Source organism: Perognathus longimembris, chromosome 19 (assembly GCF_023159225.1).
Source record: "Perognathus longimembris pacificus isolate PPM17 chromosome 19, ASM2315922v1, whole genome shotgun sequence".
Lineage (NCBI taxonomy): Eukaryota > Metazoa > Chordata > Mammalia > Rodentia > Heteromyidae > Perognathus > Perognathus longimembris.
The window spans coordinates 1,793,004-2,078,723 of record NC_063179.1 but is presented as its reverse complement, the minus strand read 5'-3'; the positions used below and the strand labels follow the sequence as shown (position 1 = coordinate 2,078,723).

Genomic DNA, 285,720 nt, shown 5'->3' with positions numbered 1-285,720 from the left:
TTCTCCTGGTAGCTGACCCCCGCGGGCTCCTCGGTTTCATCAGAAATTCTTGCCACCGATTTGAGATTCCTGAAAGCACCTCCTAAAATGCTTTGAACCCCAGCAAGACGGCTGAAATATTTCTTCCAAGGGCACAGCTTTAGAACAGGAGGGAAACCATGCTTTCATATGGAAAAGCCAGGGAGAGGACCAGGCGCCCGCCCGCCGCACCTGTCTCCCTGAGGCTGAGATCATGGTAGGAGCGGCTCCCGACCAAGGACGGAACTAATTACAACCAAACCAACTCGGGCTTGGGGTGCACAGAGCGTATTTAATATCAAATTTCCAATTGAAGAAGAAGAGAAAAAAACGACTGACATTCATCCAAGGAAGACAATGAAGGGAAAGAGCGGGAAGTGAGGCACTGAGATCAGGAGTAGGCAAGCTGCCAGCCGGAGAAGTGGGGTGTCCACTGCACCCCGAGCTAGGCAGACACGGGGGGACAGGGTCCACTGCACCCCAATCCAGACAGACACGGGGGAATAGTGTCCACTGCACCCCAATCTAGACAGACACGGGGAGACAGCGTCCACTGCACCCCAATCCAGACAGACACGGGGGGACAGTGTCCACTGCACCCTAATCCAAACAGACACGGGGGACAGTGTCCACTGCTCCCCAATCCAGACAGACACGGGGGACAGTGTCCACTGCACCCCAATCCAGACAGACACGGGGGGGCAGGGTCCACTGCACCCCAATCCAGACAGACATGGGGGACAGTGTCCACTGCACCCTAATCCAGACAGACATGGGGGACAGTGTCCACTGCACCCCGATCCAGACAGACATGGGGGACAGTGTCCACTGCAACCCAATCCAGACAAACATGGGGGGGCAGGGTCCACTGTACCCCAATCCAGAAAGACACGGGGGACAGTGTCCACTGCACCCCAATCCAGACAAACACGGGGGGGCAGGGTCCACTGCACCCCAAGCCAGACAGACAAGGGGAGACAGTGTCCATTGCACCCCAAGTCGGACAGACACGGGGGATAGTGTCCACTGCACCCCAATTCAAACAGACACGGGGGACGGTGTCCACTGTACCCCAAGCCAGACAGACACGGGGGGACAGTGTCCTCTGCACCCCAATCCAGACAGACACGGGGGAACAGGGTCCACTGCACCCCAATCCAGACAGACACGGGGGAATAGTGTCCACTGCACCCCAATCTAGACAGACACGGGGAGACAGCGTCCACTGCACCCCAATCCATACAGACATGGGGGGACAGCATCCACTGCACCCCAAGCCAGACAGACACGGGGACAGTGTCCACTGCACCCCAATCCAGACAGACACGGGGAACAGCATCCACTGCACCCCAATCCAGACAGACACGGGGGGACAGCATCCACTGCACCCCAAGCCAGACAGACACGGGGGACAGTGTCCACTGCACCCCAATCCAGACAGACACGGGGGGGCAGGGTCCAATGCACCCCAATCCAGACAGACATGGGGGACAGTGCCCACTGTACCCTAATCCAGAAAGACACGGGGGACAGTGTCCACTGCACCCCAATCCAGACAGACACGGGGGACAGTGTCCACTGCAACCCAATCCAGACAAACACGGGGGGGGCAGGGTCCACTGTACCCCAATCCAGAAAGACACGGGGGACAGTGTCCACTGCACCCCAATCCAGACAGACACGGGGGACAGTGTCCACTGCAACCCAATCCAGACAAACACGGGGGGGCAGGGTCCACTGTACCCCAATCCAGAAAGACACGGGGGACAGTGTCCACTGCACCCCAATCCAGACAAACATGGGGGGACAGCATCCACTGCACCCCAATCCAGACAGACACGGGGGGACAGGGTCCACTGCACCCCAATCCATACAGACATGGGGGGACAGTGTCCACTGCACCCCAATCCAGACAGACACGGGGAACAGCATCCACTGCACCCCAATCCAGACAGACACGGGGGGACAGCATCCACTGCACCCCAAGCCAGACAGACACGGGGGACAGTGTCCACTGCACCCCAATCCAGACAGACATGGGGGACAGTGCCCACTGTACCCTAATCCAGAAAGACACGGGGGACAGTGTCCACTGCACCCCAATCCAGACAGACACGGGGGACAGTGTCCACTGCACCCCAATCCAGACAGACACGGGGAACAGCATCCACTGCACCCCAATCCAGACAGACACGGGGGGACAGCATCCACTGCACCCCAAGCCAGACAGACACGGGGAACAGCATCCACTGCACCCCAATCCAGACAGACATGGGGGACAGTGCCCACTGTACCCTAATCCAGAAAGACACGGGGGACAGTGTCCACTGCACCCCAATCCAGACAGACACGGGGGACAGTGTCCACTGCAACCCAATCCAGACAAACACGGGGGGCAGGGTCCACTGTACCCCAATCCAGAAAGACACGGGGGACAGTGTCCACTGCACCCCAATCCAGACAAACATGGGGGGACAGCATCCACTGCACCCCAATCCAGACAGACACGGGGGAACAGGGTCCACTGCACCCCAAGTCGGACAGACACGGGGGGACAGTGTCCACTGCACCCCAAGCCAGACAGACACAGGGAACAGCATCCACTGCACCCCAATCCATACAGACACGGGGGGACAGCATCCACTGCACCCCAAGCCAGACAGACACGGGGGACAGTGTCCACTGCACCCCAATCCAGACCGACACGGGGGGCAGGGTCCACTGCACCCCAATCCAGACAGACATGGGGGACAGTGCCTACTGTACCCTAATCCAGACAGACACGGGGGACAGTGTCCACTGCACCCCAATCCAGACAGACACGGGGGACAGTGTCCACTGCAACCCAATCCAGACAAACACGGGGGGCAGGGTCCACTGTACCCCAATCCAGAAAGACACGGGGGACAGTGTCCACTGCACCCCAATCCAGACAAACATGGGGGGACAGCATCCACTGCACCCCAAGCCAGACAGACAAGGGGGGACAGTGTCCATTGCACCCCAAGTCGGACAGACAAGGAGTGACAGTGTCCACTGCACCCCAAGCTAGACAGACACGGGGGATAGTGTCCACTGCACCCCAATTCAAACAGACATGGGGGACGGTGTCCACTGTACCCCAAGCCAGACAGACACGGTGGGACAGTGTCCTCTGCACCCCAATCCAGACAGACAAGGGGTGACACATTTCCCTGGCTACATTTATATAATTTAATCACCAAAAATGATGGTTTGCCACCACGTAGAGCAAAGCGCAGGGAAAGTTCCGCACCCTGAGCTGGTGGGCAGGCATCTGAGTAGATCCTCGCCGTCCCTCACAGGCTGAGCCCTCCCCGCCAATCCCCAGGCCCCAGATCCGCCTGAAGTCTCTCACCACCTGCCCCCTTGGCACTGGCGCCATGTCCCTCAGGCCAGTCTTTCTTGGTCTGCTCCTGGTGACATTTCACCAAAGACCTTTGGCTGTGGGAGGAGCTGACAAGTAGCAGCCCCTCTGGATTCTGCCCATGAGACGCGTAATTCCCTGCCCCCCTCCCACGGGCACTGTGACGTCTTGAGACATGGCGAGGTGGGATGTGGGAAGACCGTCCTGAACGTAAGACGTGAAGTGTTTCCACGTCAGCATTTGGTGCTCCTGTGTTGTGACCTCGCGAGGGACGAGGTGACCGAGCGAGATTCGGTGTGACTTGCCCATTCACTGATGACCCACTGCTTCCCCCCATGCTTGGTAGCCATTCCTAGTTCTTCCCGCGTGTCCACGTCGGTCTTCTCCAGGTCACAGAGTCTTCTTTTCATTACTGGCTTTCAAAAGATGAATCCTCCGGAACCTCTATGAGCATCCCAAGGTCCTCAGCAGACTACCATGCCGAAAGAGTCACAGGAAGCGTTTGCCTAGAGGGTGGCGGAATGTCCTCGTTCCTTGTTCTTTTTATTCTGTAAGCGATGGGCAATGAAACCGACTTTCATCTTGAATGGTGTCGGCGGTGCGGGTCATTCTCTGTGTTGCTGTCCAGACGACGTTCTTCCACTGTTTGATCTTCATTTTCTTATTGTTCTTCTTACACAGACCCTTCTTATTAATCTTTTGCACATGTCCTCATAAACTCTGAGGCCCACTGTGTGTGTGCGTGTGTGTGTGTGTGTGCGTGTGCGCACGCGCGTGCTCTCCTCTGCCTCCCTGTCCAGAGGCAGCGGGGTCAGAGCAGCGGCAGAGCACGTTCTCTGAGCGTCCGGCCCTTTCCGAGGCCCGGGCCAGCCCTGCCCTGCCCCGGGGATTCCCGCCCACTGCCTCTCCCCTCGCTGCACATGCTGGAAGAGAAGCTGTCCCTGGTTTGAAGTTTATCAGATGAGAGCTTATCTCGATGAGGCTCGCAGCAGATGCCTTGAGATGGGTCTTTGTGTGGTGTCGTTCCTGTGATCTGGGCCACAAATGTGCACAGCCAGACTTGGCGGCACAATGTGGTCTGATGTGCTCTCCTTTTATCTTTCAACAAGTCCCCTAGCACGGGGGCTTCCCCACAGGTCTTAGAGGATTCTCATGCAATCTCTTCCTTTCTTGGCAATACAGGGCTTATCCTGCCCCATTGCTAGGGGGTCTGTTCTTTTTTACCTAACAAGTACATAGAGCTTGCCCATGCACACGTCTCTAGTGGGCGCCCATCAGCTAATAAATCATGTGTTAGCGCCCAGGGCTTCTCTGCTCGTGGCTTTGAACTCCTTTTCTCCTGGACCAGCAGTGTTGCTCTGTCCTTGCGATCAACTTCCACTGTTTGATTCGGGAGAAGTTTCCAGAAACCGATCTGGTATCCGAAATTTCAACACAGGTCTCTCCATCTACGAGAATCAAATTTCCAGAAACTTTTGCTAGAAGATCAGCCGAGCCGGGGGCCACAGGTGTTGGGTGGCATGGCTCTGCTTCCAGCAGGCCGGTCTCGCCGCTCTCCTCGGTCTGATCCTGAGCACCGCCGACCTTTCAGGACCGGGGCGTGAGGAGATAGCTGCTCAGCACAGCACAGAGGAGAGAAGGCAGGCATCTGAAATACATTGCAAAGACTCGGCGTGAATGCACATCGGCCTCATGGAGGCATTTTGGAAATTAAAAGAAATCATGCACGCGGTAGTGCGTGTGTGCGCGTAGTTAACATACACCTGGGTGTCCATGTCCATACACAGGACTGCGCAGCGCCTTTGGCAGGAGGCAGACAAGCCGCTTCCTCTCGTGGAGGTTTCTCTGACCTCTTCTCTGCCACGACTGGAGCTAGGAGCATCCCTCCCCACCCAGCACCACATGCTGAGGCCCCGGCCCAGAAAACCGACACCAAGAGTGGAAGCTCACAGTGCAGCGTCGTGCCTGCCAGCCTGGAGCTTGGCGCAGATGGGAAAGCCGGCCGTCCTGCTTCTCTTTACCACCTCATATTGCATTCATCATGGGTATCCTGCTGCCGTTTTGATTTTTATTTTTTTTGTAAATATTGCGTTGAAATAGTACTGAAATTTCCCTCATCCTCTTAGTTTTGACAGCTGGGATTGGTTCTTCTCCTGTATCTATTTGGTCCTGTCCTGTGACTATTCTCAGCACACATGCTCGGATGACCACCGACGCTCCAATAATCCACAAGAAATACGCAGATTTGGGGTGTGGACTTATTCTTTCTCTAAATAATAACCGAATCAACGACAGAGCAAGTCATTTTAGTGTGTGCGATGTTTGCTCTTAGTTTCTTACGTTTGGATAAAATGTTTGGTTGGTGAGGGAGACTGAAAACCAGTAGTTCTGTTATTGAGGAAAGTGGTGGAATGGTCCAGAGACAGCTAGAAACCTGGCCTGCAGTGTGGTGGTGGTGGGGGGGGCCGGGGGGGCGTTGAGTCCAGAAGCAGGAAGGTGTGGCGTGGGAACGCCAGTGTGGATGCAGTCGCCCAACACCACGTCCAGGTCCAGTGCTCCCCACGGCACTGATTCTCCGCCAAGGAAGAGCAACCCCACGCCCCGGCACCGCCCTCTGTTAACTCCCGATGCACACCCCACCCATTGAAAGGGGGCTCCACGTGATCACACTTGAACGTTGTCACTTTGGGAGAATATTTTGTGTTTTTTTTATTTTTTAAAAGGGAAAGGTCAAGCCTGGAAAGTTTTAAAGAGCTTTGATAGAAATCAATGAAGTGAAGGGCAAATTTTCTACAAAATATTTCTGGATGTTTTATTTATTGAACGTTCAGCTGTACAAATTAGGCACCGGGGAGGGTGCGTGCCGGGAACCCAGACTGTGCCCTTGGAGAATGTCGGTGCCACCGCCCCCTCCCCCACAGGCCTGTCTAACACGTTTGCTCACCCGTGAGTGTGTGGATAAGGAGCCATAAGGTGTCCCTAAGCGATTGGTTCAATCAGACGCATGAGTGACTTTAGATCTTCTGTCGGGGACGTTCCGGACTGACTGATCTCTACTCCTCATCACCTACACTTTGGAGATGGTGTCACAACTCTGTAACGGCAACGGCAATCGGTGACTTTTAACGGCCTCTGGCAATGGTAAGGTTTGCTGTTGGGAGCCCTTCCCCTCCGCAGGACAGTGGCAGGAGACACGGATTTCTTTTTGTGGTGAAGGATCGCGGATATGGGCTCCTGGATCACGCTTGCGTGGGACTGGAAGGAAGGAGCGGGCACGGGCCCCCGCGAGGCAAAGATCCGCATCGCAGGGAGAGACGTGTGTGGGCCTGCGGTCCCCGTGTCCACGGGCCCCGCCTCTGCACGGCTTTGCGTTCTCAAGGGTCCGGAAGGTTGACTCGGGGCGTCGCTGCTGCTCGGATGCGATCACAGAGGGATGGGTGCCAGGGCCCTCCCGCGGTAATGTTAGCCAATGGAAACCCTTGGCTCCACCTCCTCTCGCTGTCCCCGGGTGTGCACCTGTGACCAGACCGATCCAGTTCAAGAGCACCGAGCGGCGGGAGTGTAATAACTAAGTGCAAGTTATTTGCTGGAGATCTTCTTCGCCCCACCTTGTCCCTCCCTCACCAACGAAGCCACGATCACCCCACTGCTCCTGGTGCACTTTATTTCCAGGAGTCTGTTGAGGGAGAGGACTCCACACAGCAGCCGAAGGCAGCAGGCATTCCACCGTGCTGGGCTGGTACCGCAGACGCCTTCCCTGATAAAGACTCGACCGTAGCACATGCATCCCCGGAAAGCAGTGCTCTGGGGGGGGGGGGGAAACGGGGCGACTGTGCTGATGAAGACCGGGAAGCAAGGGCGTCCTGTCATCAGGAAGAACTCTGGCCCGGGATGCAGGCCGTGGGGCCATCTCACGCGGGGCCAAGACGGCGCCGCAGATCCAGGATGCCCGAGAGGGCGTCTGGCCGGGCGTCCACGTGCCGCTCCGCCGGCCCCGACCTCCATTCCTGGCCCGCTCCGGCACTGCGGTTCCGCGCTGTGACCGCACCGTTCCGCGCTCCGACACAGTGCTCCCGCCGCTCCTCTTCTGCTCTGCCCTTCGGTGTGCGGGCGGAGGTGCTCCCCGCCCGGGAGGAGTCATCTCGCCCGCGTTTGCCCGGCAGGGAGAGGGGATCCGCCCGGCAGAGTCTTCCTGCACTGCAGGTGTCTCGCCGCCCCCCGCCCCCACCGCGTCCGGTGCCCCCCCTCGGGAGCCACAGGGAGAGAGCGCCAGCACCCCACCCTCCAGGCGGAAGAGAGGGTCGCGGGACCAGAGCACCGAGGGGCGGGAGCCGCGTTTGCTCGGTCGTAAGGAGGGAGGAACGCATTGTTGTTTCTATGGAACATGGAGTCCTGCTGAGCGCCCCGCTCGGCCCGGCACTTTCCCCGTGTTCCTTTGCCCTTCAGAGACGCGGCTGTGGCGTGAGACCCGAAGCCCGGCTACGGAAGGGGAGCCAGGCTCCAGAGGCAAAGGGCCGCTGGGGTTCACGAGGCGGCCACGGCTGCTTCCAGCCCCGCACCCGAGGGCGTCTTCCTCCTCCCCCCTGCCGCGGAGGGGGCGCGTGACCCGAGGGCTTCGCCACGTGCTCCGGCGTAGCGGGGAGGGAGAAGCCGCCTGGCGGGGGCCGGTCACTCGCGTGGAGGTTCCGTTGTGACGTGTCCACGGGTGCACGCGATGCGCGTTATCAGACTCTCTGCCTCATCTCCCCAAACCAACTCCCCCAAGCTCCACCGTGCCCTCTGCACCCGGTACACCGAGTGTTTGGACCGTATTTGCCCCCCAGAAGCCCGAAGGCAATCCTCGATGTTAAAAAAAAAAAACGGGCTCGAACCCACACATCTGCTTCCTTCCCGGGAGGGGGCCGTCTCTCTGGAACCCAGCCCTCCCCCCTTCACCTCGAACCACAGCACCGCGAGTTCCCTCGGGCTGGCTGTGGTCGACTCCGATCCCGTAGGACACGGAACAAGACCCCCTTCCACCCCCCGCGGATGGGACAGGAACAGCAGTGAGTGAAGCTGCAGCAAAGTCAGGCTCAGAGAGGAAACCCAAGTTACCTAAGGGCCATGGAAATAAGAGTGCTGGGCTTGATAGTGGCTGAGCCCATGACCAGATGCATCCTGACGCTGGAGACTCTACTCCAGTGAAGTAGACACAGCGTCTTTGGGCTATTTGCTGCCTTTACTTGGAGATGGTTGTACAGGATTTCCATGCTGAAACTGAGGTTAATATTTGCAAAATGGCAGACACAGTAGCGGATTCCTTGAGGGCTTTTCCTTTCCAACGAGTCCACTCGTATGAAATGTGGGGTGTTGGTCTTCTCTAGGGCAGAGGATGATGGGTACGAACCCCATCCCCACCAAAGCGCTGGGACTGGCACTTGCAAGAGAAAGGGTCCCGTCAGCCAGGCGATTTCTATAAAAGACGGAGCCGGGCCTCCGCGGGGTTACATTAGAGGATCTATAATTAACATAAGGCAGAAGGCTCCAGAAATTTAATTTCATGCGTAATTATGGTGTTCATTACTGTTGATAACTGCCATCACAAAATGTGAAATGTAACCTGCGAATAAGCCGGAGACTGAAAGGGTTAATAAAATCACTCTTTGGAATGCAGTAGCCGGGATTGTAGGTAAAAACAACACGGTGTTATAATAAGTTGGAATGTGTGTTCTTGTCCCAGAAGGCTTTTTTACATGCACTTAGTTTTAAGCGTTTGAGAGTTACAGGGAAAATGTCAGGGAGACATTTTCGGGATTCTAAAGGGCAGAGTCCTCCAAAGGCCAGCTTGGTTGTAGTGCTGTTGTTGTGTGTTTTTTTTTTTGCAGGCAATTAGATGTAATTCCTGTCTCCAAAAGCAAGTCTATGACACCACGTAACGCCTGTGGTAGAACAGGTCAAAGGTGCTCTCGAACCTTCTCTGCCCGCTGTTTTCCATGACTCATTATCGTTTTAAGGTTCCACATCATCATGACACACTTTGCCCCTGCACCTATTTCCACCGTGCAGTGGTCACAAACGAGGATGGAATATAAAGTGGACACGAGTTGTAACTCACTTTGTCTCCCTTTGGGTCACCAATTGTGGTTTTTTGCTTGTTAGGAAGTATGCCACCGCGGAGACCTTACAGTTCTACCGTTGGCTCGCGTCCGAACGCCTAGCATAGATTCTAGCGCACGGGGCCTATCAATAGCGAACTTGGGCCTCTCCGGCCTGTGTTGCTCCTCATCTTCCTGGTCAGGTTTTAAGGCAGTACAGACTTCTGCACCCTGCCCAACATGACTGCAGAGAAAGAGAATGGAGATGAAAGGGAGCATCAGACTGGAGAGAGGAAGTAGAGCAAGCAGACACTATTTAAGAACTCTGCCCTTATGCTGTAACCTCCAGGGTGCGATGGATGCTGGGCAGAGCCTTCGCGGCGGCAGCAGGCTGAGCCTCCAGGGTCACCCCCTCAGGGCATGAGGGCCTGTGGCTGCCCCTGCACCCCGAGAGAGCCCCGGCCCGCCCGGCCCAGGAGCCCCCCCGGGAAGGGAATGACAGCCAGCATCGCAGGCTCCTGCTACCCACGCTGCACACGCGGGCTTGCTTAGCCAAGGTGCCCGAGACGAGAAGAAGGCCCGTGGGCCTCACGCTGCTTTTTCCCTACTGGAGCCAACCACACGGGGCTCGGGGGGTTCCGGGAGGCCCCGAGAGGGAGACGGTGGGCCCTAGCCCCCGCGGAGCTCACTGCGTGTGCACCGGGGATGTGTGCGGGCGCACACCACCAGTGCCCCCTACACCGTCTCCCAGAGCGACAAGCGCCCGGCCGCGTCTGCAGGCCGAGATCTCCAGAAAATGCGCTTGGATTTGACCGCACGGCTGCAGCCCGTTTAAAAGGAGCCGTCATGGTTACGATTACAGGGGAGCCGGAGGGCTCGTGGCCACGCGTGCCAGCGCGACCTCCGCGTGGAAAGATACGCCACTGGGTCGTCGAAGTGCGCGGCTCGGGCACGCGGATGGTTGGAGGATCTTACGCTCTCGCCGCGGCCCCCGCACCTGCGGGCAGAGCGGCGGGCTTGGCGGTGGCCCGGGCGCGGCGGTGGCCCGGGCAGGGCGGTGGCCCGGGCGGGGCGGTGGCCCCGGGTGGGGCGCTCGCCTCCCCCGCCCGCCCCTCACGCAGCCAGCGCTCCGCTCCGCCGCCCGGCCTTGCACCGCGTGTGCGACTCGCGGAGCCACGCGGGACACCGGCCCAGAGCCCGGCTGTACCGTAAGGACGCTCGCCTGCAACTTCACATCCGTCATCCAGAGACACTGAAGTGAATGCAAACCCCCAGGCCTTCCCAGACGGGGCCAATTCATGAGCACTCTTCATCCTTTTTCCGTGCTGGTCCTCAAGGCTGGGCTGACCCCCAACAGCACCCAGCGAGGGCTCGGACCCCAACGGGCTTGGCAAACCCCTCTTCTCCGTCTCGTTTATAAAGGAGCTCCTGGCATTCCAAGCCAGGCTAGCCAGAGGACAAGGTCACCAAATGTGGGGGCCACAGGAGACTCTTACTGAACTCCAAATGGGACCGAGACCCAGGCCCTGGGGGTGGGAGGGACCCCGACTCCACTGCCCTAGAACTGTGGCACCATGGAAGGGAGGCAAAGATGGAGACCGAGCTTCGCAAGCCCCTTTAGGCAAAGAGCAGAGGACGGGGACAGAGGCGACCTAGGACGCGCCGGCCCAGAGCCGCTGCCCCAAGAATTCCCGGCCAGAGACCAGCAATTGAGCACCTGGGCCGAGCTCCGTCACCCCCAGGCCCACTCTGGAGCACTAGGGAAAGAGGTGACTTCCCTGCTTTAGAAATGGAGGCCACGGTGACCTCCACACCCACAGCGGGGCCACCGACGGGAGCCAGGGGGGCCACGTGAATCCCCGTGGGTCACGAGAGAGGGCAAGGATCTGCGGGCGAGCTTCCGTCCAGGGGCGTGACACGCGCGCGTGGCGTAGTCACGGAGCCTCCCAGCTCCGGGCTCCACCCGCACGCCTCTGACGTGCGCTGTGCACTTTACGCTCCTGTGTGCACGCTCCGTTTAGTCTCACCACAGCCGGGCGTGCAAGAGGCCACGTGTGTGTGTGCCCGCAGGGTTGTTACCGGCTTCCTGGCCTCGGACACGCGTTCCGCAGAGCCCCCCACAGTGAGTGCGGTGGCCGTGCTGCGCAGGGGTGTCCTGTGTCCACTGAACTCGACGGTGACGAGCGAGGGCCGCGGGCCACGCACGGAACCACGGGACATCACGGTGGCGCCCGGGGCTCGCGAGGGACGGCGAGGGAGCGCCCGGCCGGCCCTCACGGAAAAGCCCTCCTGCCAAGGACAAAGAGCCGGGCATTCCTGTCTGTTTTTAAATGGAAATGTGCTGAGTCCGCTCTTTTCCTCCACGTCCGTCTGTACCGCGCTTGGGTTCCGTGAGCGGCGTTGCCAGCCGCGGGATTGGAACTCGGGCCCTGGCTCTGGTGTGGCCGCTTCCCTGGCTGGCACTGCACCGCCTCAGCCGCGTCTCCAGCCCAGCTTCGTCGCTGGGTCATTTTGGAGAGAGACCGGCGTGGACACTTCTTCCTGGGCAGAACACCGGACCCTCCAGACTCCAGCACCCGGAAGAGTTAAAATCGTAACTGTGAGACCCCCGCACCCCCCCTCCTCCTTTCACAGCCCCTCAAAAATCCCCCCTCCCCCGTTTTATTCTTAATGAATTATAATACCTAAAAGAAATACAAATTAGACAGCGCTAGGCTGGCAGCCCCAGTGTCTGGCTCAGTGTCCCTGCTGAGGTCAAGGTCGCCGGGTCCCCGCCAAGGTCAGGCTCGCGGGCTCCGCCGCGCGTTCGGCGCCTGCTTTATTTCTCCAAACCTGACCCTGGACATCCGCACTGCCTTCCCCACGTGGAAGCGGTGTGGCCACCACATTGCACCAAGCAGAACCCGCGCTGCATCCGTCCTCCACATCAGAGGAATATTTCTTTCCCCTCCATGAACTTTTAGCCTTCCTTTCTACTTGGGACATTTGCTTAACATAATGATGATGTTTCTTTCATGTTATTTTTTTTTTGCATAGTGCAGCAGTGCTAAATTGCTTGTAGTTAATTTTGAGTGCCCGACTTGTTGCGTTTTTATTTTTATTTCTTCTAATAAATACCTTGCTTTAATATCTTTCTCATGTGCTAATACTTAGCACGTTGTAAATGCAAACAAGATCAACACTCCTTTTCTGCCTGCAAGCACCGGTTTATCTCTCCTTTATTTATTTTTTTTTTGGTCTTTATTTTTCCACCTTCTTTTACAGCATTCTGCTCTCTTATCCCGAATCTAATTCTCATTCCAAGCCTTCCCGCTCACGCACTCAGGAACGACCCTGTCCCGCTCCGTGTCTCGGGTGTCCCGACAGCCAGGGCCGCTGAGGGTTGGGCCTGCGCAGGCCCCTTTGGGTCACCCGTAGCGTCCCGTCAGGAGAGGGTATTTCTCCTCTCGCTCACCGTCCCAACCCCCGTCGTGGGTGCTGTGACAGCAGCATTTCCTCTGCAGTTTCACAGGCCCTTCCGTAAGCGGGAACATGATACCTATCCACCGCTTAATAAGTTAAAAATTTAATAAAAACGAAGGGGAACGAATATTGTTTTTCCTTTGAACATATCAACCGGGAACATACTTCACGGTGTTTCAAACTTTAGTAGATATTTTGATAGGAATGCTTCGTTTGTTGGACACAGGTATCATTTTCGGGCTGCAATGGGGCCTCTCAGAACTTTGAACGCACTCACTCAGCCTTGCGAAGGGATTTCTCATTGACCGGAGAGTAAACCCCGAGGACATCACCGTGTTGGCGCGTTGAACCGCTCCACCCCAGCCACTTCCATTACGACCAGACGTGAGACGCCCCGCGATTATCATGCTCACCTTATGGGGACAAATCTTTCCCTGATACAGACAGTTCCTTAGTCAGTGAAAAGTTCAGTTAGGTAACAGATCCTCTCTGGGTAGTTGTTGGGGCAATTCCGTCAGGAAGGGGTGGAAACGGAATTTCTGAACACTTGACTTTCCTCCAGACAAGTTGCGGTTCCAGGCTCTTGAGACACGGAGCCGTCGCGTTTCTCTGTTTCGCAGTGAGCTCGAGGCCAGGCAGGCCTGACGGCTTCTCGAGTTCACAGATGACCCACTTGCACACCTGCACAAGACACCAGTCAACGGCAAACCCTGCCGTCCCCACACACCAGGCCCTGTTTGTTCACCAAGCATGTTCCCTACCATGTGCAAACGTTTCCAGCTGACCTTAAAGACATAGTGGAGGTGTGGTTTTGAGTGTTCCAATCACTTGCAAACTTGTTTAAAATCGTCACCATCTTGCTGCATTGAGGAGCAAGCAATGGATTCTAAGGTGCATTCTCTTTGAAATCATTGATTCTTTTTTCAGTTTCTCATCTATGAGTGATTTTTATAGAGGCTTCCTGGGTACATTAAAAAGATTATTTTTTTCCCTGCCAGGTGTTAGTGCCTCTTGTGTATAATCCTAGGCTGAAATCTCAGGATCATGGTTCGAAACCAGCCAGTGCAGGAAAGTCCATGAGCCCCTTACCTTCCATTAAACACCAGAAAACCAGAGGTAGTGCCTCAAAGTGGTATAAAATATTCACCTTGAGAAAAAAGAGCTCAAGGACAGTGCCCAGACCCTAAATTCAAACCCCCCAACTGAGCAAAAAACAAACTATATATATACATATATACATATATAAATATATATATTCATTTTAATTTTCAGAATCTGAATTGTAGTACATTTATAATCCAAATGTTTTGTTCAAGCCAATCAATAATGACTCAGTGACTCTGGGGCCATGGTTAGTAATTCTGGGAGAATGTAAAGGAAACGAGCCGATGGAGTCAGATTAAGCCCTAGGTCTGCAGAGTCTCTGGGATGGGTGATTCTCAAAAGGCAAGGTGCTACATAAGGATGATGCGGTTTCATCCACACAGCAAGAGCCTAAGAAGATGCGAGCATCACGGAAGTCCTCCCCAAACGCCCCCATTCTTCAGCCTCAGGACCTTTGAAGTGAGGTGACCTGAGAATGAGGTGATTATACAAGCAGTTAGGGTAGGGTCATGTCAGAGCAGCCAGGACCGGACTCTCACAGGTGTATATCCTCAGGAAACAAAAGGAAAATGTGGGCAAAGGTGTGCTAGCGTGAATGCCCTAGGAACCAGAACACAGGTGGGGTGAAGAAGCAGAAGCTCAGAAATGTCATGGATGCACAATGGCTGAGATCACAGAGAAGCCTAAAAAGGGTTATCCCCTCCCCCCACGCCCTGCCCAGCCCGGGACCCCGACATCTGCTTGTTCTCCCTGAGATCCTGCAGGCCTGCCAGGACCCTCAGCTCCTGGGTCTGCGTCGCGGCCATCCTGTCAGACCCACCCAGCTCGAGTCATTACCTCGGCCTGGCAAGCACAAGGAGCTTTGGCTTCGCCATGTGATTCACCCAATGTGTCTCAGCCAGCGAGCCGGTGACGGGAAATGATTTAGCTGGCAAGCCTGGCTTGGGCCTGGGATCGGATGGGCTGGGGGCATTGAGACTGGTGCGGAGAGAAGTTCCCATATACCCTACTCCGAGGAGCTCAATGCTACAATAATCCTCCCAACACCAATGCTACCACTACTTTCCCAACACCAACACTACCACCATCCTCCCAACACCAACACTATCACCATCTTCTCAACACCAATTCTACCACCATCCTCCCAACATCAATGCTACCACCACCTTCCCAACACCAACACTACCATCATCTTCCCAACACCAACACTATCACCATCTTCCCAACACCAATGCTACTACCACCTTCCCAACACCAACACTACCACCATCCTCCCAACACCAATGCTACCACCACCTTCCCAACACCAACACTACCACCATCCTCCCAACATCAATGCTATCATCACCTTCCCAACACTAATACCACTACCACCTTCCCAACACCAACACTACCACCACCTTCCCAACACCAATGCTACCATCATCTTCCCAACACCAACACTACCACCATCTTCCCAACACCAATGCTACTACCACCCTCCCAACACCAATGCTACCACCATCTTCCAACACAACGCAATGACTATCCTCCCAACACCAACACTACCACCATCCTCCCAACACCAATGCTACCACCACCTTCCCAACACCAACACTACCATCATCTTCCCACCAGTGCTACCACCACCTTCCCAACGCCAATGCTACCACCACCTTCCCAACACCAATGCTACCACCACCTTCCCAACACCAACACTACCATCATCTTCCCAACACCAACACTATCACCACCTTCCCAACACCAATGCTACCACCACCTTCCCAACACCAACACTACCACCATCTTCCCAACACCAATGCTACTACCACCTTCCCAACACCAATGCTACCACCATCCTCCCAACATCAATGCTACCACCATCCTCCCAACATCAATGCTATCATCACCTTCCCAACGCCAATGCTACCACCACCTTCCCAACGCCAATGCTACCACCATCCTCCCAACATCAATGCTATCATCACCTTCCCAACACCAATGCTACCACCACCTTCCCAACACCAACACTACCACCATCCTCCCAACACCAATGCTATCACCACCTTCCCAACGCCAATGCTACCACCATCCTCCCAACATCAATGCTATCATCACCTTCCCAACACTAATACCACTACCACCTTCCCAACACCAACACTACCACCACCTTCCCAACACCAATGCTACCATCATCTTCCCAACACCAACACTACCACCATCTTCCCAACACCAATGCTACTACCACCTTCCCAACACCAATGCTACCACCATCTTCCAACACAATGCAATGACTATCCTCCCAACACCAACACTACCACCATCCTCCCAACAACAATGCTACCATCATCTTCCCAACACCAACACGACCACCACCAACCCAACAACAATGCTACCATCACCTTCCCAACACCAACACGACCACCACCTACCCAACAACAATGCTACCACCATCTTCCTCAACACCAATACAACCACCATCCTCCCAACACCAGAACCACAGATCTCTGCTCTACACCTACAGCTCATTTTACATCTATGTTTTGCTCTGTGACTTGATGCTATAGGATGTGACAAAAACAGAGCTTGGTTATCATTTCTTATTTGTATGCCTTAGTATAATCGTATCCTTCATAAATGTACTGATTCATATCTAATCCAGTAAATTTTTTGGCATCTTTATACGTCTAAAGTAAAAATAGTTACTCCCCTTTCTTTTGGTTTACTTCACTTGACCTGTCCTTACTGATCTCTCCTCTTCCATACTTGTTCATAATTCTAAGGTAAGATATATATATATATATTTTATTTTGCCTCAATTCTTTATGCTGCTAAGTATCCATTCCCTTGACTAGCCTCTTCGTGGGCCAAGTGGCTTTTGGTGTGTTTGGGGTCAGGATTGCCTATGTGACATCAGTGTATTTTAATGGGTACTGGCCAGGTTATTTTAGGAAGGGCACAAAATAGACTGATAATTTTCCGAGGACACAAATAAATTACGACTAGCCGAAGGGAGACAAGTGGGCTTGGCAGTGTCAGCCCTCGTGCGATTGCACCTACTCAGTGTGTGCCGGAGATGTTCGCTGGCCTTGGGCCCACAGTCAGCGGGATCAGGCAGCTGTCTGCGCCTGACAAATGCAGGGTTATGTCTGGTTCATCCGGGCCCTCCCTGTGTTCGGAGAGGACACGCACTCAAATGGAAGCTATTTTATCTGCAGAAATTCTCGGGACGATTCTGAAGAGTGGTGCCCCTGAGGCTATTAACTTTTCTCACGTGTCCGTCAGTGTTGGAACATACACAGCTCTTGTCGCTTTCCACGGCTGAAAATTGCCAGACAGCGGGAAACACTGAAAGCCGGGGCCCGACACCCTGCCTGCGGCCCATCCTGGCTCTCCCGTTTTCAAACCCTTTCCCCTTGTCGATTTGTCTTTGGTAAAATCGGATTATTTACTTGGACCATACCTGCAAAAAAGTGGGCTTTTTCTTAGCCTCCAGGGTGGATCTTGGTCCTTTCTGTGGGATTCCCTTAAAGTGTTTCCCTCATCGTGAGCAATGAGTCCTCTGGGGACACAGTGCTTCCTCTGGGGACACAGTGCTTCCTCTGGGGACACAGTGCTTCCTCTGGGGAAAGCAGCGACCCTCTCCCCCGTAATCAGCGTCCATCTCCCCGTGTAATCCTGGATTTCTAACCCTGCCTGCCTCACTGTGAACCCTGAGGTTTAGGAGCTGCTCTTGGTTGTCAGGGGATGCATGTTACGTGTCGGCCGGGCACGGGCCGAGCTCCGGTGCCACTCACTCGGGGTCTTCCCTGGAGACTCCCGTCCTTCCCTGGCAGCGGTGTCCTGTCCTGTGAGCTTTGGCGGCTGCGGATGAACAGCGGAAACCCAGCGATATCCTTGGAAGCGAGGCCCACTCGAGCCTCCGTGCTCCTTGCCCTCCTCCGGTGCCAGGCGTCCGTGCAGAGCACGGCTTCGGGGTCCTGCGGGGGGGGGGGCAGAAGGAGGGAGCTCGGCACCAGAGCCCCTGGCCCTGCGTGCTGGGCCTGCCCGAGGCTCGCAGCCAGGGCCCGCCCCTGCGGGAGAGCCGCGACGCCCTCTTATCCCCCCCCCCCGCCCCGTCTCTAAATGCCCCACGCCGCAAAGGGCAAGGAGGCATCCGCTGGTGAGAAAAACCTGGGGACCCTGGGGAGACACGGTCGCCACCTTCCGGGGGCCACGCCAATGTCGTCCGGCGTCACAGAGGTGCAGTCCCCGGGGGAGCGAGAGGGGGCAGAGTGACCTGTCATAAAAAAAGAATGACGGACGGGAAGCGATTCCTTACCTCCGTGGTGGCCAGCCAGCTTTCTTGTGTCTTACGGAAGGCAGGACGGAAGGAAAGGGGCTTCAGTGACAGCGTGGAGAATTCAGTTCCACATGGGGAACGGCTCCCCGACGTCGGGTTACGACGCCTCCAAGCGCCTGGTCCTTGACACCACGCACACGGGGGGAGCCAGTTGACTTAAGTAAAACTCCACAGGCTTTCCCCCGTGTCCCGTGGAGGTCAGTCTTACCCCGACAGGCGGGTTCGAGGGGTCACCAGCCCCTCCCCTGCCTGAAGAGCCCGTGGCTCCGCAGCAGCTGCTGCTTCGAGGGCAGCGTGTCCTGGCTCCCGCAAGGTTCACCCCTTCCGCGGCAATCCCAAGGATGCCTTGAGCTTGCAGAGGCAAAGGGTGTCGGCCAAGGAGCACGATGGAGGCTCGGTGGCGGGGTGCGGGCGTTGCTGGTAAGTCCCAGCAGCTCGTCCGCCCGGCGGGAGGGAGAAGGGAGGCGGAGCGCCCTGGCGCGCGGATTCGCTGTGTCCGCCACACGAGTCACTGCGACGCTTTGGAGCAGCCGCTTCTGGATGCAACTTGCAGCAAACAGAAGTAATCCCAAGGCATGCGCCGTCTTTGCTGTTTATCTAACTTGTGTTTGCTTTGCTTTATGAATCTTTACAGAGGAGTTAAAATAATGTCTTAGAAATATGGGGAACATAGACTGCTGGACATGACAAAGGCAAATCAAATGTGCTTCCTGTAGAACAGATTATAAAAGCAGACACAGGATTCAGACGAGAATTCCACTCTAATCCCAGTTCAAATACGGACTGCTTTTATCTAGCACATCTCAGATTTTAGAAGGTCCATTGCCTTGGCATTTCCCTAGCCACACATCTTGCAGTGAGGCTGGAAGGACAAGGACAGCGGGAATGGAGACAACCTGGCCTGTGCTCCTGTCCCAACACTCAGCAAAGTAGCCTTGCTTGGTGGGGGGAACCATTGCCCAACGATTGGGGGCATTACAGTTACAAATCCGTGAAAAACCAGTGCTATCTTATTATCTAAATTACTTTTGGATAAGTTTAGCAATAAAACCTTTAAAGAAATTAGGAAAGTATTAAGGTCGTTATGAAGACCATTAAGAAAGTTGCCTTGGTCCCTAACGATACCATTAAGGAATTTGACTCAGGGTACAGCTACAAGGCCGTGATTCACAGCATCATTTCTGACCCTCTGTACTTAGGAAAGGCAATCTTTAGACTGTCTTTAGAAGTATGTCTTTTTATCTCTGGTTTTTAACATCAACCCAGCTCCTGAACGATTCAGAATCAGCATTGTCAGGTGCACCATTCAGTGAGGGACCCAACATATTCTGACAGCTTCCCACCTGATAATTACCATCTAACAGTTAAGCCACAGGAAGAAATGTCTTCAAGGATGAGATACTGGAAGGTCTCTCCTGGACTCTAGCCACAAGACCAGCTTGAAACCCCATGTGTGTTCAGGGGAAAAATGAATGAGAGTTGGGTGCCAGTGGTATAGGCCAACAATCTCAGCTACTCAGGAGACTAAGACCTGAGGATCATGGTTCAAAGTCAGCCCAGACAGGAAAGTCAATGAGACTCTTATCTCTAATTAACTACCCAAAAAAGCTGGAAGTGAATCTATGGCTCGACTGCTAGAATATTAGTCTTGAGCAAAAAAAAGAAAAAAAAAAAAAGCTCAGAGCCAGTGCCTAGTCCCTGAGTGCAAGACTAGTACACGAAAGGCTAGACAGAAAGCTGTATGTGGTTTTTCACTCATTCAAGGCAGCATGAAGTTTTAAAGGTAGATGATACCTGATTAAAGTATCATTTTTTCCCAGTAGGGTAGATCAAACCAAATAAAAACACTTGGTCAGTTATAATACAGTAGCATTGTCTTTTCATAGCGTTTTTTCGGCACCACTGTGGTTTGAGCACGGGGCCTTTTGGTCGCTAGGCAAATGGCACACGTTCCAGCTCCATCTCAGCTTATCACCTTCCCATCTCTGCCTCCTGCATGGCTGGCATTTACAAGCACAGGCCTCCACACACGCTTGACCTGGCCCTTCCTAAGCTCGCACGCTGTTCACCGCAGTCCCTTGGCTTCACTAGAATATCCCTGAGATGGAGTGGGGCCTGGAAGGCTTTTCTCAAGGAGGAAACGGCCCTGGCACAGGGTGCAAATGTTCTTCACACGCCATGCCTGTTGCCCACAATACTGGGTGGGTGCAGTTCACCCTACCGGGCAACCAAGCGGAGAAAGGCAAAGGTAACACTCAGCCGAGTAAGACTCCAGTAAGCGCTACTTGGAAGCGGCAGGAGGGGGTCAAGGGAAGAAGGAGAATTCCGCCAAGAATTCAATGTATAGCCTACAAAATCACGAAGAGCGAAGGAAAGGGCTGGGAGGGGCGGCGGGCTGAGGATGTTGGAAAGGGTGACCCTGATCAACTGCCTTGTCCCAGGGCAACCCCTTTGTACAACTACTTCGTCATAATTTAAAAAAAAATTAAGTGAAATCTTCTTTTGAAAAACAAAAGCAAACGATGGACATGGTGTGATCACCAGAGGCCAGAAGTACTGTGTGTTTGTTGTTCGATTTGATCCTTTCTAAATAGTCAAGGTTACTACGTAGGACCTTCTAGAAAAGAGGGATGTCACGGGAGAGCGTAGAATGAGCTGAGCCTCCTCCTCCCGCGGGGAGCCCCCGCCCCGAGGCGGGGTCTCTATTGTGGAGGGGCCGACATCTGCTAGGCTGCTTGCACAAGGGACGCGTACAATAAGGTTAGTCTTTCCTAGGATAAACAATCTGTTTTTGTGCTTTTGATTAAAATTTAATAAAAAAATGTTTCAGCGAGGCGAGGACTTGTTAAAAGCAGGTGAGGAAAGATCAACATTGACTCCGCACGGCACTAATCCCTCCGCCGCCCCCGCTTCTCATGTTCCCTATTCATCTGGACGGGAGCCGGAGGGCCTAGGAGATGGCTCGCCCCCGGGCGGGGAGATTTCTTTTCACTCCTTGTCCCAGCCCTGAAGGATTCTAAAACCTGATCCAGGGCCCCCTCCCCTCCCCAACGCGCCCCTGAAACCAGAGTCCTTTCGCAGCGGCTACAAAGGGGCGGGGTTCCCCAGGCCGGGGTGGGGGGGACCAGCGTCCCAGGGTCTGTGATGCCCTTTCCACTAATACGCAGCCCGGCAGCACACAGTGGGGCCAGCCTGGGGGGGCCGGCGTGAACGGGGAGTCCAGGCCACGCACCACAGTGGGGACCGAGGGGCTGGCGTGAGCAGGGTGGTCACCTGGTCACAGGCCTGGGCTCAGAGGGCAGCGGATGCCACGCAAGGGACACAGAGCACTGCAGCAAGGAGCTCAGGGCCCTGGTATCCAGAGCACTGCAGCAAGGAGCTCACAGTCCTGGTATCCAGAGCACTGCAGCAAGAAGCTCAGGGCCCCGGTGCCCACAGCACTGCAGCGAGGAGCTCAGGGCCCCGGTGCCCAGAGCACTGCAGCGAGGAGCTCAGGGCCCCGGTGCCCAGAGCACTGCAGCAAGAAGCTCAGGGCCCCGGTGCCCACAGCACTGCAGCCAGGAGCTCAGGGCCCCGGTGCCCAGAGCACTGCAGCGAGGAGCTCAGGGCCCCGGTGCCCAGAGCACTGCAGCGAGGAGCTCAGGGCCCCGGTGCCCAGAGCACTGCAGCGAGGAGCTCAGGGCCCCGGTGCCCACAGCACTGCAGCGAGGAGCTCAGGGCCCTGGCAGTGGGCGTGGTCACCACACCACAGCCCTCTACTAAAGCGTGTGCTTGTTGAAGGAAGACATAAAGAAAGTGCAACCCATGCGCTTCCTTGTCACGAACCACTAAGTTCACTGCAGGGCACGCACAGCCCACGGCTTGCCAGAGGTGTGTGCTTCCGGTAGATAACTTAGATTCTTGTCTGGAAGTTAGAAAATGAGTCCTGGCCAGCTTTGTTACAGTAAAGGAAACCCGAGAAGGATAATGCAGGGAAAGGGAATCAAGAAGACATGATCGGGCAGAGGGGAGGAAGTGGGGATCCGTAAAGAACCGGGCGGAGCGGCCCCTGACCCGGCAGGCCCGTGGTGACCGCCTGCGTCTCGCTGGGCCTGCCGACGTGGACCCCTCTGCGTGGACCCGTGGGCTTCTGCAGCCTGCGGCCCGGATCTGCTGGTGACGCCGCGGCGGTGGGGCACTGGCCTGGTGACAGCAGCCTGCGGCTGGGGCTCGGGGCCGCAGGGGCTCGGGGCCGCAGGGGCTCGGGGCCTCTGGGACTTGGGGCACCTGGCGCTCCGGCAGGCCGGGGCCGGGTGCTCTTTCCTGCACGCCCGCGGCTCCGGCTCACGAGCGCCGCACGCGCAATGCAGGTGCAGAAGACATTTGGGGCTCCCCTGACTGCACTGCAGTGGAGATGGGGCCCCTGAGCCCCCCGTTGGGGCCCGCTAGCCTTTCTTTACAGGTGTATGTGTGTGCGTGCATGTGCGCACGTAGACACATAGATGTGTGCATTTTCCAGAGCCACAGCTCTTTCAGCTCCGGATCCAGTGCAGGAAAGCTCGGGGAGCAGCCCCCAGCTCCTCCTCGGCCTCTCACTAGGTAAGGGCTCCTCCCCTGACCGCCTCGGCGTGCTCCAGGCTCCTTGACATGGCTGCTTCCGGCAGCCCCCGCCTCCCCGGGCAGGGCTCTCACTGAGTCCGAGGGCAGGTGGAGTCTCCGGAGGAGGCCGAGGCCCCTGTGCTCCGTGATGCACACCGCGTGTGCACCGGGGCCAAGGGCCGTGGCGCCGAATGACCCCGAAGAGGAAGGACCGCGGGCCGAGGCATCGGACCCTGACCTCGCCGCCTACGGAGCGAGAGGCCTGGCGTGTGGATTACCGTGGCTCTCCCAGCTCTCTTCATTCCCATCTACATTCATTCCGGGTGTGTCACCAGCTTCTGGAACTGAACACAAGTGGACATAACAATTTCTTTCTAAGCCGGCCGCATTTCACCTAGCTGCCTACAAACAAAACGGCCAGGAAATAGGAAACTGCTCCCTGTCTGCTACCCTTCCTCTTTCACCTTCTTTCCTTCCTTCCTTCCTTCCTTCCTTCCTTCCTTCCTTCCTTCCTTCCTTCCTTCCTTCCTTCCTCCCTTCCTTCCTTCCCTTCCTGTCTCAATCTCTCTTCTTCCCTCTCTCTTTTCTTCCCTCTCTCACTCCTATTCTTTCACTAGCATGATCTCTCTTACACTGCTTACAGAAAAAATTGAAAAATGACAGAAAATGTGGTGTTTATCTCAAGTGGAGAAAGGAAGCTAGCACTGGCGGAGGAACAAACGTAAGCTCAGAGGAGACGGCCCCTGCGTTTGGCTGGTGATGGTGACTGCAGGGTCGGATGTACCCATTGGACCTCACAGCGCCGCATTAGGAGAAAAAGACATGCTTGTAAGTAATCAAAGTTAAAGCCCAAGAGAAGCAGCAGAGAGGATGGAAAAGAGAGCGGTGGGGAGGACTTCGATTTCTTCCTTTGGATGGAGTGGGCAGCTGGCCCAGACCCCAGCTCTGAGTGAGGAGCCATACCCAATATTAACACAATCAGACAGAACTTATTTTTAAAGGCCTTGCGGCAAGGAGATTCCATCCTTCTTCGTGGTAACCCAGTCCAGCTTCAGGAAGTTCTTCACATCCCAAATTATTACCGTATGATGCAGTTTAAGCTCATTTCCTCACTGCTGCCGACAGAAGACAGAGCGCAGCTGGTCAGGGTCCTCGTATCCCCGCTCCTGTTCCTGGATGTCACTGGCAGCTTGGCTGTCAAGCCTCTCACCATTAAACCCAATACGTGCCCTTCCTATGCCTTCCAGAATTCTCACCAACTCATTAATCATCGCTCCTGTTCTGGTGCGCAGCTCTGAACGCCAGGCTGAGGAATGGCTGTTCCCCGTCCCAACGGGGGCGACGCTGGGCTCACGTGCTTCTGTTCCGCATGCTTTGCCACGTAAGCCGATACCGCGCATTCGTTACAGCTCGGGCACGCCACATGGCGACGCAGTCGCTTTCCCGGTCGCTCTAAGGTTTCGTGTTTTGCAGAGCTAGGATGCCGCGTGTTACCCAACCTGGGGGTGTCGTTTGAAGGGGGTGGGGGACAATGACGGAGACACACAGTCGCTGCCGTGCTTCGTGCGGGGGACCGCCTAGCCGGGTTCCCCAGCCGCGCCCACAGTGCCCCCGCCGGGAGCCAGTGAGCGGCTCAACCAGGTCTCCGCCCTGGAGGGACTGCGGGGCTGGGGATCGTCTCTCCGTACAACGCTGATGCGGCACAAGCGCTGGTCGGCAGTAATGGCGTTGTCATCTGTGCAGTGGCCCTGCGTCAGCGTGCGTGTGCGTGTGCGTGTGTGCGTGTGTGTGCGGGTGTAGTTGGTGGCGGTGCACGCGCGTGTGTCTATGCAGAGTGTCTTGTGCTGAATGGTGAGCGTGTGTGTGCTTGTGGGACTCACAGGTACGCAGTGCGCGGGGGGAGAAAAGCTCTTCCCCAGCTGGTTTTTATGAGTTTTGAACCGGAAACTTGGCTTTGCTCACGCGGACACCTGCTCGACCCCCGTGTTCGCGTACAGCAGGGGCCGGGCAGCAGGCGCTGTGGGAACGAGAACACGACACCTTCTGTTCCTGACGGCCGCCTCGATTCGCTTTTGCCTTCCGCGCCCTGGCCGCTGGAGTTGGGGCCCGGCTGTGTGCACCTTCCTTGACTCTCCGTGACCGCTTTGACCTCGGTCCTCCCTGCACGATCGCTTTCCCGCTCTTTCTGTTTCTATGCCACAGCACAGCCTGCGTTTGCATCTCCCCTCCGCACACACACCAACCTCCCAGCTCCAACCTGCCGAGGGAGGCTGGAGTCCTGCGCGCCTCTGTACGGCTCTCCCGGGTCTACTCAGCTTGGTCCTGAGCCACGCCACGGGAGGTCCTGGATCAAATAAGTCTTGGTGAGAAAGAACAGATACGATCCTCTCACAGGACACACGAGGGGCCAAGGGGCAGGGGCCCGGCGTGAACACAGCCTGAGGGCGGCGCGGGAAGAAGGTTGGATTGGATGGTTAACGACAAGAGGACAGCTGGGGACAGAGAAGAGGGTTCAGCATGTCAGACAGTGGTTCAGCGTGTCAGAGTGGTCAGAGCCGAGGGCTGGGTACCGACGAGCCCGGGCGGAGAACTCGGGCCCGTAGAGGAGCACGCAGACCGAGGAGGGGGTGCCGAGGTCTCCGGGTGGGGAACGCGAATACAGCTGAGAACTGTCTCTGTGGGTGCCCTAGGCCAGGAAGGTGGTCAGCGCTGGACTCTGGAGCCCTGGCAGCAGGGGGGGTGGTGGCTATGAACCCGATCCAGAGGCCGAGAGGAGCTTGTAGATCAGCCCAGTGAAGGGACGGGGGGCAGGGACGACAGGGGGAGAGAAGGGGTGAGGACAGTAAAGCTGGCTCACGTGGCAGCTAAGTCAGAAGGTCTGGAGGGCGAGTCGCACTGGGACTTGCGGTTGGGGGGGAGGAATAAGAGCTGCGGTGTGCCGTGTGCACGGAACTCCGCGCGTCCTCACACGGAGGCGAGCGGGCTGACTGGAGAGGGTACGCCCCGGGCACGCGTGGCCTGTCTGCCCACCGCCGTCCGAGCGGGGCCCCCCGGGTCCCCTCGCTTCCCGTCTTCGCTGGAGAGCGCCACTGCGCGCTGGCTGCTCCGGCTCCTAAGCCACGCTCGAAACGCACGTCACGTCTGCATCCTAGAACAATAAGCGCTCTCCAAGTGGAGACTTTAAGGACGTGTCTCAAAGGTGCATCACCGTATTTAGGGAAAGCAGATGCTAAAGCTCAGCCTGGCTGAGAGGGTGGGGTGCTGAGGAGTCCCGTCCCCCTCCCCCACCTTCTCTTCGAGGGGAGTATTTGTCTTGCTAAACAGAACCTCGGCCCCAGATACTTCCTTCAGTCCTTGTGGAATAGCTCACCTGCGCCTACGCCCGCACCCACCCCCACCCGCCCCCCCCCCCCCGACGGCCCGGTGTGCTCTCCCCAGGTGACACTTCACACACAGCTCCGGGAGGCCCCGAGACAGCGGGTCTGTCCAGGGGGGCAGGGGCCCTCAGAGCAGGAAGGCCGTGGCAGGAATGGACGCAGGAGGCGGGCCGCAGTTCTGGTTTGATGAGGGGGGTGGGGCGGAGGCTCGGCACCGCCAGCTCAAGGATGCCAGGGTCTCTGCAAGAAGGACGTGGCGTGCGAGCCAGCGCTCACCTACAGGCCTTCCTTACAGAGGGGCCGCCACCGGCAGACTCCATGTAAGCCACACCCCAGCCCTCGTCTGTCTAGCCACACCCACGGCAGGACGCCCGACGACAATGGCTCCCACAACGGCGCCCTTCGCCTTGGTGGTCCTGTGCCCCTGCTTCGTGTACAGATCCTCTCAGGGTCAGATATCGCCCATCAGCTCACAGATACCGGTTCCTTTTGCCCAATATGATGAATGTCACAGGTATCATTAAATTATTATCACCTCCATTCTCACAGCAGAGATTCTAGGGCCTCTCCGAGTCTACAAAGAAAAGATTTATCACGAGGGCAAGTTGGTTCCCTAAGAATCCCCTTTCCAAACACAAGGATATAAATTCTCCCGGCAACTGATGCCAGGAAATACTTTTATTTTCTGAATCCATTGGAAGTAGGAAAGTGACGATGCTATTTTGGTTTTAATAAGAAACTAGCATTTCAGAAAGAATAAAGAGAATTCAAAAGATGGTGCACAACTTAAACCAGGTGACGGGGGCCGGGGACTCCTCTCCCCGGCCTCATGCACAGAATGAGCTGACAAGCGGAATTGCTGCGTTCGCAGCTCTCCCGGAGCAGCCCTGGGAGACACCTGGGCAGCCAGGAGGTTGCCACAGGGAGGACGCAAGCATTTGGAAGCTTCCAAGTGCAGGGGCTGGGCAGATATTTAACACCTGATCAACCAGAGAAGAAGCATTGAGAAAAATGGAGCCCTTGCAGGCAGAGAACCCGGGCCCCGCCAGCCTTCCCGCACTTCCGCATTTCCCTGCTGTGTTGATCCAGAGCCGAACGAGCCCTCTTCATACACGGAGACACAAACACACAGAGGCGTAGAACGCAGCAGAACCAAGCGGCTCCAGAAAGGTCTGGACGTTGAGGAGTCAGCGGGAACCGTCCCGCATCGAGTCCTGTGCGTGTGCAGAGGTGAGGTCTGAAAGTGTGCATCGCTTCACGGGCCGGCTACTGACCCTGAGCACGGAAAGGGTTTTGATTTTATTTTATTTTATCCAGCTGGTCCTGACGCTGTAGGTTTTCTTGCCTGTCTGGCATTCCTAGTAGCAAATAGAGATCCAGAATAAGGAGGAAGGTCTGGCTTTAGGGATCCAGAGTCCAGGACTTCGGCACCCCGCCCCCCTGCTTGCACTCACCGCGTCTCCTGCAGAGTTGTCCTAGAAGCTCTTCCGTGGCCACGTGGCCACGGCGCCTGTGTTGTGCGGGGACTTGGAGCGTGTGGGAGCGGCCGGCCTCCTCTTGCAGAGCTCATGCTCCCCTTAGGGGCCCTGTCACGGTGGCGTTGGGAATGAGGGCCTCCGGTCACTTCTCCAGGGGCGGCTGGACCTGAGCAAGCGCGGGACTCGGCCGTGCTGCTGTTGCCCTTCAGGGACTCTGACCTTCCTGCGGTATGCTAGCCATGCTCTCCAACCATCTGCTGGAGATGGACCGCGGGAGCTTCTCAGGTTTCCAGCGAGGCAGAAGAATAGAAAGCTGCCCGCCCCCCACCCCCCACCCCCCGAGGGCCACACGGCTGGATCACCAGACAGCCCTCAGACCCCACCAACGCTGACGTCCAGATGCTGGTAAATCCACGCTGTCCGCACCGCCATCACCCTTCCTCACAGGGACAAAGACTCCAGCCTTTCCGGACACCCTGTCTCTTGTAGAGTAGAAAGAAGGACAGAGAGTGGAAACGGCATCTCCCCGCGGTGTGTCCTGGAAGACCGGCACCCGCCACCCCCGGGGTGCGGCCGTGGGGAAGACGTGTTTGATTGGATCGATGGTGTCGATAGCTCCTTTTCCCAACAAATCACGGACGATGACACACTTCTCGCCGGAATAATAGCACAGCTGGGCACGGCTGGGCCCGCTGGCCGTGCTGAAGGCCAGCAAACAGGGGCAGGCTGCGCGCGTCCTCCTGATCTTTGCTGGCCCAGCCTTGGTGGGAGAACACGGGCCAAGGGAGCACAGGGGCGTCCGGGACGCCCCCGGGGACCCCTCAGACCCCACAGTCCAGCAAGAAGCCGCCGGCCTCCCCAGAGGGATTGATGGCGCGGGCGGAGAGCCAAGCACGCCCTCGGCAGCCGTTGGTGACTTTCAACGTTTTATATCAATGATTCATGATCTTGACATTCAGCCATCAGCGTCACGTCAGTATCGGCCTACGTGTCAGAAACGAAGGAGCAGAAAACGCTTTCTTCTAGTTTAGAAAACACTCGTTTCCCCCCCCCCCGCCCCGCCCCCACCCCCCCCGCATCTTACTTTCTTTCAACCATGTTTTGGTTAGGTTGTCATGGCAACCCCTCTATCCGTTTAGATGGAAGCATGTCTCATCCTAGCAACTTTTAAGATGCCGCTTTGTGCATACACACATCAAGGAAGAGAAAGGGAGCAAAATAAAGCTCTGTGTCCGCCATGATAATTGCGAATGAGAGTTGCGTGTCTAGCATTCCGTGAGCTCTTGCAAGCGCTGTCCTCTTCAGAGCAAGCACTCGCACGATCTGAAAACGAAGCTGTCCGACGGCTCCCAACGTGTCCCTGCACGCACGAGACGCCAGGCGGCCCTAGCGCCGCTCGCCCGGGAAGGCCCCGTGTTTGCGGGACATCGGGTCAAGTCTCACCTGGCCGCGCGGGGCCGTGCGGCACAGAGTTGCTACCTACCTTCCTCCTCCTTCTTAGGATGTGACGAAGCAGACAGACAGAGTCCACGCGTGCGGGCGTCACTACTTCGGTATCCAGATATAAGTCTGCCGTGGCCCAAGAGGATCCATGCAAAGAACTCACCGGGTCACCCATTTGGGAGAAAAAGTCTGAGCGATGAAACTGCTGCACGGAAAGAGCATGGCACCGTGGCCCTGAGCGTGGCAGAGCGCTGGCCTTGAACAGAACAGCGCGGGGACGGCACCCAGGCCCTGAGTTCGAACTCCACAACCGGCAACAAAGCAATCATTTTGGAAGCGGTGCTGTGGTTCAAGCGGTAGAGCACCAGCCCCGAGCCCAAAATGCTCGGGGACAGAGCCTAGACCCAGAACCGAAGCCCCAGGACCCCAGGCGATGATAATTATTTGCAATAATAAATGAACATCACACATTATGTAAATAAATAACACGCAGTCCTGCAGGGAAAGCTCACACCCGCCCGCAGCCCTGGGCTCCGTGGCCCCGACGCCTCCCTGCGGAGGACTCACAACCCGCACCCCACACGTCTCCCTTCTGTCAGAAATGGGCCACCACACGTGGGGCTCGGGGTGTGCGTGACTCGGGGAGGAGCAACTGAGGGGCGCGGGGCGACAACGCGATTCCCAGGACGAGCCCCAAGCCTCCGCCAGGTCCGGACGTGCGGAGGGGAGACGAGGCGGGACGGGCTCGGCTCCCGACAGCTTCGCCTGGGGGCGGGGCGGCCGCCAACACCTGGAGGGGAGCGAAGGGGGTCTCCCCAGGTGGGCACCCCCCCCGAGAGAACCTCCGCGAGAGAGCCCCCCCAGTATGGGTCTCGGTGCTCCTGGACGGAGCCGCCGGTCACAGTCACAGCCTGGCTGAGCCTGGAGGTGGCTGCGGCTCAGGGGCCCCTCGGCCCTTTCTACGCCCTGTCTCCCCTTTCTACGCCCTGCCTCCCCTTTCTACGCCCTGCCTCCCCTTTCTACGCCCTGCCTCCCCTTTCTACGCCCTGCCTCCCCTTTCTACGCCCTGCCTCTCCGTGCAGCCCCGGCCCCCCTCCAGTGCTGCTGGGGGGTGGAGGGGGGGACAGGCCAGCCAGGCACAGGGGGGGCGCAGGGTGCCGAAGCCGGGCAGGCGTAGGACCCGAGGAAGAAGCCACGGCCCAGAGCCGCCTTCTTCCTCCCTCCCGGAAAGCACTGAGCTTCCCAGCACCTCGCAGCGGCTGCAGGGCGAGAGGGAGAGGCGTCCGCCCTGCCTCCCCCATCGCCAGCGCAGCTGCTTCGCACCGCGGGCTCTTCCCCGGCGGGGGTAGAGGCTGCTCTCTTGTCTTAAACCTTCAGATGTAACGGGGTTTGAATCCCCTGCCTCCTCTCCCCGGAGAAGAGGCCCCGTCCCCGCCAGCCGCCGCGCTCGCCCCGCTGTCCGTCGCTTGCGTGGTAAGGGATGCGTTCTCTCCTAGGTGCGTGCTCCGTGCACGCTCTGCCCACTCCGGCCTTCCTAGCTGCTGCGAGTTCCAAACCCAGCCCCCCACGTGGGGAAGCAGGGGTGAACCACTGTCCCCAGCTGTGAGCGGAGAAGGGTTCTCAGACACTGTCCTGTTTGGGCTGCCCGCAGACTGTGACTCCTCCATCCTCAGCCTCCAGAGTCGCTAGAACTGCCGGCGTGAGCCGTCCGTGCACTGATTCAAAAAATAAAAAAAAGTCACCAAACTAAGCACTTACTGCTGTGTGTGTGTATGTGTGTATGTACGCAAGCATGCACATCTGCTTGTATGCCCGTATGTATGCAGTCAATGCTTCTCATCCAGGGCAAGTAGTTCTGACATAGCCACTATTTCTGTTCTTTCACTTCAGAAGAGAAAAGAGAGTCACGGCGGCCATGGTAAAGATACGGTTCCTACCAAAGTCCAGCCCGTGATACAGACGGCAGCTGCATTTTGGCTGGGCGTTGGTTAATTAGTGGGATGAAGATGTCTTCATCATTGATCTCCTCTGAAAACGCTTTCCCAGCTCCTTGATGTTGAGTAGGAATCTGGTGTTGCCTGTCAGTTGCCCTACTGAGGATGAGAAGACTGGACTGGAAAATATAAAAATGTGCTTTCCTTTGGTTTTTTTTTCCCCCTTTGGTAGAAAAAAAGAATTCAAAAGTATGCATCACACCATAAGGGTAGGAAGGGTCCTGAAGCTCTCAAGTGTGAGCGAGCACCAAGGCCCTGTGGTAAGCTCGGGGCTTCTGCAGCCAGAGCGGACCATGGGGAGAACAGAGGATGGACAGGCTTCAACAGCTGGCTCCAGGAATCCCTCCTGCAAGCCGGCTCAGAGAGGGGCTGGAAGCGGATTCCACCTCCCCCGGAGGAAGGCAGACCCTGAGCCGGAAAGACTGTCAACGGAGAAGGGGGTGTGTGGGGGGGGATTGGGGTACGCGAGAGCCAGCTCCCGGAAACCCAGGTGAACGTCAGTCATCAACGAGACACAGATTATGAAAGGACCAGGCAGACTGCACTTTGTAGTCTCTCATATGCCACAGTCAAAAGCCTGTGCTTTCGGAAAGCGGACTGCTTCCTCTGTGAATGTTTCTCTCTGGTTTTCGTTATAGAGACAGGGTCTGGAGCTTTGAAGTGGATCAATGTAATCATTTAGCCAACCTCGTTTATGTTAAGTGACTTCAGCCATGCTCCATATTTCACATATATATTTTAACTGACACACAGAAGGATGAAAAGCCAATGCCAGCACACTGGTCTCTTGAATTTCGTCTCAACTGCTCTGAAAGTCCCTAAGAAAATCAGTGAATTTTATGAATTCGTACTTATGGTCGCCCAAAATCAACAAGTTGCCTGTATTCTGGAGGAGAGATTTCAGTAACACAAACTCAGAAACTCAGGTAATACTCAGATTTTCAAATTCAAAGAAGTTGTTAAACCGGAGTGATTTCCTCAAATAAGAGAATTATTTTCTCGGGATTCGGGTTTCCTGCACACACCGGCTAGAAACGATTTGCTTATGGGTAAAAATAGATCATTGCAGATTTGTTCAGTATAGTTACTACATGTGCTAGAGACAAGGAACAGAGTTTGTCTAACCACTTTGAGGTGATTGTGGCGCTGGTACATAAAAACAACAAATAGCAATGAGAACTCTAGCAGGTTGAGCGGCCGGAGACTGCGGTCCGGCGTGTGACACCACAGCCGTGCTGGAGTTCCGGAGGCAAAGCCGAGAGACCCCCACAACGCGACGAAGCCCCTCTCGCCTGGATTCACGCTGTCTGCCCATGGTGCATTGTATTATGCTATAGGTTATTATTTCAGCTTCCTGAAACGTAATCGTGTGCTTGGTATTTACTAATATTAATTGCATTTACTTAATGTCTCGTGCCTGGGCGCCATGTGTCTCTGTGAACAAATGAACAGTTGCTCACAATGGGCATAAGTGTTCCCATACTCAGGAGAGGAAGGAAGGCCGAAGCCCTGCCGTTCAACACGGCCCCGCCCCTCACAGCCCAGTGTAGACTCCACACGCTTCCCCGGCCTTCCCTCCCCGAGGGACCGTCCTGCCGCTCCCGCCCGGTCTCCTTCCCAGAAGACAGTGTCCAGGGCTCTTGTCCCCAAGCGTTGCCACCCTTCCTCTGACTGTGGGATCGAATCACACCCAGTACGCAGTGCTCTTTCTGGAGACGGCGAAGGGAGGCGAGGCGATGTCCGAAGGGTCAGAATGGCCTCTTAAGGTCAAATAAGCACAAAGGACTGAGGGGAGGCGGGGCAGAAACCATCCAGACAGAGACGCAAGGACGCCTGCGTGGCAGGGGTGGAGCCGCTGCACTGTTCGCCACCTGTGCCTTCCTGTGTGCGTGAACGTGTGTGTTCACAAGCACGTGTGCCTTCACACACGTATGTGTATGTGCGTGCACTTGTGCATGGACTTTTGTGTGTATACCCGGGCACACGCGTGTGCATATTTTATGCGTGTCTATGGGACGCATTATACACTTATATGTGTGTCCCCGTGCATTCGTGTACAAGCATGCGCATATTCATTTGTATGTGCACATACAGGTGTGTACCTAGGTGCCCATGCAAGTGTGCCTGTCGTGTGCAAATGCACATGTTTTCACACATGTATGTATGGTCAGGCAATGCATTATGCACGTGTGTGTGTGCATACGAATGTATGTGCAAGTGTGTGTGTTTGGACAGTGGACGCAGATACATTTCTTGGGGTTAAAAGGAAATCGAAATTCAGTCAAACTGAAGTTAGCGACTTTCATGGTAAACGGTTTTAATTCACCTTTAAAGGTCTGATTATTGTGGCGAGGTCTGGATTTATTTTCGGAGAGTGTTGCCATTTATCAGATTAAACTGTGACATTTTTCATTGACAAACTGGCCCAGGACAAAAGGGCAGGGAATGGTCCATGTAACGACTTGGAAATGCTAATCTTCTCTAAACCGGCAATAAATATTTGTACCTAAGACAGGGTGAGAGAACGTGGAACGAGGATAAGAGAGAAAACAGAAGTCAAACCCAAGGTCAACTCCGTTTCCTTCCTATCAGGGAGGAACGCCAGCTTCCGTCAGGCAGCTCCTCTAGCTTACCTCGTGTTTTTCAGGACTTCTCTGAGAATGATTAATTGAATGGAGCGGTCGTTGGCATACACATGTCCAGCACCTTCTGTGTGTCACGAAACATTCAAGGGCCCAGAGAGCCATCCGTGGGAAACACTGACAGACACACTGAGCTTACTTTGTGGTGGGGAGTGACTAGAATAAAGAAACGTGGAAACACTGAGATTCGTGAGAGGAGCAGAGCTATAGCTCAGAAGGAGGGCTGGAGTGAGCAAGGGCTGTGCTTGGATTTACGACGGTCATCGCTGAAACCCTCACTGAGCAGTGGACACAGCTTGTGAAGGGGCGAATGTGTGTCCAGGCAGATAGAGTTACAGCCCACATTCTCCAGGTGGGCACCTGGGAGCCACCACACGAGAGGAGACAAGGAAGGGACAGGCCAAGGTGGCCACTGGAATCCCAGGGGGCCGCATTGGCCACCCAGGCCTGGCCGCCGCAGCAAGACCTGACTCTTGTTCTGAGTGGGACAAAGCATTGTGGACAAATGGCCTATGATTAATATTTAAAACAACCCCTTTATCCTTTACTTTGAAAAGTCTGTAGGAACCGTACTACAAAAGCAACAGGAGTCCACAGTCACCTCAATGATTCTGAGTTGCTGGATGGGAAGGTCCATTGTCGTGAGCGTGAACTCCCTACCGTCTAGTTACAAGATCAACACCATGTTGCTTAGAGTCCCTTCGATTCCTTCCTTTAAATGTGTTCATTTTCAAGTTCTTTAAGAAGCCAGGCAGGGAAGAATCGCTAGAAAGACCACAGCTTAGAATGCTGTAGAATTTCTACAAATGAAGTCAAAGCGACATGCGTGACCACCACAGACACGTCAGTGAACCCGAATAGGAAGGTTAGATCGTGACACATCTGAATACAGATACTTGATATAGGAGGAAGGCGGCATTTTAAATCATGGAGGAAAGTGGATATTTTAAGTAGTGTTAAAATAATGGAATAGTCAACCTAATGAAAGGGTGAAGTTGTATCAATTTGTTTTACTCTACAACAGAATAACATCATTCATTAATTCATTAATTAAAGCATCAACACAAGCATGCAGACACACGTGTTTATATATGTCTGTATCTATATCATAACGAAATGAGCCAAATACCATTTAAAGTGGAGGGGAGGAGGTAGGACATTAAAGAAGGAGTAATGGACAGAGCAGGCTTCATCAAAGTTGTAAGTAGCCCAATGAAACCCCTTGGTACAATTCAATTATACTAACGTTTTTAATTAAGAAAGGATAGTGCGCTGTTTGCATGGAAGAGTGCTCAGCTTTTTTAGAAGGATGAACTTCGGTCATTTGTGATACCAGGGACGGAGAATATCGGGCTGGGTGAAGGAAGCCAGAAAAAACAACAAGCACTATGTGATCCTGTTTATGTGGAGACGAAACGGGCGGACCTAGAAGCATGGAACAGACAGGAGCTTGTCAAAGGCTGGCGGAGGGAGGGAGAAGAGGGGAGAGAGTCTCAAAAGTTTTTGTCTCCATTCATGTATCCCTTTCCTTGTCTCCACCTCCCCCACAGACATCGCAAACACCAGTTTGCTGGGATTCAGTCTGTCAGACTGTACATTTAGTTGTTCACAGGAATTACACCAGTGGAGTCCCTCTCCCACATACCCCATTGCAGTTAATAAACTAAAATTCAGAATGAGAGGTCTTTGCTAGCTACACGTTAGACAATGCCCCAATATCCAGAATATACAACTAGATCAAGAAACTAAACCCTCAAACCCAATTAATGAATAGGCATAGGAGCTAAATAGAGACTTTTCAGAAGAAGAAGTAAATACAGTCAATAGACACATGAAGACAGGCTCAACATCTCCAGCCACAAAGGAACTCCAAATCAAAACGACACTGAGATTCCATCTCACCTCATTATCAAGAACACGAACAATCATAGGGAGAAGGAACTCTAATACGCTGCAGGTAGGAAGGTAAACCAGTGCGAACACTGGGGTAAGCTGTATGGAGGCTCCTCAAGAAGTGAAACCTAGAACTACATTAGGATCCCATGACACTCCTCTTGGGCATTTATCCCAAAGGTTCCAAGTCAGAATAAAGCCACTTGCACAATCATGTTCATTGCTGTACTATTCACCATAGCCAAAGTGTGGGAACAGCCCAGATGCCATTCAATAGACAAATGGGTCAACAAAACGTATATGCATGCATAAGTATAGCACATTTATACATAATATTTATATGTACATATATGTATGTATCTCACGTTTATATATTTTATAACTTAATTTTATAACACATTTACATATTACATAGTTATATATAATTTCATTCAATTATATATATACATATATATATATTGATTTCATTAATCCATTAGGGAGAACAATACTAAGTCATTTGCAAAGAAATAAATAGACCTGGAAAAATGATTACCAATTTTAAATGATTATAGAAATGAAATGGATGGGGCAAGAATACAATTCACGTTGGAGATTCAACTTGGAAATTCTAAGAATTTTACAAAATCATAAAGATAAGCAACTATGAAATCATTGCCTCCCTCCCTGTGAAAATCTGGAAAACTTTCTCTCAGTGCCTTGAGTGGCCCCACTCCCTGCAGCCCTGCAGACTCCGTGGGCCCAGGAGGAGCTGCTGGAAGGCAGCAGAGGAGGCACTGTGCTGGGGACACTGCTGGTCGTTCGGCTGAGGGAGGCAGGAGTATTGTTCCCTGTTCTCTACTTGTTTGCCCAAAGGAGACCTGGCCTGCCATCAGTTCCACAATTCCAGACAGAAAGAAGACAACATCTCTGCTCGGTTTCCTCACGTGATATTTAGTAGAGAAGTCCCTTTGTGCTTATAAGGAGGAGATTGGGACACAGACTCGCGCCCGGTGGGTATTCCACGTGTGATTTAGTGTTGGCTTTATGAACTAAGAGACACCAAAGATTGCCAGAAAACCGCCGGAAAGCAGGAAAGGCTTGCTGCGGCCGATTTCGAGAGCGTCATGGGAACCAGGTCTGCCGGAGCCCACTTCAGACGGCAGCCTCCAAACCGCGTTTATGGGGGGCACGTTTGCAATGCTGCGGCTCCTGGCTTCATCACCCTCTCGGCCCTGCTTTGCCTAGATAACACTGGTGCAACTGGCGGGGTGGGGGCGGGGGGAGGGCGCAAGCAAGGATGGGACTTGGGCAGTGACTAGGAGCGCTTCACAGAGGTCTGCCCCCGGGCTACCTCACCTGTGTTGTCTCTGTGCAAAACAAGGACCCGGTCTTACTGGAAGAAGCCGGAAGGTGGAGGACAGAGGCTCTGAGTGGTCACAAGCCAGGCCAGGCGAGCTCTGGGCCCATCTACCACGCCTCCTGTCTGTTTCCTCACTCAGGCTGGCTCCAGAGAGGGCAGAGGCCTGAGGTACAGATTTCTGAGCGGCAGGTGCGTCTCCATGGACAAATCAATCAAGGGAATATGAGATATGCACACAGTGGAATTTTACTCATCTGTTAGAGGGAATGATAGTGTATTATTTGTAAAGAAATAGAAAGACCTGGAAAAATGATATTAGGTGAATAGTCAGACTGAGAGAGAGACAAAGGATGCGGGTCTTCCCTCATAGATGGATGCTAGAAGCATTCGCTTATCAACTTTTAAGTCAATACGTTGGGTGGTAAGTGCATTAACTGAAAGGTGGAAGATTTAAGGGAGAACTCGCATAGTGCAACTCCTTAGAAAGGCAAAGTCGAGTTTCAGTAGAGTAAAACACCAGGACATAGGTACTGGAAAGGGTAGGTGGGGTCCCGGGGAGGGGCGTAGATGAATGAAGAGGACTGGAGGGTACTGCAGTCAAGAATTCCAAATTAAGAGGAGTGAGGGAGAGAGGAGGGCTGGGAGGGGTGGGTGGGGATGTTGGAAGGGGTGACGGTGATCAAGATGTATTGTACTCATAAACTGACAGAAGAGTGGTCTGTGGGCTTCAGTTGAAAGCTTTCATGTCCGGTCCCGGGCGTGGACAGGGTGATCAAAGCGCACTGCCGGCGTGTGAATCCCGCCCGGCCGCGCTGTGAATGTAACCTAGCTCCCGCGGCGGCGGCGGTACGGGGTGGAGGCTTTAGTCCTGCGCGGGCGCCACCCATCTCGGAGAGGACGCTTCTACTGCCGCCGAGAGCCCCGTCCCGCGCACACGGAGGTGGCCGGGGCCCTCCCTGGGCTGCAGCCTCTGACACTGCCCCGCCAGCCCCCGGCCTGTGGGAAACACTGAGTGTGCTCTGTTCTAAGTCACCCAGTCTAGGGTAATTTGTGACAGCAGCACCAAACCTGGGTGGTTCCATCCCCAGCACCAGAGAAAGGAACAGAGAGGCTGCAAAGATCCTGCCAGAACCCGGAAGAGCCTGGCTTCTCGGGAGGGCTCAGCCCACCCCGCCAGCGGACGGATCACGCGTGGAGCCTTCCCCTCGTGGGCCTCTCAGGAGAGCACCTCCCACCCACACCCACACGGACGTCAGGACGCGGGATCCACGCCCCACCCCGGACCTGCAGAAGCCGGGCGGGAGTGAAACGCAGCTCACCTGGTCGTGTCACACGGGCAACCGGGGCACACACATTGGTTAGAACGGAGAGAAGGGAGAGGACGAATAAGAGGAAAGAAAACATACAAAGCCATGTTTGTTTCCGTGCTCTACATGTATGTGAGTGTGTGGATAGATGATAGAGAGAGAGAGAGATAGGTGGATGATAAATACATAGAAAGATAGACTTGTAAACTACAGTTGGAAAGGAATGCCAGTTTTTAACCTCGGCTAGATTCCATTGGGTGGCGGACTGAATGGGAGCTGTTTGTGTATCTATGACTTAAGGCAGTGCATTTTTATGCATTGTCAACAAACAGCTATTCGATGTGGCAAGCTCTCTATTTTGGAAGTCGAGGAGCATGGGTGCTGACGTTGTACATGCATGCAGACTGTATTCAGGCTCCTATTGTCCCGGTATGTGAAGTCCAGCACCTGGGCCTTGGTTGCAATGCTGCTGACCCCTCCCCTGCAGGTCCTTCTACCTGTGTCTTGCAGGGGGAGGAGGGGGAGAGTGGAAGGTTAGGGGGTGAGCAGTGAGCTCAGCCAGGTTGTCTCCACTTGGCCCACTCTGCTTCTACTAGCAGTGCAAGGCATGTCTGTGAGGCAGAATAAAGCCAGACAATGGCCAGTCTGATGGAGGATGCGTAAGCAAATGTCTCTGGTTGAGTCTGAGTGTTGCAGAACCAAAGCCACACAGTACCTAGACAGCAAGCTGGCAATCACTGTATAGCTCCCCAGGTATTTCTGCACGGTGTAGACAACCTAGAAGAGGCACAGGGTAGGGTGAATACCAGGTAGGAGGAAAGGGGACTTACTGGGCACGGATGCAGCGAATGTCAGGCTGGAGACCGGACCCCAGAGGTGATACATTAGCCCATAGCTGCTATTATTTGTTCCCAGGGCTTTGTCTCGCAGCGAGGGAAGGAGAAATATTTCCAGGGCCATTTCTCAGTCATCTCCACTCTGCTGTCAGGTCAAGTTCGCTTTTACCCCGTGTTGGAGTTCAGGAACACCTTCCAAACACAAGAGAAGTGGTCGACCTTGTACAGTGTTTTAAGAAAATTAAATCTAGTCATTTTGATTAGGCGACTGCAAATATCAATCTCGGAGGTTAATTTTTCATCCGAATGCCCCCCCAGGGCCTGGAGAGCCCCTTCCACGCTGGTGTGGCAACCCAGAATCGGAGACAAGTGCGGGAGAGGAACCTCGCTGGCACGGATGACGTTCGCAAAGTGCCCCTTGCATGGAAAGTGCTGGAATACACCGCTTTATCTCTGTCTTTCGTCTCCGCCCCTAGGCTAGCAGTTCCGGCTTGCAGGGAGGTCTGGAGGCCGCAGCTCCCTGTACCCCAAACCCTCAGGACGGGGGACAGTGAGCGCACGCCCTCTGCGCGCCACACTCATGTGCCCGAGGCTGACCACGCTCGGGTCGGTGCCCCCGGCCAGGGCAGGAGGGTGCGCTCCGCACCGGGCGTCCCCTCTGCATCCCGGGTGTGCACGTGCACACTGGGAAACGTGACTCCAGCGGGGGCGTGCCTCCGTCGAGCGTGCCATGGGAGCTCCGCCTGCCTGTCGGGGGCCGTCGTGGGCCTCTCGGGTACGTGCTGGGGGCAGGCGGAACGTGAGAGACCTGCTCGTCCTGAAGCCCAGGTGGCAGCCGGGAGCCCGAGGACGCGGGGGACACGCCCCTCCCCCACCTGACCTGGGGCCCGAGGACGCGGAGGACACGCCCCTCCACCACTGGACTGACCCGGGCGCCCGAGGATGCGGGGGACACGCCCCTCCCCCACGGGACTGACCCGGGGACCCCGAGGACGCGGGGGACACGCCCCTCCACCACCTGACCTGACCCGGGGGCCCGAGGACGCGGGGACACGCCCCTCCACCACCTGACCTGAGGACGCGGGGGACACGCCCCTCCACCACCTGACCTGACCCGGGGGCCCGAGGACGCGGGGGACACGCCCCTCCACCACCTGACCCGGGGGCCCGAGGACGCGGGGGACACGCCCCTCCACCACCTGACCTGACCCGGGAGCCCGAGGACTCGGGGACATGCCCCTCCACCGGCCTGGCCCCGGGGCAGAATGGACACTGGGGCCGCGGAAGCTGTACTTGGATTCTGCTAGAGTCTAACGGAAAGCCTAGAATTTCTCCTCCTGTGAGCAAACACACTCAATTCAGAGCCACCCGGAACCTTCTCAGGCCACTGTCACGGCGAAGGGGACGGGGTGGGGAGGGGCCCTGGCTGGGAGGGGCCGGAGGGGGAGGAGACAGGGAGAGAAGGGCGCTGAGGGCTCGCTCTGGCTGAGAAGGAGGAACTTCTGGAAAACAATGACCAGCGAGCCTCAAGTTTCTTAAGATGGGCTCGGTAGGCAAGTGAGCCCGGCCCGCGGGAGTCCCCGGCTCTCCCTCCCTCTGAGAAAGCGTGCCCTCCTTCTTCCTCCTCCTGCGGCGAGGGTGAAGTCCCAGCTCCCCCTTCCTCTGTGTGTGTCCCCTTTAGAGCAGCCCTCCACGTGTAGGACGAGGCGGCCCCAGCTGCCCCCCACCTTCGCCTTTCTCGCAGGCTCAGGAGCCTCTCCGCTTACAGAGTGAACTTCCTCACGCAGCCTGTCCGTCGGTGGGCTGGAGCAGGAGCACAAGTCCCTGGCTAGGTGGCTTGCCACAACACCGTTGGTTTCTGCACAATCCCCAGTTCCTCTCGCGTGGTCGGGGGCCCCGGGAGGGGGTCGGCCTGGTCCTCTCTCCCGGCTTCTGATTCCTCCTGAGCTGTGACAGAATTATCCAGTCTTCACACCCCATCCTCCCTGGGCGAACACACACGCGTGTGTGACGGCGTCTAGTTATCCCTGTGTAAGGACGCCGTGGTGCCGGGTTAGGGTCAGCGCTAATGACTTCGTCTGCACTTCACCATCTACAAGATACTTGATTCCCAAATAAGGCCGCGTTCAGAGATTCCAAGGACTGGGACTTCAGTATGTCCTCTGGGCATGGAAGGGCATATCTGCATCCCAAGTCTCCGCTTCTCTCATCTGATTTTCTCTCAGGTATTTACAGAGTGACACACGGTGACCTCCACAGAGCGTCGGCGCCGAGGAAGCCGAGTGAGAGCGGCTCCCGGCGGTGGGCAGCCTTCCCTTCCGAGCTCGCTCATCTTCCGCTGCAGAAATGGGCTTTCAGAGAGTGGCCGCGCGCGGGCCCTGCTGCCGAGGGCGTGTGCGGGACCCCCCGGGGGCTCCCCGTCACGGCGAGGGAGGTGACCCCCCGGGGGGCTCCCCGTCACGGCGAGGGAGGTGACCCCCCGGGGGCTCCCCGTCACGGCGAGGGAGGTGCAGGGTGGGAGTCCGTGGGGCAGAGAAGAAGGTTCGGGAAGGTGACACCACAGTAAGGAAGTCAGGAGTGTCTATTTCCCCCCGGATTCTTAATGAGGAATACATAGCAGCCCGGGCATCCAACAGTTTCTTGAAACAACAGCAACCAACATCTTGTCAGCTGATCTCTCTATTTTTCAGTTATAGCGTGTGGGAGAAACCATTTGGCTTTAACAGTATTTTGTGCAGATACGGTATTTTCCCTATTATTCTTTTTCAATCATGTTTCGATCTTCACTTCGCGTTATCACAAACATCTTCCTCCACGCGATGTGAGGGAAATATCACTTAAAGCTATCGCTGCCTTTTTCCTTTTTTGCTTCCTAGTCCAGATGATCGGAAGAAGAGATGACACCAGAAAGCAAGTGTCGCAAGTCAAGTGGAAACGCCGGCTGTCAGTATTCGCGACGGTGACACAACAGGAGACGCTGTGGCGTGGGATTCGGTGTCTGCTCTTATCCTCTAATTGACCACATTTGCAAACGTGTGAACAGTGAGAAACAAGAACCACAGAATGACCCCGCCTTGTTCCAATAACGTGGTCTACTCCTCGAGATTTAATCTTTCTCGCAATGGGCTGGCTTGCTTCGTGGGTCACTGCCACTCCCAGTGGCACCTGTCGAAATCCTTCCCATCCGCATTTTCTCCAGGGTACCCGACTCCTTCTGGCTCCTGGTGTGTGGTCTGGGGAAACTAGCACGAGGATTCGCACGGGCGAATCAACCCAGTGGGAGGTTTAATGAGGAGCAAGGAAATACGTTAGTGCAGGTTTACAAACCATTGATGAAAGAGTTTTGTCCTTCTCCGGGAACTAGAATGATTGGGTATATTTAGCCATCAATAAATTAACCGGGTGCCTGTGGCTCATGCCTGTAGTCAGGGGGCTGAGGTGTGAGGATCTCTGTCCAAAGCCAGCTGGCAGGAAAGTTCATGAGACGCTTAACTCCAACCAGAAGTCGAGAGCCATGGTTCAAGTGGTGGAGCGCCGGCCTAAAGGTTGTGACTAGCATAGTGTGTTCTCTTCAATACACCTAGGAAATCGTCGTCTGTCATTGAAAGTATGTGTATTGCTTTCACCAGCAAGATGTTAAAACTGAATATGTAAGTATGTAGTTCACAAAGAGAATGGTGCCCACCGTATTAGGGCTTCCCTATTGTTCAAACTCAACCCAGGTCTGTGCTTCGTGTTTGTGAACATTGTCAGCGGAAAGCAGATCGTGAAATATTCGGAGATGGAGTAGGTGTGTTCTGGCTGTTTATGGAGGGTTTGCCCTTCCCCCTTCCGTAATGAACTTCGGTGTCTTCCTTGTTACGGAGTGAAGGTTGATGGGGGATCCTTCAGAGTCCCCACGTCCGGCCTAAAGGCTGGGCTTGTTCACAGGTCAAATGTCTGAGAGATGAACTCGTTTTAAGGCAATGTCTTGGTTTCTCACAAAGCCCAGGGTCAAACAAATGTCCTTAGTCATGTAAGCAACGGAGGATGAGAGACCATGGGAAGGAGGGAGGGAGAGGGGAGGGAGAAACACAGCAGGAGGGAGAGAGCCCATCCTGATCAGACCCAGCCCCTGCCTTTTCTCCCACTCGGCGCTGAGATTCGTGGTCCCACCGGGAGCTGCTGCGCTGGGTGATCCGGCCCTGTCCGCGTCGGCCTGCCCTTCCCACGCCCCGGGCCGTGGACAGGGGGAGGAGGAGAGGAGTCGCGGAGGACCTTGAACTTACCAGAACAGCTTCTCTCCTGGGTAGCCAGGCCGGGGCGTCAGCCGCCACGCCCGGGCCTTGCAGCAGGGAGGCCCGGGGGGACGTGGCTGTCCACACTCGCCCGTGCGCTGAGCAGAGCCGTGTCGAGACGGCCCGTGCGTCCGGCGTCTGCCCCCGCAAACCCAGCCGTGTGCAAGCACGTGGGGACGCAGCAGCCGGGGCCCCCACGCACCCGCCCCGTCTCCCCCTCCGCCTTCCGCTCCGCCCGCTGGAGCTCTGCTCCTGCCCCGCGGCTCGGTCTTCCTTCGACCGCCGACGTGGGTGCGTTTTGTTTCCCTACGCGCCGTCCTCGTAGGAGAGGCGACCCGCACGCTCCCTCGCGGGGCTTCTCGGTCGGCTTCCCCGGTGATTGTGCGATGGTCCCGGGGTTTGGAGTCTGGGCTCACCCTGGCTGGGCAGGCGCGTTGTCACTTGCTCCACGCTTCCGCCGGTGGCACCGGGGATGGCGGGCAGGTGCCGCCGTCCGCAGCACCGCGCCGGCCCCCAGGCTGGGGGACCCGCGCCTTCCCACGGCCCGGGCTGGCCTCGGTCGCCATGGTCCAGCCGCCGCCTGCCTCCCCCGCTCCGGGTTCGAGAGACCGCGCCTAGAGACAGGCGGCATTCCGCGGGGGAAACCGAGGATGGAACCCGGGAGTCACAGGCCGGGAGGCAGCCAGGGACCACGAGGGACGAGGGTGAACTCGGGCCCTGCACGGGGGTCAGCGCGTCCGCGGGGGAGCCCCGGAGCCGGCGCGGCCAGGGCCGATCCTTCCCTGCGTCTGCGGGAGTCGGCTAGCCAGCCTCAGAGGAGGAAGCCCGGGCCGGAGCGCGGGGCGAGGCGGCAGGGTGGGCGGGCTCCTCGCCTCCGCCCCACGCCGTGGCTGCCGCGGGCAGACCGCTCCCGGGGTGCCGAAGACGGGCGGCTCTCTGCGGCCACAGAACTTCGCTCTGCACCCCGCGGGCCACACCAGGTCTCCCTCCACCCTCCGCCCCCCGCGTTGCGACCCGAGTGACGGGGGGGGGGGACCCCACTCCCCACGGGGCCGGTTGGAGATGCCAAACGCAAGCGTGGCCAAGAATTGAGATCCGCTACTGCTGCCCGTTATTGCTCCCCTGTGTGTGCTCAGGACTGCATGGAATACCCCCCCCGCGCCCCCCTCCCCACTGCCCCCCCCACGGGGAGCCCCGCTGCGGCGACAGAGCCGGGGGGCGAAGCTCCCGCGAGAGCGGATTGCAGGGGGGGGCGGGGGGGAGAAGGGGGGGCTGGCTGCGGCTGCCGCTTCCGGGTCTGGTCTGGATGGTCACAAATGACAGGGCTCCTCATTCGGAGGCGTCCCTGCGCCCCAGCCCGGTGCCACCTCACGAACCCCGTCCCCTCCGAGCCGCGACCCCCCGACACAGGGACGGCGCACGCTCAGCTCCGCGTCGGGGCGCCGGCTCTCGGCGGCTTTCAACACTCGGTTCTGGGCACTCCCAATTCGCGCCGTGAAGTCGGGTACAGGGAGTGACGAGAACCCGGGGCGTTCGAGAGACAAGAAGGGGCGGAGCGTCTTGCAGACCACGGTCGCCGGCGGCGGCAGCCGCGCGTCCGTCCGAGGTTTCCATGGGGAGTTACTGCTTCAGGAACAAGGCGCCCGCGCTCTGGTCCCCGACACTCGTGTTCCCATGTTCAATGCCGCCCGCGACTCCATTCTTTAGATTTTTCTATCGGCCTAACGTTCGCATCTCCAATTCACAAAGCAGCCGTTCACCAGCTAGAGCTCTTCCTGTGGTGTTCAGCGTGAAAACCTTCAGGCTCGCACAACGCGTTTATTCAGATCACTGGTAAGATAGGACTTGATAATAACGTCCACTTCCAAACAAGACCCACGACGGATTCCTTCCTGAGTCTGGGTCTAGGAGGAAAGGATGCTTGGGAATGTTCCGGCATCGCTGTCCTTTGCGAGATGGGAGCTGTGCATTTCGGTGGATCTCCTTGTACACGACAAAGGCTACAATGAGCAGCTCCGCGGGGGAGAACAGCCTCTCCTGTTTCCTTCATGGACGTTAACTTGTCACTATCGGTACCAGCCCCACCGACAGACAGGAAGGGGGGGAACTGAGTTGGGGAGCCATACACCGCCTCTTCGCGTTTGCACTTATTTGTGGCAAGTAGTGCCACTCTCCTCTACCCATAAAATGATGTACGATAACCTATTCATCACTTTAAATTTGACAAATCGATAAGAAGCAAATCAAAATTCTGCCATCATCTCCCCGTGCCTCCATCCATCTATTCATCTGCTGCAAGTACAGAAGACAGCACAGTGTTTCTGCACTTTCCCTTCCCATCCTTAACGGAGTCCGCGTTCTTCTGGCTGTGAGACGTGCTACGATGAGCGTGCTACACTGAGCGTGCTACACTGAGCGTGCTACGATGAACTGGGAGAGAAGAGCAGAGAAGGCAGGGCCGCAGGCCGGAGCCGGGGCTCCCGAGACACTGGGGAGGAGCCGAGAGGAGCTGGGGACTGGGGAGGAGCCGGGAGGAGCTGGGGACTGGGGAGGAGCCGGGGACCGGGGAGGAGCCCAAAGGAGCCCGGGTCCGCCCGTGTCAGCCTAGAGGTAAAGCCACTGACCCTGTCTTTTCCAGAGACGGTCGAGTGCCGGGTGGAAGGCTGAGGAAGGACTGGCCGGCAGGAGGAGGGCCAGGGCTGCCGTCCCCCAGGCCGGTTCCCAAACCACTCGCCCTTAGGGGCTGAGGGGCCCCAGGTTCAGCAGGCCTCCCTCGCGCTGCTCTGCTGGTGACCACGAGCCGTGACTTCCTGAATGCACAGGGGGCCATCATTGATCCCTGAACCAATCTAAACAGATGATTCGACCTAAGCGACTGCGGTTACACAGAACAAACTGTGACCGTTCTTCAGAAAATCTACATAATGTCAAAATAAGGTTGGAAATCAGAATAATGATGGAAATCTCCGAGCTCAAATGCAGGACAGCACGCCGAATAACAGAGCGGCTAACCCCGCAGTCGTCTTCATTGGGCTCAGCGTATTAGACTATGTTCTACATAGAACTTAGTACCTTGGGAACCCATCCCAGCACTTGAGACTAAGGCAGGAGGGTCAGAAGTTCAAAGGCAACCTGGGCTACCGGGTGAGATCCTTTCTCCAAACTCAAAAGTAAGTGAATGAATAAGCAGGGTTCTCCCAGGCCTCAGAAATGACAGGCAGCAGGTGGCGACTCGAAGGTGCTCAGGCCTGGGACCTCGTTCTGGTCTCCGGCGCATTTGTGGGTGAATTCATGCCACGGTTGTGGGTGTGTGTGGGGGTTGGGCATGTCCGTCTCTGACATCTGAACCTCTCTGGTCTGCGATGCAAACCCCTGACCCCTGACTCCTGACCCCTGACCCAGGGCTGAATGCGACCTGTAGAATATGGTCTGAAATTTCAATATGGCTTCAGAAATGTTTGGGAAAGAAATTCCAGTGCAAACAAGACAGATTCTGAAGATGCCTCGCTAAAACATGTGCGAAAGAAGAAGCCCTTCAGTGATAGGAAATGCTTTTTAGTTCAGTCTTTTCATAGTCACGGTATTTTTTCATTAAAATAAATTTAACTCATGAGGACGGAGTTTTTAGTGACACAACTGTTGCTTCCTTGCTCTTCAGCGTGAGTGGCTGGGTTTGGTACCCGACGGTCCCATCAATCATCCCCATCTGCAGTGAGCACCCGAGGGGAAGGGCGCGGTGTGGACTCCCGGGCCCCTCCCCAGCGGCCCGGAGGGAGGGCCAGGGCGGCTCCCTGCCCACAGGAAGCGGGGGCTGAAAACCAGGCTCCGTCGTGGCCTAGACCGAGTCCCTTTCCTCCCGAATTCCTGCTGGAAAGTGCGGTGAAATTACACAGAAGCCCTCGGCAGCCGAGGGATTTCTAGACGGGACGGACGTCGTGCAGGGAGCGTGGGAAAACCCTCCGCAGCTTTTACAAGGGGCTCAGAGCAGCCACAAAACCATCCCAAAGTCAAGGCCAGTTCACCCCTGCCGCCGGAAACTTGCGACTTCCCAGTCAAGCCCTAGCATGAAATGCACGGCTGCAATGGTGTCTGCAAGGAAACAAATAAGTGTGAATGATAACAACCGCCAGCCTAACGACCCTCCCTCCTCGCATCCTATTCCAGTGCTTGAAGAGCGCGGAGCGCCCCTTCTGGCCTCAAGGTGAGCGCCAGGACATCTCGTCAGAAAGCGTGTGCGTGCAGGCCTGCACGCCTGCCCGCCTCTGTGCCTCAGAACTGCAGGGCTTCCCGCACAAGTGTGCACGCCGCGCGTGCACAGGCAGCGCGATCGGTGTCCTCCTCGCCGACCTGCAGGGGAAGGCTCGCTTCCGGAATGGATTCTCCGAGAGTTTTTCATTGTCTCCAGCAAAAAGCGCCACAGGACCCGGAGCGGCAGGTGAGCCACGCGTCCCTACACCGCCCGCCGTTTACGAGGCCCGAGCCCAAGGAGGTCGCTGCTCAGATTCCACGCTGAGCCGTTCTCCTCCTCGGTGGGTGAGCCATCTTCGTTTCGCCCTACAGAAGCGGGCCGGTCAGGATCCGCGACGTCTAAGATGCACATGCATTCGACAGGGGCAGAGAAGGCGGCTTCGCGCTTCATCTCCCTTCCCTCGGGTTTGCGTCGGGGAGCGGAGAGGAGGCTGCAGTTGAGGAGGACACGGAGCAGGAGGGGCCTGGCTGGCTGGCTGTGGGGCGGGGGGAGCTGGGCGGGGGGAGCTGGGCGGGGACAGGGCCGCAGGAGCAGCAGAGCAGAGCCCTGCCCCTCCTAGAGCATTTCCTGTCACCACTGCTGACCAGACGGGACAGACCCCAGCAGCGGCTTCCCCACTGCCCCCAGCGGCACCTTGGAATCCTCCATCACCAACTTCACCTGTGGGCTCTGTCAGGCTGCGCAGACAGAGAACTCGACCGCTAGCTGGTGGAAACCAGCCCCTCTCCCTATGCACCTGCTCCCCAGAGAGGCGGACCCCTAACTGCAGAGCCAGAGAGGGCTCTAACAGCGGGCCCCTGGCGTTCCCTTCACATTCAAGTCTCTCCTGGTTGATGAACTCTGTGGCTGTCCCAGACGGCAGCAAGAAGGCCCTGAAGACCCAGCTCCACCCTCTGTGAGGCACCTGCGGTGGGCATGCTTGGAACGTACCACGAGGCTGCGTAACTGTCAGAGAGAGAGAGAGAGAGAGAGAGAGCATTCCCAAACTGAACTGCATCCAGTGACATCACGTGATGTTCGACCCATCGCTGTGCTGAACACACACACACACACACACACACACACACGCACGCACACACACGTCCCAGTAATTCCGTGCTCACGCTCTCTCCAGGGAGCACTGGGCACTTAGCTAGGGTCCTTGATGGCCCTTGCTTGGTGGTTTGCCACATAACCAGCCATTTACTTTGCAAAGGCATCCAAGAACTCGCATTACTTGGCTGGAGGATGCTATTCGTGGAACGAAAAAGCAGTGTCCCAGTGACTCACGTCCCCGCACACCAGCGTCACGGGCCAACTGTGAGCATGGTCAGTGTGACAATGTCCCCAGCACGCAGCTCACGCTGGAACCCACACCCACCAAGCCCTTGGTGACTTTGCCACAGCGTCTGTGTTTCACACAGTTTGTTGATAGAGCCCATTGTAACAGCAGATATTATTGGTTTTCCATACATAATATATAAAAAAAGAAAAGAATGAAGACCCTACGACATGTTTTTTTTTTTTTTTTTTTTTTGGCCAGTCCTGGGCCTTGGACTCAGGGCCTGAGCACTGTCCCTGGCTTCTTCCCGCTCAAGGCTAGCACTCTGCCACTTGAGCCACAGCGCTGCTTCTGGCCGTTTTCTGTATATGTGGTGCTGGGGAATCGAACCTAGGGCCTCGTGTATCCGAGACAGGCACTCTTGCCACTAGGCTATATCCCCAGCCCCCTACGACATGTTTGAAGTGCCAGAGATATTTACATCTGAAAACCCCGTGTCCGCACCCCCTCCCCAGCAGGGCCACTCGTGGTGAGTGCCTTCCAGGCTATTCACAGTCCATCTGCCCGGCAGCACAAGGGCGAAGGCTCCGGGTGCATGGTCATGTCGAAGGAGGCCCTGCCTTCCTCCTCGTTCCTTCCACGCCCAGCTCCGCGTCCTTCCACGCCCAGGCTGTGTCAGATTCCTGCGATTCACCCTGATGTTGGACGGTGACTATCGCGGCCATGCGTGATCGCGTGGAGTTGCTGGGAAGCATTCGGCAGGCAGGCACATCTTGCAGATAGTGCCCGAGACTTTCCCAATCTACCCCAGAGGGACGAACGAACCGAGCTTAGGGGACTCCCAGGGGGTCTGCGCAGCGGGTCGGTTGCTGCTTTCTCACTCTGAGTTGAGAAGAAGTGCTGAACTTAGTCACCCACACCTGACAGGACACTGCTCCCCTGCTCGCCCTGCTCTCTCGGTTCTGCACACAAGTTCCAAAAGAGAAGGGAGGGAGGGAGGGAGGGAGGGAGAAGGAATGAAAGGGAAAAAAAAGAGGAAAGAAAAGTAAGGAAGGAAAGAGAGGAAGAAAGAGAAGTGGCTCCGCAGTCTAAAGCACACCACAGCCGAGAAGGCTGCTCCTTAGGCCATGCCGAGTTAGGGCCATGCCCAGTTTTACGCTTGTGCTCTGTGGCTTTGAAACTTGGCTGCTTGCCCGCCACAGGCCGGTCTTCCAGCTCCATCCGTGTTCTTGGGGAGTTCTTCGTTTGGAGGCGGGTTCAAAACACTCCAAGTTTCCCTCCATCACTAACGGGCAACGAAGATCCCACTTCGTTGTGCGCCTCTGCAGCCCAGTGTACCTCGCCCGATGACCTCACCTCGCCCGGTGACATCACTCCACACGATGACATCACGTCACCCCCCCGAGGAGGAGAGGACAGGAGAGGAGAGGAAAGGAGGAGGAGGCGGAGGAGGAAGAGGAGGAGGAGGAGGAGGAGGAGGAGGAGGAGGAGAGGAGGGGAGGGGAGAGGAGGAGGAGGAGGAAGAGGAGGAGGAGGAGGAGGAGGAAGAGGCGGAGGAGGAGGAGGAGGAGGAGGACGGGAGAGGAGAGGAGGAGGAGGAGGAAGAGGAGGAGGAGGAGGAGGAGGCGGAGGAGGAGGAGGAGGAGGAGGAGGAGGAAAGGACAGGAGAGGAGGAGGAGGAGGAGGAGGAGGAGGAGGAGGAGGAAGAGGAGGAGGAGGAGGAGGAGGAGGAGGGGAGGGGAGGAAGCCACCCTCCTCTGCAGCCCGCACTCCGCACTGCCCCACCTGGCCGGGCTCACCACCTCCATCTGCCTGGGCGAAGCCAGCGCGTCAGCCAGGGTGCAAGGCTCACTGCCCTTCCTACAGCCTGGGCTGAGTCCCTGGCTAACACAGGGTCTCCAGAAGACAACAATTGGAGCAGCTTCGTGACTCCCCATCAGAGCCACACCACCTCATAACTCCCAGTATTCCAGATCTTTCTCTGAACCATGGTCACTGTGGTATCACCTTCCACAAAGGCAGCGGTGGAAAGGGTTGTTTCTGTGTCTCTGAGGGCCCTGGAGGTGGGTGGCCCCTGTCCCCTTCGGTCACACATCGCGGTGTGGCCTGGCAGCCCATGGTGCTTCCCAAGAGGCAAAGCGAAGCAATCTCAGGGGGAGGGGGGTGCCGCGGTTCCGCTGCGTGCTGCCTGGGGCCGACGTTGGGGGGGGGGCTTGTAGAGCGGCACCCCAGCCAAAGGGCGCCTTCTCCCTGCCCCAGCGGCCACCACCCAGGAGCAGCTCCTTCATCAGAGCACGCCCACAAAGCCGCCTCCTGCTCTGTCCTATCAGCACGGAAACAGAAGGCCGGCCATTTGCAGCAGCAGGCCCTGGTACCTGTCAATGTCGGCCTTCCTACTCGTGGTGGGTGTCCTTGTCATTGTGTGTGTGTGTGTGTGTGTGTGTGTGTGTGTGTGTGTGTGTTAGGGTTATAGCCCGAAAGTTACACCGATCCTGCTCATTATTTAAATGAGACAAATGGGCTGTTGTCAGGGAGTGCGATCTGAGCGACATTATTACTCTGACCTGGTGTAAATGTCACGACCTGTCTTGGGTTTTCAGCAGCAAGAGAAAGCGCCAGGCCAGAGAGGTGACAGCAGCCCCGCCATAAATCAAGTGTCTCGGACGTTATGATAACTTTTATGAAACAGCAAATGGGTTTCTTGACATTAGGCTTTTATACATTCCAGTTGGCCAATGTAAATGGAACCGCGTTCCCCCAAAGAGATAAAACCGCGTCAGCTCCCGTGAGGAGGGGAAGGAAATGATACTCAATTTGCTGGGCTTGACCAATTTCTGTTCTGCATATGTAATGAATGGAAAAATCACAAACAGCACAGATGTAGCAAAGGCACTTGTGTGTCACTCTGGCTAGTAATCATGGGCATCCTATATCCAAAATGCATTCACACTTCCCACTTAGACGGTGCTGTTTCAGTTGAAGTCATTATTAATGCATCTCATCATGGATTAGGCTGAAATAATTCGGTGGCAAAACTGCGGTAAATTCATTGCTCCTTCTCTGCTTCCGCTCACCCCTTGCCTCCACTTCCCTGCCAACCTTCGCTCAGCCATGCGCTTGTTATTTACGTTTCCTGATCGCTGCTGTTGTTTAAATTGTTCTATCCATTTAGGTGTGTGAAATCCTACATCTCTGAAAATGACTAGTTACTGTAAAATCCTATAGTAATCGTTCACATTCTTCAATGTTTAGATCCACTTAAAAGAAGTTATTGTAAATTCTTTTTTTTTTTTTTTTTTTTTTTTTTTTGCCAGTCCTGGGCCTTGGACTCAGGGCCTGAGCACTGTCCCTGGCTTCTTTTTGCTCAAGGCTAGCACTCTGCCACTTGAGCCACAGCGCCTTTTCTGGCCATTTTCTGTATATGTGGTGCTGGGGAATTGAACCCAGGGCCTCATGTATACGAGGCAGGCACTCTTGCCACTAGGCCATATCCCCAGACCCTATTGTAAATTCTTGACAAATTAGAATCTACACGTATAAGTGAATATTTCCATCGGACATAACTTTCAAACGTAGTAAAAATATCTACACAAAATAGAAATCAGGAAAATTTTGTAGTTGCAGGAAGACCATTCAAAATTTAATTGTATTCATATAGAAGGATAACATACTTTTTTGGAGCACAAATAGGATTTTCATATTTCTCTAGAGTCTTGTAAAGATCCCCACTTTAATTTAATCAGTGCAACGTGAGGGCAAAACATCAAAGACTGATCCCCGCTCGTGTTCTGGGACCAGTGCGAGAGAGACTCCGCGGAGGTGTCTCCCGGGAGCCTGAAGGCCCGAGCCCTCCCTGGGCCCAAAGGGAAGTCCTGCTTCCATCAGAGAGCTGGGAGAGTGAGCGTGGGGGAAGAGGAGGGGGCTCCATCCTGCGAAGAAGCCGTGAGAGGGTTGAGAACCGCAGCAAGTTCCTCTGACGCTGGAGAGTGAGGTTAGCTAGAGTCCTGCACAGGTGGCGTTCTGAGTCACCACTCTGTGGCACAAACACGATGCCTGGCAGGAGGCACAGGAGTGAGAAGCCGTGTCCCGCTTCCCTGCCTGGCGGCCGGGCCTCTGCGTGCTGGCAGTGCGGTCCGTGCACTTGCACGCCCACTCCGCAGAGGCGCCGGGGGAGTTTTATAGTGTAGGGGGGCAGTAGACAACTTACAATGCAAGGGCTTCGCAGTTCATATTGGGAAGAACTTTCTTCCAGAAATTTCCTCAGGAGCGAATCCAGATGCTCTGATCTACCCAATGAAAAGGCAATGCTCCGGGAACAAGTTGGCCTCTCCGGCTCAAGACAAGGACACCGGTGACGGGTGACATGAATCAAGACTCACTGTGTTCACAAACTCCTCTGATGAATGGCAACTCCCTTGCACGCTGAAGATAATGAAACCATTGTGAGACAAGGACATTCTCTAAAGATGGAGTGTGGTTGGGAGATTTACCTCTTCCTGAACAACAGCTTCCTTTTTGGTAGATCTTCCCAGGAAACGCAGAAGGTGTCCTGCTCGTGTGGAACTCTTGGTATGATTTGCATGGAGCAGACGGAGAGAATAAAAACAAGCAAGTCACAACTGCGCTCCAATAGGTTAACCACCGGGTTAAGGCGATTTGCGAAGCCCCTGTGAGCATGCGTTGACGCATCGACCGCTTCCCTCAATCCTGCACAGGCGATCTTCGTGACAGACGTCTCGTCTACTCTCAGCAATGCTTTCTGCTTTTCTCTTACCTTAGAGGAAATCCATGAGTCCCTGAAAAGGTGAAGGAAGAAGTCTGGCACCTTCTCCAGGGGGTAGGGCACCCCACTGCCTTCTGTGGAAAACCCAGCCTGCCCTGCCACCGTGCATACGACTGTCCCCCCCGAATCAATTGAGCTTGGTGAAGTCCATGGATGAAGAAAGAAGAAGAACAACTAAAGTAAGCCCCAATCTAAGTGTGATGGAGTGCTTATAACCTCAACTACCAGGGAGAGCAAGGCAGAACTCGAGCCTGGGCGTTGAGGCTGGCAGAGGCTATGTACCAAGAACCCATCCTAAGAAGGTCAAAACCACACAGAATAAAAATGAATTGAATGGTAAGGAAGAAAAAGGAAAGGGAAGAGAAGGGGAAGAGAAAGAGCCAGGGGAAAAGGAAGGGAAAGAAAGGAAAGGAAAAGGAAAAGGAAGGGAAGGGAAGGGAAGGGAAGGGAAGGGAAGGGAAGGGAAGGGAAGGGAAGGGAAGGGAAGGGAAGGGAAGGGAAGGGAAGGGAAGGGAAAGGAAGGGAAGCAAGGACATGGTTCTATCATCCATGATTGCTATTCAGTTTTCCCTGCGATTCCATTTTTCAGTGTATACTTCTCAAAGAACTTGCTGCCAGGATGACCAGCTTTGAAGATCTCTGTCACTAAACCCTGATTGTTTTTCCAGTAGCATCTAAAGCCATTGCTTGTTTACTTAATTTTTAAATTATTCTGTGGCTACTTCTCATTAGGTGGCAACTCTCAAGTGGTCTTGGAGCAGTGGTCTAGAATTTGGCTCAGCACACAGCAGAGTCTGGGTGAGTATGGATGGATGATTGATTAATTCGGGATGTCAAGTGTAGACCTCTAGGTCCCTATACATTGCATAAAGGTGTATGCTGAAACCATGCCTGCTTCACCTTACCACGCTCTTCATCTTTTTCTTTGAAAGTTCTTTTTTATCTAGGCTGTCTAATCTCAACATTTGTGTCTTCTGTGTGTGCACTGTGATTTTTTTACCTCCTAATTATGGACCATTTCCCCTGAAGATTTTAGTATTTTTTTTAGAAATCTTGTATACTCGCTGCAATATCAAGATTTAACTAACACAGACTAAAGATTACCCAGCCCCAGAATCAGACATCTTTAATTACGGACAACCCAATTGCACTCTGCCTTTTCAAAGCCATTCCTCTACATCCCGCCAACAACTGAATCTTGCAGGAGATTGGTGTCATTTCTTCTCATGACCTCGGCCGCCCCCGCTGGGGCCCTGCCGCCCAGCCCTGCTCTCGTCCATGAGCTTGCTCTGATCTCGAGACTGTACGGCTGAGGGCCGGCTTGGTCTGCAGGCAGGAAAGAGCGGCTCCAGGAGAGATTTGGGGAGCGAACTTCCGGATCCTACTGCAGCCTGTGCTGGGGGGGGGTCTTCCCGGAGACCTCGCCGCACGGGGGTGCGGCACCTGCGTAGCAGTCTGGGATTTGACAGTCCTCTCCTCGTGCAGTTGCCTGGGATCATCGCCCCGAAACCCTGGCTGGGCCTGGCCCGCGGGGGACGCTGCCTCAACCTGCCCCGGCTTCCCGAGCTTCTCTTCCTCCCGTGCCTAACTCATCCGCATTCTTAAAAGATCCGAGTCAATACCTCCAGGCAGCTCGTATTAGTACTCTCAAATATATACGAGGGATTCTTGGCAAACGTAACGGATGCTCCTCAAAATCATCGCGGCGCTTTCTCTGTAGCTCTGCTGGCATAAGCATTTCTCTCTTAAAAAGTTATCTTCGGGCCTCATCATCCCCTGCTCAGCAGCGAACAAAATGAGCTCAGGAGCGAGCCTCCCTCTCGCGCCTATGGCCACTGCATCTCCGGAGAGGGCGCGGGGCGGGGCGGGGCGGGGAGGAGCCGCTGCCGGCACTGCTGGAGCCGCCTCGCCCCTCCTCACACGCTTGTTTCTTATTTTCTAATTGGTTTTGAAGTGCTCGCTACATCTGAGATTCTTTCCTTTCAGAAACCTCTAATGGAGCAGATAATTAACATGTAACAGCAATATATGCATATATATATACACACATATATACACATCCACATGTATGACAATGTGTTGTATGTTAATAGATCTTTCGTAACTGAAAACTACTTGTCATTGTTAAATTCCACATTCTAGTTACATACTCTCCACTGAACTATCTCATGATGTACCATAGATTCACTGAGGTTTTAAAATAATTACCATCGCATTTGCAGAATAGCTACTTTTTAAAGTATTAAGCACCGTATACAAGGTAATCATTAAACCCATAAGTTCATTTGTTCACTTAGCAGCCAACTCTGTGCCAGTGTGGTCTCAGCGAGGGTAGTGGGGCAGCCCCTCCCTCAGCCTTGGTACCATTGGGGGCACAGACAGGGTGAGCAAACACAGTCCTTATATTCAATGTGACTATGTAAAAAATAAACTGTGTAACTTGAGGGTCAAGAGAGGAGGGGGGGCTGGGGATATAGCCTAGCGGCAAGAGTGCCTGCCTCGGATACACGAGGCCCTAGGTTCGATTCCCCAGCACCACATATACAGAAAACGTCCAGAAACGGCGCTGTGGCTCAAGTGGCAGAGTGCTAGCCTTGAGCAAAAAGAAGCCAAGGACAGTGCTCAGGCCCTGAGTCCAAGGCCCAGGACTGGCAAAAAAAAACAAAAAAAAACAAAAAACAAAAACAAAGAGAGGAGGGGGCAATTCAAGAAGAACGAAGGGAGGGGTGACTCGGACCAAGACACGTTGTACTCATAACCTGACTTATGGATTTGTGGTCCCTCTGTACCACTACTTCATGATAATTTTACAAATTTACAATGACCAGTAATATCTGCTTCCAGGTCTGTGCATACCTCCATTTCCTGCTCAAATAAAGAAAGAAGCAGAGCAGTAGCAATTGCCCAGACCTGCCCCTTGTCTGCATGGCCCGCCGGCAGAGGAGCACGAGAAGGAAGGGACTCTGTGTCAGACAGCACGGGCCGGGGGGATGAAATCTCACTGAAAGGACAGTGGTGCTCTGCGGAGATGGTCCGTGCGCTGGGTGCTGCGTTTTGTACGTTATGAACGCTTCATCGGACCCAGTTGGGAGCTGAGAACGGTGCTGGGAATATGTTCGGAGAAGCGGCGACCGGGCCAAAGGCCGCATGCCCTGCTTATACATCTCGAGGCTCATTTTCCATAGGAAAAGGTATTTTGCATCTCTTTTGAATTCTTCTCTTCTCTGGAGCAGAAAAGACCTTCCCGGAAGCACAGAAAACGCACTTGACAAAAGCACCTGCAGAAGGAAATTCTAAATACAGAGTAAGCCGTGTGTGCTGAGTCCGACTCCACCCTGGCTTCGTGCGCTTTCCTTATGCCTCCGTCGTATCTATACACACTTTCCCCCTTAGTCCAATCACAGACATGAAAGCGAAGGAGCCCCCGAAGGCGTGACAGGCTCCGTGTGGGGAGGGGCCTGGCGCCGGTGGGAGAGGCTGGAGGAGAGTCAGCGTGGCCAAGTGCTTTACAGACACCGGGGAAAACAGAACCACGAAACCTGCTGACTGCTTGTAGAAAGGGAAAGGAGGAATGAAGGACACTGCTTCAAGCATCATGTGCGTGCATGGAACTGTTATGATAAAGCCCCTTTGTAAGACCAATACACGGTCATTAAAAGAGAAAGACAAAAGAAGGTTCAGGAACATAGTCTTGCCAGGTGCCAATAAACCCTAGCTACTCAGGAGGCTGCTGTCTGAAGATCGTGGTTCGAAGCCATCCCGGGCAGCAAAGTCCACGAGACTCGTATTTCCTATTACCCATCAGACAACCAGAAGTGGCACTGTGGCTCAAAGTGGAAGAGTGCTGCTAGCTTTGAGGAAAAAACAACACTCAAGGACAGCACCCAAGCCCTGAGTTCAAGCTCCACACCCAAAACCACAACACAAACCAAAGCAAGAGAAGAGCCCAGGCTCACCTGCGCCCGCGTCTACTGTCTCTTCTTACTTTTGCTCAGTACAGTGTTGTGGGAAACTTCAGGGACTGAAGTTTGCCATCCAAACCTCCGGTCATTGGCCCTTCACGACGTTTCTCAGCCCTACCCCATACCTAGGTCTGGGCAGTGTGATTATGTGTTGGGATTCTGGAAACTGTCTCCCCCAGCCCGGGTGTGGACCAGGGGCCAGAGGCCATTCTGACACCTAGCCACACACAAGGTGCCAGCTGCCAGCAGGAAGTAAGGAGACACAAATGGCAGCAGGCCGCCTCTTCCCGTGAGCATCTTCCCCAAGCTGCCGCTCGGTGTCTGCACTCGTAACGTTCTGGGGGCTGGGGAACTGTCCACTCCACGAGGAGAAGAACCCAGGTCACACGAGGGCTGCCGGGAGCAGAGCGAGCATTAGCAGGCAGCTGCTACTCCCTTGAATAAAACTGGACAAACACGGCCTGTCCTGTCCACAAAGACGTCCGTAGTCACTGACTACAATAGACACAGACAAGTAAAGGTGAGCTTCGGTAGAAGAAACCACTGGATAAATATCCTCCAGCTTGCGAAGGGCAGCGCTATAGTTATGCCGTCAGCATGGTTATAATGGATGATACCTTCCCAAATTCCCTTCTGATTTTTCTTGGAGAAGAATCTGTCACAGAGATACCCCAGCATTAGGACAAATTTCCGACTGTAATTTATGGAATGTTGCATACCATTTAGCTAGTAGATCACCTCGCCGTTGCATGATAAATGTTCAAACGTTCCATTATATACTGCAAGTGTATGGGAAGAAAATTTGGAAACATAAATTATGGAGGCCCTCAGAAATACAGAGTGCTCTACAGACAGTGAGGAGTGACCAGGCTGTCATGATCTTTCCTGTAAATACAGACCTAATGTGTTTTTAAAGTGCTGCTTTGTTTTCCCAGCTGACAAAGCCATGTCTAAAGACAGTCAGTGTTTCACCGTCCTGTTGGGAACACTGAGAAAGCAGCTCCAAGTCAGGAGAGCAGGGGCTGCCTCTTGCTCGTTCTTTAGCAGCCTGAGGAAGTTCATTTGTTCTGCACCATCCTAGTAATCTCTTCCTGTTGACATTCAGATGTCCAGGACAGCAGAGCCGTCCAGGAATACCTCACAACGAAGATCTCATCACCCCATCCACGCATGCCCCTACTTTGGGTCCTCTGCTGGCATACTAATTTTGATATTTCTTTTACCTTTGTGACCACATAGCCCAGATCTCCCATTATTCTCTCCAGCTCCCGGTGGCTTTGGTTTGCATATTTATCCTTGTTGCAAAGGTCAAAAACTGACCAGAAAAATCCAAGAGAAGTAGAGATACGGACGCTCTTCATTTTCCCCTTGAGGAAGCTGCACACACGGTGCTTGCGACTGGCCCACGGCCTTCTAATCATTTGCCAGGACTCGGAACCGCAGAGGGGAGAGACTCTCCTACCACAGGGGCGGGCAGGAGCCATCGACACCTGCAAGGGCCCCGCGGACCTCAGTAACTCCACGGGGCACGCAGACACGGTCTGCCGGGAAGCTCCGGGGATGTGCGGGGAGCCAGGCTAAGGCTGTCGGGTGGATGCAGGCTCAGCTTTCCACGCACGCCCTTGACCCCGGAGGGCGGGGCTGCAGAGGGGCAGGCCAGGGTTGGGCGGCTACACCTTGGCCCAAGCCGTGGACCCACAGTGCTCTGTCGTATGCAAGGCTGCCTCCAGAGCCGCCCTCCCTCCTCGCAGGGGTGTTTCTAGAGCTTTCCACTGGGGAGCTTTCCTCCAGGACCCGCTCTGCTCCCACCGGCACTGCCGCCTCTGGGGCTTCATCTCGGGAGCCAAAGGAAGCGGATCCCCCGCCGCTGATGCCTTGCTTCCCTCAGACCCCGGCTTGCGGCTGCCTGAGCGCTGTCAGCTAAATCGGGAACCCTGGAGGGAAGGAGGAGGTGAGCTGAGACCCCAAGAGAGTCCTGCACTGAGAAGCGCTGGGAGGCCAGAGCAGGGGCCGGCAGCCATCGGCCCGTCCTGTATCCCGGAACCCTTCTCCCCATCTCATCAGACACGCGTGGACGCTTAGGCTTCTCTCGTCCACCTCTGACGGCGCCCCGCATCCACCGGTCCTGCAACAGGCAGGAGATCAAGCCTTCGAGGCAGAAGGGTCTCAGGACAGGAGTGGCACCCAAGGGCTGTGGAGCCACCAGGGTCCTCCGGGGGTGGGGGTGGGGGAGGAGAGCCCCCTGCTGCACCCCGGAGCCCCCACCCCGCCAGCCGGCCAGGCCAGGGCGGCTGGGCTCCCCGCACCGGTGGGAGCTGGCGAGCACGCTCTCAGGGCCGGAGCCAGGGTGATGGAGAGCTTCTCTCTCACCAGCGAGAACGCGTGCTTACTATTTCCTCAGCCCCTGGAGGCGCGGAGAGGGCAACTAAGCCCATCAGTTGTCATTATGACAGAGGGAGAATGGGGCCGTCATCTCCCAGCCGCACGGCCCGGGCGGCCCCGCCGAGGGATGAGTTATGGCCCCGGCGATAAGTTAATATTATCTCCCCAGGATAATTAGCGCGGGGTTCAATGACTGACCCTGCGTGGCCGCGCGGCCCACGCCGTGGGTTCTGACGCGGCTGCTTCCACATTCATCTTTTCACCTAGCGTGCTAGGTCTGCATCTGGGTGGTGATTCATCTCCCCGCGCGCGCGTGCGCCCTGGCCGCTCCTGCTGCGCCCCTGCGCGCCCTTCCCAAAGCTGCTGCTGCGCCCCCGTGCGCCCTTCCCAAAGCTGCTGCTGCGCCCCCTGCGCGCCCTTCCCAAAGCTGCTGCTGCGCCCCCGCGCGCCCTTCCCAAAGCTGCTGCTGCGCCCCCCGCGCGCCCTTCCCACTCCTGCTGCTGCGCCCCCGCGCGCCCTTCCCAAAGCTGCTGCTGCGCCCCCGCGCGCCCTTCCCAAAGCTGCTGCTGCTGCGCCCCTGCGCGCCCTTCCCAAAGCTGCTGCTGCGCCCCTGCGCGCCCTTCCCAAAGCTGCTGCTGCTGGGCCCCCGCGCGCCCTTCCCACTCCTGCTGCTGCGCCCCCGCGCGCCCTTCCCAAAGCTGCTGCTGCGCCCCTGCGCGCCCTTCCCAAAGCTGCTGCTGCGCCCCCGCGCGCCCTTCCCAAAGCTGCTGCTGCGCCCCCCGCGCGCCCTTCCCACTCCTGCTGCTGCTGCGCCCCCGCGCGCCCTTCCCACTCCTGCTGCTGCTGCGCCCCCGTGCGCCCTTCCCAAAGCTGCTGCTGCGCCCCCGCGCGCCCTTCCTACTCCTGCTGCTGCGCCCCCGTGCGCCCTTCCCAAAGCTGCTGCTGCGCCCCCGCGCGCCCTTCCCAAAGCTGCTGCTGCGCCCCCGTGCGCCCTTCCCAAAGCTGCTGCTGCTGCGCCCCTGCGCGCCCTTCCCACTCCTGCTGCTGCTGCGCCCCCGTGCGCCCTTCCCAAAGCTGCTGCTGCGCCCCTGCGCGCCCTTCCCAAAGCTGCTGCTGCGCCCCCGCGCGCCCTTCCCAAAGCTGCTGCTGCGCCCCCCGCGCGCCCTTCCCAAAGCTGCTGCTGCGCCCCCGCGCGCCCTTCCCAAAGCTGCTGCTGCGCCCCCGCGCGCCCTTCCCAAAGCTGCTGCTGCGCCCCCGTGCGCCCTTCCCACTCCTGCTGCTGCTGCGCCCCCGCGCGCCCTTCCCAAAGCTGCTGCTGCGCCCCCGCGCGCCCTTCCCACTCCTGCTGCTGCTGCGCCCCCGCGCGCCCTTCCCACTCCTGCTGCTGCTGCGCCCCCGCGCGCCCTTCCCACTCCTGCTGCTGCTGCGCCCCCGTGCGCCCTTCCCAAAGCTGCTGCTGCGCCCCTGCGCGCCCTTCCCAAAGCTGCTGCTGCGCCCCCGCGCGCCCTTCCCAAAGCTGCTGCTGCGCCCCTGCGCGCCCTTCCCACTCCTGCTGCTGCTGGGCCCCCGCGCGCCCTTCCCAAAGCTCGGACAGGGAACCTGCCTGCCAAGACCACAGCCCCAGGCGGGGACGCGCTCCCGGGATCGGCCCACGAGGGTCGGGAGCTGCGCCCCGCTCCCCTTTTGTCCGCCTGTGTGTAAGTGTTGAGAGTGTTGGGCAGCTGTTAGTAGAGCCATGGGTCCAGGTCTCGCTCTGACCCTCGGCCAGTTGGGTTTGAAGCGGGGACTCCATGTCCCTGGTGCTGTGCTGTGGTGGTTCCATGGGCCACGTCTGTAATCCACACGCCTGTGTGGATGGGGCGTGCTCTGCTACTGCCCTTTCTCCTTCCCCCTCATCCTAGTCTCCCTGCTCCCAGCCGGCTTAGATCCCTCGGCTTGCTGATCTAGGACCGTAGACAAGGATTTGTCAGTGATCTGGAAGCATCGGCATTGGATTCGAAGGTGTGCTTCCTTTCGTAACTCCCATTGGAATTTGTAAGCGATCTTGCATTGAGAGGGCTGTCCTTACTATCATAAGGGCGCGTGTGACTTTCCTGGCGGCCCCAATCGCTTCTCCTTGGCTTCCGCCCCCAGGGCCTTGCTGGGCTCCTGCTTGTGGATCCAGTGTCGGGGGCAAACCGTACCAGCTCTGCTGCTCGGCAGCACGCAGGGGACTTGGCACCTGGTTCTGTGGTGGGCGCGGCAGACGGAAGCAGGCCTGGATGGGGCAGAAGCCCGGGAGTATCCACCTTCTTGGTCACTCTGCCAGGACGGAGGCCCTTCCGGGGGGCCCGCTTCTACCACGCCGGAGACCGGGAGGCACTTCTGCTTCTTGTTTCTTTCTTGCTCTTGTCTGTTTCCGAGACAGTGCGGCAGGCCCAGGACAGAAGGACGGAAGTGGCCGTCCCGTCCCCGCTGCCGGGCCTGGAGGACGTACACCGCTGCTTCCTCCGGGCCCGTGGAGCCTCGGTTCCCGGGCGGCGCCGAGCTTTTTCTGGAAGCAGGGTTAAACACAGACGCAGACCGTCAAGCTCTCCCACGGGAGTCTTCTTTTCGCAGAATCGCAGCGGGTCTCAAGCGGCGCTGACGCGGGGAGGGTGAGAGGCCGCGGGGCTCTGCGGGTGAAGGACGGTAAGTGCGGGTGACGGCACTGACAGGTGAGAGAAGGCGAGGAATCGCTCGACCTGGGGGGGGGGGGGGGGGCTGCTTGACTTGACGGGAGCCTGGCAGCGTGGCGGCAAGGGAGAGAGGCCGGATGCGCGGTGGGCCCCGGAAGCCCGGCGCCAGCGCGGCGCGGGGCTCGGCCGCGCCTTCTCCCGGCCTCCCCGTCCATCTGCGGCTCCTCCGAGGACGTGGGCAGGGCGAGGGCCTTGCTCCCCCGCAGCCCGCCCGCCTCCGCCCGCCGCCTGCGGCTCCGCTCAGGACTGCAGCGAACTCCCGCCCCTCGCTCTGCCCTGGAGAAGGGGCGCGATGGAGCGGCGCAGGCTGAAATCTTTCATCCAGGTGGTAGCCTGCTGTCGCTTCGACCAAAACAATGCGAAACTCGCGTTTCCTTTTCCCCTTCTTTCTTTCTCCGGTCTGTGAAGAGCAGCATCTGGCTTCAGTCTGTAACTGTGCGCCTGTTCCGCCCATCAGCCCTCCCCAGGGCCCACGCCAGCTGTGCTCTGAGTTCTCGCTCTGCACATTTCCTTTCCGAATCAATAATACAATATTTGTACCTTTTAACATGAAACAGAAAACTTTTCTCTTCTTGCTCCCGTGTCGCTACGTTTCGGGTTAGGAGCCTGGCAGGTCACGCGGCAGAGCCGATGCCTGCACTGGGAACACCTCGGGGTCAGGGAGAGCCATCGGGGCCTCGGCCAAGCCCGGGTTCCGTCCCCGCGGCGACGGAACCACGACGCACGGATCTGCCACGGCGCTCGGGCCCAGGCCTCGGGTGACAGTCGTGCAGCCGCGGCGCTCCGTGAGCAGGGCCAGCCCTGAAGGAGGGGCCGCCGTGGAAGACGAGCTGGGCCCGCGCAGGGCAGGGCAGGGTCTCCGCGCTCCCAGACCCGGGGCCAGCGCCCCTAAACCATTCCACGTTACGCGTGGAAGCCATGGAGAGGGAAGGGGGGGAGGAGGGGAGAACAGGAGAGGAGGTGGAGCCGGGGGTGGAAAGGGAAGGGAAGAGGAGGGGAAGGGATGGGAGGAAAAGGAGGAAAAGAGGAGAGGAGGGAGGAGAGGAGGAGCCGAGGGGAAGCAAAGGAAAGGAAGGGAAGGAAAGGGGGAAAGAGGGGAGGGAAGGAGAAAGGAGAGGGGACAGGAGAGGACGGAAAAGACAGGGGTGGGGAGGAGAGGAGGAGAGGGCCCAGGACTGGGAACAAGGCGGAGTCGGCGGTGCGGGGTGGGAAGACATAGACCGGGTGGCGAGGAGCAGGCCGCCGAGGCTCCGTGCTGACGTGGGCGTCACGGGACACCCCAGCGCCCGGGCACCCGGAGCTCCTCACTCGGCGCTCCCCGGGGCTTCGGTCAGCGCCGGGCCCCCGGGCGGCAGGGGCGCCGTCGCCTGGCTCCCCCCCCCCCCCGCGAACGTGGGGGACCCGGCCAGCCGCCAACCCTCCTTCCCCAAGCACACGGCTGGACGGCGTCACGGCCGCCTCCCTCCGCTCCCCCTGGAACCCAGGGCCCGGCCAGCCCCGGCGGAGGGAGGGAGGGAGGGAGGGAGGGAGGGAGGGAGGGAGGGAGGGGGGGAGGCAGGCAGGCAGCACGGAGCTTCCCAGACCTGCCCGGCCCGCCCACCCTCCCGCACAGCCTCCCGGCCCGCGTCCCCCCTGTCTGCCCAGGGACGGCCATGTCCACGGGGATCTGCTGGCTCTGTCGGTGAGCGGACGGCAGGCCCGGCCCGCAGCCCCCGGGGAAGGGACTGATCTGCGCTGGCGGCCACACTCACACCCACTGTGCACACACGGCCTCATCCACCGCGGCCTCCTGCTCTGCACACTCACACCCACCGTGCACACACACGCCCTCATCCACCGCGGCCTCCCCGCTCTGCACACTCACGCCCACCGCGCACACACACGCCCTCATCCAGGGCGGCCTCCTGCTCTGCACACTCACACCCACCGTGCACACACACGGCCCCATCCACCACGGCCTCCCGCTCTGCACACTCACACCCACTGTGCACACACACAGGGCCTCATCCACCGCGGCCTCCCCGCTCTGCACACTCACACCCACCGTGCACACACGGCCTCATCCACCGCAGCCTCCTCGCTCTGCACACTCACACCCACCGTGCACACACACGGCCCCATCCACCGCGGCCTCCCGCTCTGCACACTCACACCCACTGTGCACACACGCCCTCATCCACCACGGCCTCCCGCTCTGCACACTCACACCCACTGTGCACACACACACGGCCTCATCCACCGCGGCCTCCCCGCTCTGCACACTCACGCCCACCGTGCACACACACGGCCTCATCCACCGCGGCCTCCCGCTCTGCACACTCACGCCCACCGCACACACACACGCCCTCATCCACCGCGGCCTCCCCGCTCTGCACACTCACACCCACTGTGCACACACACACACGGCCCCATCCACCGCGGCCTCCCCGCTCTGCACACTCACGCCCACTGTGCACACACACGGCCTCATCCACCACGGCCTCCCCGCTCTGCACACTCATGCCCACCGCACACACACACGGCCTCATCCACCGCGGCCTCCCCGCTCTGCACACTCACACCCACCGTGCACACACACGCCCTCATCCACCGCGGCCTCCCGCTCTGCACACTCACGCCCACCGTGCACACACACGGCCCCATCCACCGCGGCCTCCCGCTCTGCACACTCACACCCACCGTGCACACACACGGCCTCATCCACCGCGGCCTCCCCGCTCTGCACACTCACGCCCACCATGCACACACACACGCCCTCATCCACCGCGGCCTCCCGCTCTGCACACTCACACCCACTGTGCACACACACACGGCCCCATCCACCGCGGCCTCCCGCTCTGCACACTCACGCCCACCGTGCACACACACGCCCTCATCCACCGCGGCCTCCCGCTCTGCACACTCACGCCCACTGTGCACACACACGGCCCCATCCACCGCGGCCTCCCGCTCTGCACACTCACACCCACTGTGCACACACACGGCCCCATCCACCGCGGCCTCCCGCTCTGCACACTCACACCCACTGTGCACACACGGCCCCATCCACCGCGGCCTCCCGCTCTGCACACTCACACCCACCGTGCACACACACGGCCTCATCCACCGCGGCCTCCCTGCTCTGCACACTCACGCCCACCATGCACACACACACGGCCTCATCCACCGCGGCCTCCCCACTCTGCACACTCACACCCACTGTGCACACACGCCCTCATCCACCGCGGCCTCCCGCTCTGCACACTCACGCCCACCGTGCACACACACACGGCCTCATCCACCGCAGCCTCCTCGCTCTGCACACTCACACCCACCGTGCACACACACGGCCCCATCCACGCGGCCTCCCGCTCTGCACGCTCACGCCCACCGTGCACACACGGCCTCATCCACCGCGGCCTCCCGCTCTGCACACTCACACCCACTGTGCACACACACGGCCCCATCCACCGCGGCCTCCCGCTCTGCACACTCACGCCCACCGTGCACACACACGCCCTCATCCACCGCGGCCTCCCGCTCTGCACACTCACGCCCACTGTGCACACACACGGCCCCTTCCACCGCGGCCTCCCCGCTCTGCACACTCACGCCCACCGTGCACACACACGGCCTCATCCACCGAGGCCTCCCCGCTCTGCACACTCACACCCACTGTGCACACACGCCCTCATCCACCACGGCCTCCCGCTCTGCACACTCACGCCCACCGTGCACACACACGGCCCCTTCCACCGCGGCCTCCCCGCTCTGCACACTCACACCCACTGTGCACACACGCCCTCATCCACCGCGGCCTCCCCGCTCTGCACACTCATGCCCACCGCACACACACACGCCCTCATCCACCGCGGCCTCCCCGCTTTGCACACTCTCACCCACCGTGCACACACACACGGCCTCATCCACCGAGGCCTCCCCGCTCTGCACACTCACACCCACTGTGCACACACGCCCTCATCCACCGCGGCCTCCCCGCTCTGCACACTCACACCCACCGTGCACACACTGCCTCATCCACCGCGGCCTCCCCGCTCTGCACACTCACGCCCACCGTGCACACACACACGGCCTCATCCACCGCGGCCTCCCCGCTCTGCACACTCACGCCCACTATGCACACACACACAGCCTCATCCACCGCGGCCTCCTGCTCTGCACTCACACCCACCGTGCACACACACACACAGCCCCATCCACCGCGGCCTCCCTCGGCGCCAGCCTGACTGGCGATACTCTCTTTCGTGTTGAAGTTTCGCCTTAGCAGTTCATTTCACGGTCGCCGTCTCTCCGGAACCCGTGGCATCATTGAAGGAAAGTGCAATCAACACGACTTTAATTGCTGGTGAAATGAGCAGGATTCCCAGCTTAGACGACAGGTAGATTCTGCTAACATCCTGGCTCTTACACAATCCAACTGCTCATCTTAGCAATGGAAACTGGCTTTTCAAATCTCATACTCTCTAGTTTGTAAAACGTTTATGTCTAAAGAGAGAGCCATAGCCACACAACATGATTCACCACACTTAATGAGTAGGGCACTGGGGGTCCACTAACAGAACGTGGCACCCTAATACTTTGGAATATTATTATTCGCTGTTGACGTGGGAGGAGGCTCTGACTGTGACACCACGTTGGACCTTGAGGGTACGGGGATAAATGACCTAAGACAGTCACGGAAGGACCCATGCTGTGTGAGCACCGAGGCGGTGCCCAGGGCGTTCGGATTCCCTGGGGTCCCGTGTGGAGAGGTGGGTGCCAGGGCTGGGGAGACCAGGCACAGCGTGCGAGGTGTGTAGCATGAGGAGAGTTGCAGTGGCTGCTCACCAGCGGATGCACAAACACTTGTATGAGTGTGCTTGGTACTCCTCGATGAGACACAGAGAACGGGCCTCATGGTAAAGCCAGGCACCAGCGGCCATGGTTCGTCAGCCCAGCCCGTGGGAAGCAAAGACGGGGAGGTTTTACCTGAAGCTAGCCGGGGGCAAAGCTCCGAAGACCCCACCTCAACTATGACTTGGACTCAGTGGTTCATGTGTTTCATCCCAGCTACGACGACACAGAGGTAAGATCGCAGTCCGGGGTTCTTTGGCAGAAGGGAGGACCCTATCTCACAAACAGAACAAAGCCACCCTCCCCCCGAAATAGAGCAGGCAGAAGTACGAACGTGGGTCAAGTGGTAGAGCGCCTTCCTAGGAATCACACGGCCAAGAGTTCAAAACTCAGTACTGCCAAAAGCGCTTACAATGATAAATATCACGCCTAGGTGATCAAGACCATAAAACCCCTGAATCAGACGCGGCCTACTGTTAGGACGTGTCCTTTGGGCGGGAGGTCACCAGTGTCCTATTAATAGTGTCACATCTCGCATATCAGAGAGGAACAGAGAGTTCACAAGCAGTGAGGGCTCGGAGGAAAGCACCGTCCTTCCCCAGCACCCCGGCTCCTCTGCTCCCGGCCCCCCACCGCGGACCCCACAGGGCTGCTCAGCTTCCCAGGGGCCGTCCTGCCCCTTGGCATTGGTGCTCCCCGCAGGCAAGGCAGCAGTATTACTCAGTTCCAATTCCCCTCGTGTCCAGAACGTGGTGACCGGCACATGGGAGAGGCCCTCACATATTTGTTGGCTGACTAAGCAAATAAATACATGAACCCATTCAGAGCATTCAAAATACAATTCCAGCTCCTGAAAATTGGCAGTAATCGCTTGTGAAAATCGGATGCGTCATAGGCTTGGCTCTAAGTCTGTTTCTGTTTTGAATTCAATTTTGATTTTGTTTTTTTGGATGTCCAAAGTGACAAAGATTTTTTAAGCTGCTTCCTGAAACGTGTTGTTAGCAAAGTCCAGAATAAGGTGGTTCGGAGCGTACTGGGAACTGAGCCCTCTCTACCCTCCTCTCTCCTCCTCTCCTTCCTTCTCGTCCGTTCCCCTTCCCTCCTCTCTGCCCTTTTTCTCTGTTCTCCTCCACTCCCTTCTTCTCCACTCTGTCCATGAGTATTCCCTTGGATATCTTTTTCCAAATGGAGGCTTATCCATCTGACCCAAGAGATCCCCTGGACATCTCTTCACAACCCTGAGAATGAGCTAGCTGTTGAAATGCTCTGTGCAAGTGCATGCTTCTAATCAGAGTGGAGCGACTAGTGGGGACAGTCCTCAAAGACACTCAGTCTGCCTCCTTGGACTCAGGGCCATCTCTCCTCCTTCCCTGTGCTCCTGCAAAGAGTTGCAGGCAGGATCCAGTCCTGAGTTTTAGACTCGAGTCTCCCATGGGCCCTTTACAACTTCCTGGCTTTCTTGCCCGTCCAGTGGCGTGACGTGGACTGCACCTGCACAGCTCTGAACGTGCAAGAGGCTGTGGTTATTTTATTCTACTCTACAGCGGAGTTGCCATTCAATCATGCAGTTTATGAATACAAGGCAACGTGGTCACTGGCACTCCTTCGACATCCTCACCCCTCCCTCCCAATCCACTACTCCTTCCCTCCCTTTTCTTAATTCTGTAGGCTATGCATTGCATTTTCACAGCATCCTCTTTCTTCTTAGAGTTAGGAATGAATGCAGAAATGAAGAACTTTTGTTTGCTTTGCAAACAGTGCTCTGACCCTCAGAGTCCTTCCATATGCATGCTTATATCTCAGAAATCTGGCTGGTATGCACACTTGCCCCAGTGCTCTGAGATTAAATCAAGGAGACACTGGGGAGAATTCTCTAATGTTCATGGACAGGACCGACCGATTTGAAGGCCACAGGAAAGTCTTAAACTCTTCTCTGGAATGGAGATGTAAGGCTTTATTCGTAGGTTTATTAGTGTTCTTTTCCAGAGTGTTCACGTTCTTTCTTCTGGTGTATATTAGATGCTGAATTATTGCTGGATCTAGAGAGAAGCTGTTCCAGAAGCCGGAAGAATTAGACATCTCACCAAAATATCTGCTTTGGTGCAATTCCCAGAAAGACTTCAGAGCCTGGAGAGGTTTATAGAGTTGGCTGAGTTTGGAATAAATATCTCCAAAACGTCGGGCATGCTTCCAGGCAGAAATGAAATTTGAGGTCCACCCATTTCAATAGTTATTAAGATAAAGAGAAATCCCCTGGTGCAATTGGATTACACAACTGGCATCCCCGTCCTTGTGGAAACAGATCTGCCCACAAATTTCATGCCTGTCTTCTTCTCTCCGTCCAGCTGCTAGAAAAGGAGAAAACAAAACCTTCCTCCCTCCCCTGACAATTTGCTTCGTGTTCTCACCAGGAGATGATAGTATCAGGAACATCCGTATGGAAAAGCTGAGCTCCTTCCGAGCCGGCTGGGGCTCGGGTAACAGGCGCGGGCTTCGGTTACCAGAAGTGAGACAAGACGCAACATTGTGCACATGGCCAGACTTCCCGACCTCAGACTGAAACGCGCGGAAACTGTGTGCAAAACGAGCAGCGCACACGTGGGTAAAAATGAGACCTCGTCCTAGCTACAGACGGCCCTTCCTTAGAACAGGGGCAGCAGGAAGCGCCCCGGGGACCCTGTCCACCTGCAGAGGCCCGGACGCGCTCCCGCACACGCACCTGCACACGCTCCCGTACACACGGCTGCATACACTACCTTACACACGCCCGCACGTACACCTGCACACACACCTGCACACACCCGTACACACTCGCGCACACAAACTCCTGCACACTCCCGCACACCCTCGCGCACACCCTCGCGCACACTCCCCTGCGCGCACACCCCGCGTGGCTTGGTGCGCTCAGGACGGAAGGGGCGTGGCCTCCCCGGCTCAGGCCCGGCGGCGCGCGCGCGATGGCTGAGGTCACACGGGAGGTCGTTCGAACGGCTGGCTGCCGGGACGGCCTACGCGCGTCCGCGGGTCCGCTGCACACCCTCGGCCGCCTTCCGGACAGGAAGGGTAGGGGCGGGCACCAGACACCGGGGCCGGTGGCCTCGGGTCGTGGGCCTGGGTGTGCGCCCCACCTCACCCCGTCCTGCCGCCTCCATCCCAGGCCTGGGGAGCCGACGTGGCCGCAGAGCACGCGCAGGAGCTGAGGGAGCCGCACAGAGCATGCGCATGGAGCTGATGCCGCCTCCACGGTGCAGCGCCTGGAGCTGACGTAGACACACAGAGCATGCGCCTGGCGCCGACGTGGCCGCACAGAGCATGCGCAGGGCGCCGACGTAGTCGCAGAGCATGCGCCTGGCCCAGACGTGGCCGCACAGAGCATGCGCAGGACGATGACGTAGTCGCAGAGCATGCGCCTGGAGCCGACGTGGCCGCACAGAGCATGCGCAGGGCGCTAGGCCGCACAGAGCATGCGCAGGGCGCTGACGTAGTCGCAGAGCATGCGCCTGGCGCCGACGTGGCCACACAGAGCATGCGCCTGGCGCCGACGTGGCCGCACAGAGCATGCGCCTGGCGCCGACGTGGCCGTGCTGCTCGAGCCTGCTCGTGCCCGGTGCGGATGAAGAGGAGCCGGGCCGCTTTGCCCCGCATGCCCGGTTCGCAGCGCTCCCTGCAGGCCTGGGTCCGGCCGGCCGGGGGCAGGCAGGCGGGGTTAGCGCCATCCCAGAAGGCCGCGAGCGGGTGGGGGTGGCCACGGTGCCCGGCCCGACCCCTCCCCGAGTGGGGACTGAAATATTTCAGAACTGGGAAGGTAGCCCATGATTTAGAAGCCTTAAGTTATTGCCTGAATTTGTTATATATATATATATATATATATATATATATATATATATATATATAATATTATATATAGTATATATTTGTTATATATGTGTATGTATATATACACATGTATATATGTGTATATATACATATACATGTATATATATCCCCTTATATATGTTTATATATCAAACTTTTTCTATATGTGTATGTTATGCATACACCTACAAAAAATAATCCAAATCCAATTCCTATTCAGTTAGCTTTCCTCAACCCCTGCATTCTCACGCACACTCCGACCTTGGGTCCATTCACTGCGCAAGCCAACAGAAGTTAACTTATTCAGTTAGCCCATTTGATTCATACCTCAGATCCTGGCCCCAGTGATACCATGATTGAATTCGGAGCCAGTCATTTTGGAAACACATGCTGGCAGCCTATATGAACATGGATCTCAACATCGTTTTCTTTTCTGCCTCAGCGAAGCAAAGGAGGAGGAGGCCACTGGTGTCTGGGGAAGTCCAGCCCCACCCGTCTGACACGCGGGAGCCCACCCTTCCTTCACATGCGCCCCCTTAAAGAAAACTAGGTCTACAGCTCTGTGCCTCTGGGAATCAACACCTCGGTTGGTTGTTCCCCGGATAGGTTCTTTTCTCAAGCCACGTTTCTCTTATCGATTTCCTCAAATCTAGATGACTAAGCACGGCCTGCTGAGTTAACAAGGAACGGCTTTTAAGGATGGTTGGTATGCAGAAAGCTGGCCCCACTCAGGACAAGTGGGTGGAGATGCAGAGCCCGGTGCACCGGGCCCCGTGGCTTAGGAGGATGAACTCTTTCCACGTGGACACAGGGCGCCTTTGTTCACGTCCCCCAGTGGGGCTCCTCTCGGGTCATGGACGCGGCCCGGGCCCAGGGCCTGGGCTGCAGCCAGTGCTGAGCTCCAGCCCTGTCACTGGGCTGGGCAGGGCACCGGCCTTTCTCTGGAAGCGCCACAGGCCACCACCTTGGGACATCCAAGCTGTCATCAATTACCAAGGCCACTGCAGGATTCATCTAAATAATCAGGTGATCTCTTGATTTTATACTTCACCAAGTGACTGGTATTGTCAGATTTCAGAAAATTGAATTCGGCTTTATGAAACATATGTTTAAAAGCTGTACACTTTCAATAATTATGCTATAACATCCCTGTTTTTATGCAAAGCTAACTAGATATTGTCATATTAAAATAGCAAATCCAATTCATTTCTTATGAAACACATGTTTAAAAAAAATAAAAGGAACACTTTAATTATTTCAGGAGTGTTCAGGCCAGCTCACCAGCCGACTGCATATTGCATTTGTTTAAAACTCAATCATGCAAAATGAAGACTCGATTTGAAAAATTTTAATAAAGATAACCAGCCTATCATGCTATCATTTGAATGCTAATGGGCACTCCCATTCATCCAAGGGAGAGCGGTGTCAACTTCGCTGGAGGCTCTTTATTCCGCAATAAAAACATTTACATTCTAATGATTTTATTAAAGTGCTGGAACTGTCAGCAGCCCCAGATGACTCCCTGGCAAACTCTATCAGTTATCAACTCATATTGCCTTTATCAAAACCACCCAGCGGTGCGCCCACCGCCACAGTGAGACGTCTGCTACTCTCAGAGCGGGTATTTAATCATTTCTTCTCCAGCATTGTTCTGCTTACAGAGCATAAATAAGAGCTTCAAATAACCCCAGAGTGCTCCTGACAATGAAACGGAGCGGCGGCCCTATTTATCTTCCTCACATTCTTCAGCAACCCTTTCCTCCCGCCCCCACCCCCACCTTTTATTTGTTGTTGTTGCCGGCACTTAATTTTTTTCTTCTTATTCACTACCCCTATCATCATTCAACAGCTATGGATTTCTTCTTCACCCTGAACAGTAGGGCTCGTGAGAGCTTTAGGGTAGAGAGGTGACCCTGTGGGTGGCAGGCAGATGGTAGAAGGGTCCCAGAAGACTCAGGACTGAGGGTGCCCCCCCCCCAGAGACCGAGCGGGACAGAGCACGGGAGAGGGGGCTGTGCTCTTTCCCATTGTGGCCTCCCAGTGGGGCCCACTGGGTGGGTGGGGGGGGGGGAGGGAGCAAGGGAAAGGACCTAGGGCCAGTGCCTGTGTCCTTTGGCCCCGATCCTGCTGGGGGCAGCTGGCTGCTGCTTCTCTGCTTACTCTGCTCTGCCCACACCGCTGCAGTCAACTGGAGACATGAGTCACTCGTGACAACCGGCCAGATTCATTTTCAAAGTCCTCCCCCCCCCTTGATTTAACATTCCAGAATAAAAGCAAGAAAATCGAAATGGCAGCCAGAAGACCTTTCCAGGAGTCAGGCACCTGGTGGTTCCTCAGAGCTCTACGGAACGCCGGCTTGTCCCGACTGAGAAACGTATTCTTCAGCTGAGTGGAAGGCTGTGGCCGCTGAGCACGGCACTTTCCTCCTCTTGGAAATTCCGGGTGTTGTAATGGAAATCTTCCCCAAATGGGTGCTGACTTCCCCTTTGGACAGGCAGGCCTGGAGATCAGAAGCGGTGAGTGTCCACCGCCTGCCACCCCAGGGCCACGCAGCCCACCCCGTCTGTGGGAGTCACGGACCTCTGGGACGCTGGATTTGATCTGAGCAGCTCCGATGGCTTTGCTGCAGCCCCCGACCTTCCCTGCGGCCTGCTGCAGCACAGGCAGACGGGGGGAGAGCTCTGCGCCTCTGTGCCTGTGACCAAGAGGCCTGCTCTCCTCCTGTGAGCTTCTCTTCCTTTGCGGACAGCCAAAATCTCTTTAGTGACACTCCCTCACTGTGCAGGTAAAGCCCCGGTGACCCCCAGTGCCGCACGGCAGCCCTCTAGCGAAGGCCTCCACGCCTGGACTCGGCGGCGGAGCAAAGCTTCGTGCCTGCAGACTCGTTCCTCCCGTTCCTGTTTCCTGTGCTTGGCCTGAGAGTCCTGCTCGCCGCAGGCGTCCACCCTCAGCCTGACCGGCCTGTGGGGTTTGCACATCCTGTTCTGTTTTCCAGTCCATCTCCACCAGCTGCCAACCAGACCCGACATCTGTAAATATCTATAGCACAGCCCAGCGCGTGGGCACTGTGGGCGAGCTGACCCCTGAGGCCAGCGCCTGGGGCTGGAGAGCCACCATCTTGCTGGCCCTGGCTGTCCTGAGTGGCAGACAGAATGCCGTCCAAAGAGAGCCCCCTGGTTCTTTTCCGCAGATGGAGCCTGGGGGGCTGAATACAGCCTTGCTCCTCCCTGGCTATCCCACAACACCATTCACGAATACAAAGGCTCCAAGCGGCGCCCCGTGTCCGGGAAGCCAGTGAGCTCAACTGGAAGGGAAATAGCTGCATCAAAGGCTTGGCCATGCCCACTGCAGTGCCCGCTTCTCGCTCCCCACGAGATATCAATGCTGCCACTTACTCAAAGGCTATACCAAGGTTTTACAGATACGTCCATTCACAGTGTAATCTCTACACTGAGGGAGAGTCGCCAGACAGGCAGGGGGAAAGAGAGAGAAGAGAAGAGAAACTCGTTACCACAGCATTTCGCATGAGCACGTACAAGCAAGCCTCGGAACTGCGGAGTGGGTACACATTTGGAGAGGGCGGAGCGGGGTACACATTTGGAGAGGGCGGAGCGGGGTACACATTTGGAGAGGGCGGAGCGGGGTACACATTTGGAGAGGGCGGAGCGGGGTACACATTTGGAGAGGGCAGAGCGGGGTACACATTTGGAGAGGGCGGAGCGGGGTACACATTTGGAGAGGGCGGAGCGGGGTACACATTTGGAGAGGGCGGAGCGGGGTACACATTTGGAGAGGGACGTCTGTGTGCCATGTCAGTGCTGGGCACTGGCTCGCGGACAGCCTCGGTTTTTCTGTACAAGGCCCGCCATGCCCCCTCCTGCCTGCCTGCCTCCTCCCACCCTCCCATCTTCCATCCCTCTCTCCCTCCCTGCCTCCTTGCGGGTCTCTCTGCTTTCCTGCCTCTGACATCACGGAGGTGAAACTCACAGGAGCTATGACCTCCACCGCAGGTAACAGGAAGAGATGGGAACGGAGCCATCAGAAGAAGCGAAAGGATTACGTGCCCACCGAATGCCGCCGAGCTCTGCCTGCCCCGGGCCTCCGCGGCTGGGCTCCGGGTTCCCACCAGAGAGGGCGGCCTCTGCGGGAGAGTGACGGGCGGCCCTGGGCTGGGCAGGCCCGGGGGGCCTGCGGGGGTCGGGAGGCCCTGCCCTTCTCTCTGCGGGGGCGGGGAATGCGCTCACAGCTGGTGCCAGCTCGCCAGGCCCTCAGGTGGGTGGCAGTCCCTCCCCCCCTCCTCTCCTGGGACTCCACCCCAGGGCCCCCCTCTAGGCCGCGGGCCCTGAGCTCTCCCCAAGGTGACCACGCTGGGCGCACGGCTGCCCGCTGCCGCCCTTTTGAGTTGTGGAGGGAAGAACCGTCCATTTTCCTCTACCCTGGTTTTCTTTCCTGTGGCAAAACTGGGGGAAGATAGCCAGGTGTGAGGGCGAGGCAGCCCCCCCCCCCCGCGGCCTTCCTGAGTGCCACCGCTGGGGGGGGGGGGACGCCCGACAGGCCCTGTCCCCAGTGCCCAGGGACGCACACTGCCGGGAAGCCCTGGACCAGCAAACCACGGCCCTCAGCAGCCCTGTGCCCAGCATCTGGGGTCATGGAGGAGAGGCGAGAGCTGCCCACCCCGCCCTCCCCCCCTCCCCCCATCCCCTGCCACGCCTACCCCAGCCCTCCCCCCGCCCTCCCCCCTCCCCCCTCCCCTGCCACACCTACCCCAGCCCTCCCCCACTCCCCGCCCTCCCCCCCTCCCCCATCCCTGCCACGCCTACCCCAGCCCTCCCCCACTCCCCACCCCGCCCTCCCCCCTCCCCCATCCCCTGCCACGCCTATCCCTGCCCTCCCCCCTCCCCCCATCCCCTGCCACGCCTACCCCAGCCCTCCCCCACTTAGGAAACGCTTCATTGTTTTAGGACCGCCCTCTGCCTTGGCATCCCTTCTCAAATGCCACATCTTCTCTTTGTAGTTCAACTTTGAGGCTGGCCTTTTATTACTTAGAAAATATTTCTTTGCATATGTCAAGACAAAAGATAAATATCTACGCCCAGTCAATTTGTTATTTATATATTTCTTTCAAGAAGTCAAATATCAGATCATACTGGAAATAGATTTGCAGTGCTGAAAAGGTATTTGAATATTATAGTATTGTGCATTTATATATCTTTGTTCAGAGGTTTAAAAAATGTACAGGCTGTGATTGAATCCTTCCTGGAGCTGGGCGGGAGGAGATGGAAGAGGCGCTCTGTCTTCAGATATTTTAACACAAGATGCCATGGAGATGTGTAATTGATTCATATGTGTATCATAATATAAAATTTGATATCAAAGTTAATCTTAAAGAAAAGGCAAAGTAAAATAAATTCATATTAAACTGGAGATTTCCACAATGACCCAAGGTTCAGTAAGGATGGGAGAATAGTGGTGTGTGTGCAGGTCCCTTGTATATGTGTGTATATATGTATATATGTATGTATGTACGCATACGTGTATGTTTGTGTTTGTATATGTATAACTATCATCTGCCTATCTTGTATCTATCTATCATCTTTCTGTCTATCATCCGTCTGTCTGTCTCTGTCATCTACCTTTCTCTCTCTCTCTCTATATATATATATGACTTTCATCTGTCTGATTCTACCTAACCTCTATCACTCTATCCACTTAATCCTTTATTGTTGTCTATGCATCTCTGTATCTATCATCTACCTTTCTATTTCTGTTTCTGTGCATTCTATCTCTCTCTCGACCCTCCATCTGTCTGTCTGTCTGTGTCTGTTGTCTATCTGTTATCTAAGAAATTATCATCTATCTACTATCATCTGCTGAGCTAATCTTCTATTCCTTGGTGAAGGAGGAAATCTCACCATCTGCAGAACATAGCACACCTTTTCCTTGGAGGCAAGAGGCCACTTCCATTCTTCACCCACTGGAGAGCAAGAATTCATGAACGTTTGCTAAGAGTTGAGTATGCTATTTGGATGATGCTGAAATCGGCTACTAATAATGGAGATAAGAGAGCTCCTCCATCCTGCCCTGCTCCTCTGTGGACACAGCCGTGGTCAAGAGGTGGAAGGGCCGGGTGAACTTGGTGGAGGGCTGAGCTGTGAGTGGGGTCATGTTGGGCACTTACAGCCCCTCCACAGAGGGAGCATCCACGCGAATTCCACGGGAAGGCTGTCCAGACAGTTGTCGGGGCCATGTCCAGGCACCAGCTCTCTAAATTCCCACCCGCGAGTCTAAGCTAGGCAAGCCAACGCCCCCTTCAGGATGGGGACGGTGAGTCGTGGCCTGCCGGCTTGACTCGGTCGTGATGACGTGGACCACAACTCAGCCTGCCCGGAAAAGGAGCGAAGGCTCCGCGGATTGCACCAGCTCTTGTGCACGGTCCCTGTGGATCCTCTTTTGCCTGACCATCGTTATCTTCTACTGTACACATGAGTGTGCACGTTCACACACACACACACATACATATGCTATTGAATGGAATGTATTGCAGCATAAGATAACGGAACATACATAAAATGCTATAGACATGCATAAATATACTATGGCAAAACCCAAAGTAACTTCGTGAACATTCGGAATAAAAGAAATGAAGGAAAACAGAGAAGAACAGGAGAAATATCCGGGGCTCTCCAGAAGCGCAGAGCCATAAGGGGTATGGATATGGAGAGATGGATACAGACCCGACATTGACAGATGGACAGTACCGAAATGATATACAGGCCAATGCAGACCTCGACACCTCCGAACAGGCAGAAATGCAGGTGCAGATACAGGCGCTGGCAAAGGCAGAGGTGTAGCTGCAGTCCCTTCTTTTCAAGACAAGGAGGAAGACACTTGACACGACGGGCGAAAGCAACTGCAGGAGGTGGGAAGTCGGGCTGACTCGTGGAAACACCGGCAAGGTTACCATCTTGACAAAAGCTCTTCTCTGAGAAAAGTTGCATTTTTGCTTTTGAGATTCTCAGCATGTAGAGCGAGGCCTACTCACACAAGTGCCTGTGAGTCCCTTTGCCTAAAGTCAAGTCTCAGAGTTGTTAACCGCAGGACAACAGCTAGCCTAGCGCTTCACGATATTCTTAGTCACTGTGGCCCACCAGGTTGACATAAAACTTAACCTTGGCTCCAGTAAATCTCGTCCACATGCTAGGTGACGATGAGACTCCCAGAGAGAGAAGAGTATGTTTCATTTTCAATTTTTTAACAAACTGAGATTTAAACATCAGACTTTGTACTTGAAAGGCAGGGACCCTACCACTTGAACCACACCTCCAACCTTGCTTTTTCCTGCCTGTTTTTGTTTTTTTTTATTGACTTTTTGTTTGTGATAGAGTCACAAAAACTTTTCTGCCGGGCTGGCTTCAAAACCTGATTGTCCCGATGCCAGCCTTCTTCGTAGTAAGAATTATAGGTGCAATCCACTAGCGCCTGGCTGTTTCTAGGTGATCGGGCTGTTTCTTCATTACGTGTAGCAGCCATGAGTACTCACTGCTTGGGGAGCTAGTGATCCTTTGAAACACACCCCATGGTGGTAACTCTAATAGCTTGGCCAGAGAGAGCGTGAGAGATGATTGTGCAAACATACCATGAGCCAGTGCACATGTCACACCCAGGGCAAAATGGTCACACCGTGTCACCACTGGGGTAACACCACCGGCAGGGGGGGGGTGGTCCAGAGCCACCCAGGGCCGATGGACTCAGAATACTATCAAGAGAAGAACACCATGACGCTGAGTGGTTCGGAGGCCCGGCCCGCAGCAGCTTGAGGAGAAGGACCGAGACCCCTGAGGGTCATCACTCGGATCAGAGAGGGAGGCGGAGAGACCCCAGAAAGGCTCATACCTCCCCCACCCCGACCCCGGGCCTGAGTGTGGCCCCCCACCGCCAGGAGCGACCTCTCTGGGCTCGTGGTGCCGGCTCTTCCTTCTCCCCAGCGAGTCTTCCCCCTCTTATGGGTCCGTGCCGTGTCGTTCCTGCCGAAACGCGGGGCAGGGGCCTCACCTGCTGCCCGGTCTTCCCAGCTCCACCGCAGGGCAGGGCAGGGCAGCTCTCTCGGCCCCCCGGAGCGGCCTCAGCGCTACCGCCGGGGGCTTCGGGATGGAGTCTCTCGGGGGGAAATGGCTTACTGCCCTACCCTCGTCCCCATCCGGTTTGCATTGCTCACGCCATTGATTCTCCAAGGCAACATCCATAGACAAAGAGCGGCTCTGATCTCCCTGGTATGCATTACCCACCTCGACACCCACAGTGGCAAAACCTCCCTACTTCCCACCAGCCATTGCTGAGGGCATCCGCTTACAGTTTCCCCCTAGACGCTGGTGCATCTGGGGAGGGAGAGCCGTCCTCCTTCCGGGGACGAGGGGTACCCTGCCTGGATCGTCCACAGGGCCGGCCCCTGCCGGGCAGGGCTGTACACGGCCAGCGGTGGTCAGACAGGGAAGCCTGTCCAGGATGGTCCCTCCCTCCTTGCTATTCAAATGAAGACATTGGCACACGGGAATACATCTTTATAATGTGAAGTAAATGTCAAAATGAAAAAAAAAATGTCTCATGCACATGAATAATAGAGGGGAAGCTTCAAAACCAGCATAAATCATTATTTTGGCAGGTAATTTTTTATATCTTCCTGCGGTATCTCTTTTCTATTGATAAATTTATCAGTATAAAATATAGACTATTTTTATGAAATGAATACATATGAATTTAAAACAAGGTACAATTATGGGGCCGCAGCATTACACAGGCAATTCCAGGAGGGAGTTTGAGATGGCAACCCTTCTTCCATTTACAGGAGTTTATTACTTTTGCAAAAAAAAAAAAATTACTTTAGAGCTTATACACTCTGAATATTTTAAGCTGGATGATAATTTCATATGGGCAAAAATGACAAACAAGAAACCCACCGCAGTGGCTTCGAAGCGAAGAGCTGGTGTTTCTCGGATTGATGAGTCAGTGACAGGAAGGAGAACCTGCCCCAGGACAGAAGGGACCCAGAATGGCAGAGAGCAGACACGGGGCGGGGGGGGGGGGGGGACTCTGCCCTTTCTTTCCCTTCTCTTCCATCCTTTCTTCTGCACACGTTTTATCGTGCACAGCTGTCAGGGAAGAAACTTCCATAGAGTCTCTACCTGAGAAAGCTCAGCACTGGCTTGTGGGCCATGACGGGTCATGGCCGTCACCATCCTCACGCCTACCTCTGACCCCTGTGCATGCGTGAGTTCAGAGGTGCGTGTGCGTGGCGTGGTGTGCACGCAGCCGCTGCCGTGTCTCCATACGCATAGGATGTGCCTGCGTGGCACAAGGAGTCGTGTGTGCAAGCCTGTACGCGGACGTGGGCAGGCTCTGCGAGCCCGTGCGTGCGCGTGTGTGGCTTCCGCGCTCGTACGTGCACGTACGTGCGTGCCTTTGTGGTTTGTGCCCTCCGCATCCGGTGCGTGGACTCTTCCCTCCGCGGCCCGGCGGAGGGAGCCTTCCTCAGCCACAGAAACGCCACCCCTGCTGTCCCGCCAGGACCCCGGCCAAGGCTCCAAGCAGTGCTGTCGCGATCACAGGGCGCCGGGTCTCCACAGAAGCTGCGGACCAGCTCGTCACGTACGATGCCGCCTCTCGCTTCTGTTCTCCGCTTCCTTCCGATCATTGGCTGGCAATCGATGAATGGCAGATGGATGAATCAATGCGAAATGAAAAGGCATTCTGGCAGAACGCCCCTACATGAAAACCAAATAGTGGGGGCCTAGACGGGGCCCAGATCCAGCCGCGGCCGCCCGAGGACACACACAAAGGGTGCTTCGAGCCTCGTGCCGGCTAGGTGGCCGAGTGACAGGTGACAGGGAGCCGTGTGGCCCCTTCTGGCCCCCGTCCGACGCGCGTGGCTGTGTGGTGTTGCGGGACAGGACCCCGGGAAACAGCGTGGAGTGGAAGCCCGGCGCCTCCACCCCTGCACGGGGGTCCCCGAAGCGGGCGGAGGAGGGGCCCTGGCCACTCAGGGCCGCTCTGAGCGCCGGGCGCCCCACCCGGTGGGCAGTGCGGCAGCAGCGCCGGGCGCAGGGAGGGCTCGGGGAGGGGCCCACGGGGCGGACGATCTTCCCTCCTGGGGCAATGGGGCGATGCAGGAATGCTGTCACCCACGTGCCCAAGAAATGACAGAAGTGAACACGGCTTCGGGGGGGGCGGGGGGGGAGCTGGCCCCCACCTGGCGTGCTGGCACGCAATGAGGGACCTGGGCGCTCTCTCTACTGTAGTTAGAATCTAACTTCCCGCTCATCACTGGGCTGGGGGGGGGGGTGTTGAGAGTGAATGCGTTCTTTGCTGATTTACGATGCCATCAGCGTTGATGAGCATTTGCATTTCATTTCAATATTCAGCACCGAGGACCTGCAATGCGCTCTGCAAACGGGAGGTGGGTGATTCATCTGGCCGCCGCGTCAACCCCCAAATGTACTTTCTGAGCACCTTTGGCCGCCCGCAGCTCTCTAAGGGCTGGCTCTGACGGACAGACATAAATGCGCGGGATGCAAAGTGGGGAGGCCTGCCACCTCCGGGGAAGGGAGAAAGGGCAACACGTCTCCCCCAGATGATTTACAGCCTGAGGACCGGGCCAAGGATCCTGTAATAGATGGAGACCGGTGGCGGAAAATGCCAGCCCCGCACAGGCAGGTCAAGCGGCTGGAAATCAGAACAATGGATGGCTAATTCATTTCACAGACTGGATACCCAGGGACCGCAAATGACAGCTTCAAAGACCGAGAAATGCCCAGTGGGTCCAGGGGGAAAACGCGCGGTGTTCGGAGAAAGCAACCTGCTCTTCAAGGCTCCGGCAAGGCTGATCTGCATTCACGGTAGGCAGGCCAGAACAAATTGGCTGATGGAAAAGAGGGGACAACAAGCGTGCAGGATTCTCTAAAGTAAATAGGGATCCTCGGTCAACGGTTTGGCTTGGGCTCCCCAGGAAGGTTATCTAGGCCACCACCCTGCTCGAAGCAGAGTTTGTGGTGATACCGAAGACACACGGACTCGAGGGGCTGCCGAGCCCGCCTCACGTCGAGTAAACCGTTTCCTCCAGAATTCCTCCACGAAAGCATATCTGGGAAGGGTTAAACTTGATTTCCTTTAACTTTTTGTGATTAAAGTTGTGAACGGTTACCGACCCCAAAGTGATTCACTGTGACCCAGAGCTGGCGCCCCCAAGGACGCACTGGCCTCGTGGGCATCCAGGGACCCGAGGGAGGGTGCCACGGAAGGAGGCGTCAGGGGCTCGAGCCTGCTCCAGCTCCGCGTCTCCCCTCTCAAACCGGGGAAGCCCGCGAGGTCTCGGACATCGTGATCAGCAATGGCGAGAGCGGGGCACCGAGGCTGGCATGCTGCTTGCACAGACACAGCTTCCCAGAGATGACGAGTCGGGGGACAGCGGGCACAGAGGAAGTAGGGCTGCCCCCCTCCCTGCCCCCCCCCCCGGGGGAAGGGTGCGTGCCTAGAAGATGTCCGTGGGTGGTCACATGCACACAGCCACTGCACCCACACGCATCCGGCCGTGCAAGATGATATTGATGGAAAGGAACGCCAGGAAGGGGAGGCAAGACACTGTTTTCCTTCCTTGCTGTTTTTCTTCTCTTTTCCTTTTGTGGGTTTATCTGTCTTTGGGCGGGCAAAGCACGGGCGTGGAAACGGAAGGTCAAAGGGCAAACAAATGAGCAGTGGCACTCGCGAGATATTGGGTTGAAAATGAACTATACAACCGTGTCTGAGGATGGGAGGGGAAAACCGGGAGAGACCCAAAAGAAAGGCGCTCTTTACCTGACTTATGTAACTAAACCTCCTCTGTACGTCACCTTTATCATAAAGTCAGGAGAGCAAGCCCTCCTTATTCCAGATTTATTACGTCCAGTTTTAACGGAGGGCAGACAAGATACAATAATGGAACTTCTAAATATAAAGAAAACGAAGCAATAAATGTGTAAATGTCTGCGCATGCATTCCTCAGCTCTGTGGACGTGGGGGAAAGTTCTCGGTGAGTCCCACATGGTTGTCAGTGATGTTTAAATCATGAGTGTTTTCCTGCTCTTCGTCTTGTGAAAACACACCTCTCCCAAAGCAAAAGGCCACTCCAAAGCCAGATCACAGTTAGGATAACCGCCAAGGCCGGTAACCGTGTGTGACACACTCACGCCGCTGCAGCGGTGGCGTGAAGAACGCACACTCGCCCAGGGCGCGGTGTCTTTGGTGAAGTCGGGCAGTGTGGGAAGGGCGGGCCCTGGGCTGGTGCCTCTCTTGGGCTCGTGTGTCGCAGGTGCAGGGACAGGCGGGGCCTGCGTACTGGTCACCCTCGTCCATTCCCCAGACGCAAGCGGAAAGCAGCCTGCCATCAACTCAACCTGGGGGTGAAGCACCCCTGTCCCTGTCTTCCATTGAGGGTCTAGAACTCAGCCCGAGCCTGGCGGGGCTTCTCCTTCTCGGCCCTGGCGAGAACACCATTCCCTTCAGACGTGGCAGCAGCTTGCTCCCTCCCAGGCCTGTGCTTTGGTGACTCGGGCTCTTCACGCTGACGCCATGACGGGCTTCACGGCTTTAAATACTAGCGTGGTCCCGTCGTGACCCGTGGAGAATTCCTGGAGCTCTGGTACTGTTTTGTCTTGCCCACTGAACTCGACCCGGTGTCCGTAGGAAGCGTTATAAATTGTTACAATTCCCTAGGAGTTGGACGTCTTAATGAACTGCGCACGGCGGTGTCCTGTCAGAGGCCGGAGCGGGGAGACAGGTGGGGGAAATTTATCTCCCAGGCACAATGTGCACCTCTGCTTCTCACTAACGCCCGGGCTAATTTGCCTCTGCGGTGGCCCGCATGAACAAGGCTCGGCCTCCAACCTGTGGATGGATATTAGTTTATGGCTGCCCCCTCCCCACCCTCCCTGGGGACACACTTGATTTAATCCACCTGGAGCCATGGTAACCGCTCCAGGCTCCCTGACCTCGGTGATTGATGCTCCAGGTTTCTGGGGGGAGCAGATTCTCCCCTCTCTCTCAGCAGCCCGTGCCCTTCCATTCTAAACAAGGAGGGATAAACATTGGACAAGAGGACGCTTTTGTCCTGGAGGCTCGAGCTCTGGCTGAGGCCGGAGGGGCTGCCATGAGCCTGCCCGGACCCCACGTTCTCACAGAGCCCGGGCTGAGCCTGGGCCTGGGTGCCAGGCCACACGCCGCACACCCAACCCGCACAGCCAACTACGGCAGGGGCACCGCGGCAGCACACTTCTTTCAGTAGGCAGCCGGCCTGGTTGTCGTTTGCCTGTTGATGCTAAAAATGAAGGGAAGCAAACCAGGCAAGCGGCGTCTTATAGTGCTGCCCTCCCTCATCCTGTGGAAGTTGGAACTCATCTCGGGGTATAGGTTGCTTCAAAACATGCAAAGAGGGGGCACGGGAGAAATGGAATAAAAACAAAAGCAGGAGGAAGAAAAAGGTAAAGATGGTTGCTGAAGAGTTCACATACCAAAACTCCCTGTAGAAACAGGACTGGCACCCACGGTTGTTCAGCCGGGCTCCAGGGTCCTAGGTATCCTACCAGATCCTCACTAACTCCCCTCCCCTGCCGGCGCTGTACAACGGGGCGGTTACAAGGGGAGCAAATTCCTTCTATTAGTGACTGACAGCAATTGGAGGGAAATGAAGTTGTACCATGATATTGTTATATATACAAGGTGCAAATAACCTAGTTTGAATAATCACAGCCTGTGTCCTTTTAAACGATTTTTCTCCCCATTTAAAGGCAAGCCTTTGATGTGATAATATTAATTCGCTCGGTGCTGGAAGGAAGAGGGGGGAAAAAAGCTCAGAGAAACGGAAATTAAATGAGTAATGCAATGTCAGTCAATCTTTTAAGCCAAGGCCTTATTAACTGCTAATCATTTTGTCATTTTTGTCGCTCAAAGTAATGAATTTGATAGGACAGGATGGGAATGTCTTATGTTTACTTATATTAGCTTTAAACAGAAACAGTTGTGCAGATATTGCATTATCAAGACGTTGTGGCATTTAAGTGGTTTCTGCTCGTCGAATCCTCATTTTTCTTCCTCACCAATGTTTGATTGCCATCATTTTAAGTAATCTGGCTGCCTGGAAAAGAAAATTTTAAAAACAATTCTACCCAGACCTGGCGCAGGGTTCTGTCCTTGGGGTTTTGTGGGGATTACCCCCGCTTTTCGGTAGGCTGAGTGGCTCCTGGGGGCAGAGACTTTGCTGGAGAAGAGACCCCCGGGGCTCCTACAGAAGGCACCCCGGGCTTGTTGATGACCCTGCCTTCGCCACCGTCAGCTCCAGGAAGCAGGGCGTTTGTCAGGTGACGGCCTCCGCATGCGGAGATCTCACCACAGCAGGCCCCGGATGGAGGATGGCGTCGCCCTCCCTGTGTCCATGCCGAGGAAACGGCAACCTCAGGAGGCGGGCGTGGTCGCTGGGCCTCGAGGGGCAGCTTATCAGCCCCGTGGCCACGGCAGAGGACCGCCCCAGGGAGGCCACGTGGACTGGCAGGTGCGGAGGCTCGGTGTGGAGGAACGCTCCTCCACCCTCCCTGGGCGGAGGGCAGGGGAAGGAGGGCAGGGCTGAGGCCAGCCAATGCAAAGCTAGCAGCACCGGAGAAGGAACAGAAAGTCTCCCGCCGGCCCGGCCTGCTGAGTGACAGGAGGTGTCTGACTGAAGGCAGAAGGAGAGGAGCTCGGTGCAGTCGGGGCTGGGAGCACCCTGTGCCCCTGCAGAGGAAACAGCAACTTCAGGCACGTGAAAGAACCCCAAATGGGGGGGGGGGGTTGCCCAATCTTTTGCCCCCAGGAGTCTTTGCTGGAACACTTAGGAGTGCATTCATGCCAGGCAAAGCTTGACCGGCGGGTGTTTGTCACTGACTATCAGCTCCGAAGGGTGAACCTGGCAGAGGCTAAGTAGGCACCGATCAACGCGGTGCTGCTCCTGGCGCCGCTTGGTGCTTCCATGTTTCAGCACCTTTGGCACAGTGTACGGTGCCACACTTAGTACCAAGGTGCACGGAGTGGGCTGAGAGCACAGGGTAATCACCAATGTGGGGGGGGGGGAGAGGAGGAAAGGAAGGAAGGGGGGGAGTTTAATTTAAAGAAGAATCCTCTAAACTTGCAAAGACACTTGCCCTGCCCCTGATCCTGCGCCTACCCCATCCCTGAGGAACCACCCCTAAGGGGCTCACGGAAAGAAGATGGAAACGAGGAAGACTGCGCCAGTGCACAGAGAGCACAGACGCTTCCGTTTCCAGGGCTGTGGCCCCCGCGGTCCAGCTGTGAGTCCCGGCTAGCCGTAGTCCACCAAGCATCCCATCCACCGGAAGAGCTTTGATTAATGGGATCCAATTCTGCCCTGTTCAGCCGGGTCCTCAAAAGCACTGTCACCTGTCAATACAGTCCTGTCCCCAAGATTCTGCTTATTTATTTCCGTCATGCTTGAGTCCTCATGTTAGTTATGGGGCATCCTGTAAGTAAGTCTGATGATGACGTCCCCTTGTATTTATCTGTGTATTGAAGGATGGATGAATGGGGTGGGTGGGTGGGTAGATGATAGATTTGTTTTCATTCTAGTCCTGATAGGTGTCCCTGCCCTGAAGTAGTGGAGACAGAACTGTAGACTCCAAACATAAGTAGAGAAACATTTGGATATAGCAACGTCTGTGGAAAACACACTATACAAAAAAACGCCCAAAGTGACCTATGAGAGCCCCGGCCTATAGCGCGGCCGCCTCCCTCGCCCCACCACACCGTCTGTTCAGAAGTTCTCACCGCAGAGGTACAATTAGTCAACCGGTGGACTCATCCACTTAACGCACCCTCGATTGGATGAGGTAGGTTAAAAACAGAGGTCCTCAGAGCAAGTGTCACCCAACAGAAGCACCATGTAATACAGACCTTAATCATTGCAAGTTACAAATGGCAGGAGGGGATGTGTATTTTTCTTAACCGCGGTGATTACTCATTCTGAAACTATTTGCAAAACAGTAATAGCCATTTGCATTCCAATGATAAGTTTCTTATGAAGAGCTCGACAGGCTGTGTGTATGTTTATTTACACGCACATAAATTATGGCCACTAATTCCACCCTAATATAAGAGTAAATATATTTTCTATACAGGACGTGCTGATAGCATGCACGTTTTAGATGGTGGGACTCGTGGCCGCTGGGGAATGACACGACAACCTCAATGCACATTCTGCCCAGGGCCAGCCAGGAGTGGACCGACCGCAGGGCGGCCTGGCCCTGTCCGGTGTCTCACCGGGCTGTCCTGGTCTCTGCAAGTACACCCGAGCTGGGGCGGGGTCGGTGTCAGCCTGCAGGTGTGCACTTGGGAGAGTCCCTGCGAGCCTTCCCCACCTGCCAGAAATAGCAGAGCTCTTCCTGCTGACCCTTCGCCGTCCTCCTGGGGCCCTGAGACCCTCAGCCATTCCTCCCTTGGAAGGACCCATGGGTGTCCCTCTTCCGAGGTGCTTATTTACAAATGCCAAACCCGGAAAGCCCCGGAAACGAGGCCAATGCCGGAAACGCTGGCCTCGCGCGTGGCTGTGTGCACCTGTGAAATGGCACCGCCACTCTGGACCCACAGGCGCAGGGCCAAGTCTCGCTAGACACACGTCGCCGGCCCTAGTTCCTCCGCCTCCCGCCGCCTGCTCTCTCCAGGCCTGACAGGTCGCCCCGGCTTGAGCCCGGGCCTCCAGGGGTCACCAGGCAAGGCCGTGCTCCCGGGACGGGGGGTCTATCTGCCGTCCTTGCCAGCCCTGTCCTGGGGGAACGTCCTCGCGCTGTCAAGGCACTTCATTAAGCTCTAACTTCATCACGGGCTGGGTAAGGAGATCCGGGCGCTTGGGGCGGGCGCACGGGCCGGGACCTTCGGCTCCATGATTTATGGGAGTAATATTGCATAGGGAGCCATCGCGGGGACATAACGTATTTATCAAACTCGTCTGCCTGCCTCGCTGCGGAGACTAATGAGCCTGAAGTTGTACGCTCGCCGCGGAACTTGGCTGCCCGTGTCTGCGGATGTCCCGTGGGGACAGTGGCATTGTCCACTCGGAGAAGCGAGCGCGTGATCAGGAGATTCAAGTTGACCAAACCCTTCTCAAGCCTCCCTTCCGGTATCTGCTCAGCTCCGGGTGACAGGACTTGGGAGTGTGGGCACCAGCTACGTGTATGGAAGAGCCCACTGGACTCCACGTCAGTGTGCTCAGTCCCCGCCTGGTGACCAAGCGGCCTGGGCTGGGGGGTGGCACAGTGAGCAGACCGCTTGCCTCCTATGTAAGATGTCCTTGGTTCCATCCTCAGCACCACTTCCTCCCTCCCTTCTTCCATCCCTCCCTCCATCCCTCCATCCTTCCCTCCACCCACCCACCCACCCTACCACCCATCCATCTAGCGAGCTGTATTATGCATATATGTTATATTCATACATTAGGACCACTGCCTGGTTGAAAGGTTCGAGTCCCCCGCTGCATCTCTGAGTCCCTGGACGTCGTGAGGTCTCTGCTGAACGCTGCACACTGCTGTCTCTCTCTCAGCCTGACCTTGAGCAGCCCTGGGAACTCTCCCGCCGACGGCCCCAGCTGTGTGCGGGGATGGTGCCCGGGCAGAGCGATGCCGAGGCTTCTCCTCCCGTTTCAGCCGTCCCGGTTTGGGGGGGCCCCTCATAGGCTGGCTACTCCCTTCTGTAGGTTGAGTATAGTACACCCCTCCCCCTTTGAGGCACCTTGGTTTCTGGAGGTTTCTCCAGCCGCCTCTCAAGGCCACGTGGTCTGGTTCTTGTTTTTCACGAAGAAAAGCATCACATCCTGATATTAGAAAACAAAACAAAACGAGAATGGCGTCATCCTCGAGGCCTGTCCTCGACCTCATTTCCTGCTGGGCGACGGCGTGTTGGGAAGTCTAGAGGGAAGCCGGTTTTGCGCAGGCGTGAGACAGAGTTTCAGTCGCGGATCCAGAGCCCCCGTGGGGGAAATGGCTGAATCGTGGAAGGTGATTCCTACACTTCCTCGGAAGCGAGGGGAGCGGCGGGGACCGAGCCGAGGCCCCGTGGCTGCCGGGCGGAGGCCGAGCCCTCCCCGGGCCTCACCACGTCCTGGCGGGGGCTGTTGGGAGGCGGTGACCCCCAGAAGGGAGCAGGGGCTGCTCGTTCCTCTCCGCTGTCCACCGTGTGCCTGGGCTCTGTCGTTGCATCGGAAACGTAATTTGTATCAGCAGTGCTTTCCTTAATTAAGAGCTCTTTCCGATCTTTCTCTTCGATCCCTGCCATTAACGTATTGACTGGATTTCTTGTGCCGAGAAGGTGCATTTGGCTGAGTGGCCCACCTCCAACTGCCTGTGTCACCATGACAGGGAGAGTTCTAGAAGGCCCAACGCAACAGGGCCTTACACCCAGGCTGTAACATCATCATTCATCTGGGGGCGTTTTCTAGGCAAATGCAATCGGAATCCAAAGAACTGGAGGCCCAACATGCTAGCTTTCAACTGGTCGTCAAAGTCCTCAACGAAGGACAAACCCTAAACATAAATTTAGACTTTACTCACCTGAGCACTGAGCACAATGTAGAAGGAATTTTAGGCTTAAAAGCTCAGGATCACAGAGTTATTTGGTGTTTCTTAATGACTTTGAACTTTGCCAGAATTAAAACCCAAATAAGTCCATTTAAGTAAATATAAAAATTAAAACCTCAAAGCAAAATATATATGATTATCAGATGAAGAAACCTTCCATGGATCTCAGAGAGTGAAAGCCCTTCATTTGAAAAACCAACAAGTATATTTAAAAAATTAAAAGGTAAAACAAACTAAAAAAAATGCAGTGAAATGTGATAGTAGGAAATACCTTAATATGAAAAAGTTCTGATCATCATGAAACCCCCATGTAAAATGGGGACATTAGAGCAAATACTAGGTGTCTAAAAGAGAGAGTGTATAATGGTTAATAACCATAAGACAGTATGACCTCACTAGTAATGAAATAAATCAAACCCAAACTAAACATTCCTCAACCTATCAAATTACGAGACATAACCTTATGGTTTTAATTGTGCAAAGGGCTCTGGAATACAGCCTCCTTGAGAGACTGTTAGTATTAGTAGAAATTTGTTCAACATTTTCTGAAATCAGTTTTGCAAACTACTCCAACATGGTATGTATTAGTGCTCCTTGATCAATATTTCCACTTACTGAAATACACTCAGTGGGATCAATCAGGAAAGGGTTTTCTAGTCAAAGAATTCATTGTGGAATTATTTCTAATACAGAATTTGATTTAAAAAGCATGAATATTAAAAAGTAAAGAAATAGCCTGGTATTCATTGCTCACATCTGTAACCCTAGCTATTGAGGAGATGCAAGGGTTGCATTTCAAAGCAAGACTCTCATCTCCAACTAACCCGCAAAATCTTGAAGGCATAACTCAAGTGGTAAATCCCCAAAACCAACCATGGGCAAAAGAAGCCAGAGAGAGTATGAGGGCCTAAGTTCAAGCCCAGTGCCCAGAATATAACAAAACTACAACAAAATAAAGAAATAATCTACCCGCAGGGTACACTTAAAATAATGGCCATTAAAATACTTCAAAGAAGTTCTGATAACAAGATATGATTAGTGACAATGAGTTGGCTATTACCTAGGAACAGAATTGGAAAGTATTCTCCATTATGAAAACATAATTTTTTTTAAACTCAGAGAGTCATTTTTACTGTCTATCCAGAGCACTAAGTCTCCACTCTCATACCCATTATTTTTTTAACCATTCAAAGATGTTGAAATTCTTCACTGTTTCAATGCTAATATTTGATTTTGCCTGGCCCATTGCTTTGCCCACATTTCTCTGGGGCTATACAAACTTTATCTCTCTGTACTAGAATTGACTAATCTCCCTGAAATATATATTGTGTCAGTGTACTGTTCTCTTTTTCAGCTCCTACTAAAGATCTGATCTTTGAAGATTTCCCTTAAATCCTTACAAGTTCAACAAGACATCACAGGACATCATTTTATGGGAAAGATGTCATTTTTACATCCACTTGTAGAATATGTGTTATGACAAATAAAAACAGCTTTGGGAAACATCTTTTAAAAAGTAATGGTCTGCTGAAATCTCATAAGGTTTTGCAATTATCTTTATAGCTCATTATTTCATTCAGGGACTGGGTGAGTGACAATTTTGATGTCTCTGAATTTTATTTAGTAATAATGGAATTGCATGAACTCTGTTGGTTGAGCAGCAGGAAAACAGATGACCACAGAGCAACTAAACTGAGCAAGCCTGACACAAGAATGGGAACGCAAACAGAACATTCTCAGTGCACGGAAGGCCTTTGAGAAGCTACTTACAGCCTGTGAATACTCAACAAAGCATTAAAATAACATGAAATGCCACAAATGGCATAGTTTTATTTAGAATATATTAACAGATGATTCAAGCAACCATTTAATTTTATGGCATTAATTTATTTACCCAATAACCATAATGCCAATGAAAAAAATCTATCAAATATTTTTCATTTTATAGACAACATCCTTAGTTACATAGGGACCAGTCCTCCTGGCTTTCCCCAGGTCTGAGTTGATGGAGCACTGGAAGTTGCACCTCTGAGCACAGCCGGTGGGCGACGGAGGTCACCTTGACTATTGTGAGACAAGGTTGGAAGGAGAGACTGCCCAGAGGCTCACGTAATGCAGTGAGTGTGACTGTGTGGACCTTCGTTGTCAGAAGGTCTTCAGCCCTGTGGCCCTGGAGTTGAGTGAAATGAAAAGCAGGCCGAGCACGTTTCCTCTCGTGGGGAAGCTAGATCTCAAAGACTGGGGCGCCAGAAGGCCTCCAGACCTCTTGGCATCCACACACAGCGAGACCAGAGGAGGAGAGACGCCTACGTGTGTGCGATCATACGAAGACGTTCATCCAAATGAACTACAGGAAATGAAGAGGTGGTTTGGGTTTTTTTTTTTTTCTGCTGTTTTTGTTTTCACTGCTTTTGTTCTGCTTGTTCGTTAACATGTCTTTGGGAGTGTAAAGGAAGGCACAGACACATACACAAGAGCACACGTGCACACACAGAGAGACCATGCACATACATGCACACACACACACACACACACACACACAGCCCTCTGGACAGAAGACCTGGAAAGTTGAGCAAGACCAGTAGGGAAGATACGAAGGCCTAAGAGGAAACCAGGAAAGGAACTCGAGAAGGAGGAAGCTGATGCCCATCAAATCCCCTGCAGAAAGCTGACCCGAGCATAGCTGGTGGGAAGTGCCTAGGACGGAGCTCCAAAACCACAGCTGGCAGTGTTTAGCGCTCCCTCTGTCCTCGGGGCCACCTGAGGTCCGCCAGTAAGTGGGGGGGGGCAGTCTCCCCTCGACCTCGAGAAGGTGAGCTCGTTTCCCTCATACACCGAATGGTGGCGTCTCTGTCCTCATGACGCATAACCACATGGACATTGGATGAGCATTTCTTGCCGTCCAAGGATGACAAAGATGAAGGAAAGAATGTTTTAATTCTCTTTGTCAAGGGCCTCCTGGCACTTCCGGGCAGGAGCCTTGCTGCACACTGAGCTCCATGTCAGTCACCGTGGCCAGCGTCCCAGGCCGCACCAGGGCCACGCAGCAGAAGATGCCGCGGCAGAGCTCAAGGCGAGCAGGGGCACCGCCCGCCCAGAAGGAGGCAGAAGCGAGGCTGCGGGGCCGGTGCTCGGTGGGGTCAGAGTGGCTGGCCGGGGGCCTGGCCCCAGGGTGCTGGACACAGCTGAATGGACACAGGGGAATCTGGAGTGTGGCTCATGTCCAACATGGGTCCCTCCCGGCCAGAGGTCCTTGCCACGTGTGGCTGGCGCGTCAGAGAGGGGAGTTGGGGGGGGGCCCCGCTATTCATCCTCAGTAGACAGGGAAACTGCAGTCCAGGACCCAACGTCTCCGGAGAATGCTCCAGGGAGCTAAGGAGACAGTGCCCAACTGTGTGACAAGCACCCAAGCCCACGTCATTCGTGTGTGACTATTCTGTTAAAGGTTGCTCTGTAGCTAGGCACTGGTGGCTCGGGCCTGTAATTCTAGCTGTTAAGGAGGCTGAGATCTGAGGACCGCATTTGGAAGCCAGCCCGGGCAGGAAGGCCCATGAAACTCTTACCTCCAATAAACTACCAAAAAGCAGCAAGCGGAACGTGGTTCAAGAGGAAGAGCGCCAGCCGTGAACAAAAGAAGCTCAGGGAGAGTGCCCAGGCCCTGAGGTCAAGCTTTAGAAAGTGTCCCTATCCAACTATAGAGTCTGTGGTTTATGGAGAATAATGTGAATCTCAGCTTGTTGCCAGATTCTGATAAGGGAGGTAACCTTACGTAATACTTCCCCATGCACTTTCCTATACACGTTGCCCACAATTTCAGCGGCCAGAAACTAAAATCTAATAACCTAAATAAATAAAGCAAGGATGTGAAATCCTTGCTTAATGAGTATGGGGCAAGGTTTTGATTCCAAATTGTTGAAACTTTCTACAGTGCTTTGATGATACAATGTTAGTTTAGTATGTAAAAATATCACCCACAAAGGTATATAATTCTCCAGCTTTTATTCAGTGAGCACCCTTCCCTTGAGTGTCAAGTATTCTGGAAACTCTTTGTGTCAGCACATGTGAACAATCCAAAAGCAAATGTGAATCGTAATCAGAGCCAAATAAATCATCGTTTATTCTTTGTTAAGCAAGTACCTTGGAGATATATATATAGTTATTTTGTATATATTCGCAACCTGTCAAATGCTAGGCTTGAACATTTCATATCCCATTTAAGGACGTGATAAATGAGTGGGCTCCACTCTGTCTTCTGACATATAAATGTCCCTGTTCCCTGTAATACTTCAGTGCCATTAATACGCACCTTGGGTGATTTGAATAAATCATTACTTTAATATGATAATAACCATGAAGATTCAATTTTTAGACTGTATCAAAATATTTAAAATATCAAGATGTATGGAAACCTCCACCATGTGCAAGTCTCCCTGGCATGCCCTTTGCAAATAGAGGTGTCCTGTCTCAAGATAAAAGCTTTCAATGGCTGGAAAATCAAATGCTTAAGGCTGCGTGCACTTCAGAGGCTCCTACAAATAAACATTGCAGTAAGCTCACTTCCAGTGGATTAAAAGCACATGGTAAATTGTCCTTAAAACACAAAGGAGTTATTTTTAAAGGATAATATATTCAGTAGAATGCATTTTTAAATCTGACAGCCCCTTCGTAACACTGGAACATGCCTGAGATTTTTGAAGTATTGGAACCGTAACTGGGTTTTCAGACTCAACATGGAAAGCTCCAGGAAACAAAGGGATGGATTGATGATCATGAGATAAAATCAGACTCCTTTCTGAAGTCGGTGCCTCAGGACCTTTCCTGGCAGGCACTCTGCACTGGGTGTTTACATGGAACCATTTTCTCACAGACTAGTAGAGAAAAAAAAAAAAATATATATATATATATATATAGTGGCAACAATTCTCGTCCCACACGTAATAATTTGAAGTCATTTAATAGATTACAGAACGTATTATCCTGTGAGGTAAGGTATTTTTAGAAACATTAATCTGTCAGGGATAAAAACCAGGGATTAAATATTAACCAACACAAAGTACAAAAAAAAACACAACATTATGAGATTAGAAAATGAGACAAAGGAATCTTATTAACAGTGAACGCCAGGCGGGTCCAGTTTTAGGTGAAAGACCTCGACTTGGGGTTCGAAGAAACCCCTTTGGCTGTGTGCATCCCGTTCCGTTCTCACCCTGCCATTCGTCAACCCCGCTGTCAGGGATGAGGACACACCCCAAGCGCGCACCAGGGGCAGCCAGTCACCCCCTCACCGGCGCAGAGCCAAAGACAAAGGCCGGACTTGTTATGAATTTTTAATGGAATTACTGCAAAGCAAATTTCAATTATCACACCCGGCTCTAATGATCACTTAGCATAGTCAAGCTTATTGGTTCACCCTCCCTCTTCCAAGCTTCTTAATTCTAATAATTTGACAGAATATGGAGTGTTTCATATGTCTTTATTAACTATGTATTCTGAGAGATTTATTCTATTCACAGACAAGGATACATTAGTAGATTAGCTCTGTTAAGCAAACATTAAATTTATGTGCAATCCCCCCCACCCCCCTTCCCAGAAAATCTAGAACCATTTCTTTGTCCTCTTCTACGGGAGGTGGCCATCTCTCTTCTGTGACCGAGAGCCATCCCAGGTTGTGGGAAAGAAGCAGAGCAGGAGGAGTTGAACGTGTCCGTGCTGATGAAGTCCTATTTTGAAGAGCCTGGCTCTTCACAGACATACTTCCATTGTGTGTGGGGGTGGGGGTGGGGGGGTGGACGTGGAAGTGCTCAGTCTCACGTGGGGGTGAGTCAGTGTGAACTAGCCTACCACAGAGGGGGCCTGTTGTGAGAAAACCTCTTTTTCCCACCCCAATGTTGCTTCCAAGTCCCTGCATTGGCCCGCTGGTGGCTTGGCTCTTGTTCAGGAAAAGAGGAGATGTGTGGTGATAAGAAAGGAATTTTGAGAGGTAAAGGTTGGTCTTCCGCTGGATCTTTTGTTTTCAAGATGGAATTAAGACATGCCCCAGACTGTTCAAGACATACCAGAGGACGCGGGTGTACTGTGAGGTTATTATGTATGCTTACCTCATACCCTTACATTTTACCCTGTTCAAACCAGCCAGTCCTGAGTGGGTTGTGAACCCGAGCTCCGCCATCCCAGCAGAGGGGCATTAGGCGTACGTAGCGGGTAGCCCGCCTACCACTCGCTGGCCGGATCTCTAGCCGATGGCCGCGTCCTCCCGCAGGAGTCCATTTTGCCTTGCTGAGACAATTCCTCTTTTCCTATGTCTAGGATTGTGACGCCAGCGGTTCTTGCGCAGCGCCTGTGCGACTCCATGAACACAAAGCACACGCCCGTCTTGATGCTGTGGGGGCCTCAGGCCTCAGCCTTCGCGCAGCAGAAGATCGAGCCAGGCACACGCGTCCACCCCAACGGGTGTCCACGCCAAAGCTCACGCCCAGGGCTTCTAACGCGTATTCCTTAGCACAATCCAAACCGGGTTCTTCTCCCATCCGGGCAAGGGAGTCTGCATCGGGGTGCAAGCGGCTCCGCATTGGGGCGTATCCTCCTGTAGCCCGTCAGGTTCGGAGGGACACCGTGGGGGGCCCCGTGAAGGGCTCCGGAGGGACACCACACCCAGGCTGCCCCAGGTCCTTTGCCCCACGCCTCGTGCAAATAAAGGTACATTTCGTCTCACTCTGTCTTCTCGTTTATTTAACTTTATTGTCAAGGTGCCGTCTGTAAGGCAGTGAGTACGTCTGTGACCCTTTCCGCAAACAGAGAACTTCCCCGAGTCTAACGGCTCTCTCCTTTAAAAAGACCAGGGCTTTCACGCATCGTAAACCGCTTCTCTAGCACGCGAAGGTGAAGGAACCGAGTTCGAGAAGGCGGCTCCCTCTGTGGGTTGAGGGCATCTCTGCCTTGATCTCTTCGCTGTAGATTCTGGGGGGGGAGGAACAGACAGATTTGTGCTTTCCAGCAGCAGAAGGGTTTCCTGCTCAAAATCGTGGCCTGTGGATGCCAAAGCAACGCACGGAAGAATAACGAAAATAAAAAAAGCCTCTGGTCTCCATGCTCAGTCTGGACAGAAAACTGTGAGACACTCTCTTCAAGTCATCAGCGGAAAAGCCAGGCTGAGATGGGACTCGAGCCTGGCAAGTATGTGACTTTGAGTTCAGACCATAATACCAAATAGAAAAAAAAAATAAGACAGCACAATGAAACTCACTAAAGTTTTTAAAGGGGAGGAATAGTAGAAAGAGGGGCAGAGAGGGTGTGATTCCGGGGTCAGTGTGACCGACGTACATTGTACTAATATATGAAAATTTCACAATGGCATCCCTATGTAGTCATAACTTATGCTAATAAAAATGGCATAAAAAGGAAAAACAGGCCGGCGGAAGTAATGAAATCTACTGTTCCAAGAACTAAATCTCAGAAGTGACGCGGGAGCAGCAGCAGGGGCCGAGGGACGGCAGACCCCGGGGTCTGGGCCGTGAGCGCGCGCTTTGGTCTGCGCGTGCACAGAAAGAAAAGGAAGACACGTCACGTGGGGCCACGAACTTAGGATTCTCACTCTGAAACCACGAGGGCCTCACGCGGCAAAGAACACCAACCTGCGGAGACACAGACTGTGAAAGAGCTCAGACGAGCTACTACTTCGCGTGAATACGGAATCAAAGTCACTTGAAAGTTAGGACGCTCGCCTAGAAGTCGCTGATGAAGCGGAGGTCAAAGGCAAGGATGTGGGGGTGGCAGGCCTGGTGTCACAGGCCTGGGATTCCTCAGGAAGTAGAGGCAGGAAGATGGCAAGTTCAAGGCCGGCTTGGGCTACACAGTGGGACCCTGACTGGAAACAAAACAAAAAAGAGTGGAAGGAAAAGAACTGAGTACATGTGTGAGCACAGTAGACGGATAAGACAAAACTCAATTTTTAATAGCCCTACTGGGAGTGTGATAATCATTTATATCGATAAGTTGTACATATAACATGATCACCAAGTTTTCAGTAAATCCATACGCAAATACTGTTCAAAAACCTGAACAAAAAGGAAACTATAAGTCTGTCTATACCATTTATTTTATAATTGCATGCCATAGATAACATAACAGCATATTTACAAAGCTCTAGATTAGCAAATGAATAGGAGGCAGTCAAATTCATTCATATAATGGTGGTGCAGTGAAGGAATCGTAGGAGGCTAGGAAATGGGCTTTCCACGTGCCAGTGGATTGTTAGAGCTCAGGTAGACTCGCTCATGCTCTGCCAGACGATTCTATTATTTATATCAGCATAGATTTGCTCTGTGTGATCCTAACTTTATATAAATGGAAGAGTCCAGCATGCACTGTGTTGGGTTTTTTTTTTTTCTTTTTTTGGTCCGTCATGGCGCTTGAACTCTGAGCCTGGGCGCCGTCCCTGAGCTCTTCAGCTCAAGGCTAGTGCGCTATCACTTGTGCCGCAGCACCACTTCTGTTTTTCTGGTGATCAGTTGGAGATAATGAGTCCCACAGACGTTCCTGCCTGGGCTGGCTTTGAACCGCCATCCTCAGATCTCGGCCGGCTGAGTAGCTGGGATCTGAGGCACAGTGATCCAGCAGAATGCACGCTTCAACATCGAGTCTGTGAGACACAGCAGGCGAGGGGTGCTTGAGAGACTCGGGCGGCCGGAGTGATGTTCACCGCACGCTACACCGCCGCACCTCGCTCCTGATACCACTGACACGTGTCCAGCACATGACTGCTTTATAGAAAACCTAACCGACGCTCCTGACCTCTTCGGTGAGTGCGTTTCACGCCGAGCGTGCCCAGGGCTGGTCCAGACGCTCCCAGCTCAGGAACGTGCCCCGTGACACCACCCCACTCCCGCGAGAAACGGGCCTTCCCAGGAGTCTCAGGTTTTCACTTTGTCACTTCGGTTAGGCCCGTGGACCTTGGCCAGGTTTGGGGAGGGGGCACCCCTTGTTTGAGGAGGCCTATTTCCACCGGGTTAAGGAAAGGGGAGCACGGACAGGAAGGCCCAGGGACTTAAACGCAGTGGTCCCTAACCGGCAGGGCTCGGCCACAGCAGCCGAGCTGAAAAACGTGCGGGAAGAAATCTCAGTTTTAGAGTTTTGATATCTTTTATCGTCTATGATCAAGACCATATGCAATAAATCCACGAGCAGTCTGTCTGTGTGTTGTAAACGTTTTCTCCCACTCTGCCTCAGGTTGTGTCATTTTCTCAAAGATGACTTTTTGTGCACATATGAAGGATATATTTTACATATCATTATATATATATATACATTTTGGATAAAGTACATACTTAGGGCAAGAATGTGTATTTACTTAAAACTTCCTGCCTTCAGGTTTTTTCTAACCTGATGAAATCCAATTTATCAATGGGCTTTTTAATGGTTAGTTCTTTTGCTCCCTAGTAAATATTTGCTGACCCCAAGGTCATGAGAATGTTTTTCTATTTGTTTTTTCTAAAAGCTTTGTTACTTTCAGATTTTGTGTTTGGAGGCATGCCCCATGTAGGGCTGTCTCTTGTGGGTGCCGTTGGGTAATTATCCTTCTCATTCGCAGTGCCTTGGCTTGCCTGTCTTCCAACAGAGACGGTAGGTTTAGGTAATACACTGTGTCTGTGTCGGCCATGTATTTCTTTAAAGTTGTGTGTGTGTGTGTGGCAAGAATTGACGTCACGCACGCGAGTGCACGATATTGCAGCTTCTCTATCATTTGCCTTTTCTTCGTTGAAATTCAGCAACACGGTTCTCAAAAGCCGGTTTCCCACTCGTGTTTATATGGAGTTTGAATTCTTGCATCTCATGGACTTAGGATTTTATTCTTAGAACAATACGTGCTGACTATTCATGAGATTAAATCTCTCAATCCCTTTAAATGTTAACGGCTGATGTGCAGGTCCCGAGTCTCAACTCAGGGCCTGAGTGTTGTCCCTGAGTTTTTCTGTTTTGCTAAAGGCTGGTGCTCTACCACTTGAGTCACAGCTCTGCTTCTGGCGTTTGGGGTGATTCATCGGAGATAAGAATCTCCCAGTCTTTCCTTCCCGGACTGGCTTTGAACTGTGATCCTTCGAGCTCAGCCTCCTGAGTAGTTAGGATGACAGGTGCGAGCCACCGCCCGACCTCTGACCGAGGGCTTTCCTTCTCAGGAGGCCCTGTGTGTCACCGCTTTCAGATCTTTGGCCCGAAGACCTTCTTGAGCCACGGCTGTGGTGTAGATACTCCCGGGACATGAGCTCCGGCTACCGCACACCTAAGAACATGTGGTCTTCCCCACCGCCTTCGAACAATACTCCGGGGATAGAATTTTGACTTTGTAGAGATGTGGTTCCTTTTCCTTTCCACACTTTAAAGATAAGGTACATAGGAACCCGCAGGGAGCCCCAAAGCCAATCCAGTTCCCATGCGATTCCGCTAACCTATAGCATCCACGAGATTAAGCGTGACAGAAATGGCAAGAGTAGCCAACACTGGGTTAGGGTGAAGATATAGGTTTGTTGACATCGCGTGGTAAGAATCCACGAAGTGTATGAAACCTATGGGTTACCTTAGAAAGTCACTGCACACTTACCTTAATGTAAAATAATAAATGCCTAACACGCATCGCTCCCTCTTTAGAGATAAGATCGTTTTACTATTGAAAAAATATTGAAAGGAAATGCCTCAAGAGACCATAAGCTGGATGCTAAACTATATCAACTTTCTAAAACCCCGAAGCCGCAGCGCTAGCGCGTGGCTAAAGCACAAGGTAGGCGGGAAATCTGTCGCCGGGCCCTTCTCGAGCCACACGTGGGTCCCTGTGAGTGGAGGGGGCCAGGGTCACGGCTCCCCCCCCCCCCCCCGTTCTGCCCTTGTCCCACGAGGCAGCGCGGCCCGCCTCCTCCCGCTGAGAGTCCCGCACCACACCGGGGCCCAGCGCCAAGGCCGGCAGGGCGTGGGGCACGTTGGTGTCTCATCGATACGCAAGGTGAGTCCTGTGCTTCCCAGCAGAGAGCTAAGCGGTGGGTGCTGGCCAGGCCGCGGGGCTGCTCTCCCCACCCCCCCCCCCCCGTGACGGCTCCGAGGGCAGCGTGACCACAGCCCTCTCCTCCAGGGGTCGCTGGGCGTCGCCCGTCTGTCTTCAAGAGCGATATTCTGGGGCGGCTTTCCGATCCCCCATCGGGAGATTCACTTGCCGGTAAGAAAACTAAGGAGGAAAAACACACAGCACACACACGCCCCGGCGTGTTGGAAAGGGCTTGGGAGTTCTTTAGCGTTGGTAGCGCGTGGGTCGGGGGGCAGGGGCGCTCCAGTGGGGGGGTCTGCGGGTCGTGGGGCAGGGGCGCTCCAGTGGGGGGGGGTCTGAGGGTCGGGGGGCAGGGGCACTCCAGTGGGGGGGTCTGCGGGTCGGGGGGTAGGAGTGCTCCAGTGTGGGGGTCTGCGGGTCGGGGGGCAGGGGCGCTCCAGTGGGGGGGTCTGTGGGTCGGGGGGCAGGGGCGCTCCAGTGGGGGGGTCTGCAGGTCGGGGGGCAGGGGCGCTCCAGTGGGGGGGTCTGTGAGTCGGGGGGTAGGAGTGCTCCAGTGTGGGGGTCTGCGGGTCGGGGGGCAGGGGCGCTCCAGTGGGGGGGTCTGCAGGTCGGGGGGCAGGGGCGCTCCAGTGGGGGGGTCTGCAGGTCGGGGGGCAGGGGCGCTCCAGTGGGGGGGTCTGCAGGTCGGGGGGCAGGGGCGCTCCAGTGGGGGGGTCTGTGGGTAGGGGGGTAGGAGTGCTCCAGTGGGGGGGTCTGCGGGTCGGGGGGCAGGGGCGCTCCAGTGGGGGGGTCTGTGGGTAGGGGGGTAGGAGTGCTCTAGTGTGGGGGTCTGCGGGTCGGGGGGCAGGGGCGCTCCAGTGTGGGGGTCTGCGGGTCGGGGGGCAGGGGCGCTCCAGTGGGGGGGTCTGCGGGTCGGGGGGCAGGGGCGCTCCAGTGGGGGGGTCTGCGGGTCGGGGGGCAGGGGCGCTCCAGTGGGGGGATCTGCAACGCGGCCTCCTCGTCTCCCCCACGCTCTCGGCAAATCCCGGGCTGCTAATCTGCTCATCGTCTCTCTGGTTTTCACGCTGGGCTCTCTTCGGAGCCCCTTCTCCCGGCGCCAGCCTGCGACCGTGTGATAAGACACAAGAAGTTTAGTCACCGGGGCTGAAGCAAAGGCGCTCAGGGAGGGATTACGATATCCGCAGCCCTTACACCCACCGCGGCCGGGCGACGACGGAAGCCAGTGCTGCTGGACGCGGGGGCCGCTCCCGGGGCCCTGAGATTCCCTGCCTGTTTCATTTTCACTCTCACTTCATCCGAAGACAGCGGTGCAAGATGAGCCCGGCCGTGGGCACTGCCACCATCGCCCTCCTAAAGCGCGGCCTGTGGCTCTCGCGAGGGGTCTGGGAGGACGTGGCCCGCCTTAGCCCAGCGCCCACCCCCTCCCGTCCAGCGGGGCCGGGCCACGCCGCACGCCCAGCGAGGGCCACGGGAGCTGAGGCTCGGGGAGGACGGACCCCGCCGCGGCCTCCCCTGCGGAGACGCGCCAGCCGGGCGCCTTCCAGAACAATCCAAGCTCTGGCTGAGGACCCCCAGCAAGAGCCGCTCCTGCTGACCGGGGGCTTCGGCGCCGCTCGGAAACACCGGGGAGGGAGCCCAAGGCGGACCCGGCCAGTGGAAGCCTCGTCTCAGTGTGACAGGGACGCATTCGGCCACGGGGCAGAATCCGAGACCAGGCCCGAGGCAAGGAGGGCATTGTTAACATTGTAGCCTGCTTCTAGGTCAGGAGGCAGCAGCAGTGTGTGTGCGTGTGTGTGTGTGCGTGTGTTAGAGTTAGACAGACAGATCTGGTCTCATAATTATACTTTCTACATCTTGAAGTTCTCCAAATTGCACCCTGACTAATGTATCCCTAACACAACTAGTAACAATTCTAAGGTATCGATTCCAGCGGGGAAAGTTTCCTGTTTCTCCAACCCTTGGCAGCACGCGGTTCTTCCTCAAGGCAAACGCTCCAATGTCAAAGCCAGACATCAGCTTTCCAAAGCCAGCGAGCGGCGGCCGTGTCTCAGCCTTCTCCCAGTTCATGGGAGATTCGGTTGAGCTGAATCTGAACGGGTGTGTCATGTTGGTTTTTCCTCATTTGTTTGTCTCTCTCCAAGGGAAACTGAGCACAGGAAGCATAACCAAGTCGTAGAAGTTTGACGCAGTTGAGCGTGTTTCTTAGCAACACCCACCAGCTGATAACGCAGAGAATCCGCCCCGACGGGGGGCATAGGTTGGAGATCACTGCGGTGTGTGTTGTCTGGATTGTTTTTATGCAAATGAAAAAATGATGTCTCCAAAATTGTAAGGCAGCACAGCGAGGATTCAAGGTCAAGGTCGAGATGGCAGAAGTGGCTCCCAGGTAGATTCCCAGGTAGCTTGCTAGTACGGGACCGCCAAGCCGCCACAACCATCTACGTTTCAACGTGGAAGCTTTGCTCCCACACGATGTACATTTAAAACCACAGATTCGGAGCCCGAATTTGAATGCCTAGCCTCTGACGGCAGCGATGGACATTTTTTTAATCTCTGTGTTTTAGTGTCAGGAAAAAGAAACATCTTCCTGCTTCTGGAGGAGCGGGGAGTCGAGTCTCGGCGGAGTGAGATACGGATCAGCGTCTGGTGGGCGGTGATTTCCCGTCTTCGCTGGCTTCCGCCGCGGCCTGCCGTCGGCCCACGCGGCCCTGCGATTTGCGCTCCTCCTGCGTCGCCTGAAATTAGGACAGCGACACCTCCCGGGGCCCCACCGCGACGGCCGTGTCCCCCGACAGAGGAGCTCGTGGCCACCTCCCTGCTTCACTTGACCCTCCAGAACTATTCCACTCCATCCCTAAACAAGGCTCAGTTCCCAGTGATCAGGCGGACCTGGGGGTGGGGGAGGGTGAGACCGTCGGCAGCTCACCCGGAACATCCTCATTCGCAGACAGTCTATACAGTTTTACACCGTAAGCATCTAGACTGTTGGACTTTAAAGGATGGGTCTATTCTTTCACAAATTAAATAGTAAACTATAAAATTACCAGTACTCAACCATTTTGAAATTCAACAAGGCCATTTCCTGCTGTTTTGACATAAACAGTATTTATTATATATATATGACGAGTCTGGGTTTGCTTTTAAATGCCTAGAATTTGTGGCACAGACTATGCATATAAGGAGACAAATAAAGCATGGCTCATGGGCGAGACTCTGATCAGTACTTTTGGTTTCATGAAAGGAACAGCCGGAGAATGGCAACCTAAAGAAACACATTTTATGTTCAGAAACAGGCTGTGATACAGAAATATTTTGTAATTCCCAACTCCAACATGGGTTCGAAGTCTGACTGGAATACACTGATTCCACTAATATAAGGTATTAATTTGTATGCATGTGGGGGTCAGTCAGTTACTTCTTTTGGAAGCTCCAGAAGGGGTCACATAGGTATTTTATTTATAATCGTTACAGCCGAAAGTTTCTAAGGACACACACGTGACAGATAATATTAGAGCCAGCATAACAACCCACCTTATCACCACTCTTGGGCAGAAAAAGATGATGACTGGCCTACTTGAAATTGCAATGCACAAATACGCATATGTTAAATATAAAATATTTCTATCCTTACATAAATTATAAGTAGGCTGTAATTTCATAAAATACACAACTATTTCTAAGCATTTGACCTTGATGATTTTGACGTAACGTATGCACTTTTAACTCGTTCCACATTTTGTAAATCCGAGGCTGTCTTAACGCACAGGGATTTTCAATAGCCGAAAGACGCCGCTGAAAGAATGTAGAGAAAGACAGGGCTTCGAAATCTTGTTGGTTACAATCCTATTTTATCCCTTAAAGTGCCGTAAGACAATGCCAAAGCCTTGGAAACTTCTAAAACACAAGAGGCGCATTTCTTTCCACAGTGCTAAAGGCTGGGCCGGTGTCTGGGGTTCTCACAGGACACCCTGTCTTAGCGTCTTCACCTAGTGGGGAAGGTGTAACTGCGGGTCTCTTTTATAAAGGCACTGATGCCATTCAACACAGCTTGACACCCTGCAAACAAATCACCTCCCCATAGGAGCACGGACATGCATTTCAGGGTAGCAAGGGTCTCTTACAAACCCCATGCACGAGGAGAGAGGAGCAACGGAGACATGGGTGTGTAGGTGCGATGTCCTCTTAGGCTGCAGGGTGCAGCCCTGCTAAGGCGCCGAACACAGCAATCACTGTGATCTCTCAGAGAGAGATCTCCTGGAGTGCCGTTATCACGGACCAGTGATCGAATTTCAAAGATCACTCTTGCACCGGTGAAGAACCGTGGCCAATGATCTCATTTCTTCTCTTTGCCTTCTGCCCTTTGAATTGGATTCGCAGGGTACAAATGCAAATAAAATACTAACAAACCCAGTGCTGTCCGCCACCAGCTCGAAAGCAGCCCCAAGCATGTACCCACCCAGCCAGGTACTGGGGTCCAATTGTTTGCCCAGTCCACGCATTTCCATAATTGTCCCTCGGTGCCCGGCCTCCTGCTTTGCTTTCCATCGCCGTTTTATAAGCGTGCGCCTAAGCCCCATCAGTATTCGCGCTAGCGCCCTAAAATGAAACTATAAATTTCAATTTGGAGCAAATAAGCCCTCATTTGGGTTCATAAGTTTTAAATAACACATTACCATTGGCTACACCAAGTTTGCATTTCTAATGCTATTTTATGCATTTGACAATGATGTTCCGCTCCACGCAGGAGAGGAGGGAGAGGCGCATGTGAAATGTGAGGCTGCTGGAAATGGAGGCATTTATTAGAGCTGTCAGTCAGCGCCGGGGGGAGGCTGGGATGATTTCTGAGGACGTCGGAGACATTCGTCCGTGCTGCATTGTCTGCAGCTCTGGAAGTTTCCGGATGCCGTGTCTGAACCGCCTCAAAATTTTGTCTCCGTATTGTAAGCACCCGGGAAACAAAGAGGAGGCTGGGTGAAGGGTGGACGGTGAGGCTTCCCGTCCCGCTCACGGGGGCCGGGGGGGGGGGCGGGGGGGGGCGGGGGCCCAGGCCCGACGGGCAGGCACCTGTGCAGATGGGCAGCCCTCCCTCCCTCCCCCCCCCCGACTCCTGAGGCCGCCTCACGCGTGGCCTTGTGCCCTCCCCATCCGTGTGGGGAGCAGCTGGCCCCGCCCCTCCCTCCACGGACGTGCCGAAGGCGGGCTGTTCCCTAACAAACTGTGAAGTCCCGATAGCTGGGTTGGAACGGCCGGTGAGGCCCAGGAAGGAGCCGTCAAACGCGAGTCATGGCCAATACGACGGCAGCATCGTGTTTTCCTCTTTCCCGAGAGTCGCCCTGAATAGTCCGAAGCGAGTGGCATCTTAGGTCTGTGTGCCTCTGTGGTGTTCGGCCCCGTGGGTCCCCTGGGAAGGTGACCGTTGGGTGTGACACGCGCTCCCCTGCAGCGAAGTTCGTGACAGTCGGCCACAGTTGACAGGGTGGGATCTTGTTGTGGTACAGCCCAACCACGCGCGGAGCCACGGGCCTGAGAGCTCGCCTGCGGTGCGCACCCCGCCGACTCGAGCGGGACAGCTGCCCCCCTCCGCCACCAACCGGACGACGGTCTCCAGGGGAAACGCCTCCTGGACGCTCCCAGGAGAACAGTCGTCAGGCACCTGCGTGCCCGCGGTCTGGGCCCGCCGACGCCGCACCTGGGGGGATCACTGCCCGGAAGCTTCTCGCAGACGCAGCGGATGCCCCGACAGCCGGGAGCCGCCCTAGCGCGGGGATGCGATTGCTCTTAGGGGTCACGTCCTCCAGTCCCTGCAGATGCGAACACGGGAGAGAGGAAGGAGAAGCGTGGCCCCCGCCACCCAGCTGCCCCTGCTTCCTGCCCTGGGGGCCCCTCCCACCCCTCCCTCCTCCCTTGGCTTCCTGGCGTTTTCCAGGAAGGGTCCGCTGGTGTATCCGGGCCCTCTGTGGGCATCTCCAGGCCTGTGCTCCGAGGTGACGCCGCCCTCCCGGGTGACTCCGGACGCGGCTGTCCCGCGAGGCTTCCTGTCTAGCGTCTGTGCCAGCCCTCCCGACGACAGTTCTGTGAACTGAAATTCCTCCCCTGTGACCCTGCCGCGCGTGACCCCGGGCGGCCGCCGGAGGCCCGTTCTTCCCGGGACCGCCGGGCCGTCAGGCCGGCGGCTGCCTCCCGAGTGAGCGCACAGCAGCGGGAACCACGGAAAACAGGTCACCGGGCCCGCGCCCGAGGCGATGGGACTCCCGCTTCCTGTGCGGCTCAGTGTGCCCGGATCGGAGCCGGCGCAGTGTTCCAAGTCATCCCGGCTCACCGAGAGGCAGACGCGCCGCCGTCAGGAGCTCCCAGAGCCCGAGAGCCGAGTCTTCTCCCACGCAAGCGGCTGCGGACACGAGGCCGTGGTTGTCGGGTTGCCTCCGCGCTTGTTCAGCATGGCTTGACTGTCACCCCGGTCTTTTCAACTCTCTCCAGCTTGGCATTTTGTCTCCGCTTCAAGCAGGTGTTTTGTGGCGTCCGGGAACACAGCGCCGTGCTGGAGGCTTTCAAGTGTGCTGGTTGTGCAAATGAGTGTTCCTACAAACTTTCCTCAGGCTATGTACTGACTACCCAACATGCCCCCAGCTACTGTAATCTAGCTCAGGGACATGAGGGCACATGAAAGCCTTCTCCTCCCCTCCCTCACCCGTTTTAATTGATATGTTCTGCCCAGCGTAGACTTCCTCCGTGCTTGATTATGCAGAGAGCCGAATCTGCTGGGGCTGGATGAAATGTGTGCAGAACCGGGGGGGGAGGGAGGCCTCGGATAATCTAACGAGAGGGGTGTGCGCTCGCTCGTGGGCACCTTTGATTTGCAAGGGTGAATGATGGGAAAACAATCATCTTCAATTTGAAAATAAAGAGGAATGATGAGGATCTGAGGATGTGACGAGCATAGCAACAGCGTGCGTGTGTAGTGTGTGTGTGTGTGTGTGTGTAAGGGAGAGAAAGAACAGCATAGAATTTGCCTGTTGTTATGTCAAGTCTGGCTGCAGACAGTTGTGTTTTGAACCACTTGCTCTTTTTCCCTAGCAAGGTTGCTGTGGAATTAATGATGATGATGATGATGTGTGTGTGTGTGTGTGTGTGTGTGTGTGTACATTTGTATGGCAGGGACTGATAGCAGTCCTGCACAGGGAGCAGCGTTTGGGTTGGGTGGCTGTGTTGCTCGGCATTCACGAGTGTTCAGTGAGTTTAGTATGCCAATAACCATCTGAAAAGAAAGACTAGCACCAACATGTTCACTTTCTGGTATTTGGCCCTGCCCACTTCAGCAGTGTTGTTGGCTGAAAGTCCTAATCCTAACAGAAAATGCGAGGGACGAGGAGACAAACCAGGAAGAAAATGAGCAGGCCCGGGGCCTGCAGGTGGAGGTACAGGCCTCCCCTCCTGACAGGGCCCCCCCAAGCTTCTGACACTGGGGTGTCCTGGCCATCATTGGAGTCAGAGGCTCTGAACCCTACGCCATCACTAGGGACACACAGCCCTGAGTCCCAGCTCCCTGTATTTACACTGAAAGATCAATCAAATTCAACAGCCCAGAGGTCTGAATACCAGAGATCTGAGTGACCGATCTTCAACCCAAAAAGGAGGAGAGAATTTTTATTTTAAGAGATGGTATTGTAGGATACGTTTCGGTGAGCCCTTTCAGACAATTTGGGCTAAAAACCCAGGGGCAAACCCTGGGAAACTCTGTGGGTTTGCAACCCGGCGCTCTCCCAAGGATACGGGAATGAGGAGGGTCAGCGGAGCCTCGGGGTGGGCCAAGGGTCCATGGGTGTGTGGGGGGGTGGGGGGACTTGATGTGTCGCTGTTGGGCATGTCAGGAAATAGGCCAGCCCCACCCTGGGTGTCGGAGGAGGGGAAGCAGGTGAGAGGGAGGAAGGCGAGCTTGGAGGGGTTGTGTCTAGTAGGAGCAGGGCTGGGAAGGGAGGGAGGAAGGCTGGCCTGGAGAAAGGTGGATCTTACTCAGAGCACAGTCAGAGAGCAAGGGAGGGCGGTGTCTCCTGAGAGAGCAGCCTGGCGGGGCAGCTGCCCCCCCCCCCCGCCACCGGGTGGAGAGTTCTTTGGTTCTTTGAGCCCTGTGACCCCCGGGCGTTCATCGGTCCACGGTAGCAGACCTCATATGAGAATAAAATCAATGAGCTGTGACACCAGGAGGACGTTCTGGACACTCGTCGTCCCCGAACTCCCTGCCTTCCTCGTGTCTAGCCGTCAGCCGCCTCTGGAAGGAGAAGAGGCCTTTATTTCTGTAGCCGTGGCTTAGTTGGCGGTGCATTAGGCAGGAGGATGGGAAATGGCCGGGCGTGGGGAGGGGGTTCTCATAGGAAGGTTTGCAGGCCGCTGGGGTGGGGGCCTTTCTCGGCTGCGAAGGCCTTGGAGCTGCCCTGAGACGCGGTGGTCCAGCCTGGGGAAGGCAGAAAGCACGTGTGAGGCCGGCGCTCTGTGACGTGAACCCTGCCCCCCGCCTTTGGGCTGGAGTTGGTTTTAGGTAAGGTCTTGTCCTCATTCCCCAGTGCAGCTCCAGCCTCCGAGCTGTGTTTCCCCTGGAGCTCGGTGCACCGCTCCAGCCGCTGTCTGGCTTGTGGGTTGGGAGGGGGAGGGTGCTTTGTGAACTTCCTGCCTTAGCTTTCCTAGAACCCGAGGTCCTCGTGGCCTCTGCCTCTTGCCGTAGCTGGGATTATAGGAGTATGCCACCATATCTGGCTGGATCTACTTCCAAAGAAGATTCTGGCGACTTGATGTATAGCGTGGCTGCGGCCACCTCTAGGAGACACCGAGCGCCTGGGAAGCATCTTCCCAGATGGCCCCTGCTCCGGCACAGCTCGTCGTGCGAGTTCCGCACAGGTGCGTGCCTGGGCCGCGGTGTGTGTGACAGACACTCCCGTAGTTAGCAGGGAACCGTGACTCTTAAGATGCAGTACACACAGCTTGGCTGTAGGCGTCGTTTCGCTGTCAGACATGGGTCAGAGTCTTGATTGGTTATCACCTGCCTTCCTATCACGGGAGTGAAATAATGGCTCCATCGTGGAAGAACCTGCTCAGACAGCGAGGTGGGCCAGTGCCAGAGCCGGCTCACTCTGGGGGCTTCCTCGTGAGCTGTTTTGCAAATAAATGGCGCTTTCTAATTGCTCTGTCAGAGGATCCTTCTTGGAGCCAAAGGTTGGGGGGGGGCGGTGCCCGCACAGGAACATGTCCGGGGCCTTTGCTTGGGCTGGCCGAGGGCTCCTCGCTCTTGTTCTTGCTCTCCAGAGCAGGCCCTCGCCTGCCGCGTACCCAGCACCAATGAACGGCACACAATAGTGTGACCGTATTGGCCTTGACGAGGCCGGGGGGCTGCTTCCCCTGACAGCCTCCCAGGCCTTGCTGAGCCAGGGCCGGTCCACCCGCACACAGCTCCCGACGCCCCAAGGTCCCGCACGGACGCAGCCGGGGGGGGGGGGGCGGGAGACGCCCAGACACAGCAGCGCGGCCACGCAGACGTCGCCAAGAGTGGGGTCTGGGTGAGGGCTGTCAGGGAGGACGCAGAGTGGACGGATCCCACGAGGAGAGGAGGAGACGCCGCCCACCCGGCCCTCCACAGCCCGGACGTTGTTGCTGTGGTTTCCACTTAATGAAGTGTGGGCCTGTGAGGAGTGGGATCTGCTGTGTCACACATCTGCGGAGTGGGATCTGCTGCCCCTCACGTCTGCGGAGTGGGATCTGCTGCCCCTCACGTCTGCGGAGTGGGATCTGCTGCCCCTCACATCCGCGGAGTGGGATCTGCTGCCCCTCACGTCTGCGGAGTGGGATCTGCCGCCCCTCACATCCGCGGAGAGGGATCTGCCGCCCCTCACGTCCGCGGAGAGGGATCTGCCGCCCCTCACGTCCGCGGAGGGGGATCTGCCGCCCCTCACGTCCGCGGAGTGGGATCTGCCGCCCCTCACGTCCGCGGAGTGGGATCTGCCGCCCCTCACGTCCGCGGAGAGGGATCTGCCGCCCCTCACGTCCGCGGAGGGGGATCTGCCGCCCCTCACGTCCGCGGAGGGGGATCTGCCGCCCCTCACGTCCGCGGAGGGGGATCTGCCGCCCCTCACGTCCGCGGAGGGGGATCTGCCGCCCCTCACGTCCGCGGAGGGGGATCTGCCGCCCCTCACGTCCGCGGAGTGGGATCTGCCGCCCCTCACGTCCGCGGAGGGGGATCTGCCGCCCCTCACGTCCGCGGAGGGGGATCTGCCGCCCCTCACGTCCGCGGAGGGGGATCTGCTGCCCCTCACGTCCGCGGAGGGGGATCTGCTGCCCCTCACGTCTGCGGAGGGGGATCTGCTGCCCCTCACGCCTGCTCTGGCTTCTCCCCCAGAAGCAGTGAGCCGAGACCAGGGCTGCAGGCGCGATCATGTACCCCTCGTTTCCACAGAGAAAGGGCCGGGGAAGCCTTGGAGGCCTCTCCCGTCCACAAGTGACGTCCGCACGTTTCACGGGGCACAGCACGGGTAGCGCCATACACGCGTGGCCTCGCAGAGGTGAGGCCTGCGTGGGAGCGACTCCCCCGCCCGCGCCCGAACCCCGCGCCACGTCTTCCTGCGGGAACCTTCCGGCTCCTCCAGGACTTCGGAACTCTACGGCACGTTTTGGCCTCTGACTTCTAAAGGAATGGACTCAAGTACCCGTCATGCAGCTTCCTTCCTCCGCTGCTCCCCAGTCTCTCGTGACCAGGGGGCGATGCGGCCGTGGGCTTTGGGGAGATTGACATTTGTAGCCCCCCCCCCCCCCGCACACACATAGGAAAGACCGTGTAGTTGTTGCCTTTCTGCACCAGGCCTGTTGCACCTAACATGGGGGACCCTTGCCACGTCTGCTGGCATTGATGCCCCTCTTGGTACTTCTGAATGACGTGCCACCGGGCACGGGAACCAGCATCTCCTCACCCGCTCTCCTGGGCGGGCGCACTTGGATCCCGCGTCTTTCTGTGAGGATAATGACCAGTAACGCCCCGATCCAAAAGGGTAAATGGCGGCTCGTGCAGTAACAAGCACCAAGTCCCGGTGACAGCACCGGGGAAGGCCTGGGCCTCTCGGGAGGGCGGCGCCGGTGTTCCGAATGCGGACCCTAAAGGACGCTCTCTCTGCGCCGCTGGCGGCCACGACCAGGCCCACGAGGACGGTCCCCGGGGCTCGCCCGCAGTCGTGCGACTGAAATACCTCTTGGCTAAATCACAGGGCTCCGAAGTCGGTGCTATCCACAAGAGAAACAGCAGCCAACGTGCCTTCGATGGGCCGGGGGGCCGTGAAGCCGGCGCGGCGGGGGCCCCCCTGGAGCGGCCCCGGCCCGCAGCCATTAACAAGCGCAGGGTAAACAGGGTGGAATGTGGGCAGAAAGGCCAGTCACGGGCCACGGGGGGCGGCCGGGCCCCTCGGCTCTCCAGCCGCGAGCCAAGCGCGCTGGGATCCAACCTCGGAGCTCGTAACCCGGGGTTTGATGGGGTGTTAACAGCCCTCGGCTGCGGGTCCGGCTCTTCACCGGCGAGGTCGTCATTCCCTGGGGCGGGGACGGCGTTTGGGAGGATTACCGCCTGGTCGCGGCGGGAGGGAGGGAGGGCTCGGCCCCCTCCCCACGCGGGGAAGCCTTCGTTTCCCACAGTGCTTCTCTGCCGTGTGTGCAGGCAGAAGGCCCAGGCGGTGTGCGCAGCGGGGGATTGCAGTCAGACCCCGACCGCCTGGCTGGACACGGGGACTCTTAGCCGTGGGGTAGGCCATGGGGAAAGGCCGTGGGGTAGGCCGTGGGGGAAGGCTGTGGGGGTAGGCCGTGGGGGTAGGCCGTGGGGGTAGGTGAGGGTAGGCCGTGGGGGTAGGTGAGGGTTGGTGGGGGTAGGTGGGGGTAGGCCGTGGGGGTAGGCCGTGGGGGTAGGCCATGGGGGTAGGTGGGGGTAGGCCGTGGGGGTAGGTGAGGGTTGGTGGGGGTAGGTGGGGGTAGGCCGTGGGGGTAGGTGAGGGTTGGTGGGGGTAGGTGGGGGTAGGTGGGGGTAGGCCGTGGGGTAGGCCGTGGGGGTAGGCCATGGGGGTAGGCCGTGGGGAAGGCCGTGGGGTAGGCCGTGGGGGTAGGTGGGGGTAGGCCGTGGCTCTCTGGCCCAGCAGTTAAACCAGTGCAACACAACGACCAGAAAGTGAGGATCCCGCCCCCCCTCCTCTCCCTCCCTCTCCTTTCCTCTCTCACACGGATGCCTTCACATTCTCAGACATCACATACGCACGCACGCACCTACGTGCACCTACGTGCCAGCGCACGCACACACATGCACACACGCAGAACACACGCGCCCACCCCGACAGCCCCAGGCCGCAGAGCCCTGTGCTCCCGCGCAGCCGGCCCCTCCCCCCTCCCGTGGAAGAGACACGCGGGCTCGGCCCGGCTCCCGCCCCTCCCCCCTCCTGCGGAAGAGACACGCGGGCCTGGCCCGGCTCCCGCGCAGCCGGCCCCTCCCCCCTCCCGCGGAAGAGACACGCGGGCTCGGCCCGGCTCCCGCGCCGTGGGGGGGGGGAGGGTCCACGGGGACCCACCGGGACGCGCCGTGGAGCCAGGGGGAGGCGCGGGAGAGCCCTCTGCAGACCTGCCGGGGACGCGCCAGCCAGATTTGCCCCTGCGTGGCTGCCCACCCCAGCGGAGGCGGAGACGGGGACGGGGGCCGGGGAGGGCCAGGGGGGAGCGAGCGGTTCGCGAGGCCGCCCAGCCCCCTCCCCGAGCCCCCCGGCCCCGGGCGGGCGCCGCGAGCCGATGCGGGCAGGTCTCTAGAGGGCGGAGGGTCCGCACGGGATGCGAGAGGCGTCCTGGCATTTTCCCGTCTCCACCCCCTGTTTGCAAGACGCGACGAGCACCAGGGGCGCCACCTTGCAGACACGTGAGTCCCCGCCAGCATCGAGTGGCGGCCATAGTAAACATGCCACTGAACGCGTGGTGCAGCATTGAAAGAACGGGTGCACCGCGGCCCCGTCTCCCGGTGGGCTGCCGGCGGGCGTCATCCGATGAGGTCCAGCCCTCCCTCCACCCCCCAGGGCCAGGCAAGAGTGGGACGCCAGCCCTGCCCCCGCCCTGCGCCACTGAGGTCAGTGCGTCAGACGCTACCGAGGTTGAACAATAGGCACAGCCCCCTGAAGGCGCAACTCCCTCCCTCCCTCCCTCCTTCCCTCCCCCCCTCCCTCTCTCTCTCTCCCCCCATGCCTCCCGGTAAGCAAGGATATTTTCACAGGAATATAACAAGTATTTGCAGACCTTACAATCTGCCAACAACCAGTAAAGCTGACGCCTAGTTATTTCAAGTCGCCAGGAATAATACGCTGTGGAGAAAAATGGGAAGCTGTGTGTCAACGTTCTCGTAGCCAGCTAGCAAGCAGGTGAAGGCTTACTGAAGCTTACCGGACGTATAGGAGGGCCCGTCTCTATACCTCCAGCCACATCACACACAGAACATTACAGGCAACGATGTGCTGTATGTACTTAAAAGCAAGGAGAGCTATTGACTGCTTCATCGTAAACAACTTGGAGATTGTGAAGGACTGGGTGCGATTCGTCTGATGTAAATATTATATACACGCATAGCAATGGCGCACGGCACCCATCCTCGTGACGATCAGTTTTGCTATGTATCCATTCAAAGTAATAACACAGAACCAGGCACCAGTGGCTCACACCTGTAATCCTAGGAACTTAGGAGGCTGGGCTCACAGGAAAGTCCATGAGACTCTTACCTCCAATAACCTACTCAGAAAACGCTGCAAGTGATACTGTGGCTCAAAGTACTGGAGCACTAGCCTTGAGCAGAAAGCTCAGGGAGAGCACTCGGGAGCGGACGCCAAGCCCCACTACTGACAAAAGGAAGATCACTAGGTACATAAATGCCAGGCTGCATCATGTGCGAGGAAGGGACGCCCACATCGACTCCACAGGCGACGTGGGAGCCAGGCCGGGTGGGGCCAGCATCGGAGCCGACCGGTGTAAAGGAGGAGCCGCTTCTCCTGTGGGGCGATTTCCGAGCTGGCGGCCACGGTGGGCCGACCCCTCGAGGCGGGGGGCTGGCGGTGGAGGGGGGCTTCCGGTTACCTTCGGGGAGCACAGGGTTACGCACGCTCTTCTCACTTGTCTTCAGTCTCTGAGCCAGCTGCCTGTCTTCGGGCCCTCCTGGAGCAGTAGGTGACCTGGAGGCTCACAGTCGGACGTGACGTTCCTAACGGGGGACAACGACCTTTCAACGTGGAATTACAAATGTGAGATGTAAGCAACAGTAGTGAGTTAGAGAGCTCGGGAGGCCTCGGTGGAGATTCCGGCTCTCAAGAGCGCGCTTAGGAATTCTCAGGGAACTGGCAAAGAGGCCAATGGCTAGAGAGGGAGTTGGCACTTGAAGGGTTGTCCCCAGGAAACTCGTGTGGAAAGGTAACTAACTGCCGAGACGGTGGGATGGAGAAGTGGAGCGTCCCAAAGACTCCCCCCAGATGGGAGGAGGCCACGCTGCCATGGAGATACAGAGGGGGGCAAAGGTGAACCAAGGCAACAGCCATCCTTGCAAACCCACCTGCTGTAAACCAACCGCACACCTCGGGGGTGGGAGGGAACTGGGGAGCGGAAGGGGGGAGGAAACATAAGAAAGGAGGCAAGGCGTTTGATAAGAAATGGACTCACCGCCGCACGTACGACTCTGTAACCCCGCTCTACGTCACTTTGACAATAAATACATCAAGGCAAAGAAAAAAAGATGGCTTCAGGTACGGGCTACGTCCCTCGAACTTTCCGCCTTCTTTGATAGGGTGGTCAGACGCCGGCCCTTCGCCCTCCGACCTTCCAGCCGCCACAGCCGTACACATCTGTCTACGCGACGGGGGGGACGCCGGGAGTTGGTTCCGGGCTGCCTCTTGCGGCAGAGCGGAGCGTGAAGACAATCTGGCCCGCGCTAGGGAGCCCGCAGCGGCGTCCGGCAGAGGCGGCCATGGCTGGTCTTTGGAAGGGGGCAGCGGGCCTCCAGGGCCTGGGAAGTCGGGTGGAAATCTCCTGGAGGACCCTGCCCTCCAGCCCTGCCTCTGGCTTGTGTCTGAGGACTCGCTGTCGACTCTCAGACGCGCAGGTGCTTTCTTTCAGAAATGCTGCGCCTCTGCTCATTATACACACATTCGTATCTCATTGTGAGTTTACCTGGCGAATGGTTTAAAGTCGGCGTCTATCTTCCTTTATGTATGAAGCAGTCCAATGGTTCTATCACCAGTGGTAGAAAAGAATATCTTCCCAGCATTAAGTCACCTGTGAGACATCAAAAATCAGTTCATATATCTGTGCGGGTCTATTACTTGCCTCTCTGTGTGTTCTATTGATCTACCTGTCTATTCGCTTGCCAATACAAGACAGTCTCAATAACGCAGGTTTAGAATGAACATTAAATCAGACAGTGGGGGGTGATGTGAGTCCAACTTGTTTATGCTCCTTCAACAGTGTATTGGCTCTGCTAGGTTTATTGCCCTTCCAGACAAACTTAGAATGAGTCCGTCAATATTTACTAAGTAGCTAACCAGGACTTTTATTTGGAATTGCATTGAAATTGAATCCACACATCAATCAAATTGGGCAGCATTGATATGTTAATAATACTGAAACTTCTTGTTCAGAAGCATGGATTCACTCTACGCTTGTTTAAAAATTCTTTGCTTGATTCTATGAATGTTCTATGGTTTATCACATGCATATTTTATAGTTTTATACCTAAATATTTATTGGCAATATCATAAACACTATTGGGGTGTGTGTGTGTGTGTGTGTGTGTGTGTGTGTGTGTGTGTGTGTTGCTACTGGGCCTTGAACTCAGGGCCTGGATACCCTCGCTTTTTTGCTCAAGGCTAGCGCTCTATTATTTGAACTCCATCTCTACTTCTGGCAGTTTGGCACTTAATTGGATAAGAGTCTCATGGAATTTCCTCCCCTGGCTACCTTTGAATCATCAGCCTTCAGAGTAGCTAGGATCACAGGTATGAGTCAATGGTACCCAGTGCTTTTTTTAATTTTAAAAATGTTTTAATTAATTCTAATGGTTCATCATTGGTTTACAAAATAATTACATTTATATATTGATTTAAAACTTCCTATACTTGCTTATTAGTTACCAGAGGGGCTTTTTGTTGCTTTTTAAATTTTCCTCATAATAACGTCACCTGCAAATAAATAAAAACAGGTTATCTTCCTTTCACATCTGTGTGTGTGTGTGTGTGTGTGTGTGTGTGTGTGTGTGTGTAATAGCCACACCTCAGCACTGAAGAAAGTACCAGGTGGCACTTAGTGGGATGTGCATAAGTCATGTATGTGTCGTTTAAAAGGATTGTGGAAGTTAATCTCCACCCCTCCCCTCGCTCGGCCTCTTCCTCTCTATTTCTTTCTTTTCTTCTCTCTTTCCCTCTGTCTCTGTCTGTCTCTCTCTCCTCTCTGTCTTTGTCTCTCCTTCTGTCTCTGTCTCTGTGTCCGTCTGTGTGTGTGTGTCTGTCTGTCTATCTGTCTGTCTGTCTCTCTCTCTCTCTCTCTCTGCTTCCCTATCCCCCTCTTCTCTGGCCTGAGAAAGGAGCACTTTCAGGGACACGATCTCTTCCTAGAAGGTCCGCTGAATCTTGCACCTGGCCTCCAGAGTGTGAACCAAAGCAAACCTCTCTCTACCTAAGTCTTCCGTGTCAGGGTTAATTACAGTGACAGAAAGCTAAGCTAACCAGTGCAGGCCACATTTCTGCCTTGTACGTGACGTTGGTGTGACGTTGCTCACTCTCTTGCCATTAAGTGCGATCCTAGAAGTTCGTATATATATATCATCGATCCTTGAGCTCTTACTACCAGGTGCGGGGCTCTTACCTTCAATGCATGGTGGAGTTAACCAAATGCTTTTTCTACACCAATTGAGATGCTCATGTGGTTTTGCCCTTAAACTAGTGATTTATGGAGCCATATTAACTGGGTTTTGAATGGTAATTAAAGATGGTGTGCTTAGAATAAATTTCATTTGTTCATGATGTGTGATGATTACGCTGTTGGATTGCTTCCGCTGTTACTACTACGGGAGCTATTGGTGTGCTGTCTGCCTTCTTCTTGGCTTGAGGGCTTGTAAACTTTTCTGCCTGGACCAGTCTGAAGTGCCAGGTCCCACATTCCGAGCTTTCCACGAAGCCAGGGCTACCGTAGGACCCACACTGTGACCTGTTCTTTGTCTCTTATGTAATTACGTTATTTGGTTTTGTTATCATGATAAAAGCTTCACAGAATGAATTAGGAAGCATTTCGTGTTTCTATTTTATGGAAAATAGTACAGGAAAATAGAGTCATTTCTTCTTTAATATTTGTTATTAGTCACTAAAAATGATTTGGGTAAATGCTTGCTCTTTATAACAATTTATAAATGATTTGCTAAATAACTTTAATATATTCATCTCTGCCACATCTGCCGCTTCTATTCACATAGGACCCTGCACCGGAGTTTTCTGTGATTCCGATGTGATTTCCTTCAAAGAACTCCCCCTTCACCGAGTGTGTCAAACGGAGGCCGTGAGGTCAGGTTCAGAGTGTTTTCCATCCGTGGATTCAAGTGACGACTGGGCATTTCCGACGTGTGCTTTTATCTCGTTGCCGGCTACCTTGACCACACGTGAACCAGTCTCGCTCAGAGTGGGTGCCTCCCACCTGTCTTCCTTGCCTTTTCTTCATCACTGCTGAGATAATTCTCACCCGTTCCTTCTGTGGCTCTACTGCGAGTACTCCGGGCAGTACCATTCAATACCATTCAGTAAATGGTCGCATCAGTGGTGAACATTACCTTCATGGGTCAGTCCCTTCCGGCTGGGTTTTCCTTCATGCGGACTCAGCGCTTGACCGGGGTCATTTTCCGTGTCTATAAGGATCGTCTATGGGAAAGAAATCCAACAACTTGTTGGCCTGAGAATATCTTCATCTCGCCAGGCGCCAGTGGCTCACGCCTGCAATCCTACTTAGACGGCTGAGATCTGAGGATTGCAAGTGGAAGCCAGCCTGGGCGGAAGTGTCCCTGTGAGGCTTGTCTCCAATGAACCACTCAGAAAAAGCCTGAAGTTGCGCTGTGGCTCCAGCGATCGAGTGCTCGCCTTCAGCACAATCTAGAGGCTCAAGGACAGGGCCCTGAGTTCAAGCCCCATAACCAAAACTAAATAAATAAATAAAGATAAAATAAGAAGAATGTCTTCATCTTCCCTTTGTTCGCAAAGGCTACGTTCCTTGCGGGCTTGTTGTATGAGGTCTGGGCTTTCTATCCTTAATTATATTACTTCTCTTCTTTTTTGTATCGCTTCTGATGAGAGGTCTGATGTAAGTCTCATTTGTGCCCCTCTACATGTAAGGCATTTCCGTTCCCCTAGCTAGTAGCTCCAATGGTTTCTCTCCGTCCTTGATTTTCTGCAATCCCACTGTAATGGATCAGGGCAGCTGTGTTCTTCTGTGTGCTTATTGGTGGTGCTTTGTGTTTTCTGAGTGCTTTCAATGTGACATTTTGTTTCTGCTTCTAGCTAAGGCTCATAGATATTTTTCTTCTTCTACTACATGTTTGATTCCCATTCTATCTTGTTTCTCTTTTTGGCATTCTAAGTGTGTGTGTGTGTGTGTGTGTAAATATGCATTTGTGTCCATGCACACACACATAATCATCCCATGGCTCTCGATTATGTTATTCTACTTGTTTCTTCGACTTTTTTCACACGTTCACTTTATGGAAGTTCCTTGTCTGCTGCGTTCTGTGGTAAGTTCATCAAGAGCGTTCTTCCGTTCCACGACCGTGCCTTTTACTTCCTCCTCTCTCTCCCGCTTCCTGGAGTCTCTCCCTGCCTCCCCCTGCCATATCGTTCATCTCCCCCCCCCCGCCCATTTCATTCGCTGCTTCATCCTATACCTTAGCGTTCTCAGGGGTTACTTCAGGGTCCCTGTTTGGAATATTCCGTATTTGTATTATCTTTAAGTAGTCGTGCGAAGCAGTTGTCATTTCACGAAGCACTTTATGAACACGGTGTATCTTGATCGGTGTCACCCCTTTCCTAGGTCTCCCCGTCCCTCTCCTTCCCTTAACTGTCTTTCCTTTGCATTTTATGACAGCATTCTCCCCACTTGCTCTTCGCATTCCTTTCCCCCGTCCCTGGGACCCCGTGTTCCATTTGACGTTTATTTTGTTGGACTGTTAGACTTTCTAAGGAATTATACCATTTGGATTGTCTCCTGAATCTACCGTACTTCAGTTAATACATAGAGAAAAGGATGCATGTTTTGTTCTTCATAAGTGGGATCTATCATTAATTTATAAATATAGGAGGGAATATTTCAGGGTGATATCTACGTGTACACAAGTGCGTTCACGCTTCGGTATTTTCTATATTGGCTCAGTTCTGAATCGGCCCTGATCTCCCTCTTCAGATGTGGTTTCTCTTTTGGATTTTGGTGTCTCTTGTCATTGGTGTTTGATCGCTGGACATGCTGTCTTCTGTGTGTTAGAGAGCTCGTGTCTCCAGCATCTTTCTGTAATTACTGGGGCTGCAGGTAGCGCATCTAAGAAGTGTTTCCCTTCACCCGTCTCCATAGACTATAGGAGGGCAGCTTCCTCCTAACACCAGCTATCTCTATAGTAGGTCACACCGTTCATGGGTTTATCTATATTACATCAAAATGACCAGTTAATGTGTCCACTTCTTTTCTGCTGAAAGAACAGCAGAATTCCCTTATTAGATGAAACTAAAATTGTAAGTCCAATAATTAGATTGTTAACTCATTATATAAACATTAAAAAAAAAATCACTGCATCTGACCTAACCAAGACGTTAAGTAAACAGACACTTACCTCTATGTCTGCCATAGGAGCAAATCGGTCACATTTAAATGGAGCTAGCCAATCACATTTGTAATCCTAATAATCAAAGTATTGGGTCCAATGTTTCTAGTGTTGGAGCTATGTCACATAACATCAAATGTACTGCAGCGGTAGCTATGCAGAACGTGTACTGCTAAACAAGTTTTCAATAAGAACGTAAATCCTCTGGGAAGAACCGGAAGAGCCATGCACACGAGGGGCAGTTGAGTGGTTGTGGTGGATTAACCACATCCCCGCTCTTCACGTGTTCTGCGTCCTTGCTCTCCCCGCACCCCCAGAGGCCCCTCCCCTCAGGGGCAGCCAGTGCCCTGCCTCCATCGCTAGCTTACGGAATGTCAGCACACCCGAGTGGGCCGCGGCCCACAGAGAACGTGATGACCGTGCGTGCGCTTCTCCGCTCCCATGCCTAAGCCACGTGGCCCCGGGACTCGCGTGAGCCCTCCAAGGGCAGCCAGGCTTGTCCACCCGGGCGCACTGAGTGTGAGCACACACTTAGTGTCGATGCCTCCTCCGCTGTTGGGTTGCTTAGTCCGCAGTTGTGTTTGGTTTGGTTTTTTAGGTAATGCGTATCTAGTAGCACCCACCTGGCTTTCGAGAGCAACGTGTCTATGAGTCTAAGGGAATATTCACTTCACCTTGTCAGAATTTTGAGGTGGGGCGGGCGGGGGGACTGGCATTTCCCACATGCCGCGTGTCCATGTGTTGGGGTGGGAGGGAGCTGGTCCAGATGCAGGTACAAGTCCCCAGCTACCTTGGGCCTCTGGGGATAGAAAAGACCATTCATCGTCCCTTGCTTGGCCCAGCAGTCGGTTCATACCGCGCAGCCCAGCGCCCCGAGGGCGCGTGCTAGCGATTGCTAGGCCCCCGGGATGCGCCAGGCCCTGCAGCAGGGGGAACCGGCATCAAGACCGGCGTTACACCAAGGCAATGGAAATCACTGGCACGGATCCGGCATGGCTCTGTGCCCACCTCTTCCCCGCTTCGGCTGGCGTATCCCGACCTTTTTGGAAAACAAGTGGACACAATCACCATCCACACGCAAGCCAACAGTCAGGAAAAGGCCTGCGCGGGAGGAGAGGAGGCCCCGCCCCGACCAGCTCTCCTCAGGGCCTCTTCTGAGGCCTTGTCCCTATCTGCCGTCCAAGACCAGCGCCGGGCTGCACTCCTGAGCGCTCGCGTGGAAAGGGGGCCCCGCAGGCCAGCCTGGTGGTGAACACCTGTGACCTCACACGTCCGAGGCCGCTCCGTCCATCCCCCCCCCTCCCAGACGCCGGGCGGCATCCACACGGCAGGGGGAGAGCGACCGTGACGCCGTCTCACGGCGGGGGCGACGGCGTGGGTCCCCCGTAGCGGGGGACGAGGAGGGAGCCCCACCTGTCTGCACGAAGCCAGCTTGTGCCTTTGAAGTGCCCAGCAAAGGCATAAAAGGCCTCTGTGGAGGGAAAGTTCTGTCTCTATTAATTCTGCTGCTAATAAGCCGGAGAGTGGCACATTGTTAACCTGCGGCCCCTGTAATGGTTTTATAAGCTCTTAATCTCCCCAGAAAGGAACTCGGCAGCCACTTCTTCATAAATCACCCTCAAACGCGACTTCCGCCCGTTCGTGTCGGGCAAAGCCCAAGCTGCCAAATTTCACACCCCACGCGAGCAGGTGAACTCAGAGCCAAGGCCGTGTCCGCTTCCGTTGGGTCCCAGGCGAGACGGCACCAGCGCCTGTCTCCTTGCAGAGCAGGTCCGTGGGGCGCGCGGAGCGTCCCGGACACCGCCAGGAGGACAGTGGGTCCCACGGGGGGCTCTCCTGAACAGGCAGCCGTCCAGCTCGCCCAGCGCCCCGCAGGGACCCACGCTGCTCGGGACGCCCCGGGCGGGGACCCTCTCCCTCTGACGCGGGGGGAAGCAGAGGCAAGCTCACCCCACCCTGGCCACCGTGACTGTAGGATACGAGGGACCTCCTGACCCCGACATCAGCCATCCCATGCCCTACAAAATAAACAGCGCAGCAGAGAATTAAACGCCTCCTTTGGCCTTTGCCATGTTTTGTACTTGACTCGCCAGTCTAGACGATTCCAAACAATGTAATTCCCAGAAGCAAGCAAGGGAAAAACGGGAATTAATCTGTATCTGGAAATATCATGGCATGTAATGACGGTGATAATTATGGACATTACAAACCGTCATCAACGCCTCCCAAATAAGTGACCTTTGCTGTCTCATTTACCTTAAAACTCAAATTACCCGAAGAATTACTAGAATTTATTAATTTGGCAAATAGTGTTGCCCGTAAATATGCATAATGTGCGATATTATCGCATTCATAGCCCGTGGTAGCCGAGGGTGAAGCGTTTCAGGAGTCCAAATCCCTCCAGACTAGCACTGACAGAGTTAATGACAGGTGCAAATTTGTTTTTTAATCGGAGGGGTCTCCGAGGGGCTGCGCGAGGGCCCTGCCGCCGCCGCCGCCGCTCTTTCGATCCGGCGAGCCCAGCTTCTGTCAGATCACAATGCACCAAAATCCATTTTTCTGACCTTCACATTTGACTTTGATTCTGCATCAGCCATTTAAATAGGAGAGAGGTAAGCCGTGCGCGTCAGATAAAGCCAGTACCTGGGTAGATTTGTAAAGTGGGAAGGGGGAGGCAAGGTGCCGCCACGGGCGCAGGAAGGAGATGAAAGGGAGATAAAGGCCCTTTTTAAAGGCAGAAAATAATGAATATGGGAGAAGGTGGAGTGGGAGGTTGTGTTTTTAAGTGCAAAGAGAAAGTTTCTTCAAGAAAAACACACACATTCTTCTCCCCCCTCTTCTCCTGAGACGGAGCTGTCTGGTCTGGTCCTTCCAGATTAATCAAGTGTTTAAGGCGCGGGCTCCCCGGCATTTTGAAGTGGGTTGAGATTGAAGTGGTTTACCTCTGACATCAAGTCCTCGGCAGCGAGTTTTTATATTTAATGGGATGCGGGGTCATTTCCCCAGAGCTATTTAGGGACCTCTGTAGCTTCAAAATGTGATTCTCCCTGAGAGGCGCCTTGAGCTGATTATTAACCAAGATTCATGCGTTCTTCAGTGGGCGAAGTTCATACATTCAGACGAGACCGAGAAGCCACGCCACGTCCCTCCTCCTCGCCCACACCCACCCCACCCCGGCGGGGACGGTGGGGGCAGTGTCTCCTTCCCTATCTCCTGTTATTTGTACATTCTTTTTTGGGGGGGATACACAATCCAGATAGGTGTGTTTACGGGTGTGAAAAGAGGGGAGGAGGCGATGGCAGGAAGACGGCAGCCGCTCTGCACTGCAGATGTGAGGTTCCCAGCTACCAGAGAGGAAGGCAGGCAGAGACAGGGCCTGGCAGCAAGCGGGCGGCCGGGCGGGCGCACCGGGGCCCGGAAGACACCCCCCGCGCCGTCGCGGAGCTCGTCAGCGGGCTCGGCGGTGTGCGTTCAGGGGGACAGACGGCCTCACCCCGTCCCACCAGGCAGCTCCGCTCCACCCACTGCCCTTCCAGGCTTGCGCCGGGGTGGGGCAAGGCCCGTGGGCCCTGGTCGGAGCGAGCTCGGGGACCCCGGCCAAGCGCTGGGCAGGCACCGCACCCGCGCCGCTCACCTGGGGCAGGTACGGAGACTCGGGAGGACTGCTCGGGCTCTGCGGGTTTGGAGGCCCTGAACCAAGCCAGCCCCTCTCCCGCAGAGGCTGGGACCGGGCTGGGTGAGGGCCAGCAGGTGTACTGACCAGCGAACCAACCCCGACTTTACTAGGTGTCCGTCGGGTGGTGTCGTACATAGCTGAATTCTTAGTCAGAAGTCCTAAAGCTTTCTACCGTCTTTCTGAGAGCAGAAATTTCCCTGTGTCTCCGGCCTTCCCCTGAAGAAATACCTCTTGCCTTCTCCCCTCTTCTCCTCTCCCCTCCCCTTCTCTCCTCTCTTCTTCCCACTCCACTGACCTACTTTCCTCTCCGCTCCTTTACTTTCTTGCCCTCCTCTTCCTGTCTTTCCTTTCCTCCTCGTCCTCTTCCTCCTCCTCCTCCTCCTCCTCCTCCTCCATCTCTTCCTCCTCCTCTTCCTCCTCTTCTTTTGGTTTCTCATTTTTTGTTTGTTCAAGACAGTGTCTTGCTTTGTAGGCAAAGCTGGTCTGAATCTTAAGATGAAATTGTTATCCCCATTAAGAATATCACTACAGGGGCTGGGGATATGGCCTAGTGTCAAGAGTGCTTGCCTTGTATACATGAAGCCCTGGGTTCGATTCCCCAGCACCACATATGTAGAAAATGGCCAGAAGTGGCGCTGTGGCTCAAGTGGCAGAGTGCTAGCCTTGAGCAAGAAGAAGCCAGGGACAGTGCTCAGGCCCTGAGTCCAAGGCCCAGGACTGGCAAAAAAAAAAAAAAAAAAAAAAAGAATATCACCACAGGAAAGAGACCTCGTGAGATCCACACAGTCTGGCCCAGTCTTTGACAGAGCCAGGACATAACCACCATTGGAAGTTGTTACTTAGTTGTTACTTTGCAATTACAAATTTTCAGGGACACATATATTACAAAAACAGAGTTTAGACAAGATGTTCTTGATATTTCCAGAGTTCATTGATTTGGGGACTCTCTTAACTTTCAGTACTTATATTTTGATCCAAGCTCCATTCAGATGTTTAGAATTCTGTTACTATTAGGAGGTGCCCATGCGTGTGTGTGTGTGTGTGTGTGTGTGTGTGTGTGTGTGTGTGTGTGTGTGTTATAGCTGGTATCTGACACCTGTTAGATGTTCTAGACAAAGAAGATACATGTATTTGTGTTGCATTCTGTTAAGACCACTCGCTCTGCTAACTAACCAGGAATTGACACACAACGTGAGTTCATTCCTTTAGGCTTTGCGATGGGTTTTTTAAGACAGAAATAAAAGTCTGTTACCCCTGGACTTACCCAGGGGCGTAGCTCAGGGAGCCTGTCAGGCCGGAGCCTCTCTGTTCGCTGTCCTAGGAAGGCTGGTGCCACGTCAGATCATCCACCCAAACCCCAACAGCTCGGGATGTGAGGGTGCTGGGGCGCCGTCTTCAAACATGTCATGGGGGGGGGGGGGTCCTAACCATACCCGAGGAGAGGCTGTGGGGACAGGCGTGTCGGGGGAAGACACCCAAGGAGGTAGCCGTCTCGGAGAAAAGCCCGCCTGCCTTCATTCCGGCCTCCGGGTTTCGCAGATGATTCCTTTCCATGGTTCCATCTCCCCCAGACAGAGAATTCTATGGTGACAGCCTCCACAGACCAAGGAGCAGGGCGGCACATACGTTACCTGGTGTCCGCTTCCCAGGGGCTCATTGCAGCCGGCCATGCTTTCCCTCAACTCTGCTCCAGGAGGAGCCTCAGCTCCTCAGCCTCAGCCCTGTGGTGACGGACGCACCTCTGCGCTGGCCCTCGCAGAGACCAGGGTTAGGGCAGAGCACCACCCCGAAGGGCAGACAGCAGCCCAGCAGGGGCGGGGGCGTAATGGTCTCCCCGAGGGCAGGGACCAAGAAAACGGAGGCGCTGCCAGCTGCCCCACCAGCTAGGGTGCCATTACGCTGAGTAGTACTCCCAAGCCCCAATCTGAATATTAAAGGCAGGAGGTGAGAAGCAAGTACCGCAGAATTAATCTCCTTAAAACACAACCATAAATCTTATTACATTTCTAGCCACTCGGTGTTCACGCGTGAGCAACAGATGTTAATACTCAGGGGTGAAATTGCTTCCACCGGCTGCCTGACCCCCAGCTCTCTCCAAACACAACATCAGCTACCGGCTGGTGTTTGCGGAGGCCCCCCGCGAGGTGCTGGTGGTTTTTCTCTGGGGCCGGTGCTTGGCAGAACCGTTTGGATCCAAGTGAAGCACCCTCAGAAGGACTCCCCCGTGAATGTGTTGGTGTTGGTGTAGCAGGAGGGAAGCCGGGATGCACGCAGGCCGGTGCACACTTGTGCAGATCCTGCTCACACTCCCATCCGCGCGGACACCGGGAGCAGCCGCCCCGTCTCCGCCCTAGCCCAGTGCTGGGCGCTCTGTCCGTACCCCTCCTCTTCCCGCGAGGCCGTGTTGGACACGCGAGCACTTCTTCCTAATTCTTTGATCAAATTCGCATTCAGCACCCGAGTCCGAAGGAAAACACTTGTAGAGAAAACCCCACGGATTTGGCAAGTGTCTCTCGAAGGTTGCTAGGAACGTTCTGGATATGTGACTCCAGGGAGGATCTTGGGCGTGGGCAGTGAGCAGAGGCGGGGCTGCTGAGGTCGGGGGCTCCCGGCTTCCACCTGCCCGGTGAGCTCCGCCTGTGGCCGTCCTTGTGTTTTCCCCATCACTCACGCGGAGGCCGTGTCCGGTCACTGCTGGATTCCAGCTCCACCCAGAGTGGCTCTGCACACGCATGCCCGGACCGCAGCTCCCTGCCTGGTCTCTGGCGGGATCCTTGGTGATCGGGGACCTCCGGCCTGTCAACCTCCTCACCTACCGTCCAGTGGCAGAGGGAGGCCTCCATTCTCCTGTGAGGGACGCTGAGGGGCCTGCTGGCTCCCTCCCTCGGCTCCTTCTGCTCCTCCGGCTCCAAGGCGCCTCCTCTCCTGAGCCTCACGGTGGCTCATGGCCAGGCACCCCAACAAGGCCACGTCGTCCTGGACGGGGTAGCCACGCCAGCAGGCACCCAGGAAAGCAGCGGTCCACTTGGCTTTGTCAAGCACTAGGAACCCGCTTCCGCTGTTGTCATCATTGTCATTTGCAGATGGTAAGGCAGTCCTTAAGCATCGTATACTCTGTTGGGAATAGTGAGCCTGACACACACGGTCTGCTAACACGCGAAGCTGCGTGGACTGGCCGGCCGACCCTCTGCGGTCAGAGCTCACAGCGGCGGGGGGGGTAATCGCCACGGAGCAATCGCCCTCACAAATCCTCTTCCAAAGACCCGGTGCTTTTCCCTTTTGCTGGCATTCCCTGGTGGTCCTCTGCGTTTCTGGGCATCCCTGCTTCTCCAGGCCCTGCGTGTGTGGGGCAGGGGTCCAGGAATCCCACCGCACGGGGAATCCTCCGGATGCCTGCCGGGGGGCCGTGGAGAGGCAGAAGGGCCTCGAGGCCTTGTGTTGGGAAATCCAGGCACCAAAGGACAAAGGGCTCCAGATGCAGCCGGGGACGTGGACACTGAGCCCCATGACAGACGCGGCGTGGGACGTGTCCCGGCCCCTCTGTGGACGTTGAAGCTTCATCTTCTACCTTACAACTACGGGATGATAAGATGACAATCTTGTACAGATATTAAAGTAAGCTCCAGGGTGTTCCAGACATATCTGCCAAGAATCAGAGAAAAGGAAGAACAGCAGCAGACATAAACGTAGGATTCCGCGGAGAGGAAAGGGCTAGGCTCTCACGGTCATGTTTCTTGAAATGGCTTTTCTGTAAGTGCTGTGATAAGACGTGTCTGTGAAGACCGGAGAAGAGGAACATCCTCATTTCTGAGCCCGGAGAAGCCACCCTGGTCTCCTGGCCAGCAATGCCTTCTGAGGGACATGTCCTGGGTGTGACACCAGAACACTTTCCCATCCCCTGTCAATCTCGGTTGTCCTGCTGGAGTCCTCTGTTTAAGAACTTTAAGTCCCATAATTTAATAAGTGCCAGTGGAGTGAGCTGTCTCTAGGTTGATCCTGATATTAATAAACTTTGATCCAAAGCTGAAATTCTGAAAGGATACAGTGCTATTGCCTTTGTCCCCTTTTTAATGCAGAATGTAAATTGACCTTCTGTACACTCTGAGATCAAGCACGGAGCTCAATTTAGATCTGTGCACATTTAAAGTTCTTAGAGAACCAATTCTATTCAAATGTGAGGTTTCCACTGCACACACAGCCTTAATCAAAAGCAGAGCTGCATAGAATGGTTTGAATTTAATCCAAATCTCAGCACATTTCATGAATCTGCCTACTCAAGCTTCACGTGCGCGGGCTCATAAATGCCATTTCTACTTTTATGCATGGCGGCGGGCGGCTGTCTCTTCCCCGAGCGCTGCAGTCGGGGCTCGAGGACTCCTTCATGAAGCGACTGTAGCCAAAGCAAGATAAAACTCCAGTTATTAATTGATAATGGGCAACACAATATGTCTCGCCTTGGCATGAATCTCACTAATAACTAGGTTGGGCTTTGGTCAGGCCAGATAGTGAATCTAATAATCAGAAAAGACAATGTTTGTGTCTGTGCAAGTCTGTGTGGGGAGGCGGCCCGGTGAGCGAGTAGAGAGAAAGGGCTGTACAAGGGAAGAAATAAAATTTTTATTAAATTAACTTACAGCACGATTTCACCGTGGAGTAGAATTGTTTACAGCACACAGGTAGGAGGTATTAAAATTGATCAAGCTTTTTGAATTTTTTAAGCTAGGAGGAAGCATGTAGCAGTTTGAGATTTTGTTATTGAATTAACCGTATCACGACAGTGCCTTCTCTTACCGTCTCTTTCAGAGCAGTCAAACCGTCGTGGAGGGCCATCTATCAGAGTTATGAAAGAAACTTGAGCCGAGCGTCAGTTAACCCTTATGTGTAAAAATAACTTTCAATATTCTAAACGCACGGAGCAAAAACAGATTTTCAAGAGTAAATCGACTTATCACGGAGGGCGCGGGCAGCGACGGAGGGAGCATTGAGGCGGTGAAGGACGGCCGTGGACCGGCGCGGATGAGATCCTTCCCCAGCACACGCCGCTTCGCACCGGCCGGAGCAACGGCAGCGATCCGCCACCTGGGGAGAAGAGAGGGCCGGTTCCGCAGCCAGCGTGTGGCACCCGGGTCTCGCCGGAGACATCAGTGAGGTCTCCAAGGTCAGCACGCAGGGCCGTTCAGGGCTAAGGCATTGCTGGGGGGTGGGGGGGTGGTGATCATAAAATTCAGTGCATATCCCACAGAATTAATAAAATGCCAAACTGTTTTCCAAATAAACAATGCCCTGATGCCATCCTACCAGTGGTGTGAGTCTCAGCTGACCCACACGTTTCTTGGTAACAGCAGGTTTTTAACCTCTTTTTCTCGTTTGTTGCCCTCCACTCCTTGGTGGTACTAGAGGTTGAACTCGGTGCCTCATTCTTGCTAAGAAAGCACTCTACCACTTGAACCTCGACCCCAGTACATTTGTTTCTACTTTGTTTCTCAGATCGTGTTCCACCATTTCTCCCGGCCGACTTGAGGCCGTGATGACTCTCCTTACTCCAGCTTCCAAGTAGCTGGGGTTACAGGTATATGCGACCACTCCCAGCCTTGCCTCCTGTTGGTGAGCGGTGTCTTGGTAGATGTGTAGCTGTACTTCCCAGTGGCTTCACTAGCGTGTGGCGGCGACTGATGTTGGGCATTCTTATGACCTTCGTGGTAAGTTGTTCAAACCTCTGCTGACATTTACGGAGACGTTTGAAGTTCACATAAAAAGTAAGCAAAAAGTTGAGAACCTCCATGTGCGGCCCCCTGCCCAATGGTGCACTTCCTCCGTTCTGCCCTAGATGTCGTGACTCATCGGAAGGCCACCCTCCCGGCCTGGCCCCGCTGCCTGCTGGCCCGTTAACCAGCACGGCCCTCAGTCTGGACAATCCCACCTGCGGGATGACTTTTTGTCTCCTATCTTCCACCCGACTGCTTTTCTCTGGGAGCAAATCCACTCAGTGTTTTCCATCATGTCCATCTCCATTCTCAAAGAGTGTCCATGTGAATTATTGCCATTAAAATCCCACGTGCGCGCTTCCGGACTTAAGGCTTATGGCAACGCAGAAGGGCCACGCAGCACCTTCTGGATCGGGCCTCCCGCTGAATCTCATCTGGGAGTTTATCTACGTTAAAGGTGGTGAAGGGAAAATGTGGGCGAGATCACTGAAATCTGCACTGTCTGCCACCATCCGCCTTCATCTACCACCATCCACCCCTGTCTAGCACTGTCTCCCATCACCCATCACTGTCTCCCATCACCCACCCTTGTCTCCCATCGTCCTCACTGTCTACCATCGTCCACCACTGCCTACCACCATTTATTGCTGTCTACCACCATCTACCACCATCCAGCACCACTCACCATCATCTACCACCGTCTCCCGCCATCTCCTACCGTCTACCACCGTCCACCACCATCTGCCACCCCATCCTAACTGTGCCGTGGCTGTTCCACTCTCTACCCAGTGCCGCATCCTGAAACAAGCACGCAACGGGGGGATGAGAGTCTCCACGTCACGGGGTCACGGAGAGGAAGAGCCGAACCCGCGCAATCCCAGCCACAGCACCGGCCTTGCCACAACTGCAGCCACTGCAAGAAGGAGAAAAGCGCATGGCGAGTGAACTCAGCCGCTGAAACGCAGCCGCGTTTCCAGTCAGCAAGGGAAGACACCCAAAGGAGGCCCTGGGAAGAGCAGGCCCGTTACTCCGCTACGGTGGATGGTGGCGGCAGTGCTAATCCCCCTGGGGACCAGGGAGCAGTTGCTACTGTTCAGATCTTTATGTAGCGCATCACGAATATTTACTCACACCATTTAAGCTGTCATTGAAATAGACAACTAAATAATTCAGTTATATCCTCCTAGGTTGATTTGGAGGAGATTTGTAAATCTGAACGACGTCTCCTATCATTTTATATTATGTTCTTTCTCATCTAGACTCCCCCCACACCCAAACTTTGGCAGTAACACTCTTTATATGAGTGGTATTTTGTGGCAAAATAGACATGATGTAGACTTTTCATTTGAATCATTTTCAAGCATACAGAGAATAAAGGGCTCTTCGGCTGGTACCTCTCCAGTCTCCTCCCCACTCCAACCTACGCCAGGGGTCTCCTCTTCCCACCACCGGACCCCACCCGTCCCCATTCAATCTCCTTTCTCTGTGGTTTAGAGTGGTAGAACTATGCATCTGTCCTTGTGCATCTGGCTTAACTCATGTGGCACAAGGGCACATCTATGCTGCCGCACGCGTTGTGTTCGAGATTTCAGACCCGGTAATTTCCCACTGTCCGCGTGTCCGCTTCTCGTGCCGTGTCCTGTGTGTGTGATTGAATGCTAATGTGCTTCCGCTTTTGGCTCCAGGAAATAATGTCTCAACGACCCCAGGTATGCACATACCTGCTCTTGTTCCTGCTTATTATTTTGGGGGGGGTCTATACTTGACCAGAAGTGGATTGCCAGGTCATAAAGTAGTTCTATCTTTTACTTTTGAGGAATTGTCATATCTGTTTTCCATCATGGCGGCATCATTTTAAGGTTCCAGTTCTCCACATTTTGCCAGTGCTTGTGATTTCGTTTTATTTTTACCATCCCCCCTCCCGGGGGGCTGCGATGTACATTCTCATCGTGGCTTAGACTTGCATGGCTCTAATGACTGGTGAGTTTCAGTGTATTGCATGTGCTTAGTAGCAATTTATATGTCTTTTTTTGGAGAAATATTAATGTAAGTCCTTTGGCTATGTTTTAATTGGATTGTGTTTTTTGATTGAGATGTAAGTAGTCACTCTTCCCCAAATTTTCAAATTTGTAATTCTCCTCTACGATGTACAAAAAAGACATGTCATGTGTGACAAGGCCCTAGCTGTCCTGCTGGTGCCGCGTGGCCCTGTTCTGTCTAAGGGGCCCCCGTCCCTTCTCTGCACTTTGGTATAAAACTAGGGTTTCATAACTAATCCCCTCATTAATAAAGCAGTGCATTGTCTGGTGCATGTAGGTACTCAGTTAACTTTAGTGGAATCTGAATATGAATTACCTCTGCTGGATATTCTATGAGTGTGCTGTATTTATGAGAGGAAAGGAAAGGGAAGCAATGCAATTATCTGACAGAAGATATGTTGGTGGTGCTTTTTATTCTGTAATTTAATAATGAAGTGAAGGGCAAGATAAGTGAATTTAATAAAATACTGTACAACATTGAGTGTTTGTATATATTAATGGTGTGCTTAATGCCTAAAATATTGTGTATGTGGCAAACAGAGATAATTAATTTTACTTATGGTAAGGAGCTGTTTTGCTTCTCTTGGCTACGATGTGTTTGCAAAAGCAACTGCTAGCTGCCCTCCATGCGGGAAAGAGAGCTCATTGTTTGTTTTGCCCAGACAGATGGGGTCGTTTCGTTCTTCCTCACTCGCTCTTTCTTCTCTCACAGCGTTGAGAAAAGATAACTTCCCATCCTCTCCGCCAGTGCCTTCCTGAGAGTGTGTCAGAATCTCCGGTGAGTATAAAATGGTGGCGAAAGGGAGCCTGGTGCCCGCTGCCTTCTCTCCTGAGATACACACACACACACACACACACACACACACACACACACACACACACACACACACACGGGCTGGGGCAGTATTTACATTAACGTCCATGGGAAGTCTCCTTCTCTGCTTCATGGGTGGCTGGTGGATGAAAGCTCTCTGCGCCACGCGTGGAAGCGTGTGGAGCTGGCAGTTGGCTCTCGACCCCAAGCACCTGCCCTGGTGCCTCCCACCCTCCAGACCCCCCTTCTGTGGGCCAGCTGCGGTGCGTGCGGTACGACGCCGCCAGGCGTCCACCGCTGATCCATCAGGCCGCCCGTCATCGTCTCGGGGTCTGGATTCTCTTCCAAGGCAAGCACCGGACGGCAGGGGCGAGGGCTGTCGGATCCCCGTGGAATCGCGTTCTTCTTCTACCCCAATAATGGCCGTGGTCCCGACCCCCGGGCTGGACGCCGAGCCCCGGCTCCGGGGCTCTGCTCTCCTCCACGGCACGCGGGAGGCCCGGCGGGGCTCCTCCCAGCCGCAGCCGGGGCCGGGCGCTTCCCTGCCCGCGCTTCCCCTGCGGCGCACAGACGCGGGAGCGCCGCCCGGTCCTCGGCCCGGTTGCTCTATTTAATTGGACAGCGCGAGAGACGGGCAGTCACGTATCCTGATCTCTGGTCTTTTGTGCATCTCAAACCAAATTACTTCAACTCTTGACCCCTGAGCATGGTCCTGGCCCGTGTGTCTCCTTTCAAAGGGGAGGAAATAAACGCTATCCGTGCAGGACAAAGCGCGCAGCTTTGATTGACAAGTCAGGAATTGCTTCACTCTCACCACCAACATTATGTGACCGCGAGTCAATCCTCGAGAAATATTGCCTGCAGGGGAGAGGCCATCCTCACACGCGGCAAAGCTGCTTCCCTCCCCCCATGGGCCTCCGATTTAAAGAGCGAAATCTCCCGTCGTTGATGCTTTTCCTTATCAGGCCCGCGCGTGCATAGGAGGGGCCTGGGAGAATGTCTGGAAATCCAGATGAGGGCGAAAGGCTGCGCTTTGCTCCAAACGGTAATGGGAGGTTCCCCTTCGGGACAGGGGAGGAACTCAAGCCTCGGTTTCCCCAGACCTGTGAGGTGGCTTCGTCACCTCCTGTGCCGTGTCACCTCCTGTCACTCACTCAGTGGAGCAAGCAGCCGGGATCTCCAGAGTGGGGAAAAACCTTCATAAACTGTAAAATGGCTTGGAAATCCAAGATGGCGCCCTGGTTATTCTTACCTCTGAGACATTATATTGTACATTAACGGCTACATATTTGAGTTAACTATGCTGAAATATACTTGGTTCAAATGAAGACACAGTAGACAACAAAATGGCAGAATGGCCAATAGTAACAAATTGAATGTTCTAGTAAACCTATAACCCTCCATAGATGGAAAGTATGAGGCCAGGGGAGAGGCCAGCAGAGAGGTTCTTGTGACCAGTCCCAAGGCAGGTTTTCAAATGCTGCATGCCTCATTGGTTAGTTGACTAAAACTGTGGTTACTCTCTTAGAATTCACTTTCTAGAAGTTGAGAGCTTTGTACTTACAGTCCCCTATGTGGAACTTTCCAGAAATCCCATGGCTGCCCCCAGTTATAATCAATAGTTTGAATCACATGGTGAGATGGCGTGGAAATGATATTTTTCAAATAACTTCTCCAGAAGGACACACTAACTGGAAGTGGCCTGCATTCATGAAAAAAAAAAATACATTCCATGTCAATTTAGAGGATTGAATTGTTTGTCCTGGATCTCACAGTGCACACCCCTAAGCCCCAGTGTAACTGGGGTACCCAGAGTAAGGAAGGAAGCAGGATTACCTGGGGTAGCAGGCTGGGGCCCTGACCCAATGGGGTCTCTGTCCTGTAAGCAGAGAACCCAGAGCTCTCCCCCACTCCCTGGTGAAGTCACCGCAGCAAGGTGGTCAACCATAAACGGAGAAGAGGCTGGAGCCGAGCTCAGGCCTTCCCAGAGCCCTTATCTTGGAGGTTCCAGCTTCCAGGATGATGGGGAAATCAATGTTTGCCCCGGTTGCTGGCCTTCCCTCTGTCAACCCCCACGGGCTAAGGCAGACCCCACTCACTAGCTTTGCAGGCAGTCAGTCCCTTTGCATCCGGAGGTAATCAGGAGAAAGGACTGGAGGCTCCGCGCTGGTACTGTAATTATGCTATTGAAGATTCTCCCTGCCGACCCCAAGCTGCACCCTTTCGCATCTTCACGGTGCTGGTATCCAAAGAAAATAAAATGTTTCGACTGAGAAGGGAATAAATCATTATGCATAGGAGATTCTGAAGGCACGGCCAGTTTGATTTCAAATACTTCTGTCCCAGGCACACACTTACGATGACGGTCTGATTTTTCTTTCTTTAAAAATAAACTTTCATTTTAATTTAAAGTAAGGTTTAATTAAAAATTGCTTCCTTTTCTTTATTTATCCTGACAAAATGTGATTGTTTGGGGGGCAGAACCCTTTTTATGATATTGCATTTTATTCAGTAGGCTTTTTTTTTTCCTACAGAAGGCTGAGGCTTGGTTTAATACTCCCCATTCTCTCCCACAGACCCCGGGAATAAGGACAACATTTGGTGCAGAGATTGCTTTGGGACAAAAACATCTCGAATAGGTAATTAGACAAATGCCCTTAAAAGCAGAGATTTTCCCCAAGATGTGTGTTCATCAGTTCAAATATATGAAAGCCCACTTACCTCCAACAGTAATAGATCTATCCTGGGAGCAGGAAGGCAGCGATGAGGAGCCGGGCAGAGAGGAGCCCAACCCAAACGGGAAGGAGCGTGCAGGGCCACAAGAACACTCTGGAAGTCTTCTGTCATTGGACAGACACACCGCACGGCAGTAGAGTGGCTTTTCCCACTCGTCTCTCCTCCCTCGCGGAGCCTCTGTTTGCATGCGTGGAGAGGGAGCTCCCATTCTCTCCGTGGGCTGTCAGAAAATCAAGCAAGATCAACCAGGAAGGTATGTCTAGCTGCAGGTGCATCGGCTGCGGCCATCTTGGATCCCTGGGGCCAGAGGCTGATTGGACGGATGGGGATTTTATAGAGAGCTTGTGAGACCTGCTTACTTCCGGGGGTCAAGCAGCGTTCCGCCCCTCGTTCGCAGTCGGACTCGCTACATCCTGGCATTTCAGAGCATATTTGGAAATGGAGTCATCAGTGCTGGAATGCACGAGGACGGAACCTGTGTGAAGCCAGGCCGCTCCTGGGTCGGCATAACTGATGTTGTGCCATTCCTACACCATTCTTGACAGTATTCCGTTGAGGAAAAATGGAGACCCCCACGGGAAGTCAGAAAAGCTCCAAGTAAGTCCCTGTAAATGAAGAGTTCTCCACACATGCAAGGACCGTCAGGAACAGAGAGGGGACTTGGCCCTTGGGAATCACAGGGCTCCCGGCCACCCTCGGCTCCCAGACCCGCCACCTCAGCGGCTCAGATTCCCGTGTTCCTTGCGACCTTTGGGGAGTGAGAAATGACCCAGTTAAGATCACGGGTCATGGTCAAAGTTGGGAAGAATCAAAAGAAGTGAAACTTGTTTCAAAAAAAAGAGGGAGAGGAATAAGAATGGAGAGGCTGAATGTGATCAGAGTACGTTACGTGCATGGATGAGCCTATCACAGGAAGGTCCTTTCGAGGGAGGGAAGCTACGCATTGCAAGCCAACCCATGTCCTACAGGTGGGATTTGGTTTCCCACAGGCGCCAACCTGGTTGCCACCGCCTCTCCCGCCGAGCCTCGGCGACACGGAGAAGCCCTCCCGGCCCTCCTGCGCCCGTCGGCAGCCCGACACCTGCTTGCTGGATCCGTGTGGGGAAGAGCTGATGGCCAGGACACAAGCCACGGACACCTGCCTCCAACGAGGCTCCTGGCCACAGCCCAGCAGAGCTCCCCGAGGGCAAGCCTCGGGCTCACACTCTCTCCGTTGCAGTGCCCGGGGTGCACGTTTGCTCCAGCTGTGCCTGATTCCGTGGGGGGGGGGGGGTAGGAGGGACCCAGCCTCGTCCCTGGGTGCTGCCCTACTTCACACGTCACCAAATCGCTTCCTTGCACTTTCCTCCCTGTGGAAAAGCAAGGAGAGGAACGCGGGCTCTCTCGTCTTGGCCCATTCGGTGGGTGCCGTGCCTTCCTCTTGATTCTTTGTCTCCCTTTGCAGCAAAGCACATAGCAAGCGTCACCTCTGCTCTCAGAGATCCCCAGCTGCGTCCCCCGAAGCCGGTCTCCCTCAGTGCTGCCTAGGCCGTTCCCTTGTCCACCGAGGGCACCAGCAAGTATCTCTCCATGTGCCCCTGCCGGGCGCGCCTCCGGCCTCCGGGGCCTCCCACTCAGATGCCTTCCCAAGGCGACCTTCCTTTTCCCCCCGCTGGTCTCCATGCTGGATCCTCGTCCTTCTCCACCTCCTCTCAGCTCCTTGCTGTGACTACCATGGTGACTCCCGGCCATGTTAAAACACTGAGATCGCCACCCCAGTCACCCTGGCCCTTCCGCTCTCTGGCATTTCGTCTACTGGGATCACTGTCACACCTCCAGGTGCATTCTTTTTTATTTATTTAATTTCATGGTCAAGGTGACATACAGACGGGTTACAGTTACATCCATAAGGTAGTGAGTAAAGTTCTTATCAAACATATTACGCCCTCCTTCATTTCCCTCCCACCTTCCCTCCTCCCCATTATGCCTCCCCTGAGTTGTACAGTTAATTTCCAACATGCTGTCTTGTGAATACCGCTGTTGCCTCGGTTGGCCCTTTATCCTTCGTCTCACCGTTGTGCAGGTGCGTTCTTAAGTTCAAAGTCCAAGCCTGCTGTTTCTGTGTGTCTTCTTCTGGGCAGAAGGCAAATTCAGCCACTTCCCAGGGCCTGGCTCCTCTCTGCTCAGCTGCTTCTCTGGCCCGAGCTCCCATGCAGAGAGGAAGCAGCCTTTCCTTTTGTAGCCTGAATTGAGACCCTTCACTAATTTTGCCTGAATCATGCCTAAAGGGCTGTCCATCCCTTCTTCCCTTGATACTGTAAATGGCCGGCAAGGTCCACCCTCCCGAACTCCCCCGTGGGAGCAGCTGGGATTACAAGCGTGAGTCACTACACTTGGCTAGGACCAATAGCTCTTTATGCATTCATCTCCAGAGCCAATATCTCATGTACGCACACACACAGGACCTTCTATGGCAGATGGAAGTCATGGGTGTAAGCCGAACTGAGCGGATTTACCAGTAGCTGCTAGAATTAAACACACACACACACACACACACACACACACACGCACGCGCATGCACGCACGCACACGCATTCCATGGGCAACTAACTCTCGTCTGGGAACCCAAGGTGCAGTCCAGTCACCCCCAAAGGGCTGCTCCACTTCAGAGGCATGGAGGCTGATAGCACACTGAGTCCCAGGAGCCTCGGACTCCCCTCCGCTCTCTCCCTGGAGGTCAGCATGGCGTCCCAGAGGGGAAGAACGAGAATGTCAAGCAGTGCGCCAGGACAAGCTGGTTTCACGCGGGGGGCGGGGGGCAGGGGGTTGGGGGGAGCGGGGACTGGCATGGCGCAGAGGCTTAGGTAGCCCAGTGAGGAAGGGCATGGGGTCCCTGCCGCCGGGGCAGAGGGCGGCTCCCGGGGGACCGGTAGGACACCTGTGCCCAGACACCTGGGCGAGGGGAGGTCTGTCCATCCAGAGGAAAAGTGGGGTCAGGGGTCCCCGGCTGTCCCAGCCCACAGAAGCAAAGACCCCCCCCAGGGCGTCCTCCGGGGTGGTGCCCCAAGGTCTTCACTCTCCTCTGAAACTCGGGGGCCCTCCCCGCCCCCAGTGACAGGTCTGGCGAATGTTGCTGCGCGGGACAAATAGAACAGACCCCGAATACGTCTTATATCATAAATGTGACGTATCTGTGAGAAGAGCCTTATATAACTATTTTGTATCAATTGGCCGAGAGTTTCACAGTTACCATGCAGGGCATTTTCAAAGTACTTTGAAAAACAGATGGCAAGGAGCCCTGCATTCGTGACCTGTGAATACAATACTATTCTGTACAGTCCAGAAATAACACAACAGTACCCTATTTCTTTTTTTAAATTTTAATGGGTTTTTTCCCTTTATTAATTGTACTTATTTTTGTTCATAGGGTACCAAGTAACTAAACCCAGGACTTGAGGCACGCTTGGCAAGCACCGGGCCCCCAAGCCGCATCCCCTCGCCTGAGTGCCTAAGACGCTGAGTGGAACACAGTGCTGGTGTATTCCTACTCGGAGTGGTGACACGTTTCTAAATTAGAGTGAGGAGTTACACAGCCTAAAGCAATGTGCGTGAATGTCAGCCTATGTACGTACACCACACGCGCGCACACGCGCACACACGCACACGCACACGCACACCGGCACGATGTCTACGCCCACGTCCAAACAGAGCTCAGGTCTCCATGCTGCTCCGTGGAAACGGGCTGAAGGAGTGCGTCGCGCGGACCTGGGTCCCCGGGCGGACGCGCAGGGCCGGGCCGCGCACACTGGGGAGCACGGAGGGGAGGAGGGCGGCAGGCAGGGACGGGTCAGCCCGAGATCCGAATGCACCCAGCTGCCTTCAAGCCTCTCCCCACCTCTGTCCCTCCCTCCCTGCCCGGACTCCACCCTCGGGGCCCGACCCCGGGCGGTGTCCTGACTGCACCTCCCTGGGCTGACTGGAACCGGGACACCGGGCGGCTCCCGTCCTCGGGCCGGGCAGGATTGCAGGAGAGCGCCGTTCTCTGCTCCCTCCGTGGAAACAAGGCAAAGCCAGCCGGTGTGTGCTTTGCTTTGCTTTGCTTTGCTTTGCGGGCCCCGGGCTGGCTCTGCTTCCACGGGCGGGGCAAATCCAATTAGCCCCCGGCCCACCTCCCCACCTCCTAACCCTGCCACGCTGCGCGGGACTCAACAGCCCCTGCCAATATCTCATTTCTCCCGGGGCGATAAGATCAGCTGACAATATGCAATGTCTCCTTTCACTTTGCCTCCCGTGTTCCCCCAGCCCCGGGTGTCTCGGCCGCCGCGGCCGCGTCTTATTTGCTCACATGAAATGGGATGGCGACTCGGGGCCCGAGAGCCGCTGGCGCGGGGCTGAGGGCCCGGCGCTCGGTGACAGGGCGGCCCCATCGCCCTTATCGCGGCCGGCCCACAAAGGCCGGGCTGGCCGGGTGATTAGCATTCCTTCCTGGGTGTGAGCGACGTGCCTATTTCTGTCACCCAGACGGATCGGGCCTTTCACTCAGCCTCGCCGGTGAGTGACACATGGCCCGGCCAGGAGGACAACATTGTTATTTGAGTTAAGAAATCAATTTGTATCAAATGTACACTGTAATTTATTTGTTGGCTTTGAAGGGAAGCGAGCTGAGATAAATGGGAGCGGGCTCCTTTCTTTCCCCCTATGTGGAGCTGATAAAGTTCTTGTGAAGCCCCAGATAGCTGCCGTCAGAGCCAAAGTGACAAACATGTTTAAAGTTGCACACTGATCTTTAAATCTCAAAAAGAACACCTTGTCGGACATGAGAGAACATTTTTTACCTTTTCCCTCTATCTGTCAGAAAGCTGCTGTGACACATTGCTTTAGTATTTTTGCTGACATTTTCTTTATCAAGCACATCTGTTTGTGGTCGAAAGATGCTTATTCCTATTTTCTTCAATCTACAGCAGGCGAGGAATCTGCCAAAAGGAAGGGAGCGAAGGAGCTGCCTGGAAGGGCCCAGCCGCAAACGCGGGCCACCGGGGGGGGCAGGGTGCTTGCTGTTCTCATTGTGGGTTAGTGGGTCGCCCAGGCCATGAATGCTTAGCCCCTCCATCTTCCTCCTCTTCTCCCTTCTCCCTCCTCTTCCTCACACCTCCTCCCCTTCTTCCTCTTCTTCCCCAACTTCCTCTTTCCCCCCTTCCTCTTCCTCTTTCTCCTCCTTCTCCTCTTCCCTTCCTCCTCCTCCTCCTCCTCTTCCTCTTGCTTACATTCCTCCTTCTCTTTGTCTCCGTCTCCATCTCCACAGTTTATAGAGGATTTCTGTTAACTATACAAAGCAACCAAACATAAACATGCATTTGACCTCTCTGCGTGTATCGTGAATTCGGAATTATCTGAAGGACGGCATTGGAGCTGAGCTGAGGCTTCAAGCCCTTGGGAACCCTCGTAGGAGCTTTGTGAGGACAAATGTCCAGGCCAGGCCATTCCCTGACATAGTGTTGTCACCATTCCACCGGTTACCTCTTCTTCCAGTCTTTTTGGAAAGTAGTACACTAAGTGCTGTCTGCCTGCTAGCTCAGATCTCGTCCTGGCCTGCCTCTCCTGGGCAGTGGGACCCAGCTCTCTCTCTCTCTCTCTCACTGGTGAAGGAAGATGGTAGCTGGGACTTCTGTCTCGTAGCTTCTGTTTGGAATAAGTAAAATGGTGCCTCCATTTATTTAAGCTAAAGCTCCAACCTCCCTACGACAACACAATATACCATCATTGTGTCGCTGCACTTCCGAAGAGACCATTGGGCCATACTGGACGCCCACAGCCCTCGGGTCTGGGACCAGGCTCTCTAACAGCAAGTTTTCCCTTTCCAGTGCAATGGGTCTTTATTTGTACCGCTCCACGCACACACAATCCATTACTGGTGATTATTAAGTGTCAACCCTGGCATGGTCCGAGTAGCACAGTCAGATTGTATATTGCCTTCCACCCCGTCTCCACAGAGTCAACCCTGGGTGTTGACCCTGGGTCTCTCACCCGGTCTCCACATGTGCGGTGATCACCCTTGCTCCTCCCTCGGTTCTGAAAATCAGGGCTCAGAACGGTAGGTAGGACACAAGTGCCAGCGCCGACAGAGAGCTGCCCCTTCCCTGGAAGAGAGACTGGGTTTGCTGGTGACAGGTGCCAGCCCCCCCCCCAACCCCCCAACCCCCGCCTTGCCTCCTCGGAAGCAGAGCCTCCCGCGCGTCCCTCAGACTCCCCATCTGCCTTGGCCAGGCGCCGTCTTCCCCCCGAACACAGGCCCCTTCCCCGACTGGGGTCTCGGCGGCCAGGTCTGCAGAGGCCCGGCCTCGCCCCGTTTGTGGTACTGAACGCTCTCACTCAGCACTAGAGGTTCCCCATTCCAGAGAAGAATCCGTGCTGCAGAAGCTTCACGACTTGCTTCCTGAACAGCCAGGAGCCCGAACGCAGCCCCTGGGGAGCCCACCCGGCCCCTCTCTGAAGGTTCCCACCGCCCCGCCAGCCCGCGCCGCGGACCCGAGCAGCGGGGCCCTGCCCTGAGCATCTCCACAAGGGAGCCACGGAGGGCGCGGGCCCCTGGGGGCGGCCTCTGTCCCTCCCCCTCATCGCGCGCGTGCGTGTGCGTGTGTGTGCGCGTGTGCGCGCTCACAGAGCGTCCTCCCTTCCTGTAGTGAGCGACGGTGCTCTGGAATATTGAACCCACAGGGGACGCCGGGGCTCCCCCCCCCCGGGGGGCCCCACGCAGGCTCCCCACCCGCCCCGCGGGGCTGTACCCTCATCATCTATGGACGAGGGAGCCGAGGCTCGGCCTTCTCGCGCCCCGCAGAATCTTCTTTACACGTCGTAGCTGGAAGGCCCCCCGGTCTTTTTTGTGCTAGTAATTTACGTTTACAGAAAACGACGTTATTCTTTCCGGCTCAGAAAACGCACATCGTCCCCGCTGGACGGATGGATGCCACCCGGTGTCTCCATCTTCCCGCACGGGTTGAGCGCGCGCTGCTAACCAGAAATAATGGTGTGATAATCCCGAATAAAGAAATATGTGTTTAAATGCAGTTTTATTACTTGCATGTACTTTACAAATGACTAAGCAATGTATAAATCTGGATTACTATTAGGAGGTGAGTTAATGAAGGAAACGACAGCGTCACGTAATACATTATAATTATGAACCCCCAGAAACAGATGGAAGTTAATGGCTAGACTCGGAGTTGTCATTGCTCAAAGACGTTCTAAACTTATCGACTCCTTATTCTGAAATGGAATTACTTTCAGCTTGAGCTTTATGGTTCTCCACCATTTCTGGACATTTTTATTTTTCCAAGACACCAAGTTCAGTGAAAATCACATTTGGTAGAGAACTGAAGGAAAAATGCGAATGAGTTGAGCCGGAGACGTTTATTTCAGGCAACATTCCCAGAATCGATTGCGCCGCCATGGAGGCGATTTTGTGCAGGGAGGAGGAGGCCGCGATACAGCGCACGGCGGCAGGAACTCAAAGCTATCGAGAGAGGAAAGAACTTTGCGGTGCACAGCCATTAAGACGGCGCAAGAGCAGACGGCACTGCTGGCTTTTTAAGAAGTCAGTGAAGAGGTGGGCTTCCCATCCCGTGAGGCCAAGGACCGCGGCGCCATCGTGGCAAGGTGGGGGCTCCATTCTTCCGCAGTGCTCACTGTGGGGCTGATTACTGCAGACACGGGGTAGGAGCAGGACGCACTTCGCAGGCCCCCAGCCCCGGCTGGCTTGGGCTCAGGGGACGCCTTCCGGGGCGGAGATTGGAGGAGTTGTGCAAGTGGCAGAGCCGCCCCGGGAATCGTATTTTTCCAGAAATGGCCCTAGGCTGAAGTGTTTATGAGAGGCCTTCTACACGTCATTTCCCTGCCTCTGTCCGCGGAGAGGGGAGTGGAAAGCTCCGACTGAGGCTGAGCACGGCGGCGGGGGCCTCACATGAGTCTGGGGTGAAGCGGGTGAACTTTCCAGACTTTGACTTCACCCCTTGAGTCATTCACCAATGCAAAAGCACTGTGCTGCCTGGCTTTGGAAGGATAGACACCAATGTGGGGGGAGAGAGGAAGCCAGGGAGGAGAGAGGAAGCAAGGAAGAAGGGAAGAGGAAGCAAGGGAGGAGAGAGGAAGCCAGGGAGGAGAGAGGAAGCAAAGGAGGAGAGAAGAAGCAAGGGAGAAGGAGAGAGGAAGCGAGGGAGAAGGAGAGAGGAAGCGAGGGAGAAGGAGAGAGGAAGCCAGGGAGAAGGAGAGAGGAAGCGAGGGAGAAGGAGAGAGGAAGCCAGGGAGAAGGAGAGAGGAAGCAAGGGAGAAGGAGAGAGAAAAGGAGACGGAGAGAGGAAGGTGAGAAGGACGGTGAAGCATCTCAGTGAAAGACCAGGAAATAGACGCATCTGATAATGAACCAGGGCACGGTGACTGTATGGAAACGCAGCAGATTCCATGAGTAGCTTACATGGCTCCTATTACCAGCTCCAAAATGAAATGCTAGGTTAAAAATACCAGTTCTCATATCATTTCTATAAAATATTCTTTCAAGAACTTGAACTACTTATATTCATATGTTAAAAGCTTTTAAGGAAAAGGCAAAAAGGACTAAAGAATAAATGGCAGAGTTCTTAGTCAACATGCATGAAGTCCTATGTCCAAGTTCCACAAAAAAGGAAGAAAAGGAAGAAGGATATTGCATTCCTAGCAAAGTGTGGGGGCTGGAAATATGGTTTAGTGGTAAAAGTGCTCACCTCGTATACGTGAAGCTGTGGGTTCAATTCCTCAGCACCACATATATAGAAAAAGCAAGTGGTAGAGCTCTAGCCTTGAGCAAAAAGAAGCCAGGGACAGTGCTCAGGCCCTGAGTTCAAGCCCCAGGACTGGCAAAAAAAAAAAAAACAAAGCCAATCAAACAAACAAACAATAAAAACCAAACAACCCTAGCAAAGTGTGTAGCAGATGCACACACGTGTCCAACTGGAACCTGTGGATATTAATAAACAGATCCTGTGAGCTTTCTGCACATAGAACTTTGCTCCACTGAGCCATTTATTTAGTTAATGCATGCCGCAGTAAGAGTGCACTCACACGAAATACCTATGTGTCACGGATGTGTTCACGAGGGTTTCAAACAGAGCCAGAGTGTCCCGGCTTGGGCTTTGAGAGGCGCCCAGGCCACGTGTCCTTCACCGGACGCTGCGTCCTTCTGAGCACGGAGGTCACTTTGTCGGGAGAATCTGACTCCTGAGCCGAGGCTGTAGCTTTGCCTGCTCCTTCTGCGCGATGTTTCCTTGCACGGCTGCTGGAAACCGGCTCCCTCTCCGCAGCAGCGCGCTGCGCTCCGCGATCGCGGGGTCGGAGCTCACGCGGGGCTACCCCTCGTGCTCGGAAGCAAACGCGCGCCACGGGCGGACGACCCGCGCAGCCGCGTGAAGCATCTCCCATGCTGTGGATGATCAGGAGAGGTGCAAACACCAGGATGTTCTTCAGTGAACTGGTGACGACGACGACAAGGAGGGTGGCGTGCTCTCTTTGCACAGTTCACGTGTGGAAACGCCCGTGCCCCTCTGACGGGAACGCCCCTCTCTCGGGCGACCAGCCGTGTCGCACCAGCCTGACGTAGCGTGCGACGGACCCCCCGGGAAGAGAGCCAGGCTGCGCGCAGAGCAAGCGCAGAAGGAAGCTGGGCGGCGCAGGGTCCTGTGTGGGGTTCAGCTCCTGGTGTGTGAAGCTCAGCCTCGGGGTGACCCCGGGGGAAGGAACAGTGTTGACAGCCTCTGAGCGGGACATCCACCGGCGTGCGTGCTCCGCCCGTGGAAGGGGGCCGCGTGGCGTGTGGGGAGCGGATGCCCCCCCCCGGGCAGCGGTGCTGCGCGCGCGCGATTGGCAGGCGGCCCCGCAAGCGCCCGTCACGCGTTCCTGTTTCCGAAGCTGCCGCCCGGATCAGAACACGCCAACTCCTCCGCAGGGGCCCCTAGCCAGGCGGGCCTCGGCGGCGGATAGGAAGGAAGCCGACGACGTGCCCCGCAGGGAGAGGGAGAGGACATGGAGGGTTCCGTGTGGCCACAGGAGTCGAGGCAGCGGAGGGCCTAGGGCCTCGGTGACACTGCCACAGTCCCTGGCTGGGCCGTCAGGGCTTGAGGGTCCTGTGGGAACCAGCGCCCAACGGGGGCCAGAGAGCCGGGCGTCTGGGGGCCGTCTGGCGGCTTCGGGGCTCAGTCTCAGGCGGGGCTGAGCGGCCTGAGCTTGGGCCGTGGGGCGTGGGGCTCACATGACACCCCCAGCCTCCTCGTCACCATGGTGACCGGCTGCTGAGAGGTCTACGCGAGCTGAGACCCACAGGCCGGGCGCAGGAGGCCCTCGGACCCCAGAGAGAACGGCGGCTTCTCCTCCGCACTCCAGGGAGGCCCGGGAGCATAAACGGAGGGAGCTGCGTGACAGGGAACTTCCGTGGGTCCACGGATGGCAAAGCGGCAGCATTCGTGATCGGAGAGAGGGGGCTTCCAGGGCAGAGGCAGGGCAGAAGTGGGCGCCGCCCCTGAACCCGCCCTGACTCCGACTCACGCAGAACACCAACCCAAACGCAAGTGAGTGCAAGGCGGCCCGGCTGGGCACCTGCAACCCTTGGCGTTCACAGAACAACCCGAGACCACAAACCGGAACATGCAAGGAGGTCAAAAACCACACGCTCAGAGCTCTTCCAACCTAATGGACAAATGAGCAAATGAACCAAACTGGCCATTCTTGCAGGAAGTACACGTGGCCAATAAACCCATAAAGAAATCCTCAACACCGGCATTTCGATGGCCACCCGCACAGCTACACGCAACAGCCAATGCTGGGCCGATTGAGGGGAGAAACGGGCTCATACACACTGCTGGTGCGAAGCAAACTAGCCATTCAATATGGAAAAATACAGAGGTTCCTCCAAAACGGAAGCTAGAAAAAATGACCACATGACTCAGCAATACTGCTTGTGGCCGTCTATCCAAAGAATGGGAGCCAGGATACAATCGGCACATTTGGACAACCGTGTTCATTGCAGCACTATTTACAAGAGAGTCACAACAGAAGCAGCCAGACGCCCTAGAATTGAAGAGCTAGTCTAGAAAACATGGTATAAGTACCTACATATAACACACACACACACACGTACATACGTAAGAATGATGTTGCAAGGAAATGGATGGTACTGAAGAACATTATGACATTATGTTAAACAAAAAAAGAAAAGCCAGATTCAGAAGCCAGAGTCTGTGTGTTTTTTCTCATGTATGGATATTAGACTTAAAAGATAAACATATATGTAAATACCCCCAGGATGATATATACATGTATATGGAACATGTTTGTAATTGTAGGACTGAGGTGGGGGAGGAGGATGTCAGAGAGTGAGCAATCCCAACATACATTGCACCAGTGCATGGAGATGGTGAAATGAAACTCACTGACACAGGTGGTGAGGATGAGGAAAAGACGAGAACTTCAGGGATCAATCTGACTGAAATACTCTATGGGAATGTGTGAAATGCCTCCGTGTAACCCCCCTTTTGGACAATAAGCGTACATAAAAGCAATGAAGGTCAGGATTATTAAACGGATTCAACCCAAGACAGGTGGAGGAGCAAGAGGAGGAAGGACAAAGAAGAAGTGAAGGAGAAGAAGGTGTGTATTGTCACAATACCAAGGTGTGTGTGTGGGAAGCGGAACGGTGAAGTTTGTTGTGATGAGTTAGAGAGTGGGGGACTCGGGGCAAGTGATAGAGGGGTGAGTATAATCAAGGTGCCTTGCAGGTGCAAGTGGACACGTGCACGTTAAGCCGCCTTTCCTCCGCAAGGAATTGTCTGTGGCTCGCGCGCACTGGAAACCCGAGAGTCCTACCGCAGAGACTTTCTACGCAGCATGCAATTATAGCAAGCCAAGACAGCAATAACCAAACCGAAAAGAAAAAAGAACACCATGTTATCTCTCTGATAAGAGATGACATCAACTTTGAAATTAGTAGGCAGCCCTTTTCTTCTTTTTACGGTTTTCTTCATAGTTTTTCTGCTTCAGACCTTCAAGGATGTGGCCCTGCGTTCCGGGCTCCAGCCTGTCAGGCGCTGGACGGATGATCTGTCTAGAAAAAGCCTTGCGTCTGGTGTGAGGCTGCCGAGTGGGACAGGAACGATGATGGGGACAGAGGAAGGACAGTCTCCTGGGCCGAGGTGACCCGTGAGAGGACGGGGTCTGCCCCCGCCCTGCGGTTCGCACAAAGCCGCCCGGGGTCTCTGCCCGGTCCGGCGGCTCCCACCCCGCCCCGCCCTCGGCCCCGCGGTGGAGTGGAGAGCGCCCGGACTGTCTCCCAGCCAAGTCAGGCTCAAGCCACCAACTCGTGCATTTTAATGCGGGCCGGTGCGTGTCTCTGCATACAGGAGCGCAGCCAGCGAGCCTGGGAACTCGGCGGTGAAAAGCGTGGCGAGTGCAGACGTGAGCGAGTCCACATCACCTGTCGCGATTGAAAACCTGCCAGACTCTGATGGCTAATTGGAAATGGCCGTTTCAAAGACTCCGAGACAACGCACACACGCAAGACAAATGCCCAAGTGCAAAATAAAGTAATATTTTGAGAATAAAAAAAAAATATTTAAGAAGGATGGTAAACTGGAATGTTCACACAGGGAATTCCTTACATGTCTTTATAAGTGACAGGAAAGACGCTAAGAGAAGCTGCCTGAAAGAATGTCAACAAAATCATCCAAGAGGGAGATCGGAAATGTGACAGGCCTCAGAAGAACTCCGTGCCTCATCTGGTAATGAAAAAGAAATGTTTCATTTCGTTTTTCGATGGTGATATTTCAAAATAAAAAAAAACACTCACCCAAGGTGGAGTCAGGATGTTTGTGGCTAGGCCATACAAATAAAAGCTAAACTCTGGGGCTGGGGATATGGCCTAGTGGCAAGAGTGCCTGCCTCATATACATGAGGCCCTGGGTTCGATTCCCCAGCACCACATATCCAGAAAATGGACAGAAGTGGCACCGTGGCTCAAGTGGCAGAGTGCTAGCCTTGAGCAAAAAGAAGCCAGGGACAGTGCTCAGGCCCTGTGTCCAAGGCCCAGGACTGGCCAAAAAAAAGCTGAACTCTGACTCAAAAAAATAAGTTGGGCCTAGTGGCTTACACCTGTCATCCCAGCTCCTGGGGAGACTGTGATGGGGGCCCCTGTCTAGGGCCAGCCCAGGTTAACAAAAAAGTGACTATCTGAAAAGGGTGCTTATTGGATTCCAGGAAAGGAGAGATAATGCAGGGTCTTAAACCCTTTCCGTGCCTTTAAATTAATCAGATGTGCAAGAATCTTCCCAAATAACGCCCATTTATCATCCCAGGACTTGGGTGTGGCCCCATCTTGGAGGGATAGAGCCAGCCTGGTGCGCACTGTGCCGAGCCAGGCCCCTCCCTCCGCCTGCTCGGCCTCGCGCTGATCGGCCGGGTCCTCAGATCACCCGTGGCGGGGCTACGTACCCACGGGAGGAGAGCCACGGGGCTGCGGGGGAGGTCTGGGGATTTCTGGTAAGGTTATGAGCCGTCGCCGACCCCACCGCGAGGGGTGCAGCTCGCCCCAAGGATGTGTTCAGGCACCGACTCAGCGCCCGCGGGCCCAGCCCTGACTGGCTGACTCGGCTAGAGCCACCGGCTAACCCAGCACGCCCTGACGCAGCACCCACTGACACCGCGGCCCGAGGGAAGTGCCACCCCCCGCTGCTCCCGACGCCTCCTGGTCCAGTCCATTGCAGGGTGCGTCCTCTGCAGTCACGATTAAAGAAGGCCCGCTCCTGCCGGCGGCTCCCCCCGCCCCCCCCCAGCCGCAGTCTGACTCCCCACAGACACCTGAAAACCAGCTCCTGAAAGATGTTTCCAGGCCCCCCCCCAGTTCTGCACCCCCTTGTCCTTCCCTGGGTGGGCCGTGACCCCCCCCCAGCTCGCCCCCGAGCCCTGGCCTCTGACGTGGCTGCCGTGGGCACCGGGTCCTGGCACGGCTGGAGCACGCCGCGGCACCCCGGCCGCAGGAAGAATGTCCGGCTCCGCCCCCACGGTGCCCCCGGCTCCCACCTGGCCCCCGGGGCTGTCTGCCTCGCCGTCGCAGCCCGGTCCTGGGGATTTCTCCACATGACTGAGCTTTCCCACGGCCTGCAGGAGGCTTTCCTCGACCTTGACTGAGCTCAAGTAAAAGTTAAATGAAGTTGGTGGTTGCTTTTTAATAATTCATCCCACTTAAAATTCAAAACACACCGCACGGACTTTTATGGGGCCAAGAAGTTGTCCCAGGAGGCAGGGGGAAGTTCCGCGGAGGGCCCGGGATGGCTCCCGACGGCGAATCCCTGGCTGCACTCTCTGCTCGCTGCTTTTAAACGACATGCGGAATCTACATTGCTTGCAATGCAGTTGTTAGAACAGAAATGCCCTGTTGGAAGAACGGTACCATTATTTTTGGGGTAGTACTGACGTTTGAACTCGGGGCCACACATTTGCACGGCAAACACCAAATCATCGAGTCCCGTGTCCAGGCCTTTCGTGCACTATTTTTTCAACGTAGGCTCTTGCTGTCTGCCTAGGCTTGTGAGCCTCCTATTTTACCCTTCCAGCCCTAGTTGAGATGACCGGCTAACACCACCAAGCCCATCTTCTCCCCTTGCGATGGAGTACTAGTCTGGCTGGGAGCCACAGGCCTCCTGACCGCAGCCTCCCGGATAGCTAGGGGTGCAGGTGTGAGCCATCAAACCTGGCAGGATGCCACCATTTTCGAAAGGCCTCCGCAGAAAAGAATGACAATCACCTCAAGCCATGAAGGTGAATTGCCAGAAGTGGGAGAAGGAAATGGATGCCTTCTCCTTTATAACTGAAACGGCCCATGCACGCACTAAAGACTTTGCAGTGGTGGTCTCTTTAAAGAACAAGGACATAGTAATTAGACAGGACTGGAGGATTTTCCTACAGGAAGTCTGTGTATAAGTCAAATTTAACACAGCTTTTGAGCAAATGAAGAGGAGAAGAGGGGGAGGGGGAAGGCAATCAAGAATTCCTTATATACGCCACATTTTTTTTTTTAAGTTAGGGAAAAGGTGGTTGGGGAGAGGTGGAGGAGAACATTGAAAAGGTTGACACTGATCAAGATGTATTGTATTCATAAACTGATTTGTTAAATGTCAAGAGAAAACCCCACAGTTTTTGGCTCCTCAATACTAGTGCTGCACAACTTGGCCCCTTTCTGGCTATTTACATGTCACTTACATTTCCAGCCCAGTAGTCTCTGTGAGATTTCAGATATGCCCTACAGAAGGAATAATAAGACGAAGCAAAATTTTATTGCCAGGTAAAATGCTCATGGCTGTAAACATCTTTTTATAGTGGTAATGTTTGGTTTTAATATTTAATAAGCATAAACCACCATGAAGAAACATTCCATTCTGTTCAACCCTTTGAAGGAGGGTGCGATTTGAAACTGTCCAGGTGGAACCTTATCTGATGCAAGGGAAAGGGCTTGGAAGCACTTCAAACCCAGATCCACGATCCAGATGTCGGCTCCGCAGCTCTGCTCCACCGCAGCCGATGGGAATGAGATCACGAGCCGTGGGTTCCAAAGAAACGAAAGGCGGAGAGGCAGGAGCTCCTCCCCGGTGACTCACGTCCGTGACTCAGGCTCTGACATCTGTGGGTGAAGTCACAACTCAATTCATTGACAAATAAATCTAAGTCACGGGTAAACGGCGCGCGGGGTTTAACACGAATCCACATCAGTTATTAGGTTTTAAAACGTGAGTAAATGCTCCGAAAATTCCTTGAAGGGTGTTACGGAGATGGCGGTGACATTGTTCGTTAGCACTGGATTGCACCCCGGCGATCACTCGGCAGAGCCCAACCTCGTTCACTCTAACTTTGCAAAAGGGAAAACCTCAGCATTAAGCTACTTGGAGACGAGAGTTCAAGGGTTACTCATTTCTACTTGGAAAACATTTCCTTTCCTTGACTCTTACAGCTGTCAAGTGGCATCGATTTACAACACTATGTCAGCCCCTTTAGGGTTCAAGCATTGGTTTGTGATGTGTTCAGGCCTCCATTCTGAGTGGGAGGCACAAACTAGAGACAGGTACTGGAGCTTGGTGGAGGGGTAACTTGCCAATCCAGGATGAGTATGTATCAACTAAGAATTGGTTAACTTTTTTTTTTTTTTTTGGCCAGTCCTGGGGCTTGGACTCAGGGCCTGAGCACTGTCCCTGGCTTATTCTTGCTCAAGGCTAGCACTCTGCCACTTGAGCCACAGCACCACTTCTGTCCCATTTTCTGTATATGTGGTGCTGGGGAATCGAACCCAGGGCCTCATGTATACAAGGCAAGCACTCTTGCCACTAGGCCATATCCTCAGCCCCAGAATTGGTTAACTATGGGAAAGTTGGCAAATAGAAGGAATGATGTTCTAGAGAAGCCACACAAAATAAACATAAGACATTGTTCACTGAGATAAAAACTAGATCACTCAGTAAGGAATGAATAAGAGAGTCACACTGTGTTTGGAATCATGTGAACTGGGTGTGGTAAGCATATTATTTAGTTATTTCTTCCCTGATGATACCAGTTTTCCCACAAGACACAACAACCACATAGCCAGGGGACTCTTTGGGGTGTGTTTTTGTCAGTCGCTGATCTCAGTGTTCATGCATACATGCTCATCAAGCTATTGAAAATTCTGCCAGGACAGTGCCCTGGTGATTTGGGCTGAAATATATAGATCAGCGTAAGGCTGCCCTCATCTTACCATTGATGAAAAACGGTTCTAGTTTTAAAGTCAGAAGTCACCTGACTGATTGTAGCAGCCACATGTAGTATTATCTGGAGCTAATGACACACATACCAATATAGGCTAGTCATTTCCACGCAGGACACTGTAGCAGTGTAGACAGAGTGAGTGTCACTGCTAGTAACTGAAAGTTGTGATCCCAGGGACAGGAAGGAGCCAAGCCATGACACCCCGGTGACAGAGTCCAGCACACAGAGGACGCGAGCAGGTCTCCCGCTGAGTCTTCCCGGTGCTGGCTGCCATCTTGGGAGGGGACGGTACACCTGCTAGGATGCAGCCCATCTGAGGAGCAGACGGGTCATGAGGAGGCGCCTGTCACCGTGCCGTCTAACACCCACTTCCCTGCATGAGCCCAGCACACGAAGGCCCTCGACTTGGAGGAAATTCATAAAATTATTTTATTCCAGCCATGCTTGATTTCTGTCATGTGACTTCACCTTGATGATGTCGGGCGGCTTGAAGGTTTGCGTTTCATTGCATGGGCAGCACGAGGGTTATTTCACTGTTGGCTGGGTAATGACACAGTCCATGAGAAGGGCCTTCCTCTCCACGGAGGCTTCGCTTTGCATTTTAAACTGCCTTTCGTTGTGATTGGAAAGGGCTTGGGAGCGGTGCTGTTCACTGAGCCTGCGTGTGCACAGTACTGGTGAGCGGTGCTGATCACTGAGGCTGCGTGTGCACACACAGGGCTGGTGAGCGGTGCTGATCACTGAGGCTGCGTGTGCACACACAGGGCTTGGGAGCGGTGCTGTTCACTGAGCCTGCGTGTGCACAGTACTGGTGAGCGGTGCTGATCACTGAGGCTGCGTGTGCACACACAGGGCTGGTGAGCGGTGCTGATCACTGAGGCTGCGTGTGCACACACAGGGCTTGGGAGCGGTGCTGTTCACTGAGCCTGCCTGTGCACAGTGCTGGTGAGCGGTGCTGTTCACTGAGCCTGCGTGTGCACAGTGCTGGTGAGCGGTGATGATCACTGAGGCTGCGTGTGCACACACAGGGCTGGTGAGCGGTGCTGATCACTGAGGCTGCGTGTGCACACACAGGGCTGGTGAGCGGTGCTGATCACTGAGGCTGCGTGTGCACACACAGGGCTTGGGAGCAGTGCTGATCACTGAGGCTGCGTGTGCACACACAGGGCTGGTGAGTGGTGCTGTTCACTGAGGCTGCGTGTGCACACACAGGGCTGGTGAGCAGTGCTGATCACTGAGGCTGCGTGTGCACACACAGGGCTGGTGAGCGGTGCTGTTCACTGAGGCTGCGTGTGCACAGTGCTGGTGAGCGGTGATGATCACTGAGGCTGCGTGTGCACACACAGGGCTGGTGAGCGGTGCTGTTCACTGAGGCTGCGTGTACACACACAGGGCTGGTGAGCGGTGCTGATCACTGAGGCTGCGTGTGCACACACAGGGCTTGGGAGTGGTGCTGTTCACTGGGGCTGCGTGTGCACACACAGGGCTTAGGAGCGGTGCTGTTCACTGGGGCTGCGTGTGCACAGGGCTGGTGAGCGGTGCTGATCACTGAGCCTGCGTGTGCACACACAGGGCTGGTGAGCGGTGCTGATCACTGAGGCTGCGTGTGCACACACAGGGCTGGTGAGCGGTGCTGATCACTGAGGCTGCGTGTGCACACACAGGGCTGGTGAGCGGTGCTGATCACTGAGGCTGCGTGTGCACACACAGGGCTGGTGATCGGTGCTGATCACTGAGGCTGCGTGTGCACACACAGCGCTGGTGAGCGGTACTGTTCACTGGGCCTGCGTGTGCACAGAGCTGGTGAGCGGTGCTGTTCACTGAGGCTGCGTGTGCACACACAGGGCTTGGGAGCGGTGCTGTTCACTGAGGCTGCGTGTGCACAGGGCTGGTGAGCGGTGCTGATCACTGAGGCTGCGTGTGCACACACAGGGCTGGTGAGCGGTGCTGATCACTGAGGCTGCATGTGCACACACAGGGCTGGTGAGCGGTGCTGATCACTGCGGCTGTGTGTGTACACACAGGGCTTGGGAGCGGTGCTGTTCACTGAGGCTGCGTGTGCACACACAGGGCTGGTGATCGGTGCTGATCACTGAGGCTGCGTGTGCACACACAGGGCTGGTGAGCGGTGCTGTTCACTGAGCCTGCGTGTGCACACACAGCGCTGGTGAGCGGTACTGTTCACTGGGCCTGCGTGTGCACAGAGCTGGTGAGCGGTGCTGATCACTGAGGCTGCGTGTGCACACACAGGTCTTGGGAGCGGTGCTGTTCACTGGGGCTGCGTGTGCACAGTGCTGGTGAGCGGTGATGATCACTGAGGCTGCGTGTGCACACACAGGGCTGGTGAGCGGTGCTGTTCACTGAGGCTGCGTGTGCACAGTGCTGGTGAGCGGTGATGATCACTGAGGCTGCGTGTGCACACACAGGGCTGGTGAGCGGTGCTGTTCACTGAGGCTGCGTGTGCACACACAGGGCTGGTGAGTGGTGCTGATCACTGAGGCTGCGTGTGCACACACAGGGCTTGGGAGCGGTGCTGTTCACTGAGGCTGCGTGTGCACACACAGGGCTGGTGATCGGTGCTGATCACTGCGGCTGCGTGTGCACACACAGGGCTTGGGAGCGGTGCTGTTCACTGAGCCTGCGTGTGCACACACAGGGCTGGTGAGCAGTACTGTTCACTGAGCCTGTGTGTGCACAGAGCTGGTGAGCAGTGCTGATCACTGAGGCTGCGTGTGCACACACAGTGCTGGTGAGCGGTGCTGTTCACTGAGGCTGCGATTGCACAGTGCTGGTGAGCGGTGCTGATCACTGAGGCTGCGTGTGCACACACAGGGCTGGTGAGCGGTGCTGTTCACTGGGGCTGCGTGTGCACACACAGGGCTGGTGATCGGTGCTGTTCACTGGGGCTGCGTGTACACACACAGGGCTGGTGAGCGGTGCTGCTCACTGAGGCTGCGTGTGCACACACAGGGCTGGTGAGCGGTGCTGATCACTGAGGCTGCGTGTGCACACACAGGGCTGGTGAGCGGTGCTGATCACTGAGCCTGCGTGTGCACACACAGGGCTGGTGAGCGGTGCTGATCACTGAGGCTGCGTGTGCACACACAGGGCTGGTGATCGGTGCTGTTCACTGGGGCTGCGTGTGCACACACAGGGCTTGGGAGCGGTGCTGTTCACTGGGCCTGCGTGTGCACACACAGGGCTGGTGAGCGGTGATGATCACTGAGGCTGCGTGTGCACACACAGGGCTGGTGAGCGGTGCTGATCACTGAGGCTGCGTGTGCACACACAGGGCTGGTGAGCGGTGCTGATCACTGAGGCTGCGTGTGCACACACAGGGCTGGTGAGCAGTGCTGATCACTGAGCCTGCGTGTGCACAGGGTAGCGGGCCTCCCAGCACCTGCCTCTGAGACCCTCCTCCGGCAGATGAGACGCCTCCCCACAGTCTGGACTCTCCCCCGGGTGCCCGGGTGCTCTTGGCGAGGGCCCCTCCGCGGTGGGCACTGTCAGATCCTGCCAGTGGTGACAACCAGTCCCCGGTGAGCACCAGGCCCCGCACGGTCCCGCCCGTCGGGAAGGGAGGCTCGCCGCGGGGAGCCGTGGGTTGTACCCCACAGACCTATTCACCTGGCTGCTGTCGGGAGAGCTGCCAGGCACCGGGGAGTGGTCTCAGGTGGGACCTCGGAGCTCGACTTCCACGTACTGGGGGGGAAGTGTTCCGGGGAGCGCAGGGCATCGGGTGCGCCCGTTCCGAGGGGTGGGCTCTGGGTTTTGCGGAGCCCCGGGGCGCGGTGCAGGGGTGACACGGCATTTGGAAGGTCACGGAACTGGAGAGGCCCCGCTCTCCACAGAGCGTCAGGACGGAGCATGGCCACGGCTGCCTTTGGGAACGGAAGAGAGTAAGGTGATGGTGAGAACGAACGTCCCAGGCGGTCTGGACACTGACAAAGCTAAGATGGCTCCTGCTGAGAGGGGAGCGAGCCGGAAAGCCCTGCTCGCCCCTTCTCCTCTGACGAGGACAGTGGGGGTCCCAGAGTCCCCGGCAGGACCACCGCCTCTTCACCTCCAAGGGGAAAGGCCCCGGCGTCGCCTGGCTGAGAACCGGCGTCCACCGTGAGCCTCAGGCCGGACGGAGCCTCGGCGGTGGCCCCTCTGCTGGGCTGTGTCCCGCGTTCCTCCCCGGGGGAACCCGATCCTCGAGCTTCACGCCTCCCTTGACGGGGGCTCCCATCCCACGGCCCGTGCATTCTGGGTCACCGAGTCCCACGCTTGCTTTGGGCCCAGCGAGGGAGGCCTTCCCCGTCGGGAAACTCGTCCCGTCCCCCTCCTGAGAGCAGATGGCCCTGGCAGACGCAGGGGCCGGCCGTCCTGCGTGCGCTCCGCGCCGGCTTTGTCCTCCGCAGGCCCAGACGCTCACGTCGCACGCAGTGGGGCTCCGGCAGGGTGAGCGGCACAGTCAGTGGGACCCTTGTTCCCCTCCATTGCACCGGGAGCTCGAGCCACGAATCATTTATTATCCTGAAGCTGTCTTCTGGGACGCATTACGCGGCAGGCTGCCTCAGAAGAGTCCCCCGGCTTCTCTGTGCCAGCCGGGGCCCTGCCGCCATTGTTAGCAGCTGCAGGGGATGGAAATGCTTGGCATGGCCCGCGCTTTGCTTGGGAAAGGGCTGCGTGTCCCAGCACCGAAAACAATGCGAGCACAAGGAGCCGTCCTCGCGGCCACGGGATCTGCTCAGGTCCCCAAAGAACCTCGGGGTCTCACAGCCCCCGATGACAGAGTAGCCAAGGAAACCGGATCCCCGGGGACATTCACGGGGCGGTTTGTTCCAGTGCGTGTGATGTGACCACCAGGATCCCAGCTCCCGGTCCGCAGAAACCGTTCTCATGCAAGGCGCCGTCCAAAGAACCGATGCCTAAGCAGTTTTGTGTCTGACAAAGCAAGGGGTTTGAGAAAATGACTTCCTCACTGGGACTTCCCTTTGAGCACATCTAACCCAGCGGGGCTACAGCAAAGCCGGCAACCCCGGCGAGAAAGACCAGGCCTGGGGAAAGGCCTCTGCCATCCAAGGAGACCCGACGGGACGTGAAGAGCCAGAGGCGGCTGTGCGGAAAGCTGCACGGAAACCACGGTCCACACCCATGTAAAGATAACTTGAAAAACACACGACAAAACAAAGTTAACAGACGGCAGCTCTAGAGACTGCGGCTACCGCCCCCCACGTCACGGGGCCGAGGGTAGTTCTCTAGCCACTGTGTTCACGCGATCGTGACATCTTCCTGTCCCCAGGGCCGGCTTCTGCTCACTTTGCAGTGGTCTGGGAGGAACGGGGGCTCCGCCGGGCCACCCCTAAGGAGGACGAGGCCACCCTGCAGGGGGGCGAGCATGGTTCCTCCTGGATCTGCCTTCCCGGAACCATCTTCCTGGGTGGTGCCTCGGTAGCAGGGAGGGGCAGCAGATTCCCACCACGGACGTCTGGGACACCTCTGTTGTCCACCGTTGTCACACTGTGACTTGCCGCATCTCCCAGCCCACCCATCCGTTCAGAGAGACCCTTCTCAGAAACACCTGGTCCTTCTCCCGTGCACACGGCTGGGAGAGCTACGTGGAAAAGAGTCTGCAGGCAGGTCAAGCACTAAGTGTGGTGTTCCTGCCTCCCCTCCTCAGCTCCTCTGGCTTCAGGGAGGAGTGGCGGGCGGGAGAAACGCCAGCCCAGGTGGTCAAGGCTTCTATACCCTTCATGCCCGGAGCCCAGACCTAACTAACAGTGCTTACGCTAACATCAGCGTGCAGATCTCATCTACGCTTCCAGCGCAGGAGCAATGGAAGGAGCACGATACTCTATCCACCAAAGCAAGCATCGGGTAGATAGACGGCTGTGTAGAGAAGCCTCTCTCCTTCTGACATCATCGCTTAGCAAGAAGGGTGCATGGGTCATTTCTCGTCTGTCTGCAAATGTGTTACGTACTTAGTCTGAATACTTTTAGATGTAATATTCTTATCTTTTCTTGTTTAAGTAAAAATGGGGGACTATGGAAACTAGTCTTGAGGTAACTACAAGTGTTTCTTCAACATTGATTTCCTGGGATTTATATTTTATTTTCATGTGGAAAAAGACACAGAATTGTTTTAAATCCTGAGTTTATGTTTGGTACTGCTTAAGTAATTAGTGCATGGTTTCAGCGCGTGGCAGTGTCAACTGTGTTCCTGCTAGTTACTATGAAGAATGGTCATATTTATCACTTCTTCCAGTTGAAAAGATGAGACAAACTTCAATAGGAACTCAAAGAAGGTAGAGTACGTTACAGGAAAAAGATGGCTTGGACCTTCTCCAGCTTACCTCATAAAGCCGACACAGAATGGACTGAGAGAAGAAGGTGCTGCCCGTGGACCTGTGAAATCTTCAACAGCATTTAGAATCACCGACACGCAGGGAAGCCTGGCCCGGGGGCTCTCCGGTCCAGCCTGCGCGCCTCCCCTCCTCTCCTGCGGAAAGCTGGTCAGGTTGTGATGGCTTCTGTGGGAGGCCAGCCTCTCCCCAAACCCAAAGGCCACTTCGTCCTTCTGAACCCAGGCCACCGGACTTCACGTACACGCAGCCGCGGCCGGTGAGGGGAGCCTGGCCACGTGCTTGCGTTTCTGAGCTGGGTTCTTCTGTTTGGGGGACCGGCAGGCTGTCCCTCGCTGAGCCAGTTCTGTAGCCACCCCGGCAGGACACCCCCAGACCCTCCAGGGCCTCCCTGTTTCCAGTCAGCTTCGAAGTCCATGAGCAGCAATCGTCGACTCTAGAAACCCGCGGCCCGGGCATTCCAAGGGAAACCTCACCTGGATCGTTTCACTTGGATGAAATCTTGGAGAGCAGAGGTAGGAGCCGAGTTCCAGCTTTCTGTTTTCTCTGAACTATTTTTGAGGCAAAGGCTAGAAATGTGGGTTGTTAAGGTGATTCTGAGCTGAGTGCTGGCGGTTCACAGCGGTAATCCTAGCCACTCAGAAGGCTTCGATCTGAGGACTGAGGCTCAAAGCCAGCCTGGGCAGGAAAGTCTGGGAGACCATCACCTCCCGTTAGCCACCAAAAATCTGGAAATGGGGCTGTGGCTCAAGTGGTAGAGCATTAGCCTTGATGAGTAAGACAACAACGAAAACCCAGGGACAGTGCCCAGATCCCAGGTTCAAGCCCGGGGACTGGCGCGTGCACGCACACACACACAGAGTGATTCTGTTGTGACTTCAGGTGAAAATAAAGAACATGCCATTGGAAACAGGCTTCTTGTCCATGCGAAGAAATTAGATAAAAAAAAGTCCAGCCGTGTTCCCCCACTCTGTGCAAGGCGGAGCTGGTGAGCGACGGAGCCGGGGAGTCCCGGAGCCTCTTCCCAATGGGGCAGGGCAGGAGCTGCCCTCTCTGCTGATGACTGACAGCGAAACTCAAAGAAAGATGGCTTACAGAGTAAACTTAAAAAGAAAGGGAACTAGCACCTGATGGTTTCCGAGCCGTCTGCCTGTCCGTATTGTAACCACGGGGGTGATGGTGAACCATCACGTGATGAGGGCTTACGGATATGGAGTTATACAGGCCTTGTCATAATCCAGTTTGGGCTGGACAGAAAGAGAATGAAATTAAAAAGGCTAGCGGAACAATTGGGTTGACCAGATGAGAAGAAAAAGTTATTTAGCTAAACAAGTGTGTTATTTTTCAGGGACAGGGAGGGAAGGACCCTGAAGTTATTTCAGAGAGCAGCGAGGTTATTGGCTGTGTCCGTTGTGAAGGCCACCCTGCCCTGCCTTACAGATGCAGGAAGCTCTGGCATAGCCCTGAGGGACAGACCCCTACCTAGGGCCAAGAGAAGGCACTGCTCGCCACAGTGCACCTGGTGAGCAAAACAGGGAGCCAACCAGGACGGTTCGGAACCCTGTCGGGAATCCGCATCCCAATGTTTTAGACTTTCTTGGGACCCTCAGCAGTTTTCTTCTCCGGTTTTTCCCCTGCAGGATGGTAATGTGTGCGCTACGCCTGGCCCCACCCGCCGTATTTGGAGAAGTGCCTAGTTGGCCTGATTGCACGCTTTCGCCGCTGGAGAGGGAGTGTGCATCAGGAGGAATTGTGCCTCTCCACTGCGCCCATTTATTATTTAGGTGAGACTCTGCCTTTGAACTTCAGAGCTGATGCTGGAGCGTTCGGAGCTGTCAGGAGGGAGCAAGTGGATGTTCTGTGTAAGAAGGCATGGATTCTGGTAGATCAAATAGTGAACACCATGGATGGAGTCAAAAATGGGATCTTTGCATACGAGCTCTGCTCTACAAGATCGTACCCCACCATGGGCAAGTGTCCTGAGAGCTAGAAACATGATTCTCTCCCTCTCTCTCTCTCTCTCTCTCTCTCTCTCTCTCTCTCTCTCTCTCTCTCTCTCTCTCCCTCAAAGCAGGAAAGAATCGTCTCCAAGACAGAGAGAGAGCCTCCAGCAGAAGCCAAACTTTCTGGAACCCAGAAATTGGACATCCCACTTCTGCAGTCCTGAAAAATAAATTTCCGTTGTTTAAGTTACGCCTATTGTTATGGGTGCCCAGGAGCAGACTAAAACACCGTCATGACCCAGCAATATGGAGAACCTCACGTTTTACACACTGGCCACTGTTAGCTCTCCACCGCAGTGGGAAAATACCCGAGGAAGTCTATGTAACACGGATTACTTTGACTCACCTGACTCGCCATTTCTCAGGCCTCGTGCCGTGGTCAGACTTCCCTTCCGGGTGGTCGGGAAGCCGAGGGTGGGCCAGTGTCCGCCTGTATCCGTGCCCGGCACCCTCCCAGTGGCCTCCGCCGCCTCCCAAGAGAAACGTATGGTGATGACCAGAGCTTTAGCTGGGGGCCACCGAACTCCAGACCACAATGGCCATCGATCGGACTCTGGGCATCCAGTGCCCACCATGACAACGACTAGACGGTTGTGTTGCTTGGATAAAGACGATGCTTGGCAGGATCCGAATTGCTTCGTTTGGCATGGCCATTGTGCTCCAAGCTGCATTTACCCAAACGATCACACACATATTTCGAATACACTTATCATGGCTGCTTTCATACTGACCCTTTCTAGGCACGGGGATAAAAATTCTGTGAGTTATTCCCCACTGGAGGAGGGATCACATCACAGCCAAACGAAGCCTAGGGTCTAATGCCAGCCTCATTCTTAGACTAGTTCCACTTCAATTTCAGAAAGTGTCACTGAGCGGTGCATGGAAGATGTCTTCCTCATGGTCTTCCAGTGGTGAAGCCACACGCGAAGCCTCCTTTCCGTCCCAACTCGGGCTAGCGAAGGCTCTGACCTGGATCGTGAGGTTGCAAACATGAAAGACTTCGAATCTCGCCAAGCCTGCCATGGGCGCGGAATACTAATTTGGGACCATGTGAGACCCTGGAGAAGTAAACCCTTCCCTGTGAACTGTGAGTCGCCCACTTTTCAGGGCTTCCATAGCATGAATCACCGTCCTAGAGAGAGCAGGTACTGGGACTCGCTGCTCTGTTCACGCGTGGCGCTGTGCACGTAAGCGCTGGGCGGGTGGGGGCCTGAGAACTCCCCCCCCCACACAGCCACCCTGGGTCCAAAGCACCCGCTCCAGTGTCAGCCTCATCGCGTGAGCTTAACCGCCCCCCCCCACCTGCCTTCTCCCCTCCAGCTCCACGAGCGCCGCCCTTCTCAAGGTGAGAAGGTGGTGAACCAGGACAGAGAGTGCCGTTGGGTTTGCCCACACAGGGCCCCAAGGGCAACCGAGTCACAAGACCTAGCCCAGCCCTGTCCGGAGCGTCTCCGTTCTCTCCACGCGTCGAGCTGCGTATGCTGGCGATGGTTTGTCCCAGCCCGCAGTCCTACCGAGACAGAACCTGGGCTACCCTTCCCATGCCCCAGCCTGGACGGGCTTCCGGCCTTCCCATGACAGACGCTGGGCGGAGGGAGGGTCAGGTGGGCTGCAGCCGCTCCTGGTGCTGGGGGAGCGACGCCCACGGGGAGCTGGGCACCCACTCTTCTAGGGGCCGGCCGGGCCCTCTGCCTCCCTCCTCCCCTTCTTCTTAGAGCACAGACGTCACTGCTCCAGCACACCAGACCTTCTGGTTATCCAAACTGCCCCAGCTCTGCTTGGCAGCCATTTCTACCTGGGGCTCCCACAACACAGCCACCCAAGGAAAACTCATTCGAGATGTACAGGCTAATACGCCACAATTGTCTTTGTATCTCTTTTATTCTTTCTTCTTTCTTTTGTGTGTGTGTGGGGCCAGTCCTGTGGCTTGAACTCAGGGCCTGAGCACTGTCCCTGGCTTCTTTTGGCTCAAGGCTAACACTCTGCCACCTGAGCCACAGCGCTACTTCTGGCCTTTTCTACATATGTGGTACTGGGGAATCGAACCCAGGGCTTCATGGATACAAGGCGAGCACTCTACCACTGGGCCATATTCCCAGGCCCTATTCTTTCTTTAGTGATACTCGTATTTGATTGCAGGGCCTTACTTTCGTCAGGTAGGTGCTCTACCACTAGAACTGTGCCTCCAGCCCCTTTGTACTTTTCTTCTTTTCTGAACAGTCTCACACTTGGCCTATGTGAGCCCAGACCAAGGCCCCCCTGCTTACAACTCGCTGGGATGCAAGGTTTATCGCAGCGCCCATCTCTCCATTGGGGAAAGGGGAGTTCTCGTGACCTCTCTATCTGGGGTAGCCTCCAACTGCGGTCTTCCTGAATAACGAGGGCAGTCAGCACCAGCCGCCACACCCAGGCTTTTGCGTATCTCTCTCATAAATACTCGTGGATTAGGAATACGTTTATAGATCCTTATAATTAGCAGTGAGTTATACACCGTGTCAAATGCTTGCTCTTACTTCTATGACCTGGGGCAATTTCTCGGTGGAGAGAACCAGCTCATTTCAGTGAAGTGAGGTGTAGAGGAAATTAAGCTTGTCAACCACTGGAGGCCTTGTACTAAATTCTCTCTAAGAAGGCAGAGTAACACATGGCAAAGGAAACAACGTAAGTCACTGACGAGCTACAGTTATTTCTTCACTGGGAGTCAGCAGCGTGGCCATTGTTCTATTTCCTCAAATCATCCACCTCGCTTAAGAAGCCTTATGCTTGTGGTGACTTCCAGAACCTTCTGGGAGTGGAGTGGCTGAGATTCCTAAAGGCATGCTGATATTACTTTAAACTTAAGAAGGATGCATGGCATCTCGTCAGTGACACGTGGACTGCGGCAGCCAAAATCCTCACCTCACTTTTCACTGTGCCAAACTCCTAGAAACACAGTTCTCATGTACACGGGTGCTATAGCAGCAGGCCGAACATTCCGGAAATCTCTCACATACTACTGCATCTGAAGGGAGTAAATGGAAGCAAAATGCGTGACCTGTACTTGTGCTTAGAACACCATTGTTTTCTGTCCCTGAAAAGTTAGAAATAGAAACCACGGCAGGACAATTACTAATACTTATCCGTATTTGCTCTGCCCCCAAAGTCACCTGGTTGTGAGGTAGTTTCTTCTTTCTCATATAAAATATACTTTCAAAACACACTTCAAATCATTCCATAGGGAGGTGTTATTTTCAGTTTAAAATTATATGTGATTCTATTACCATCATAGTCAAATTATTTATAGCTCTCTTTTTAACAGTTGTATAAAATTCTATATTATGGGTGTAAGACAGATTTGTGTAACTACTACTACTGTGTTGCTTTTACATCTATGGTAAAAATATTAAATATTTTTCTTTGTATTTCTTAAGGATAATTTATGCATAAATTAGAAACAAGATTCATAATTTCAAACTTCATGATATGTATTTGTCATCTATTTCATGAATATACCCTGATTGAACTGGAGATACGTGAACTATGTAGATGGTGAGTTAAAGCAAAGACTGGAAATGAATCCGAATTCTCAAAACTATTCCATGTGCCATAAATACGGTGATTGCCTGCCCTCATGATTATTGTTAATGTTATTGTAAAAGTGAAGTACAGAGGAGTTACAGTCACGTGAGTATGGTAATGGGCATACTTCTTTTTGGACAGTGTTGCCTCCTCCTTCATCTTCCCCCACCTACCCCACCCACTCCCAGCCCCCGCGGCTCATGAAATGAAGTTCATTTCCTGCATAGTGTCCAGTGGACATCACTGTGGCATTGGTTCACACTTGGTCCCAGCATTTCTGTGATTCCTCTTTCCCTCCCCAAATCAGATACTTACTCGAAATGTGTGCATGGCTGTATAAAACGGTGCTTATCGAAATGAATGTCAAAAAATGGAAGCAAGAGGTGTTTGTTTTGTTTTGATTTTTTTCTTATTTATTGTCAAAGTGATGTGCAGAGAGGTTACAGTTTCATACGTTAGGCCTTGGGTACATTTCTTGTACTGTTCGTTACCTCCTCCCTCATTCCCCCTTCCCCCTCCCCCGTCCCCTCTCCCCCCAAGAGTTGTTCAGTTGGTTTACACCAAACAGTTTTGCAAGTACTAGTCTATACCATAGCCCAGGGCCTCATATAAAAGCCAAGGGATGCAAAGTTTTCTTTCAGTTTCTTTAAAGACTAGACTGGATTTTCCATCAATGGACTTAAGGGAACAATTCAACTAATTACTTTAAAAAAGAATTAAGGATGGAGTTCTTAAGACTGCTTCAGGTCCAGGTTTTATGTTACTGTTCCCAGAAAGTTCCTCCTCTGGAACTTACTCAACGCCCCAAATATTGCTACGCACGTTTATTCAATGACTGCTTTCACGCACAAAAAAATATATTCAAAAGTTGAAATACTCTGAATTTCCAAACATTATCTTCATTAAAGGGCCTAAAGTTGCCTGTAATGTTTAACAACTTTAAGAACAGCACCTCTGTCCACATTCCTAACGAAACTATTTCTGGCATCTCAGATTGCTAAACCATGACATTGGGAGCACAAGGGCTACTCGCTCACTGATAAAAGTGGGAAACGTTCTCCAGCGGAAGAATGCAATCGATGCCACTGATTTCCAGCCACGTCTGTCTCCTGGGAAGGCAAAGCGCCGGTGTGATGGCCCCGCGGAGCACGCTGCGTCCGTCCCCACTCCCCTTCCACTCGCCTTCCAGAAGCGTCTGGGGCCGGTGAGACGGAGCCCCGGCCCTGCAGACAGCCGCACCGGGGCGAGGGCAGGTGAGGGGCCGTGGCAGGCAGAAGGACGCGGCACAGACTCGATTCCCAGGCAGGGACGCGGGCGGAGGCTCTGACGGGAAGCCGGGGACGGCTGAGAACTGGAGGCGCGGCGGCCGTCTGGCCAGGGGCGGCCGCGCCAGCCTTGCGTCCAGGGCCGGCTCCGTCTCCTGGCCTCACCCTCGCCTCGTCTACACCCGCACCGCCACAGCGTCTCAGGACTTCTGCCCTCTCTGCACTCGGCCCCCAGAGTCAGGCCGCCTCCTTCCTTGTGGTTGAGAGGCTTTGCCATACAGCTTCCTTTGCCACGTCAGGTTTGGAATCCATTTCTTCTTATATAATTTGTTTTTTTTTGTTTTTTTTTTTTTTTTTTGGCCAGTCCTGGGCCTTGGACTCAGGGCCTGAGCACTGTCCCTGGCTTCTTTTTGCTCAAGGCTAGCACTCTGCCACTTGAGCCACAGCGCCCCTTCTGGCCGTTTTCTATATATGTGGTGCTGGGGAATCGAACCCAGGGCTTCAAGTATACAAGGCGAGCACTCTTGCCACTAGGCCATATCCCCAGCCCAATTTGGTTGTTTTTTTGTTTTTTTTTTACTACCTTTAAGTAGTAACTCGAAGGGGTTTTAATTCAACATCTCAATTTATTAGTACAATTCCCCCATGTCAAAAATCATCTGTAATCACACATAGGCATGCGCGCGCACGCGCGCGCGCACACACACACACACACAATGCCCCCAGAAAAGAAACCATTTGTAACCCCCACACACACACAGGTACACACACACACACACACACACACACACGCATCTATTCAGGATTATGTGTATTGGAACATCCACTGCCCCTCATCACAGGTCCTCTGTTTTCTGCTTTTTTTTTTCTCTGGCCAGTCCTGGGCCTTGAACTCGGGGCCTGAGCACTGTCCCTGGCTTCTTCCCGCTCAAGGCTAGCACTCTGCCACTTGAGCCACAGCGCCGCTTCTGGCCGTTTTCTGTATATGTGGTGCTGGGGAATAGAACCTAGGGCCTCCTGTATCCGAGGCAGGCACTCTTGCCACTAGGCTATATCCCCAGCCCCTGTTTTCTGCTTTTGCTGCTGGCCTCTGGGTGCTTGGCGTGGATATCAGTTACAAACCTGCCTTTGAGTTGGTTGGTTCTGGTTTCCTCTGTGTCCACTCTGCTGACCAACCCACCGCTGACTTCCAGACACTCTGTGTCCTGGGTCTTCAGGTTGCGTCTTCTGAAAACCGTTTGTTGAGACCCTAGCCATCCAGGCAAGGGCTTTAGATTAGGAGCTGAGGCCTCTGGGAAGCTGGGCAGGTTCTGAATGCATGACCGTCATGGCTCTCATGAGACAGGCACCTCTAGCTTGTGAGGACACAGCTACGCAGTGCCCTCTGTGCAGTACGGGCCCTGCTAGGCCCGAATCGGCCAGCGCCTTTACCTGTGACTTTCAGCGTGCACCACTGCGGGAAAGAAACATTTGCCAACCTCCACTTAGTGGAGTGGGCTTCGCGGTGGCAGCTGAATGGCCGAGGGCATGGCCTGCCGGCTCTCAGAAGGTTGGCTGACTCCCGGTACACACTTCAGCTCCTTTGGACACGGCCCGTGGTCTTCCTGGCCTGTTCTTTCTGCCCTCCACTTACTGTAATTGTGCTGAAACCTGTCAGTTCCTTTTGGCACACCCGTGTGCTTCCTCGCCTCTCCTTTTACTCTCGGCTTACTACGGTGGTGAAATCCTCGCACATTCCAATGTCTGGCTGTCCCGGGTCTGCTTCTGTGGATCGTTTTGTCTCTTTGCAATCTAGCGCCCTTGTCGAAATTTCAGGTTGTGCTTTCAGGCTGCCAATGACCCATCATCGGGGCTGACGTTCAAGCCTGGGCTTTGTTTCCTGGAAGGCCCCGGTGACTGATTTTGCCCTCATTTTGATTGTCGGCAGATCAGGCGGGCTCTTCCGAGGCTCCGAGTCAGGGCTCTGCTTCCGTTGGGCCTCACCTGTGAAGTCAGGGCATGGAGGACCACACAGAGCACAGCTCTGGACTCTCAGCACAGCTCTCTCCACTCTGGTGGGGCGCGTGTCGGTTGCCCGACACCAAGGGCTGCTCTGCTCTCAACTTTCTGCCAGGACTCCCAGAGTCCTGTCTGAACTCACCCAGAAACGCGTAATTTGCTACGTGAAAAATGGTCAAGTTCATTAATCTGTGACTCCATTTTCAAGGTGATAAATCTGTGCAAGTGTACTGAGGGTGATTTTACATTCGATTCCAAGTGCTTCCATTCTTTTTATAACAAGTACCTATTGCACTTGAAGTAAGATTATTGGTATTCTTAAATGAGAACATTTTCAAAGGCAAAAAAAAGTAAGCGTAAATTTCTGTTTTGATTTTTTTTTAAAAAAGGAACACCTTTCATGGGTTAAAAAAATTGTAAGATGTCTCCCATCTAACGCCCTTCCAGATGATTCTTCTTCTCTCCTGGGTGGGCAGTGTGTGGGCATCACAAAACAGTGCCCCCTGGGGTCGCTCGTTTATTTTGATAATGGCTGTTCAGGCCTGTAGATATCAATACTGGAGATTTGTCCCACTGCCTCCCCTGCAGATAAGCTTTACGTTTCCAGAACCCGTGGCACCGGGGGGAGGGGCGGAGTGCCCGCTCCCCGTGTCTGTTACCAGCAAACACAAGGAGCGGGCGTCTGGCTGTTTCCACTTGTGATGGTCTTTTCCTAATCCTTTCCTGCTTAGGTATCAATTTAAACAGTAGCTTAAGCCCAGGCCACCGAGGGCTGGGATAAAGACCTCGGCAGACCCACGAGATAGATGAAAACAGCAGGTGAGGACAGACTACAGAACGTGACGTCTATATTTGAAAACCCACAGAAAGTGTTGGAGTTGGAGACGCACACATGGAGATGGTTCTTCTAAGGCCATTTTGATGAATCTAATCCACCACAACAAATTCACAATTCGGTAGGAGAGGGGCGGGTGCCCGAAGATGCCCTTTCCTATTATCCAAGGGGAAACAAATAGTTCTGAGTAAGAGAGGAAACGTGGCAAGGCTAAGCAGGCGATAGGGATCTGAACGGCGGCTGGCCCGGTCGCTCTGAGACGGCGGGGGAGGGCCAGGCGGCAACCGGCCCCTCAGATCGGTGGATGGAACCTGCTGTCTCCACTTACGGGGTGCTTCTGGATCCACCGAGGAGCCCAGCCCTGCCCCGCTAAACCATCTGGCCAAATGAATCAGCGCCCCTGCAGACATAGAAACTGGGTTTTAAAGAACTGTGTTTCTGGGCTTCCTTATACTAGTTCTAAAAAGAACATTCTGGCAGTTTTAAAAGCAATTGTTTCCATTTGTACAAAAGAAAATCAGAGAGAATTGAAGCGCTTGGGCAGATCCGTGTTACCTGGGCAGAAGTTAGGTTGGAGTCCCAAGGAATATTTAAAGTAAATATCAAAGATGTGTACTTTCCCTCTTGTTCTAAAATCCCCTCCGGTTCCATCCACCCACCTCTCCCCTGTGTTCATTTACCCACCTGGCTCCTGTGTCCTCCAGGGTCCAGCTAGGGGGCTCAGTGGACAGTATCTGGTGTGTTTCACCTGTGGCCAGCCCGTGTGTCCCATATCAAGAATATTGACACAGTGACTGAAAGGTGGTATAAGGTCTGCGGTGAAACCCTACAGCAACGGCAGAGTGGCACGGCTGTAGGGTGACTGAGGATCTATCACCGGCTCATTCCGGGTACAAGGGTGGAGGGGCATTTCACTTCTGGTAATAGCTTCCCAGTGCCTCACCTTTAAACAAATATTGCACCTTTGGGCCTTTAATGGGATCGTCACCTTAGGTGAAATAGGCCACAAAGAATTTGCAGGTGTTCTTTCATTCCTGGAAGCTAGAGGGAAACAAGACTGAAAGTCACACACGTAGAAGGAGGGCTACCCCGGAGGTGGAGAGGAGGCAGCAAGAGGTAAAAGAGTGACAGAGAGGTGCACACAATTGTGCACGTGTGTAGAAAATAAATAATGAAGCATCTCCTTTGAACAACTAAACATCTGCCTATAGTAAGCGAGACATTGCTGTTCCTCTTTTGCATATTAAATTTTTAGATATCTCTACTCCAGGTCTAGTCCGTGAGCACGTTTGAAACGTCCTCACTGCAGTACACACTCACACACACCAAGTTAACAGTCCCCAAAGCACCGTTCGGACTCTAAGAGTCACGTCGTTCCCAGTTCCGTGGTGGGGCCTCGGCTCCAGTCCCCGCGTGCTGGGTCATGGGTGAAGAAGGGGGCAGAGCTACCTCCCAGCGCCCCCAGGGAGGGGAGGACAGCAGGAGCTCTGTCTGCGTGCACCTGCCCCGCCGGCCCTTCCCTTCCAGGTGAATGTCACAGGCTGACACTGCCCAGATCATGCTTCGATCTACCTAACTTGGTACACTCGACGCTCAAACACTGCTGTCCAGTCAGCACAGGCTAGACGTGATTCGTCCATCCTCCACAGAACCCATCCCCTCTCTCAGCCTGGATGCGCTTGGTTCGGGAAAGGAAGGCTTCTGAGAAAGCCCCTCTACTTGCACCGCACGTTTCCGGACTGCAGACGTGTTCCCAGGAAACCCTGAAGCACAGAGACCTCTTTAACCATGAGAACGAGGTGTTGCTCGTTTGGCTGTGCTTGTTGTCCGGGCATAGGCTCCATGTGGGAAACTTAAATAAGCTCTTCTTCACACGGACAACTTTGAAAACCACGGGTCAACACCCCAAGAGGAGTGTAAACCCCCGAACTCCTCCGCAGCACTGCGGTGAGTGCCGGTGCACCTGCTGGCCAGGCCTGTGCGCGGAGGGAGGCCCGCCGAGCTCGCTCCCGCCTCACTTCCGCGTTGAGCAACATTCTCTTAGAAACGGGGCCCCCATCTCAGATGCACCACCAACCAGAGCTGCCCCATCATGAGCCTCCCCCCCCTGCCCCGCCTTTCCTCTGATCTTCTTACACTGTCGTACGAACGTAGGCCTGGTGCGCAATACAGAGTTCCTTCCCAGGTCCTCAAAGCTCGCTGGCCGACGCAGCCTGCCAGGGCGAGCTGTCAGGTATCCCAAGCCTCATCTTCCGCCACCCTGTCTGGCCGAAGCTGAAGCCGGGGTCTGGGCCCTCCCAGCCCATGCTCATTCTGGGCACTGGGGATGAGCACCTACTTTAGAGGCAGGACCCCCAAACACCTCACGTGCTTCCCCGTCTTGGTCCTACCCTAATACCGCATCATCTCTCTCAGGTTGCTGTGTTATTCTTGAAAGCATCTTTTCCCACCTCCCCTTCTCCCAGAATGCTCTTTGGCTTTCCCCCATCTCCCCAAAGACCCCTTGGTCCTTCCAGAGACCTTGGAAGATGCTCACCCACATGCCAATCAAAGTGACCCTCTCCCCGTTTGGCCAGACCGTGCATAGCACCCAGCAGAGGACAGAGCGCTGAGGAAGAGATTGGAGGAAACTTATTACGTTAGTCTCGCTATTTAATATGGTCCTTATCATTGCTGTCTCCTTATTTCAAACAGCCTTCCCACTTTTTTTGTTAGTTTACTAAAAAAGAAATCACTTTTATCATAATGTGATAGTAAAGAAGTCTAGTGCCACGTGCACTATCTGATTAAGGAAGAAAGAACACCACATGAGTCAATTTAATAAAAATCTATGTGTGACCCAATCACGCAGGAGATGTGTTAATTTCAATTTCATATATTCTGTGCTACTTAGGGAGAAAGAGTAAAACCTACCATTATTAACTCCGGTAGCGAATGAAGACGGTTGAGGAGATAAAATTTCATTGCTATGATTCAATTTTACTTTTATGCTAAAGTCAGCTGGATAGGCAGGAGCCGGTCTCCATTGCCCCAGGAAGAACGGGCCTACAATCAAATCAGTCTCGGAAGGGCTAATGGCGATGGGGATTTTAAAGCCCTGCCAAAGCCCAAGTGGGTATCGTTGAATGTCGCATGCTGGAAATACATGGAAAGAAGGCCACTAATTGTCATCATTCCCAATTATTCTCCCTATCTTTTGTCCATTATGCAGAAATCAGTAAGGAATTTCCAGCACAGATGAGAACCAAATGCCTCTTCACGCTGTATCTGTGGGGACGCATGGACCAGAGCAGAGCAGGGGCCGCAGACCCAGGCGTCTCTCCTCTCCTCTCCTCTCCTCTCCTCTCCTCCCGCGCACCCCTGCGGCCCTCGCCGAAGCCTTGGTGGAGAGCCCTTCTCGCCTGCTGGTAAATTCGAGGACTTTCCAGCTTTCCTGTCGGTGCCTCGAGTTCTCATTTGCACCGTGCCCCTGTGTGCTGTCCTGCGCTGAAGAACGTTCAACCTCCTGGTGTCTGGGAACGGAAACAAACACAATTAGAAGTGATGACTCCCTTTGAGAGCAGAAATGTCCAGAGAAGCATGCGAAATCAAGTGAAAGGCAGAAAATGGCTTGTGTAGTGGGGGAAGGGCAATCAGAGGAGATGAACTGAGCTTGCTGAGTTGATGTGATTTATAATCAATATTAACCGCATAATACAGCAGGAAGCCCCTATTTGCAGAAAAATAGAGTTAAAGCTGGACTTCTTTGTCCCATGAAGGTCATGATCAGATGGTGCAATGATGGGGAAAAAGAAAATGATGGAAGGAGTTAGTTCAACAGTTGAGGAAAAATAAGATCCCAGATCTGATGAAGCTTTCTCCCAGCAATCTTGTAAAAGTACTGGCCACTCGTGAATTTATTGGAGAACTAGAACAGAAAGGTTAAATGAGATTTTGAATGATTTTTTTGGTCTCACTGAGTGTTAGAAAATGATAACTATTTGATAAAAGAGATATTTCTGTCTGAGAAAGAGGCCAAGAGTCCGGGAGTCCTGGGCCTGCTATCTAAAGCAAGCATCTGCCACCTCCTCTCCGGCAAACCTCGGTGCCCACCGAGCAGCTAATCACAGCCCGTGGATGCCTGTGTCGCGGAAAGGGCTCTGAGAATCGATCCTGCTTTCCGCCGTGCGGGAGGGAGGAGGAAGGGATGCACGCGCTCCGCGGGGAGTTTTCAGGTCGACGGCTGTGAGTCATTTCACCCAGTAGAATTCCCACAGGAACTCGAAAAACGTCTCCGCGTCGCCGAGCTCGGCTCCTCCTCCTGCGTGGCGAGCCGGCGGCTTCCTTTTGATTCCGTGTGAAGCTCCGTCACGTCGTAGGACGCGGAGCTCCCAGCCCCAAACATACAGCAGAGCAGGGCATGGGCGGGGGGGTGAGCCCCTCTGCTGGCCCAGTGGACCAGACAAGATGGCGTGGTGTGGTCTTCACGTTCCAAGAGTCTCACCCAAATGCAGGTCCGTGTGTCAAAGCCACCCACAAATTTGTTTCATTTCAGAAATCCAACGCCTCTGGAGGATTCTATTTTCTTCTATGAATACGCGACCCGATCTCCAGGTATCCGGGTGGCTCCGCCCTGTAAGCCTAGCCACCTGGGAGGCTGAGAATTGGAGGATCCTACCTCAAAGCCAGCACAGCGGGTTATAAATCCCCTTTCTCGACCCGTACATGGGTGAGGAAAGGCACCCCTGTCCTCCTAAACGCGACGCGAGGCTGAGATACGAGGATAGCAGTTCCAGGTCAGACTGAACAGAAAAAAATCTGTGGAGACTTCGTCTCCACAGGGAAGCTGGGCCAGGGGCACAGAGCTGTCAGCTCAGCCACGATGGGAAAAATAAATGGATTGCCGTCCACGCATTCTCCCGGCAGGAAGTTAACTCAACCCCACCTCACAAAGATCAAGGGAAAATGGTGCTCGCTGACCACAGAGTATCAGCCTAGCCAGAAGTGGGCCCTGAGTTCAAGACTCAAGTATGGGTGGTGGGGAGAGGGAAGCTTTCTTACAAAATGAGGGGGGAAATGCCTTAAAGAAGCAGTTGTTAAACCCAGTCTTAACCCTTTTCTTGGCCATGCCTTTTATCAGTTTAAAGTGATAAACTAAAGTGCAAATGATATAGGCAGACACAGATACAGATGGAGCTTTAGTTCAGAGGTGTATGATAACCACGCCCACTCAGACACTGACATCAGATTTATATAAAACGGATGTGCATGCCCTGATATACATAGCTACACAGACATCGGACAGAAAGATGGTATCGATAGGCACCGTCCCAGATGGAGATACTGGAGCACTGTTATTGATATCCGTGCAGTGCATTCAGATCTCGACAGGAACTTATAGATTATGGGTAAAACAGCTCCAGATAAGGCTGTCAGCCTCTGCTTCTTGATAGGTGTATACAAACACCCATAGAGTTGGTGATCCATTTCATCAAAACCCTCATTGCACTTTGACTACCTCCAGAGGCAGAGGCAGAAAAGAGCCCCGTGCCGATCGCATAGCTCTCACAATCTGGAGATGAGAACTTGTCAAGCTGAGAAGAGGGAAGCCGAAGGTCACTGGCAAATCTCGCATCTTGATGGAAAACGTCTGTCCTAAGAAAGCATGTTCCTGTCATCGCTCTTTGCCAGGTACGGGATGCAGCTACCCTGCTCTCCTGAGGACTCCCGCTCCTTCCTGTCACAGTGCCAGGGGCGTGCGGCCACCGGGACGGACAGGAAGTCCATCCACACCCAGTCCCTCCACCTGGCAGCTAGGGACGCGGATGAAGCCTGCCCTTTCCTGGGAATGGCCCTTCCATGTGACCTTCTAAATGTCCAGCTCCCCTTTCCACTGGAATCACACACCTGGGCAGGCATCCACTACCTGCCTCCACCTTGGCAATCAAATTCCCACACCTGTAACATGACGCCGCTCCCAGGAAGAAGACAGCACCGCCCCCAGGGTCAGAGGATGCTCTGACAGCTGTGGACAGCAAGGACAGCTGTGGACACAGAGCTGCAGGTGGCCATCACGGACAGGCAGGCAGGCAGGCAGGCAGACAGGCAGGCAGACAGGCAGGAAGGCAGGCACACAGGAAGATAGGCAGGCAGGCAGACTGGCAGGCAGACAAGACAGACAGACAGACAGACAGGCAGGCAGGCAGGCAGCCAGACAAGACAGACAGACAGACAGGCAGGCAGGCAGGCAGACAGACAGGCAGAAAGGCAGGCAGACTGGCAGACAGACAGACAGGCAGGCAGGCAGGCAGGCAGGCAGGCAGACAAGACAGACAGACAGGCAGGCAGGCAGGCAGGCAGACAGACAGGCAGGCAGGCAGGCAGGCAGACAAGACAGACAGACAGACAGGCAGACAGGCAGACAGACAGACAGGCAGGCAGGCAGGCAGGCAGACAGGACAGACAGACAGGCAGGCAGGCAGGCAGGCAGGCAGACAGGAAGGCAGACAGGCAGACAAGACAGACAGACAGGTAGACAGGCAGGCAGGCAAGACAGACAGACAGGCAGGCAGGCAGGCAGACAAGACAGACAGGTAGACAGGCAGGCAGACAAGACAGACAGCAGACAGGTAGACAGACAGACAGACAGGCAGACAGGCAGGCAGACAGGCAGACAGACAGACAGGCAGGCAGGCAGGCAGGAAGACAGGCAGAAAGACAGGCAGATGGCAGACAGACAGGCAGGCAGATAGACAGACAAAGAAGCAGATTCTTCATGCAAGAAGAAAGCTGCTCAAACTCATGCTGGCATAACTGACTGTGTCCATGGGTCCCTGCGACCATGCATGGAAATTCAAGGGGTCGATGGCAACACCTGGTTTATTCTAATGGGACTTCTTTAAACCACGAACTCTCGCCACAGGAGAAACGGCCTGTCCGTGAGAGCGAGCTGCCGAAACGGGCCCTGAGGGAGTTGGGGGACGTTGCTGCTAATGCCGAGCAGTTTCTGGGAGACGGGGAGAAGCACGTGGCCACACAGACAGCCCTGGCTCCCCCTGCCCGTCACCCGGGCACTGCCCGCCCCCCCGGCCGCACACCGGGCCCCGCACAGGAAGGATGGCCGTGCACCGGAGGACGCGCAGCTGAGAAGCACCGGCAGGAGCCTGGGAGAAACAGAGTCCTGGGGTCAACCACCGTGACGTAGGCCCGAGCCCGGGAGCACCACGGTGCTCTCTGCGTCTCGGGAAGAGGAACCCTCCACGCCTGTGCCTCCAACCTCCAGACCCACCTGTGATCCCGTAGCTGATTCCGAGTGCAGGAGGTGACCTGTCCCTGTCACTGAGACTCGCAGGCCGAAGCGGCCACCTCCCCCTCCTGGCCGCCTCCAAGGACCCCTCCCTTCCCAGAACTGAAGGGAAGGGCACCAGCTCGAACCGGGGTGGGGCCCCAGGGGTACCCACCCACTGTAAGGGGCACCCACGGATTATTGAGGGGACAACGTCTTTCCTCATAAAGGTCTGCACATCATCGAATCCCCGGGAGCTGACCCGGGACAAGCACGCCCGGGTATTTCCCAGAGCGAGCGGAATACCTCCATCAATTCCGCGCGCTCTCCGAAGCAGACAGTTCCCTCCGGACCTCGCCGTCGGAGCCTCGCCTCACGGGAGACGGGGCGGGAGCGCCGTGGCGGCTCTACGTCCCCTCTACTCCTAGAGGCTACCAGCCCAGCGGTCGGGCTGCGCGGGGCCCTTTAGGCCCCCTCGTGGCCACGGCACGCCGGTGACACAGTGCCACCCCGCATCTGCTCGCAGCGCCTGGCCGGGCGAGGACGCGCGCCAAGAGGGGGCTCCGTGGCCTGCGGAAAACGAGCGGTGTGACGTGGAGATGGCTGGAACGTGCGCGCGGTTCTCGTGCCGTGAGGCCTTGGCGCGCCCCGGGCGGCGGGCGGCACGGCTGTCTCCGCGTGGCCGGGGTGCCGGTGACCTCGTGCGGATTTTAGCAGCCAGCTTGCGGAACACCCGCTCCCCTCCAGCCCCGACCACCCGCCCAACACCCCTGCCCCGTGCACCTAGGAGGCATGGAGACCGCTTCCCCTGCCCCTTCTGCTCGGGGTGTCCGCCTCTAGGGGCCGCTTTTCCTTCCTGACCGGTGGGGCACACGCAGCTCCTCTCTCCCCAGCGGTACCCGGTGATGATGTCCTCCAGAGTCTGGGATGGGAATCGCCTACCGCTCCTGCCCCACAATGCCTTTCACCCGGGGCCCTGCGGGAGCAGCCCCAAACCGGGCCATCCGGAAAGTGGCCTCGCTGCAGCCAGGTGAGACGCGCCGGGAGCCGCAGCGCAAGCGGACGAGGCCCCCGCGAGGCGCCCCGACGGCCCCCGCGGTCCTCTCCAGCGCGCACCCCGCCGTCTTCCCCGCCAGTCCCCAAGCTGCGGAAGAGGATGGGCTTCCTCCTTTGAGTTACACTTTTGTCTCAGACAAGAGCAAGCTGATGCAACCTGGAGATGCCACATTTTCCCCAGGAGAGACAGCCCCGCTCTCGGTCACACGCCCGGCAAGCTCCTCATTGGAAAGTCCCCTTATCAAGATCGCATGCAGTCGACGGGGCTGTTTTGAAAGTCAATGTCTCCTTCTTTTTGAAAGCTTCCCTCACTGTGTGTTTCTAGATGCAAGCTTCAAACTGTCAGAGTTGTGTTGCTGTTGATAAAGCCGGCCTGGGATTGATGCCCAGAGGGTGGTCTGACTTGAAATTATGAGACAAAACTTGAATTAAATTAATTCTCTTGGTAGCTCAGGGAAGGCAGGCAGAGAGAACACATTCTCCAAGCTGCAGGAATTGATAATCTATAACTGTGATTGGTCAGTGGACGGCTTGCTTTCCGAGATTAATGACACTTCCTACATACTTAGTATTTGCCAAGATAATATTTATGCCGACATTTGAGTTTTGTGACCTCTAAAAGACTCAGCTGGCAGCATACTTAATGCCTGTCCGCACTTGCCAGCCATTTGTGTGACAGTAGATAGGGAAGCCCACTGGCTTCTCCTGAACAATGCTAGATATTTACACAGGAGCATCTGTTAGCTTCCTGTTCATTTGAAAAAGCAATTTACAATAGAAACTTTCCTACCGCAAGTTAGCTCCCCCAGATCCCATATAAAATTCTCAGAGCTTGTCAATAAACCTGTGATGGCGTAAATGATCCCATTTGGAAGACAAATGTCAGACGTCTGCAGAGTTCCTCTTTGCACGGTGGGACAGCCCTGGCCGTAAGGCAACGGTTAGGAAAGCACCGAAGCCCTCGGGATCGTACGCACCCTTGTGGCACCACCGACGCCGGCCTCCCGCCGGCCTGGGCTCTGTGCGCGCAGGGTGGAGGCGGAGGCGGGACGGGAGGAAACGACCCTGAGAAAGCGCCCCCTCTCCCGCGCCCGCAGGCGCAGCCTCACCCCCGCGGCGAGGGGGGAACCCCGTGTCGTTCAGCGCGAGCCTTGGGGCCCCGCCCGCGGTCAGGCTGCTGGGTGCGATGGCTTCCCTGGGTCTGGATCGTGAAGTCCTGGTACTGGTGCAGGGTGCGCGCCCGGCTGCCGGGTCTTCTCGCGGGAACGCCTCCCTCTGCGGACTCCGCGGCCGGCGCCTTCGGTCTCCACGCGCTGAGGTCACGAAGGGCGATGCGTAGCCCTACCTGCACCGCCCCGCGGTGGCCTCCCGGGTGATCAGCTGGGGGGACGGGCCCCGTCCCCGAGGGCCGGGAAGCCGGCGCTGGCCGGTCCTCCCGAGGCGGGGGTGCGGGGCCGGGCTGGGGCGGGACGGGTCTCCGTGCTGGGCTGGCGTCTGGATGGACACAGCGGAGACCGGCCCCGCCCGCCCACCACCCCACCGCGGACAAGCAGAGCCGAGTGCCCATCACCGTGCCCCGTCGCGGTTCTGGTCCCGGCACTCACGCTTCAGGCAGGACCGAGGTCCACGAGGCCGGGAGGGAGGCGTGCTAGCCGGACCCGGGACCCGCCCCGACGCTCTTCCTCCCGAGACTCGAGGCACACACCGCCTTCTGCGTCGTGTAGGTCTCAGGAAGGAGCCTTCGAGGGCTCCCGGGGGGCTGTTGGAGATGGGCGAGAGAGCAGAGCCACGAGCAGCCCCTGCGGTCTCTACCAAGCCGACTAGCGGGCAGGGCGGGGGGGGGGGAGCCCCTTCTCCCACAGCCCCTGCGCCCCCTCCATCACGCACCCGTGTTTCATTCCTCCGTCTACAAAGCTATGCCTGTCCCGCGAATCTCTTCTTCGGGGAGACTGGTCACCCAGAGCAACCCCGCCATGGACGAGGCTCCGCCTTCCCCACGCGGCCTGTCTAGGCCGGGGGGGGGGGGGGGCTTTCCACCTTTGCTATCGCACCTATGACTACAGAAAATCAGTATTCTCTTCGTCATCAAATGGCTGTCAGAGGCATCTGTGTGGGCTGGTTTTGGAATTAAGGCTCCTGCCGATTCCCGGGGAGAGGATGGACGCGCGTGGCGTGAGCACCGTGGTCTGTGCAGGCCCTCCGGCCACCTCTGCTGGTTCACCTGCGGCACAGAATCGCCTCACACGTAACCGCAGTGAAAGTCAGAAACGATGGGACCCGTGGCGCGTTCCGTACCCCGCCCCACTCCGTGACCAACCTACGGCTTGCGAGGGGGGAGCCGGGGAGCGTGAACGGGGGGTCGACCCTGTCCAAACCAGAAAGCACCTGACTTCGGACACTTTAACAACACTTCCGTAATAACAACAAAATTATGTTTTAAAATATCCAAAGGGAACAAAAATGGCAAGAATAATACAAAATAGGGGAACAGGAGCGGGGAGGGGGAAAGAAGGGAGGGGGAGCGAGTTGGATAAGAAATGTGCTCGCTGCCTTCGGTATGAAACTGTAACCCCTCCGTACTTCACTGTGACAATGAATAAGTGAACAACAGAAAGGACAAAGGGAGAAAAAGAAAAGGAGTGACTTTCCCGTAAGCAGTCCTATCTACAAGTTACCCGCAAGTTGTCCTACTAAATCACCACAATAAATATGGAATCTTTAATAATAAAAGAAAAAAGAATCACACAAAATATACATTTCCCACCCTGGGATCTGACTTCTGGTCCCGAGGACGTGCGGGGGAGAAGGAGCCCTGGAGACATTTGCACACCCTCGCACACCCTGCTCTGATCTGCCACACTAGCCCCCCCCCCCCCGCCTGCAGTCACAGCTACTGAAGACTCGTTGGTATGAAGTCCCTGTGTACACACACGTGCTCACAGGAACGGGTCACGACCACGTTGAGTGCCGGCGAGCTCTGCCGAGGGTGGGGCGATGGCTTCGTATCATTAATAACACACTGATGAGAAGACAGTAAATGGGAGAGTGCTAAGTGTATATTTACAAAACACAGAGAGTGACGCTGGGTGTCATTCGAGAATGTGTGTGTGTGAGAGAGAGAACAGGACAGAATAAAGAAAACCGACACATCAATGCCCTGGAAAGGCACACGGAAGACACGAGTGTGGTTTCCCTGAGGAGAGATGCGCAGTCCATGGCGCAGTGGGCGCGGTGGGTAGACAGCAGCTCTACAGCCCAGGCCTCGTTCAGTGCCCCCCCGCCCCCCGTGCCAGCCTCCGAGGCCCGAGCGCCACCGCCCGCCGGCCTGCCGTTCCGCCCGGGCCGTCTCTCTCTGCGCGAGGCGTGGAACGCCTGAAGGCCGGTGGCGAACGCGCGCGGCTTGGAGGATGAGTCACGCGGACGGCGAGCTTGCGCCGCGGTCCGTGCGGTGCCACGCGGCTTTCGCCCACCCGCGGAGCCGGTCTCTGACTCGCCGGGCCCACGCCGTCGTCCCGGGCCCCAGGGCCGAGGGCCGGGGGTCGAGGAGGGCGGTCGATCTGCTCCTTGCGCTCCTGCCCCGCGTTCCACCCACGTTATTAGTCAAAGTAATAGTTTATTTTTCCGCCAGACAAATAAACCCGATGCACTCAAGGCGGCGGCTCCCCGAGCCGCGGCGGGACTTTGTTTGACTTGAGAGGCACTCTCATTATGAAAAATCACTCGGTAATGGACGAGGCGTCTGTGGAAACTCCCCCACCACGGCATTGACTTACCCGGGTCCATGGCACTGCCACCGCCAGGGACCACCGAGGGTTATCTGGGGTCTGGCCGGGGCCGGGGGCGGGGACTCCCGGAAGGAACCGGCGCCGCGCAGCTGGACGGCAGCAGACGCAGCGGGCCGTGCTGGGCGAGGAGGCTGTCTGCCCGGGAGAGGAGCCAGGCGCGAAAGGCAGGCCCGCTGGTTTGCGGGGCGCAGTACCACCATTTCTTCTTCTTAATTATTAAGCAGGTGCGCCACAGAGTTTCCACCCAACGCAGCGGTGGATGAATACGAGGTCACCCCATCCTTCCTCCCCCCACTCACCCCTTCCCTCTTCAGCGTGGGCTGAGATGAGGTTGCATTTAAACCTTGCCTGCTGCCCTTTTGCCTTCTTCCTCCCCCTCCCGGCCCTCTGCGTGCGCACGGCCTGGCCAGCTAACCGCGTCTCCAGCCCCCTCCGCCCTCCTTCCACCTCAGAACATGGAGAAGGCAGCTGGTAGAGGGTCCTACCGCTTGCTCCCCTCCTGGGCCGGGGCCCAGAGCGTCCACCTCAGATACAGGGGCCCCCCACCTCCCCCAGGTTGGTGCCTGTCCATCATCTCTACACGACGGTCAAGGAAGCAAGTCAAGAGTGCGTCTGCTTTATCTAATTCTGACAGATAATACGGTACACTGGGAAATAGAGTTCTTTATACTTCAAAAAAGAGAATTATTTCCCCCCAAAGAATCAGCAGATGGGAAGCAGGGAAAAGAGGAGGGTGATAAGAGCTGAATATTGTAGACACAGTAGATGTAACACACACAGATATGTCGCATATTGTATGTTACACAGAGAGAGAGATCATAGTGAAACCCATTAAAATGTTGAAATGGGAGGAGGAGGAGGAGGAGGAGGAGTGAAAGCCCTTTCACCATCAGTTTATGGTAATAAAAAGTTGAAAGCTATTTCCCCAAGATGATTTGCCTATAGAATTACAATGCACACGTAGATTAACCCCGTTATGAAGCAAAATTTTGAACAAGCGTTGCGTTAGGATCAGTGAGGCATTTCCAGCCTTGAGTGAAGAAGTGGGAGGCAACTCGGAAAGTTCGAGGCCAGCTGTGGGGAGCCGGAGGCCCTCAGGAACGCCTGGGCTTCTAGAATCGGTGATGTGGCCCTGTGGATCCCTTTGTGGGGCTCCCTACAGCGCACCCCATTGTCCGGGCGCGTCTTCGTTTCGGCTTTCAGTTCGGGCCCCCTGGAACAGGCGAAGCTCCGCGGTGTCCCGTCTTCCCGGGTGGGGAGGCCCACTGTGCTGGGGAGCCGATGGCTTTTGCCCTCCTGGGCGCTCCTCACAGAGACACTTGGGGAGCCCTGAGACTTGAAGCGCCCTGAAATGTCACGCGGGACGCTGGAGAGGCATCGCGTTGTCGAAGTTCTAACCAACGCCGCTCTGCCAGAGACCGGGGAGGAGAGGGCAGGGGCTGAGGACCGGAGCGGGTCTCCACAGGACACGTGCGTCAGCCCCGGCTCAGGGGGTGCGGGAGCCGGGACAGAGCGCGCTGGCCTAGGGCACAGCTCTGCGTCTGTGGCCGGCAGGGCGGCTCGACCCCCGCGCCCCACCCAGCGGGAGAGCCGGGGGCCTAAGTGCTTCGTGTTTAGTCATTTATAAATAGTCCCTGCTATAGCGTTTCTAAACACAGGGGAGACTGTTTAGCTTTTCCCAGAGTGACACGGCTCCCGCGTCGCCCGGTGCCCGCGGCCCGCTCCGAGGGCGTGGAGGGCCATCAGTCACCGGGCGGAGTGTTTGCTTTTCTCTGGGAGTTGGGGGGCCGGCCGGCGCGGACGGCAGAGCGGGACCGGGCTCCTGCGGGGGGGGGGGGGGGGGGGCGTCCGGGGACGAGTCCCAGAAGGACTCGAGCCTGCAGCGACCGCCTGGGCCGGGAGGACAGCCCGGAGGGGCCCCGGGGGGCGCGGCCGCGGGGCGTGGGACCCGGGCACACGGAGAGGGGACAGCCGTCGGGACCACGGGCCTGCGGGGGGACTTCCCGGGCACGCGTGGCCTGGCGACAGCTCCTCCTCGGGTGAAAACTGAGCGTCCTTTTGATGGAGTGATAATTGCGGCGTTTACTTCACCCAAATAAAGAACCATCTCACCCTGTGATTGAATTTGAGCTGGGAGGAGACTTTCATCTCCCAACAATTACACGATGCCCTCACGTGTTAAGATGTAATTACTGGGGTTGGAAGAGTTCCAAAACACTGCCTCATGACATCCTCTGTATAATTTCCTCAGAACCCTTCTCTCTGTCTCTCACACACACACACACACACACACACACACTATGCTTTCGTCATGCCCTCGTCACTGCTTTAACCATCGTTTCTGGTGGATATTTTGTCACGGGGGCTGGAAGTACAGGTCCCGGCCCCATGCTGGGGTCCACGCAGCAAGCCACGCTTCCTACAGGAGGATGCGGGATCTCAGAAAGGCCCAGAAACGGGCCCGCGATGGCACGGAGCCCTCAAGCGTTCAACCCCACGCACGCTGCTTCCATCACACACAGAGACGGCTGCGCAGCGTACAAGCTAAAACCCACTTGAAAAGGACAGGACCGTGAGTTCAAGACCAGCCCGGACCACGCAGGTCTTTCCGTCTGTAAATAGCAGCGGCGGGCTTCTCCGTCTCTAACCTGTCCGGTTCCCTTCCTCTCCCGGAAGTTTGTTTGTTTGCTTCTCTGCTCATCTAATTCAGCATGGAGGAAAAGTCGTCACTGGAAAGGCCAGGAGTGCCTGCCCTAAACTTCTCCTTTGACCGGTTGCTTACTATGTAATCTTTTCATGAGATGCGATCAGTTGGAGGGTGATAGCCAGGGGGACTTCCACGTGCTAACCACCTGGCGAAGCCGGATGTGCGACGGCATTTTTCTCCCAGTCGGTTCTGAGTTTTACAAGCAAGGTGTGGAACCCAGGCTCTGGGACGTCACTTAACTAAGCTCGTGCCGGAGCCAATAACGCAGAGCCAGGGGACACAAGCTTGGCTTCAGCTCACAGAAAGTGCGTGGGCTTTGCCACCGTGGCCTGCGTGGCGGTGGACTTTGGCTGCCTTCTCCATACCTGTGAGGACGGGGTGGGTCCTCCATCCCCTGCTCTCGTCCTTGGGGGTGCACACACGCGCACCGTCGCCTGTGGAACTTACCCAAACACAAACAGACCTGCGGTCCTTTATGCGATTTCATTTCCGTGGTGGGGGAGGGAGGGAGGGAGGGAGGGCAGCCGGCGTGGGGCTGAGGTCAGGCCCTGCGGCCCGGCAGGGGGGTCTGGGGCAGGACGACCCGGGGCGGGGCTTTCCGGGCACGGTGTGCTCGGGGTCCCGTGTGTCTGAGGGTGGAGGGCAGGCGGGGAGCGAGGGGCCCGGCAGGGAGGCGGGCGGGCACACGGCTCCTTGGCGCGGGGGAGGGTGCCCGCCGGGCCGCGGTGCCGGAAGCTCCTGCCTGGGCCGGGTCAGCCGGGCAGGGTGGGGGCCCGGTCTCCGCAGCGTCACCCCACAGTGTGACCCCCGAGGAGCGCCAGGGAGGGTGGGCCTCACAGACTCAAGGTCAAGGTCTCAGCGCGGGCTGGTGGCCGCGGCAAGGCTGGCGTCGGGGGGGGGGGGGGGCCTCCCCGGGGAGGAGAGCCGTGCGCAGGGCTGGGGGGGGGGGAGGAGAGCCCCCCTCTCCCGGCCTTTGCCCCGCCTACGCAGACCTCAGATACCACACCCGGCTCCGCCCGAGCTCTGACGGACGGATGGACGGACAGACGGACGGGCGGGGGGACGGGCGGGCGGGGGCCCTCGCTCTCTCTCGCCGGGGTTCTAGGGAGAGGCGTCGCGGTCCTTCACACGGAGCGGATGAAGCGGCCACGCGCCGCCCTCCCGCCGCGGCCCTCCCCACGCCCGGGTCCCCCAGCGACTCAGGGCCGGCGCTCCCCACGCGGGTGACCACGCACTCACGCGTGCGCGCTCCTGTCCCTCGCGGCTGGGATGTGACGCGGCCGTTCTCCCCCCCGCGCCCCGCACGCCCTCCCACACCGCCACGCCGGGGGATGGGGGGCCGCCTCCCCGCCGGCACGGGCGCGTCACGCGGGCTCGCGGGCCACGTGGCCCCTTCTTGGCGGGTGAACCAGGCGCAGCCGTGGTGAGCTCAAGCGGCAGCGTGGCTTCCGAGTGGCCGTAGGTTGAGGTTTCAGCCTCCGTCTCTCCTAGGTTGGGGTGTGCGTTAATGTCGAGACAACAGACACGTTTGACGTGGCGAGGGCGCGGGTCTCCATCGTCCGTGCCTCTGGGCTCCTCCCCCGAGGGCGTGGGTTCCGGGGTGACACTTCCCAGGATTCGGCTCCGGCCGGCTGGGGGGGGAGGAGGAGGAGGAGGCGGCCGTCGGGCTTCCACCGCGGTGCTGGCTGTTTCTGGGCACCCCTTGCCGGGCGCTGGCTGTTTCTCGGAGCCCCTTGCCGGGCTTCTCCACTCCTCACTCACGTGTCTTCCATGCGGGTGCTCGAGGGGGCTCCCGTGGCGGGACTCGAACACGGAGGCCACCGCGCCCAACAGCCTCCCCTTTCACAGGTCCGGGATTCTGAGATTCCGAGAATGGGAGCCAACTCCCGGCTTGGGGTGTGCTACTCACGAAGCCCAGCCTGCCCCGTCCCCCCGGGGCGCCTGTCCGCGTCGGTCCTGGGACGGGGACACCCTCCCTGCAGCCGTGATCACCTGCAGAGGGCCACGGCCGACACAGACCCACCAGCCTTCCCAGATCGCCCCGCACGACGCAGAATCCCTTCTCAAAGCGCTGGCCGGGTCACCACAGAACAGTGGGGTCTAATGCGTGGAAGTGTCCTCAGTGCCTTTGCACACACACATACACACACACACACACACACACACACACACACACGGCATCCTGAGAGCTTCGGGAGCCCTGGCTGGCAGAACACCATGACCAGGAGAAAGGATGGAAAGGTCACGTAAAAATCTACTTGAAAGAAGCCATGGCGCAGGCCCTTGGTGAGCGACGGAGGGACATTGCAGGTTGTAACAATGGTGGTTTTGAGAATGTATCATGGAAAGGAGGAGCCGCTCCTTGGTAACACAGTCCAACCACCGGCCTAAGGCCCAGAGGCCTGCCTCAAACAACAGGCTTCAAACGAGAAGCGGGGTTTTTTTTGTTTTGTTTTGCTTCGTTTGATGCTTGCATAAAAGTGAGATTGCTTGATGATTATTGGAAGATTAATTTACTTCCTATGAAATTACCCAAACACAAAGTACCCAAGACAGCATATTTCAAAGTTTCTTCTACTGCCGCACCTTAGTAGCAGAACAGACTTCTTCTCAGATGGGTTGACATGACTGCGTAGCTGTGTATAGAGGTCTATGTCGCCTGTTGAGTCGATACACACCACGTTAGTATCGTCCACACGCAAGCCTAAAATTTAAATGAAATATCTGTACTATTACTGGGATAAGTAAGTGTGAATATCGGGTAACACTCCGCGCTCCACTCTGGGGTCTGTGTTTACAAGCTATAGTGATGGCTTTACAGACAACTCCTTCCGGAAGCCAACGTGCGGCTACCGCGGGAGTCGGGAGGGTGGCCGGGAGCCCTCCGCTCCCGCGCGTGGGGTTTGGGGGGTCCGCCCCGTCCGCAGACGGGAGCACCCTCACACTAAAGCATCTGGGGCGGGGGGGGGGGGGTGGCGGGGAGGATTGCAGGCAGCGAGGCTGACACGTTGCGTTTGCATCCCAGTAGGAAGTGCAAAGCAACCTGGAGGTGCGCGGAACCCGCACACACGGCCTGCTCATAGGAGAGACTTGGCGTGGGCGGGTTCGGGTATCTGAGGGGCTCTGGAGCCGTGCCCTGACCTCCTGACCCCCCACCCCCCGGGCCCACGCTTGGAGCCTGCGGGGGAGCCGGTCAGGAACCCCAGGGGGGAGGCCGCAGGGACCCTTTGCCTCCGGAAACGCGCGAGCACGGGTGTCTACGGTCATCAGTGGTGCGTGGAGTAAGAAACCACGGAGGCAAGTGTCGGAGGCCTGCACGCAGGCGCGGGGACCCCCACCCCCCACCTGCCCCCACCCCCCCGCCCCCACCACCCCCCCGCCCCCGCCCCCAGCCCCCCCCCACCCCCGCCCCCAGCCGGCTGCAGTCCGGGCTCGTTTCTTACAGCTGATAAAGAAGGCTCAGCTGTCCAGTGAGGTTTGCATTGCTAATGTTCTGGAATTGTTTCTTCTTCTTCTTCAAACTCCCGGGCTCCGGAGGGGTTGGTTTCCCTTCTCTGTTTGCTTTTCCTGATGTTTCCCTTTGCATAAAAAGCAATCCCATAATCCCACGGATCAAAGGGCAGCGAGTTTATTGACTGACTTCCTGGTGTCAGAGGTTGCAGCCTACTGCCGGGCACGGGGGACGCCGGGAAATGAAAAAGGTGACCCCAGTGAAAGCCGGGGATAAAGAGCCGGCACCGGGAGACCTCTTTCAGGCCGTCCTTACTAATCAGCTCGCGGGTTCTGTACGCAGCGCCGGCAGCCAGTCCAGTACACCCAGCACGAAGACAAACTGTCCTCGGCCCAGGCTGGGGTGGAGCTGCTGCCTCCGGAGGGGGCGGGGGGGGGGGCGGGGAGCACCCCACAGAGCAGGTCACCGGTGAGGTGCTGCTCCGCGCGGGGAGTGAGCGGAAGGGGCGTCACGGGCCCGGGAAGGTGCCCTCCGATCTGGGCGGAGCCTCTCGTGCCGCAGCCCAGTCCTGAGAATTTCTCTAATGCCCTTAGGCGAGATGATCCCGGGCCCCCCCTCGCCCCCCGCGCTGACACCCCGCTCATCCGACGGGCTCCACGTGGTTTGCTTTGAAAACTGTGAACGGGCCGGGCGGCGGGCGGAGGCGTCCCCCGAACCCTCTCCAGGCCTCGGGCGCCCCGATAAAGAAAAGAAAAAGACGTGTCGGTGGCTTTGCGCCCGGCGGCCACTCCCAGCAGCTTCCGGGAGCTCCGTGCCCGCCAGGGGCGCGATGTGTGCGCGCGTCGTTGGTGCGCTTGTGAGTGTGCACGCCTGTGTATGTGCATGTGTGAGCGGCGGTGTGTGTGAGAGAGGGACAGACAGACAGACAGGGTGCACTCAGTTATAAAGCTGCAATGGGAACCGGGCGACCCTCGTGCGTTCGACCCACGCACCCCGGTGGGTTTCCTAACGGAAGGGGCCCGGGCCCCGCGCAGGGCCGCGTCCGCTCCCGAGGGCCTGCCGGGCCTCACCACACAACCCCTTCCAGCCCTTCCGGAGGCCCAGATCTGCCCAGCTGGGCGGCGGCGTCTCTGAGGATGACTTCTGTCTTCCTTCCTCATTCTATCCCTCTTTCCTCTTTTGCTTCTTCCCCTTTCTCTCCCCTTGCCTTTCTCCTTCTTGCCTTCCCTCCTTCTCTCTTCATTTTCCCTTCCTCTTCCTTTCCACCCTCCTTTCTTTACAGCCTTCCTTCACCCTTCCTCCCTTTCCCCTTCTTCCCCTTCTCCCCCCCTTTCCTATCTTCTTCCCTTTCTCCCAGTTCCCTTCTCCCTTCCTCCTCCGTCTTCACTCCATCCTCCCTTGCTTTGGGTCTGTCCCTGGCCGACAGGAGAACAGTCCCGAGGTCCCATTGGCACCCAGAAACTGCCCAGTCGCTTCCACATTTGCCCCTTCCATCTGGTCAATGGCAGCACCTGCAGCTAGTGAAACTTTCCTCCAAACCCTAGCCCAGGGGCTAACACAGAGAACAGTGCTCACTGGTACTTTCTAGATGGATGGGTGGATGCACACAGACATGCATCACTGAGTAGGACCTACCATAGCCTATAAATTGCTGCCAACACCAACATAAAACAAGCTGAAATTAGAATCGCTGTCCCATTAACACCTCTCTGTCTTGAAGAGGAAAGCTCTAATTTTGCTTAAAATTTGCATAACATATGGTGGAGCCTACTGAATTATTTACAAAGCATTCGATATAAAGGTAATTAAAAACCGTTTATAGTAAACAGAGTCAAAATCAGCAACTTGTCCAGGGCTTATTGTCAAGAATTCTCCCAAGTTAATGTTAATCGTTTAAGGCCCAGTGCGCATCCTACAATCCAGGATGGATGTGAACGCACTGTGACTCGTGTTTCTCCACGGAGCTGCCCACGGGCAGAGCTCGGGGTGACGATGCGTAGCTGTGGCTCTGTGCTTCCGCGTGAGTTCCGGGTGACAATGCGTACCAGTGGCTCTGTGCTTCCGCCTGACAGCGCTGCCCTCACAGCCAGCAGCCCACTGGAGTGAAGTCTGTACCTAGTTCCTCCAGGGACACTCATGCTTGCGGCTCTAAGTTTGGCTTAAACAGCCCTGACCACTTGAGCAGACTCAGTGGTGGTGGGATGTCAGAGATTAAACAACACCAAGACCGAGCCCCTCCCTCTCCTTTCTGTCCGGCCTGGTGTCTCTCATTCTACTCGCCGAGTTTGCAAAGTCCTCTTTCCCCGTGGCCCGGGCAGGTCCCCCTCCCTGCCCAAGGGTCCCCTTGTTGTCCGCGGCTCCTTTTCATTCTCGCCTTGCTCTCTGCTCCACCGCATCCTGAAAGACTGGGCAATTTACTGTCCCGTGATACTGTCCCGCACATCTGTCTTTTGTTTATTGAATATTCCTGATAACCGGAAACATTGCACACTGCACAGTGAGTACTCAAAACTATGGGTCACGTGAAAAGCAGATTATTCTGGAAGCCCACGTCTGCAGGTTATCTTAACATTTTGCGTGTGATTCATATATATCTGTGGACCAATTTTTTTTTTTTTTTGCCAGTCCTGGGCCTTGGACTCAGGGCCTGAGCACTGTCCCTGGCTTCTTCCCGCTCAAGGCTAGCACTCTGCCACTTGAGCCACAGCGCCACTTCTGGCCGTTTTCTGTATATGTGGTGCTGGGGAATCGAACCTAGGGCCTCGTGTATCCGAGGCAGGCACTCTTGCCACTAGGCTATATCCCCAGCCCAGTGGACCAATTTTTTAAGTACATAGATATCCCAAAATTCCAGTCACACTCAAACACGTGCTGTATATGCTACAGTTATGACCAACATAGTCTGAAAATTCCTGTTGTCCGTGGACTCGGGGACCAGAGTGGAGAAAGGAGTGTCGTAGGGTCTTTCTACAGCCTGAAGTGCTGAGAATCTGGGCTTTTACTTGGATGCACCGTATTCATTCACCCTTTGTGACTTTTCATCCTCTTAAAAGAAGCTATTAGCTGCCATGTGGAGAGAAAACGCATTTTCTTTAATTCCCCCCAAAATCAGTACGAAATACAGATTCATGGTGCTCAAGTTTCACAAAATTATTTAGTTAATGAATCCCAGCTCAGTAGCCGCAAGATGTCACCACCCTGCCAAGTGACCACTGACCACCGGGAAATCCTGTGAACCAGAGGGCAGAGCCAGACACATCACCGCGGAGGTGGCCTTGGGCACGGCTCATTTCACCAGTAACTGACTGTGGGCAGCGCGGGCCCTGCGTGTCACTCGGGGAGACAGCTCGGGGAAAGCAAGCTCGCCGCCCCTTTCCGATTCATCACACAGACAGGGACCCGTTTTCTAATGTGCGATGTACAAATTAATTGTCCAAGAGGCCAAAATGGAAACCTTCCACTAGAACCTTCAGGCTACTGATTTTGACTTCAAGATGTAGAGAATGGATTGGTTTAGAAATTTATTGCCAGCAAACACAAGAAAGGGACAGAGAGATTGCAGAGGCATCAAAGATAAGCTGAGACATTTTTCTGCCAAACGCTCCTCCCGTCACTCCAGGGAATGCTGCTTCTAGGGGAAATGAGATTTTACTTTCCACAGCAGACAGCGGTTTTCCTGCTTTATGAAGAAAAAAGGGATTTCAATATCCACTGCTGCTCTCGAGGACTTCTCACAAAACCCCCCAGAAAAGGCACTCGCAAAAGAAAAGAAAGAAGAGAATGTGGGCTACCCTCTCAGAAGGAAGAAAATTAAGAACCGTCAGATAGTTCAGATCCCGTCCATTATTGTCACCCTTCATGATTTTCTCCCAGCATAACTCGTTCTGGAAGCTTCCTTCATCAAGGCGGCCCTAAGGTGTGCCTACTATGTGTCAGGTAGCCGTGATGTGCACACACCAGGTGTCAGACCCGTAGCTGACTCTACTTGTAGCAAATTCTCCACTGCAGCTGTGCAGATGAAGTACGCTGGGACCGCAGTGCCCTGGGTCAGACACACCTGTCACACACACACACGCACACACGCACAGTCTCTCTCTCTCTCTCTCTCTCTCTCTCTCTCTCTCTTCCCCTACTCCCTGCCAAAGGATACCTTCCTACCTGATGGTTCACCTCCATGGCTTTCTTCACAGGACCGGAAACTGAGTCTTGGGGATGTATTGACGGGACCTCGGTCATGGTGCTACTGAGAAGCAGAAATAGAGCCCAAGGCCGCCTCCGGTCTGCTGTCACACATGCTGCCCGAGGGCCCGGGGGGCCGAGAGGCTTTGCCTCGGGACTCTTCGTAGGAACTCTACGCCCCGTCGTCTGTCCAGGCATCGCCCGGTCCGTGCCGCAGCCGCCTCAGGAGAAGGTGGCGTCATTTCTTCGTTCCGCCATTTTCAGGGAAGCCGCCCACCCACCACCTCTTGACTTCCGTCCGATGGATTCAGAAGGAAAACGGGGAGCTGCCCTTCTGCAAAGCGCACTGGAGTTTTTATCTTTCCATTTTCCTTCCAACTAGTTTTACTATGCGTTTGTCTTATCTGGAGATTAATGTGGTGATTTTCCTTAAGTGGGAATTAATTGATTTCCTAATTACTTATTTACCTTTAAGCTTTATTAGTTAAAGATAAATAAAATATTTAGGATAAACTGACACGCTAGAGTATTGAGAATTGTTGGCTTTAAAATGTAGCCACTGTGGAAACGAACTCTGAGGCATGAAAACAAGACTTTTTTGTGATTGTTGTTAGTTGTTACTCTGCTTTTTGTTTGTGTTTTGTTTCTCTTTTGCCACTGTTTTTTGATTTATGTACCTTTTGTCTTGTATGTCCGTTTGACTGTTTGGAGGAGAGCAGGGGACAGCACAGCAATGGTGGGACAAAGGGTGAATGAATGCAGCAGTGACACTCACTAGACATGGTGTTGAAGACATGGGTGGGGGGGTCAGGAGGAGAAAACGGGGAGAACAGGAGTGATATCGTTCAAGAAGAAATGTACTCATCACCTGACTGATGTAATGGTAACCCCTCTGCGCATCACCTTTACAACAAAAATAAGAAAAATGAAAAAATGAAAATAAAGCGCATCCACCATGAACTACAGAAGTTATACACTACAAGGTAACGTAACCCTTCCTATCCAAATGCCCAGACATCTTCATTCAACCCCCACGTGTTCCTAGCGCGACACACTTTGGGTAAAGACGGCTCTTTGGGAAGACGCCTGATTGCATCCAGGGCGGACGACGTGCCTGTTCAAGGTGTACTTCCCAGTACTGAGGACGCACTTTCCTGTGTGTCCCCGTGGCTGGACGGGAAAGCCGTTCTGCCCGACGTCCGGACGACGCCACGGACCTCCCGAGGACCCCCCCCCCCGGGCCCGCGGCTGCCCTCCGGTCTAAACGAGGTGCGAGGAAGAGGAATCTGGGCATGGCGTCCTGAAAGAAAGCTTGCTCACCGGGGCGCAACCGACCGCCACTCTCGCCAGCTTCCCGCCGCCCCCACAGCCGCGTGGAAGTGGCTCCGTGGGTTTTCCCACGTCAGTGGGGCGAGGACTCAGAACCCCACACAGCTCCCCCAAGACAGCCGCTCACCCGGCTCAACTCAGCTTCTCCACGGCTTCTGCCCACCCCAGCTCTCAGCTTCTCCACGACGCCCGCCCATCCCAGGTCTGCTCCGTGCTCCCAGGACACCCCGTCCTGCGCACCCCAACTCACATCACACCCCACTCTGACCGTACTCGGCACATGCTTTCTGTCCACCACCAGCTCCTGTGAGTCGAGGGTGGCAGCCAATCCCTGTTTGTCACTGATTCTCCAGGTGCTAGGCCGTGACTGGTGCTTTGGAACTGGTGAGAATGTAAATGTCAGTCTGTCATCTGGCCACCAGGACTTGGATGCAGACTGTTCGGGGGGCCACGGCCCTTAGACCCGACTTCCCTCTCGGGCGGATATTTCTCACGCATTCAGTAGTCACGCAGAGCCGCAGCTGTGCTGGTAAGGCGGCCCTCGCGTGCACACGCGAGACTCGGCATGCAGAAGTGGAGGTTTCCCGAGCCTCCTTGCCTAGAACTCAGAGACAGTCACAGACTCTCGGGGGGCCTGGCCCAGGACACGCCCCTCCAGTAGACAGGGTGTGCTATGTCGACACGGTCCACACGACACTTCCATATCATGAGGTGAGGACGATAATGAATCTGTGGCTACGCCAGCTTTCAACAACCAAGTATTGCTAATACTGCTCTGTGGCGCTCGATGTAAAGCTTTTCTTTTACTGTTCTGTAGTATTCAGTGTGAAACTATTCGGCACCTGGCCCCTGCCGTGAAGTCACTTAGATTGTGTGTACCCAACTTGCTTTGAACTTGTTTTGCTCTGTATGGATCACACCTGCAAACCTCCCCTGTCCCCCCCTCCCCCACCAGAGAGTTTCACCCTGGTTCACTGCCACCTGATGGTTGGATGATTTCCAGTGAAGAGCAAGATGCCCTGACCTGATTGCTGTGACTGACACCTCTCCTCTCGGAAGTCACAGCCCCTGTAGTTAAGCTAGCGGGGACATTCCTGTCGTTTGGGGGTTCGTAAGCAGCCTGCTGAGGTGACCCGGGGCTGGGTCTTGAGGTCCCGACCCGCGGTCCTGTTATGCCAGAGTTTCTCATTGCCTGTCGATCCATGGACCCCACCACATTCATGACTACTCTACAGGTCACTACTCTACAGGCAAGAATTAATGTGAGTGCAAGTGGCTGTTTTTAGCTGAAAGGGGAAAAATAAGAGACTTATTTTCAAGTTTGATTGGCCTTAATGATATAAAACCTCCCTCTCTAGTGAAGCAGTGACCGAAAAGGCTCCACCAAGCTAGAGAGAAGTGGAGACTGTGGCTTGGTTTCAGCCTGAATCCAAATAGTCGGTGGTTTAAAACATCACTAAACAGGCAATTTCATTTCTGTTTCCCCCTCACCCCAACCATCTGAAGTCTGGAACGCAGACCCAGCCACAATTATTAGCTCCATCCTCAGATACATTTTTTTTTCACAGCAAAATACATTTAAGCTTCTCTCAAGGGGATTAATGTTCAAATCTTGTATCACTTTGGAGCTCTCTCCGGAAACTTCCCTAAGCTCTCCGTGTTGGGCTCATTTTTTCTCATTCCATTATATCTGTCAAACTGAGCTCCATCATAAGCAGTCATGACAGTCAGTAAGGAAAGAAAAACCTTCAAGATTCACAGCATCAAAGCCCAAGCCTCTCAGGTTCTATCTTCAAGAGCCAAGCAGCAGGGCAATTTTTGTGTTAAACAACCCAAAATGTGACATGTAAGTAAGGACAGATGCTTAACTGCACAGTCGGCTAAGTTCTGGGCAGCCCTGCTCCAAATGTGCAGTGCACACGCGTAGCATTGTAGGTCTGTCTGTAAAATGACCCCCAATTCTTTGGTGACAGCCTATCGCTTCACCAACGACCCTAACAAAAGCAGTTAGGTACCCCCATATCACAAAAACCGCAGAGGCTCGAGGAATGATCTCACAATGGAAGCAGCAGGCACTGTGACTATAAAATCAAGTCCCGCAGAACTGAAGGCAGGAACAATGGCCACGGGGATAAGGGTTTGCATCATGGACGTGTCTGCCCAGTGTAGAATGACTCACACACCGTAGTAACACAGCCTGTGCGGTGACCACAAACAAAGACTGGGGGCCTTCTCCATTCTGCACCCCCGTGTTCATACACAGAGTTGTCGGAGAAGACACGGGAGGAGAGCGAGCTTGCCAGGCACGTGCGCCGGCAGGTGAGCTCCCGCTGCCGCTGGGCCCCGAGCCCGGCAGGCGGAGGGAGCAGCTTCACCCACGCGGATATGAACCCCCCGTTGCGCCCGGCCCGGGCCCAGCAAGTCAAGACCAGAAAGCGGAAGGGCGGCGGGAGAGGAAGAGGCTCTGAGTGACAAAGCAGCAGGACGGCCTAAACACGCGGCCTGGCTTCGCTCTGACTTCGAGTGCATGAAATCTGTGACACCGCCGACGGCACCCCCCCTCCCCCCCCTTCGTGGAAGCAAATCCCAGCTGGAGGTGGGAAAGGGCGCAGCAGCACACACCAGGGTCCTGTCTCAGGGTCACCGGTTCAGTGGAATCCTTGGGGGGGGGCTCCTCTGTCCCTCCCAAGGGCCCCTCAGAGTGCTTCAGATAAGATACGCGTGTGTCCCCATTCCCCTACAGGATTGCATTGCTGCACGAGGCTGGAGGCCCCGCCCCACCCGAGAGGAACGGGTGGGCTCCGCGTTGCCTGGACACGCCTCGACCTCCCACTCGCGTGGTTTAAACCTCTGAGAAGAACAACCGGCCCCCGCCAATCCCAGGTACGGGCAAGGAAAGGACATAACATCTACCTGCTCCTCGAGTCTCTTCTTTTCCCTTTGAAGAAAGCGCTCTGTGTGGTGGACACGGGGAGACTCGACTGAGAGAGGCCCCCGAGGGACGCCGCTCAGCCCACGGAACGGGGAGGACGGAACGAATCACAGCGGAAACTCGGGCCGGGCAGCCGCGCGCGCCCCAGGCGAGGCGGGGTCCCAGCGCCGTCTGCTCCTCTCGGCCTGGACATGGAGCTGAGCGTTCTTCCCCACCCCGGGGCGGCCGGCTCAGAGGGACAGGCAGAGCCCCCCAACGGCATCCCAGCCCCCAATAGTGAGTCAGGCACCTATACGATGAGGGAGGGAGGGAGGGAGGGAGGGAGGGAGGGAGGGGGGAGGGAGGGAGGGAGGGAGGGAGGGAGGGAGGGAGGGAGGGAGGGAGGGAGGGAGGGAGGTTCCTGTGGTGCTCACTTTGACTGGCTGATTCTGCAAAGAACGTCCAAGAGCCGCAAGCGTTGGGGGCCTTATAAGCCCTGCACGGCCCGGCTCCTCCCGCGCGAGCGTCACCCCCACGGTCCCGATCGCTAGCCAGGCCCCTGCGCTCCGGTGCACGGTCACCGGCACAGGCACGCCCCAGGCATCGGGGACCGGTGTGTAGTCACACGACGGCATCTGACCCGTCCTTGGGAGACGGACTCTGAGTCAAAGCTGGAGGTACCCACCTCCCATCCAGGGAGGACCGCGTGCGTTGGGGCTGAAGGGAAAACCGGGAGCCAAGAAGTCTTTGTCACACACCCCAGAGAGGGCTGGCAAGCAGGTGTAACGGGGAGGGCGTAGCTGAGGCTCCTGGGACCCTGGGCACCCCCTGATGGATGCCTGAGCCCACAAATGGGTATGGGAAGCTTCTGGAAGGTAAGGGTAGGAGGGATCTCCCAGGTTCATAGATGCAGCCCGAGGAAAAAAGCACGCAAGGGCCTGGACACCAGGACTCAGCGACGGGATGCCGCGTCTCTCTCGGGACCCGGCCACTCCCTCCGAGCCCTGAGTAAAGTGCCAGAGTTACACGGCTCCCCCACTCCCCAGGCCCGCGGCGTTGGTGAGGCCTGGGGCGGGGGCGTAAGCCTCGGAAGGCGAGCCCCCCCCCCTTCTGAACGCTGCTGCCCTTCTTCTGTGGGCACAAGGGGGTCTGTGTCCCTTTCTCCCCTTCCCCAGCCCCACCCGGGCCCTTCCCCGAAAGCGCACCTTCCTGTCCCACCCTAGGTGTGATTGCTTCATGGCAACACCCAGTGAAAACACAGCACAACATAAGGTACCCCACATGAGGGGCCTCTGCGGGGGGGGCGGCAGGCAGGCCAGCGACGGGCAGGCCATCGCCTCGTCCTTCCTGCGCTCCACTGCGGAGCAGCCACGCTTAATGAAGCTGACTGTAAAAGGAACAAGAAAGAGCAGGTGCTGGTGGCTCACGCCTGTAATCCTAGCTACGTGCCGGCTGAGATCTGAGGACGGCAGTTCAAGGCCAGCCCAAGCAGGAAAGTCTACCAGACTCTTATCCCCATTAACCACCGAAGACTGAAAGTAGAGCCATGCATGGCTCAAGTGGGAGAGTGCTAGCCTTGAGCAAAAACAGCAAAGACAGTGTCCAGGCCCTGAGTTCAAGCCCCAGGACCAGCACCAAAAGAAAATCAGGTATGGACCTCACAAGAAAGGACAAAGCAGAAGTTTGACCAGAGGTGGTAACAGCTGGATGTACTTGATAGAGGGGAGGAGGAAAGACACAGACAAGGGGAGAGACCATGGCGGGAAGATGCGATGGCACTGTGTTCCAGCAGAGAAATCACCCAGGGTCGGGGACACGGGCTTGGTCTCCGAGAACCAGCGTCACACGGTGTCATGTTGGGGTGTGGCCAGGACCCTGAATCCGGGGAGACGTTCCAGCCTCCGACCCCCAGGGCACGCACAGCCCTGCCCAGGGCCGAGGCAAGGGGGGTACCCCAGCCACCCCCCCTTCCCTTCCCAGAGAGCCCCCTCCCTCACGGGTTTCCGCTCTCCGGTTGTGTCTTAGGGCTCTCCGGCTGAGGAAAGGCTTCCACGCCGCGCCGCGCCTTCCTCCTGCTCGCCCCCCTCGGTTCTCGCCGACACCGCGCTTGCCGCAGTTCTCCGCCGTCTGCGGTGCTGCGCGCTCATCTCCTGCGGAGGGTGAAGAGGGCTTGCGGTCTCCTCCCTCCGGGAGCCCCGCAGGCTGGGCGCTGGGAGCGGGAGCTTCAACCGCGGGCGCTTGCTCCCGCAGGCTCTGGACGCGGCTGACTGCCCTCTGTTGTCCTCTGTCCTCACAGTCTTCCTTCTGCACGCGCGTCGTGTGAGTTCGAGAGACGCCACCTTCTCCACTCTGGCAGGACCGCCCCGGAGGCCCGGTCGGAGGCCTGAGCACTGACGCAGGGAGCTTCCGCAGCCAGGATTTCAGTGTGGCTGCCGGAATCACCCTTCTTCCTTAGCCCTCACTATATATCTATTTACTTCCTAGGCGAGAAACCACCCTTGGTTGATAAGAAATTCTAAAATCCTCCAGAAGTGAAGGGGGAAAATTCCCTTGCAGCCCCTTAACTGCAGCAACAAGGAAAGCTCTACTCCAAAAAGCAAGCTCTCCAGCCTCCAAGCAACTTTCCACCAGTTCTTCTCAAAACTGCTCTAATTCAGGTACAAATTTATTTCTTTTATTACATTTCTGGCTACAAATATACTGTTATTCCAAAGCCAAATTTTAAAAAATTAATAACATATTTAAGTAGAAGACTTTACAGGTTTTAAAAATAAATTTAAAGTGTTTCCATGACATACAGTAATAAGTCTCTGACGTGAGAATTGAACTTCTGGGTCTAAACCGTGCTTAATGTAATTCACGGGGACATATTAGCGCAACATTTATAACATATTTCAGAAGCCATGTGAATGTTTCATCAAATCTGAAGCAAATAGCTTTCAGTCCATACATTAAAGTTCTAATAGCTGCTATTAGAGTAAGGGCTAAAGGAAACAATAAAGAACAGGGGAAGCCCTCCATTCATCCCCACCCACAGCCCTAATATTTTCTGAAATTACATGGAGCCCTGGCACCCCAATAGCTCTTGTTCTCATTACCTTGCTTATGTTTATTATACATCTTTATGGAAAGGTTAAAAATATTATGAGTAAAATTTAATAGAACGTAGCATAGAAATCTCTAAGAAGGAGCGGAGAGCTGTTAGAACATTATTCTGATGTGTAAACTTGGGGTTGCATGCTTACAAAGACCCTATGGGGATTGGGCACGTATGCAACCATGTCGTGGGCCTACGTTATAGACTAGAGGAATTAGGTGCCAGAATATTGCTCAATATGGTCTACCTTATGGTAAAATGTGATCAAGAAAATTTATCCAGGGCCTGGAAGAAGGTGTTAAGTAGTTATAAAAACATTCCTAAATTACTTTTCTATAATTGAAAAAACAGAAGTTGCATGTGGCCTGTTTTGCATTTATTAAAATGCTATAATATGGTGTGTTGGGCTTCTTAACCTCAGATAGGGTTCTACTGGGAAACATTTGCTTTTTTTTAATAAATTAAATCTCTACATATAAAGTATGCCTTGACTCAGCCTTAATGATTTAATATAGTTTATGCCCATTGTAAATTCACAAGTGTGTGTACTCATGTTCTATGTTTCCGCTTCTTCACATGGAAAATACTGAGCTAATAATTCATCACCTGGGATATAGGTAAATCAAAGCAACAGTTTATTCCCATCTTTCCATTTTCTTTTCTTTTTTTTTTTTTACCAAAAATACATGTGTTTATTTTTAATACAAACTCAGATTTAAAAAACTATACAGCAAAAGCAAGAAGACACTTTACATACTCATGATCAGCTACAATATTTCTTTAGACTGTCCACACTGAAAATAGTTAGTTACATTTACTAATAAGGAATGCCAAGTGTATCCACCAGCATTTGAATAGCTTGCAGGGAATTCTTCACTTCATCCATAATGTCTCTTCTCAAAACCCAAGCCGGTTCCAGTCTGGAGACTATCCTGGTCCTCATGGGGGTTTCTGGAAGCAAGGGGATGACGACGGAAGCACTTTTCCATCTTTCCATTTTCTGAACTTTGAACGGCATGCATCAACTTTTTATGTGATCATTGTGTCTCTGTTTATTATTTTTAAACAGGGCTCATGTGGTTACCTTAGCTTATTTTATTTTTTATTTTATTTTATTTATTTTTTATTTTTTTTTTGGGCCAGTCCTGGGCCTTGGCCTCAGGGCCTGAGCACTGTCCCTGGCTTCTTCCCGCTCAAGGCTAGCACTCTGCCACTTGAGCCACAGCGCCGCTTCTGGCCGTTTTCTGTATATGTGGTGCTGGGGAATCGAACCTAGGGCCTCGTGTATCCGAGGCAGGCACTCTTGCCACTAGGCTATATCCCCAGCCCCTACCTTAGCTTATTTGATGTGGCCAATGAGTTCGGGGGCCATCCTAGAAGGAAGAAGGGCGTGGTAGAACAGAGCCATGGTGGTACTGGGCACCTTGGGGCAGACGGGCTATCTGCCCCGGTGCTCACCCGAGCTGCCTAGCAACCTCGGATTTCCACAGATGCTGCTATGGTGTGAGCATTTTTAGCACTTGTAGAGAAGAACTGCCGCCAATCTACACCTACCCAAAGGAATGAAAATCAGCCATCGCAGGGCCTATCCCTGCCAGACCTGTCCGGAACACCACATCACCGTGGTTTATTTACCAGTGCTAGAGACCCAGCTTTTGCTTTCTGCTCCCTGTCACTTCAGGCTTGCTGGTTTAGTCCTCTTCTTGCTGTGTTTTGGCAGATGAACTAGCTGGGTTTCCCAGAGATTAAGTGTGGCCAGTGAACTCAGCACTGGAAAACTCCACTGTAGGGGTAGATCTAGATTGGGGGAAACGGCAAAGCCCTTAAGAGTCAAGTCTGGCCAGGTGCCAGTGGCTCACACCTGTCCTCCTAACTACTCAGAAGGCTGAAATCTCAGGATCATGGTTCAAAGCCACCCTGGGCAGGAAAGTACTTGAGACATTTTATCTCCAGTTAACCACCAGAAAACAGAAGTGGAGCTGTGGCTCAGATGGTAGAGCACTAGCCTGGAGCTGAGGAGCTCAGGGACAGCGCCCAGGCCCAGAGGTCAAGCTCCACGACTGACAAAAAAGAAAAAAAAAAAGAATCAAGTCTGTCGATAGATGTGGTTGCCAAACTAGGGACTTCTGTAAACTAGATTTCAATCTCAAAATGTTGCTCTTCAGTTAAAAAACTGCCCCGGAGGGACCTCCCTCCCCACACTGAGACCCCCTCATGAGGAAGGCAACTCCCCAGTGCGATACCTTTGGGGGGCTCACGGGGCTGACACAGACGAGGAACAGTGCTGTACCTGTTGGGGGCTCAGCGAATGGCAGCAGGCCAAGGCCGGAGGCCCGCGTGTCTGGTCTCCCTTTTCAACTCCCAGACACAAGTTTCCTTTCTGTCTCCCTCCAGGCCTCTTCAAGGATGTGGTGACTACTTCTCTCTCCTTTCATTTAATTCCTTCTTGGAACTAGTTTGTTTTCCCCATTTTTTAGGAGGCTCTTTAAACCCTGTACTATCCTCTGGGTGGGAATAATTTATAACTTAATAGTTCCCAAGGTATTACGTTGAAAGATGTACTCTTGGAAAAATGCTAAGACCAGACATTTTCAGAAATGGCTCAAATATGTGCAAGAAGATGAGGCACAATGCAAACACGCATTGTGTTGTGTGGCATTTCAATGCCAAGCACGTGGGTTACAGTTTTTGCAACGCAGCCCACGGGGAACTCAATACAAGCTGCGATGGCCGTGTAGAATCACCTTCAGCATACACCCTGCCGCCCAGTGCTGGCTGGTAGCTCACGCCCGTCATCCTTGCCAGTCAGGAGGCTGAGATGTGTGGATCGCGATTCTAAGCCAATCCAGGCAGAAAAGCCTGCGGGACTCTTATCCACAAGTGACCATCAGGAAAGCTGGAAGCGGGGCTGTGGTTCAAGTGGCAGAGTGCTACCCTTGAATAACAAAGCTCAAGGACAGTGCCCCGGCCCCGAGGCAAGTTCCAGGACCGACACTAAGCCCCCCTCCCCCCCCAAAAATCACTCCTGTTCCTCCTCTTCCTTTTCTTCTTCCTTATGTCTTGGAGAACACGGCCAGATTGATTGAAGAGAAAATTACTGCACATCCCTTCTTTCCCATTCTTGCTAAGAGGAGAGTCAGGACCTTCCTCGCTCAGAAGATGACATGGTATCAGCAATACTTGATGATGTAGTCTGCAAAAGACAGAAGTCGCTTCTTTTCTCCACAGCCTCGGGGTTCTCCCTCAGAAGCCTGTACTCTTCTTTGAAAATTGATTTTACCCACGTTGGAACCTTTGTAAGAAAATGAAAGGAAACCATTATGGCTAAAATCTTCACTGGCTTGGGGGAGGATTGAAAGCCAAGGGAGAAAAATGATAAGATAAAAGAGTAGGGCAAGCCAGACACCGGAGCCTGTAATCCTAGCAACTCGGGAGGCTGAGATCCAAGGACACAGTTCAAAAGCCAGCCCCGGCAGGAAAGTCTGGAAGACTCTTCACTCCAATTAATCACCAAAACACTGGAAATGGAGCTGCGGTCAAGCGGTAGAGTGCAAGCCATGAGCAATAGAATCTCAGGGACTGCGCCCAGGACCTGAGTTCAAGCCCCAGGTCTTCTGGTATTCTCTCTCTCTCTCTTTCTCTCTCTCTCTCTCTCTCTCTCACACACACACACACACACACACACACACACACACACACACGTGCGCGCGTAGGGCCAAAGGTCGGAACTGAGGAGGCACCAAGGGCCTTCCTGTGCTTTAGAGAGAAGGCTGGTCCTTCCTCCCCTCCGAGGATCACAATGGACACAGGGAAGAAAGATCTACCTCCCTCCCTGTGCACACTGAGACCTTCCCTTCGACGGCCTCCCCCAGTTCCTGGAACATAGAGAATGCCCTGCATGAAGCACCTCCCTTAGGTAGCATGCTCCGGATGCCCCCAGGTAAAAGCAATCCTCTCGAGCTTACAGTCAGAAAGCCACTGTCCAGGGCTCCCCCAAGGCCGGGGCTCCCAGGGACAGACACTCTTGTCTGGGTGTCTTGGTAGAGTGTCCAGTCAATCCCGCCCGTCTGTGATTCCATTCCAGATTTGGGATCAGGGCATCTTGCCTTCCTCCCACCATCTTGGGACAGCTGTCTAGTATTCGCCAGCCCCAAACTTTTACCTTAAAGGAGGGTTCCGATGAGTAACACCAGTTAGAAAATAATGCTTGTGATTCTGTCCCAGCTCCACTCACATCAAGCACGTCTCCCACGAAGGCAGCACATCCGGAGGGGGGCTTGAGCCACGTCTTCTTCCTGGCAGCATTTGCACAAGCAGCCAGTCTGCCCACCAGTCTCTTCAACCTACCAGTGGGTGTAAGAAAGAAAGCCCCACCTGTGAGCTGCCTGCCTCTCTACGAGCCTTCCGAGCCATAAGCTCGCAGCCGTACCAGTGATGCTTTGAACTGGCGGGAGGATGCTCCGTAGCAAAACGCAGGAGGTGGTATCCTGAGAGGAAGGATGTGGGTGGACAGCCGGTGACTCCCCAGCAGACAGCTCACCCTCACTAGCAAACTGCCTGGAACAGAAATGGCCCATAGACTCCACATTTCCACCCATGGCTCCCAGAAGACACAAGTTATTTTATTTTATTTTATTTTTTGCCAGTCCCGGGCCTTGAACTCAGGGCCTGAGCACCGTCCCTGGTTTCTTTTTGCTCAAGGCTAGCACTCTACCACTTGAGCCACAGCACCACTTCTGGCTGTTTTCTATATATGTGGTGCTGAGGAATCGAACCCAGGGCTTCATGTATACGAGGTGAGCACTCTACCACTAGGCCATATTACCAGCCGACATTTAAAAAAAAAATGGATCTTGCAAGCAAAGGTGTACAATATGTGGGTGGCTCCACTGGGTCAAGTGGGTGCACCTTGATCCACGTCACCCACTAAGAAGGAAATGAAATCCAGAGATTCTCGAGGAAAAGTGGGCTCCCCAGTCATCTAGTTGACCGTTTTCAGTGGTCCAGGATGAACTAGAATTTCTTCGGGACTCTCTGGAATGTTCTGTGGAAAGTGGACCAGGGTCTGGGCGGAGCACGCAACTCCAATTGCATTCTGTAGGCAGCGATGGAGTTGACAGGCTGACCTTGGTTTAAGAACGCCAAGAACACACGAGATTGTCGAAGACACCCAGTTATCCACAGAGGAACACTTCACAGGAAAACAGAACTCTGGTGAGGAAACAAAGTTCCTAAGGGAAGAGACTTCCAATTCTGCAGAGGTACCGAGGAATGACCTCTGCCCGAGGTTATAAGGGGAAGCGCTGTCAGAACACTGAGTCCTGACATTGTTGTCACTCGCTCAGTTCTGTGGCTATTCACATAGAAGCGTTTCCTGGTTAGAGCTGAGGCAGGCTTTCCACCTCTCAGCGCTTCATGACGCATCCCGTTATGAGTCCTTGCGGAGGGAGGAGATGGAAATGGATACTCTGCTTTGGCTATCAGGAAGCTCTGGGGCTGGGCTCCCTGGAGGGAAATACTCAGAGGTGTTTGCAGAAGCCGCCCCATTGACATCCTAGTGATAGACAAAAGTCTTGCATTGTAACAGCAACTTGCCTTAAAACTTTCTTTATTGGAGAAGAGATATGTCAATGCTTGAAAGAGGGGCCACTCCTCATCTTCAGCGTACGCGAAGCTTGCCGTTACTTTGCAAGGTCGTGGAGGTATCCGTAATGAACTTTATTCTGTTCCTGCTTCTTGGCTTTACCAGTAGTTTTGCACCGGTGCGGTGCAGAAGGCGGGGAGGGGCTTGAACGCGGGATCTCATCTCCTGCTGGTTACAGGAGGCCGCTTGCGTCCGGCCCGCCGCTGCAGATGGAGTCACTCCGTTTGTGTGTACTTTCCATTCCTCTTACCAGCTCTGAAAGCAAAGCTGAGGTTTACTGCATGCTATAAATATGTAATGGGGAGGCTGTGCTGACTGTCTGGGAATATTCCAGGCTTAATGACAGCTCTCAAGATGGGAGCTTTGCAGATCCCAGATATCACAGTGGCCCCACTCGCTGCTCTCCGCCGAGCTCCTGAAGAATGTACTTGAATATTTCAGCATCCTAAGCTATTTGCATGCGTCCAAGGCTAACCCAAGCCTGAAATGTCTGAGTAAGTGCACCTCACAAAGGAGAAAAGTCAAAAAGGGAGGCTGACTGGAAAGCCTCTTGCCGACAATCCATCCACTTAAAGTGCAAGAGTGACAACATCAGAAACTAAGCTGGTCCCATTTTCCAAGTCAGGCACGAAACAAAAGTATCCCGAGTTAAGCACAGTGCCACAAACGTGCAGAAATCATTTCTCTGAGAGGGGAAGCGCTCCCAGAACCATCTCCGCCTGCTGGCCTTGCTTCCCCGAGCCGACTCCGGCTCCGGTGGCCCCTTCACTGACTAGAAAATCCTACTGTTCCAATTCTAATTGTGATTCATTGACCTCTGCAGTTCCCTTCTTCAGCCAACGTGGCTTCATGGTTGATAGCATTTCACATATTTGCTCTTGGTTCTGCCAAATGGATAACAAGTAAACTCAGTATTTTGGTAACGTTAGCAGGATTTTTTTTAAATGCACTCATTGGACCTGAGCTTTAGCTTTTCACAAACTTATTTGCGTCTGGATTTCTTTCCTTTGAAAGTTAATTCTAGTTCCATTTCTGCGACCTAATCCCCTATAGCTTCTCAAAATTGTGGTGAAAGATAAAATAGACAGATAGATACATAGATAGATACACAGACACAGAGATAGTAGATAGAGACAGACAGATACATAGATAGGCTATAGACGATGTGAGATAGATAAATGTTCTCAGCTCACTGATGCTATGGCTTCTTGCACACGTTTGTTTTGGTGTGTACAATCGGTGTGAGAGGAGTCGGAATATGAGAAGCCCCTTCCACACGTCTCTGCCTCCAGAGAAAGTGCACGGCCGGGCAGAGGAGCCCGTCCCGGTGAGGCCAGGGTGCAGACGGAATCCTGACTGTCCGTGTGGCAGTGCCACTGTGGCAAGGTCAGGAACGCCATGGCCTCCGGGGACTCGCGGGCCGTACCTCACTTAGCCATGAGCAAAACAGAGCTGTGCTGCTGCTGGACCCCCGCACACAGAGCAGCGCTGTCTCCACTACAGTTCATCAGATACTGCACAAGGAGCGGGGGTGGGGGGGCCGGCAGCCTTTACAGTATGCCTTAGGACAGTGTTAGACACAGAGACGCGCTCCCTCCTCCCGCCTGTGTCCTTGGAGATTGTTCCCCGCCCCGTGCCAAGGTCCTTCTGAGCGTAGCTGTGTCTGCGTGCCCAGCTGAGGTTAGAACACAAAGGCCCAGAGAAAGCCAGGAACTTCACAGAAGTGAGAAAGGGCAAGCCTGGATTTGAAGTTCAGTGGAAAACCATCAAAATATCGAAGCGATGGAAAATACAGCGATTGAAATAAAAACCACGGTAGACGGGGGAGGAAAATCACAGAGGATGGAGAAGAGCAGCTTATGAAATTCCAGCAACTGGTATCAGAGAAGGAAACATGAATAGAAGCACGAGGGGAGGGTATGAAGCCAGGAGGGCCAAACACGTGTGTCCACATCTCCTCTGTAATCACTCGGGAAGAGGCAAAAACAACCAGGGAAAGCCTGCTCTCAACAGAAATGGAAGGTCTCAGGCGGAGACCACTGAGAAGGAGAAGAGAGCATGCCAAACAGGCAGAGAATCCCTACCAGAGGGGAAGGGGACACCCAGCCAGGAGCACACACAAAGGAAGTGACCTCGAGAGATGGCGGCGGGAGGACAAACAAGGGAGCGACCAGAGACGTGAGTAAAAGGTTTTATGAAAAGGAAAATGCGCTGTTAAAAAATCATGATTTATGCATATGCATCGCTCGGTTTTGCAATGAAAGGTAATATAACACAGGTAACTGCAAGGGCAAAGGAGTCCCTAGGCACACAGGTGTAACAAAAGAAGACAACTCCTTCCCTTCGGAAATCGAGGGATGGCAAAGACAGCGGCCGGCGGCTGTGCTCAACGTCTCTGGGCTAGGAGACACTGACTGGGAAGGATTCGGGGCCGCCAGGGAATTCCAGTGTCAGAGCGTGTATACAGTTGTCAAGTCTCATCAAATAAAGACGTAGGAGTTCAGCATTTTGTGGTAATTCAATTTCATCTCAATCTGGAATAAATCAATAGCAGTCAATGAGCATAATTATAGGTTTCCAATTTTAGGGAAACACTGAAAGAATAAAAATAAATTGTATAATTTTAACCTGTAACTTAAACCTGATTTGCCTATTTAGTAGTTAAAATAAACAAGTTTGGTAAAAAGATGAAAATAAACAAATTTACTAAATTGTAAACATAAGTTGAGGGTAGACGTAAATCATAATATAGAAATAATTACAGTAAATAAAAATTTTAAGATGCGAAACTTACCAATAGAAAGGACAAGGGTTCTTTATTGATGTTTCAGGACTCAAGAAAAAATGACTGGAAAGGCAGGAACACACATAATGTGGAAATATTGCCACTAGAAGTTAGAATGACAATTTTAACACTGCCTAAATAAACATCAGAGCACCAATGTCTCTGGGGGGTGGGGCAGGAGGGAGAAGGCTCTAGAGATAGAATTAGCACGTAACTGCTAGGATACTGCATGGCCGGAAGAAGATGTCCGCAAAGATCTGACAAATAGACAAGGCCCTGGATGGGTGTCCATAAATGATGAATGCACAAAGAAAATGTGGCATCGGTACACCATGGAGGGCTTTTTAGCCATTTAGAAGGAAGTCAGCAAGGGGCTGGGATCCATGCCTATAATCCTAGCTACATAGGATGCTGAAATCTGAGTATCATGCTTTGAAACAAGCCCAGGTAGGAGAGTCTGCACGATTCTTATCTCCAATTAACCACCAAAATGCCAGAAGTGCCACTGTGGCTGAAGTGGTAGAGCACGAGCCTTGAGCAAAACAGCTCAGGGACAGAGCCCAGGGCCGGAGTTCAAGCCCAGGACTGGCACAAACTAATTCTATTGTTTGAAGGGAAATGGATGAAACTAAAAATGATTGTGTTGAATGAAGCCAGACATAGAAGACAAATATTGTATGTTTTCTTCTATATAGGTGGAACAGAAAGAGAGAATGACGGGAGTAGGGTGAAAAGGTAAAGAAATAAATTTATGAATCGGAAGGTGACCAGTTGTACATGAGTTGACGTAAGTGTGGGTAGAAGAGAGAGAAAGTATGATCTAAATACTTCCTATGCGTATATTAAAATAGAATTAATGTACACTGAAATAAAACACAAGAAAAGACTGGAAAGCCCAGATGGGTGTTTCTAAGACGGCAATGCGGAGAGTGGGTGGCCACCTGTGGCTTGTGAGTGTGCAAAGGTGTGTCTGGTGACGCCTACCTCTCCCTCATGGTTTCATCTGTGGTCTTCACTGTGATGAACTCTTAGTGAGAAGATAGATAGATAGATAGATACATAGATAGATACATAGATACATAGATACATAGATAGATACATAGATAGATACATAGATAGATACATAGATAGACAGACAGATAATAGATAGATAGAAGATAGATAGAAGATAGACAGACAGATAGATAGATAGACAGACAGACAGCAGACAATGCTTTCTGAAGACTTGTGCCTTCACACTTGAAGGGGCAGAGAACAGGCAGAGGTAGAAACAGTATGGTCAACAGGATTCTGGTACTTGGACTGAGGACTCCCCGTGTTGCGGTGCTGAGGCACGGTTTACACGTCTTCAGTGCCACGAGTTTAAAGCCGAGTGCGTAGAACCCTCACAGCCATCCGCTATTGCCGAGACGTAAGACTATATCATCACATGCCTAATTTCAGTGAATGCTGCCAAACGGCTTGTGATAGAAGGACTAATTAGAAGTTCAGACACAATACCGTCCTTCACAGGAAGCTTGGAGAGCACTGTTCGTCCTTTGCGTCATTCACTTGTTCACTCTTTCATTCGCCCTGCGGTTCTCGGCACGGAACCAGGGCCGAGCACAGTCTAAGTGAGCACTTCCGCCATGAGTCCCCTTCCCAGCCGCAGAAGCGCTCTGTTTGAACATGCAAGGAAGAGGTAGGCATTGTTCACCGTAACTTAGACTATCAGGGAGTCCTCAAGAAGTGTCAAGGGAATAGTGTCATAAACAGTGTCACAGCAGTGAATGAAACTAGAAACTAATAGAATGTATAATTCCAAAAATCCCCCTAATTTTTTTATTCCAACAACATATATTTTGCTTTTTAATAAAAAGGAAACAATAAAGGAAACTGTGAACTATGTAGAACTGAATATTTAAACCTGTGTGGGAAACAGCTACAGTGGTATGTAAAGTAAAATTTATAACCAGTAATACATTTTCATGAGACAGGAAAAATTGGAAACAAATGAGCTAATTGAAGGCAAAATATTTTGGATTTATTATATTAAAAGAGATTGATTTTAATGAAAAACACATGGCCAGAGTTAAGAGCAGATAGCAGATTGAATGAATATATTTGCGATATCTAAAACCAACAAGGGACCGCATTATCTAGAAAATGCAAGAAATGTCCATAAATCAGAGAAAGAAAAAAAACACAATAGATGTGAAAGCAAATGATTAAAAGGCAGGTCACATGCAGAGAAAACTGGGGAGGCTAACGAGATAGGAAGATGTTAGAGTTCATCACTACTAACAAAACCGCGCGATGCACCAGTGCGCTTTTTCCATGCAGCCAGCAGAGTCTCGGGAGCCGGAAGAGCAGGGGAATGGGGACAGAGGGAGGGCGGGGGGGGGGAGCCTTGTACGTGGTGGTGGTCAGCTAGTGACCTCCTGCGGGTTAACTGCCCAGGAGCGGCCCGGCGAGGGCAGGGGGCCGTGCTCATTCCGGGGAGCCGCTTTGCAGTCCGGCGGATGAACACGGCGGCGGCTGAGATCTATTGGGTAGCGTGACAACTGCAGGTTCTCCCCACAGAACAGTGACGAGTATTTGAGGTGTTAAATAACCGAGTCGACTTGACGTCATTGTTCATGCTGTATACGTAGGCCATTACGCTGGATCATGTTCCCCAAGGGGGCACAGCTATAACTTGTCCGCTTAGAATAAAAGGCGAATAAACACCAGGTGTCCCGACTCATCCCGACCTTCGCGGCTACCGGGGAAGCTGAGACCTGGAGGATTACATTTCAAAGCCACCTCGCGCAGGAAAGCCCGCAAGACTCCATCTCCAAGTCAGCCAGCACACAGCTAGCTTGGAGATGTGGTTCAGAGGGTAGAGTGCCAGCCACGCAAGCACGGGGCTTCAATTCCGACCTCAGTACCATCAAGAGACAAAAAGGGCAACGTAAATGAGAACAAACAGTCATCTTGATGCACCCCATCCCCGTCACGACTCTCTGACCACAGACCCGCCTCGACCGCCGTCACTGCTGTCCGCGAAAGCGTGCGGCCAGCGTGCCCATCCCGTCCCCCAGGACTGCGAACGACGGAGGGGCTGAGGTCCCGGCTGGTCGGAGCGGGCACGCACCCAGGGCCAGCCCGGGGGAGGCGGGTCTTGGGAGGACCCCAGAGGGTCTCCTGCCGCTGAAGGCGGACCGACAGCCCGCCAAGGCTGCGCGGGCCAGGCTGCGCTCGGGAACCAGAGGAGGGCTGTGCTACTTCAGGGCGGAGCAGAGCCCAGCTGACCGCGTCGTTACTGCCTTCGTCGTCCCTTTGCTGTTGGGACATCTGGGCCCAGGGCGCTTCCGTCGCGTGCCACGGAAAGCATCACGCCCCAAGGGAGCCAGCCGCTTGTGTCAACAGGAAGCAGGAGGCCATGGAGAGCAAGTGTCCGATGGTTATCGCTGCCGGACTTCTCGGGAGCCCCCAGTTGATGTAGTGCTAAGGCAACCTTGCCTAGGAAGTGCTCACACGCAGTGTCCACCCAGCCAGACTGTCCCTTCTCCCTGGACTGGGGACACGTGGCTATTCATCACCGTGGACATCAACTGCTCTTTCAGGAAAGCTCGCGTCAATTCCCTGCGAGTGAATTCTCAGCCCTCCCCTGCCCGCCACCCCCTTGGCCAGCTCTGTGCGCGGCGTCCGGAGTCAGCGCACTGACGCCCCAAGCAAATGTCACTCGCCTTTGTAGAGCTTCTCTCGGACCCTGTCCCTTTCCCTCTTTAGCTTGATAGGCTTCATGAGAAAGATCAGCGCAGAGGACGCCGCCCGCGACGGCAGCACACATGCAGGCCTTGCCCCAAGCGGAGTCTCGTTCCAGACAGGCCGAAAGGAAGGGAAACGCTGCCCAGCAGACGAGCCCAGGACAGGAATCCCTCCCGTCCAATAACTCCACCCGAGGCCGACGGGGGTCCCGGGCCGGCCACCAACTGTTTAGGGCCAATAAAAGGAGGAGATGGGCAGTAACTCAGAAGAATGTACCGTAATGGTGGTATACATTTTTACCAGGAACTATGAATTAACTAGACGAGGAATCATAAGCACGTGTGGGTGGAATCGCAGTTGTCTATCTTGTTCTAAAGCCCTTCTTTCCACTAGACAAAACCTTCTCAGATGCAGGTAATTATAGAATGTACTAGTGCGCGTACAGTGAAATTTCAATTAATAAAGATAGCACAGGGAAGGTGATTGTCCAAAAAAACGGATTAACTGGTCAATGGAGAATTTGGAAGAGATTACTTTATATCCATGATGTTGGAAAGCTTCTAGAAAACATGTGTTGCACTTTCTTTCCTCCCAAGCCAGCAAGGGGTCTGACCGCGGTGTGCCCATACCTCCAAACAGCCTGGGTTTCTCAGCAGGCAGGCTGAGTGACCGGGGCGGGACTCCGAGATGCCTGGCGGCTTCTTTCTGGATTGCGGAGACCTACTTTTGAATGAAATTCAGATTTTTCATGGTGATTCTAGGAATGACATGCTTTATCCTCTCCCTTCAATTTCCCTCGCAATTCCTGTTCGCCTTTCTTGATCGCGCCCTCCTGTCCCCTCTCAGGATGTCTGTGCTCAGTGATCTTCTCTCCCTTTCACTGACTCATTCCTCTGCCACCTAGGACAGCGGCCATGTCGGCAGGTGACGCAAGCAGAGACCGCTGTCGTGCGTGTGGCCTGTGGCAGAGTGCCGTTTCCTCATCTGTGGGGTGGATTGGTCGGGGGAGCCAGCCCTTCCTGAGATTTTATGTGATGGCGTTGGGGAGGCACAAATACACTCCCAGGTCCCGACAGTCCACCCCCACCACCACGGTCCCCACAGGAGCTCACTGAGAGCCTGGGCAGACGGCTGCCGTCCCGTGTCGGCGAAGCTCAACATGACCGGGTCCCCACGGGGAGCTCATCCCAGAGACCTGGCTCCCGCCAAGGGCGCCGGGCCCACGCGTGGCCAGCAGGCACGAGAGGACGACCACCGCCTTCCCCAGCGCGGGGACGGCAGCGTGGGAACCACCACCCCTGCGTGCTTCCAGCTCCCGTTTCCTCAGCCCTGCGGATTCCGCCCTCAGCGTGTCCAAAGGGGGCCCCTTACCAGGAAAGGAGCCGGGGCACCCGGGCGGGTCCCTCTCCTGGGAAGAGGACCACGGGCACCCCCAAGCAGTTGTGGGACGTGGGAGTCGTGCAAGGGAGTCCTTCAGAGCAGTCCTGAGCTCCAGGAGTCGGGATTGCAACGCAAGAGAATGGCAAGGGTCAAATGTCCATGTATCTGAAGAGTAAGTAGAGTCAGTAAGCAACTTACCTGCCATCGCCTCGCTCCTGGAAGTTAAGAGAAGTGAAGGCCTTAACCTGAGATTGGAGAAGCGTGTTAGGTAATTGCCCCTCTCCCCTCCGAGGCGGGGCTAACCCAGGCCCCGGCGCGCGCACACCGGATGGGTTTACGCAGCTTTACATGAAGTGTGGTTTATATTGGATTTCTTTGTTTCTTGTTTTGAAGGTCCCTGAAGACGTGGAAACTACAAAACAGGCCTGCGCACAGGAATGCCGGAACAGATGTTCTTCAGGCTTCTCCACATAATAAAGACTTCTGAGAATCCCCAATGCCCAATTATCCCAACAGTTACTCCAAGGTTTCCACTCGATGCATGATAAATGCAGACAATATTGACTTGAATAAAACCACAATTATTTAGGACACAGGTGAGGACAATCAAAGCAGACATCTAGACAACTGAACACAACATTTCGCTGATCCCCGTAACCCAATAACCCAACCTTGAACTTACATAGAACTAGGTAGTCAGGTAATAATTACACAGTAAGACTGTATCCTCCACGGGAAAGGATCTGTGCCCTTCATTCCCGAGTCAAGATGACGAGCACTGCCATCGCTTCTTAGCCGTCACCCCCCCCCACACACACACACACATCACTTGTGATCACAAGTTAGTGACATGCACTTGGGGAAGAAAGGTGTGGTGTTAGGCAACTACTGTGTTCTTAAAACATAGGTCAAGGATAATCAGAGTGATAGTCAGAAACTGAAGTAACTCTTTTTACTTTTTATAGCAAAATTACAAACCGAATCTACAAATGAAGTTTCAGGTAAATCCCAACATAAAAATATTGTATATAAAACAGACAGCAGATGTATTCACTTTCTCCCTACTGCACTTCCTCTTCTTGTACTTCGTTGTATGCCTTACTGATAATAAAAAGTTTCAGTTAGAAGAACTCACAAGACCAGGCTAGGACCTTTTCAGAAATTTATCTTTTCCTATCATAAGCAAATTCCTTTCCACTGTGCTTGAATAATGATAAGCTCTGAGACAGAGGCACCTTTAGTACAAGAAAAGCATATCTGATGGCTGACAGGAAGGGAAACATGTCAAATGCAGGTGCCTTTCTACATCTTCTGCCAAGGATAGTGACAAGGAGAGAAGCATTTTCAGCTGATGATAGCTCACTGGGTTTGTAGATCCAACTCTAATTGATTTCTATTTGCAATGGGATGGTTTTATTACAACGTGTTTGGAACACAGTAAACATTTTGCACTCCTGAACTCTCTCCTGCCACCGTTTACCACACATTAAGAGTCACCATATTGCATCAAAAGTCTTTATTTTGCAAGGTCATAAAATGTGGCAAAACCTTTAGTGGCATCATGGAGATTTCTCCAAACCTCTGTACGTTGCGCTACCTAATCCACGCCATTCCCCATGCTTTGGAGCTTGTCACATTGTCCAGGGACAAAGTTCTCTCCTCACAGTCACCTCAGAGTCCTTCATGTGACCTGCTCACCCCATCATAGCCTTTCTTTTACCCTGCTCAACCAATCATAGCCCTTCATGTATCCTGGTCACCCAATCATAGCCCTTCATGTATCTTGCTCAACCAATCATAGCCCTTCATGCATCCTGCTCACCCAATCATAGCCCTTCATGCATCCTGCTCACCCAATCATAGGCCTTCATGTATCTTGCTCAACCAATCATAGCCCTTCATGCATCCTGCTCACCCAATCATAGCCCTTCATGTATCCTGCTCACCCAATCATAGCCGTATCCTGCTCACCCAATCATAGCCCTTCATGCATCCTGCTCACCCAATCATAGCCCTTCATGTATCCTGCTCACCCAATCATAGCCCTTCATGTATCTTGTTCACCCAATCATAGCCCTTCATGCATCCTGCTCACCCAATCATAGCCCTTCATGTATCTTGCTCAACCAATCATAGCCCTTCATGCATCCTGCTCACCCAATCATAGCCCTTCATGTATCTTGCTCAACCAATCATAGCCCTTCATGCATCCTGCTCACCCAATCATAGCCCTTCATGTATCTTGCTCAACCAATCATAGCCCTTCATGCATCCTGCTCACCCAATCATAGCCCTTCATGTATCTTGCTCAACCAATCATAGCCCTTCATGCACCCTGGTCCCCCCTGCTCCCCCAACAGGCAGTCACATCTATGGTAACAACTAATGAAGCAGCTGGCCACATACCCAAGCTGAAGTTCCAACAGGACTTAGAGAAGACTAAAATTAGTCAAACGAAGATTGCATTTCTAGGATCCTCAAAGCCCTCACAAGAAAGACTTTAAACTGTTTAAAAAGCTCATTCCGTACACAGAATGTCACTAGTGAACGTAAAATCAGCTTTCTACAGCAACCCACCTCTGGGATTACAAAATATGTCCAGGAGATAATGTCACTAATCCCCTGAGCTGCAGATCCGGGACACGGTTCCAGCCCCTTGACCCACAGAAATACAGCAGGGTGTCCTACAGTCACCTTGTAGATAGAATAGTTACCCCAGGAATTCTCACCTTGCTGAGAAGGAACCCTGTCTCACGGCTCTGGGAAATGAGTAAAGAGAAGTGAAAGTTAGTATCGTGTTATTATCTTCTCCACCAGGCTTTCTGGCTGTGGAGGCTTAGCAGTGGGGAGAAGTGGGCGTGCTTTGCTCCTCAGCTCCTTTCTCTACCTGCCATTTCACTGTAACGGCTGGGGGAAGACAGCCATGCGTGCTTCAATATCTGTGAGGCTGTAGGTGCTCAGTATTTATCAAATCAGTGCAACTTGTAATTTTGCTTTCCTCTGCCCTTTCATTTCCTCCTCGTGCCACAGTCAAAATAGCTGGATTTGGTGGCTCATAACAGTAATCTGAGTTACTCCAGAGGTGCAACTCGGAGGATCTCAGTTCAAGAAGCATCTTTCCCCAGTTTCTGGCACAACATCTGAATCAATAACATCTGGACCCAGTGGTCTGCACCTGTCCACACAGCAACATGGGAAGCATAAATAAGAAGGTCACAGTCCAGGCAAGCCTGGGCATAAACATGAGGCCCTATTCAACAAATAAAAAAAACAAAAAATTGAAGCCTGGAGCTGGTGGCTCACGTCTGTCATCCTAACGGCTCAGGAGGCTGAGATCTGAAGATCTCGGGTCAAAACCAGCCTGGGCAAGAAAGTCTGTCAGACTCTTATATCCAGTGAATCACCAGGAAACTGGGAGTGGCGCTGTGTCTCAAAATGGTAGAGCACTAGCCTTGAGCAAAAGAGCTCGGGGACAGCACCTAGGCCCCAAGTTCAAGCTCCATGACAGACAGAAAGTTAAAAAAGAAATAACTGAAGGAAAAAATAAAACTGGAGATGTGGTTCACGTGGTAGAGTGCCTGGAAAGCACAAAAAGGGATATAAAGAAATAACCCTTATATAAAGATTAACCCTTGTTAATCTGTTCTTGTTGGACGGTATTAGGTATTGAACTCAGAGCCTCACACTTGCGAGGCAGGCTGTCTCCCAGGGAGCCCATCCATCCGCCAACCCCTCCTGCCGCCCACAGCTGGGGTCCGGGGGGACAGTCACCCACACTGACCGGTGCGCGGCCACGTTCTGCCGCTGCATAGAGATGTGTGGCTGGCCACCGGTACCTCCGCAGAGTGCGAAGAGGTCCTTGCCTCCATGTCAGTGGGCACGCTCAGAGAGGGCGAGAGGCTTCTGGAGGAATACTAGCTGTCGCCGACGTTAGAACTCACCGAGTGTCCAGCCGCCAGGGATCCTGAATGAAGTCCCAGCCCGCGGAGGTGGTTTCCCGCCTCAGCGGTGCTTGAGGGGAAGCCGGCACTCTACCGCCCTCCAGGCGGCCCACGGGAGCGGCCTCCCGCCACCTCTTCCCTTCCCTGTGTCCGGGCACCGCCCCCGGGCCTCTCCCAGCCACGGACGGGGCGGCCGCGACCCCCGCGCAGGCGTGCCGGAGCTGCCACCAGAACTCAGAGCCGCCATCGGCCCCCGCGCCCACCCGGAGCTCCGCGCCTCCCGTATCTACCTGCCCCGGTCTTCCTACTTTGACCGAGAGTATGTGGCTTCGGAGAACTTTCTGGATGTTTCCTTCACCAATCGCATGGGGAGAGAGAACATGCGGAGAAACCGATGAAGCTGCAGAACCAGCGAGGCGGCCGCATCTTCCCGCGGGATACCAAGACACCAGACCACCGAGACCGGGAAAGCGAGCTGAGGGCAAGGGGGGGGGGGTGCATGGCACAGCCGGACCACGAGGGCAGGGGGAGCACACTCGGTGCGGTGGGGTGTGCTTTGCACTTGGAGAAAAGCGTGAGTCGGTCACTACTGGAAGCGCACACACTGGCCTCTGACAGAAGTGACACCCACCGGGTGACTGCAGTGACACTCGTCACCTGACAGAGCAGGCGAAACCCATCGGAGAACTGGGTGACCGCGTCACCAACCTGCGCAAGGGGAGAGGAGCCCCTGGATCTAGCATGGCAGCCTGTCACCTGGACAAGACCCCCGGGAGACAGTGAGGATGCCAGCTAAGCCTTCCGCGCGTCCCCCAAAGCCACCCGTGACTTCTGTCCCCTGAGCAGCACAGGCGTGTTGGGGTTGCCATCACCCTTTCTGTAAGTTGTACCCTGACATCCTAAGTTCTTTCCATTTGTACCATTCCTTCAAATAAAGAAATTTGGTGGGAAGGAAGGAAGGAGGGAAGGAGGGGAGGAAGGAAGGAAGGAGGGAGGGAGGGAGGGAGGGAGGGAGGGAGGGAGGGAGGGAGGGAGGGCACACAGTGAAAATGATTGAAGAACACGTGCTAACACAGGCTGACATTGCAAATGTGATACAGGAAGAAAACGAGCAAGTCACAGAACACAAAATCAAGTGGACTTCTATTTGTATAGAGTTCAGCCTCCCAATTAAAAACAAAAAATGTGTGGCCAAGCTTGGAATACGATGCTCCGTGCTTCACTAGAAAAGCAAAAGGACAGAAGACAAATAATTAGAAACTGCATTTTCTCCCGGGACGCGTTTCCCCGTGAACGCGCAAGGCCCCGCAAAGCCGCCTGGACGAGTTGGAAGATGGGTTGTCCAGTCCCAGACAGGGCTAGAGAGAGGCCCGGGCGGCCTGGCCCGAAGCAGGAGGGGCTGGAGGAGCCGAGCAACGTCTGGAGGGGACAGGGCCGTCTTTGGCCGGCCTCGCTGCCGCCTCCGGGAGACGGGTCCCCCGCCACCCCCCCCCTCCCGTGTCCCGGCCAGGGAGGAGGCCTGGTCCTGGAGGCCCTGCCTCCCGGCAGGGGGTGACGGACAGTCGAGGTGGCGGCCTCCGGGGGCCCGCGAGGGGACTGGCTGAGGCTGCGCGGAGCGGCCACGCCGTGCCAGCCCCCTCCCGGGTGGGCGACCCTCACGGCATTTGGCGAGCCGAGCTGCTCCCCACGCGGCCCGCGCGGAGGTGGCGGCGGGGTCTCGGAGACCCCGCGGGGTGCCGGGGGGCTGACCGTTTATGGGTGGAGGCGGCAGGCTCCGCAGAGCCCTGTGGAATCCCGGTCTAATCTCCCTGCCCTGAACTTCTTTCTGTGACCTGAGGGCGCGCGGTGGAAATCTATTAAAAGCGCTCCTGATAATGAAAAAGGAAGTTGACATTTCACTTGGTCAGAATTGAAACCGGGCAGGGAAAGCCTCCATCTCTGCCGGGCTCGGATGTGCAGAGCCAGCCCAGGCAGCTGAGCGGGCAGGGGCCCGGCGCGGGGCTCCCTCCTCCCCCGAGGCCCGCCCGCAGGCCCCGCCCGGGCCCCCGTCCCCCGTGCTGAGACACAGGGGCGCGCCGGACACTTGGATGTCACACGTGGCCATGTGTGATGTGTGTGACCAGAGGTCCCCACGATCCCAGAGCTTCGCTCGCGCTTAGAAGACATGCAAGGGGCCATCCGGGGAGCACAGACTCGGGACAACCCCACCACGACGCAGTGGGAGTCGCGTTCTCTAGCATGCTAGCGTGTCCTCTTCACTGGCCCTGTGAAGGAGGGGTGGCCTGCCTTTTCCTCGTCACGGGAAGGGCAAGACGGTTACAGACGTCCTTTGCCTTTTGGCCTAGACGTCCTCAGCGTGCATACGGACAAGCCAAGCGGAGGAACCGTCCACCGGGGCTGGGCCCGCATGGAGGACGGTGTCACCAGGCCCGAGGGCCCGGGGCGATCGTGAGCCCGACGGGTCGGCCCTGGCATACAAGGCGAGCGTGTGTCCCCCCAGCACAGGCCTAAATACAACCTCGCCGACTCTCACAAGAAGTGTTCCCGAATCACTAAGACCAGAATCATACCAGGCACTGTTCCCAGCGAGCGGCGTGGCAGGTCAACTTGAGTCAACACGAAATTGAAACAATTGTCATGGATAAACCCAAGCGAGCCTAAAACAACTCTTGCTCTGCCAGAATTCACTTGGAGAAAGAAAGCAGTTGTGAAGATCCTCAGACCATTTCTAAGCTTCTTGGGTTACCCAAACAGGAAAGAAAGTAAAGTTTAAAAGGAAAACTAACACAAGTTCCCTGGAAGCATTAAAATGCAAAATAATTCTCCTGCCCCCAAGCCCCGCTCCTTGGACCTGTTGTTGACTCTCTCTTTATGTCAACAGACTTGAGTCCAATTAAAAAGCCATCAGCCAGCCACCCACGGAGCAGGCCTGGAAGGCGCCAAGCCTGGAGGCAACAAGAGAGCAGAAAGAGCAGGAACCGGGCCTTCAGAGCATCCTTCGACGGCAAGGTTCGTCCCAACCTCCTCTGAGGAAGCGAGGGCTGAAGAACTGCTTGCGTGTGTCCCCACAATCCTGTGGCACCCACGGAGCCGACCAGCGCGGCCCGGCGTTCGCGACTCAAGCGGTGTACGCTACAGATGGAGGCCGAGGTCCGGGAGGCTGAAGCTTCGCCCTCCCGTGACTGCAGCCCACCCTTGCCTCTCACCGGGCCGGCCTGCACATCTGGCGAAGGAGCAGACGAGCGAGCGGTGTCGGAGAGATTCCTGCATACTTACACGATGAAGGATGATAGAGAAAATCAGAACCAGATCTGCCTGGACACATCTGTCCCCGTGATTTACATCCAACAAATGCCTTTGTGAGCAAAGTAAACTTGACGTGTGAGTCTTCTTGGTGGTGAGCATTCATTATTCTGGGCCTTTTCGTGAAGGGAATCACTCAAGTGAGCAAGCAGACACGTCGGGTGTATGGTTCTCTTATGCCCCTGGCTGTGTCGATACGTTCAACCATCCTGGTAGCTTCTTGTCCCCTTCCTTATTCCCTCTCCTCATTCCTTTTCGGTTTTATCAGACATCTCAAAATATTTTTAGGGTGTATTGATGGTGCACAATGTGATGTTTGATTGATGTATGTAGTCAGGTGATCAAATCAGATGAACCAGACTTTCTCCCACCTCAGCTCTTTACTGTGTTTTTGTGAAAATAACATACACACTGCTTTTGGCGGGGGAGGGGGGTGATTCTGAAATATACCCTGTGATCACTGTGCTGTACTATAGCTAGAGCCCTAGAAGTATATTCCTCTTGTCTTGTAAAGCTATAAGCAATCCCAATATTCACTTAGCACGGAGGTCTGAGTTCACTCATTTCCCACAACAGATCCTAGATGTGGCTGGATATTTTTTTTTTTTACAGAAATCCTTTGTATTGATGGGGGACATGTTTCCAATGAAGCAAATGTTCACAGTTCCTCCTGAGTTAATGCAGATGGTTCTGTCCATCCCTGATCACTGTGTGCAACCCCCAGACGCAGAGATCAGCCCTACGGGTTATCATCACACTTCTAAATGGTTGACTCCGGGGGGAAAAAAAAAAGGTCTGAATCCCTTTAAGAGGTTAGTGGAGTGTTTTAAATAGGAAGTGCTCCACGGTGTTTTCTTAGCCCTGAAAACCATCTTTCCCCCAGGTCCTTCGCTCAGGTCCATCTCTGTGGGCCTATTGAATTTCCTTCGGTCTGTCTTACATCACTAGACATGCTGGACCCCTCCCGTACTTGTGACGGGGTGGGGGGGCAGGTTCCGTGTCTGGTCCACTGTTGCTGGGACCTCTCAGGTTCTGTCTCTGGACCTCCTCCACAGTCTTCAAGTCCGCAGCGGCCGCCTGAGGTGAACGAGATCCTCCCCGTCCATCCACTCCAGCGGTTGGTGGCTGCGGAAAGGTGGAGAACTCATCTGGGGAGAAGACCCGCCCCTCTGGGGCCACCCACCCACGGGGGTGTGTGCTCCTCAACTCAGCCTCCTCCCCGCATGGGGGGGATGGGATGGGCGGCGGGGTAGGAGACTGAGGCCAGGCTCTGGAGAGGCCGTCCCCCCCCCCCCCCCCGGAGAGGAAGCTCCTGGAGTCCGTCCTGTGAGAGCCCCTCGGGCGCACCGGACGCAGGCCTGGCCACCGGCTGGCTGGCTGGGCGGCGGGTCAGGTCCTGCGGGAGCGAGGAGGACCGGGCTGAGCCCGCCACCAGCGCCCCGGGGGCGCCTCCAAGGCCGCCGCCTTGCCTGGAGAGCAGCTCTGTGTGCGACTGGAGTGCTCCAGGCAGAGGCCCGGGCAGGACCTGGGCTTTGGGGGACAACCTCTCGGAGTATCTTTCATCCCTCTCACCATGTGTGGAGGAGGGACCACCCTCAGGGCGAGGCTAGTCCACGCGTCACAGGAGGGCGGGTCCTGCTGCCTCCCCCCCCCCCATGTGCTCACCCCGTCTCCTTCCCCCGGCACAGGCAGGACGGCGGTGGCTGACAGCCAGACTTGCAGCTCCGAGCACCTTCTTTCGTAGAAGGAAAACGCCATTCGAGGTGGATTCGGGGAACCTGGACATCGCTTTACTCTTTGTGGAATAAACCAACACAATCCAACGCCATGGGTCCCCAGAGGAGATGACAGGTTATGAAGAGGGAGCGCGAGGGAAGAGCACGCCCCGCCGGACGAGGCTCCGGGAAGAGCCGGGCTGGCCGGGGGCCGCAGCTGCGGCCGGGAGCCCGCTCGGTGACCACCTTTCAGCCCTGTGTGTCCTTGCCAAGGAAATCAAACCACGGATGCACTTTAACCTAAGGCACGAGGAGGGGCAAATGCTCCTCCAGGGTCATCGCAATGATTTGTCATTTTCTAAGGACCTTCTTGACAATCCTAACGTCACAGAGCGTGAGTTCCCCCTTCACACGAGCTGGAGAAAATCAGACGGACAAATTGAGGCATTGAGAAGGAGGGCGCAGACGGAGCTTGATTATATGTCGACGTGACTGTGGTCGTCCGTCCCTAAGCAAGAGTCCCCCCTCCCGCTTGTGATTATTTAGAATGAGCCACAATGGCCAGGACTGGTCTGATCAAATGCTGCTGTTTTCCCATTGAACCAGGGCTTCCGAAAGAAGCCTAGTTATTGAAAGTGCTCGGCGGCCCTCCCTGCGGCAGGACTGGGAGAGGGCACCTGCTTTAATCCTTTCCTGACTGGCAGCCCCCACAACCTCTAAATAATTTAACAAAAGACTAAACTTCTAACAGCAGAGGAGAGACGTGCGGATGGAACCTTCAAACAGGTGAGCAGCCCCAGAAGGCGGCAGACGCCCCCGCCAGCCCCTCCCCCAGCAAACCCCACGGGGCACCGACACCCCGCCCCTTCTCTGCTCTGCCCCCTTCTTTCTCCCTCTTTCCTTGAACCCTTTCTGTGGGAAACAACAATCCCAGTATGTCAGAAGGCCCCCATTGGGGGTTTATGATTTAAGCTATGAAAGCTGAAGGGAAACCAGAGAAGAGAAGCCAAACGGTTGGATTCCCGGGCCTCCCCGGTCAGATCCGGGCATCTGTGTGGGCCCCCGGGGTACCAGCAGGCTCCGGGCCACCATGTTGAGAAAGTTCTGGCTCAGGGTTGGCTGTCGGGCCGACCCAGCCAGCCTGGGGTCACTCCCCTGAGACCCAGCCCTGGTGACTCGGGGCACAGCCCTCTCTCCACCGGGGACCTTGGTGGGTAAACTCCTCACCTGGGAGGCCGGGAAGACCGCCGGGCGGGAGGGGCAGCAAGCCAAGCTCTGGAGCTCTGAGGAGGCCCGGGAGGCAGGTGGGAGGCTGCGGAGGGAAGGGTGGGAGGGAGCAGGGCAGCCCGTGGGGAGACCACGCGTTCTGTCTGTAAGGGGCACCACGACCTCTGCCGAGTTAACCCAATTACAGAGCCCGACAGATGCGTGCTGAATGCAGGGACCGGGGCTAGGCGGGCCCGAGGGGACCCCGGCTGGTGGAGGATGGCCAGACGGCACTTGGCTTCCCCCCGGGATTTCCCCCCATACACCCGTCATCTACCGTGAGAGACCCTCCAGCCGCACGACGCCCGCTACGGAGTCCTCCACGTGGAAGCCTTCAAGTAGCTGCACAGAGGAGTCGCCATTCAACGAAGAAGTCGATGAATTCGAATTCGGCGCGCCTTACTGCGCCGCCCCGTTCACCATCCCCACCCCGCCCCTCCCCTTGCTCTTCTTCATGCGGAGGTGCTCCATGGCTTCTTGTCTGCATTCTCCCCCTCTTCTATTCCTCCCTCTGCCCCTGTCCCCCCGGTCCCGCCCCATCCCTTTCAAGTGCTCACTCCCTGGTGTTCATTTCCTTAGACTTTTGGATTTTTCTTTTTTGTCTTCTTAAAGAATGACACTACTTGACGTCTCCCGGGGATCTGCCATAGCTCAGTGAACACGTCTGCGTGCGCTTGCGCATCACCCACTGGTCAGATGACGGAGGAAGTGCCTGGGGGGCTTCCGGAAGCTTCTCCACACCCTCACAACCTCGGTGGGTGGGTGGAGTTCGGTGGACACTCATTTCTTCACACATTTAGCCCTCAACAAAGATATGGGGGGGGGGGACCCTGAGGCCTACTGCACCCCACCTGGGAGGAGGAGAACCTGGCCTGGGCCCTGGGGTTCGCATCTCCCCTGAGGAGTCCAGCCCCGTCGAGTTTCCTGCTGGGCCCTGCTGGGCTGCCTCCCTCCTGCCTGCTGGCCTCCCTGGGCCCGCAGAGCTGCTCAGGCTTTGGGGGGGGGGGGGACCTTAGTTGGGAGGGTGAAGGAAGGAGGCCAGAGGCTTTGCCTCTCACTGTAATATTTTTTTTTTTAGAACAATGTCATCGGGGTTGATAACTGCAAGACACTTTGGGATTTTAAGAAAGTCCGAAATTTATGAAAACAAACTAGAGGTTTATAAAAATGTGCTCCAACTACCAACCCCTCCCCACGTAATAACAGAAACACGGGTTTGGTATATTCAATATTGTTTGCACAAGATTCAATTCTATTTTTGGGAGATTTCAATTTCCTTTCCCATCAACGCTCTGAAATACAGTATGTGCCACATTTGCGGTGACCCCTTCTGAAGAGCGCTACACTTTTGGACCCTTTAGTATTTAATAAGCTTAAATGAGACGGTCTCGCCCTCAGCCCACTGAGAAAATAAAGAGATGGCCGGGGCGATCACTGCGATTCGGCTGTGCTCCCTCCCCGCCTTTGCTGCCCCCTCAAGGCCTCCAGCCCCAGCCCTCCATGAAAGCGCTCCTAGGACAGTTCTAGGCAATAAAGACAGCATTTAGGGCCATCCGGTGAGCCCATTTGATTTATCTCATTGACAAGACTTGTAAATAAGAAGGCATAATGTCCAGGAGTGATCATGGAGTTCGCTATGCGAACGACAGGCCGCGGCCCCTCCCCTGCCCCCCTCCCCCCGCCATGATGTGGGGTCCCAGCCCAGGACCATTTGATAACTTTGCGTTTTCAAAGCACTCTGCAAAATGAGCCAATTTATCCTCAGAGAGAGAAGGTAGCCGTGTGGGCAGTGCTGTCCCCACAAGGATGAAGAAGGCACAGTCTCTCCCATCACTATCTTGGTTTGGTGAGCGCACACTATGGTGTAAAACCAGGGGCAAAACTACCTAACGATGCACTTCTCAGCCCAAGTCCCTGTCCTGGGACTGTCCTTTGCGTTGTCCTTGAACCCTATTTGCTTCCTCCAGGCCCTCCCTGGAGGCCGCTCCCTGCTGGTGTCCCGGCACTCTTGGCGTGGAACAGAGACCCTCTGAGAAAGGCGTGGGAGGCGGTTACGGTCAGAACAGAAGCAGGGATGAGGAGCCAGGGTCTGGCCACGGATGGGTGTCACGCTGCCTCCTTCGTGGTCACAGCGTCTCTTCAGGTGACCATCTGGTTAGCAGCTCCTCTGGACCATATTGGGCAGAACATTCAGTTTGGTCTTAGGAAAATTATAGTTCCAGAAAATCCAATTAGCACTGATTGGCAAGGCCAGATTGGCCCGAGGGCGGAGAGGGCTGTCCAGAGTCGACCCCCGCACCGCCGGGCCCCCCGCACAGCTGGCGGCTGGCTTCGGGCTCTAGGCTGGGGAAGGTCATCGAGAGGAACACACGCTTCTCTGGCTTTGCTGTGTTCCAACACCCTGTCGGTTAGAACTTTATGCCTCGGTGCAGCCAAGTGTCGCAGGAATGCCGTTTTCTCTTTACAGATGTGGCTAGAAGTGGCTAAGCAGCCCCTGCTGAGAACGGTAATGGACTGATTTCCTCTCTCAATCTCGACAAAGCGTTCACTCTCTGGACTCAGAGGAAGACCATGAAAAATGCGCCAACGCAGACATCTCCATTATACAGACAGTAGAGGCATGTGTTTCAGTATTTCCACTGTCCCTCTCCCCACTTAGAGAAGGAAGTGAAGCCACTGAGACTGGCCGGTGGAAGGTGCCTCAATCTCTTCTCCCTGAGTCCTGACTGGGGTTTGAGTCAGGTACTGGATATGGGGTGTGCAAACTCTCCTGTATCTTTATAATGACAGCAACAATGCACAGCACGTGCATGTTCTTATCTGCTCTGATGGGCAATGCAAAGGCAAACCTGCAGTTTCTAGCTTCCAACGTACCTGGATACAAGATCCAGTTCTGCCCCAGCCCTGGCTGGCCCTGGCCCTGGCCCTGGCCCTGTCTGCAGTGGAAGGCCAGGGTCCACTCCCTGCCCTCTCCCTTGGAAGCGAGTCATTTTATCTTGTAGACTTTTGTAAGGTGGAATGAGATGCTAGGTTAGGGAGGAGAAGATGTATCTGACATGTTCATCCTTTAATGTTAGCTTGCTTCCTATTTCAGAGCACAGCTTCTGGGGTAGCCAGCGTAAAGCAGATAACTTCTTCTTCCTAATTAATAAAGCTGGAAAAATAACTTCTAAGAGACCCTTTGGTTGTAGATTTCTCATTTGAAATTTAAGCCATGGGACAGGTAAATCGCATCTTGCCATGTGGCACAAGTGTGTCCTGGAAGTTGTGTCTTGCTTACTTTTTGCTTTTGAAATGATGTCGCTTGTCATCTACTACCTGAAATAAACTGGTCATTGAAACATAAACTTTATTATTAGGAGGTGAGAGTTTGGGCCTAGGATATCACCTTCTAAGCCTTCATCTCACTAAGCTTGCACCTACCGCCTTTCCTTTTCTACCCTCCTCATTCCACCTGCCCTAGGAACTCTGCTGTACCGGCCCAGTTTCATCCCGCCCCTCCCCCCCCCCCCGATTTCTGGTCACCTTCTCCACCCCACCTTGGTCACCATTAACCGACGCTCCTAAAAGATTGTGTTGGGGAGAAAAATAATCACAGGCTCTATGTCACTGTGAGACTGTACATTCCGGGAAATGTTAAATTAAGGTGAAAGCAGTGGAGAACCAAGGTCTGAGGCTGCTTAGAATGCTTGACGCGGGCCAAGAGGTATGGGGCGGGAAGTTACAGATGGAGCTATTCACTCGCTTTGCCACTCGGGGGAATCCTTTCCCGGGCCGATCAATGAGTCCCCGCCACGCTTCAGTATCCTCCCTAATGGAGTCATTGCAGGGGTGCGCGTTCCCCAAACGAAATAGTGGGAACGCGGCAGCAACGTTATGGTGATAAAAGCCGTCAAAAGTGACCATCGCGGGGTAAGACCCCAGCAAAGGCGGCGTGGCTTTGCCAAGGACACGTCCAGTATTGAAATGCTGGGTTCTGCCCCTGGTGTGGGCAGCCGCACCACAGCTGCTGTGGATTTCTGTGGCAGGAGGCCCGGGCCAGACCTGCTCACGTGGTGACAACGCCTTCTTCGCCTTTGCTGATGGTCAAGGTTCTGAGCGGCGGCGGCGCCGGCGGGGGCGGCGGGGGTGGGGGCCCTGGGGAAGAACACGGTGTGTGCGGCTCCAGGCTCTCCGAACCCTGGGAACGGGAGCTGCGGCTCGGGAGCGGCCCACGACGCCCACCATGCCACCGATCGATGACACCTGGCTTTGACCTGGCAGGGCTTTAAAAAATTAATAGCTCGAGAGATCTATGTGCGCCTCACCAGCACACCATGCTGGGTTTGATCCCCATACCAAAGACGGAACCCCAGCGGAGCATCGCCTTCCCCGCGCGGGCTTTGCGCAGCTCCGCTGAGATGGAGAAGCGCGCGCCCGCCTGGCCTCGCCCTGGCCGGCCGCGGGGAGGTCCCTGCGGGATCTGCTGAGCCACCCCGGGCTTCGCTGGGTGCACGTGTTCCTCCCCAAGAGCCACGGGGCCCCCCGAAAAAGCAAGGCGAGCGTGGAACTGCTTAAGGAGAGTGAAAGACTGAAAATGGTAGGTTTGTGAAGAGGCTAATGTCTTCCGCGAAAGGGGGGTGGAGATGAATGAATTCACGTGGAAAGATGGACCCATCCCCAGAGACCTCAACTCCGCCTCCGGTGCCCCTGCTCTTCCTCCACGGTGTCTTCTCGGAGCCACGTGACCAAGGGTTGGGAGTACATTAATACCCCCTCCACGCCCAGGCAAGTTGAGCCGCATGGCCCTGCTGACTTAAAGGACAACCCCCAGGCCCCAGAGGGTAATTAAGCGCACGAAGGCCGCGTTCGCCACCAGCAATCGGGACCCCAAGCTTGAAGCCATGACAGGTTCTGGCACATGGGGCCCCTTGGGGTGGTGGCAAGGATTCATATTTACGGTCACCACGGAGTGAAGGCGTGCCTCGTCCAAAATAGGATCTCTGTTCCTCCTGTGGCGTTTCCCCAGCAAACCCTGGGCGAGGCGCCAGGCCCTCTCTCCAGCCCGAGCAGCGGCCGCCTCCTGCCCATCGGGAAGGCGGAGCTGCGTGAGGAACGGGCCTCCCCCAAACGCGGAGCTTCCGCGTACGCACAGGGAAGAACCCCAGTGAAAAGCTCAACCATCCTAGAAATTAAGCTCATAAAATATTTTTGAGCAAATGACCCTGCTTTTAACAGCTATTTACCGGCTTTTATAGCGCAGTGTTAACCAAAGCCATAAAAAGATCAGGACTGAAGCTACACAAAAGTACCAGTGTTGTGTTTTCTTTTTCTTTTCTTTTTATGTTCATTGCCAGAATAGCAATGCATGCTTTCAGTGTTCAGTTAAGATGATTGGAATGCCTCAAGAATGTGTTATAAGTCGTGGTCGAAATGAAAAATCGTTCATCAGGGGAATAAGGTGACTGGCGCGTCTCCCCCGCCTCACGCGGGGCCCCGTGCTCCGTCCCGGTGACCCGCGCCATGTGCCAGCCAGATTATGGTTGCAAAGCAAACGTCCCATTGCCTTCTCCTAGCATTTGTGGCAGTTGGCACCCATGCGGTGATAGATTCTTGGCTGTATGGGACCATTAACCTCTCCAAGACAGAACCTTTGTTTGAGTTGTGTTTCATGTCAATAAACAGAGCCCCCAGGGATGGCACTGATCAGAGCTCCTCATTCCTGAAGTCTGAGTGAGGAAGCCTCCCAAGGACCCCCCAGCCCCGCCTGCTCTCTCCACGCCATTTCAGTAGTGCCCCCTGGGGAAGATCAAGAGACTCCCTTCTCTTCTGATCCCTTCTAACTCCCCCTGAAGAAAAACCACGGGAGCGCAGCCCAACGCCAGACAAGCTTCTGTCCAATTATTTGGCGGGTGGATGCACGACCGGTGGTGCAGCAGGTAACAGAGTGAGATGGTGACCATCCGAGCCACCGGAACACACCTGTCCAGTCCAACAGACTTCCGGGGCCCCTGGACTGTAGCAGCGCACAGCTGTGCTCACCTGGCTGACTGGCAAGGCTCATGCCTGGTGTTCCTGACCCGGCCATGCCCATGCTTGTGCCCAGCACCTGCGGGGGGAGCTGTGGAAAGCCAGGAGCTGTGGGCCAGACCTGGTCTGGAGAAACCTTCAGCGATCCAGGCTCCATCCATTGGTGTTCCTCAGAGTCCAAGGAAGCTCGATTGTCTCTGAGGTGTCCTCCAGGAGGACAGAGCCTTTCTGAGGACATCATAGAAATGAATCCAACGATGGACAGATGGGTGCAGAGCCCCGAGCAGACAAGCCCACACCCCGCCCCGAGGACCCAGCAACAGAATCGCGGGACTCTGCAGGAGAGGCTGCACGAGGCCTGCCTCGCAGTGCCGAGCGGTTTTCCCAGCAGTCAAGTCAGGCGACTCCGCTTCCCCAGCCTGTTTGTCTCTAAACCAGCAGAGAAAGCCAGTGGTTGTCTGGAAACATCCCAACGGCAGCCCATTCTCCAGCTTCTACGCGCCTTCACGGGGCTCTGAGGCCCAGAGAAATGTGTTTGGCAAGTAGCAGAGAAAACAGTTTCTTTCTCAAACTCTGTTTCTGTAACGGTTAACACATTGTACTTACAGAGCACGGTTAACATTTATGTGGATGCCTATGTTTGTTGGTTGGTTGGTTGGTGTTAGCCAGTCCTGGGCCCTGGACTCAGGGCCTGAGCACTGTCCCTGAGCTTCTCTGTACTCAAGGCTAACACTCTACCACTTGAGCCACAGCACCACATCTGCCTTTTTCTGTGTAGGTGGTGCTGAGGAATCAAACCCAGGGCTTCATGCATGCTTGGCAAGCACTCTACCGCTAAGGCACATTCCCAGGCCCTCGAATACCTATGTTTTCGTGCAAAGCAAATTCAGAATGAGTGAGCCACTTTTGTTCCAGTCCTGGCTTTCATTCTCCACTCTGCAAGGAGCGCCCTCCTTGTTTATGCCAGTTATCTCCTTTACCCCAGGGAGCTGTGGCCTTTGGCTCCTCTCAAAACAAGGTCCTTGGAGACAAGGTGAGGACTGGCGAATGCCCTTTGCAAACTGTTCCTGTGCATGGAGAAGCAGACATGACCTGCGCTGGACAATCCAAGACTGGAGGTCTGTCACAATCAAGATGGAGATCTGATTAGCCCCTTTTTCTTCCATACTGTCTACTCCGTGCTGGTGCTACCCTCTCCCGGGTCCTGAGGGAGGACCTGCTCTCGCAGGATGGAAAGTCCCACCATCAACCTTCAGATGAGGGACAGGATGGGGTCAGCTGGTCCTCCAGGTGAAGAGCCGTATCCAACTTCAGCCCTGGGAGGGAGGAGAGCAGCCGGCTGCCCCCCTCCCCCTCCCACTACGGTAGCCTGAGAGTTTGCCAAGATGTTACCACTTAGAGGCAACACTTTGAAGAGCAATTTGACTAAATCCCTTCATCATCATTTTAATCCCTCTCATGAAAGACTCACAGATGCCATCGGCCACCCCGCCAAGAGCTTTCCACGGTGTAAGCTTGGCAGCTCGACTTCAGTCTGGAGGGGAGTAGCAAGGGGAGAAGACTGACTCCTTCCAACACAGCCTCCCAGGGCCGTCCTCTCCCTCCCAGCCTCCCCAGAGAGGCCCATCTCTACCCCTTCCCCGAGAGAGAAGGCGGATGCCCGCCTCGCCCTGGGGCACCGGGACAAGCTCGGACAATTGAGAGAAATATCAAGTACTGGAGCGGCACTCCTCACGTGAATTCCAAGCCTCTCATTTAAGTACCCTGCATGCTTATTTTTCCTTTAAGGGACTGAGATGTTTGGGGCTGGGGCAATTCGACTCCTAATTCACAGATATTCGATCCTGGATCCTGGCTGCCTCTGAGTGAAGGACCGCTAGCCGTCTGCCTGTCCTCCTGCCAACACCAGCTGTGTCCACGCCTCCCAGATGCCTTGAAGAGCCTGCGCGCAAGCAGACCTCTCCGTCCTGAAGGCACCCTCCTTGCAAGCCGCGGACGCAGGACCTTTGGCCACTACAAGTCTTGGCGCTCCCTAGAGGACCATGCGTCGTCCATTTCCATCCCATCCCGGCGGAAGACTTGTAAAGCCGTAGTCGCTCATTTGCATACTGGAGCCGGGACATGATTGGTGCAGAAACAGTCCTTCATTTGCGTAGGAGAGCTTCCTGGATTTTCAGCCCAAACCGTTATTTCTCCCCTTCTATCTGGCTATATGAGTGGGAGGAGGAGGAGGAGGAGGAGGAGGAAAGTAAGACAGCAGCTGGGTTGCCAAATGAGTGCTGAGTGCAGGGTCGCTGTGCACCGAGGAGGGAGGTTCCGGAGGACGCCCTGCGAGGCCCCAGACGTTCCTGCAAGAAGCAGACCCTGCATCCCTGACGCCCCGTCACCGAGCAGCAGAAGTGCAACGCAACAGGACGACGGAGCCCTCCGGCTGGTCCCAAAGTAGACCCTGAGCTGCCCAGTCTTGAGTTCACGTGCCGACGAGTCTCATCACAATGGAACGCTGTGTCTCCTCCAGGCCGTCTTCCTCCAACCAACACCACATCTTCATGGGAGGGTGAGACCGTGAAGGGGCAAGGCCCACTGGGCTCACTGTTGAGATGACCAACTATGGTGGGGAACATGGGAGACGGGCAATGCGACACACAGGACCAGTCCCGGGCCAATCTCAGCAGGCTGCTTGTAAACCCCAAACGACAGGAATGTCCCCTCTAGCTGAACTACAGGGGCTGTGACTTCTGAGAGGTGTCAGTCACCACAATCAGGTCAGGGCTTCTTGATCTTCACTGGAAATCATCCAACCATCAGGTAGTGAACCAGGGTGAAACTCTCCAGGGGGGGTTACAGGTGTGACCAACACAGAGCAAAACAAGTTCAAAGCAAGTTGGGTACATACAGGGGCCAGCTTCAGAAAAGCCTGACACTGAATAGCACAGAACAGCAAAAAAGAGGGTGGGGGGGAAGGGGTGGGGGTCAGGGAAAGGGACCAGGCCAGGAAGCCAGGCCCGAGGGAGGGAGGGAGGGAGGGAGGGAGGGAGGGAGGGAGGGAGGAAGGAAGGAAGGAAGGAAGGAAGGAAGGAAGGAAGGAAGGAAGGAAGGAAGGGAAGGAGGGAGGGAAGGAGGGAATGAAGAGGGAAGAGGGAAGAGGGAAGGATGGAGGGGAAAAGGAAGGAAGGAAGGAAGGAAGGAAGGAAGGAAGGAAGGAAGGAAGGAAGGAAGGAAGGAAGGAAGGAAGGAAGGAAGGAAGGGAGGGAGGGAGGGAGGGAGGGAGGGAGGGAGGGAGGGAGGGAAAGATGGAGGGAAGGAGGGAGGGAAGGAGGAAACGAAGAGGGAAGAGGGAAGGAGGGAGGGGAAAAGGAAGGAAGGAAGGAAGGAAGGAAAGAAAGAAGAGAGGGAGGAGAAGAAGGAAGGAGGGAGGAGGGCAGGCAGGAAAACTAAAAACGAATATAAAAAATAAAAAATAAAAAACAGAACCATAAAAGAAAAAGTTTTACATGGAACACTACAGAGCCGTATTAGCAATACTTGGTTGTTGAAAGCTAGCGTAGCAACAGATTATCTTCATCACTTCAAAACACGGCTGCACTATGGAGTGATTGCTTAGCAGAGGCCACAGAAGCAGCAAGAGGAGCTGCGCTGAAGCAGGGGGCCCGAGTCTAAGTGACTTCCTGCACCCAGCCCGGTGCCTCTTGCTGGGTGGAGGGAATTCTCCGCCCAGTGCTGAAAAGCCCGGAGGTGAGAGCAGCCCTTCATTGAACGCAGACGCCCAGCTCAAGGTGAGCGAGGAGAACTCTGCTTCAGAGAAATGCAGGTGTCATAGCCTTAGGAAAGCTTTGCATAGAGAGAACGCCCCGATTCTGCCTCAATTAACTCCTAAATGGCTCGAATCACCTGCCGCCGAGTAGCCTGAGTCTGCCCTGTCTGGAAGGCTGAGGCCTATCTTCCCGAGATGGAAAAGTTCTGCCGACACCCCAGTATGTCCGTTTACGGTCTGGCACCTTGTCTTCGTGGTGGGGGAAGATGAAGCCCCCCCTCCCCTCCGCCCCCCTCAGATGATGGTGTACCTGGATCCCTGGAGACAGGGGCAGGCACTTGGCTGATAGGTTGCTAAAGCTGTCAGTCCAGCGCCCGGGACTGCCAGTTTTCTGGTGACTCTGCCCCTGCCCTGATCCTACTGAGGCGCAGACAGCGCGGGAGTGGAAACGCCATGCCTTGTCTCCGTGTTCCCGCCCTGTCTCCTGGCTGCTCTCCGCTCGCCATGGTGTCCCACTTCAGCTCTCCGCTGCAGCTGGATTGGTTTGTCGGCGTTGTTTTTGTGCTTTCTTTCCTCTCTGGCCTGTTTCCTGACAAAGTTTATTTGCAGGCTGCAACAGTTGGCTTCCTGAAGACTGCTATCACTCCGATAAAGACTTCAAGATTTGTTTTTTGCCTGTCCTGGGCTTGGACTCGGGGCCTGAGCACTGTCCCTGAGTTTTTGCTCAAGGCTAGCCCTCTACCACTTGAGCCACAGCGCCACTTCTGGCCTTTTCTGTGTATGTGGTGCTGAGGAATCGAACCCAGGGCTTCACGCATGCTAGGCAAGCACTCCACCACTAAGCCACATTCCCAGCCAAGACTTCAAGAACTGATCCTTCAAAATGTGGCTTCTCTGTTTTCTCACCTTACAACAGTGCCATTTAGGAAATAAAAGTTTGTAAACTAAAAGGGAAGTGTGCTAGAACGTATATATACTGTTAGTCCAAGGGGTACACAGCAGAGGAGGGTAGTGTATCATCGGGGCAAAGCCCAAATATCTAAGACAGGCTCTGCCCGAACAAAACCAGAACGTTCTCACAGAGAGTGCACTTTCCTATAGCAGTGCTATAGAGAAACCGCACGAGACCTTGGAGAATAGCTTTGTAATGAGCTCCCATATTAATTTTAAGAAATCGGTATGATGTGCTGCTGGCCGATTATAATGTAATTCTGTAATACAAATTAGACCAGCCTTCGATGTCTTTGAAATGTACTGTGTTCGGGATGGCGCGGGCAGGTTAAAAGATACTGATTCAGAACGCCAGGATTTACATGAAATTATCACACAGACTTTGATAGAGCCCTGAACTGATTCAAAAGATCAAGTTTCATACGAAGCCGCCTCATTCCCTTTGAAAGCACCTTGATCTCTGAGCAGTCATCTATTAATTATATTGCAGATAAGGTAAATAAAAGTGTGCAATACCGAGATCACAGCCTCCTTTCTTCTGGCGGAGGCGGAACCGGGGCGCTGTGAAGCCGTGGGCCGCGGAGGATGAAGAAGTCCACGGCCAGGAGGCGGCTTTTGTTTTGACACGTGATGGGGAGATCTGAGGTGCCGCGGCTGACAGCCACACGGGAAGGGGACAGAGGGGGCCCCCGGCACGCGGCGCGGCCGCCCCGGGAGCCGGCCCTGCCCTAGCGGTCGTTGGCGGCGTTTGCACTTCAGGAAGCTTCATTTTTATAGTCGTGTGGGTTCAGCAATGTTGGGCCGAAAGCAGGGCTCCGTCTCAGACGCGCGGGACCGCCCTCGCCGCCTGCCCTCCGCCCTCGACGCCTGCCCTCCGCCCTCGCCACCTGCCCTCCGCCCTCGACACCTGCCCTCCGCCCTCGACACCTGCCCTCCGCCCTCCGCCTCCCGTGGTAGGCCGTCACGTTAGGTCTCGCCGTGGACGAGCCTTAGGCACCGGAGACCGTCACTGCCAGAAGAGCTTTTGAAATCAGCGGCGTCCATCGTCCTGCGGCTGTCAGACCCTCTCCTCCCCCTCGGGATTCCCTAGCGAACCTTCACCCATCCACAGGGACGCTTCCCTTCCCACAGTGCTGGAGGCCCGAGGCGAAGGTCAAGCTGCCAACACACGTGGTGTCCGGTGAAGAGGTGTGAAAGTGCCCCCCACAGACACACCCCCGATGTGCACGCTGGAGACCTCACCCCCACGGCAGCCACGCGAGAGCCGGCCGGGCCGCTCTGGAACGCACTGGCCCTCAGAACATGAACAGCTCTCCCAACGGGGAGCGGCTTGGACCCTCCCTTATCCGTGCCCTGGTTCCCTGCCGTAGGGTCTTCGGCCCCAGAGTGAGCCAGCGGCCCCTCAAGTTGGTTCTTCCAAGCCAAGGGGGGCCTGTCCGTTCCTTGGCTCACAGAGGGAGCCCTGTCTCAGTGTCGTCTGAGCGGAAGAGCGAAGAGCCTCCTGCTCGGGCCGCACTTGGGAGGACTTCGCCCGTGACCCAATCCCTTCTTAAAGCTCTCCCTCCCAAGGCCAACACTTGGTGCTTGGGATTCAAGCAATGATGGCGGGGGGGGGGGGCGGTGACAGAGTTCACTGCAGACAAGGACAGCCTGGCTCTCCACAGACAGACAGACACAGAATGCCTCTCCACAGTCAGACAGACACAGAATGACTCTCCACAGACAGACACAGAATGCCTCTCCACAGTCAGACAGACACAGAATGGCTCTCCACAGACAGACACAGAATGACTCTCCACAGACAGACAGACACAGAATGACTCTCCACAGACAGACACAGAATGACTCTCCACAGACAGACACAGAATGACTCTCCACAGACAGACACAGAATGACTTTCCACAGACAGACACAGAATGACTTTCCACAGACAGACACAGAATGACTCTCCACAGACAGACACAGAATGACTCTCCACAGACAGACAGACACAGAATGACTCTCCACAGACAGACACAGAATGACTCTCCACAGACAGACACAGAATGACTTTCCACAGACAGACACAGAATGACTCTCCACAGACAGACAGACACAGAATGACTCTCCACAGACAGACACAGAATGACTCTCCACAGACAGACAGACACAGAATGACTCTCCACAGACAGACACAGAATGACTCTCCACAGACAGACACAGAATGACTCTCCACAGACAGACAGACACAGAATGACTCTCCACAGACAGACACAGAATGACTCTCCACAGACAGACACAGAATGACTCTCCACAGACAGACACAGAATGACTCTCCACAGACAGACAGACACAGAATGCCTCTCCACAGACAGACAGACACAGAATGACTCTCCACAGACAGACAGACACAGAATGCCTCTCCACAGACAGACAGACACAGAATGACTCTCCACAGACAGACAGACACAGAATGACTCTCCACAGACAGACACAGAATGACTCTCCACAGACAGACAGACACAGAATGACTCTCCACAGACAGACAGACACAGAATGGCTCTCCACAGACAGACACAGAATGACTCTCCACAGACAGACAGACACAGAATGACTCTCCACAGACAGACAGACACAGAATGGCTCTCCACAGACAGACAGGGACAGAATGGCTCTCCACAGAGGGACAGCCCTTGGGTAAAGCACACCAGGACGGACACTGGCTACGAGAGGGACTCCCCGGGCCAGCTTTGCCTGATCCCCTCCTCTAGAGGCCTCCAGGAAAGGCGTGGAGCTCCTGTCCAGTACGCAGCTCCCACAAAGCCCGAGGCAATCCTGGCCGTTCCTCTTGCGATGCTCACTGCTATACCTACAGTGAATGCTTGACTGTACTTCTCACGTTCTTGACTTCATACGCGTGATTTGCACACCGTTTAGTGCACGTGCCTGTACTGTAAACAACCTTAGGCCGTTTCTAGGAATAGCTGGTGAGTGGGGCGCAGATGTCTGCTGGATGTGCTGCACCCAGGGAGAAGCGGTTCACGGCCTTATTTTTAACTGTGACTCATGACGTGTTTGATTGCTTCCACTTGACACTTGCTGCAGAGACTCGGAAGAGCCTCCTGCTTCTCCTGCGACAGGCTGTGAATGATTTGTCCTCTTGTGCAGAGCCTTCCTGACCGCCCTGCGCAGACCCTCAGAGCGAAGGACAGGGCCAGCAGTCCCCGGAGAGCGGGCCAAAACCACGGCCCATGACCAGAACCCGTCCCAGCCTCGTTCAAGGACGTAAGCTGGAGCGGATGATGGCGACTGTACTCAAATGGACCGGTAGACTCAGAAGAAAAGTATTTCCAAAAAGTAATCTGTCAGGAGTAGCCCAGGGCCTAATTGGACTGTGTTAGCACACATTGTCAAGAAAAGTAGGTTTCTGCCATGATAAGACGGGAAACAACACCGACAGCACCGTGGGTGCGGACGCGGGGACAAGGTCACCTCCCCGTCCTACGGGTGGAGATGTAAACCACCGCGCTACCACGGGAGTCAGAGGGGAGGCTCCCGAGACACGGAACCCAGAACTGCCACCCCGTCCCGCCGTGCACTCCGCGTCCAGCCCGGGGAGGACGTGGTGGAGACCCCCCCCCCCCGCCCAGGTGGAGGGCAGGCCTGGGCGCTCACCGAGGGGCCCGCCAACTGAGGAATGAAGGAAGGCAACGGGGCCCGTGTACACAATGCAGTATTACTTCACACTAATGGGGGATGACGTGATGCCCCCGCAAGCAAACGGAGGGCGCTGGAGATGATCGTCTTGAAGATGAGCCAAGTTAAAGAAAAAAAGTCTCATGTGTTCAGAGACATGCAGCATCGGGAAGCCTAAGTATTAATTATCAATAACATGACCTGATCATACGAGGGGGACCAGCAGAGTGAGCAGGGGAATCAGAGCGGGCGCTCGGAAGAAGCGAGGAGGATCAACGTATATAGCACGTATATAATACAGAATACATATGTCTATATATCAAAGCACCTCATGTGTATCTAATATGGGAGCAGAGCGTGGTAAGACACCAGAAACTGCCGAACGAGGGGTGGAATTCCGCAGGGAAAGCGGCCAAGAAGAAGTGGAGGGGGGTGGGGTGGATGTAATCGAAGCACGCGATGACTAAGCGCGTGCGTGCGTGCGAATGTCACAACCAAACCGCTCCGTGCAGTGAGTGTATGCTGACGAGAAGGGAGGAAGGGAGGAAGGAGAAAGGAAGGGAAGGGAAAGAGGAAGGGGAAGGAAAGGAAGGGAATGTAGACTGGGGACCAGGAAAGAAGAAGGAAGGGGAGAGAATGGAAGGGGAAGAGGAGGAGGGGAGGAAAGGAAAGAAGGGGGGAAGGCGGAGGGGCGAGGGGAAGGCGGGCTATGCAGGCCCATGCATCTCCCCCGCCTCTGAACTGCACACCCTGAGTCTTTCTCACAATGTAGAGATTGCAAGAAGGGAGGGCGATGTCCCCCCAAGTCCCCCTCTGCACCCCTACTGAACTAAGTCGCCAGATGAGCTCCAAGGAGGAGAGCTCCGTCTCTGGGAGCCGGGGAAGAACTCCTCTGATTGGCTGTCATCTTCCGGACTACAGAGACAGGGGCCCCCCTCTTCCTCACACGTCAGTCACAGCACAGAAATCCCAGAATGCTGCTGGCTCCTGATCCTCCAGAACCACGGGTCACTGGCCACTCTGCCTCCCCCAAAGAGGGCAGGTGGGGGGCCCCTCCTGAGCGCCGAGGGGAGACCCAGGGGCTCCCGGGCCACGCCCCTCGGGCTGGCTGATGGAGTTACCGTCTGCTTTGCAGGCGAAGCTGCTTTGGACCGGTAGCTTTTCATTATATTTATGCGCTATTTATGCCCAGGCCGTAATGATAAACTGAAATAATTACCCATTTGTAGCTACAGAGAAGCCAATTTCATAAAAATTTGTTTAGCTAGCTATTAATCCTGATCTTTTCATTAGGAAGAAGGGGGAAATAAAGCTAAAGCAATTCCGGCTGACGGTCCTGGACACAAGCGAAGGAAGCTTTATAATCTTAGAGCCGTCTGTTATCAATGCAGCAATGACATTTTCGATTGAAAAATCAATTTCTCCCCTTCGCTCCTTTTAACCTCCCATGCCATCTTCTTCCCTTGCCCGAATCCAGATAACATAACTCACCATGAAAGCCAGACAGAAACAGCCTTGAGCATGTCCACGGGAAACCCAAAGCCATCTGCGCGCACAGGGCCTCCGTGGCCTCCAGCCCCGGGGCCCCTTTCAACTCTCCTTATTAAGCCTTCCTCGTCCCGAGGAAAAACAAAGTCAACTCGTCGCTGCTAATGATGCACCCAGACCGAAGGGCCGCCCGGCCGCGCGGGGAGAACGGGTCGCGGCTCTCTTCGCGGGGCGCAGGGCCCGCCCGGACCGCAGGCTGACCGCGAGCCCCAGGCCGACCGTCCCGGCGCCTGGACCGCCCTCCAGCTGCCCGCGCCCGCGAGCCGTGCAGACGTTCCCGGTTCCGCCAGCCGCGAAGGCGTCTCGGAGAGGCTGAGGCTCAAGATCTCGATTCCCGAGGCTCACGGTGGGCAGGCGACACCTCCAGCCGGCCGGAGCCTGAGCCGCTCCGAGACCTGCCGGGCCACGAGACCGCGGGGCTCACGTCCACCGCCCCCGAGACCGGTACACATCAGCCCTCCGCCCGGCCCGCCAGCTCCCCTCGAAGGCCTCTCAGCCTCCTCCGCCCACATCCGTCCTCAGGGGGCTCCCGGGGGTGGGGGCGCGGCCCGTGCGCCCCAAGCCCGGCCTCACAGGAGTCAAGCCAGCCAGGGCAGGTGAGGCTCTGGGTGTGTTCCGACTCCTCCCACCGACGCGCTGCGAGCGCCGTGGCGGCAGCGGCAGGTTTTCGACAGCCCCGCCGGGAAGCTCGAGGCCAGGGCCCTCAGAGCAAGGGCCTGGCAGGCCGCCGAGGGCCTGTCCCCGGGTTCACGGACGGGGTCATGGGCCTGCCGGGTCGCCCGGCAGAGAGGACTGGAGAGCTTCTGGGGTCCCGTGTAGAGCCCTAGCCCACCCGCGCAGGCTCTTCCTGGCGACACGTCGCTTCCCTGGACCACCGCTCCTGGCGTCCTCCCAGGGTCTGATTCAGCCGAGGAGCTGAGGGACTCTAACATTTGGAGCCATTATTAATCACCACTGTGTGCTTGATTCTGTGCGGCTTGAGCAGAGGCCCAGTCTTCCCGTGAGAGGAATGTATTCCTCATGCGCTTCCATGTAAGTACATGCACACACATGCATTGTTGCTCGACAAGAAGCCACCCCGGGGGTGCGTACCCCAGGATTGTCGCTGCGCAAAGCCCTCTCTGGCTGCCTTGACGGGCAGCAGCGAAGCAGGAGGAAGAGTTAAATGGCCTTTCCAGTCACCGGGGTAAGAGCCACGGTCGCCTGGGCCGGGGTGTACCTGAGGAGGGGGTTAGCCACGGCGGTTCTGGAGACCTTCGGGGAGTCAAGCCACCGGGGCTTGTGCGAGGCTGTGGGGAGAGGCAAAGGAAGGGATCCGACATGTCTCCAGGCGCCTGGCCCGAGCACCTGGAAGATGGCCATGTTTCTACTCCTTCCTAAGGAGAGAAGCAGGTGTAGGGAAGAGAACTGGGGAACGCCCTCTGGGGTCCCCGGCTGAAAAGACCTTGGGAACACAGGGCAGGCCACACCAGGCACCGGCAAAGACGAAGCTCTGGCTCTGCATCCAGAGCTCACCAAGAGACACACAGGGGCCCTGAGGAGAGGACCACCCAATGTGAGGGTGGCAAAGAGGGAGCGGGGGCGGGGAACCAGAGCCCGCGAGAGGGCGCTCTGTGGCAAGGCCTCCCCCGCTCGCTCTGTCCTCCTCCTCATCCTCCTCCTTGTCCTCCTTGTTCTCCTCCTCCTCCACCTCCTCCTCCTGGTCCTCCTGGTCCTCCTGTTCCTCCTCCTCCTCCACCTCCTCCTCCTGGTCCTCCTGGTCCTCCTCTTCCTCCTCCTCATCCTCCTTGTCTTCCTCCTCCTCCTCCTCGTCTCCTCCTCCTGGTCCTCCTCCTCCTCCTCTTCGTCCTCCTCCTCCTCTTCCCCCTCCTCATTCTCCTCCTCCTCCTCTTTGTCCTCCTCCTCGTCCTCCTCCTTCTCCTCCTCCTCCTCTTCCCCCCTCCTCCTTCTCCTCGTCCTCCTCCTTCTCCCTCCTCCTCCTCCTCTTCCCCCTCTTCTTCCTCCTCCCCCTCCTCCTTCTCCTTCTCCTCCTCCTCTTCCTCCTCCTCTCCTTCTCCTCCTCTTCCACCTCCTCCCCCTCCTCCCCCTCCTCCTCCTCCTCTTCCTCCTCCTCGTCCTCTTCCCCTCCTCCCCCTCCTCCCCCTCCTCCTCCTCCTCTTCCTCCTCCTCCTCCTCGTCCTCTTCCTCCTCCTCTCCTCCTCCTCCTCCCCCCCCTCTTCCTCCTCCTCCTCCTCCCTCTCCTCCTCCTCCGCCTGGGGAACGGGCACCACAGGGCTGGATGCGGTCGTGGCATAAAGGAGCTGGTCACAATCAGCACCTAAAGTTACCGGGGAACAGGGTGGAGAGGGCAGGGTGCCAGCAGTGCGCACCCCGAGTGGGAAGATGGTCTCCACAGATGGGCCAGCGTGTGAGCAGACTGAGAGCGTGCAGTACCGTGGATCTCCCTGTGTGTGTCCATGGGTTATCTTCTGCTTTGGGGGTTTTGTTTCTTCTTTGCTCTCGCGTTTTAGTGTGCCGGGGTTTGAACGCAGAGGCCCTCACGGGAGCCATGTGTGTTGTCGTCAGTCTGTGTTTTGTACCCCTGAAAAAGATGGGTACTGTTGACGTCATCCTACTAAACGTCTGGTACAATCCGGACTCTGGGGCACCCCAGGGGTGCTTTCTGTCTATTCAAATGTTGTTGGGCCCACCTGCCGTCACTGGGGGGGGGGGAGCCCCTCTCTGCACCCCCAGGACTGGAGGCCTCCTCTCACCCTCAGATTCCCTGGGTCCCGCTAATTCCTGCCCCCTGGCCCGGGGAATAGGGCGTCAGGGCCGTGTTCTCTCTGGAGCGCGTCTGTTCCACTCGCGCCTCAGAGGTGCCGTGAGGAGGAGGAGCCGCAACTCGCGACCGTAATTCATGGTGAAAGAAATAGCAACGGGGGCTGGGATATGGCCTAGCGGCAAGAGTGCCTGCCTCGGATACACGAGGCCTGGTTCGATCCCCAGCGCCCCATAGACAGAAAACGGCCAGAAGCGGCGCTGTGGCTCAAGTGGCGGAGTGCTAGCCTTGAGCGGGAAGAAGCCAGGGACGGTGCTCAGGGCCCTGAGCCAGGACTAGCCAAAAAAAAAAAAAGAAATAGCAACGGGACCACCGCCATCGCGCTTCAAACGGAACTGCGGAACCGCTGCCGCCGGCGTCCTGAAGTTCAGGCCTCACGCCACTCCTGCTTCCGTGGGCTGCAGCTTGCCGCGGTGGACGGAGGGGAGGGGCCGGCCGGGAGGGGCGGCCACGCCTTCCTGTGCACGTCAGCTGACCCGGGGTGCGGTGGTCATCAGAGCCCACGGGGAGGGGGGGAGGGGGAGCTTTGCGTACACCATTGGAGACTTGGTCGTGTGTGGAAACTGTTAAACTCTTAGTGAACGGATACCTAGAATAGGGCCATGATGAAAATTCTCCTGAGAGATCCCCGTCACAGAGTTCTTCACGCCAGGAGCTCCTCCGCGGTCCTGGGATCCGCCGCCTGCCCACATGCAGGTCCTGGCTCGCCCCGGGCCGAGCTTATGGAAAGCAAGCACTACCCATCATACCTGAAAGGGGCCAGTGAACCAACGGATGCAAGACCCCGCCCGCAGGGAGAAGGCTTTATTTGGGCTCTGGTTCCAGAGGCGGCAGGAGTACTGTGGTGGAGATGACCCCTCCCTCGGTGCTCTGCATCTTCCAACCAGGCCCCGTGTTGTGTTCTGCAGTTTCCCGCCACCTCCCAGTTCACACCGATGTTGCATCCCTCAGGGGACCGAGCGTTGGTAGGGCCCGAGCCCCCGTGATTTAATGGGCCTGCAGAGCATCTCTGGTGTGCTTTCGCTCGTCTGTGGACGGGTCCTCGCCCCGTCAACCTGACAATCAAGATCGGCCGTGGCAGACAGGTAGGGGCGACCTCCGGAATTCTGCTGGGTACTTCGGAGGGGATGTCACTTGGTGATTGAAACTTTCCTGCCACTGACAGAGCTCCAGCTGAAATCCGGTGCCCGAGGCAGGCCCCAAAGACGGCCGTTTTCCCATCCCCGGTGACAGCTGAAAGGCCTGCCCCCGACTGCCCCTCGCCAACGTCAGCTACCTGGTGGCGGTCAGATCACGAGCTGGGAGGTGTCGCCTTGATGGCTAAGTGCGCCGGGACCTCAGGCGTCGAGGGACGGAACCGTGGGCTCCGCGGAGCGTGGCCACGCGACGCGCGTGCTCTCCGCGTGAACGATGGACCACCTGTGGCGTCCTTGAACGTCTGTCTCGTTTTTTTCATATTTACCGTGGCGTACGGTTAAAAAAAAGTTCTCTTAAAGTGCTAACCTTCTATTTTCTGTTCTGTTGTTAGAACAACGCGTCTTGGACACATCCCTTAAAGGTGAGGCAGAGACAAACAGACCTGTGTATCTTACAGCGACCTGAATTTAGCATCAGACATGGGGCTGGTGGCGTGGGGACTCTGGTGGGGAGATGGAAGGCGGGCGGGCCGCGCGATCCTCCCGGCAGATGCGATCGTCAGAGGGGCAGTGTGGCCTTTCCTCCAACTCGGACCGCGATTCGCAAGGGAAGTAGGCCCTGTTCCCCCTCGCCCGCACGCGGTCTCCATGCTGGCAGCCACTGCCGACTTCGCACTTTCTAAGACAGACGTTGCCCCTACCCCATGCCGACGCAGCTTCAGGACTGCACTGCAGCCAAACTTCCAGCGGCCCTCCGTGAACCTCCAGGTCCACGAACTAAAAATGCACGCGTGGGGGTCCAGGCTTTTCCTTCCTGCTTCACCCAGCCGTCCTCGCACCGCACACGACTCCTGCGGAGACGTAAATAGCCGGTTCTCTCTGTTGGCTCCTAGCGTGCTCGGCCTCCCACCTTTCCTCTTCGCGCCAACCCCCCCCCCCCCCACGGAGCAATCCACCCACCTCCAGACACCCATTAATTGACTGCAAATGCAACTTTATTGCAAAATGACTGCGGTGTTATTAAGCAACTGGATTTACAGGCAATAACATAATCAATATAACGTTAATATAGCACATAATTAAATAAGATTCCTACAAGGACCTGCCTGTCTCCTGAAATATAGAGACCTTAATTGTTTTCACCACTGGCATTAGCAGGGCCGGCTGGGTGGGGAGCGCTTGGAAACCACACTTGGAAGAACACGACTCCCGGTCATTCCTGTCTCTAAGCACTTCATCTGCCCTGCGCAGGGAGAGACCCCCGGCCCACAGAAACACTCTGTCACCCTCTGCTCCCTGGGGGCTTCCCATGCTGGGGCCCCGGGGAGTGGCAGCCGGGAGCTGAGGAACGCTCTCAGGCCGTGCCGAGGAGCAGGGGGCAGGGAGCTCATCGTGACTCGTTTGCTTCTCCGCGAGGAGGACAGGGGCCAGCGGTTGTTTCCCCTAGAAAGAGCCACATCTGCCGACAAAGGAGGCCTTGGGTCTGCAGGATGACCTCGGCCTGCCCGGCTCCGGGAAGCCTCTTCCGAACGTTTGCACAACAGAGCACCAGAGAAGGCGGAGAACTGCACGGGAGCACTGCCTGCGCCCAGCCGCGCTGCGGGCCGAGGTCCGCCGCTCCCCGGGGGTCCCCCACCCGGCCTGCGTCCCGCGCAACCTGGGAGCCGGGCTCCGCTCCACGGCAGGACTGACCCGGCCATCTGTCACTTAGTGCCCGGGGAAACCGGCTGCCGTGCCGCCACCTACACTCGCGCCGCAGTAGGGTATTCAACTGCGGCTAGCAACTCAATGGAAGGCGCGGGATGACGGGGGGGGGGGGGGGGGGGGATCCAGACCGTGGGGGGGGGAGGGGAGACGGCATCGCGACGGGACCCCGACACGCCCCGTGACTGACACCTACGTGGCTGCCCTGGCCCAATCCCAGAGTCCGCGAAGACCCCCTGGTTATGCCCGGGGCCTCGGCAGGCTGGGCCTGAGGCAGTGACCGGTACCGACCTCAGACCGGGGCGGCAGAGGCTCTGCCGGGCGTGGCGGGCGCGGGCGGCCAAGCCCCGGGAACCGGAAGAGCCAGGGCCACCCCCGTGGCCATCGGCGCGCTGCTGGAGACCTTCCGGAACTTCCTCCTCTGTCTGTTTCTGCGTAGAGACCAGCGAAGCCTGGGGGAGCTCACGTTCCCATAGGGGGCCCATGTCCTTGCCCATCAGACAAGGGGGTTGTTGTTGGGCCTTTTCTTTTTTGGTACTGGGGACTAAACCCACTTTGCCACTGCGGTACATCCCAGCCTAAGAGGTTCTGAGAGCTCTATAAAGTCGTGACAAGAGGACTTTGGTTTCGGACCCCTCTCCTGGTAAGCACAGGAGGGCTCACAGACCAGTGGGAGAAAAGGAAGTCTCCGGGGCTTCAGTCGCTAGATTATCGGATGACGGACGGACCAACATATCTAAGTGGATTCTTTCTCCCTCGGTTGCTTCCCCAGCCCACCCCTCAGCGAGCAAGTGTGTGCGTGCACACGCACACACACACACACACACACACACACACACACACACACACACCAGCAGTTTATATATCGGAAACCAAAATAATCCCAAGCATCTGCATCTAGCTCCAATCATAACCTCTCGCGATCAAACAAAACCATAAAATGTCTAATGTTTCAATTCCCCAATAGAAGAGATTCCCTGTCTTCTCCTTGAATGGGCCTTGTAGGTCCTTTCTGGAAGTGCCTGAGACTTTGTCCAACTGGATGGCTCCCCTCAGGATGCTTTTCCTTGTGCCGCTGATTTCAGCCTTAATTTCCATCTGCTACAGTAGGAGCTCCGGCCTCTCACTAGAAGGAGACGCAGGTCTGGTCAGACCCCTTCTCGCTGCTGACGCACAAGTATTCCGAACCGTCTGCCACAAGGATTTGTGATAGGACCCAACCTCACGCTCAAGCCCACTCCTGCATATACACACACAGAAGCCCTGAGCAACGGTGAGGTGAAGAACCGACACACAAAGGGAGTCTGGACCCGAGACGGGAATTAGAGAAAGTCAACTTGATAGTCCTTGTGCTCCGAGACAGTGGAGACAGTGACACTCAGAGAACCTGACAAATGTGTGTGTGTGTGTGATGAGCAGGTGCTAAGAGGGGCGTCACGTGCTCTCTCTCTCTTCTGGGACACTCAGAACAACAGTGAAGGGACAGAACTCTGGATCCACGAGTGCCTCAGTCTACCGGAAAGTTCAAAGACCCAGTGAGTGACAGAGTAAGGCAGTGAGGACCGCCGACCAATGAACCTCTGTCTCCCAGAAGGCAGCAGGGAGCCACGGTGGGCGGTGCCCTCCTTACTGTCTCCCCCACCAGAAGAAGAAAGTCAGTACCACGGAGAGCCCACCGTCTGCTTAGCACCTTACTGAACATGGTTAATTCTATATATATATATTTTTTTTTTTTAAACCTACACTTTAGAAGGAGCTAAAACACTAGCGATTCCACTCCCCAGATAAGGAAACCAAAAGCACGGTAGAAGCCAGGTCTCCGGTCCATCTCAAAGCCCGAGTGGGGTTCAGTAAGACCTAAGTGCGACAGGCAGACCACCCCCCCCCCCCGGCCCAGACCTGCACCGCTGTCCCCTCGCTTCTGAAGGCCCCCCCAGGGCATCTGCTCCCTCACCCCGGAGGGGGCGCCCAGGAAGGCGGCCGGCAGCAGAGGCGCCGGGGGCCTGAAGAGGACCCTGGCCAGGCCCATGGCGGGGGGGACGTCTCTGTGGGGAGGCCAGGGCTCGCCCCATGCACCCCAGTGCCCCACGCAGCCACCTGTCCCACGCCACGCCCGTGGGGAGGAGGGCTGGCAGCAAGGGCGGAGCGGGGGGCCGCCCCAGTGGAAGGCAGGCCCGGGGGCCAGGGCACGGGCCCCGCCGGAAGCTCTTGCACCCTGCCTACGGAGAGCTGGTGTGCGCGCCCACGGGAGACAAGTGCTCTGATCCTAAACCACGCGTGAGGGACGGGCCAGCCCGGCCCCGGCGGACACCTGACCACACACGCAGAGGACCAATCGTGCGGTCCAGCTATGAGGAAACTTGGGACCCGCGTTTCGGTTGGTTGGTTTTTACTTTTTTAATTGGCTTGCAAGTGAACCAGCCCCGTCTCCAGTAGGCGCTGCCCCTCCAGTAGGAGCTGCCCGGGTCGGGGGATCCCAGATCCCAGGTCTGTGTCTCTGCCCCTGGAGCTCCAGGCATGGCGGGCGTGGGCTGGACACTGCCGCGCACGGGGAAGCGGTGGTTTCCACTGCCGTGCCGGGGCTAAAGCACTGTTTCTGCCCAAGATCTCCCGCCACGGTGCAGGACTCTTCCTCCTCCCTGGGGAGCCGCCCACCTCTATCCAGGGAGTCGTGGGCGAGGGGCAAATGGTTGACTGTGCGGTGAGCTGGGCCTGACCTGCCCACACCTGACCTTCCACCCCGAACCCCCTACACACCCACCTGCAAGCCCGTCCGGGCAGCTCCACCCACGTCAGAAGGCAGGGCCCCCCATCCCACCCCCCAACGCAGGGAGACCACTGACTCCTGCCATCCCCTAGCACAAAGGGTAGACGTGGCAGCCGTCTTGGGGGATTCGTGAATGCCACGCCCCCAACACGGGAACGGCAGTTCTGCGTGTGCGCGCGGGATCATGAGCTCGGCAGCTGTGGGAGGCCGCACGCCCCAGCCCAATGGGAGGAGAGCCCGGAGAACGGGGTTCAAGCCCTCCCTCCGGGAGGGGGCGGACCCTGCACGTCAAACGCCGCCCCAACGCATGCTGGGCTCTGATCACAGCAAATCTATCGGGAACACGTTGTGCCGGGCCCGGCCCCTCGAAATCACGTGTGGGTGTTCCCAACTCCAGAGTCTTTGAATGGCTCAACATTTCTGAACATAGTTGGGGTTCAAAATGCAAGCTTTGTAGGGACACTCAAAGCCATCGGTTCCCGATTCATTAGTGCTTAGCTTATCAAAATGTTTTCTTGTTGTTTTAACAAATATTTGAAGTGCAGGAACTCTGGAGGGTTTCCTTACCCAAGGCTTTTGTTTTTGTTTTTAAATCCCTCTTAGAGAGATGACGGATTCCCAAGACAAAAGGAGTTCCCGTCCCCAGACACTGTGCCCTTGGGTGCTAGCCCAGCAGGGGCGGGGGTGGGGGGGAGGAGGAGGAGGAAGAGGAGGAGGGGGAGGAGGGGGGAGGAGGGAGGAGGAGGGAGGAGGAGAAGGAGGAGGAGGAGGGAGGAGGAGGGGGGAGGAGGGGGAGGAGGAGGGAGGAGGAGGGAGGAGGGAGGGGGAGGAGGAGGAGGAGGAGGGGGGAGGAGGAGGGGGAGGAGGAGGAGGAGGAGGGAGGAGGGGGAGGAGGAGGGAGGAGGAGGGAGGAGGAGGGGGGGGAGGAGGGGGAGGAGGAGGGAGGAGGAGGGGAGGAGGAGGGGGAGGAGGAGGGGGAGGAGGGGGAGGAGGAGGGGGAGGAGGGAGGAGGGAGGAGGGAGGAGGAGGGGGAGGAGGAGGAGGAGGAGGAGGGAGGAGGAGGGGGAGGGAGGGAGGAGGAGGGGGAGGAGGAGGAGGAGGAGGAGGGAGGAGGAGGGGGAGGAGGAGGGGGAGGAGGAGGAGGAGGAGGGAGGAGGAGGGGGGAGGAGGGAGAAGGAGGAGAAGGAGGATGAGGGGGGAGGAGGGGGGAGGAGGGAGGAGGAGGGGGAGGAGGAGGAGGAGGAGGGAGGAGGAGGGGGGAGGAGGGAGAAGGAGGAGAAGGAGGATGAGGGGGGGAGGAGGGGGGAGGAGGGGGGGAGGATGGGGAGGAGGATGGGGGAGAGGGAGGAGGAGGGAGGAGGGAGGAGGAGGGGGAGAGGGAGGAGGAGGGGAGAGGGGAGAGGAGGAGGAGGAGGGGGAGGAGGGAGGAGGAGGAGGGGAGGAGGAGGGGGAGGAGGGGAGGAGGAGGGAGGGAGGAGGAGGAGGAGGAGGAGGGAGGAGAGGGGGAGGGAGGAGGAGGGGAGGAGGGGGAGGAGGGGAGGAGGGGAGGAGGAGAGGAGGAGGAGGAGGGAGGAGAAGAAGAGCGTGGCCTGGGGCGAGGTTTTTGCTTCTGTCTTCTCTGCTTTAGCCCCTTTAAGGACACACCCTCTCACTCGTCCCTGTACCCAAGGAACCGTGCTCAGCACAGGCTTTCTTCAGGAGTGCCGGGCACGGTGCTCTGTGCACACTTGCTGTCAGGAGTGCCGGGCACGGCGCTCTGTGCACACTTGCTGTCAGGAGTTCCGGGCACGGCGCTCTGTGCACACGTGCTGTCAGGAGTGCCGGGCACGGTGCTCTGTGCACACTTGCTGTCGGGAGTGCCGGGCACGGTGCTCTGTGCACACTTGCTGTCGGGGGAGTGCCGGCACGGTGCTCTGTGCACACTTGCTGTCAGGAGTTCCGGGGCACGGCGCTCTGTGCACACTTGCTGTCGGGAGTGCCGGGCACGGTGCTCTGTGCACACTTGCCGTCAGGAGTGCCGGGCACGGCGCTCTGTGCACACTTGCCGTCAGGAGTGCCGGGCACGGCGCTCTGTGCACACTTGCTGTCAGGAGTGCCGGCACTGTCCGCACACCTCCCAAGCTAGTCCTAGACAGGGGCCATCGACTTCTGGAGTTAGCAACTGCATGAAGTGTAAAAATGGGGAAACAATAAAAGACTAGCGCACAAGGGAAGGCTAACCACATGCAGACCCCATCAGCCACCTTCCAGTGACCAGGGCACCCCACTGGCCGAGCCCTCACCTGAGGAGCCCAGAAACGCTTCTGAATCTGAGGACAGATGGGTCTACTGCTCACCCCAGTACCCACACCCACTCACCCCACTCACCCAGTACCCAGAATCCACTCACCCAATACCCAGAATCCACTCACCCAGTACCCAGAATCCACTCACCCAATACCCATAATCCACTCACCCAGTACCCATAATCCACTCACCCAGTACCCACTCACCCATACCCACTCACCCAATACTCACCCTCAGAGTGTTGCTACCATCTTTCTCACTCCCAAGAGCTGAAAGGAGGCCTTGCTGGCCAGGGATGTGGTAGGTCAGGCCTGGGGTTCTGCATAAATGGGAATCTGTTTGCAGGGACCCGAGTCACTGTCAGCGCGGAGGGTTTGTGGGGCACTCACAGGGTATGGGTCCCCCAGATTTCCCTGTGGCTGGCGAGCACAAGTCATTCTCACCACTCAAGAATAAGTTTCTTGGTTTTTGAAAGTCTTAAGACCTCTCGTTTCCAGTTCAAATGCTGACTAACCTGGAAGAGTGACCTGGAGCCCGGAGTGAAGGCAGCCAGTTCCACAGGAAGTGAAGTGGGCTGGGCCCCATGGGGTTCCCCAAAGGCAGGTTTCGGGGCTCAGCTCCCGGCGACCCGACCTAACTGGCTAGGCCTATGGAGGATTGTTGCTGGTGTCTTCCTTTCATACACAAATTGCTCTCTGCTGAGTTACCTGAGGTTGCATTTGCAAATCCCAACCCAACTCTGCTGAGCAAAGAACCCCAGGGACTGGGGCCGGGGTGGGAGGGGGGTGGGGGTGGGGGAGGGGGCTGGGGGAGACCACCAGGAAAATAATAGTGCCCTACTGGACCTTCATCCGCAGAAGCGCTCCAGGCCAGAGCAGAACGAGGATGTGGCAAGTGCGAATTCAAAGAGCTTGAGAATACACCGGAATCCTGGGAACCTGGAGTGGATCAAGATTCAAGGCTCCTGAAGGTGATCTGACACCCGAGGAGAAGGAAGGGCCTTTGGGGCGCAGGCTTCCTCCCCGGGAGGGAAACAGGTCAGAGCTCCTTCTAAGTGGGATCTCCCCGGCCTGCAGGCGTGGGTGGGGGCCATTACAGAATCTATACGGATGCGAATGTGTGTGTTTGCCTTGCTGGCTTTCACTTTAGTTTTTTTTTTCTTTTTTTTTTTTTTTTTTTGCAAGTCACTACAGGATAGCAAAATTGGGGGGAAATGCACCATTCTGATCAACAGGACCCATCTGTGGCGAATCCACACAGAAGCAATTAATTTCCTGGTGGCATTTTTACACTGGGGGCCTGGTGTGGGCTCCCCTTCTATAAACACAAACTCCAGATAGCAAGGGCTGCATGATAAAAAATAAATAAATCAGATTGTACAGGGCTTTTTGGCTCAGAACTGCTACCGGCTATGACTTGTAATGAGGCATCCCCAACACTAATTATCAAGCCTATTAACGAGGATGGTGGACCTTGCAGTCAAGTGCACATTGGGACCGTGTGAAGGAAGGCAGGCCTGAGGCCCCGCAGCGCGAGCCTCCGGGCCGGGCTGGACTGGCCCGTGCGTGCGTGGCTATCCAATCGCAGGAACAATATTACTCTATTTGGCAATTTGATCCGGATAATTCTGGTGGGGGGGGGGCGGAATCCTAAGAGCTGGGTGATAATTCTCAGATCACAGCCTTCCCTGTTCCCTGCTGTCTGTCAGGGATGGGCCCTGAAAACCGTCAGGAACAAACCTTGCCAGCACAGTTTTTCATTATTAAGCTTATTCTGAGTCTTCTCTTCACATTGTAGAAGCAATATTTCAATGTAGTCTTTCAGGAAGGTGGGGGGGGGAAGATTAATAAAGACGTTAGAACGCTGAGCTGCTATGAGATTTGTTTAATTATTCCCCACAGGACTGCCCCAGCAATCCGCTGGACATTTAGCCTCGACCTGCAAATCCACAGTAAATATTAATACATCAACTCAAACAGGCACCGTTGTTTTATTGGTTCCCGGAGCTGGGAGAGATTCGCCACGGCGGTGAGGGATGGCGTGCGGAACGCCGGGAGACGGCGGCTTTGATTCCGCCTTCTGCTGAGCACATGAGCCGGAGAGAGTGCCCAGAACGGCAAACCCTCCGCTCGGCTGCCGCCACGCCAACGGCTCCCTCCCTTTGTACGGCCCGCTGGAGTCCTCCCCACCCAGCGCAGCCCAGATTAGACGGCGGGCGAAGGGGAGACCAGGGAGGGCAGAGCGCGCTTCATTATCTGAGGGCCTACAGATTTCAATGACTGTGCCCCCCGCCCCGTGAAACCTGTCCAGCGGGGAGCAGGGCAGCACCGGGACCTGGCGGAGACACCACACTCGGGTTAGGGAAGGAGCTGCTCAGCCCTCCTCTCCTCTCCTCTCCCCCCCCACCACACCTTTGATGGCTGGCCACTTTACCACGCCTGCAAGATCCCTCCAGCTCCGACCTGGGGACCAAGTGACACTGACTGAGGTTCTAACCTCTGTATCCGCCAACAGAAATGCTTCTTGTGGGGTTTGTTAAAAAAAAAAGGGGGGGGGGGAACCTCAAACAAGAGCCGCTTCCCATTGTTGTGAGGGGTCTGCGGTGTGTGTGTGTGTGTGTGTGTGTGTGTGTTACATGCCCACACATTGGTGGTGGTATTCTGCCTCTTCCTTCTCTCTTCCAGTGCATCATATTTAGATTATCTATTACCCTTCATGAAGGTTTTGGAGCCCTGGAAGGCTGAGCGCCTGCCTGGGGTAAGGGTGGGGTCCACCCCGAAAGCTCCCGGGGGGGGGGGGGGGGAGGGAGGAGGGGGAAGCCAGGAGGAGGCTGCCACACTTGGGTTTCCGACGACGACTCTGCGGCAGAGCTAATGCGTGATTAATTTTATTCATAAAAATGTTAATCACTTCATTGTGAGATCTTTTTAACATTCAGGGAAGCGAGCACCTTTTTTAATTTCTCTTGCCCACCATTTCGCAGATGTATTTAATATTTTCGGGCATTGCTGCAGCTATCCAAGGAGCTAGCAATTAAGCATACGGTTAAGTTTGCAATAACGAGCAAAGCCGGCGAAGGCAGCACCAACAAGCCACCGGGCGACTGAGGGCACACGGAAAGCCAGGAGTTCAGTGCCCCGTGCCTCCTGGAACAGCCACCTCGCGGTGAGCACAGGCTTCAGGATCAGACCAGAGAACTCAAGCTGCTTCCGTCCCCTTAGCAGAGGAATTAGAAGAATAATTTTGTATAATAACAAAAGGCCTTCGGGAGGCTCTGCCACCGGTCGGGGGTGGGTGCCAGGGTCCCTGTGCCTGGGCCAGGCGGAGGAAGGGGGTCTTCCAGAGGCTTCCCCACTGGCTGGCCCGGCCCCTCGCTGCAGCCTGGCCCTGGGCCCCCATCCAGCCAGTGTGCTCGGACGCTGCACAAGAGGGTTAAGGACCAGACACCTCAAACATCTTCAGAAACCAAACCGTTGGCAGAAAAGGCCACCACTTGGGCATCGTAGGGACAGGAGGCCACCCAGTGACAGTGACGGCTAAGCCCCTGCCCCAGGCTCTAAACACTACCCCTGGGGTAGAATTTGCATCCTGAGGGCGAGGGGGTGGGTGGAGGCCGGAAGTTGGGGGGCAGCTAAGTGCAGGTGCGCCCAGTGCTCCCCATGGACCATCCTTCTTCTTCGGCAATGCCGGAGTTTGAGGCTCCACCAGGGCCCAGGCCTCCCTCCCTGCATTGAGAGTAAATATTAAAATCACATTTGGGGTACTTTGGACATTGAGGCGGATCTCTTGATGTATGAAAGTATCTCAACAACAGCAATAACAACAGAACAACCTTCAGGGTCCCTCTGACAAACGAATTTAAACATCTCACAGGCTCCCAAAGGAGTCGGGCCGGAGCTCAGGGCTCCTGGTGCTATGTATCTAGGCTGCCCCGGCCGTAGCAGGGGTACAGAGGCCGGCAGACCACGGGGCGGCCTTCGGAGCCCTTTCAGCCCCGCCTGGGGAACCAGCCCTAGGGCGCGGGAGACCTCCGAGGCCCCCACACCACAGAGCCGGGCACAGGGCTGCTCCCGGAGGGCTCTATTCAACGGCAGCCCCGGGTGCGGTGCAAGGGTGGGGTCCGGCCTCCGCTTCTCCCCTCAACCCATGCCCACCCAGGGGACCCCTCAGCGTGGGTGGGCTTTGTCGCCACCGCTAGCATGTGCCCCCCTCTCCCCGTGCCCCTGGGGGCCGAACCCTGGCTCTCTGAAGTCGAGCCCCCCTATGGGTGCCCCCCCGCCCCACTTTCCGCCTTCTACTCGCAGTCATCCTTGACCATCAGGGAGGGCCCCATTGATTTTAGAAGCAGATTCGGGGGTCAATCGGTTCCCACAAATCCCTGTGTGCTGCAGAGCCCTCCCCTCCACCGTGGTGGGGCTTCCCAGGAGCGGGGACACCGAGCCCGCCCGGGCCTCCACCCAGAGGCTGCGGAGAGCGCGGCCAAGGCACCCCGGGGTGCGGCCGCCACCCTGCTGACCCCCCTCCCGCCCTCCCTCAGCCCCTCCCCCTCTGAAGGACACTGCAAGTTCGCAGGGCATGATTCATCTGGAGGTTCGGCCTGCACCCCTCGGAGCCCAGGCGCATATTACATTAATCAGTGTCAGGCCACTAAAACCGAGATATGAATATGAATTCTCCATATTGTGGGAGAGATAAATGTGCTGGTGAGTATAATTGATCGAGGGAAGGAGGGCAGATGGAGGCGGGGAGCAGGGAGACTTCAGATCTCCAGGCAGGCAGTCAACCTCAGGCCCGGGCCTGGGAGGGGCAGAGACTCTGCTTGGGGTGAGCTGGAGCCCCCTCCCTCCCTCCCTCCCTGCAGTCACCTCTGGCCGAGACGCCTCGCCGGAAACCCTGGCTGCTTTTTGCCCTCCTTCCACAAAGGCACCCCTAAAGAGGGGAGGAATGCCGGGCTCTGGACACCACTTGGCTTTTCTCCCTGGGAAAGGCAAGGCAGGGCCCTCCCTGGGAGCTGTAGTTCTGGGGCTCTCCTGGCCTGCCCAGCCCCCCAGCGATCAGACCCACCATGGTACTGGGGGGAGGGGGAGGCACTTCACTCTAACAGGGAAAGCTTCCCGAAGATCTCACACACACACACACACACACACACACACACACACACACACACACACACCCCATGGCTTCCAGTGGCCCTTTCTCCAGTTACTGACACGGAAGTTGGCAGAAAAAGCTGCACACAAATACCGCAAGCACCCTTTTCAGACCTCGACTAAAACCTGCTTCTAGCTTTTCACTGCAGAAAAATAATTGATAGGCTTGTGGTCAAACCTGCTTGTGGGTAAGTGAACGTTTGATTCTCCAGAGGCCCTACCAACGAACGGGTCAGGATGCCCAAACCACCAGCCCGGTGACCCAAGACTCCTGATTCTGGCTGAGTCAGCTGGACACCTCTGCAGGCTCCCAGCTGCCATCTGTAGGGAAAAAAAATGAGGATAGGAATGAAAATGTGCTGGGCAGCCATTGGCTCGAGCCTGTAATCCTAACTGCTCAGGAGGCTGAGATTTTAGGATTCTGGTTTGAAACCAGACTGGCACCAAAAAAGCCAGAAATGGAGCTGCGACCCAGGTGGTAGCGTGCCGGCCTTGGGAGGGGAACGAAAGTTCAGGAACAACACCCAGGCCCTGAGTTCAAGCCCTGAGATGGGAGTATGTATGTGCACACGCGCGCACACACACACACACACACCAAAAATGAAAACTTCAGGGTGTAGGCAGCAGACCCCAGCGGGGACCATCCTATTAATTCAGAGGAACTAATTTTTTTAAGCCACCTAAATACCCAGAGCTTTCTGCAGTTGCTCAGAAGGGCTACCTGAGTAGCCTGCGAGGCTGGGAGACGCCATGCTTCCTTTCTGGTGCTGGACACGGCTATCAAGGTGCTTTATCTGTGCAGCTGAGACAGGGTGCCAGGCGCATTTGCCCTGGGTGGTTAGGGTGCGGCAGAGGCCATACTCCAGGAGCTCCGGGAGGGGGAAGGGGGCTGTGGGGACGCGTGGGTGTTCAACGTGGAGGACAGACAGCAATCCCTCAGAGAAAGGAACTCCAGCCTCCTTTCTTACAATCCTGTCCAGTGCTCTGGACCCAGTCTCCCCCCCCCCCCCCAAACTCCAGAAGCACAGCCCGCCCTAAGAGACCCAGCAGCCAACCCCGGAACACTAAGCCCCACGGCCACCAGCCCGGGCTCCAGCCCCAGGAAGCACCAGGCGCGGCACTCCCGGGCCTGGCCCCCTGGCCACAGAAGCCACGCATCCAGGATGAGACCCCGTTCTGCGTTCGGACCATAGAGGGCGCCTCGAGCACGTCCATTCCGACCGGAGGCGGGTCTGCCGCGAGCCGGCTGAGCCCGAGACCCGCGGTCCACTGGGTCGAGGCCCAGTTGCTCCGGGGCTCCGTCCACCCCACTTGCCCAGCGCGCCCCTCCGCGCGCCCCGAGTGGCGCGTGGCCACTGACCCGCCGCAGCGCCCCGCGCGCCGCCTCCGGGTCCCTCTTCTTCCACCCCAGGAGGCGGGCAGGGGGCCCTTCCCCTAGCCCGGGGGCGCCGGGGGCAGGCAGGGCGGCTCTGGCGGTGCCTCCTCCGCCCGCCTCCCTTCTTCCTCAGCAGAATAAGAACGGCAGGCAGAGGCACCTGGGCGGCGACTCTCCCCAGCCCACCCAGCCGCCCGCGGATCGAATCCCCGGACGGAGCACGCAGTCCCCGCCCGCTGCGGGAGCGAGGACCGGCTCGGGCCGGGCGCGCGGCGGCGCGGGGTCGAGCTCCGTCCCGGCTGGAGACTCGGAAGTCTTCCCCGAACGCGGGTTTCTTCCAGCCGGAATACTCGCAGGCAGTTTCCAAATGTCTGACCCCCGTGCTGGCCACGAACTCCCCCGCCATCGGCGTCCCCGGAGCCCCCCGCTCCTTCCGGCGCCGGCCACCGTGCGCGCGGGCTCCCCGCGGGCCGCGGGCCCGGGACGCCCCGCGCCCCCGCTCACCTTCCCCGCCGGCCTGCCCGCCGCACCGCGCCGCCGGAGCTTCGCTTCCTAACGCCCGCCGCGGCCTCCCCGGTGATTGTTTCCGCGCGCGCTGGGTGCCACCCGAGCCCGCTGCACGGGACGCACGGGCGTCTTCAGCACCCAAAGCCGTCTCCACTCCCCCTTCGCCCATTGTAACCACAGCCCCCTCGCTCGGCCGGCAGAAAACTTTCCAACGCGCCGCTGGCTTCGCTTCCCGACCTGGAGAGAAGCTGGAAAGAGTTCTAGTTCCCCCCACGCTGCGCTCAGCTCGGGAACCAGAAAATACACTTCAAGCGATATTCCAGCGACATTGTTCCCAAGCACAACCAAGAAGACAGCCCTAGGCCCAACCGCCCAGGTCAGACCACACTGCTGTAGACCACGAGTTAATAACTGGCTGCACAACCTAAGCTCCCCTTTGGGAACCGGGTGGCGCATTCTCCCCTCCCCCCTTGACCCCCCACCCCCGACAGGGGCTCACTTTAAAACATCATTTTGTAAACTGCCTAAAATTGGATTCATTTACTCCCAAAGAAAAGATTGCCCCAGATAAATACTTGAGTGAGCTTCGGAAGAATGAAGCTGTCAATAGTAAACTGCAACAGAAACAATAGTAACAAATTCAACACACACAGAACAATCACAAGCAAAGCACTGGGGCTTGCTGGGTGGGGGCAGACACGTAGCCTCCCCAGAAGGGGCTCTCTCTCTCTCTCTCTCTCTCTCTCCCTCTCCCTCTCCCTCTCCCTCTCCCTTCCCTCCCTCCCTCCCCTTCCTCCCCATCTCCCTCCCTCCCCCCACCCCCTGCCCAGGATTCCGGGTCCGAGTTCAGCCCGCACGGCCCCGCCCGGGCACACACCACACACAGCCGCAGAGGAGCATGGGGCATCATTTCATTTAGTTTATTAGACAAAAATATATGATTTAGACAAGTTCGCTGACGCGCTATTTACAATCTGAAATCACTATATACAGAAAGGAAAACAAAGAAAAGGAAGACACAAGCACGTGGGGGGCAGTTACCGAGCCGGACGGTCCACCCGGGCACCCGGGCACCCGGGCGGGCGGGCGCGCGCGCGGTGGCCGCCCCCGGGCCGCGGCTGCTGCGGGAAGCGATGGACGCGTCGTCCCGTCCGTCCTGTACACCAGTCTGGAATATTCGTCTTAATTCCTCCCGCACCCCTCCCTCCCCAACTCCCACCCACCCCTCTCAAAAGTAAAAGAAGACCCAGAATCAGGCAGACGGCAGGGCGGCTAGGATCCGCGGCGTTCCCTCCTGCGGAGCCAGCGAGCTGCGGGGGGGGGGGGGGGGGGACAGCGAGACAAGAGCGGGAGCGAGGTCAGGGGACCGACGGACCGACGCGGGGGCGCCCACCCCGCCGAGCCCCGGGCGGAGGGCGGGGCGGGGCGCAGCCCGCGGGGCTCCCGGCTCCGGAGAAATGCTCCCCGGAATCCGCCCGGGGCCTGCCGGAAAACGCCAGCTCCGCGGACCCCCCCCCCCACCCCGCGCCTCCCCGGCCCGGCCCCCCCCACCCCCACCCCCACCCCCGACCCCGGGAAAGCAACCCGCACTCACTTGTCGCGTACCGGCTGGAAGGGCGATTTTAACTGCTGGGCCGGCGAATCGGGCGTCGGGACCAGGTCTCTCTCTGCGAGGGGGTGCAAGGGGCAGAGGGTTAGCAAGTGGGGACGGGGCGGGGGGGGGGGGGGGCGCTGGTGGGAGGGCCCCCGCTCCCCACCGAGTTCCCCGAGGCCCAGGCTCCGCACCAGAGAAAGGGCAGCCCCCCCCAGACCAGCCCCCCGCGTCCCCGTCCCCCCCCCGCGCCCGCCCCCGGGGCTCTGTACCTGGAAGGGCAGGGCTGCACCGGGCTGAGGCCTTGTCGACGTGCAGCGCCCCGGCGGCGGCCACGGCGACCGGCGGCTGCGCCGGCGGCGGTGCCGACAGGTGGGGGCCGTGGGGCGCGGCGTGGGGCGCGCCCACCCCCAGGAAGGAGCGCATGTTCAGCAGCGACCCCTGCGCGAGGAACGCGCCGTTGGTCCAGTTGGAGAACTTGCCGATGTGGCAGGTGTACAGTCCGTGGCTGGGCAGGAAGGCTGGGTGCTGCAGCCCGTGCGCGCCGCCGGGGTGGCCCGCGGGCGGCGGGGGGGACGCCTTGGGCGCGCCGTCGGGGCTCGTGGCGGTCTCGGCCAGGGACCAGATCTTGGGCTTGCTGTTCGGGGCGCCCTGCAGGCCCCCCGTCGCGGCGCTGCCGGGGCTGAGCAGGCGAGTGCTGCCGGGATCGGGGATCTCCTTGGCCAGGCCCAAGGGCGAGTCTGGCGGCTTCAGCAGGTCGGCCGCCGCCAGCGGGGAGCTCCGGTCCCGAGCCAGCACGCTCGTCGGGGCGGCGGGCGCGCGCGGCGCCTCCGCCTTGTCCTCCTCGTCCTCGTTGCTCTGATCGCCGTCGTGCTCGTCGATCTTGTCGATGTCGATGCTCTCCAGGTCGATCTCCTCGTCGTCCTCCGCCTTCTCGGGGTCGCCCTCCGTGTCGCTGCCGAAGAGGGCGCCGTCCTCCTGGTCCTTGCTGCGCGCGCCCCACGTCACCTTGTTCTCCTTCTTGAGGCGCCGGCGCGCGTTAGCGAACCAGGTGGAGACCTGCGTGAGGGTCATCTTGGTGATGATGGCCAGCATGATCTTCTCGCCCTTGGTGGGGTAGGGGTTCTTGCGGTGCTCGTTGAGCCAGGCCTTGAGCGTGCTGGTGCTCTCGCGCGTGGCGTTCTTGGGTCGCCCGGGGTCGCCGTATTGGAACTGGCCGTAGGGGTAGTAGGCAGGCGCCGTGTGGGCGGCGAAGGTGGCCGGGTGCACCCCGGGGTTATCCTTGAGTTCGTACTGTGAGCCCTGAGAGGCCGGAGAGCGGCGTGAGGGAAGATGGAGGCAGAGAGAGAAAGAGAGCGAGAGTGAGTTCCGCAAACTTGGCCGGGCGGGCGGGGGTGGGCAGATGCTCCAGCGGGCTCTCGGTCCTCCCCAGCACCCATTCACTGGGAACTCCCAGGCATCCGCAGGGCCCGGATGTGTCCCCTAACCCCCAGGACCTCCCCCCCATACAGTGAGCAGGATTGTCAGAGCCAAAGCGAACCCCAGGAACTGCTACCACTTATCAAGGAGACCAGTTTTGTTCACTGTAGAAAAAAAACTTCTAGAAGGCCATTTGCAAAAGAAGGTCGACAGATCTTGTGCTTCCCCCCCCCCCACCCCCCACCCCCGCCCCCAATCCACTCCATCCTCCCGGGGCCCCTGCGACTCCACCACTAGGGCTCACTGGAGCGGATTTCCAGGTTTATCTCAGGATAGCTAGAGGGGAAAACTTCTTAACCAGGATGAAGAAACAGTTTTCCAAACAAGCAGAGCTCAGAACTCAAGCACTCCACCCCTTCCGCCCAGAAGGGGGTCAACCAAAAGAAACCAGCCCGCTTGCTCTGGGTCTAAATCCACCAGTAATTTAAAAGGAACGAATTCTGCCAAATTAATCTGCATAGAATGGTTTGCCCACACTCAAAGGTCTGTAAGGGCGACAGGTAATTTAAAATTTTAATCCTGGCCATCACCAACACCAACAACAAAAACATCGTTTGTTTTTTTTAAATACAAAAGAAGAGCTTATCCGGTAAAATATTAACGCCAGGCCTTCAAGCAGCTGGCTTCAAGGGGGGGAAACTGGTCCAGTTTCCCGGGCTTCTTTTCTCCTTACTTTATCTCTTTAAGTTTGACTTTGATCTGGAGAGAGCAAACACAAACTGTTTGCAGGCATTTAGAGGCGATGATTTATTTGCAATCAATATTCTTTTTATCATCAGTAGTAAAACACAGCAAGTCAAATTATCCCATCAGGTTTTTTGGTAAGTAACATTTTATCTTTCTAACAACCTCATTAGGCTTCATTATTACCATAAATTGCCCAGACAGACACTCGCTTACAATTTTATCTTTTGACTTCCAAATACCCAATCATAAAGGCTTAGACACCGAGGCCTAGCATGGGGTTTGGGGTTTTGTTTTACTTTCCAAGAATTGGCAAGAGACCTGGAGGGAACATGAACAGCTTAGGGAAAACAGTTCTTAGGATTTTTTCCCTTTAGCCAAAAATATTTTAAATACAATCTGAAAGTATTTTTTAAATGATCATCTTTTCTCACCCCGTCATGTAGCTCCCTCCCTCCCTCCCTCCCCAACAAACACTAAGTCAGCATTCCCAAATGGCTAACATACGCATTCAAATTTTTTATTAAAAATCCATCCTCCATTTAAAAATTATTACGTTGTTGTGTTAAGCAATGGGGGCTCAGAACTGGGAAAGTTGAAAGTCATGGATGTCTTTGACTAATCAGTTGGGTGAAGCCAGAATTCGCGTGTGGGTGTGTGTTTTTTCTTTTGCCTCCTCTTTGCAAATGTACTCGGCGCTTTTCATATTATTTTTTGTTGTGATTGTCAAGAAGACGTTTCAGCTTTGTCTCTGCTGGGAATTCTTTTTGAAAGGACACCTTACAAAACTCTCCTCTCGGGCATTCCGAAGGCCTGAACAAAATGGGGGCCCGTCTTTCCGCGTACGAAGTGCGCTGAAAGGCGGCCGGGACGGATTTCGAGAGGAACGGGCTTCTTCCCAAAACTGGAAGGAAAAGTTGGGGGGACCGGCCCGCGGCTCTGCCCGGCGCAGCTGGAGGGGGGAGCCGGGAAGCGAGAATTCGGACGCCCAGGCCTGGCGCGTTCCAGCCCGGCGGCAGGGGGCCGCCTCCCGGGCCCGCGGCGCGCCCCTCGCCGGCCGCCCGCAGCCGAAGCCCCGACCCCGCAGACGCACCCAGGGAAGCGGAGCATTGGCGCCGGCAGACAGGCTGTGCCCTGCGGAGAACGAAACGCGCGGCGCCCTCCCTCCACCGGACGCCCACCGAGGCCCGGGACCGCACGACCTTCATTTTAAGCCCGGGGAACGCTGGGTTTGGGGGGTTTTGTTTGTTTTTAATCCTCCATTATGCAATCAGAGTAGAAAAGCGCTTTTCTTTCGGGGCCGATGAAATGAAAACTTAGGCAAGTTACAAAAGTAAAAGCGAGCAGCGTTCCGGACGCCCGGGTCATGCCAACGTCGTTTTTCCTTTATCTCGAATGGTCACACACTCCATCAGGGGACCCCCCTCCATCAGGGGACCCCCCTCCATCAGGAGACGCCCTCCACTCGCCGGACGGCCCCGCGAGGGCGATTTTGGTTTAAAGAATCCCCTCCGGCAAACGCCATCGCGACTACCTCCGTTCTGCCCACGACCGAAAATCCGCTCTTCCCGGCTCCGTTTCCCAAAGCCCGAGAGGCCGGGCGAGCAGGGCCCGAGGGCCGAAAACCGGAGCCCGGGTCCAGCGCGCGGCGCAGCGGGAGCCCGGGGGGCCTGCCGGGCGCTCGGGCCGCGCGGGGCTGCTCCGCCCGGGCCCCGGTCACCCCGAGCTCCCCTGCCCGGGACCGGGACGGCCCGCCCGGCGCACAGCCCGGCACCTCCGCCCTCCGGAGGGGGGGGGGGCTCTGCCTCTCCAAGCCCCTCGGCGAGCGCCTTCCCGCCCTCCGCCGGCCGGCGCCCCCCACCCCCCGCGCGCGCCCCGCGGGCGCCGCGCCGCTCCCCGGGCCGTGCGTCCCCGGACGCCGGGTGGCCGCGGCGGCCGGGCGCACTCACCATCTGCGAGAAGAGGCTGAGGTCGGCGGCGTAGGGCAGGAAGGCGCTGTAGTTGGGCGCGCCCGCGTACGGGCCGGCCGCGGCGTACATGCCCAGCACCGAGGTGACGGCGGCCGCGCCCGCGCCCGCGCCCAGCTCCGCCGCCCCGGGCCGGCCCGAGGAGGCGGCGGCCGCAGCGGCGGCGGCCGCGGCCAGCACCCCGGGGCGCTCGCCGCCGTAGGCGCCGGGCCCGGCGGCGCTCAGGTACTGCGGGTAGCCGAGCTGCGGGAAGGACATGACCGCGGCCGCGGGCGGCGGGCGGGCGGGCGGGCGGCGAGGGGCGGCGGCGGGGGGGCCGGAGGGGCCGCCGCGCGGGGGCACCGGGCGCGCTGGGCCGGCCCGGGGCGGGGGCCGGTCGCTGCTCCTCGGCCCGGAGCTCGCTGGCGCCCGGCTCCCGGCTGCGCCCGGCTCCGCGATCGCGCGCCGACTGCGGCGGCCGCCCTCCGCTCGGCGGCGGGGCTTTCAGACACAATTTGAAGTTGATGCTTTGATTGGCATCCCCTTGAGCGCAGGCCCCGCCCCCGGCTCCCCGCCCGCCCGCCCGCCCGGCTCCCGCCCGCCCTCGCGGCCGCTCCCGCTCCGCCCGCCGAGCACGTGGTGCCCCGCGCCGGCCCGGCCGCCTCCTCCCGCCCGCCGAGGGCGCGCGGCCGGCCGGGGCGCGGCGGAGCGGAGGCCGCGGGCCGCTCCGCACCCGGCCCGCCCGGCGGCCCGGCACCCCGGTGGCGCCCGAGGGGCGTCCCCGCTTTTAACAAAAGCGGTCGGGCGGCGGCCTGGGGGGCGGGCGAGCGGCCGCGGCCCGGCGACGGGGACGCCCGGAGGCCTCTCGGCCGAGTCCGGCGCCGCCTGCCGTGCCCTTCCCGGACCTCGGAGCCCAGGGCAGCCGGCGGGCGAGGGCGACCCCTCCGACGTGCGGCCCCGGCCCGGGGAGGAGCGGGCAGTGCGGGCCGCCGCGGGCCGGCCCCACTCGGAAAACTTTGCGCCGGGGCGCCCCCACCCCAAGTCCCGCGGGCCACGCTGGGGCCCGGGGCGTGCACCTTGCGGGGCGGGGAAGCGTGCGGGGCGCGCACGTCCGCACCCTCCCGGCCCCGGAGGAGACGGGAAGCCCGCGCGCGCCCCGGGCGATTTCGTTCGTGGGTCCCCGGGTGAGCGGCGCGGAGGTCAACTCGGAGCAGCTCTGCGACCCGCGCCGGCCCCGCCCGGGAGGCCGGGGCGGCCGGGCCTGGGCCCCGCGCCCCTCTTGCTCCGTGGTCTCCCCGCTCCGGCTCCGGGCCGAGGGCCTCGCCGCGCCTCTCGTCAAGCGCAGCCCGGTGACTGCCCCTCCGCCCGGCCTGGACTCTGAATGCCGCGGGGCGAGGGGGGGGGGGTGGGCAGCTTCCACCGGGACTCGGCCGCCGCACTCCACTCGGCTGCCCTGGGAGGGCAGAGGGCCCCGCCGCCGCCGCCGCGCCCGGGCCCGGGCCTCTTGGCCAGCCCCAGTGCGTGCCTGCAGCCTTTCCCTCGGGGTGCCCGCCCGCCCGCCTGGAAGCTTCAGGCTTAGGCCCTGTGGAGCCTACCGGATGAGGGCTGGTCGAAGACCCCGGTCCTGCGCGTGGTGCTGTTGTGGACCCGAGCAAGGGGACCCGGAGACCTCAGGACCCCCACCGCCTGACCCTGGAGATGCCGCTGAGCCTGCGGGCCGCGCGCCCCTGTATCATCACTAGAGTCGGTTTCCGGCTAGAGGACAAGACATTGAACCGTGGCCTATAATTAGCCACCATCAGGGCCATAACAGTAATTACCAATTACCAGCTCCATAATCAGGCTGTTTCTGTGCTCTGAGTCAAGTCTTTTGTTCATGCTGTCCCCCCCCCACCTGTCCCTACACACTTCAGAATTCCCCCATGGAAACACTAGGGCTTTTTTTTTTCCTACTTTGATAAAGACTGGGGTGGGGGTGAGTGCTAAAGTCCTAAGTGGGTCCCCCCCTCCCCTCCCCTTCAAACCCCAGATCAATCCAGGGGCTGTCCCCACCCCCTCTTCCCTATAGCTGGAAGAAGCAATGCTCAGGTGGTCCCCGGTGTGAGAAATAGGCCAGCTGCGCCATGGTTCTGGCTTAGCAAACTGCAGAGCCCACTTCATGGCAAGATGCAGCGGGAGTGCCCCGGGCATGCCCAAGAGGGTGCAGGGGCGGGGCGGGGCGGGGACACTGTCAGTGACAGAGCCCAGCCACACGGACGGACCACCCCCTCCACTGGCCTCCAGCACACCTGCAGGTCACCTCAGGCAAGGGAGGTGCAGAGGAGCTGCTAGGCTCTACTTGCCTGTGAGCCCTCTCCAAGAACCACTTTTGTGTCGAAGAATGGACACCAGCAAGCCAGTGAGTGCCCTGCCCCCCCCCCCCAGCCCTAGAAGGTGTTCCTCTGTGGAACTCAGGGAGATGACACCCCCTCCCCAGCCTGAGAACCAGTTCTGGGTGGTCTTCCAAGAGTCTTTTGACTCTTCTTTTTCTTAGGCCCTGGGCTCCAAAGTTCACACCTAGTGATAGGAGAGGAGGAAAAGAGAGGGAGAAGGAAGAAGATTGCCTCCAACTCTGGGCATTAGAGAAGGGGAGAAGGGAAGGATCCATCAGCTCAGGGCTCAGATGCCAGCCCCCACCCCCTTTTTGGCATCAAATGGATGAGTGGGGCCAAGAGTTTGATACTCACATGTGAGCTCGGGGAGAAGAGCTCTGGAAGCCCCGGGGTTGCCTCCAGTAGCTTCTCAAGGTAGTCAAATGCTTTCTTACCAAAGCTGTCCAGGCTCATCCTGGTGGCCCCGAAGAGAAAGAAGGTTGGGGACTTGGGGCTCCTTAGCCTTGCAGGCCTCAAGATTGTGGGGCTCCACCTGCTGGGGCCATGGAGAATCAACGGACCCAGTCATAGTATGGTGGGCCTACAAGCCATGAGAGACAGGTTCTCAGCCCCGGCTGCCCCCTGGCCCCTAACTCCAGAAGGACCCTGTGCAGGCTGACCCCTCCAGGGGTCACCCCTCCAGGGGACTCCTGCAGGAGCCGACTCACCAGAGGCGGAGACCTCGGGGTCGCTGGGCAGTGCCCACAGAGCTGCACCTACTTGACCTGCCCAACAATTCTGCGAGCCCGAGAGCTTGGTTCAGATGCCGAGCCGGGTGCCTGGCACTGGCTGGAGACACCTGCGGCCTGCCCCCCCCCGCAGTCCAGGGGGAGGAGAGTGTGGGAAGACATGTCCTGGGTGGGGTAAGAGTCACTGAGGCCTGGTGTGGGTCAGGGGAGCAGTGCCTGTTGGACCAAGTTGAATTTTAAGCCCGGTTTCAGGTTGAGTGGAAAGTCTGTTTATTGGGTGGGACCATTTTCTAAGGGGGAGAGCCTTGTAGTCAGGTTTCAGACCTCCACCCCCACCCACCCACCCAAGTGGCCCTGAAGCTCTGAACAAGTCCCTCATTCCCTGGGGCTTCTCTGCTCTGAGACTGGACAACCCAACACCAGCCGCATCACCACTTTTATTTCCTCCAACATGGGTCTCTGCTGACTTGCAGGCCTGCTGGGGGTGGGGGGTTGGGTGGTGGGGGGGGGGGTGTTCCCTGCCCCAGGAGAATGGGCTCCCCGCCTCGTGTTTTAGCACAGCCCTCCTGGGCTCTTCACAATGGCCGTGCCTGGCTCTCGGGAGGAGGAGCTGCTCCATCCCTGCACGCACACCGGTTCCAGATCTCACACCTTTCCCCAGCCAGGACCCTGCTCAGCCACCAGGAGGGAACCTTGGGAGACAGGTGCCAGGCCCACCCCCCACACAGGTGGGGCCAGCCCGGCTCACAGGGTGGCATCCGCTGAGGGACCCAAGCCGCTCCAGGCCCCAGGCCCCGGGTGCCTGTGGTACCCCCCTCTGAGCCAAGCCCAGACCCCTTTAGGAAGCCCGGGCCAAGGTACACGGTCCATGGCCCCAGGCAGCAGGGACGCAGGGCCACGAAGAGCAAGCACACGAAGTCAGAAGTGTCCAGAAGGAAAGGACCAGGCTTCCTCCGACACCCAGGACCCAGTCTCCCCGCGCGGGCACCGCGACACCAAGGCCTGGAGAGCCCTGCCAAGCCTGGACCGAGAGGAGCCGACCCCTGGCCTCTGCCCCGGGCCCCAAGGCCACCCCTCCATCCAGCACCAGGAAGGGAATGGCAGGGGGTGCATACACATACATTTTTTTTTTATAGATTTCCCCTTAATTAACCGATCATCTCCATTACGCTTCCAACGCCATTGCCAGCGATGGTAGGAAGGATTTTCCAGGCTTCTAATTCGATGTCACCAGACGGTTGCTCGGGGCAGAGGCCCAGTCGCCCTGCCAGCTGCACTTGTCTTTGTTTTTTCCACCGTGTTCCTGTAGGGCTCTATTGTGCAGTTTTTAATTAGTTTGTGTTTGTATTTCACCCGTCCCAAATCAATGGCATCCCGGAGCAGGGCCATGTAAATTGTTGCAGTACAGGTGTCGCTGCTTGCTCCCGCACACTGGCAAACGCGTGTCTGACAAATGAAAGTCGGGCTGCCACACAGCCCACCGTCAGCTCCCGGAGCCCAGAGCCGCACGCAGATCAAAGCCAGTGGGGACTTCGGAGCCGCGAGCGCCTCCCTGGAAGCTTCAGGCGCCATTAGAGGAGCCCGGCGAAGGACGGCCTGGGAGACAGGGACTCCTGGCTTCCTGGAGCCTTGCGGTCCTTAGGCCGGTGCTGGAGCTGGGTCCCTTCCCACCTCAGGTCCAGGGGACCCGAAACTGCTCCCTTGGAGACGAGAGGGGTGATGTTGGATGCCTCCAGGGAAAGATGCTATGAGCCTGTCCAGATTCACCATGGCTCACCAGAGAGATGAGCCCGGAACCCACTCCAAAATCTTCACACCCCAACACCCCCTGTGCACACACACACACACACACACACACACACACACAGATTCATGTCTCTTCCTTCTTGAAATGACCTCTGCAGAGAGTGTAAAGCCTGTAAATCCATTCTTGCAGCCACAGGGGATTCTTTAAAAGCTTTCTTCTCTCTCTCTCTCTCTCTCTCTCTCTCTCTCTCTCTCTCTCTCTCTCTCTCTGTTTCTGCCTTTCTCTCTTTCTTTCTTTCGAGGAGTAAAAGACTGTGCATCTTTAACTAGGGCACATAGAAATTATGATTCAACAGCAGTGTATATTTAATTAGAGTAATCTCACTTGAATTTAATTACCTAATGAATTATTTGTTTAAAAGGTAGAACGTCTTGTTTGCCTAGTGCCCGGCGGACCTCTGATAAGAACTTGCATTGTGAGGACATTGCGGCGGAGCGCAGGCAGGTTTGAGGTTTGTGCTTGGTTGCCATTCCTGTGCTGCTGAAACAAAAACCAGGTCTGGGGAGCCACCGAGGGGTGGGGGGGGGGGAGGGGGCTCAGGGGTGGGTGTGGTGTTCTGTGCTGGAGGGGGGGGGACTCAGGGGTGGGCGTGGTGTTCTGTGCTGGGGAGGGGGCGGCCTCAGGGGTGGGCGTGGTATTCTATGCAGCTGGGCCAAAGCTCTGTTGTTATGCACAGGGGTCCCTTTGCAAATTAATGTCCTCTGGCTGTTTGTGATGTAAATCTAGTTTCTTGTTCCCTTTTTCTCATTTAGGTGTTTTGGGGGAAGGGGAGGGGGTTTTATTTCTCTCCCAGTGGTAGTGCAGACACTTCTCTGATGCCGGATTGGTTCTGTGGTCAAGATTTGTCTTGAAGAGGGGCATCTCTCAGGGACCGGTCACCGGCGGCACACCAGGCCCCAGGTCCTCTCCCAACCCAGCTTCTCCGATGACCCCCCCCACAGGTGCCCACACCGGGCAGCTGGAAGTCCAGGTAGGGAATAGGAGCTACCAAGGTGCAGAGATTGCCCTTCCCCTGAGATCCCAGACCGCTGACACCTCATTGCCTCTGGCTCCCAAAGCAAGAGCAAAGAAAACCCAGCCCAGTCTGCGGGCGGTTCTGAGCGGGCCGGTCCCCACAGACCACCTCCGCCAGATTCCCAAGGAAGAGACAGGGAGCTGGACAGGAGACCTTGCTCAGCCAGTGGCCGGGCCCAGCCCCGCGCCCAGGCAGCCCGGGCTCCCTGGGGGACTCCTTGGGAGCCCGCAGGGCTCTGGGCCAGGCACAGCAGGGCACAAGTCTCCCTCTGATGGAAAATAAAAAGGGAGGGAAGACATGAGCACACCTCAGATCCTATTGGCTGGATTTCACTGTCATTTCCACCCATGTTTCGTCAGTCAACTACTTTAACTGCAAGTGTGGGCACTAGGGTCACCGGCCAAAATGAAGGGCCCATGTGGCGCTCAGCCAACTAGGAATGGAGTTATGAGAATAATACAACACTTGATAAGAATGATGAAACTTGGTTTTCTTTTAGAACTCCTGGTTCTTATCACAGCTGTGTGTTCTGTTCCAAACTTGTTGCTCTGACAACCACCGCGGTTAAGCTGCAATATAAACTTGATCACATTTAATTATGGTTACAGCAGCACCCTGTCTCCAAGAACTTGATCTGCGTGAACGCATTTTAAAAGCTTATTTAGGAATTTGCTTTGAATATTCTTCCAAATAGCAACTGACAATAACCTGTAGAGAGCCCAGATAATAGTGGAGATCTCTCAGATCTGACAGCCACCCAAAGACGATTTCCCAGCAAAACCCTCAGAGGAATGGATCCTCGTGGGAAAAAAAGAGGAAAACACCAAACGGCAGATTCTTGTTTGACACTTCCAAAAATGTTTGAAATGTAGACCAAGCAGTGATTTGACTTCCTATCGGTTCCCAACCATTTTTGTTACTAAAGATAAAAGCCAGCCGACGAGAAATCCATTTAAAACATCTATCAACACATGTGAGCCCATAAGACACAACATTCACAGGAAGTTTAATGCATTCTTGTCGTGTGTGTGGCGCGCACGTGTACACGCACGCGTGCACACGTAGGGAAAGTGAGAAGAGCATGTACAGGGAGGGAAAGGGGTGTGAGGCGTGGAATGCTATCTTCCCAAGGCCAAGGTGATGCCCACGAATGGGACACACTCCTGACCCAGTGGGAAGCAGAGGTGAGCAGAATAACCAGGTGAGGAGACCTCAACCCTGGCCCCAGACTTGCTAGTGTGTGGGACAATCTCCTCGGCTCCAGAGCCCCCATCCTGCCCTCAGATGCCTTCGCCGGCCTCCGTGCCACTAGGGCACTGTTTCAACGTGGAAGCCACAAGAGCGGGGGCCACCCTCTTGGAATAACCAACAGGAACAACAGATAGGTGACTCATAGGTTGTCTTTCTCACCTGGGGTGTTTGTTAACTGGCGGAGACAGGCTGAGTCAATTACGAGGTTTAATAACGGGCCATCCCAATCCGCGCTGTCACTTCGCCTCTCAGAGGAGCGCCCATTCTGTGTGGAGGGTGGGCAGAGGACCCTTCCCCATCCTCCCTGAGGGAGGAAGCTTTAGTCAGCTCTTGTCAGCGGCGACTGCTAGGCCAGAATCCTTTCCAGAGGTGGGCTTTAGAACCTGTCACCTGCCTCAGGTCACCAGAGCTGCCATGAAACAGGGCTACACCCCCAAGAGCCTCACGGTCTCAGTGCACAGAGATGCAGCCTACAAGGCTTGGCGAGAGACCTTGAAGAAGCCAGGCCTCTCCACACCTTGATCCTGTGCTACACACTCCCAGGACTGAGACCACTGCTCTTGACCATGAGGCTCTTGACTCCCCCCCCCCCCCCGCCCCATCCCCCGGCACCTCTGTGTATCCAGATTTCCTCCTCTTGTGGAATGCTAGTCAGATGGGGTAGGGCTCCTGAAAGATGAACCCAATGAAACCATCGCTTGGAAAGCCTCATCTCCAAATGCAGTTAAATTCTAATGCCTGGATGTAAGAGCTTCTGCCTTGATGTGGGGTGGGGGGGGCCGGGGGGAACACAGACCTCAACGTCACACCTCTGTGGCCCCCTGTGCCTCCGTCCCAGCCGGTACCCCGTCACCAGCACCCGGTTCATCAGCCAAACCGCTCACTCCTGCAGCAGTAACGGAGCCGTTACTTTGGGTCTCACACGCAGCTCTGGAGTTTGGGGATTATTTTTTCTCTAGCGTTAAACAAAAACATTTTGTTTAGGGTAATTGTATTATTTTCCTCATTAAAATTCTTTTGACATCAGTTGTTATTATAGGCTAAATTGGCCATCCAGATACTGTCTATTTAAGTAGAAAAGAATCTCTTGCATTTCTAAGGTTTAGAACACATTTGAGTTAAGCACATCTGGGGAAATTAATTTCATCTCCCGACCCAGTCTACTTCTGCCCCGTTGGCCCCCCATTCCCTGCAAGCAGGTGGGGTGCGTACGTGCCCCAGGCCAGCACAGAAATCTGTCCAGCACAAGCCCCTGGTGCCATTCCGTGCCTGGCGTGACCATTTCCGACTGTCCATTTCAGTCCTATTCTCTGGGATATGCAAAAGAATCGTTCTATAGGAGAGTTCACTATCCCAGAGTCGGGTTAACTGGACAGACATTAGGCTTGTCCAGAAAAGAATTGCCACTTGGAATAAACACAAGAACATTTGAGTGGACGCCTGCCCCTGACCAGCGACTGCGCCTCGCCGCCGACAAATGCATTATCACCACGGCGGCGACAGGAAGGGAAGCCTCAGCCATCCTTTCACACGCTGAAGACTTGGTGACATTATCTCTAGGGTTGAGTTAAGTGGTTTGTCTAAGGTCGCTCAGCAAGTGTGCAATAAATCCAGCGTCAGGACCTCGGCACCCCGTAGGACCGGGCTCGTTGATCTCCACGGAACGCTCTCCCCTCCCAGAACCCACGGACAGTTCCTGCTCTCTGCCCCCCGGGCCCGGGCTGCCTTCACCCTGCCCTCCTGCCTCTCACCCCGTCTTTCCTCTGGGTTTGTTTATTCTCTTCGGCTTTTGTGGGAAGCCATTGTCAAGAAGCCGGCAGCATCCTGTGCCGTGGGGGAAGTGAAAATAAACCAGACGGTTGTCTAAATTAGATGTTAGGTGCAACACAAATGATTTGTAATTACTATTTATAATTGTTAATTATTCTGCGTGGTGGGAGCCGGGGCTGGGAGAGACGCCGGCCATCGCACTTCTGTCCCAGCTTTAACTTGCCCTCCTTTGCTTTCGTCCTCTGTGATGCCGGGGTCTCCGTGCCCCCTTGTGGGTGAGGCCCTGCCTAAGCCCCCGGACCGGGTCCAGGCCCAGGCCAGGAGGACGACGGCAGCCTGGTCCTTTCCCAGGAGATTGCCGCTGGCCCGCTCAGTGCCGCTCCGCGCCCACCTCCACGAGGCCTCTATAATAGCCAGCCCAGCTTTGGGGGGGCGGGGGGGTCTCCTGCACTCCTGGACCCAGCGGGCCTCACTCCCTCACTAATTGGGAAGCAGGAGTGCTGGCTTCCGCCCCCATGAGGAGCATTCGCTGGTGGTCTTCATGTCGCCTAGGCTGGCCTTGAACTTGCGGTCCTCCTGCCTCCACCCCGTAGGGGCTGGGATGACGGGCACGTGCGGGTGCTCGGGTGGAGGCTCAGCGTCCTGCAAGGGCGCCATTCCCACGGCGTAGGGCCGCCCTGCTCCCGGTGAAGCAGCCGGTTACGCCCCGGCGGCCGTGTTCTCTCGGGGCCCTAGGCAGAGGCCGGGAGGATTAGACGAGCGCGCACAGTTCAGCCTACGGCAAAACCCGGCTGCGGCTTCTTCGCGTTGGAGGTGTAACAGCCAGCCCCGCGTGCCGCGCTGAGATGAGCTAATAGAAGCCAGTTTCTGCCTCTGTGACTGGGGCTGGCCGAGCCTGGAGCCTCCTGGGTGGGGCGGGTGGGGAAGAGGCCCAGAGGCCTGGGGGGGGGGGGTGAGCTGGCTTCTCGGGGCTGAGACCGTGAATGAAGAGTTCCCCGGCTCCCAGGGCCCTGGGCGGAGGGCGCGGGAAGGAGGGCAGGGCAGGGCCATGCAGGGGCGAGTCAGAGGACCGCGGCGAGCTCCACGTCCAGGGTGTCAGCGCACAGTGACGCGTGTGGACCGCGACCCGGGACGGGGGGAGCTCGCTCTCAACTCACGGCAAGGAGCTGCAGCCGCTCAGCCCTGAGCACCAGGACTGGCAGGGACGGAGCGCCCAGCCTCAGTGCTGGGAACAGGACAGGACGGAGTCCTAAGCACCAGACACTGGGGTAACGGGGGCCCCGTGGCTCGGGGCAGGGCGTGGGGCCTGGGCCGGCCCGGCTGGTGGCCCCGTGGCCCGGCGCAGACTCTGGCTGCCTGGATCGCGGTGGCCGCTAGCGAGGGGAGGCTCGCCTGTCCACGGAAGCGCACGAGGTTCCTGCTCATTGTCCTTTGGACAGAAGGACTCCACCTTTATCACTTGACAGGCGGAATGTTAGGGAGATTTTGTTTGAAGAAAGGATTTTTGTACCTAAATACGAATTTGAAAAGTTCACATTGCTGGTGGGGCCAGACGAGCACCGGTGTCCAGATTTCTAAAGGGGAGCAGTGGCACCGTGGCGTGTCTCTTTTCTGGGATCCGGCTTGGAGGCTCTTTTCCTGGTCTCCATGTCCATCACTTACTATAGAAGCTTTAAGTAGGATGTATGAAATGTTAAGCAGAAATCTGGAATGTTGGGGTCAACAGGACGATCAAACAAGGGAAGTTACAATGGTTCCCACAACTGTTATTGATGCACTTACAAGCTGCATCCTAGAACCAAACACTGAGGCCACGATGCAGCAAAGACATGGCGTGCGGCTTACTCCTGCACCATGGGGACCAGGCCAGAGGGGAAAGGATTTCCTTTGCGTCCCAGTTCCTGTGATTCTGACCATGCATGTTTGAGTCAGTGCTGTTGGGAGAGGCTGGGGGTTGGGAGTGGGTGGTAGACAACTTCTCAGCTCATGGCAGAAATGAAGCAGATACAGAGGAGCAGAGAATGGAGCTCTTAGTGTGGGCCAAGCCTACAGCGCCAACCACTGGGAAGCAGGGCAAGAGGGTGCTGAGTTCAAGCCTGGCTCATGGGAAAATGGCAGCGAGACATTACACGCAAATGAAATTGAAACAATAGGGTTAGAGGCATTGCTTAGATAGTAGAATATTTGCCTAGTATAGATGAAGCCTTGGTTTCAATACTAGAAATGAAAAAAAAAAGAAAAGACAGAGAAGGAAGGAAGGAAGAAGGAAGAAAGATAGAAAGGGGAAAGAAAAAAGCAAGAAAGGAGGGAAGAAATGAAAGAAGGAAGAAGGAAAGAAAGGGCAGTAATAAGGAAGCAAGGAAGGAGAAGGGGAAGAAAGCAAAGAATGAAGGAAGGAAAGAAGAAAAGAAAGAAAGGATGGAAGAAGGAAAAGAGAAAGAAATAGCAAGAATGGAGGGAAGAAGGAAGAAGGAAGGAAAAGGAAGTAAAGAAGCAAACAGAAAGAAAGAAGTAAAAAAAAACAAAGAAGGGAAGGAGGGAAAGAGGAAGAAAGAAGGACAAGGAAGAGAAAGACAAAGAAGGAAAGAAAGGAAGGAAGGAAGAAAGGAAGGAAGGAAGGAAGGAAGGAAGGGAGGGAGGGAGGGAGGGAGGGAGGGAGGGAGAAGGAGAGGAAGAGGATGTAAAGGATGGAAGGAAGTATAGTTTCAGGACCTTGCTTAGCTTTCAAATGCAGGCCTCCCAGTGACTTCCTCTTCAGTTAGACCCAGCCTCCTAAATTATCCAGAACATTCAGATTTGTGCCACCATCTGGAGACCAAATGTTAAGCACATGAGCTAGGGAGACATTCCACACTCAAACCGTAGCATTCCTGGCCCCAAAGGCTCCTGGTCATCTCCTCGCATCAGAAACAGCCCTTCGCCAAGAGTCCCGGCGAAGTCACGACTCCAGCCTTGTTTGTCTTCTCTGACATTCAAGGCAAACAGCCACGAGGCCCATCCATATTCCCAAGACATAATGGCACAGAAGAAATACTTCTACTCCCAAAGGGGAGGAATCGGGGCATAGAAAGGAGCGAGTCTGGAACCTAGAAAGGGAAACATCCAGTCCCCCTGCTCCGGGCCTGGCTTCCAGACCTCTTGGGGTTGTGATGTGAGCCCCCATGGTGTGGCCAGTGTTCTGTGTGCACGAGGCGGCGTCCCTCTTCATCTGGCCCCACGGGCTGCTGGCACCTCTCCTCAGGAGACATTCCCTGAGCCCCGCACCCCAACACCCCGGGCTCTCTGCCGTCTCCCTTCAAAGCTGTCAGGGCCTACCTGCACGGCAGCTGACGCTCCCTGCCCCCCATGGCCTGGCCCCGAGGCTTTCTTTTGGAGGCTCAGGCAGCCTCCAGGACCCAGTAACCCCTGCATTTGGCACGCCCGCAAAACCAGTGTCATTTGGTGACACCAAAGCCGGAGGCCTCCAGCTTGAGCAGGGGTCGCCCCCTTGGACGGGGCTGCAACTGGCTTCGCAAGGCAGGGCCGCAGACTTGAGACTTGCAGACTCGAGTCCCCCGGGCAGCAGCCCGAGGGGAGTGGGGCCTGGAGGCAGGGAAAGCCATTCAAGGACTTCACTGAGCTTTGCCTCAGATCTGGGGCTGGGTGAGGTCCAGCTAATTCTGGAGGTGACCCCCAGACCTCCTTGCTGTGGCCCAGGTCAGAAGGGCTTGTCTTGTCTTTAAGGTGCTAAGCTCTTTAACTACACCCTCCCCGCCTAGGTCTTTCAGCTTGCTCTGGCTCAGGGCAGACGGCTGCTACTCTGAATTCTCTTGCTCTGCCTTCTGGTCTGTACTCTTACTACAAACCTGGATTCAAACAGCCAGCAGCTCCATGTCACTGCCTGCAAGCGGTGCTGTCTTGAAATCTCCCCCACCAAAGTCATCAGTGTAGCACTTCCAGAGTCAGCCTTCCACAAAGGCTCAAGGCAAAACGTGGGCAAATTCTTTGCTAGAATGTGGCACAAACACTTTCGAATACCGTTCCCGTGTTGTCCTCATTTCCCCTGTGACCTCAATGAGCGGGCGGGCTGTCCGCGTGGCTCCCGGCAGGGCTTGCGCGGGGGGTGACTCCTGCCCTGCCCACGCTTCTCCCGGCTTCTCCAGCACAGCTCCAGACCCGTTCACATTCTCCCTAGGAGCCAGCAGCCAAGCCCGAGGACTACACAGCAGTGGGGCCACAGCAGAGAGGAGACCCCAGTCTTCTTCCAGCGTGAGTTACTTTTGCATCGCCGAGGCTCAGTGCCTGCCCTAGACGGCTTGAGGGAGGGAAGATGGACTTGGGCTCAGCACCTCAGAGGATTCCCTCCACCCACCCTGTGTGCCAAGCACTTGGCCTTGGCCCTGCAGTGTGAGGGCCCCCCCCCCCCGCAGTGATGTGAACTCGCTTCCCTGCGTGCTGAAACCCCGAGATCTCCCCTGTGAGCGAGGCCCGGCCTTGGCGCGGCTCGGGGGCTGGACGTGAGCCGGAAGGACGCGCCAGCAAGCCTCGAGGGCCGTCTGCGTTTCCTGAGGACGCTGCCCGCACGGCACCCCCGCTCACGGGCTGCGGGGTGAAGGCTGCTCCGAGAGACGGCGGGCTGGGGCGGGCACGGGCCCGGCCTCCTGCGCCCCCAGCGGCAGCCCCCGGTGCAGACGCCACCCCTGCGCTTGCCAAGCTCCGAGCAGACGCGTGATGAAGTTGGGGTTTCCCAGACTGGTGTCTCCCATCACCTGTGAGGCAGCCCCAGGGCTCAGGGCCAGGCACCGCCACCGCCCCCCACCCCGGCAGGCTCCCTCTCCCTCACGGATGCTGCCCAGCCCTGTAGACCCGAGGCCCTGGCACCGCAAGGCCCTGGCACTGTGCACGCCAGGGGAGAAAGCGCCTCCCTCTCTGCCCGTGCTGGGCCACCCGCCGCTTCACCCCTGCACCACCGGGGTGAGGACGGAGCCACCCCCCTGCCTCCTTCTCGCGTGGCCACACCCCCACGCCCCTCCTCTTCTGCTTCCCATAGGGCCATTGGCTTTAGGGGTTGTACAGCTAATCTGTGGTGCTTTCTTTATCTTGAGATGCGTAGCAGGCTGCACCTGCGAAGACCATCTTCCACATGTGGTTATGTTCTTAAGTGGCAGGTAGGACGGGGTGAGTGGAGTTTTTTTGGGGGGTGGAAGGTGACATTCAGCCACACCAATACCTGGCACTCGCTCGAAGGATTGAGACTCACATGAGCAGGTGCGCTGAAGTGAAGTCTGGCACTGCCCAGGAGGTTGAAGCTGGGGACGCCCAGGAGAGATGGGGGAGGTCACCCTAAAACTCCCAGCCTGTGCCTCCCTCTGAGAGGAGACAGCGGTTCCAGTCCAAGGCTGTCACTCTCCTGGGCAGAAGCCATACCCCCCACCCCACATTACATCCCGAGCTCTGAGTCCGGGAGTTTGTTGTTTCCCGTCGTTTACCACGTCATGTTTGTAAAGGTGTTGCTCGTCCCCGAGATTAGCACGCCCTTGCCGTCCTTTCTCCTCTCTCCTGATGGCGAGGTTGACGGGGCGGAAGGCTTCCTTTGAATTCTTCCCGCACCTGTCACCGCAGTCCAGGGCTCTGCTCCTTTCTTCCTCTCGCCACAGAATCACCGTTTTCATCTCGGCGGATCGTGCAACTTCAGCGTTCAGACGTGTGAACCGAGTCCTGTTCCGATGCGCCTTTAGTTGTGCAGTGATTCGATGCTGTCTGCATCACAATTGATCAAATGAAAGACAGAGAGGCTGCCCGCGCTTTCGTGTAGTTTAATTAAAGCTGCCCTCATTAAGGTCACCAGAGAAACTGGAGTCCTTTTGAAACGACTTCAATTGCTGTTGCCAGCTATGAAATTCTCAAATTTTCCACAGTTAATTACTCTCTGAATTTCCACGTTACTGTCTGGAACTCAGACAGTGTGTTCTAGGTGCTGGGCCGTGTGGGTGGAGAAGGGGGTGGAGGGCGGGGGGGGGAGGCAGGGCCCCCTGGATGGCAGAAATCCGACCTGAGGTGGCCGGCCTGTACCGTGGTCGGTGCTGGCAGGCACAGCCGGAAAGTCCACACACTGAATTTGTCACAAGTTGTTTAGGCCACTTTAAAAGCCACTAACCGTTTATCTTCGACTCTCCCCTCCCTCCCTCCCTCCCCTCCCCCCCCCCCCCCCCCCCGCAGTCCCCAGTACGGCGGCTTGATGGATCCACGGCACCCGCACCTCTCGTGGGGCTTTGTGCTACTTGTTTTGTAGATGAGATCTCTCGCTCTTCTGCCTAACATTTCAACTGCGGTCTTGAGCGCCCGGCCCGCCGCTCCTCCCAGGAGTGAGTAATGGTTCTCGGCTTTAACTTCAGCTTTTTGAACAAAAATGAAACATCATTTCACACTACGTCTCCCACAGGTTGAATTTTTGTTGTCACCATCTATCTCTCTTTAAAATGTGATTCCCTTCACAAAGTATTATAGTTACCTTTAATAACAATGTTCTCTTAATCCCCTCTTGGAGTTGTAAGTGATTTGACAGCACCTTGCCATTGTGGAGCATTCTTCTGTTCTTTGGCTGCTTCCAGAATCTTCTTTGTATTGACCTTTGGCAGCTTCCTTCTAATATGTAATGGAATGGTATTATTTGACTAGTACTTGATTGGAGACCTTTGACCTATACCTGGATATTCATGTCCTCTAGGTTTGTAAAGTTTTCTGTTACTAAAATTTCAAAATAAGTTTTCAACTCAATTAATTTTCTGTACTCCATCTTAAACATCAATGACTCATGCCTTTATCTTTTTTAATGCGATTCCATAGCTCTTGTAAGCCTTCCTGGTGTTTTTTTTTAATTTTAATTTTCTTTTTCTGACTATATTTTCACAAAACTTGCCTTTAAGCTCACAGATACTTCTGCTTCATCAACTTTTCTTTAATACCCCGAATTTTTTCATTTTGCCCTGTGTATGTTTCAGATGTCTGTTGATCATCTAACTTATTCATGTAAAAAAAAAAAAGAATTTGTCTCCTACTTTTCTGAATTGTTTCTCTGTCTTTACCTGAACTTGGCTGAGCTTTCTTAAAACGGCTCACCTGGACTGCGTGTCAGACACTTTTCCCACCTCCACCTCCGCCGGCCGGGGGAATGGCCCCTTGTTGTGCGATGGTCCTTCCCGGTCTCTGTGATCAGACATTTACATCTGCACAGCTAGAAACAGCCATCTACTCCCTGCCTTGCTTTCTGGCTTTATCTGGAGGTAGCCGGGTGTTCTAGACTTGCGGGCTTTGGATATTAGCGTTTTCATGCTGAACCCTGTCTTAGTGAGGCTCCATGAATTCCTCCGTGGGGGGAGGGCAGAGGGCACCGGGGGGGGGGGGGGGCCCAGACCCCGCCTGCTGAGGGACAGAGGGAAGTTTGCCCGCGGTGGGATGTCCTGGGTGACTCCTCCTTCACTGACTTATCTGAGCATAGCCGTCTCCCTCCCCAGGTGGTCCCCCGTGGACAAGGCAAGTCTGTGACTTCCAGGGTGCTGGTAATTGAGACTTGGCTTGTTTGGTGAAAATATCGAGACGCGGTTCTGGCGAGCGTCGTGTCAAGGCAAGAATTTTGGAGTGAAATAGGAGGGCGACTGCTTTCGAAGCCCGCCTCTCCCCGCCATTTACCTGGGGGGTGGCGGCCGAGGGGAGCAGACGCGCGTGGGACCCGGCGGCAGGTGCGGAGCGTGGACGGGGCCGCGGGGCGTCGCGCTCGCCCTCTGCCTGGACGCGCGCTCCAGAGGCAGAGCCCTGGCCAGGCTGCCGGGCGCCTGGGGCGGGTGTCACCTGGGCATCTTCTCTGCTTCAATTCTCCAACGGTGGATAGAAATAAAATAAAGTTCAAAACCTGACATGATTCACTAAGTGACTCATCACAAGTTTTGCACAGACTTCCATTCCCGAGTGCTTGCCTGGTCCTGGCGGGGGGGGGGGGGGAGAAGGGGGCAGGGGGAGGGGCGGGCCTTGGGGTGGTGAGGGAGGGGCCTATCCAGCGTCCCCGCCACGAGGGGCCCATTTCGGGCTGTGGTTGGCAATTCTGGATCTTTGGGTTGATTCTCGTGTGAGTGTATGTGAGTGCATTTGTGTGTGTGTATGTGTGTGTGTGTAAAGGGACGTGAACTCGCAGTGGGTGCCCTACCCCTAGAGCCACATCTCCTATCCAATTCTCTTTATTGGCGTGCATTAATTACACAGAGGGGCTCCGTTCAACGGTTTCCACACGTGCACACGACGTATCGACCACACTCTCCCGATTGTTCCTTCAGTTAATTCTCTAGAAATAAGATTCTTCTAGGAAACCGTGCAATGCTTCTTTAAAAGGCTTTTGAATACATAGTATCAACTTTTCCCCAAAGTTATGTCAATAGATGCACGTTCCATTGGTTTATGAGGATTTCAGCTCTTGCTATGATCACCAACATTATTTTAATGGGAGAACAGCAAAATAAACACTGCGTATTTAAATGCTAGGTAAAATTTATCCTTTGCTAATGAAGACGATCGTTTTCTTTTGTGTCAACAAGTTATTGGAAATCCTGTTGGTATGTGGTCCAAGATGGCAGCTGCTGCTACATAGGACTACAGAACACAAGGATGAAAAACAATAGAAGTAAAAAGAACACTTTAGGTGTTGTTTTCAGTACCCCAGAGCCCACTTCAGGTCCCCAGTATTCCCACGAGGCTGTGGCTATTAACCCAGGTGGGAAACCTTCGTAAAGTTCAGCGGGTTCTACTGGACAGGTTCTAAGACTGGGCGTGGGAGGTGGGGTGGGAGACCCAGCCACGATTCCACAGACAGTCCCAGGTCGTCATTCTGGAGCCCTTACGGCCAGCCAGGGACCCAGAGGATTTTCTTGGCCAAGTCCCAATTGTTCCAGCATCTCAAACCCGTCCTTCTCTAAGTGGAAGACCTCATGCTCCCCTGAGGCTGACTTCCGCGGGGAATGTGGCATTTGCGTAGGTTCGTCCTGTGTGATGGTAACACCAAGAAACTCCAAGTCTCCTCTGACAATTGAAACTCAGGTTGCGGTAAGGTGCCCCACATTATTTAAGATACCACCAAACTTGTAAGGATTACTGTTACTTAGTTTCATTGAAAACAGTTTTAGTGAGCCTGTGTCTTCTAGTCATTGAGTTATGGCAAAAGGAATTCAATGGGGACAGCTACGGGGTATGATTAGGATGAGATTATTATGTGTGCCTTATTTATTCTTCGTGAGATGAATGGTTCGCAAGGCTGCCTCTCATTAATCTGAGGGGTTTCGCCTTGGTGACACGTAACACTGTAGGGACACAGTCCCCTTCTGAGCTGTCTGATTATCCAAGGGACCTGCAGAGAACAGAGGCTGGAGTGAGACTCCCATCCGATTCTTTAGCTTTTCGCTTTTAGTTTTTCATTATAACTTTATTCATTCATTTATTTATTTATCAAGTCCTGCGGCTTAGATGGGGGGCCTGAGCACTGTCCCTGGCTTCTTTTTGCTCAAGGCTAGTACTCTGCCACTTGAGCCACAGCGCCACTTCTGGCCATTTTCTGTATATGTGGTGCTGGGGAATCGAACCCAGGGCTTCATGCATGCGAGGCAAGCACTCTACCGCCAAGCCACATTCCCAGCCTATAACTTAATTTTGAGAATGCTGATCAACACTTTACATGTAGAAAATCTCTCAAGAAAACTCTTCCGATCTGGCTTCAAAGGAGACAAGGCTTAAGCTTTTAGAGATCGGGTGGCCTCACATTTCAGTTTAGCCAAGGATGGAAACACAAATGTCTTCCAGTGTTCAGTGTTGCAGTGGTACTCTTAGCCCTCGGTGATGCGTACCCCCCTCCTCATTTTCTTGTCAGCCCCCTGCGCACTAGTTCTTGGGCCTGGGCTGTGGGGGGGGGTGCCCATAGGTCCAGAGACCCCAGGGCTGCATCTGACACAGCCAGAGTGTGGCAAAGAGCAAAGGAATCGTGAGTGGTTTTTACTTCATCAACTTTTTAGCATCCACTGGTTGCGCAAGAGGGCTTTGCCGGTGGCATTTCCACACACTTGTGCAATGTAGCCCAACTTCCCCTCCCCTCACTCTCCCATGTCCTCCCCACCCCCAGCTTAGAAGAATTTCAACAGGCCTCGCTGTCGCCTTTGACAGGAGCAGAGGAAGCACACGGGCCACGCTTGCCCTCACCCGCTGGTAGACCCCCCCGCCCCCCCAGACAGATCCCATCTTACTTCCCTGTCTTCTTTCCCTTCTGTGTGGGTTGATCTCACCCAGATCTCATTCAGGTATTTCAGAGGTACACATAGTTCACGTGGCTCGGGGAACTTTGGTTTTTCTGGTTATGTTAGATCAGAGAATTGCTAAGCTTTCTCAGGCGTTGGTGCCTTCGTGACTCCGGAGTGGAATCATCGGGGAGAACGGACGGATCGTGGGCCGTACCCCGGTGTATGCGGGCGCCAGGCGACAGCAGTCTCTGCCCTCGTGCCACGGTGTTATCTGCTTGGTCCTCTCCCTTGGCCACGTTGAAAGCGCCTGACCTGTGGGAGTCAGGTGATTACAGGCCAGCTTCCACCCACTGCCAAGTGACGAATCCAGGAGCCGCTCCACGCCCCGAGACACAGACGCATGAAGGTGAGCTTCTTCTCAATGGCTTTGGTTCGGTTTGGTGGGTGGGTATCCATGAGCTCGTTCAGCACCTTTGACTCACGATGCTGACTCCGGGTTCAGGGGAGTGGAGATCTGTCAGGAGGTCTCCCTGCTTCTGACTTCCCCCACTGGCGTGTGGCGGGGCAGAAACCCAGGACTCCATCAGCCTGAACCACGCTCCAGAGATCCCTGTGGCTCGGAGGGAGGCTGCAGCTGTCCCTAAACCTAGGTGTTAAAAGCAGCGCTGGTAGGGGACACGATGCAGAGGGGTCCACGTAAGAAGAGTGGAGTGGGGCCGGAGGTCCCCACCCAGGGGCCCCGGGCCAGGCCCACAGAGGGGAATGTGTGCAGAAACCCCCCTCGGCCTATTTGCACAGAGCCGGAGAACATTCTGTCTCCAAGGAAATACTCTTCAGATTCTTCATGCTTCATTAAAGAGTAGGAGAGTATTAAATCATTTTATCTGAAATCTGAAGTACCCAGTGAGTAGAATAAATGTTTGACTTTATTTTTTGTGGTGTTGAGAGATGTCTTTGATTCCTAGCGCCTGCTAATCTTTTAGTTTTCCTGAGTACAGGTAATTCTATTATAAATTAACAAGGGAAAGCAAACCAACAGTGGGATTTTAATTGCATATAATTACTTGGTATGCCAAAGTATTTTACAATTGAGATAATTTGCCTGAAAGTGGTGGTATTTAGTGAATAGAGTTTATGGTAATTCCTTTATTTTTCACCCAACTGCCTACTGATCTTTCTAAGGAGGAAATAGAAGCCCTAGGAATTCTGAACTGAAACAAAGTTATACATGAAAGTGAGCGCTTAAAATGTATCTGTTTGCCTTTGTTTCAATAGGAATCCAAAACAAAGTTAATCTGATCAACCCAGATCAATAGAAAAGTGAGTGAAGATTCGCATTTCTTTGAAGCTGGTAAAGGCAAAGAAATAATCCTTCCAAACAATGCAGGCCTTTAGTTCTCAGGCTGGGCGCTGAAAGCCCTGGTGCGGGGGGATTTGCTGGGTTTCAGGTTTTCACTTGGAGGGTACAAGCAGGTGCAGCCGCAGAGGCAGAATGTCTGCGATCAGTCACTGCCTGCGCTGGCTGCGGAGAGCACTAGTAATCCAGTGTATGCATCTGATAAAGGCGAGATTGCACACAGTGGCCTTCCTGTGGGGTGCCTCTCTACAGCATGGCACTTCTCCTCTTTTTTTTGGGGGGGGGTGGGTGGGCAGGAACTGCTATCTGAACGGAGAAGAATGCAAACAAGCCCAGGCAAGCGTGCCTCCAAATCTGCAGAGCCACGATTCACCCACAGATCCTAACCCAGTCGCGAGGCGCCGTGTCAGGGGCGTCCCAAGGACGGCTGGGGCAGAAGCGTCCGGCCTAACGGCAGAGGACATCAAGCCGCCGTCGCCAAGTGCCTGACCTCCCCGTCATGTCCAGTCTGGCTCACCAGGAAGGTGGCCTCTCGGTCTCTAGGAGCCCCCCCGAACAGGGCAAGGCTGTTTCTCCCTCTGTCTCCTCCTCTCTTAGGCCGCCCGAGAGCAGTCATCTCAAGGGACACATCCACGGCCGCTGCGGGCGTGGGCTGGCACGGGCAGCTGGAGGGCACCCCCAGGGGCTCCCGCAGGGGCCTGGCTCCCGGCACTCGGGGGGAGTGAGCCTGGCCCAGTCAGCCACCCCTCGCCGCCCCCGGTGTCCCCAGAGCTCCCTGGTCACGGCGAGTGAACACCGCCCAGTGCCGCCACCGTGTGCAAACACGCAATTTCTCATGCTTGTGGTGATAGGAGGCAAGCGGACCCAGGCTCCGTCACGTGACTTACGCCTGCCTCCCGGTCACGAGGTGAAGAAAGACACACGCGCTCCTGCGCCCAGTCATGGGGTGAGAGGGAGAAGTGGTGAAGGGACGACGATGATTAACCTGCTGCTACGCCAGCTTTCAACAAAAAGTATCGCTAATACGGCTCTGTGGTGTTCCGTGCGAAACTTGCCGGAAGCTGGCCCCTGCCGTGAAGTCACGTAGATTGTGTGTACCCAACTTGCTTTGAACTTGTTTTGCTCTGTATGGATCACACCTGCAACCCCTCCCCCTCCCCCCCCCCCCCCCCCCGAGTTTCACCCTGGTTCGCTGCCACCTGATGGTTGGATGATTTCCAGTGGAGATCAAGAAGCCCTGACCTGATTGTGGTGACTGACACCTCTCAGAAGTCACAGCCCCTGTAGTTCAGCTAGAGGGGACATTCCTGTCCTTTGGGGGTTTGCAAGCAGCCTGCGGAGATGGCCCAGGACTGGGTCTTGAGGTCCCGATCCGCATTCCTGGTGTGCCAGGACTTTCTCACACAATAAAAATCCTTTTTTAAAATTTTAATCTGAGTGTCTCATTGTCTGTCGGCCCAGTGGACCCCATAACCGTGGACACTCGCTGGCTTCTCGCCTCAGCAATGATTTCCCAGCAAACAGTTGCTCACCTCCCCGATTCACAATCAGCAAAACTCTGCTGCCCAACTCAAAATGCATCCAGGGGGCTGGGATGGAGCTCAGTGGCAAAGCGCTTGCCTAGCAAGTGCAACGTCCTGGATTCGATCCCCAGTACCCCCCCCAAAAAAAGACCAAAAATGCATCCAGGATCACAACTCAGAGCCAAGCCAGAGAGGAAGGTAGCGCCTTGCTCACACCCAAGCGGGAGCTGCCGAGGGCCAGCTCACACCCGAGCCGCCTTGCTCACACCCAAGCGGGAGCTGCCGAGGGCCAGCTCACACCCGAGCCTTGCTCACACCCAAGCGGGAGCTGCCGAGGGCCAGCTCACACCCGAGCCTTGCTCACACCCAAGCGGGAGCTGCCGAGGGCCAGCTCACACCCGAGCCGCCTTGCTCACACCCAAGCGGGAGCTGCCGAGGGCCAGCTCACACCCGAGCCGCCTTGCTCACACCCAAGCGGGAGCTGCCGAGGGCCAGCTCACACCCGAGCCTTGCTCACACCCAAGCAGGCGCCAGCTCTCTCCTGTCCTTTCAACCTTTGGTGTCCCAGACACGGCTTCTACCCACCATTCCCACGGGGCCTCCACACTGTTTTCTTATTTTAAAAAATTAAATTATCCTGTGAGTTAAATGTTTGCCTTTTCTTTAAAGTAACTCACGGTTTCCTGGTGGCTCACAGGGCGAAGGCACAGCCACCTCCTCCTCTCCGGAGACGGGGTCGTCCGCCCGAGGGCGGCAGGTGAGGAGGGGGGCTGGGGCTGGGCCGTCCCCGAGGGCAGGCGTGCGGAAGGAAGGCCGCTCCGCACCCCAGGCGTCTGCCCCGGAGGCTCCAGACGGCCGCCTCGTGGAGGAAACCCGGGACCGAGCAAGGTCTAGGTCTGCACCCCGGCCTTCAGCGGACACGTTCGCGGCCCGTGGGGGCCCAGGCGGGACCCCCAGGGAACCGGCAGGCAGGGACCCCGGGAGTCCCGGGGAGCCGTTCCCGTCTCCGGGCTGCTCCTGGGAACCACGGTGTCCTCTGGGGCCCCGCGTCTCCGCGCTTTCCCCCCGCTCTGAGCACGGGCGCGCACACCCACACGGTGCCCGCTCTCGTGTGCCCAGCCACCCTGGGGGACACGTGGGTCTCACAGAGCCGTCGCCCCGGGAGGATCACAGCTCCGGCGACTCGACGTGGCGACCCACGCGCGCGCCTCGCATCAGACCCGCTCATCCTTGGCGAGCAGCCCAGCCCTGCGCCCGCCCGCGCCGCTGCTCCCACCGCCCCCTGCCCTCCCCGGCCGCGGGGCCCCGCGCTTCTCCCGGCCGGGCCTCGTCAGGCTCCGCACTCCGTGGGCTTGCCGAGGGAGATCCCGGGCCGCGTGGACACAGCCGTGGGAACGATTCCCGCAGAGGGCTGGCTGGGAGCAGGTGACCGTCCAGGCGCAGGGGCTGCGCGCGCTCCGACTCACCGAGACCCGGGAGCAGAAAGAGCCTTCGCGACCCAGGTTCACGTCCACACCAGGCTGAAGAAACCCTCCTCGAGCCCCAATGTGTGCCGCGTATTTGGTTTTCTGGCACGTCTAGGTGTTGTGTTCTGTCGAATGCCTTTTCTACAGGGACTGGTGGATCATGGCATTTTTCTTCATGAGTCTGCTAGTAGAATAAATGACGTCCACTCCATTTTCAGTGTTGCATTGACTCCGCCTAGCTGAAATAAATAAATCCCACTTAGTCATGGTGTATGATTTTTAATACAATGTGAGATTCGAGTTGCTAATATTTCGGAGAATTTTCCCTCTCTCTGTATTTGTTTGCCATAGTCTTGTTTCCTCAAGCTGTCTCTGCCTGCTTTTG

The 285,720-nt window shown here is 55.5% G+C and overlaps 1 protein-coding gene across 1 annotated transcript; it reads right to left on the bottom strand.

Annotated features, from left to right (window-relative positions):
* Positions 1-256,995: 256,995 nt before the first annotated feature.
* Irx1 (iroquois homeobox 1) lies at positions 256,996-262,280 on the bottom strand. The gene is made up of 4 exons (XM_048368348.1): positions 261,800-262,280; positions 257,960-258,989; positions 257,691-257,763; positions 256,996-257,406 (listed from the first exon to the last, which is right to left on the bottom strand). The coding sequence occupies exons 1-4, from the start codon at positions 262,073-262,075 to the stop codon at positions 257,349-257,351; spliced, it is 1,437 nt and encodes a 478-aa protein (XP_048224305.1). The 5' UTR covers positions 262,076-262,280; the 3' UTR covers positions 256,996-257,348.
* Between the last annotated feature and the right edge of the window lie 23,440 nt (positions 262,281-285,720).

What these genes read in the sequence shown, in the direction of transcription:
- Irx1 (XM_048368348.1), bottom strand. Translation starts at nt 262,075, where the DNA reads ATGTCCTTCCCGCAGCTCGGCTACCCGCAGTACCTGAGCGCCGCCGGG. An exon ending in TCAGCCTCTTCTCGCAGATG is followed by an intron (nt 258,990 to 261,799) that starts GTGAGTGCGCCC and finishes CCGGCCTCTCAG; the next exon opens with GGCTCACAGTACGAACTCAA. An exon ending in TTCCAGCCGGTACGCGACAA is followed by an intron (nt 257,407 to 257,690) that starts GTGAGTGCGGGT and finishes CCCCCCCCGCAG; the next exon opens with CTCGCTGGCTCCGCAGGAGG.